At 38.7% G+C, this 288,358-nt stretch overlaps 4 protein-coding genes and 1 pseudogene across 22 annotated transcripts; all 5 read right to left on the reverse strand.

Moving 5' to 3' along the window:
* Nucleotides 1–8,480: 8,480 nt before the first annotated feature.
* On the reverse strand, nucleotides 8,481–9,848 carry LOC112909248 (putative elongation factor 1-alpha-like 3; annotated as a pseudogene).
* A 16,775-nt stretch (nucleotides 9,849–26,623) lies between these two features.
* Nucleotides 26,624–38,097, reverse strand: EPGN (epithelial mitogen). Its single transcript, XM_025985095.2, has 6 exons — nucleotides 35,403–38,097; nucleotides 34,990–35,286; nucleotides 34,348–34,437; nucleotides 31,139–31,259; nucleotides 30,236–30,388; nucleotides 26,624–27,984 (listed from the first exon to the last, which is right to left on the reverse strand). Exons 2-6 carry the CDS (start codon nucleotides 35,030–35,032, stop codon nucleotides 27,930–27,932), a joined length of 462 nt encoding a protein of 153 aa, XP_025840880.1. The 5' UTR covers nucleotides 35,033–35,286; nucleotides 35,403–38,097; the 3' UTR covers nucleotides 26,624–27,929.
* Nucleotides 38,098–40,490: 2,393 nt separating this feature from the next.
* MTHFD2L (methylenetetrahydrofolate dehydrogenase (NADP+ dependent) 2 like) lies at nucleotides 40,491–171,209 on the reverse strand. 19 transcript variants are annotated; one of them, XR_011999864.1, is made up of 11 exons: nucleotides 170,976–171,120; nucleotides 170,158–170,428; nucleotides 168,891–168,979; nucleotides 155,974–156,158; nucleotides 155,049–155,171; nucleotides 133,723–133,875; nucleotides 132,401–132,508; nucleotides 113,271–113,363; nucleotides 68,660–68,785; nucleotides 43,562–45,063; nucleotides 40,491–41,825 (listed from the first exon to the last, which is right to left on the reverse strand). XR_011999864.1 is itself a non-coding variant. In XM_072748782.1 (10 exons), the coding sequence occupies exons 4-10, from the start codon at nucleotides 156,125–156,127 to the stop codon at nucleotides 41,713–41,715; spliced, it is 870 nt and encodes a 289-aa protein (XP_072604883.1). In that variant the 5' UTR covers nucleotides 156,128–156,158; nucleotides 168,946–168,979; nucleotides 170,158–170,428; nucleotides 170,976–171,187; the 3' UTR covers nucleotides 40,491–41,712. The 19 variants fall into 19 exon arrangements, 14 of the variants coding, with proteins under 14 accessions (XP_072604883.1, XP_072604874.1, XP_072604886.1 ...); XM_072748782.1 differs by lacking the exon at nucleotides 43,562–45,063 and having other exon boundaries at nucleotides 168,946–168,979; nucleotides 170,976–171,187; XR_011999865.1 differs by lacking the exons at nucleotides 40,491–41,825; nucleotides 43,562–45,063; nucleotides 68,660–68,785; nucleotides 170,158–170,428 and adding exons at nucleotides 84,043–84,160; nucleotides 86,674–86,791; nucleotides 111,857–112,023 and having other exon boundaries at nucleotides 168,946–168,979.
* A 26,991-nt stretch (nucleotides 171,210–198,200) lies between these two features.
* Nucleotides 198,201–199,969, reverse strand: LOC140597869 (permeability factor 2-like). Its single transcript, XM_072748787.1, has 4 exons — nucleotides 199,811–199,969; nucleotides 199,592–199,715; nucleotides 199,386–199,469; nucleotides 198,201–198,919 (listed from the first exon to the last, which is right to left on the reverse strand). The coding sequence occupies exons 1-4, from the start codon at nucleotides 199,920–199,922 to the stop codon at nucleotides 198,904–198,906; spliced, it is 336 nt and encodes a 111-aa protein (XP_072604888.1). The 5' UTR covers nucleotides 199,923–199,969; the 3' UTR covers nucleotides 198,201–198,903.
* Nucleotides 199,970–208,588: 8,619 nt separating this feature from the next.
* LOC140597870 (permeability factor 2-like) lies at nucleotides 208,589–210,561 on the reverse strand. Its single transcript, XM_072748788.1, has 4 exons — nucleotides 210,395–210,561; nucleotides 210,175–210,298; nucleotides 209,973–210,056; nucleotides 208,589–209,218 (listed from the first exon to the last, which is right to left on the reverse strand). Exons 1-4 carry the CDS (start codon nucleotides 210,504–210,506, stop codon nucleotides 209,203–209,205), a joined length of 336 nt encoding a protein of 111 aa, XP_072604889.1. The 5' UTR covers nucleotides 210,507–210,561; the 3' UTR covers nucleotides 208,589–209,202.
* Nucleotides 210,562–288,358: the final 77,797 nt, after the last annotated feature.

A 288,358-nucleotide genomic window follows, 5' to 3' on the forward strand; every position in this document is an offset into this window, starting at 1 on the left:
AGAGCCCCGTCCCGGAGGAGCAGGAGCTGCACCAACCTTCCCGGGCGGAAAGGGGCCCGCAGGGAGGTGGAGCAGGACCCAGGAGGGCGGAGATGCCCTCGGGCTCCCGGGGACACTAACAGGCACCTGCGCCCCGGGGAGAGTGCCCAGGGCGCCGGGACACAGCCCAGGATCCGGCCTCGCCCGGGACAGGCAGAGGCCGGGAGGGCCCAGGACAGCAAGGACACTCCTGCCCGGGGGTGAGCAGATCAGAGGCCCCGCCCTGGAGCCCCCAGGCCCTGCAGACGGAGAGCCCCGGAGCTACTGCGGGGGCTGACTCCAGGGCTGCAGAGCTGGCCCCGCCACTGGGGCTGTTCCTCCTGGGGCCTCACGGGGTGAGCAACCCCCACTGAGCCCTGCACCAGGCAGGGGCAGAGTAGCTCCCCCAAGTGCTAACACCTGAGAATCAGCACAGCAGGCCCCTCCCCCAGAAGACCAGCGAGACGGACCAGTTCCAGGGGAAGTCAAGGGACTTAGAGTATACAGAATCAGAAGATACTACCCTGTGTTTTTTTTCTTCTTCTTCTTGATTTCTGTTTGCTTCCCCCACCCTTTTTTCCCTTTCTTTTTCTTTCTCATTTTCTTCTCTTTTTTTCTTTTTTTCTTCCTTTTTTCTTTTTCTTTCCTTCCTTCTCTCCTCTCTTTTTCTCCTTTTCCCAATACAACTTGCACTGAGCAAAATGACTAGAAGGAAAACCTCACCTCAAAAGAAAGAATCAGAAACAGTCCTCTCTCCCACAGAGTTACAAAATCTGGATTACAATTCAATGTCAGAAAGCCAATTAAGAAGCACTATTATACAGCTACTGGTGGCTCTAGAAAAAAGCATAAAGGACTGAAGAGACTTCACGACTGCAGGATTTAGATCCAATCAGGCAGAAATTAAAAATCAATTGAATGAGATGCAATCCAAACTAGAAGTCCTATCGACGAGGGTTAACGAGGTGGAAGAACGAGTGAGTGACATAGAAGATAAGTAGATGGCAAAGAGGGAAACTGAGGAAAAAAGAGACAAACAATGAAGAGACCATGAGGATAGATTAAGGGAAATAAACGACAGCCTGAGGAAGGAAAACCTACGTTTAATTGGGGTTCCCGAGGGAGCCGAAAGGGACAGAGGGTCAGAATATGTATTTGAACAAATCCTAGCTGAAAACTTTCCTAATCTGGGAAGGGAAACAAGCATTCAGATCCAGGAAATAGAGAGAACCCCCCCTAAAATCAATAAACACCGTTCAACACCTCGGCATTTAATAGTGAAGCTTGCAAATTCCAAAGATAAAGAGAAGATCCTTAAAGCAGCAAGAGACAAGAAATCCCTGACCTTTACGGGGAGGAATATTACGGTAACAGCAGACCTCTCCACAGAGACCTGGCAGGCCAGAAAGGGCTGGCAGGATATATTCAGGGTCTTAAATGAGAAGAACATGCAACCAAGAATACTTTTTCCAGCAAGGCTCTCATTCAGAATGGAAGGAGAGATAAAGAGCTTCCAAGTTCCAGGCAGGAACTGAAAGAATATGTAACCTCCAAACCAGCTCTGCAAGAAATTTTAAGGGGGACTCTTAAAATTCCCCTTTAAGAAGTTCAGTGGAACAATCCCAAAAAACAAGGACTGAATAGATATCATGATGACACCAAACTCATATGTTTCAATAGTAACTCTGAACGTGAACGGGCTTAATGACCCCATCAAAAGGCGCAGGGTTTCAGACTGGATAAAAAAGCAGGACCCATCTATTTACTGTCTACAAGAGACTCATTTTAGACAGAAGGACACCTACACAAGAATTGTGATTTAAATAAATGACTGTTGATTTAAAAACACACACACACACACACAAAAACACACAACAGAGAATTGTGATTTAAATAAATGACTGTTGATTTAAAAAAAAAAAAAGAAGAAGGACACCTACAACCTGAAAATAAAAGGTTGGAGAACCATTTACCATTCAAATGGTCCTCAAAAGAAAGCAGGGGTAGCCATCCTCATATCAGATAAACTAAAATTTACCCCAAAGACTGTAGTAAGAGATGAAGAGGGACACTATATCATACTTAAAGGATCTATCCAACAAGAGGACTTAACAATCCTCAATATATATGCCCCGAATGTGGGAGCTGCCAAATATATAAACCAATTAATAACCAAATTGAAGAAATACTTAGATAATAATACACTTATACTTGGGGACTTCAATGTAGCTCTTTCTACCCTCAATAGGTCTTCTAAGCACAACATCTCCTAAGAAACGAGAGCTTTAAATGATACACTGGACCAGATGGATTTCACGGATATCTACAGAACTTTACATCCAAACGCAACTGAATACACATTCTTCTCAAGTGCACATGGAACTTTCTCCAGAATAGACCACATACTGGGTCACAAATCGGGTCTGAACCGATACCAAAAGTTTGGGATCATCCCCTGCATATTCTCAGACCATAATGCCTTGAAATTAGAACTAAATCACAACAAGAAGTTTGGAAGGACCTCAAACACGTGGAGGGTGAGGACCATCCTGCTAAAAGATGAAAGGGTCAACCAGGAAATTAAGGAAGAATAAAAAGATTCATGGAAACTAATGAGAATGAAGATACAACCGTTCAAAATCTTTGGGATGCAGCAAAAGCAGTCCTAAGGGGGAAATACGTCGCAATACAAGCATCCATTCAATAACTGGAAAGAACTCAAATGCAAAAGCTCACCTTACACCTAAAGGAGCTAGAGAAAAAACAGCAGATAGATCCTACACCCAGCAGAAGCAGAGAGTTAAAGATTCGAGCAGAACTAACGAAATCGAGACCAGAAGAACAGTGGAACAGATCAACAAAACCAGGAGTTGGTTCCTTGAAAGAATTAATAAGATAGATAAACCATTAGCCAGCCTTATTAAAAACAAGAGAGAGAAGACTCAAATTAAAATCATGAATGAGAAAGGAGAGATCACTACCAACACCAAGGAAATACAAACGATTTTAAAAACATATTATGAACAGCTGTATGCCAATAAATTAGGCAATCTAGAAGAAATGGATGCATTCCTGGAACGCCACAAACTACCAAAACTGGAGCAGGAAGAAATAGAAAACCTGAACAGGCCAATAACCAGGGAGGAAATTGAAGCAGTCATCAAAAACCTCCCAAGACACAAGAGTCCAGGGCCAGATGGCTTCCCAGCCGAATTCTATCAAACGTTTAAAGAAGAAATCAGACCTATTCTACTAAAGCTGTTTGGAAAGGAAGAAAGAGATGGAGTACTTCCAAATTCATTCTATGAGGCCAGCATCACCTTAATTCCAAAACCAGACAAAGACCCCACCAAAAAGGAGAATTACAGACCAATATCCCTGATGAACATGGATGCAAAAATTCTCAACAAGATACTAGCCAATTGGATCCAACACTACATTAAGAAAATTATTCACCATGACCAAGTAGGATTTTTCCCTGGGACACAAGGCTGGTTCAACACTCATAAAACAATCAATGTGATTCATCATATCAGCAAGAGAAAAACCAACAACCATATGATCCTCTCATTAGATGCAGAGAAAGCATTTGACAAAATACAGCATCCATTCCTGGTCAAAACCCTTCAGAGTGTTGGGATAGAGGGAACATTCCTCGACATCTTAAAAGCCATCTACGAAAAGCCCACAGCAAATATCATTCTCAATGGGGAAGCACTGGGAGCCTTTCCCCTAAGATCAGGAACAAGACAGGGATGTCCACTCTCACCACTGCTATTCAACATAGTACTGGAAGTCCTCGCCTCAGCCATCAGACAAGAAAAAGACATTAAAGGCATTTAAATTGGCAAAGAAGAAGTCAAACTCTCCCTCTTCGCCGATGACATGATACTCTACATAGAAAACCCAAAAGCCTCCACCCCACGATTGCTAGAACTCATACAGCAATTTGGCAGCATGGCAGGATACAAAATCAATGACCAGAAATCAATGGCATTTCTATACACTAACAATGAGACTGAAGAAAGAGAAATTAAGGAGTCAATCCCATTTACAATTGCACCCAAAAGTATAAGATACCTAGGAATAAACCTAACCAACGAGGTAAAGGATCTATACCCTAAAAACTATAGAACACTTCTGAAAGAAATGGAGGAAGACACAAAGAGATGGAAAAATATTCCATGCTCATGGATTGGCCGAATTAATATTGTGAAAATGTCACTGTTACCCTGTTCTTCAGAGAGTTAGAACAAATTATTTTGAGATTTGTGTGGAATCTGAAAAGACCCCAAATAGCCAGGGGAATTTTAAAAAAGAAAACCATATAGCTGGGGGTATCACAATGCCAGATTTCAGGTTGTACTACAAAGCTGTGGTCATCAAGACAGTGTGGTACTGGCACAAAAACAGACACATAGATCAGTGGAACAGAATAGAGAATCCAGAAGTGGACCCTGAACTTTATGGTCAGTTACTATCTGATAAAGGAGGAAAGACTATCCACTGGAAGAAAGACAGTCTCTTCAATAAATGGTGCTGGGAAAATTGGACATCCACATGCAGAAGAATGAAACTAGACCACTCTCTTGTACCATACACAATGATATACTCAAATTGGATGAGAGATCTAAATGTGAGACAAGATTCCATCAAAATCCTAGAGGAGAACACAGGCAACACCCTTTTTGAACTCAGCCACAGTAACTTCTTGCAAGATACATCCACGAAGGCAAAAGAAACAAAAGCAAAAATGAACTATTGGGACTTCATCAAGATTAGAAGCTTTTGCACAGCAAAGGATACAGTCAACAAAACTAAAAGACAACCTACAGAATGGGAGAAGATATTTGCAAATGACATATCAGATAAAGGGCTAGTTTCCAAGATCTATAAAGAACTTATTAAACTCAACACCAAAGAAACAAACAATCCAATCATGAAATGGGCAAAAGACATGAACGGAAATCTCACAGAGGAAGACATGGACATGGCCAACAAGCACATGAGAAAATGCTCTGCATCACTTGCCATCAGGGAAATATAAATCAAAACCACAGTGAGATCCCACCTCACACCAGTGAGAATGGGGAAAATTAACAAGGCAGGAAACCCCAAATGTTGGAGAGGATGCGGAGAAAAGGGAACCCTCTTACACTGTTGGTGGGAATGGGAACTGGTGCAGCCACTCTGGAAAACTGTGTGGTGGTTCCTCAAAGAGTTAAAAATAGACCTGCCCTACGACCCAGCAATTGCACTGCTGGGGATTTACCCCAAAGATTCAGATGCAGTGAAACGCCAGGACACCTGCACCCGATGTTTCTAGCAGCAATGTCCACAGTAGCCAAACCGTGGAAGGAGCCTCGGTGTCCATCGAAAGATGATGGATAAAGAAGATGTGGTCTATGTATACAATGGAATATTCCTCAGCCATTAGAAACGACAAATACCCACCATTTGCTTCAACGTGGATGGAAACGGAGGGTATTATGCTGAGTGAAGTAAGTCAATCGAAGAAGGACAAACATTGTATGTTCTCATTCATTTGGGGAATATAAATAATAGTGAAAGGGTATATAAGGGAAGGGAGAAGAAATGTGTGGGAAATATCAGGAAGGGAGACAGAACATAAAGACTCGTAACTCTGGGAAACGAACTAGGGGTGGTAGAAGGGGAGGAGGGTGGGGGGTGGGGGTGAATGGTTTTGGGCACTGAGGTGGGCACTTGACGGGATGAGCACTGGGTGTTATTCTGTATGTTGGCAAATTGAACACCAATAAAAAAATAAATTATTAAAAAAAGAAAAAAATTATAAACAATGACTCTTCAAAATTTAGAGTGGGAGGATATCTTCCTTTTATAAAAGAGGGCTGAATAATAGGACATTTTTTCTAATGTCTAAATTTGGGGGAAATGAATAATGAAGAAAATAGAGGAGTATATTTACCATCAGGAACAATATGTGAACTATTTTTACTTTCAGCTATTTATATCATCCTACACATCTAAGCATAAAGGACAAAAAGAAGAATTAATTTGGGATGCCTCTGAGGCTCAATAGTTGAGCATCTGCCTTTGGCTCAGGGCGTGATCCTGGTCCGGGGAACGAGTCCTGCATCAGGCTCCTGCATGGAGCCTGCTTCTCTCTCTGCTTCTCTCTGTGTCTCTCAGGAATAAATAAATAAAATCTTAAGAAAAAAAAGAATTAATTTAATATGTTTTCTTTCTCTAGTTTTTGTTTGCTTGTAAGTGTGACATCCATCTAAATTTTGGTTGTTAATTGACGTCAATTTTATTTTGTAAATGCTGTAATATAAACTCTGTAAACCTGAACTTAATTTTTTCCTTAGAAATTTTTTCAGAAAGCAGAAACATTACAACAGGTTTGAAATAGCAGCATATTTGAAGTTTTATTTTGTTCAAGGACATATGAAGTTATTAAACAAGACTGGATAAAATCCAGAGTATAGAACACTTGAAAGCACAATGTTACTGATCTAAAGTTATAAAAGTTGTAAATATGCATCCTAAACAATAGCAACATTGTAGGCAACCTGAAAGATTCAGTAATCTATAAATTCTGTAGTTATCATAAAACTACAGGTTAACTAATATTGACTACAAATAGCCTCACATTATTTTTTCACTTTAAACTTAGTCAGAGGCCACAGTATTTTATTGCTAGCATTAACTATAATGAACTTTACAAACAATTATTTATATTTAAATAATTATTTTTATACCTTTACTATCTCTACTGGTTAAACTAATTGTATTGGTTTCTTTAGAGTGAGAATAATTTTGCACTATCAAGATAAAAAACATATCATTTGAAACAGAAATGGACAATGATTTGTGTCCTGAGCTGAATTTTGTTCCTCCAAAATCCTTTTTTTGTTTTGTTTTATTTTGAAGTTGTGGAATTCTATTGGTTTCTAATTTATAGGCCTCATCAGTGCCCCTGGTGGTACTGTTGAGACCAGTTTACCTAGTTTAGAACTAAATGGAGATTTTTCCATTGCAGTCACTTTCTACAGAAGTTAAGTTGTAAGACATTTCACTTAGCATTGTCATAAAATACAAAGTGTCCTGTATGCTTTCTGCCACACTTCAAAGCAGCTTGAGAAACTGATTTCCCTTTCATAAAGCAAAAGTTTTAGGATCAAATAGGGTCTTTCAAGAATGCTCAAATGGTCAAAATTCACATAGCAATATCTCAAATTTGCCAGCTTTTCAAAGCCAAGAATTTAATGGTTGTCACCCAAATACTGTTAAATTCACAATATGTTATAAATTACCACTCATTTCTCAAGAGCTCTTTGCTTTTCATCCTGTTTATCAACTTCAAACTGTCATCTTTCAATATTCCCTTCATTAGGCAATGTTATTGGAATGACACTTAGCAAAACCTCTAAGACATTTTCAGACTAAAAACAAAGCTTACACTACACTCCAGTCCAAATGGATCCTTACTCTCATTAGGTATTTCCCATTGCACCTCTTCAAACTTTGGGTTTACTCTCCAGTGCGGTAATGTTCCCTCTTCACCCAATCTTGCTCTTTAAAGATGAAAATTCCTACTTAAAACGGATTTCTAAGTTCTTAAGTGACTGTGAACTCCAGTAGCTTTTCTTCTACAATCTAGATACAATTAACACTACTATGAAGTAAAATGTTATCAAATGCCTCTCATTTTAGGGTATTTTTATTTCAACATTTGTAAGTGTGACAATGCATTCCAGTAACTGAGAAAACTAAAACATGACATTCTATTAACAAGTTTACTTCATAGAGATAGAATACAAATTTTATACACAACACACTGACTTTGGTATTACAGAATTTAACCTGTTTTATAAACTATCTTATGCTGTTACTTATAGTGTTACTTATGGTGTTACTCTGCTTATCTAAGAGAAAATGTGTTGCACCAACACACCCCCTTTTCCCATAGCATTGTTTTCACTATGTATTTAAATAGTTTTTCCCCTTAAACAAGGTGAAAAACCTCAAGTTCCCACCCAGGAAAACAGTTAACCGAAATTTTAGTTTAAACACTAGAAATAGGTTCTGTGCAACTCTCATCTTTTACCTCAATACTATACAAGGTTACAGTGTTGACCAAAAGAAGACACAGGTTTCTCATTAAATTTTTGTTTTAATGGGTCTCAAAATTCTGTGACAGATTTTTGGTCAAGTGGTTTCCAATAAAAAGTACTGATTTTAAAACTAATAACTTAAAACTGCCGCACACGCACACACACACACACACACACACACACACACACACACACACAAACCAAACGGTCCACAAAACAGTGTCCTTTCCTTCTGAAGGTTTTACGATGCGTTGTCATCATTAACCAGACTTTTACTATTAAACTTCAGTGGCCCATTGACCCAGTCCTGAGACCTTCTTCCACCACTGATTGAGACTGGGGTGCAGGTGTCGGGGATGATATTCATTCCGCCTTCGGAGCTTTCTGGGCAGACCTGGTGACTTGGCCAGCCCCAGCGGCCTTCTTGTCCACTGCTTTGATGACATCCGCGCAACCGTCTGTCTCATGTCGCGAACAGCAGAACAGCCCGGAGGAGGACGGTCAGAGAAGCTCTCGACACACGTAGGTTTGCCAGGAACCACATCAGCAATGGCAGCAGCCCCAGATTTCACGAACTTGGGACCATCTTCCAGCTTTTTTCCAGAATGATGATCTGTCTTCTCCTTCAGCTCAGCAAACCTGCCGGCGCTGTGAGCTGCGTGACCATCAGCACAGGTGCGTGTCCAGCGCCGACCTGGCCCGGGTGGCTCAGGATAATCCCCTGAGCCGGGAAGCTGCTGCTTCCATGGGTGGGTCATTGCTGCTGTCGCTGGCCACGTTGCCACAACGAACATCTCTGACAGATGCGCTCTTGACCTTGAAGCCCACGTTGTCCCCAGGAAGAGCCTCACTTCATGGTGCATTTCCGCAGACTTTCCTTCAGCTGCGACATTGACCGGAGCAAAGGTGACCCCAGCGCCAGGCTAAGAGCACCAGGCCCGCTCGGCCCGGGGCCAGCACCGACACCCCCGATGCTGTGGACGTGCTGGAGAGGCAGGTGCGAGGCCTGTCGGGCGGACGAGTCGGCGGCAGGACGCAAGCCCGGGCTCCAGCAGTGTGGCCCGCGGGCTCCCGTCTTTACGGGGGACTTTCCGTCCCTGGAACCGAGGCCTGTGAGCGCTTGGCTCCAGCACGTGGTCCCCATTCCAGCCAGAAGCTGGCACCAGTGCTCCTGTGTCGGGGTTGTAGCCAGTTTTCAGAATGTAGGTGCTGACTTCCTTAACGATTTCCTCGGATCTCTCCTGGCTGTAGGGTGGTTCCGTGGAATCCTTCTGTTAACACCAACAATTAGTTGTTTTACACCCGGTGTGGAAGCCAGAAGGGCACGCTCACGGGTCTGCCCATCCTTGGAGACACCTGCTTCAAATTCACCAACACCAGCAGCGACGGTCAGGCCGGCACAGTCAGCCTGAGATGTGCCTGGAATCATGTTTTTGATAAAGTCTCTGTGTCCTGGGGCATCAATGATGGTCACATAATACTGCTGGTCTCGAATTTCCACAGGGAGATATCGATGGTGATACCACGTTCACGTTCAGCTTTCAGTTTATCCAAGGCCCAGGCACACTTGAAGGAGCCTTTTCCCATCTCAGCAGCCTCCTTCTCAAATTTTCCGATAGTTCTTTTGTCGATCCCACCACATTTGTCGATCAGATGGCCAGTAGTGGTAGACTTGCCCGAATCTATGTGTCCAATGACGACGATGTTGATGTGAGTCTTTTCCTGTCCCATTTTTGGTTTAGGTTTAGTGGTGGTTTTCACAACACCTGTTTTCTGGCAGCAAACCTGTTGTGAAAAAGCTGTCCTTCCAAAATTCTTATGTTGACATCCTAACTCTCAGGCTCCCAGAATGCGACTGTATTTGGAGATAGAGTTTTTGTAGAGGTAACTAAGTTAAGATGAGGCCCTTTAGGTAGGCCCTAATCCATTCTGGCTGCAATGTGTATAAGGAGAGGAAATTTGGACATGGAGTGGTATCAGATATAAACACCTGCACCAAGCAAAGAGCATGTGAAGTCATGGCAGGAAGGGAAGCCCAGGAGACAAACCTCAGAAGAAACCAAACCTGCCAATACCTTGATCTTAGATGTCTCAGCCTTCAGAACTATCGGAAAGTAAATCTCTGCTGTTCAACCTACCTAATCTGTGGTATTTTGTGACAACAGCTCTAGCAAACTAATACAGTTTTGATTCTTACAAACGCTTAGGAAGAAAGTATAGCTACTACTTTTTAAAATTTGTTGTTATTTTATAGAAAAGAAAAGAAAAAAAAAAAGCACAGGAACCAGGGTTTGATGTCGGCAGTAAAAAATCAGAGTCTTGCCATTGACCTCCAAGCTTTCTTGTTCCTCTTACTGCTTATTATATACAATGCTATTAAAACCATATTTACATTATACATATTTTATTGTCGAATTGAGTATATTGTTATTAAAAAAAACAAATTATAAGTTATGATAGGAATAAAGAAGAAAAGAAAAGAGAAAAATGCAGGTTTAGAACATTCATAAGAAAAATATTTCCACTGAGCAGATAAAAACCATGACAATATATTGCCATAAACTTACATGGCTTGGAGTAATAATCAAAGTTCACGTAGATAACATAGAAGACCTCAGGACCTGTGATGAGACAACAGAATGACTGGAGGCACATTGTCAGCACTCAAAAATTATATAGAAGTAAACTTTCATATAAATGAACACTTTTTGAAATAGCAAGAAAAAAAAGACAATATGCTTAAAACACATAAGGGACATAGAAGACAGAATCGAGAAACACAAGTGATATAATGTATATAAACAAAATTACTGAGCAGAAAATCTTAGTTTATTTAAATTTTACAGTAATGATAAAAAGTGGAGAGACTATGGTATGTGGAATTAACCTCTCCACTCAGTATAATTAGAAAGACTGAAGCAAAATGAAAGAAGGCATTGATCTGAAGACATCAGACAGTAGGCCAGGCAGAAAGGAACTGAGGGACCTGCATCTAGACAGACCACTTTGGACTGCTCTTCCCTTGAGATGATTCCCAACACAGAGAATAGTGGATGAGGGACTGAAAAGCTGACATACTTACCAGGATGGAAACAAAAATTAGACTTTAGAACCAAATAAGAGGTTCCCTGTTAGCACATGTCCAGCCTTTCACTTGGGACTTGAAGAGTTACACGCAACTAGTGAGAAAGAACCGGAAATATACCAGGCCTCATATTTTACGTCAAGGAAACAGATATACAGAAAGGTTAAGTAATTTGCCAAAGGTCCTACAATTAGTAGGAGCAGAGCTGGTATTTGAGCTTGGCTAGTCTGGCTCCAGAGTTCATGCTTTTTACTATCACTATGCAGTATTATCTCTGTATAATATAGGCATCCAAATCCAACAACAACAGCACAAATGAGACCTTAGACCAATTTCACATATAAATTTTGATACAATAATCTGGAAAAAAGACAGAAAACAAAATTCAGCAGCACATTAAATGAATGATATAAAAAGAGCAGGTGTGATTCATGCTAACAGGGCAAAGAGGATTTACCATGAAGAAAATTATTAATTTAACCCAAAATACTAATACAAGGGCAAAGTCATAATAATCTCCACAGATGCTGAAGATTCTTTTGATAAAATGCAATATTCATTTTTATTTTTTTTAAATATTTTATTTATTTGTTCATGAGAGATGGGGGGTGGGGGGCAGAGACACAGGCAGAGGGAGAAGTAGGCTCCTTGTAGGGAGCCTGATGCGGGACTCAATCCCGGGTCTCCAGGGTCATGCCCTGGGCCAAAGACAGGCGCTAAACTGCTGAGCCACTCGGGCTTCCCTCATTTTTATTTCAAAAATACTTAGAGTAAAACATAAATGAAAAGTTGTTTTAATTATACATAGATGAACTCAAGAGTCCATAGTATGTTAGTGGAAAACACTAGATATACTAAAGTTAGAAATGAGACAAATTATTACTAGCTAGTATAATAGTTAGCATTAGATGAGAGAAATAAGAGGCAAAATATTTGAGTAGTGGGAGGTAACTTATCATTATTAATAGAAGAAATGATTTTATATCTTTAAAAGACAAGAGAATTGAGTACTAAACTATTGCAATCAAAGAGATATTTCAGTAGGATGGCTGAAGCAAATTTGATATACAAAATTTGATGGCCCTTTTATATATAATCAATGACCAGTTAGAACATAAAATGGAAAAAGATTCAACTTATAGTAATACCAATACAATTTTTAATATTTATGAATAACTTTAACAAGAAATGTGCAAGACCTCTGTGAACAAAATATTTAAATGCTATTGTTTGATATAACAGAAGACTTGAATCAATTGGAAGATGTGCCCTAGTCTTGGACAAAACACTCAATATCATAAGAATGAATGGATTAGAAGTTCTCAAGAAATAATGGCTAATGACTTCCAGAATTGAAGCAGAACATCAACTCTCACATTGGAGATGTGTGCCTTCTCTTGAGATAAATGAGTAAAAACAAGTCCACACCTAAACAGATCACAATCACATTGCAGAACATGAAGGACCAAAAACTCTTAAAATTTCCCAAGAAAAGTAGATAGGTTGTCTAAAAAAGCCAATTAGAATAACAGCAAATTTCCCATCAAACAGATTATTATTATACAACAGAATGAAGCGAAATGAAATACTAAAAAAATATTTAGGTAGAATCAATGCCACCACGGAATTCTACCCCCATTTAATAGTAAGAACAAAATAAAGACATTCAGCCACAAAGGATGTTGATGCTTTCTAAAAAGTGTAATCAGACCACTTAGACATAATTGAGATTACGAAAATGCAGTGAAATCCTACATAATGGATTTATTTCACATCTGTTTTCTATGAAGCAAACATAGTGTGAATAGTTCACTGGAGCAAATATTTTAGCAAATGTAGTTTTTTAAAACAAACCTTTTGGGTCTCTAGGTTACAAGTTAACCAAACCATACTATATATACTAGTTTTTGTCTTTTATCTAACATCATATCTTTGCAGATTTTTTCATTCAAGTGCATCCAAGGCTGTATGATTTATTCCAGAGCTTCACTATATTAATTAACTGGTTTTACTTGATGTAGACTTACTTTGGAAGTCTTCATGCCTTATACTTCTTTTTCTCTGTGCTACATTCTAGGTCATTTCTTCAGATCTTCCCTCATTTTGGTGACTCTCTTTATTGTGCCTAAACTACTGATTAATCTAGCTACAGGATTTTATTTAATCCCAAAGACTGAATTTAAGATTTTCACTTGTCTATTTTTCAATTCCTTACTCTTATTTTTATGATTTACTTTATCTCTTTGAACAATTTTAGCTACACATTTTAAAAAGTGTTTTAGATCACAAGTCCTCTAATTACTTAAGTGTTAATTCCACAATTCTTGGGTCTGTGGACTCTCCTCTCTGATATTCTTCAAGTGCTTTCTAATTTTTGTTCATGTGGTCATCTTAAGTGGGAAACATACTCTCTGGAAGGCCATCATCTATCTACTCTTGGCTATGGAGATCTCTCTATAAGGTATCAAGATGAACACAGCTTAGGTGCAATTAGAGTCATAGGCTTAACTTTTTTGTTTTTTTCAAAAGATTTTATATATTTATTCATGAGAGACACAGAGAGAGAAGCAGAGACATAGACAAAGGGAGAAGGAGACTCCCTATAGGGAGCCTGGTGTGGGACTCGATCCTAGGACCCCAGGATCATGCCCTGAGCCACAGGCTCAACTATGCTCAACTACTGAGCCACCCAGGCATCTCAGGCTTTGAATCTTTCTCTCTTTTGTCTTACATTCAATTTCTCAGCTTGGTTGTCCCATGCTATATGAGTAATGTGATTTCTGGCCCCTGTATCATTATTTTGTATATCTTCAAGCTCTGCTCTCTTGAAATTGATTGTTTCTACTCACAGCCTAAACTGGGTATTTTTCCACCAACTGGGATCTTAGTTGACAGGTGGAACTTTTCTAGTCCTTGTACATAGATAGAGCAAAGCTTTTCGAGCTCAGGGCTCTAAATATTTACCCAGAAGAAGATTTTAAAATCCTCAGCCCAAGACATGAATCTATTATAGATTCCAATCACTTATCCCTTTCTTTCCATATAACTTCAGTTTCTACTCCATGACTCTGGGATCACTCTCTTTTTGATACATAATCATATCCATTTCTTTCTTATGAGTTCAGTCATGCAACAGCAATTTCTGACACTAACATCATTTTCCAGGTTAAAATATAAGCATAAAAACAAAGCAATTGTGATGATATCAGAAACCATAGAAAAAGAATTCTATGAAGTTATGTTTTGAACCCCTGTGATAGCATCAGACTCTGCAGCTGTGTTAAGTGACAATACAGCAGATCTATATGCATAGTTTTGTTGTGACAGAGTTGTCTTAATGGTAAATGATCATTCCACTGAAGTGAGATTATTGAGATTCAGTCTGTCTCACTTTGTACTTCAAAGTTTACAAAGTACTTCAAAACAGAACTGAAAACAAAAACAAAAACAAAAACAAAGCAGAACTAATAGGGCAGCCTGGGGAGCTCAGTGGTTTAGCACCACCTTCAGCCCAGGGTGTGATCCTGGAGACCTGAGATCCAATCCCACATCAGGCTCCCTGCATGGAGCCTGCTTCTCCCTCTACCTGTGTCTCTGCCTCCCTCTCTCTCTCTCTCTGTTTCTCATGAATGTATAAATAAAATCTTTTTAAAAACAAAAACAGAACTGATAGTTGAAAGGCCACCTATACTTTTGAAAAGATATTGTTTGAATAACATGATAGGCAATGAAAGTCAAATTACAAAAATGAAGGTGCTGAAAGGTAGCAATTTGACACAAAAGAAAGTGTAGAACATTCCTAGTGCCAGCACAACAACGGGATTCAGAATCAATTTACATGTCAGAACATTTTCAGATCTATTCTAAAAAGGAAAAATTTCCCCGCATTTATTATGGTGAAGGTGACACTAACCAAATTTTTATTTTGTCTGACAGTCCCACATTAATAAGAATTAGCATGTGAAAAATTTTACATGGATGACACATAGGAAAAGCCATGACACATAATTTTAACTGCAATAAGATTTATTTCCTATTTTATTCATGTTTCCACTCAACAAGCTAGAACCAATGTACTCATATATAATTTTAAAGCCAAAAAAAAATCTTATAGCTAAATTGTTCATAAACATTTCTACTACATACTGTGAACAGGGGCTTTTAAGAGCAATCTGTTTGAAAATCTCTGATGCTAAATATTTCAAATTATTTTTCCTATCTTTTAAAAACATAAAGAATAAAATGATAGAGTTAGAAGCAATATTCCTCACAAAGAAAACTATCATATTGCTTGTTTTTCATCTCTACTATCAAAGAACTCCAACAATGTGTTTCTATGACTAATTGGGAATGGGGAGGAGGAGATACAGTACCATTGAAACTTCAACTCCTAGGACTGTCTCCTGGAATTCTGATTCTCTTGATCTGTGTCCGAGTTCAAAAATATGCATTTTAACGAATATCCCTTCCATATGATTCGTGGGCACACTAAATTTTGGCATAAAAATACTGATTGAAAGAGACACATGCACTCTGATGTTTATAGTGGCATTACCAACAATAGCTGGCTGGGACGCCTGGGTGGCTCAACGGTTGAGCATTTGCCTTTGGCTCAGGGCCTGATCCCAGTGTTCTGGGATCGAGTCCCACATTGGGATCCCTGCATGGAGCCTGCTTCTCCCTCTGCCTGTGTCTCTGCCTCTCTCTGTGTGTCTCTCATGAATAAATAAATAAAATCTTTAAAAAACAAAACAATAGCTGGATTATGGAAAGAGCCCAAATGTCCATCAACTGATGAATAGATAACAAAGTTATTCGTGTGGTGTATAATGTGTATATATATATATAAAATCTGTGTGTGTATATATATATAATATATATAATATTCCATTATTCCATATATTTATAATGAAATATTACTCAGCCATAAAAAGGAATGAAATTTTGCCATTTGCCATGACACAGTTGGAGCTAGAGAGTACTATGTATGCTAGGCAGAATAAATCAGTAAGAGAAAGACAAGTACCATATGATTTCACTCATATGTGGAATTTAAGGAAAAAACAGATGAACATAGGAGAGAAAAAAAGGCAAACCATAAAACAAACTCTTAACTATAGAGAACAAACTGAGGGTTGCTGGAGGGGTGATTGGGTTAAATGGGTGATGGGGATTAAGGAGTGCACTTGTATTAAGATGAGCATTGGGTGTTGTATGTAAGTGATGAATACTACATTGTACACCTTAAAATAATATTACACTGTATGTTAACTAACTGGAATTTAAATAAAAACTTGAAAAAGAAAAAAAGACCAAAAAAAACAAAAAATATTATCCTGCAGTTTGAAATCCATACACAATGCACCATATCTGAAGAATTAATTAGAGAATATTTTTCAGGGAGAAATGGCACCAGAGAAGTGTTTAAAATGTAAATTAATAAAAAGAAGAATGTCTGAACCATAGGGATTTTGATGAGTCAACCCTAATATATCTGTTGGGAATTACTTATAATTATTATAATTTTATGATGGATTAGGTAAAACACACACACACACACACAAATTACTAGAATTTATAATTTACTTGAATTCAAGTAAATTGAATATACTACATTATCAGTGGCAGAAATTAACCCATAAAGTAAATGCTGAAATTACAATCAAATTTATTATTCATGAAAACATTCACAGTACCTGATTGAGCAGTTTTATTTGTTAAATAAGCCAGCTTTTAAACTTAATGCTATTAAGATAAGCCATTAATTCATTTTCCATTTTTAGCTTTTAAAAATTCATTGTTGCAATATTATTACTTTTTAATCATTAATATAGAAAACTATTACTCAATTTTAGGTTTGAAAACTGACAAGCACTTGTGTTCCTCTATACCAACATATAAGTGGAACAAGTTTTCAAAGCCTTCTTATTTTATTGCTTATTAATTAATTTTCACTGTATTACACATTTGTCTAAAACAAAAACATTAAAACTTCTGTCATTTTTTATTTTGTTTTGTTTTAATAAATGTTAATATTTATATGAACCCATCAGACACATGGAGAAAAGCATGGAGCAGACTCTTTAAGACAAGGAGAGTCCAGCTACAGCACACAATGGCTTTGATATGGACCATCCCATCAGGAATTGTGTGTATAAATTTTATCCGTAGATGTATACATTGTACCTTTTTTCCAATCAATACCAAGGACCAAAAAACTCTTTAAAATGTCATTGGTTGTTTTACCATTAAGCAGTTCAGAAATTTAAGTCTTTACCAATGTCACCCACAAATTTAGTAACAACAAATTTTTTTTTAAGATTTTATTTTTTATTTATTCATGAGAGACACAGAGCGAGAGAGAGAGGCAGAGACACAGGCAGAGGGAGAAGGAGGCCCCATGCAGGGAGCCGGATGTGGGACTAGATCTCAGGTCTCCAGGATCACACCCTGGGCTGCCCTTGGCACTAAACCACTGTGCCACGGGGCTGCCCAACAACATATTTTATAGCAGTGAAATTTTCTGCTTCCATCCAATTTTAAGTTTAAGGAAAATTGGATTGAGCTCAATCTTTTAATCATTTGTTACTATGTGAGTTGTTTTATAACGGCACCTTCTTCAGCTTGGCTTCCGCCTATCGCTGCATGAGCAACATTCTTCAATCCAATTTATTATCCAAGGTGATTCTGAAATTGACTTTGAAGGAAGTTTTAAGCAATTGTAATTTGGCCCTCTGATTGGGTTTTCTATTCTACCAGGGGAAGACTTTTTTTTTCTTTGAAGCTGCAAAATAGGATATTTTTCAAATGTACAGGATAGTATAAAATAGCAAGATGGATGATTTCATAAAGTTATATCTCTGGATTTTAACGAGGGTTATAAACTTGAACCCCACGTTGGGTGTAGAGATTACTTAAAAATAAAATCTTTAATAAAATAAAATAAAATAAAAAGTCCAGGGACAGAGTTAGAACCTCCACCATAGCTCAAATGAGGGGTCGAAATCCCTTCCCTGTTTCTCACTGCTTCTCTCTGCTGTAATTTCCTTCTTAGGCAGGCTATTGTCATATGGCAGCAATGGTGGCCTTGACAAAAATCCAAGATTTCATTCTGCTAATTTAGCTATCCAATGGAAAAGAGAGAACTTTTACAGTAGAGAGTTCCAATAAAAACCCAAGGTTTAGGACACCTGGGTGGTTCTGTTGGTAGAGCATGTGATTCTTGATCTCAGGGTCATGAGTTGGAGCCTCACATCAGGTACAAGATTCCAGAAAAGAAAAGAAAAGAAAAGAAAAGAAAAGAAAAGAAAAGAAAAGAAAAAAGAAAAGAAAAAAGAAAAAAAGACACCCAATGGCTGATTTTCATTGACTTGAATTAGGTCACAAGCCTGCATCTCAGTGAGTAGCTCGTATTAGGGGTGGTGGAAGGCTTTTGAGTGCCCCTGGGATTAGGGGTGAGGTAAGGACAGCTAACCCAGTTTTGGTGAAGGTGAAGGAGGATGGTACTCCCAAGCACAATAGGGGTGCTGTTTACAGAAGCAGCATGGATGCTGGCAAGGCAAACCCATGAATTTTTACTGCATGCTACTACATGCCATATATTTCCTCAGCCATGCAAACAAACCACTGGAGGATAGTCAATCCTGATCTGAGGAGCATCTGAAGGTCTGCCCAGTGGCAGGGAAGCACTCCTGTTCCTCAGGCACATGGACTTCACTCTGCCCAGAGGCCCTGTTTGCAGACACACCTCCTTGCCCAGCCCACTCAGACAGGCCTGAGCCATGAACAGTAGTGCTTTAGGCTCAAGCTGAGGACTCCAGCATATGCCAAGTTTGACTTTTCCTTCTTAGGAATTTCCTTTGGCTTAAGGGCCCCTTCTTTGTCATTCTGTTCATTCTTAAGAAGTCCGTGCTGCTAGAATGTCTGCAAGTTAGCATAGTTTATTGCCTAATATAGACTGCTGCAGGAAGCAAACTTTTTTTCCCCTTCTGCATCATTGAAAGATGTTTTAACAAAAGGAACAGTTTCCTCAGAGGGTGAGAAAAAAAAATAGGAAGGGAATAAATCATAATGAAAGGAAGAAAAATTGGATCTCTTCCCATTTGTACTGTAAGTCAGTAATATTTGGAGGAAAGCCATCTTAGTGTTAATTAATTTAAGAAGGGAAGAGGTCATGAGGTTTTCTATCCATTTAAGAAAGGAGCAAACACTATAATAACAAGTTTGTCTGAGAGAACTCAAATCCACAGTAACAGGGTCTTTGGAATGATGTCCTTGACATTCCTGTTAAAATTTAGTTGAGGAATCCCCCTTTAGTGCCTAATATAATCAGAATACTTCAAGTGCTTCATAATTATAATTAAGGTAGGTCGAGAGACAAAGGTTGTGATAATTTCAAGGTATAGTCAGTTCTGTTTGAAAGCTTGTTTTGAAAACATCAATTTATTTTAACTTAAAGGGATAATTTGAGCAGAATGAGGCTAGAACTGCTAGGGGAATGCACAGAGCTGCTGAGTGAGCTGAGTGGGCTACTCAAACACACATACACGTGCCAGGATCTCAAGTATAAACCAGCTACCTTGGTTTATGTTTGTGTTATGAGCTATACCCATCCACATCTGTTGGTACAAGTCTCCATCCCATTTCCATAATGCTTCCTCCATTACTTGACGTTAATTCACAATCAATCAATACACAATTGTGTATTTACAATCAATGTGGGACCAGCGCTCTCTATCTTCTATTTTCCAAAGGAAGCTTAAAAAAAAAGCTAGATTTTTAAAAATATATTAAATACTGAACTATTTATTTCTTAACCGTTTAAAATGTACCACACTGTGCTGTGGTTTTTATTAGTTCTCATTTATTTCCCTTAAATGTATCACTGACAGTTTTTGAATGTCACACCCCTAACCTCAGTTTTACTGTAAGCCCTATGGTTTTTATTGCTCAATTTTGCAGGGTGATGATTTTTAGGAAGATATATGTCACTTTAGAATAAAATCAACTGTATCAAGTATCAAAAAAGCTTCAACAGAAGTTCTCAATATTAAATAATTTTAAGTAATATTTATTGAATGAGCACTGTGTTCTAGATTTTTACATGTATTGGTTAGCTAACTTAGGTGGGGTTTTTTTGTTTTGTTTTGTTTTGTTTTGTTTTGAGAGAGAGAGAAAGAGATAGAGTGCCTGGCATGTGTGCACGTTAGCAGGGGTGTGGAGCAGAAGGAGAGGGAGACAGAAAATCTTTTTTTTTTTTATTTCTTTATTTTTTAGTAAATTAATTTTTATTGGTGTTCAATTTACCAACATACAGAAAAACACCCAGTGCTCATCCTGTCAAGTGTCCCCCTCAGTGCCCGTCACCCATTCCCCCCCAGCCCCGCCCTCCTCCCCTTCCACCACCCCTAGTTCGTTTCCCAGAGTTAGGGGTCTTTATGTTCTGTCTCCCTTCCTGATATTTCCCACACATTTCTTCTCCCTTCCCTTATATTCCCTTTCACTATTATTTATATTCCCCAAATGAATGAGAACATACACTGTTTGTCCTTTTCCAATTGACTTACTTCACTCAGCATTATACCCTCCAGTTCCATCCATGTTGAAGCAAATGGTGGGTATTTGTCATTTCTCATGGCTGAGGAATATTCCATTGTATACATTGACCACATCTTCTTTGTCCATTCATCTTTCGATGGACACCAAGGCTCCTTCCACAGTTTGGCTATTGTGGACATTGCTGCTAGACAGAAAATCTTAAGCAGGCTCCACGCCCAGCATGATGCCAATGCAGAACTCTGCATCTCAAAACCCTGAGATGTGACCTGAGCCGAAATCAAGAGTCAGAGGCTTAATGACTGGGCCACTCAGATGGCCCAAATTTAACTTAGTCTTAAAATGACACAAGTTAGGTGTAATTATTATCCACATTTTATAATAGGATTTAGAGCAATTAAATACTTTATTTCCATCACAGAACTAACAAACAGTTGGGATTCCAGCTCTCTGAGATTGCAGATCCTGCTTTGACTAGCAGGGCCACATATCAGCCATGGTCAAAGTACTGTGCCAAGGGAATCAGGCCCTGAAACTGGACATCCTTGAGGTCAAATCCAGGTTTCACCACTTAACTAGGTGTATATCATTGAACAAGTTACTAGAACTTTCTACATTCAGTTTGCTAATCTGAAAAATGGAAGTCAATCATAATAAAAAAAGCTAATATTTATTGAGTATGTCTTATTTCTCTCAAAACACTTAGGAGATAGAAATATGATCCCCTTTCTACAAATGACAAAACTCAGGCTTAGAAAAGTTAAGAAATTTGATCACAGTGGCATAGCTAGTAAGCAGTGGAGCAGGGATTTAACCTCAGTCTGTTAAACTCCAAAGACTCACCTGAACCACTATCTACCACAACCTCCAATAAAACCTTTCTCCTAGTGGGGTGCCTGGGTGGCTCAGTGGTTGAGCATCTGCCTTTGGCATGTTCCCAAGGTCCTGGGATCAAGTCCCACATCCGGCTCCCTGCGAGGAGCCTGCCTCTCTCTCTGTGTCTCTCATGAATAAATAAATAAAATCTTTAAAAACAGAACAAACAAAAACCTTTCTTCTGGCTCTCTGAGGTTTGAAAGAGAGGATCTATAAATTACTTAGCATTATGCCCAGTCTAAGGGATAAACTCAGTGAATGAAGTACAGTATTATTACCACTGGAAATTAGCCAGAAACAAAAATCATTATAAAACAAGGTAAAATGTAAACAGTGTTGGGAGATGAAAAAGGCACAGTGTTGGGGCAGGGAGATGGGGGCCATGAATATCCAGGGAGTTCAAAGGAAGGAAACATGATATTTGCAAAACAGGCAGACAGAGATGTTGGAGGGTCGGGTATGTGGAGTGAACACAGAGACCCCAACACAGATAGGACTCGTGTGGAGTCTGTTCAGGGAGCAGAGTGCAGCTGTGGTCTGTGTAGGGAACCCTGGAAGGGTAGATGAGAAAGAGACCTACTGGGTGTCCCCGGGGAGGGCTTCAAACTGCTAGGAGAGGAGTCTTTGTTGAATCTGGTGCATGATGGGGAGTCAGTTTGGTTTTTGAGCATGGAGGTAAGGTAAGCAGGGCTGAGCTCTGAGAAAACAACAAATCTGGTGAGGATTATAGCAGAGAGCGACTGAGGGCGTGGGCAGGACAGAGGGCTTGAGTCATCAGATGCCGCCCCTGTCAGCTTCCAGGTGAGTGTGGGCTCTCCCAGAAGCACCTTCTAGGCAGCCCGGCCTCTGATGGTCCTTTCTGGCTTGTTCGGTTTGCTGTACAACAAGGCCCTCTGCAGGCAACCTGATGGCTACACTCAGAGGAACGGAGATGATGCAGGATCTTAAAATCAGTCCAAAGAACTGAGGGTGCAGACTTGAAAGGCCCATAAAACCCTGAACAAGTAGCAGCATGACAGAAGCGGGCTAGGTGCTGAGAGCAAGCGCCTCACCAAAGCACTGCAAGCATGTGGGACCAGCGCTCTCTATCTTCTATTTTCCAAAGGAAGCTTAAAAAAAAAGCTAGATTTTTAAAAATATATTAAAATACCTAGATTTCTAAATGTGAGCTTGTTTTAAAATAAACACCATGAGGGTCAAAGGAAATGTATCTTCAGGCTGGATGTGCTGTAAAGGCTGCATGTTTTCCACACACAACTTTCACCCAAAAGGGGAATGTAGAGATCATCCTGAGAGTCTTAACTCCTCCACTTAACAGATGAGGACATCATGTGCGAAGGGCCCCGACAAAGTTAAACTATCATGCAGCTGGACCAGATCGCAGGTCATTCAAGTGTCCATCCCTTGCATCAATCCTTTTAATGTTGCTTCCAATTTTTGCCCCTTGGTGGGCCACTGTCATTGAGCATCTTTCTTTAAAGTGTATGTGGGACTTGGGGTAGGATTGTAAGGGTGATGTGGTGGGAAGGAGATTAATAAAATTTTTCTGTAGATGGGGAAACCACGCATTCCCCATCCCCTCACCAAACTAAGCCAGGTGTGTCCCAATTAAGGGTGTCCCTTTTTCACAGGCTGGGGTCAAGTGTTCCTGAGTGACCTCCTCATCCTGGAGTCCTGAAGGTAAAACAGTCAACAGCCTCTCCCCAGAATGTACCTTCATCTGTCAGCGGGCACTGGAACCCTGTTCTGACCCCACCCTAGGGATAGTATGCAGATTTTTTTTTTTTTTAGATTGTGTTTATTTATTCATGAGAGACACACACAGAGAGAGAGGTAGAGACGTAGCAGAAGGAGAAGCAGGCTCCATGCAGGAAGCTCGATGCGGGACTCAATCCCAGGACCCCTGGATCATGCCCTGAGACACAGGCAGGCCCTCAACCATTGAGCCACCCAGGTGTCCCAGTATGCAGATCTTAATAATCAGCAGATGATAGCAAGGAGTTTCTGTGGTTGATCTATGACAAAGATTATTATTTTATATAATTTAAAGAACTTTTTTTCACTTGCATACAAACCACTTGGATATTATCTCTAAGCTAATCAAGAAACAAACCCCTTAACATCAATATTTTCCATAAAATATTGGGGAGCATTATCATACGGAGTTTAGATGTGGGGCTTTGGCATTAGGTCTATCTGTTCAAATCTAGGCTCTGCCACTGAAAGGCTAAGTGACCTTGACAAAGATTAGACTTGTCTCTTACCCTCGATTACACATAGTTGTGGATTCACTAAAATAATGTTAATAATGCTTTTCAAACATTGTAAGTGCTCGTGATTGGTAGCTATATTACACTATCAGTTTAACTCGATTTGTGAGGAGACTCAATATTGAATTGATATTTTCATGCAATTTTAAAGATCTATAGATGCCTTCTTTCCAGAAAGCTTGAAGCCTATATAATATCCTCTTAAAGATCAAAAGCACTGCTGGTTTGATACCTGCTTGACTGTGGTCCTAACCGAATTTCAATCTAAGTGATTTATGCTCCAATAACACCTGAGACATAAAAATTATAAAGAAAAGCCATGAGATATATTATAAATGAAACCCAACTAAAACATTCAATTCCCTATAATCACACTCATGATCTTTATAGGATGTTTCTTTGGAGGCTGTGGGTGTTGCCCACAATCTGGAATAGCCATCATGCTTAGTCTTGGCAGAGGGGTGAAATAAAATGGTGGGACTCATTCATTCAGGTGGATATTCTATAGGGGCCTAGCCTTTGCATTTTTAGGAAATGAACTGCTTGGCCTCTTGTACGCTGAGCTGTGTACTCATGGACTGAATAATTAACAGAAATCTGGAGGTGAATTTGGAAGATCTGCTCCTGAATGTGCTACTGAATGGGGCTGCGCCAAGATTTGGACAGAAATGTGGACTCACCCAGATTAGCAGTACCAGACTGACAAATTAAATTTCAACACTTCTAGTTCATCTTGGCAGATGCTAGTAATCTGATGTCATGCAGCCATGATGTAAGCCAGAAAGAGTGGTATTTTGCAATAGAAAGATTCTGGTAACCCTTCCCATGAATGTGGGTTGTGGGATATCAATATTTACATCACACTACAGAGAGTCTGTGACATCTTGCAATACCAGAAGTTAGATGGCTTACTCATGGTGTTCTGCAGACAAAAACTGTCCTTATGTCCAACATCAAATGCTTAAATTGCTGATGTTGGCCTTGTTATTTTCTTAAAAAAATTTTTTCAATTACATATAAGGAACAGAAATCTTCTTGATGTCACCAAAGTGGACAATTCAAAATTAAAGGATTAGGTTTTGTATTGTGCCAGGAAACACTAAAAGATAATCTATGTTTTAATTTCATCCACTTCAAACATCACAAAAACATAATATGCAAAAAGTAATTTGGGATGGGGCACCTGGCCAGTTCAGACAGTAGAATATGGGACTCTTGATCTCAGGGTCATGATTTTAAGCCCCATGTTGGTATAGAGATTATTTAAAAAAAAAAAAAAAGTAATTTGGGGAAAGAGGATACAATAACAAGTAATTAAAATTCTTTTTTGTTAATTTACTGGTTCACATATGACTGAAGTTACAGTGTTTGCTCCTACCCCTAGCATGGTCCAATATACTAATTAATGAAGCACTCATGAATATCGAGACTTAAGAATGTGTTCTCAAAGATTGAAGGATAGACACAGGAAGAAGACAAAACAGGAATTGAATGAAATCAATGAACTCCTTATCCAGTTTGATTTAGTCAAAGATGCCAGAAACATTCCCATTTCTTCCCTAGATGATCCACCTCACCTAATAATTCATGACTGAAAGCTGTAAAGGTAGTGCTGAGGCAGGGCTTCCCTGGCAGACTTTTCCCAAGGTCTTTATTGCATACAGAGAAGAGGAGAAAAAAAGACGAAAAATTTGCAAAACATCTTGTATGTTTTCTCACTCAAGTTCTACTTGCATATGTAAATATTGCTATAGGAATGCCAAGATTTCTCCCTGCAAAATTAAATCTAGGTGTTATGGGACCTGAAGACTATTTTGTATGATGGACCACAAACAGATGGCTTCTCTTAAGCCACACTCTACATTTCTGTCTCTCATGGGGTGAGGGAGGACATTTTATACCCTGAACGCACACTATTCCACAGTATTGGATTCTCTATTGGTCTCTGTTTTGCTTTGGCAATCTGGAAATTTTAATTCTCTGTCTGGTGTTATTTAATTTCAGTTATATTATGTTTACAATTTAGACATATTTATAGACAGCAGATATTTATAACTTTTTAGGTTATCACCTCCCCAGATTCTGGCATTAATTCCTCTTTCCTTTCATCAGGAGGCAGTCCTTAATTAAGCTTTATTGCTTCTTCCTGGACTCTCCTTAGCTTTTTAACACCTTTTTGAAATGCCCAGGAAGAGCATAGCTTTCTAGGTGCGGTTGCTGGAGTCACTGGGAGGAACCTTCACCTCCCCACTTTTTGGTATGATGTAACCTTTGCATACTTTGTGAGGACAAGCAGAAAGTGCTGACACGCACTTCATCTGCATTAAATTCCTTATGGAGGAAAAACAAAGCTGGAGAAATACCTTCTACTCAAAGGAGACAGCCTGTAAAGTTTTGTTTAGGAGTGAGCGGAGGGACGCCTGGGTGGCTCTGTGGTTGAGCGTCTGCCTTTGGCTCAGGTTGTGATCCTGGGGCCCTGGGATCAAGCCCTACATTGGGCTCCCTGCATGGAGCCTGCTTCTCCCTCTGCCTGTGTCTCTGCCTCTCTCTCTCTGTCTCTCAAGAATAAGTAGGTAAAATCTTTTTTTTTTTTTAAAGAACATTTGTGTTTGATTCTCTTTTAACCCATCTTGTGATCAGAACTGTTTTGCTTATCCACATCACAATGGAGGAAAACAAAGTCCATAGTTTCAGACTGAATCCAAAAGAAAATTAGTAGATAACATTATTCTTCAATTTCATATTTCACTTCCTTGCAAAACAAGTTTTTAATTAATTATTTTACAAACCAAACATTAAAATGCACATCTGAGATGATATCCAGTGGTGTGTCTAGGGACTAGAGGTGGCACAGAGGACAGAGGTGGGGTTGAGAATAATCCCACTAGCAGAACAAACACAGAAAACACTTTCAAATTTTAAAGCTATCAGGGCCTTGTAGAAATAAAACCAAAGCCCGAAGAAATTAAAGGACCTGCACAAGACTATTCGACTTACAGGGAAGAAATAGGATTAAAGAGGAAGGACTCTAATTTAAAAACAGGCATTTCTGCCATTGTTCCATTATCTCTCGCTCTGTGCAAATCTGCTATCAAGTATCCAGAAATGGGAACGAAAGTTTCCAGATGCTGTTGGCTGATGAAAAAAATTCCTATGTCCAGTTCTTCAGTTTCTATTTCAGGGCAAATGGTAGCATTTTATTTATTAGTAGAATTCTAGAATTTCAGCCAAAATGGATAGTCACCAGGTAGTTCCACTAACAACAGGAAGAGGCGATGAACATAAACATTAGGGGAGCAATAAGTCCAACACAGAGTTTTATAATCCATGCAGAAACAAATGTTTCGCCTACTCAGGACTCAATTTCCAGAAAGCTTTCAGTCATTAAAAACTCTTTAGCTTATTCCATATTTCACAGATAAAGGCTACACATTGTTGTCACAAGGTGGGCATGATGTATGTTTGCCTTGGACATGGCATTTTCTTTTTTCTGGTTTAGGCTTCAGGCACATGCTTGCATCCCTGGAGGGGTCATAATACTGACCTCATCTAGACAGTTGACATCACGTTCTTTTAGTTACCTTGAAAGCAGCATGCCTGGGATGAGGTCCACAGAGCATTGATACAAAATACTGGCGGTAGCAAGGACATGAAGAGCCCAAGCTTGGCACTGCTTTGACTTGCTGCAAGCTTGATCATTATTGCCATGAAAACTCACATCTGACAGGGCCAGAAGCGTGAAACTCAGTCCTTCTGCAATCAGAACAATAACCACATAACAACAGCAACAAATCCAGAGTAGGACAATGAACCTGACTTCTGTCACTGTAGCTTGTTCCCTCGGCTCCCATGGCACCCTAACAATGACAAAGTCTGAAGACCGACGTTGAAACTTATTCCCTCATTTCATCATGATTCCAACTTCCGTTATTTTCCAGTCCAGTCAGCTTGTTGTTTCAGTTGAAGATTTCAGTTTGGGGCCCGCTGACTTTTATAAATGCCTCATGAGAATTTCTTACAGAGGCCTCACAGGGGTCTTCCTCCAGAACAGATGTTGTAAGGTGATTTCAGTTTTAGACACCTAAAACAGAATGTTGGTTTCCATGTGAATCTGACTGCTGTCTGTATAATTCATTGAGAATGACATCTATCCTGTGGTATAGCTGTTGCTCCTGGTGTCCCCACCTCCAATCTGTGGGGTGGACCTACTCCCCACCCCCACCCCTCTGGGGCTATACCTGTCAACAAGCTCACAGCTGCCTCCTCCAGAGGACGGCCCTTGGCCAACAGGGCACTTAGCCTGAAGATTCCTGGGAAATTGCAAGCCCTTGCCTTCTTTCCCACCGGGAGCACCCTGCCACCCATGCTTGATGACATAGGGCACTAAAACCAAGATCTGGGATGCTTGGGTGGCTCAGCGGTTGAGTGTCTGCCTTCTGCTCAGGGCATGCCAGGGTCCTGGGATAGAGTCCTGCATCCGGGCTCCCCACAGGGAGCTTTCCTCTCCCTCTGAGTCTCTCATGAATAAATAAGTAGAATCTTTAAAAAAACAAACAAACTCAAGATCCTTTACTCTCTTGGGAGACCGTTTATATTTTAGGTCTTCCTATGCAATTGGGCCAAGGCTAGACAGAGTGAAAGTCATGTCCTCATCTTTGCTCACTTTCTTCCTCTAGTCCATTTTTCCATTCTCCATACCAGGGTTCACTTGGAGCACGCCCTTGGCCAATGACTTGCACAAGAATCCCCATCCTAGGTTTTGCTGCTAAGGAATCTGACCTCCAACAGTAGTCTTGTTAACATTAAAAGGTCAAGGGATGGATGGCTCAGCGGTTGGGCGTCTGCCTTTGGCTCAGGTCCTGATCTCGGGATGCAGGATTGAGTCCCACGTTGGGCTCCTTGTGGGGAGCCTGCTTCTCCCTCTGTCTCTGCCTCTCTCTGTGTGTCTCTCATGAATAAATAAATAAAGTCTTTAAAAAAATAAAAATAAGTGGGGATCCCTGGGTGGTGCTGCGGTTTAGCGCCTGCCTTTGGCCCAGGGTGCGATCCTGGAGACCTGGGATCGAATCCCACGTCGGGCTCCCGGTGCATGGAGCCTGCTTCTCCCTCATGGAGCCTGCTTCTCCCTCTGCCTATGTCTCTGCCTCTCTCTCTCTGTGTGACTATCATAAATAAATATAAATTTAAAAAAAAATTAAAAAAAAATAAATAAAAATAAAAATAAGTAAAAGTTACTTCCTATTTTTTCTCTTCCTTTCTTGGTTTCTTAGGCAACTGACATAACGAAATCAATTGGTAGGACTGATTTTATATCAGTTGATCTACAATTGACATAACAGATGTTCTTAGATGCTATTACTAAGCAAACAATCTTTTTCTATTTTGTGCAATCTGTTTTGGTGATTTTAAAAATGGCAACTTAGTGAATAGGATACAGCAAAGGAAATGTATTTGCACTTTTTTCTTTAATGTAGCTCACATTATTTCTTGCCTTTTTCCTAGTTACATGGATTTAAGAAAAGATTACCAGTGCGGATAACACAAGTAATGTGGATCATTGTGGATCAAGCTTATTTTCTTAGGCTTTTAGCAGTAGACTAGAATCTCCTGAATAAACCCTCAACTGAAACCTGGAAAAAAAAAAAAAAAAAAAAGGCCCATGTTTGCCATACATTTTCTTTCTTTTTTTCTTCTCTTTTCTTCTTCTTCTTTTTTTTTCTTTTTTAAAAAGATTTTACTTATTTATTTATTTGAGAGAGTGAGAGGGAACATGAGTGAAGGGAAAGGCAGACTCTCTGCTGAGCAGGGAACCCGATGTGGGGTTCAATCCCAGAACCTGGAACCAGGAATCATAACCTGAGGCAAAGGCAGATGCTTCACCGACTGAGCCACCTGGCTGCCCCTGCCATATGTTTTCATTCCTTTAATACTCATTTCTTGATTTGTTCATTCAGCAAATATTTGCTGAGTGTCTACTGTATGCCAGGCACAGTATTTAGCACTGAATATATAATTGCAAACAAGACATGCTTTACCTCTTCTCTTGTGGGACTTACTGTCCTCCTTACCTATAACTTTGACGTGGGCAGACAGAGATGAGGATGTAGGGAAATTGTAAATTGGAGCTATTCTAATGCAATTGCAGGTAAATTTGTACTGCTTCTCTGTGTTTATAAGAAAAAGCATCAAAACAAATATGAGGAAATTGACATATCTGCAGCCATTTTTACTAAAAAATTATACATGTCAGTACTTGGTACATCATAGGGGCTCAATAAATATTCATCAAGTGAACAAGTGCCCAGTGACTTCCTATTTTATTTTTCTCATACCTCTTTCTTATGTAGCAGTAAAAAATAGCAAGAAAACCACTTAATAATAATCCAACGCCAATCCCAATTGCAATGTATTTTTCGTAAGAATCCACAGCATATGAAGTTAAGGTCAAGTGCTCACATCTTTCTCCAGTATAACCAGTAAAACACCTTTAAAAAAAGAAAAGAATATATAATTGTAAAACTCATAGTGGTAGAGATATAAAGAAATGACCAATTTCAAAGAATGAAAAATTTCCACAGAATGTAATTTAAAGCAGAAAATGCCAAATGAAAGCCAACTGTTAAATGTATTGAAGAAGCTCTGTATTTCACAATAATCAAATCATTAAAGCCCCATATATTTTTTTAAAGCCCCATATTACTGTAACTTCCCTCATCGGTAGAGGGGCAAGATAGTCCACTTCCATGGGTTGATCAAGAAAATTGTTAATCTACTCTTTCATAGGAGAATGCCTAGCAAAGCAATGATCATAAAAATAGTACTTAATTGCTCTAGAACTTTATATTCCTGTAGTGTGTTGCTATAGAGTCTTTTTCACCTCATTCTGTAATCAACCGACCCCATGAAAACTCAGAATCATCCTTGCATACTGCTAAAGTACACATTTGGACTCAGTAGTTTTGAGGTGGACCATAAGCTTCTGCATTTCTAACAAGCTCCCAGGTTACACAGAAGCTGCTAATGTGGGAACCCTACTTTTGAGTAATGAGGATTAGGTAGTTTAGAGAAAGACTCCTTAGATATTCAAATACAGTGAATCATGTTCAGATGATGCACCCTTTTTACTAGATAAGAGAGAGGTGTGTGGAAATGTACTATGTGAAACGCATAGAAACATGTGAAACATAAATTCATCTCCTCCCATCTCTAGGACTTGGAAAGTTCTTTGCAATTACGTGCAGATGGCTTTCTCCAGCTCATGGTGGAATGCGCAAACACCATTGATGCAGTAACTATTGTGGTCTTCCAGGCAAGGATGTGAGAACTTCAAGGCTATGGGTCCTTCTGTGTAGTCAACTAGGAAAAGGACATACAATGTTAACAGATGAAGTGGGTCATACTTTTATAGTATATTTGTTACACATATGTAAAGAGATCTTTAATTTTAAGGATATTCTTTGGGTGCTCTGCCTTTTAAACTGTTGGCTAATTCGGTCGGCAGGTTATACTCACAAAGTTTAGGTTAATATCATTTAGACATATTTTTTTAAACTTATTTTTGTAATTTTTATTTATTTATGATAGAGAGAGAGAGAGAGAAAGAGAGAGAGGCAGAGACACAGGCAGAGGGAGAAGCAGGCTCCATGCAGGGAGCCCGACGTGGGATTCGATCCCAGGTCTCCAGGATCGCGCCCTGGGCCAAAGGCAGGCGCTAAACAGCTGCGCCACCCAGGGTTCCCCCATCATTTGGACATATTATTAATTAATTAAGGGGTGGAGGTGGACCGATGATCTGTTCTTCAGAAGCTGCACAATGAGGTATAGATACAAGTTTGCCAAAAGGTGGCAGCATTGATTCTCGTTTTTTAATTCTCCGCTTTACACCTAAGGAGTCAGCACTTTGGAAATTTGGGTTTACAGAGATAATGAACTTGAGAAGATGACCTCTCCTGCGGACCACCACTTGAGAGAAGGTAACTGCAAAGTAACTGTGCCTGATTTCAGAAGAGGCATTGTTATGACCTATACAGGAAGCCAGAAATAAGTTATAGCTCAAGCTTCACGTAGTTGAGACAACACCTTCGAATATTAATTGGAAATTGTACTCAGTTAAGAGACATTATGAGATAGTGGGGAAAGCCCTCGAGACAGATAGAATGAGAAAATCTGGGTTTTGTCTTCTAACATCATGCAAATGACCGCATCCGGCAAAACTTTTGTGGTCAAGTGCCAGAAGTCTCTATGGGAAGTTTCCCTTTGGCATAATGCATTCGTTTCAGGATGCTTACTCCTTGTTCCCTGGGGTACTGAAGATACATGCCTAAGCCAATCTTGGGGTATATGCAGTGGGAATGACACTTGAGTCCTGTTTGGTAAAAACCTAATTACTGATTCTTAAATTTGTCTCAAGCATAATTAGTGGCATTTTATTTTGTCATTGTTATGAATAAACATATTTCCTCATCCTTAGTTATCATGTGACATCGTATTTGCCTTGCTAAGTAGATTAACAGAATCCTACTTACTTGTTTTTAGGGGAAAAAAGATCTAAAAAAGCGTATTTTTTATATTGAAAATACTAAATCTTAGGTAAGCCGCCAATAAGATACTGTCATATAACTTCATTTTGTTTGAGAACACACAATGTTACCTTAAAATTCACCTCCTTTTTTTGAATGTGGTGTTGTGAATCTAGTATCTCATTTTTTTAGTATCTCATTTTAATAATTAACTGTAAGCTAGTAAGAATTTCCCTTTATAAACTGTGTTAGGTTCTTCCTGCTTCAAGACTAAATAGATTGAATGAACCAAGCCTGAAGCAGGATTTGCCAGAAAATATGAGAATTGAAAGGAGATATCTTCAAACAAAGAGTATGCTGGAGAGCCTCATCTTTCTCCTAAGGAGAAGAATGTTAGTTATAAATTTATTAAAAATTTCCTGAGGTATTGGATGCAGATTTTTAAATTAAATTAAAAAGGGGAGGGCAGCCCTGGTGGCCCAGTGGTTTAGCGCCGCCTTCAGCCCAGGGAGTGATCCTGGAGACCTGGGATCTAGTCCCATGTCGGGCTCCCTGCATGGAGCCTGCTTCTCCCTCTGCCTGTGTCTCTGCCTCTCATGGATAAATAAAATAAAATCTTAAAAAAAAAAGGGGGGGGACTGAAGCTCTCCATCAAGAAAGCAAAGGAAACCTGTAGAGATGATATTTTCTGTCCCTTGTTTTCTATTATTATTGTCTGCAACTTGGAAAACTTTCACTATTAAGGAAGTAAAAAGGTGGTGCTGGGTGCACTGTTATGAAGTAAGTCACTAAGGGAAACTTGAATTTTCTGTAGTATTTATCTGCCGGTGAAGAACTTTTCTCTTTGCTCAAAGGCTCAGGAGACATGAAGAAGTTTGGCTAAAAATTATTCTAAAGCTCACACTGATTTTGTTTTGCAAATGGATAGATATTCAAACCTCAAATGGGCAAAATATTATAAGTAAGTTATTTTTAATTTAAAAATTATTGGTGAAGTGAGCAATGTTTAAATATTACTTGCCTTCATATTCAGGAACAAAATATCTATCTGACTTGATTTTTTTATTTGCCTGGCTCTGAGAGCAAGATACGGTGTTTCCTCTGTCCTATGTCACATTACCAATCTTCACAAGGGGGGGTGGGTAGTGATTTGTGTGAGAACCATCACCACCTGGTAACAGGTCTTGGCAGGTAACAAGTTTTCCAAGTTCACCTCTGAGAGTTCAAACAGGCTTAAAAAAATACTGATGTTCAACAACAGCCAGAAGCTATTCTAATAATAATAGTCATAGTAATAATATAGGAAAGAAAATATATCATCAAAATTGGGTCTAAGTGGTTAGGACATATAGCATAGGCTAAATAAAACAACAACAAAAGGCCCCCAAAACAAAACTAGAAAAAAGATCTTTCCAAAGATGGATTATGGCTTCATTTTGTCATAATTTCTTTGGCTTCAAAGTCCTGGTCACAGATTAAAATGACGATATCAAAATACCAGTCATCAAGAATGCCAAAACGGAGACAAAGTGCCTCAGGACATGCATGGGTTATTGGGAACCAAACAGGAGCCAAGCAGAAAATGTGTCATGAAAAAAAAAAAAATAAAATAAAAAAAAAAATAAAATAAAATAAAAAAAAAAAAAAAAAAAAAAGAAAATGTGTCATGTTTCACATTCAGGGCAGTAACGAAAGACAACTTCTGTGTCTCTCATTTCCTTTACTTGCCCCTTTTAAAAAGGGAATCCTTTGCTGGCACATTTGCCTGTCACTTTCATTTAACAGCATTCTGCTAAAAGAATTGATTACTAATAATAAAATATATACTTAAAAACGTCCAATGTTGCTTTTTATCACAATCCAAATATCTCTCAAAGATTAAAAAAAAAAAGTCACTTAAAATAACAAAAGTGTAAAGAAAATACCTTCTGTTTTGTTAGCTGTCCAGTTACTTTGCTGGATTGTGGTTGGAGGTGTTCCCGGCATGGCTGCCTCTTGAGTCAAGGCCGTCATTGCTATATGAAGGGGTAGGGGAAAGGCATCTTTAGCAGGTGAGCCTCCTATGTGCAAGCCACAGATCAAATGTTATGCACAAGTCACAGATCAAAAATTAGTCTACTTCTTCCCATTTGTGTACATTCTTAATTCATTTACATTTGAGATCCAAAACCTGACAGGTAGTTTCCTGACAGTTTCCCATCCGTACCAATTCTACTGGCTACCTTATAATTCCAAAAAATAGAAATACATTAATTTTTAAGAGGAAGTGGGTACATGTGTATAGTGATTCAGCCACAAGGATACCATGGCATAGTAGTTAGAGTATATCAACTGCTCTTCAGCTGTATGGAGCAAACACACAGGTCTCAAAAAAGGGGGTCTCCCAACCTGTTAGGAGCCAAATCTACATTCCATAAGGAACTCAATTAATTCACAGATTCCTTGCTCCCTTCTTTGTCACGAAAAAACGACTGTTAAAAGCCAACTTCTCATTAATTCGGAGAAAACAAATCCTCTTCGTATTTTACAGGGATACAGAATGAACAAGGCAAAAAGGAACTACCTACCTTTGAATAAGAGATAGACAGAGACTGGAACTCCGAAAGCCATTTCCTGCTGCTGCTAACAGGATCCTTCTTATCCTCCTAGACTGACGGTGGAAGGTTTTTAATGCGCTCTCCTGAGTCTTTCTTGCATTTATATTTCATGAAGCGTCATCTGCTAGTTCTTACCAATCAAAAAAATATGTACTTCTGGCAGCAGCTGTAGGTAGAGCCCTCGAGGCGCTCACGCACTTGTTTAGAATACCTGTGTTATCTAGCAATGTGATCAAGTTTTCTTTTGAAACACTGGTTTCCTGTTACCTGTGGGCATAATCGTGTATGTAAAAGTACTTAAAACAACAAAAAAGAATCTAAATTCGGGAAAGGCCCCATTGCGGAACAGACTTGTACCAGCTCCAAAGCTGCTAGCCACCTACCTAGGATGCCACGAAGGAGAGGTCTGATCTTTGCAAACCAGGAAGCAGCATGGCCGGGATATGAATCAAACATCTTGAAACTGTTGTCACTGACATGACACCACCTCTCGGCACAGAGGCCATATTCCACTGCAAGTTCAGATACTTTGTAATTTAGGAGCAGGAGAGAAAATTAAATTGGGGTGAAAAGAGAGGTTTCATACTCCATTTTATTTTTTGCTACTTTGTTTTGCCATTACAAGTTCTGTAAAAATAATTATTTTTAACAGCATAACATTTGCCTTTATGTCATTCTGCCATTTAAGAAGTTTCTGAGTAAATGGATCAGGCTACCAATTTCCTTAGAGCTGCAAAGCTTCAATCTATGCTCGATTAGGCTAGAGAGAACCAGTAAAGTACCAAAGTGGTGATGATGATGTCATCTCCACTAAGATAAAATATTGAGGTTTGGTATGTCCAAGGAACAGAAAGTTTTTAATGTAACATGACATTCAAATTTTTCTCACTGTTAATCTAGTTATGATTATCAAAATGCCATTTGAAAGGCCAAAAATGTGATTATTCCTATTAGATCTTGTGAATATAGAGAGCTTCCCATACATTTTCACTTGCCCCAAATTATTATAAAGAACTTCTATAAACATGGTTTACTGAGGTGTTGTGCCTTTCTACCAGGAATTTCAATTGCTTGTATTTTCTGTACCTTGAAAACCTGTTGTTAGGATAGGTTATCATTTGCATCATGTCCATCCAGCAAATATGGTTTACCAGAAAGGATCTCTTTCACTACCGAAATATGAATTTGGCTTTAGAAATCACACAAGAATGAGCTTGTTGTGAACTCATTATAACTTGGGCAATCACCACAGGAGTCCTCATTTTACAGTTAAAAGAATATATAGCACTTGGCTCACTTTAAATGTGCATACATTTTGTATTTCTACTTTTGTGGATTTTTAAAAACTCCTCATTATTAAGACAATTCTGGACAATATTTTTTCCAGGCAAATAATATTTGAATTATAAATCAAATAATCATCCTCTGTGCCACTGGTGTGAATTTAAGAAGACTAACATTTACAAAGGATTAAATAAACCCTTATGACAAATTGCAGTCTTTGGAGGGAAATGCTGGGACTGATGTTAAATATCTTTATTTGTAAGACTAAGACATAGTACAACAGCCATCTTGGTTGTAATTGTTAACTAGAGTTTCCATGGTGCTTTGCATTTTGCAGAAGGCTTTCACACACATCTCAGTGATTTCTTCAGTAATCCTGGCCCCAATGAATCCAGTGCCTAGCATATGCTATTTACCTAATGAATCCATCTGAGTCAATAAAGAAATAAACAATAGGCATTATTTCTATTCCCTTGTGACAACGGAGGGATGGAGGCTCAAAAGAATTGAGCAATGAACCAGAGGATATGCCCTACAGTCAGGACTGGAATCTGCCTTCGGATTCCAGATCACATGTCCTTTCTACTTTTCTAGCTGTGTTCTCCGGTAGGAATCCGTAATACTGATCTCAGAGGAATTCTCCTAAAAATCAAACTTTGAATAAATCACCTCTATCCTAAGAATTTAAATATTAAATGAACTGTGGCTTTCACATACATTTGGGCTGAAAGGAGTGGCCCATGCTCTTTCCTGGTGTTCCCCTACTCTGGTGCGGCGAGCCACATAACACAGAAACTCGCTTACACTTTCCTGAAGACTTATACTCCACTTCCCGGAAGACTTATACAACAAAATAGCTCTAGTCTGCTCACACGTGTCTTGCCTCTGGGACTCATACTGGGACTCATACTGCTGGATCCCATTTACACTCTCTTTAAGAGAGTCCCCCTCTTTCAACCCTCTCACGAAAAGTGCCTTTCCCAATCCTGAAGATTGGGGAAGATGGGCACTACAAGGTGGCCTCACTGACTATCTTCATTCTTTCTTGATACATATTGGAGCAATCTGCTCCAAGAGAAAGGGGAAAGAAGGCTAAGTACACTACACTTTCATTCTTCCCTTCTACCACTTTTTCTTTTTAATGTATTCATCTCTCTCCTCTTGTCATAAGCATCTCTGAAAGTGTCTTCCCTCCACCTCCTTTCCCCACTCCTCACTTCCCCTCCTTTGTCTTTTTTTTTCCCTTTTTTTCTTCTTTCTTGCTCTTTCACTAATTCAACAAAAATGTTGCTAGACATTGGCAGGAAATCAGTCCATTGCCTTATCTCTCTCGAAACTTATTCTGTAATTCTCATGGGTGCAGTTGCCATTCATTCATTCATTCACTTATTCATTCATTCATAAAATATCGAATGCCTAGAATATCCATAGCACTGGGCTGGATATGGTATTAGCAAGACAGACAAATCATGCATGGACTCTGACTTTCAGGTGCTGAAGAGAGTTAAGGAAAGTGCATACATAACTACAAAACTAGGTAGGAATTGATAAGTGCTGCGAATGTCTGCAGAAATAACTGTGGGAGGGATCCCTGGGTGGCGCAGCAGTTTGGCGCCTGCCTTTGGCCCAGGGCGCGATCCTGGAGACCCGGGATCGGGTCCCACGTCGGGCTCCTGGTGCATGGAGCCTGCTTCTCCCTCTGCCTGTGTCTCTGCCTCTCTCTCTCTCTCTCTCTGTGACTATCATAAATAAATTTAAAAAAAATTAAAAAAAAAAAAGAAAAAAAAGAAATAACTGTGGGAGTTCAGGGGTAGGACTTAGTCAAATTCTTATGGCAGTTTTCATGAACAAGTTTCATTTGAGGTGAATCTGGAATAACAAGTAAGATTTAGATGTGTAATAAGAGAAAGGACTCCGGGTGGTTGGGGAGGGCACTGAGGGAAGCAGTGTGGTGTAACGGAGAGTGAGCTCTGGCTCATATCATCCCAGACCTTGTTTTGAATTCCAATCCCACATCTACTATCCATTTAGCCCTGGCTGAAGGTTTTTAATAAAGCCAAGGGTCAATTTTCTCATCTGTCAAATGGAGATTGTCAATAACAACAAGAATCCGTAAAGCATTTAGCACATGCCAGGTGTTCTCTTAAGGATAGCTGTTACATAAATAAATAAATAAATAAATAAATAAATAAATAAATAAAATAAAGGGATAGCTGTTACGATTGAACAAGAGTAAAGGGACAGAGGGGGTGTATAATGGTCAACAAGGTCAGGAATTTAGTGGTTGATACATGGAATGGAGGGGCGCCTGGGTGGCTCAGTTGGGTTAAGCACCTGCCTGCGGCTGGCCATGATCTCAGGGTCCTGGGATGGCCAGGCATCAGGGTCCCTACTCAGCTGAGAGTATGCTTCTCCCTCTCCCTCTCCCCTTTCCTCCCTTCCCTCAGTTCATGCTCTTACATTCTCTCTCTTTCTCACGCTGTCTCCTTCTCTCAAATAAATCAATAAAATCTTAAAAAAGAAAAAAACCCCACTACAGTACTGAGTCCTAAATTTTCATTAGTCTCTTCCCAGACTGACGTTATGTCAGGACTTCTCTTTATGTATCATGTTATCATCTGGTACTCTTAAATTGAACATAATCTCTCCTCCAGAATCAGCTCCCTTTTACACCTTCCTTGTGATAATTAGTGATAACATCTTCCAGGGTCTAACTACAATCCAGGTACTCTCTAATCTATCCAGTTGGGCTTCTACCACTCTCCAACATACGCTTTTCATTTTAGTCGGACTCTTGCTTTCATAAATATATATATGCCAAACTCATTCTCACCTCCATATCTTTGTATTATTGTTCAATCCCCTTACTTCTTCAGGGTCCTTTTTTTATAGATACTCGCAGGAGAAGGAAGGTTACTTCTCCAAAGCTCCTCTACATGGCCATGGTATATCTATCTTTCATGCAGTCCAAATACCCATAAATAAAGTCATGGTACCAACAAATCAACTTTATCTTTATCTCCTTTATGTATTGACAAAGTCTTCCTTCTTGACTGGACTTCAGTCAGATTCCTCTGAGTCTTCTTGACTAGGCCTGCTGAGCCCCGTTTTAGCAAAGAATGCTGCTGGGTCAGTTAATGAAGACCACCCTCCCCACCACATCTGATCAAGTTCTCATGCCCCACCCTTGATATCTGGTCTGCCTTCAGCAAGAGTCCTGGTAAGTTAGTTTACCAAGACTCCCTCTACTTTTGATATATAATCCATTTCCTCTTATAGTAATTTCCCACCTACTGATCTCCTTACTCACTTACTGGATGTAGATCCATAGCTGTCTTTGCTGTATTTGGAGTTGAGTTGAATCTTCTCTATTGCAATAGTCTTGATCCCATTGCAATAGTCCTGGATAAAGTCTTCCTTACCATTTTTAACAACTATCAGAACAATTTTTCATTTACACTATTTTAAGTCTCTAGAAAGATTCACTTCTGAATTTTAGCCTAGCCAAAGGTCAGAAACCTTCCAAAAATAACTCCTCCTGTACTTTGAGGGGTTGGAGGTGGTAAGCTCAAAACTGCAGACTTCACCTTTTGCAGGTACCTGTACTTTGGGTCATTTTGTCTGTTTGGGGAATTTGGGGCCCTTAAGAATAAAATAGGCCCTTTCTGAGATGTTTGCTGGGAGCTTTGAATTTAAAATCTGTCGGCGTTATCAGACAAAGATTGGTCTGGACTGATTGTAGAATGGGCTGTAGAACCTTTTCTTACATGCTTAAAAAACCTGTACGTTTCCTCAGCATGTTGGTAAAGAAATAGGTAACAATTCTACTCCTTTAAAAAAATTTTTTTACTTATTTATTCATGAGAGAGAGAGAGAGAGGCTGAGACATAGGCAGAAGGAGAAATAGGCTCCCCATGGGGAAGCCTGATGTGGGAATACTTCCCAGGACCTCGGGATCATGACCTGAGCCAAAGGCAGATGCTCAACCAGCATCTGAGCCACCCAGGTGCCCTACAATTCTACTCCTGAAACTAATATTACACTGTATGTTAACTAACTGGAATATAAATAAGAACTTGAAACTACAAAAAAAAAAAAAAAAAAGAACAAGAAGAAGGAGAAAGAAATAGGTAACAAATATATATTAACAAAAAAACCACAAATATCTTAAGGAAAAAAGACAGGTATTCTTCAAATTGCTTTTATTATACAGTTGAAATACTATTAATTATAAGTATCTAGTCTATTTTCACACAATTGATCAGAAACACACACTGATAAAGACATGCATTGGGTAAGAATCATTGTTGGTGCATAAACACACTGGAATTGGACATGAAAACAATACAATGAAGTGCTTAGGGTAGTCTCAGAATAGCCTTCAACTGACATTCATGTGTATTTCCTAATTTAAATGGCGTTAGAAATATGGCATCTACTTTGAGAACCAAATGCCATAGCAGAAGAGGTAAGAACAGTGGGGAACAAAGCAGTAGACTTTTTGTCATAGCCTAAGACTTAGCTTTGGCACATTTTGTTAAGTGTCTTATTTTCCTTTCTGAATCTGTGAACAAACCTGACAGTTTTTCTTTAATGCAGTTCTCACTCATTCTATACTATATTTTTCTAATATTTGTGGGAAAATACAACCATAGCTTTGTTGTATATGTTTGGTTTTGGATTTTCCATTATTCTTCAAGGAAGGTATTATCCAAATATTTTTCTAGAATAAGAAAGAAATTACATGTAAACCTAACATATTCTTATCACATTTTCACCATAGAAAGTAGTCATTGCAATTTGTAATGATCATTACCTTTCTAAGTGGCTCTGCATTTTTTGCCTTCTTTGTTTATTTTTCTTTCCTTGAATAGAGTATCATTTCTCATTAAGGGGCCTTATAGGATCCATTTGAGGAATATATGAGATCAAGATCTTACTTTTAATATTTTATCTTTCTTTTAGCAAGTAAGCTCTTTTTCAGCATATGATAAACAAAATATATAAAAACTGAGCATACTTATGTCAAAACCTAAATTACATTTTATAAGGGCACCCATTTGGTTGACAGGACATTTGTTGAAAACATAGTGTGATATTTGTGTCAAAAATATATTCATTTATTATGAGCCCTTTATTGTTTAAAACTATGAACAAATATTATCCACAAAATAAACCGCTGTTACCAAAGCTTTCACTGGAATTGGTTTTTTTTTCTCCCTAAAACTCAAAATCTGTTAGCAGGAAATGCATCAAGTTGTATGAATCATCTGATCCACAATGATTCCATCCATGAAAAAATAAATACAATGTAGAAATAAATAGCTTTGTAGTAAAATATAAAGATGTTTGCCCTTTGTCAAATAAATAAATAGCATGATTTCATTTTGCTTTATTATTTCACGTGATCTAGTAAATGAGTTTTTTAGCTGCCAGAAGGGTGTTCTTCAGAAGCATTGCCACCGTCATGGGTCCCACACCTCCTGGAACTGGAGTGATAAAGCTAGCCTTCTTCTTAACAGCTGATGGAGAAAACAGAAAGCAATCTTTATTTTTAATTTTTTCATATTTTTAAATAACCTGAACTGTTAAAAGGTAAACAGAGGTACATAAAATTTTTTAAAACATTTTTTAAAAAGTAATCTTTACATTCAACATGGGGCTCAAACTTGTAACTCTGATACCAAGAGTTGCATGCTCTGGGCATCTGGGTGGCTCAGTTAGTTAAGGATCTGCCTTGGGCTCAGGTCATGATTTCAGAGTCCTGGGATCAAAAGCCCAGTATCCAGCTCCCTGCACAGCGGGGAGCCTGCTTCTCCCTCTCCCTCTCCCTCTCCCTCTCCCCCCCACCCTCATGCTTTCTTTTGTGTGCTTTCTCTCTTTCTCTCTCAGATAAATAAATAAAATCTTTAAAAAAAGTTGCATGCTTTACCGACTGAGCCAGTCAGGTAACCCAAAAATTTTTAAGAGTTTATATTATCTATTTGAATTGGATAGCAGTAAACTGGAAGTAGTCAGGAGCGCTCTACCAACAAGAGGCTAGTGAGCGACTTTTAAGGGAACAGGTGGAAACAAAGCAAGGTCATTCAATAATGACCTTTCAGTTTTGGCTATCACTTAAAAACTCAATTGGCTCTTTGTGACTGGTTGTCCTTCGGTTTTGATTTTGTAACCTTGAGGCATTTTTAGGCTTAGATTTTGGTTGGCTTACATGGGCTGCCATGGCATTAGAGCCATCTGAATCTAAAAGCCTCCTTGTTTAATTAATTTAACAGAATATAGTGGATTTTTCTGCATTACATATATAAGTCTAACAACCTCAAAACACCGTCAGAATAAGGTAGCCTATAAACACTCACACACTTGGACAATCCTGTGTATGATACCTAATCAGCCTAAGACTGTAGGTTGAATCTCCATGCAGTTAGTTTTACATGATTGAAAATCTATAATCCATGAGTGACCCAACTACCTTTAATTCTAGTTAACTACTTCTAAAATACATGATATTAGTAACAAAGGGGGAACAGGATATAGACAGTTCAGCACACACCATTTGTTAAATTGATAAATTCCTGTTCTAACAACAGCATCATTTATGTGTGAATAATACATTCCCAGTGCAGTCTAATAAAAATCATCAAATATATTTGAATTACTGAGCATATACACATAGTCCTGTTCTAAGGTATGCAGACTTCTTATTCAGTGAATAGACTCAAAGAAAACGACAGAGAACTTTCAGCAAGTCTTATTTAAGAATGTTTTCACACCCACATTATTACACGTGAATGGTCCCCTGCTTTGACCTGCTGGTTTTATGCTTTGTCATGTGAATATGAACAATGAAGTTTTCCCAGATAACTCTTTTATTGTCAGTTAGCACAGACAATACTTCTTTAACACATACTCTGACATTATTAGTTCACATGTTACTTAGATGCATTGCCTTTTACAAATTTTGTTCGTATATGCTTCTATAGGAATCAAAACTAACAACTTGGGCCCTGAGTGGCTCAGCTGCTGAGCATCTGCCTTTGGCTCAGGGCGTGATCCTGGGACTCCGGGGATTGAGTCCCACATCAGGCCTGCTTCTCCCTCTGCCTATGTCTCTGTCTCTCTCTCTCTCTCTCTGTGTCTCTCATGAATAAATAAAATCTTAAAAAAAAAAAACTAACAGGTTTTCTAGATCTCAAGTATTATTTTTGTATGATTTATGTTGCCTTCTAGAAATAGGGTTTGTAAAGTTTACACTTACCTTTATTTGATGTTTAGTAGTACTCTAGAATTTTTTTTAATCATAGGAAGAGCAAAGGAATAATATTCTTTTGCTTAAGTCCAAATAGGCTTAAAGACATCACCAAAAGAAAAAAAAATCCAGTTTGTATGTATTATCAATCATGGTATGTAACAAAGAAAAGATAAGAATACTTATGATTTGGAAGGTAGTGGATTCATTTTCCACAAAGCTTCTCTACACACAAACATGTCTTTTCCCTCATCACACTTCCATCCAATGTCAAAGTCTAGGCTAGGTCAATAGCCACTTCACAAATAGCTATGAATTAGCAATCCTTTCTTGCTTTGCTCTAGCTATTCCTTCCACCTGGAATACTCTTCTATTTTATCCAAATAAGAAAATCCTTATTTAAAAGCCAATAAAATGTTACCTGGCTATAATTTTTCTCAAAAACTCACCTCTCCAATGTTGAATTAAAAGCCCCACCACCTGTATTTCCAGTAACTTTATATGTAACTCTGTTATGGAAATTAGCAACTGTGTTGTCTGTCCCCGTTAGCTAGGCACTAGCACCTGGATGGTGGAAACCAAGGCTTTACAGCTGGTGCTGTCGTCACTGGGTTTCATCTGCGAGTTGCACCATGCACAGGTCATGCATTCGGTAAATTTTGATGAAGTGAACTACACAGCCTTTGAGATTTAAAATCTAAAATCAATCTGCAGGAATGTGTCAGTGGATACAGACAATTTATTTCAAGCTAATTTACTGAAAAATTCAAGCTACTAATTTGCTTGATCATGACAAATTGCCCCTTCCCCCCTTTTTAATAAGCTGACTTGATAGCATGACCAGTGCCTTCCAGGACTTTTTCTACAGAATTGGAAATGCCATGCTTTTAAAATATCAGTGGATCTCTGGCAGAAATGTACTATGCTACGACTATTTACTCTGGTAGTATTTAAAATTATGTATTTGTAAAGTCCTGAGTTTGAAATACTAAAGGGTAAAAATAAAAGACTACTGGTAAATGAAGAATCAAGTACAAACTAACTGCAATGGAAAACAAAATTATTCATTTTACAGTCAAAAGGTAGATAAAATTCATCATGTCAGGGGATCTGCTGTAGGTAAAGTCATTTTATATAATTTGGTTTTCAACTTTGAAAGGTAAAGTGGCTTGAAATTATGCATATAAAGATCATATTAACCATAGCTACTATCAATTAAATACCTTCTACTTGCCAAGAACTTTACAAATATTATTGTGATAATCCATATGGAATTATTATTTCATCTTAATAGATGAAGAAAGTGTTTCTCCCTGCAGTTAGAGTGACTTACCACTCCCTTATATGGTGGAGATGCTATCTACAGCCCAGTTTGAAACATTCTACGATTCCATGATTCCACCCCATCCCAATGCAACTGTATTACCATGACCTGAATAAGTAGAAAAGTCCCAGGAAAGATTCAGGTGCCAAAATTTGATGCAGTGCTCTCAAAGGATTTGGAGGATTGTCTGAAAAAAGATATAAGGAGGGAAGTTCTAATAAAGTAACTTTCCTACATTTTTACTCTGAGTACTCACAGCTCATCTCTGAATTATATCCAGCACTTCAAATTACACAGCTGGCTTAGCAGTCTGAGTTGCTTTCTTCCTGGGTGTCAGATCAGATAAACCACTGGTCTGCTCAGGTACCATGACACTCCTCTTCCAAATTATGTTTTTCACAATGTGCTTATGTTGCATTTTTTTGCTCAAAAAAGTGAGGTTTGGGGTGGAAGGACAGAGGAATGAGGATGAGCTGTTGCACAAAATAACATCTGCCTGAATCTGTAGCTTATGTCTGCTTTTTTGCACATTCAACTTGTAGAAGGTAACACACATTTACCTTGCCTTACCTATCACTTCATAGAAACACACTGTGTGATGGGTAGTGGGCCTTTACCTGCCCTGGGCGAGGGCTTCTCTGGACATTGACAAGCGCTCAGTGGCACCAACAGAGCCCTGAACACTACTCACTAGGCAGAAGATTATATCACTATGAATACCCCTGGCTATCAAATATTGTTCTTTTTTTTAATTTTTGAAAGAAAGTGGATGAATATGAAAATTAAGTCTGTACATAGTCACGAGAGGTCAACTGTGATGAGTTTGATGGAAAACAAGCCATACAAGGTCTCCATCCCTTTTGAGTTTCATGAGAATCTATATCTGAGAAAGAAATAGAAGTTTATTTGCTGCTGGCTAGGGTTAATGTATCATCTATTTACAGAAGAACCAGGATATGGAGGTACTGATTTCTCAAGAAAGGTAGGGAATTATCATTGGCAAATGCCAGTGGGTAAAGATGCCAATTCTTAAAAGAAATTCTCTAGACTGATGATTTTGCATAACTATCTCAGGGTTGTCCTACGTGACATATTTATGAAGCATCAGAAGTGGCTTGTGAGCTTAAATTAGTCTTGTGAGAAAGAGTTAAATTCAATATGTCTGATGCTCTGAAAAGCATCTTCCCCAATCATGTCTGCAAGAGCGTAAGTTAACAAGCATTACATCACCAGAAACAGCTCTCCTTGGCTGGTCTTTCCCTAAGGGCAGACAAAGGTTTGCACCTGCTTGTAGAAGATGATGCTTTTAAAGACTGATCCTATTACGTGTGAGGAAAAGTGTTCTATATGCTATATTGAAAAGAATCACAGAAGCACTTTAAGGCAACAATCTCCTTCAGAGACTTATTTATTCTGTGTTTAGGTGTAAGAGAGTATATGTGTATGTTAAGGAAAATGCCAAAAATTCTGTATGTATGAAAACCAGGTACAGGATCCTCCCAGCAATCCAAAAAAACCTTTCTTACGCCATGATGGAGTAACAGAAGAAGCATATACCATTAATTTATAGGGGAAAATTTTTGAGCATTCTTAGTCCTAAAAAATAACCTTTTTGGCTTTTCTGACATCTTAGGACATACCTTGCTAACAGATGTGCAAAATAAATGGGGAGAAGCATAAGTGCTCACAGACACAGTTCACAGCTCTGGCTGCTGGATACTGACATGCTGAAGTGTAGTTCCCAGGGAAGGAGCCTTGTGGGGCCCCTCTCCCTGCTGGGGGTGTGCACTGCCTCTGTGCACACTGTACGTCAGATGCTCACTGTGAAGCAAATACTGAATGCTTTTGGCTTTGCACCTATTCTTTGTTGTTGTTGTTGTTGTTGTTGTTTGCTTTTTTCAGAAAAGCTAAAAACCTCAGATTTCTTTCACTTAGTGAAAACAGATACTAATGTAGTTTTGCTCTGTTTTTTTTTTTTTTTTTTTTTTTTTTGTAACAGCAAAGTGGCAACATGAACTTTCAAGAAGCAGGGGAACATGCCTTAGATCTTGATCAATATCAGGATTTTCATGAGAGGCTCATGAACAGATACTGCGCTATCAGGATTAGATTCAGTTTCATGAAGTTAACATGATTCTAGAGTTACTGAAACCATTTGACAGTGAACACAAAACAATCATTAGATCCTATTGTTACTTGCATGGAGCTTACTCTGGGGAATGAGAGTCAGAGGAAAATGACTTGGTCGTGTTTAAAACAGGTTTCTGAAAATAAAGACTATTTTGAGGAAAGACAATAATTACCACGGCAATTTATTTCATTGGCCTTTCTATAAACTTTATAGACACCACAGAAGTAAATTCTATAGGCTTCCTTGAGGGTGATAGGGTTCTGCTAGCATGATCTAGAATATCAGAGAGGATGTTCAGTTGTATAGAAGGGGAAAAGATGACCATTTAAAATCAGTCCTTCGGGATGCAACACTTGCCTCTGTACATGCTACTCTCTTTGTTTGACGTACCCTGCCTCTACTTTTCTACCTGATGAATATTTATTCTTCCTTTGCAGATCTAGCTAAATGTCACTTCCTTGTGCTCATTAACTCTCCAGGCTGAATTAACTGTTCATTCACTGACCCATAAACTTAGTAGAGTGGCTTTCAATTTGCAGTTATAATGAATGCTGTAATCTCCTGACAAATGTAGTCTTGCTACTTATGGCTCCCTCCCACCTCAAGATTCTAGAGCACACTTCTGAGAATCATTTGCTGAAGGGAGAGAGATTTCTCTTAGTGGTGGTGTGAGGGGGCCAGTGTTATACGTGTTAACAGTAGCAAAGAGGAAGTTTAAAACATGGCTGAAGCTCACTGCTTCATGAAGCTACTTCACTAGGGACTTCTGGTTTCCCTTTCAGGCCCCAGGCAAACCCCTAGGTGCAAATGCTTGAATCACAGCTGCTAATGCCCCATGGGTCAAAGCAAGTCACATGGCTAAACTCATATTTAAAACCATGGGATAAGAAGAATGATAAAGCCACATTGCCAAAGGGATGTCCATATGGGGACAGGAGAAATACGTAGTCATTTTTTTTTATAATCTACTAAAATAGTCTTTTGGTTTAGAGACAAAAATCCTCTAACCTGCTGCCAGACTCATTCTTTGAAACACAGATTATTTCATTGATCATTTCAGCTTTGGAACATTTGATGAATCTTTATTGTCTTCAGGATAAAGTATAAACCGTTTGTCGTGGCAATTAAGGTCTTTTAGGATCTAGCCCTACATCCGGGTCTGGCATTATTTCCCAACCCTTGCACATTTTCCTAACTTATTCACAGTTCCCACACTGGCTCCAGTTTGGCCCAGATAGATTCACCACAAATATTTCTTGAGAAAGACAGCCAGAGCCACTGTCCCTTGGAACTTATAGTGTAGCTAGGAGACAGATATTAAAAATATAATTACCCCCTTTTTTTTTCTGCAATAGGTTTGCCACCCATTGTTTCACACCCATAGTGAAAACCACCGCTAAACCTAAACCAAAAATGGGACAGGAAAAGACTCACATCAACATCGTCGTCATTGGACACATAGATTCGGGCAAGTCTACCACTACTGGCCATCTGATCGACAAATGTGGTGGGATCGACAAAAGAACTATCGGAAAATTTGAGAAGGAGGCTGCTGAGATGGGAAAAGGCTCCTTCAAGTGTGCCTGGGCCTTGGATAAACTGAAAGCTGAACGTGAACGTGGTATCACCATCAATATCTCCCTGTGGAAATTCGAGACCAGCAGTATTATGTGACCATCACTGATGCCCCAGGACACAGAGACTTTATCAAAAACATGATTCCAGGCACATCTCAGGCTGACTGTGCCGGCCTGACCGTCACTGCTGGTGTTGGTGAATTTGAAGCAGGTGTCTCCAAGGATGGGCAGACCCGTGAGCGTGCCCTTCTGGCTTCCACACCGGGTGTAAAACAACTAATTGTTGGTGTTAACAGAAGGATTCCATGGAGCCACCCTACAGCCAGGAGAGATCCGAGGAAATCGTTAAGGAAGTCAGCACCTACATTCTGAAAACTGGCTACAACCCGACACAGGAGCACTGGTGCCAGCTTCTGGCTGGAATGGGGACCACGTGCTGGAGCCAAGCGCTCACAGGCCTCGGTTCCAGGGACGGAAAGTCCCCCGTAAAGACGGGAGCCCGCGGGCCACACTGCTGGAGCCCGGGCTTGCGTCCTGCCGCCGACTCGTCCGCCCGACAGGCCTCGCACCTGCCTCTCCAGCACGTCTACAGCATCGGGGGTGTCGGTGCTGGCCCCGGGCCGAGCGGGCCTGGTGCTCTTAACCTGGCACGGGGGTCACCTTTGCTCCGGTCAATGTTACAACTGAAGGAAAGTCTGCGGAAATGCACCATGAAGTGAGGCTCTTCCTGGGGACAACGTGGGCTTCAAGGTCAAGAGCGCATCTGTCAGAGATGTTCGTTGTGGCAACGTGGCTGGTGACAGCAGCAATGACCCACCCATGGAAGCAGCGGCTTCCCGGCTCAGGGGATTATCCTGAGCCACCCGGGCCAGGTCGGCGCTGGACACGCACCTGTGCTGGATGGTCACGCAGCTCCCAGCGCCGGCAGGTTTGCTGAGCTGAAGGAGAAGACAGATCATCATTCTGGAAAAAAGCTGGAAGATGGTCCCAAGTCCTGAAATCTGGGGCTGCTGCTATTGTTGATATGGTTCCTGGCAAACCTACGTGTGTCCAGAGCTTCTCTGACCGTCCTCCTCTGGGCTGTTTTGCTGTTCGCGACATGAGACAGACGGTTGCGCGGATGTCATCAAAGCAGTGGACAAGAAGGCAGCTGGGGCTGGCCAAGTCACCGGGTCTGCCCAGAAAGCTCCGAAGGCGGAATGAATATCATCCCCGACACCTGCCACCCCAGTCTCAATCAGTGGTGGAAGAACAGTCTCAGGACTGTGTCAATGGGCCATTGAAGTTGAATAGTAAAAGTCTGGTTAATGATGACAACGCATCGTAAAACCTTCAGAAGGAAAGGAGACTGTTTTGTGGACCATTTGGGTTTTTTTTGTGTGTGTGTGTGTGTGTGTGTGTGTGCGTGTGTGGCAGTTTTAAGTTATTAGTTTTAAAATCAGTACTTTTTATTGGAAACAACTTTTTAAAAACGATTTTACTTATTTGTTCATTACAGACAAAGAGAGGCAGAGACACAGGTAGAGGGAGAAGCAGGCTCTACGAAAAGAGCCCGATTTGGGACTCGATCCCATGACTCCGGGATCATGACTTGAGCTGAAGGCGGATGCTCAACCATTGAGCCACCCACCCAGTCTTCCCTAATGGAAACAACTTGACCAAAAATCTGTCACAGAATTTTAAGACCCATTAAAATAAAAGTTTAATGAGAAAAAAATATATATATAAAATTACCCCCAAAATAATTGAACTCTGGTTAGGAAATGTGCTACCCATGTGACTGTGAGGAGGCTCTAACTGAGCACTGCATACACATATGGGGTTTATCTATGCCAAGCCCAGAAACATGAAGGATAAATCAAACTTTTCCATGTGAAATGAAGGGGTGGGGCATAGACACTGTTGGTAGGTGGAACAATGTCTGTGGTGAAGGTGGAAAGAAGCTTCCTTCAGGTGGAAAGGAGCATGAACCCTTAGAAACGCTGCAATAAGGCCAGGGTTGCCAACATGTAGGTATGAAGGAGAAGATTCCTGCTCATGCAGAGCCCAGAAGTAATTTTAAATTTAGAGGAAAAAAAATCTATCCTGAGCAAGATAAGATCAAGTGGGGAAGCTGTCTGCTTTGTGTTGGTGTATTTCTCTAATGAAATGAGTTCATCATCTGACACAGAGGAAAGGGAGATAATAAAAGTAAGAACATAAAGTAAGATGTGCTAAGATGGTAATAAATTCTAGTTCTCCAGTGAGTAGCTCAAGGAGGAAACACAAATCAGATATGAGCATCAAAGAAAGATCTGTAGACAGAAAAGCTTCAAGATCTGATGGATGCCAGAGGCATAAGAAAAAGGAGAGACTACAGTGAAGACATAAGGAAATAGTAAAAGCAAAAGGAGGTTTGATCTGACAATGAATTTGATGCAACAGAGGAGCTGACAGTAGTTCATTATGACCAAAGTGCATGAGAAAACAGAGTAGAGTGAGATGTAGTGGGGGATGTAGCCATGGGCTGCATGACCCCCAGGTGAGGGGGCAGGACATTTAGATGGGGTGATGGCAGCTGTAATTATTGTGTCCCAGCGAATAAACTTTCAAGTCTTTTGTGAATAAACTTGGTTATTTTTATAGGTTGGAATAGCCAGTTTTGCAAAGCGAGAAATTGGGTGTGAAAAATGTATACTACATGATAATTTCAGAAAATGACAGAGAAATTCACATTGCATTTTCACAAAGTTTCAGGTCCTGGAACATTATTCAACTATTTCCAAGAAACCCTTTCTTTGCCTGAAGTCTGAAATCTAATCTGTCATGCTCCTTTTTCTCCACTCAGTGGATGACTGACTACACTCTTCTGGTTACTAGATTCAGATTTCTAAAGTAAAGAATTTAGATGGGTGTGGCCTGACATCTTTTCCACTGAAGACAACTATGTATCAAGGTCAAGATTAGAACAAGAAGTATGGAGCAGAAGTCATTAGGTTATTTTATACTTAAAATTTGAGATGATGACAGGGATGATGGAAGAGACTACATGTCCAGTGTCTATGTCTCAAAAAAATCCAGGAGTGACACGTGATCACAAGGTGTGGAAAGATTACTCATGAAGGATACTAATAGCAACATAAGAGACATCAAAATGCCCTTTAACAAGTCAAGTAAGAATGAAAGGAAGTGTATGTGACCATTATTAATCTTTGGCACCAGCAATCCATGTCTCATGACTGGGTGTCTCTGGCTGGTATGTTCTGTGTCATTATTTTCTCTGGAAACTTTATGCTCCCAGGTTCCTAGGGCCTGGACTTCATAATTCAAATTCTTGCCTAAGACACTTTGTTAGACACTCCACAATTCTTTGGCAAATAGTGAATTTCTGCTTCAGTATATAATGTACTCCAAAGGTTCCAAATAATGGAATTTCCAGATGTATCTAAACAACTGGTTTTGCTAGTATGGCTTGGAAGTTGCATATTCTGGCAAAGTTAAAGAATATATTTGTGCTTTATAAATGCATTTTTGGGTGGAGGATGAGGACCTCACATCTCAGGTTGCTGTAATATTGGTTTATTTATCTTTGTATTTTGTCCAGTTCTCCATCACTTTTAAGGAAGTACTCCATGATCCATGTCAGATTTGCAACAACTGATTTTTAAAACCAACTTCCTTCCCCAAAAGGAAAAGGAATGATTCCTTATGTGTGGCAAGACAGCAGATGAAAATTTCTTGTTTTTCTCATATGAATTTCAACCTTCTATATTCTAGTATACCTGTGTAATTGTCTAAATTAAGTGCTTGGAGAATTTTCCCATGCTTCTAAATGTAGGCCATTTAGGCATGACCTCTCAAACACATCTACTATAATGAAGGGGGAGACAAGCTTCAGGAAAATGAAGTATGTGAATAACAACCAGAAAAACCTGACTGGCATAGGACTGGAGAAATAGTATGACTCAGGAGGTAATATGGAAAACACTTCACTTTCTCAAATGGTTGATATAAAAATGACACTTAAGAGCATGATGAGCTAGAGAGAGGAAAGGGCTCCTTGACAAGTGAATGGCTCACCACTGGACACTTGCAGGGCAACAAGGACTCAGATATCCCAAAGGCAATTCACTAATGCTTCCTTTTGCATTTATCTGGTTGCCTGATTCTGGGGTTTCTACAAGATTTCTACATATATTAGGACATTTATTAGCACAGCACCTTTGGAGCAGCAATGGAACAGGCAGGATTACAGAGTTTGAGTATGAGACTGATCCACATGTCTAGACAGATTGTTTTGGCTTCATTAGCATTGTAAGTTGCACTTACCAATGCACCCCTCACCTATTTACCATACTATCTGTATGAGTAGGGTGGCTAAGCCTTTGCTTTTTCTTTATTTTTTTTAAAAAAGATTTTATTTATTTATTCATGAGAGACAGAGAGAGAGGCAGAGACACAGGCAGAGGGAGGAGCAGGCTCCATCAGGGAGCCTGACATGGGACTCAACCCCGGGACTCCAGGATCACGCACTGAGCTGAAGGCAGATGCTCAACCACTGAGCCACCCAGAGGTCCCGCCTTCACTTTTTCTTTACATTAAATCCCATCTCTCCATATGTCCAGGTACCTGCCTCATAGATATGAATACCAAAAAACACCACTCACACTCTTTGGAAGGCATTCAGTCGAGCCAAACAGCAAACCAATAACCAAATGAAAATCTGAAATTCCTTTCTGTAAACTCTGTCTATGGCTTATCCATGGAACCTCCTTTCTGACTATGGATGGTGTCAGCTATCAGGGGCAGTTTCCACTTTGGTAGGCAGGAGTAAGGATTACTGCCATGTGTATTTCTAGTACTCTACCCAAAAGACTAACAATATCTCCCTTTCATTATTTCTTTAGGAGAAACATAATTATCATTTACTCCTGTCATTCTCCCCAATCCTTTTTCCTCAAGCTACTGAACATTCCTATCATATAGTGAGAAATCTGTAGGCTGTTTAAAGTGTCCTCCAAGTCTCTTGGCAAGGCCTCGATGTCAGGAATCTGCCATAATCAACCCAAGATACTAAAAGATAAAATCTCCTTCCATAGATATTTGTACTTTAATATGGAGCCCTGAGAAACAACTACAAAAAAACCCAAAAACAAACAAACGAAAAAAAAAACAACAAAATCTCATCATTAGGTATAAGAGAAGAAAGACTTGTAGATGTACCAGCACTTCTCTTGTTCTTGTGGATGTCCTTTTTGTGCTTCAACTTTTAACTTCTCTATGAAGGTAGATTGCTCAATGTCAAATATATTCCTCTGAAAATAAAATCTTTAAAGCTGACCTGATTTCAAAGACCTAGACTTCATAATGAGCTCATTATGCTACACTGTAAAATGTAAGTGTGCTGTGAGCCACAGTGGCGGTAGCTGGCTCACTAATAAGGATCTCATAGTGACCATTACTACTTGTTTTCTGAACTGACCTGTATAGGCACTATGACCATGGTGTTTGTAACAGTCTCTCTAACAGAGGTTTTTGCAAATTTCCATCAACTTTTTAAAAAAGATTTTATTTATTTATTCATGAGAGACACAGAGAGAAAGAGACAGGGACAGAGGCAAAGGGAGAAGCAGGTTCCCTGTGGGGAGCCTGATGTGAGAATAGAATCTAATTATGGTGGCACTGTGATCTTGGACTTCCAGCATCCAAAACTATAAGAAATAAATGCTTATTGTTTAAATTACCCAGTTTGTGGTAATTTGTTATAGCAGCCTGAACTAAGACACATATCATCAAATTAAATGATTACACTGAAAACTGAGTTGGTGGGAAGTCACTTTAACTTTGTTTTGTTTGTTTGTTTTACAATATCATAGATAATAGTTACGTATAAGTGATCTACTTCAAAGATAGTACTCTTTCCTTAGAAACTGGCAATATGGGATCCCTGGGTGGTGCAGCAGCTTTGGCCCAGGGCGCGATCCTGGAGACCCAGGATCGAGTCCCACGTCGGGCTCCCGGTGCATGGAGCCTGCTTCTCCCTCTGCCTATGTCTCTGCCTCTCTCTCTTTCTCTCTCTATCATAAATAAATAAAAATTAAAAAAAAAAACTGGCAATATTATCTTGCTTTCCCATCTTGTATAACACATACTTATGAGTAACTAGTGCCAAAATCACTTCCAAAAGAAGCTTACTTTAAATCAAACAGATGAACACAGAGAAAAGAAGAAAAAAGAAAGGAAGGCAAACCATAAACAGACTCTTAACTACAGAGAACAATCTGAGGATTTGCTGGAAGGGAAGTGGGTGGAGGGATGGGCTAAATGGGTGATGGGCATTAAGGAGGGCACTTGTGATGAGCACTGGGTGTTACATATAAGTGATGAGTCACTAAATTCTACTTCCAAAACTAGTATTACACTATATGTTAACTGACTAGAATTTAAATAAAAGCTTGAAACATTGAAAAAAAAAGCGGCAGCAGCTTACTTTAACAATTAATCTGGAGAATATAAATTCCATGAAAGCAGGAACTTTATCCTGCACATGACTATGTCCCTGATACCTTCAAGGTATGCTGAAGGAGAAATATATGTTGAGTAAATCAACGAATGATTCAATGGATATATTATTACTGGACCTGGATTGTTGTGGGTTAATAATATGTTTGATGCTACCCTGAGTGGCAGCTTGTGTTCCCATTAAGGCAACTTTGAGGAATTACCTCTGTAATGTAAGAGCAACATTAGAGATTTGTAAGTACAGAGGATGATCATGCACCTGAGCAATGGTATGACTAAGAAGGCTGAGACCTGCTGTGGGATGGAGACAAAAGAAGTGTAGGACAAGAAGTTTATCTTACAGAGACATACAATTCAATAGATAACAACTAAGTAAAAGTGCAAGGTTGTACAGGATTAAGAACAAAATGAACAGGGGTACCTGGGTGGCTCAGTGGTTGAGTGTCTGCCTTTGACTTAGGTTGTGATCCTGGGTCCTGGGATCGATTCCCGCATGAGACTCCCCATGGAAAGCCTGCTTCTCCCTCTGCCTATGTCTCTGCCTCTCTCTGTGTGTCTCTCATGAATAAACAAAATCTTTTAAAAAATAAATTCATTAAAAAAAGAACAAAATGAACAAGGCAGACGAGACCTGCTATAGGAGTTTGGAGAAGATAGAGATAAACATGAGTGCTTTAAAGTTGGTTCATATGATTTTCGACTGAAGAACAGACTTGGCCAGAAGAGAGCTGAGGCCAGAAAAGCCCCTGAGGGACAGGGTCATAACAGCAATGCAAAGTTACATCTTTCTGGACTAGTACTGAAGTGAGAAAGAAGAGGAAGGTGAATCATGTGCACACACACACACACACACACACACACACACACAGATACTGTCTTCTGCTAGGCACTGTGCTCAGCTCATGTGAGGTGATTATTTCATTTAATCTTCATAACAACTTTATAAGATAGCCATTATCATCTGCTTTTCAGATGATAAAATCAAGTCTCAGAGAGAGGTGAAGGGATTTGCCTAAGATCATAATTGTTTTATGCAACAGAACTAGGATTCAAACATAAGTAAGCCTGACTCCAAATCATACTCTTTTAAGAAAGATAGGACATAATATATACAGAGCATGGAGCGAAAAGGTAGCTCAGCTTTCAAAGGTGAAATACTGTGCATACACAAGACATCTGGAAGCGACTATAGTAAAGGAAGAGAAAATACAGATTAAAAGCTGCTTCAAAAGCACTCCAGGGGTTTTATTCCACATCTAGTAGTTTTTTAGAAAATGGTAGTGTGCTTCTGTAATAATTCTAGACCTCGTTTGTCCTCATATTTTGACTACTGGGTTAGAATTTTGAGAAATAATTCTGATCAGTAAAGTCCTAAATTATAGAGCCTTTTTTTTTTTTTTTTTGTTCTAGGAGGGATTTCATGTCAAGTAGAGATACTCTGAAGAATACAAAGTAAGCCTGTAGCTACTCGGGGCACAATATTCAGGATTGTTTCAATGTCATATTTCCCTTGTTCAACAATGGTGAGACTACTATTGGGTACAAAAGACCTTTTGCAATTTTTCTTCTTTGCCTTTGATTTTCTATTTCTCACTTGGAAAGATCCCCCCACCACCACCCCGTGCACTCTCTACCCTATATACACACACTTGGTAAAATTCATCTTTTCAGACTCATCTCAAAAGAATCTAGAACTGGCACCTTTACTCTTGCTTATTTGAAAACTCTTATAGAGCCATAATTGATTCTTCTCTTTCTTGTATATCTAATCATTCAGCCAATCATTCCAACTCTTCCTTTAAATTATATCTCCCATCTAACCACCTGTTAACACCTTCACCCATTACCATGTTGGCCTACATCCCATCTTGGATAATTTCTTACTTGGATAATTATAATAGCCTCCTAACAGGTACCCTATTTATATCCTAACCTCTCCAGGGTCTGTTTGCCATCAGTAGTCACAGTGATTCTGTTAAGATGCAAGTCAACTGTCATTTCTCTGCCCCAAATCCTCAACTAGCTTTCTATTGCACTAAAAGTAAAATCCACATTTCTTTCCACAGCCCTACATGATATGCCACCCTGCTGCTACCTCTTTGACTTTATTCCCCAAACTCTTCCCCTTATTTGCTCTGAGCCAGTTACAATGGCCTGATGGAGCTCATGACAGTCATTAGGCATGCTGATCCTCAAGGCCTTCACACCTGATGCTCCCTGTGTGTGGAATATTCCTCTCCCATATATCCACATGGCCCTCTCCCTCACTTTGTTCTGGTTGGCAGTGTGCCTTCCCTGACCACCCCTTTTAAGCAACCTTGCTCTATAATTCTCTAGCCTTCCTTATCTTGTTTTCATTTTGTAACATAAACACTGCCCAGTATATTGGATACTGGGTATGTATGGATTTATTACCTGTCTTCTCCAACCAGATGTGAGTTCTTATAGGTTAGAACTTGGCCTACTTAGATCACTGTCACATCTCAAGTGTCTATCACAACACCTGACACACAGCTTCACTTCAAACCCACCTGCATCCCAGCCTCAGCCTCACTCTGCCTTCTAGGTATTCCTGAGAGGGCCAAGGGAGGCTCCATCCCTTCCCACTGTGCTCCTTATTTCTGTTTGCAAAAGGCTGTGGTGAGGGGCCAGAGAAGCCCCTTGGACTATACAGTACTAGGAATGATGGGCCAGAAAGAAAATCACTGGCAGGAAATGTGCTCAGCTGTTGTGAGCCCTGCAAGACTGGTGTATATCATTCTTGGTGTAGTAAAGAAAAGAGCAGGTTGTAAGACAGATGGATGAATTAGCCTAGGCTCTGGGCCTTCTCTTCTCCCTAACTGTCTTGGGCAATTGGCCTAGGGGTCCCCTTTCTCTCCCTCCCTGGGACCATCCTCTCCCCATCCACACATTCTTCTTTAAGTTTAAGCTCAGACTCTCATGAAACTTGTTCTCCTTAGAGAATTGTGTTGGTCCTGTGTCATCCCTCTGCAGACTAGAGGGTGAGGTAACCTAGCTTCAGGAGGGCACTTGGCCCATTGCTCTCCCAGCCTATTCACAGAAACGTATATACAGGACCCCAAAGGAGGCTCCAAAGAGCAAGCAGGGCATTGAGGAGCCGAGAGCAAACAATTAACACTAGGAAGAAAACGCCCTACCCACACCCCAGTATACACGGTGTCTTGGTCTGAACCTAATTAAGATCCCTCGCACTGCATTTTTAAAAAAATTAATTGAAATATAATTTATATAAAACACTGTTTAAGTTAAAAATGTATAACCTGATGAACTGAAACATATATATATATACATATATATATATTATGATTACCATCTTAGCTTTATTTAACACCTCTATCACACCACAGAATTATAATTTCTTTTTTTGTGGGAAAACACATTTAAGATCTAGTTTTTTGGCAATTTTGAAATATATAATATGGTATTGTTGACTATAATCACTATGCTGTGGATTAGAGCTCCAGAATTTATTCACTTTCTAGTTGCAAGTTTGCACTCTTTAACAACATCTTCCCAGTCCCCCACTCCCCACTGGGCCCCTGGTAACTACCATTCTACTTTGCTTCTACAAGTTCAGCTTTTTCAGATTCCACATGTAAGTAATATCATACAGCATTTGTCTTTGTCTGACTTATCTCATTAAGCATAATGCCCTCCAGGTCCACCCATGTTGTCACAAATGGCAGGATTTCCTTCTATGTAATGGCTGAAAATGTTCAACTGAATATACCACATCTTTTTTACCCCTTCATCCATTGACTTGACACTGTTGTTTCCATATCTTGGGTATTGTGAATAACGCTGCAATAAATATGGTTACACAGATATCTTTTTTGATAAACTTTTCTCATTTCCTTTGGATACACACCCAGAAGTGGGATCACCGGATCATAAAATCAATACACAAAAATCAGTTTTGTTTGTATTTACTAACAATGAAATAAATGAAAAAGAAATAAAGAAAACTATCCCATTCAAAAACTACAGGATACTTAGGAATAAGTTTAACTAAGGAAATGAAGGATCTGTATAATGGAAACTACACAACTTTGATGAAGAAAATGGAAGAGGTCACTCACAAAAGTGGAAAGATATCCCATGTTCATGGACTGGAAGAACTAATAGTGTTAATGTATCCATATTACCCAAAGCCATCTATAGATCCATGCAATTCCTACCAAAATTCCAATAGTGTTTTTCACAGAAATAGGAAAAATAGGAAAAAAAAATAATGGTATGAAACCACTAAGGCCCTGAATAGACATTTCCTGATTTCAAACTATACTATAAAGCTAAATAATACTAAAGACATTATGGTACTGGCATAAAAACAGACACATAGAACAATGGAACAAAGTAGAAAGCCCAGAAATAAGCCACTGCATGTAACGTCAACTGTTGTTTGACAGAGAAGCCAAGAACACTTGAAGGGGAAAGGGTACACTCTTCAGTAAATGGTGCTAGGAAAACTACATGTAGAAAAATGAAATTGGACTCCTGTCTTATACTACTTACAAAAATCCAGTCCAAATGCATTAAAGACTTAAATATAAAACCTGATACCATAAAATTTCTAAAAGAGAACATAGGGGGAACGTTCCTTGACGTTGGTCTTGGAAATGAGTTTATAAATACGACACCAAAACAAAGGAAACAAGAGCAAAAATCAACAAGCAGGACTACATCAAACAAAAAAAGCTCCTGCACAATAAAAGAAATGATCAACAAAATGAAAAGGCAACCTACAGAATAGGAGAAAATATTTGCAAATAATATATCACATAAGGGGTTATTATCCAAAATACTTTATAAAAAAACACCTAAAGAATGCAAAACAACTCATTAACAAAAACTAATCCAATTAAAAAATGGACAGAAGACATAGATATTTTTCCAAAGAAGACTTCTAAATGGTCAACTAGTACATGAAAAGAAGTTCAATATCACTCATCTTCAGGAAAATGCCTTACAGAGCATACACACAAAAACCTTAGTACTTGAGCCAGGGACATGCAGAGTCTGTGTGGGCCCTGAGTCCATGATCGGCAGATGGGGCCTTTCTCACAGGCTTGTCCCTACTTCCTGCAGGTTTGACCAGAGCTTACTTACCTAAAGCTGCCTAAAAGTACCATGTCTTCATTACTGGAGTCTCTCTGGGGTATGCCTGGCCCAGGCCTTTGGTCTCTAGCAGGGCCTTATGGCAGCAGCAATAGTTCCATTGCTTGAGGCTGGGGGCCTCAGGTCCCCTGCAGACTCCCACCTTGAGGCCTCCACCCCACGTCTTGGCCAAATTAGCCAATTCAGTCAAGGCTGGCTTGTCCTCTGTCCTTTTTTTATCTAACTGGGATCCTTGCCTCACCTACTATCATCTATCCTCAGACACTTTGGGAACCCTTTCTCAAGAGGCAGGTCACCTGTGGTCAGTGTGTGCCACAGTAAGACCAGCAGAGGTAGAAGAAAGCTTGGGAACTGTCCTAGCTGCTCACCCTAAGCAGATCTCATGCTCTCTTGACACATTTCACTTTGTGGGTTTCTCTTTCCTGTCTGGTCACAATAGGTGGTAACTTACATGCCTTTCCTATTCAGGACCAGTTATAGATGGTGGCTGAGACAAGGCTGAGATCTAGATCTATTCCCCTTGGTATTTTTCCAACTCCTGAATATACTGTATGAGATGCATTTCAATAAAAGTATGGCTTAGTGAATTTGAAGGGCTACACTGAAAATATCAGTAATGATCAAGAGATCAAAAGGTCAGTAAAGAGATATGAAAAATGGAAACCACAAAGGGACTTGATATACTTTTCAACATTGCATGAAGTTGTCAAAAAGTGTCTAGTCTTCAGATGCCTGGGTGGCTCAGTTGGTTAAGCAATTCAACTCTTGAATGCTTAATCAGCTCTTGATTTCAGCCTAGTTCATGATCTCAGGGTCATGAGACTGAGCCTTATGTCAGGCTCCATGCTAGGCATGGAGCCTGCTTGGGATTCTCTCTCTCTCCCTCTACTTACCCAGTTCCCAACACCACTCTCACGGACACTCTCTCTCTCAAAAAAATAAAAAATAAAAAATAAAAAGTGTCTAGTCTCTACAAATGATTGAATAATAAAAATGAGTTTAGTTAGAACTGAAGACATTTTGGTGAAATTGTACTATCTACATATCTAAAGTATATCTACAGAGTTCACTGTTAATATTATTAAGATCTGAGTCATGATATGACTTCAGTGACATTAGGCATCCACCAATCACACAGGAAGGAGTTAATAAATGGGTCAGGCTTTGAAACTTACTAAAAAGCAAGCAGTGAGACTATACGATGAGGCTATCACAGCTGAATGAATTAAGGGTAGACTAAATAGTATATGGAGGTTAGAGGAAGATCTCTCTCTCTATTCCAAGTAAGAGATTAGTTTTCAAGTTCTTCTGTACATAATGGATCATTCTTCATCCAGGCATGGCTTTCCATCTAGAGACTATGGATTCCACATCTTTTCACTTCCATATACAATAGCCATATGGCTATATTCAGGTCAATAGGATGCTAGCAAAAGTTATGCATACATCCTCCAGTTCAATTTTCTTAAAGTGAAGCCACTTGTCCTCATCTCTCTTTCACTTTTCAATGGAAGAAAACATGGATGAGGAGGCAACTGCTTCCAACTTCAACTGTATGGATAAGAATACTCAAGTGAAACAGTGATATGGGCTGATGTGTGTCTCCCCCAAATTCATATGTTGAAGTCCTAACCATCAGTACCTCAGAACGTCACTATATTGGTAATTAAGATGATGCCATTAGGGTGGACCCTAATCCAATATGACTAGTGTCCTTGTAAGAAGAGGAAAATTGGACATAGACAGGTACGGAGGAAAGCTAACGTGAAGACAGAGAGAAGCTGGCCATCTACAAGTCAAGGAGAGAGGCTGCAGAAGAAATAACCCTGGTGATACTTTGACCTCTGACTTCTAGCCTCCAGATGTGTGAAAAATAAATTTCTGTTGTTTAAACCACACAGTGTTTAGTACTTAGTTATGGCAGTTTTATCAAACTAATACCAACTGTAAGATGGATGAAAGCAGTATCCCTGAACGAAGAAGAGCTGTCTAACTCCAGACTTCAGTAGGTGACAGCTAAACTCCCTTGTTGGAGTTCATGTATTTTGGTGTCCCTTTCTTACAGCAGCATAACCTATACTCTAGTATAATATTTAGAGGGGGAAAAATAGAAACAACACTTAATAAAAGAGACAGAATGAGGCAAACTCTGAAAAATTCACTAAACATAACCATGAATCAGGGCTCCAGCATGGAAAACAGTTGCTAAAAATCTACGGGCCTAAGTCATATATTCCTCAAGATATGGAAAATATGCATACATGAACCGTTTGGAAGCAAGTACAGTTAAAAAATAATGGGTTGCATTAGAGTAGACATTCTTTTCCAAATAATGTGGCTTATCCATTTTTATAATTTAAATCTGTTTCATCAACACTGTAGTGTACCTAAGACTTATCTCTGTATTTCTATGTATTTCTATAACTTTAAGTCAGCAAAGAGACACTCTTAGACATTAGCCTCACCTATTCAGACTTTGAGAAAAGAGCCTACACATTATTCCTGCCTCTTTCTTTTCAGCAGTTCTTCCCAGCCTTTTTTTAAATTCCCTGTCTTGGGACAGACCAATGAGTGGAGAGGTGTGGTCAGGAGTAGAAGGCAGGGAGGAAAGATGGAAGGAGAAAAGGAGCAGACATTCTAGTTCCTTTCATTCCACTGCAATCCCTGAAGAACTCATCATAAAACTGAAGTAAAGCTATTAAAAGCTTCAAAAGATTATAGAAACATCTGTGTGGTAGCTAGGAGGTGCAAATGAGGCCTGAGAATTGGCCAATGCAAACGAGGTTAGCTGAATTAACAGCACGGGAAGTCATTAATTAGATTGTTCAGCTCGCCAAATCCATTCAGAGAATTGCTGTCATAAAAGCAGTATAATTATGAGCTAGTCCAGGACTGCAGACTGCTTTCCAGTCAGAAGAAGCAATTTGCAACTCATACCACATAATCTCTTGTTTCGACCTCATGAGGATATGTTCTTCTTTGTTAGAAATGCATGAAATTTCTTTCAAAGCTACTAATAGAAGATGACCAGGTTAGAGTAGATGAGTCCCATTGTTTTTATTTTTTTAAATCTGTAGAGCAGATCTAAATTTTTCAAGAGACATTATTTATTGTGTGATTGTTAGTAATGAGAAACAATTCTCAGACATAGAAAATAATTTTATCACAGATGCTTTTAATGCCTTAAATTAGAGGGAAGAGGTAGGTTCAGGTAACTGAAGGGGAGTGGGAAGTATTTGTCAGAGGTTGGAAGCAATGATGAGCTATCTTGAATTCTATAATTAAGGATCAATTCAAACCAAAATTGCATTTCAATTTAGTAATAACTTTAAGGCCCTATTAACTCAAGACACCCAGAGAGGAAAGGTGTTGTAGGGAGGGCCTGACTTGGATCTATATTGAGGAAAAACACCAGTGTGGATTCCCTGGGAGAGGTGTGACACAAACACAAGTGAATAATCATGTAGTAGAGGTGATTGTGGCATTGGATAGAAGTTTGAACTCAATGACTCATTGCCAACTAATTTCACTGGACAGGGAGTTAAATATGGGCAGTGCTCATTTTCCACAGTAGCAGAAAAGACCTTACAAACCCCTGTGCAAACTGAAACAGTATAAAGCCATTTTAATGATCGATGGAGGACATTACGTTTGTTCGACCTTTAGAAATTTTTGTCAAAACATTAAAAATCCTCTTTCTATGGTTTATAAATGTATAGGAATTGAAAATAGTACTAAAACATTTCTTTAGAGTGCCATAATATATTTAAAACATTAGAAACACTGAGAATTAAAGGGTTTTGTTTATTTGCAGAAACTTATCAAAAGTAGTTTGAACAGTGTTTTGTGTTCTTCTGGTCACATACGGTACAGTACTGGGTGAGCACCTTTCCTGCGTCTTGGTGAATTTGGATGCCTTTCCAAATTTGGACCAGCTTCCAACATTTTGTATTTGCCCTTTCAATGCCATGAAAGAGGGTTTTTAAACATGAAGTTTTATGCCAGTGTCACTTCCTCTTGGATATTGTCTTCCTTTTAGCAGCAACCACTTCCTCGTTTGCATCGATATGTTGGATTTCACTAAGTTCCTCTGGCTGCATAGCCAGAGTCTCAAATGGCAAGTGGGGGCACTCTCGACATCCCATTGTCAGGTATTTCAAATTCTATTTTCAGCATTATATGTTAATGTCAGGGTTTTTCTTTGCTTTCCATTTCTTTGCTCGCAATTCCCTCTTTCTTGATCTATCTTTGTAACATGTCACGTAGTTTATTAGTGAGAAACAAGGAGTCAATAGAATGACACACTTTGTTGTTTGAACTGAGTAACGGGTGTGCCACGACTGACCATGAATAGACTTGAAGTAAGTGATGTCATTGGCCACAGGTCACAGTGCACATTTGTTATTTGCATAATGATCTGTAGATTGAAGGGCTAGCAGAGAAGTTTGCACTCTCTGCAGCTACGGTTAATGTAGCAGGCTCACTGAAATTTGAGCCACATTGTTGCAGGACTGGTGTTATTTACCTAAATCACAGTAACTGGAATTGTGCATATCAGACCATGTAGAGAGGACTGACATATGTTGATATTGTTGTCTAGGCACTCTTAGAACTTGCTATTATACATATCCTGGGGGAAACATAAAAGAAATAATTTCACATCTCAAAAGGAAAGTATTAATCCAGTGAAATACAGGATAGTGAAGATAATGCAGGATAGAAATTCCAAGTGCCTGGCTATGAACCCACCGTGCCGCATCACATGTCATCTCAGGGAGGATGCCCAGGTTCTGTGTGCCTCTGTGAAATGAGGGATAATAATAATGCCATATAGGGCTATCATAAGGATTAAATGAATAATTCAGGTAAAAGTCTGAGGACAGTAAGCATCTCTCAAACACTGCTATTATTATAAAATGAAGAATTCCAAATGATCTGAGAAGAGGGTATCCCCATGTAAGAAAGCTTCTTCCACCTTCCCCACCCTCAATATAATTTTCTACTAGATATGCTTGCTTCCTTTCTAAGAATATTGGCAATTTTATGACTGAGGTGGCAGGGAATTGTTGGAGGAGCAGTGAAGGGAGGGACAATCATTTGTCTCCAGGCCATTTGAGTCCTGACCCCCATACCAGTCCACCAGTTCAAGAAGGGCTATTCAATTTTATTTTGAGCTCCAGAGAAGGAGAACAAAGCAAGAAGGAAGCAAAGAATGGAGCAGTGAAAAAATAAGAATGAGAAACCCTTGTACATGAAGGAAGATGTGGTCTAGAGCAAATTATATCTAAATTAAAAACCCTGACATTAACATCAAAAAGAAATATTTAGAGTGATTTGTGTCCCCTTTCGTCAAGAACTATAGTAAGGGATGAGGCAACCTTCATGTTGTGTCTAATATAAAATATCACCCATAAATGAGGAGCCTGATTCAAAACTGACACCAAAACATCTAATAACAAAGAAGATTACAAATAAGCATCCACATTTTCTTAGAAACAAAATAGATAAAATGCCTCCTGGTTTAACAAATCATTGAATTTGCAATTATTCACATATTCTTGCTATTTCCCAAGGGGGGTGAATAATGAAATTGTTATTTAAAAAATCGTTCCTGCCAAAGGCCATCCCGTTTTCCTTTATTAGACAGCTGAACATTTCTGCAAGGACAATTTATTTTAGCACTTGATTTTACCTGCATTCACATGTTTCTGTTGGCTGAAATGTTGGAGTGAAATGCTCACCGATACTCACAAAGTAGCCACACTTTGCCTATGGCAATTGGCAGCTAAGTGCTACCTATAAGTTCTGCAGCATAACCCAAGTTAAAGTTCCTCCCTCTCAGCCAAGGGATCATCCCTTACCTCAGGTTAAGTCCTGACGAACAACCTGAAGAGCAACATGTCAAAACCTATCATTTGCCTGCTCCTCTGGGTGGCTGAGTCATGGCCTCATTCACAAGGCCTTCTTTACCAGGTCTGGGTCTTCCCTAGGGTCCTGGGACTACGAACCAGGGGGTAGCAGGAGTAATATTATCAATCAGATGAGCATATCTTATTACTGGATCAGAAAAACCTGACCTTCCAAAAGTTTCTGCGTTTTCACATGGTCACCTGGTTGCAATCAGCTAAATGTCCAAGATGCACCAAGTGTTCGGGCTGGGAAGAGCCACTGCCAGGACGGCTGCCATTTAACTGCTAATACCACTGATGGCCAAGCAAAGCTGCAAAGTTACTGGGCTACAATGCTAGGTCTAAAACATACCTCTCTGTCTCCCAGTCCAATGCTCTTTCATTTATCTTATACCTTTCTGTCACTTCCTCTTTTTTAGAAAAAAAATTAATGTATGTTTAGATACACATAACTGCAATTCAACCTAATAGAGTCTACCAAGTACAGTGGTACACCATCTGAAGTACATCATCTATGTTTGACTATGCATGGGCACATACCCCAAAATGCTCACTTTTTAAAAAAATGTTTTTAGAATACCCCCATAAACAAAATACATTCTCAGCTACACATAAGAATGCATGGAAACGGTCTGAGACCAATGAACAATCATATGAGAGAAGGGTTTTTTTTTTTTAAGATTTTATTTATTTATTCATGAGAGACAGAGAGATAGAGGCAGGCAGAGACACAGGCAGAGGTCAGAAGCAGGCTCCATGCAGGGAGCCCAACATGGGACTTGATCCCAGGACTCCAGGATCACGCCCTGGGCCGAAGGCAGGCTCTAAACCACTGAGCCACTCAGGGATCCCAAGGTCAGGTTTTAAAATGAAATGTATCCTTACTCTTTCAGGTTGAGAAATTCAGATAGATTATTGATATCTGACATTACTGACTGAACATGACAAATGAAATAAAGAAATGAGGTCACTTCCTAAAGAGTTTATCACACACATATATGCAGACAGACACCCATGGTTGCTTAGAGAGCCACAGCTGCTATACTGGAAGCTCCATCACTGGCAGGGAACATATGAATAGAGCCTAGGTGGGCAGCAGTGTGCTGTTTGTACTTTGCTCTTATTTGCCCTTCTGTCCCCAAAATGTATTGCTACACATGTGTCCTCAGGTTTTTCTTTTCTGTTTCAGCACCAGGCTCAGATTGCCTACCCGATGTTCCCTGGAATATCACAAACATAGGGCCAATACCCTAGAACACTTGGATGCCTGCGTGTTTGGTTTCATTCAATACCATGCTAGGACTTGGATAAAACATCAGCTGATGATCAGATTCCAGGAGGAAATGTAAAATTTGGAATTATTTTTAAAATGGCATCATCTATTATTCCTTTCAGTTTTTCTATAAAGACATACCTATAACTGATAAAGTTCCTGACATGGTCCAGATTCAACACCCCCCCACCCCCCCCAAAAAAAAGTTCTTGACATGGCCTTGCTTTGTTTGGCCAGAAGATCAATCTAATAAAGATGATATTTCTTTTTTAAAAAAATATTTTATTTATTTATTTATTCATATATATATATGTATATATATATATATATACACACATATATATATATATATATAGAGAGAGAGAGAGAGAGAAAGGCAGAGACACAGGCAGAGGGAGAAGGAGGCTTTATGCAGGGAGCCTGAGGTGGGACTCGATCCCGGGTCTCCAGATCACACCCCGGGCTGCAGGCGGCGCTAAACCACTGCACCACCGGAACTGCCCTAGATGATATTTCTAATATGAACATATCTCCAATTACTTTACTAAATTCATATCTCATTGGACATCTAAGATTCATACATTATACTGAAAACCTGAATGCCTCTAAGTATCTGATCCTCTTCCACATCTTTAAAACACAGGTGAGAATGTTGACTTGAATTAACAAGGTAACTCTCTAGATCTGAAATATTGCTAGGATTAGCAAACACATCCCAAGATGCCTTCTGGCATTATTTTTTCAAATATTTATTTATTTATTCATGAAAGACATAGAGAGAGAGGCAGAGACATAGGCAGAGGGAGAAGCAGGCTCCATGCAGGGAGCCCCGCCTTCCGGCTTTAAGTGTGAATGGCTGAATACATAGCATGGATGGTAAAGTATAGAGACACACTCAAAAATCAAAATAACGCCTGGTAGAGAAGGTCAGCTGAATTCTTTCACTAAAAACCTGCACTATCAGGAATTTAATCCTAAAAGTAAATATTAATAGTGTAATTATACTTTCCTCCCAAGAAGTGAGAGGAAAAAAGAAGGAAGGAAGGAATAAAGGAAGGAAGTGGGGGAGGGAAGAAGAGAGGCAGGAAATATGTAAGTGATTAAACTCTTTTCCCTCAGAGGAAAGAGGTAGAATGATTGATAACTTAATAGTGCCTGCATCAAATACAAAGTTTCTCTCTCTACCATCAGAACATGCAAAGTAGAATCTTTCACTTTCTTCTTCACTCATCAAAAGAGATATAGTTTATTACCTTCAAAGTCCACATCTCCAACCAGTTTTGTCTTTCCTGTCACTGGGTCGTGGACATAGTTGATACCCACATCGATTACAGCAGCACCTTCTTTAACCATATCAGATGTAATCAACTTTGGAATACCTGAAAGCAAAACAGAGTTGTAAAACACTCTGGAAAATACTTCAACTTCATCCTTGAGCCTAACAATTTATACATCTAATGTTTTGTTGTCATGGTTTTAAAAACTGTATAAAAATACACTGTTTCTAGGAAGACACTAACTGCACTTGATCCTTTCTGATCAAGCAGAAGAACAAAGGCAGCACATGGGAGCTTCTGTGCATCAAATCCTACCTGGATTTACCCTTTCACCTCAGAGATTTCTCCAGATGAGTTCCCACTGGAGTAGCATCCTTTTGTATTTCATGCACTGTAAACAGCACAGGGACATTATAGACATGAATAACAGGCTTCTGGAAAATTATTTGGAAATTGGAGGTTAGAGAGAAGGAAGGGTAGAGTGGAGTGTAGGGGAGGAAGCAAAAGAAAAAAGATGAAGCAATAATAATTCGAATACTCAGGGTTGTGGTAAATGATAAAGTGTTGTACACATAGTGGTATCAACTCTAAATATGAAGTATTATCTTGGGCTTTCTTATTTTTTCTTGGTTTCTTTGATTCATTATGTTTTTATATGACTTGGAAAGGTATAAGACATTGTAAGCTCTACTCACTATTTCCTCATTGCAGTTTGAAAGATAGCTCTACAGGGAGCCTGGGTGGCTCAGCGGTTTAGCGCCACCTTCAGCCCAGGGCCAGATCCTGGAGACCCACCATCGAGTCCCACGTTGGGTTCCCTGCATGGAGCCTGCTTCTCCCTCTGCCTGTGTCTCTGCCTCTCTGTCTGTCTCTCATGAATAAATAAGTAAAATCTTAAAAAAAAAAAAAAAGAAATATAGCTCTACAGGGATCTTATATTACCATTCATTTTCTATTACTATTTTCAAACTTTATTTCAAGTACAACATTACAAGCTAACAATGGGTTGATGTTTCAATTATTTTTGTTAATAATTAAGATATCATCCCCAAACTTAGTGTCTTAAACAACACTTCGTTATTACATTTCATAGTTCTGTGGGTTGACTGAGCTCAGTTGGATGGATCTTCCTTGGGGTCTTTCATCTACTTGGAATCCGACAGTGGCTGAGGCTGGAGTTATCCTAAGATGTGACTGGGCTGACTATCCAAGACGGCTCACTCACATGCCTGCAGTTGCCGCACATGCTTGGAGCTCAGCTGGGACTATCAACTGGAGTAAGTAGGTGTGGCCTCTCCTGTGGCTTGGGCTTCCTGGCAGCTGACTTCCAAGAAAGAGTGCTCCAAGAAACACGGAGCAGAAGTTGCCAGTCACTTAAGGCTGGAACCTGGAAGCTCTGTTATACCACCTCTGTTATATTTTATCAGCTAAGTAGTGGCAGAGATTTCACTTTTCAGTGAGAGGAAAATCAAAGATTGTGGCCATCTTTACCACTACCGTGTCTAGGAGGTGACTTACTCATTTTCACATTCTGCATCCCTTGCAAGAAAAGGACACATGTTGTGTCGTCAGAAGCTTTCTTCTACATTTAAACTATCCATTTAAGCATTCCGGATGGCTTAAATGTCACCTTGTTGTCATAAGAGTTTTAGTACAAGAATTTAAAGGCTATAAAGAAATGGTCAGTACTAAAGTAGATGTAGCTATTTGATAGGTTCCTCAACCACATAATAATATAACCAATGAGGCATTGATGTTTGAAATGTTTTTTCTCTAGCTTTCCTATACTAGCCCATAGAACTTTTTCCTTTTAAATCAGTTCTAGTATATATATTGAGTATTTTTCTAAAGATAGTCAGAAATCCTGTTTCTTTTTGGCATCCAACAGAAAAAGAAAACATAGCCTTTTGGCTCTCTGAGCAGCGCCATGGCAGTTGGCAAGAATAAGCACCTTATGGAAGGCAGTGAAAAGGGAGCCAAGAAGTAAATGGTTGATCCATTTTCGAAGAAAGATTGGTATGATATAAAAGCACCAGCTACGTTCAATACAATAAATTTTGGAAAAACATTAGTTATTCAAAGAGCCAAAACAGGATCTGATGGCCTCAAGGGCAGTGTTTTCAAAGTGAGCTTTGCTGATCTGTTGAACAATGAAATTGCGTTTAGAAAATTCAAGCTAATTACTGAGGATGTTCAGGGCAGAAACTGCCTAATTTCCATGGTGTGGATCATTTCATTACCCATGACAATATGTGCTCCATGGTCAAAAAGTGGCAGACTCATGTTGATGTTAAGACTACTCATGATTATTTGCTTTGTCTGTTCTGTGTTGGTTTTATAAAAAACACAATGATCAGATTCAGAAGACCTGCTATGTTCAGCACCAAGAGGTGGCCAAACTCAGAAAAAGATGGTGCAAAATCATGACCTAAGAGATGCAGGCAAATGACCTGAAAGAAATGGCCAAAAAATTGATTCCAGATAGCGTCAGAAAAGATACAGAAATACCTTGTCAGTCTACTTATTCACTCCAAGATGTCTTTCTTTGTCAGAAAAGTAAAAATGCTGAAGAAGCCCAAGTTTGAAATAGGAAAGCTCATGGAGCTTCATGATGATGGCAGTAGTTCTGCTACTGGGGATGAGATAGGTGCTATAGTTGAATGAGCTGATAGATAGGAGTCACCAGTCCAAGAATCTCTTTAAAACTCAGACTTTTAATGGTGACAAATAAAAAATCTTATTTGTGATGCTTAATTTCTAATCATTCTTTTTAAATAATCTAAGCTTAGTGAATTAGATGTTCTGAACTAATGGTGAAATGAACTTTTCTGAACTGCTGTATGGATTTTATCCATTGCTCTTAGGTACTAAAGAGCTCTGAAAGATTAGTGATCTTTTTTTAAGCCATAGTGATCTGGATGGAAGTTTTATAAATGGTTAATAAAAGGAAAACTTTTCTTTAAAAAAAAAAAAAAGGAAACATACATTGATTATAATTTCAGGAACTCCTTTTAAGATGAAAATGTTGATGAAATAGTTATTAAAATTCAGCTACTATGCTTCTGAGAAAGATCCAAATTTCCCTCCCAATTGTAGTTGTTCATTACATTTTCTCAGTGAATATCAGACTGGCAATAATAAATGCACAATTTACAAAATGGAGGGAAATGTGTGTTTGATTTTAATTCTCAGGAAGATTACAAAATGGAAAAACCTTAAAGACTCTTTTTTTTTTTTAAATTTTTAAATTTATTTATGATAGTCACAGAGAGACAGAGAGAGAGGCAGAGACATAGGCAGAGGGAGAAACAGGCTCCATGCACCGGGAGCCTGATGTGGGATTCGATCCCAGGTCTCCAGGATCGCGCCCTGGGCCAAAGGCAAGTGCCAAACCACTGCGCCACCCAGGGATCCCGGAAAAACCTTAAATACATGTTTATTTTTTTTTTCCGAGGATGACATCACATATACCCATTGTAGAAAATCTAGAAAATATGTAGGTTTAAGATGAAAAAAAAAAATCACTATAATCATGCCATTCAAAGACAGTAAGTATATATTTTTTTAAAGATTTTATTTATTTATTCATGAGAAACAGAGAGACAGAGAAGTAGAGACACAGGCAGAGGGAGAAGCAGACTCCCTGCAGGGAGCCCGACGTGGGACTCCAACCCAGGTCTCCAGGATCATGCCCTGGGCCGAAGGTGGCGCTAAACCACTGAGCTACCCAGGCTTCCCAGTAAGCATATTTTTATTGTGTTTCTAGGATTTCAAAATATTTATATGTCATATATAAAATACCTATAACTTTGCTAATATTGCGTTTGTGTACCCTACCATTTTGTCATTAAAATTAAATTGTGAGCATTTTCCCATTTTATCAATTATTTGACATTTAAAACCCACATGAAATAATTTATTATATGAATTACCATAAGTTACATAGTTCTGAACTTTTTAATATTTTGCTATTATAATTAAATGCAGTGATCATCATTTCTGTTCAGAAAACTACAGATGATTTTTTAAAAGATTTTATTTATTTATTCATGAGAGACACACAAAGAGAGAGGCAGAGACACAGGCAGAGGGAGAAGCAGGCTCCATGCAGGGAGCCCGACGTGGGACTTGATCCCGGGACTCCAGGATCACGCCCTGGGCCAAAGGCAGGCGCTAAACCGCTGAGCCACCTGCGCTGCCCTGATTTCTTTCTTTCTTTTTTTTAATGCATCCCTGATTTCTTAATTACAGCATCAAATTTGACAAAATTTTTCACTAAACCCTTATTAACTTGGTGGAAAGCCATGGGTTGCACAAAAGCTACTATTGTTATAGTCATGGATAGTTAAATAACGTTTTCCACAAAATGGTGATCAATGCATCTGTAAAAAGGTCTATTGAGGTCTTCCATGAAAAGTATTTGTTGATGCCATTTTAAAATTTTTTTATGGGGATCCCTGGGTGGCGCAGCGGTTTGACACCTGCCTTTGGCCTAGGGCGCGATCCTGGAGACCCGGGATCGAATGCCACGTCGGGCTCCCGGTGCATGGAACCTGCTTCTCCCTCTGCCTGTGTCTCTGCCTCTCTCTCTCTCTCTCTCTGTGTGACTACCATAAAAAAAAAAAAAAAAAGGATAAAAAAATGCTCCACAAAGAAAGTATATACTGCCCTTATTCCTCACTAGGGATATTCACAATCACATAAAGAAGGAATTAATCTGGGAAGGTTATAATGCCTTCCATTTCTACGATATTTTAAAAAAAGATTTTATTTATTTATCTGAGACAGAGTGCCAGAGAGAGAGCACGAGCAAAAGAGAGGGGCAGAGGTAGACTCAGACTCCTCACTAAGCAGGAAGCCCAATGCAGGGCTCAATCCCAGGACCCTGGGATCATGACCTGAGCTAAAGGCAGATACTTAACTAACTGAGCCAACCAGGCACTCCCATTTCTAGGATTTATTTTTATTTTATTTTATTTTATTTATTTTATTTTATTTTATTATTTTTTAAAATATTTTATTTATTCATGAAAGACACAGAGAGAGAGGCAGAGAGAGAAGCAGGCTCCGTGCAGGGAGCCCGATGTGGGACTCCAGGACCACGGAGTTCATTAATTATATTTTTAAAGGCACTGAAAAGAGATTTCTTAGACATGATATATTTAGCTCCCCAAGTATACAAATGCAATATATTTAAATTCTTATCACTTGAGTTACAGTGGTATAGAATTAAAAACTATTTAAATATTTGGTAAAAGGGACTCCTGGGTAGCTCAGCGGCTTAGTGCCTGCCTTTGGCTCAGGGCGCGATCCTGGAGACCCGGGATTGAGTCCCACATCAGGCCCCTTGCATGGAGCCTGCTTCTCCCTCTGCCTATGTCTCTGCCTCTCTCTCTCTGTCTCTCATGAATAAATAAATAAAATCTTAAAAATAAATAAATAAATAAATATTTGGTGAATATTTAACACCAATAGGTTTTAAATGCTATTAGTGTTGTTTTCTGTTTTTTGGGGTTTTTTTTTTTACATTTTGTTAAAGTTGCAAATGAACTTTTCTTAAAGTTCAAATAACTATTTCCTATGAGCTTTATTTTTATTGATTGATTTATTAATTTATTTTTGCTGTGATCATTCCATGGAAACCTATCCTTAATTCTTACATAATTTGAAGACTCAAGCATTGTAGGTGAGAACCGAAACTATCCACACCCACATAGCTTACTGTATACATTAATACGACTTTATTATTCCACTATCTTCATCAAGATGACTTTATTATTCCAGGAAACTCTTGCTCTGAAGGACAGAAGTTGCAAATAATTTCACTGTCTTGAGAAGTTATTTAAAAACTCATTTTAATTAACATCCAATTGTTTGACTTTTCAGTAGATAGTATCAAATGACTATTTGTTCTCCAAGACTCTCGAAAATCCTTGCTTCAAAATCCTCTCCTTGTTTACCCACCAATCCTAGCCTTTTATATTATGATCCTTACCTAATTCTAAGCAAGCCTCCACATTAAAAGATTTGCCTTAAAACAAATTTCAACATCTAAGAATCCCAAATTTGCTTCTATACCCCAAGACACTACTAAGGCAAACTGGCTTTTGGGGGCTGAGGGGGCATCCCTGATTTGTGGAATTTTATGATTTCTGTGGTATAAATACTGTTCTATGGCAAATGACATCAACTGAACATAGAAAGAGATGCTCAGAATCAACCTTCACAGGCTGGATGATTTTAGGAAGCTCCAGGACAGCACTCTTCCTAGAAGACTGCTAAGACAGTGTTTTCCCATGCTTCTATAACCATAAGCTCAGATTGTTTTATTAATGGATTGTTTGGGTATTTAGGGAGAGCCAGTACTCAACAATATTGGGGACCCATGAAGATCTCATCAATAATCACTCTTGGCCATGACTCAAGATCTCAACTCAGAAACCATGGGTGCCTCTGTGGCCCCTAGAGCCTCTTGCTGAGCTATTGGTCTCTCTGACTGGAATGATGAGGTCAGTCTTGTTTTGAGTCTGAACTTTGGTTTCTTTTATTAAAGCTCCCCAAATGCTGAATTTATTTTGTCTTCTATGAATAAGGAACCCTCTTTAGGAATCTTTGATTACCTGATCATTTAAAAATCTTTTATCCTTAGCAGAGATCAGTCATTACTTAGAATGAAATTTGTCTATGTCCCTGTCATTTTTGTTGTGTATCTATATAGGAGAAGTTCACAGGGAGGATATGTGAGTAACCTGGATAAATCCATTCTTCAAACTGGCCCTAGGAATTGAGAAATTCAGAGAGTATCTTCTGAACTTTAGAAAATTCTGTGGAAAAACTATGCCTCAGGTCACTAAGTAAAATTTTATGAGAACTTTCTTCATAAAACAAGAGCCTTGTTTTGTCTGTGAAATCTCCCCAAACCTTTCTGTCTGGGGAGAGCCACAAATTGGTCAGGTTTGTAGCTGGAGACAGGCCAGCCATTAGACAAGGGGGCGGAGGGGGTGGCGTGAGGCACAAGGTATACAAGCAGCACTTTCAACTCACCAGTCCCAGACTCTCCTGGATTTGCCTCAGTACCAACACTCTTATTCCCTCTGATATAGACTCCTGCTTCTTACATATGTTTATACCAATTCCCAAATTCTTATGATTACCTTTCTAGATGGCATTATTCCACCAAGAATAATTTAGAATTATAATAGCCATCTTGAAGAACTTTTGAGGTGAACAAGTGTTTGTTGGAGACTTATGTTACAGCGTAAAGGAACAGAATTCCACACATCAGTGGTCTGTGTTTTTTACTGTTTTTGAGGAATTTTCCAAAGGTATTCAGAATCCAAAACTGTTCCCTTAAAAGATGTCTTGGCCACGGCAAACAAAAGATAAAAACCTAAAATTGTGTCTCTTCTAGATTCCTCCAAATCTCAGTACAATCCTAGCCTTCATCCTATTATTCTTCAGCTATTTCTGCCATTTTCTTCTGACTTGTTCCTTTCTCTCCTGGCTGGCCAGAAACCTCCAGAGTGCAAGGAAAACTGCTTTGGTTTTAAGATCCAGTCTTATTCTGAGCTGAAAGCCAGTGTTAAAGATTTTCCAAAATCTAGAAAGGTTTATTTTCCAAAATAAGCTCAAGTTAGAGTAAAACTAATAGAGAACTGATTCTTAAAACATTCATCCTCCTAGTTAAAAACCCCAGTGGGTAAGGATGTATTTTCACTCAGAATTTTAGAGCCATAAATGGAATATCAATTCCCTGTTTCCTATAGTAGCAAACTCAAATTCTATTGTCTTTGAACTTCCTGAGGCAATATATTGTGGTTTTAGATTTGTATTTTGTTTTCTTTAGTGTCCCTTTAGATCATAATAATCAAAACTTATTTGCCTTCTTCTGAAAATATCAACACTGTACCTAGCTGGGCCTGCTATGCCTGGAGTTTACTAAGGCACTTCACACCACACTTCTCACAAGTCCTCAGCCAGGGCCTAAAGAATTCCTGGAATTCTACTCTTTCATTCAGATGAGGACTCAGGACAGATAATCCATTTCAGAAGATATGAATCAGAAGTGGAATCTGAAGTTTCTAACAGTTCAAAGTACTTTTATATTAAGCTGGTCCATCAGCGAATATATTCCAGAAGTACATACAACAGAAGAAACATTACTTATGTATAATAAAGTAGGTATTAGATCTTACAGAAGCATTTGCTGTTATGAACTCCCATCTTGATATTTAATAGTTTTCAAAACTCTCAATTGTCTAAATTCCTGATAAAACATTTCAATTCTATATACTGGGATATTCAGTAATATATGAAATTTAATTGCTACATACTTATGATATCATCATTAAAAAATTCTAGCTTACAAATATAATTACACAGTAAAGCCCAAGGCCAGTTTATAGAGGAAGACTTATGTTTTTTTCCCCAAGCTAATTAATCCATCTATGAATTTATTTCTGAGAGAAAAAAAAGACCTATTATTAATACAGATTTTCAGAAATAATTGGGATAATTATTTTATGGTGAACTATTCTCATTAGAAAATTTAGTAAGCAGATTTCTGATTTATCTAGGATTTCTCTATTGTAGGTGAAAATCTCTTTCATTGATAAGTAGACTAACCCATGGGTGAGCTACACTGAATCATGCTACTTCAAAAGTTATGACTTTCTTATTAGATGACTACAAATCTGTTATTGGGTGATTCCTTATATGACAAATATGAAATAAATCACCAGTGTTTTCTTAGTAAAATATAATGAATAAACATAACACCTTAAAAACAATGCCAATAAGGGGCACCTAGATGCCTCAGTCAGTTAAGCATCTGACTCCAGTTCAGGTCATGATCTCAGGGCGTCTTGCTCTGTGAGGCATCTGCATGTACTTCTGCCCCTCCCCCCACTTGTACTCTTGCGCTTTCTCAAATAACTAAATAAAATCTTTAAAAGGGGGGCACCTCGGTGGCTCAATGGTTGAGTGTTCACCTTTGGCTCAGGTTGTGATCCCAGGGTCCTGGGGGATCCCTGTGGGGAGACTGCTTCTCCCTCTGCCTATGTCTCTGCCTCTCTCTCTGTGTTGCTCATGAATAGATAAAATCTTTAAAAAATCTTTAAAAAAAAACCAACAACACCAATACCTAAAGCACACACAGAGCACAATAGTATAGCCTAGGTGCTAAGTTTACCCTGATATGAAGGTGTGACCATTATCCCTTGAGCAAGTTTGAGGCTATATCCTTACTCCTATTAATTAGAATTCAAACTGAATATTTTCAGATGCCTATTTGACAAACTCAGAATTGAGTTCACATGAACTAAAAAAAAATCCCTTCCTTATGAATCCTCCTATCGTGGTCATCTTTAAGTCCTTATGAAACGGCTCAGTCAAGGCATCCTGATAAAAGGAAGCACCATATTTACACATCAATTTAATTAGTAGAGTTCAAAGGGCTGTGCAAACATTATCTAATTAAACTTCACAACAATTCAGTGAAGCAAGAGAAGGTTTACCCATTATCCTCATTCACAGAAGAGAGATTTTGAGGTGCTGAGAGGCTAAATGATTTCTTAGTTTCACAATGATGAGTCAGAGGTGAGGCTGGGAACAAAACCAGAACTCTTGTTCAGATATAAAAGTAACACCATGGAAATGCTTATTCAGGTGGATCACTCCTGCCGATGGAAGTTGTCCTACTACATAAATAACAAGAGTAATTGCAGTGGAATTTGTATGAATGTATACGTTTCTTTCTAGATTAGAAAAGCTTTCTTCAGCATTATTTGCTTTGAGAGTCATATGATGGCTAACTGTATCCTAGCTAAATAGAACCTACAATACTAGTAAGAGTACTTCAGTGTCTTCCTCCCAAAGCCCCCCTGTAATTTCTAGGAACCTTCAAAAAGTTATTTATAAACTAGTGAGTCAGTGGCAATGACTACAGAGCATATTTTCTTTTTCTCTGGCTTCTTTGGTTCCTATCGGGTATTTATTTGGCTGTGATGCGTATCATTAGAATATATTGTCCATACCAAGGACAATCTCTGGATATCTAACAAAGCCTCTAATCCTTGGGGTGCCAGAACAATGCCAGGTTTCTCACAGAACTGAGGGCTAGCAGGATCCTGCTCTTTGCCATATTTGATCATTTAGGAGTATGGAATCCCTTTGTTCTCAGAAATTTACAGGATCACTCTTGAGTAGTTCCCTCAGCTTCTGCCTTGAATCTTTTCTCTCCAAAATCCAGTGAACTTGTAGAAGCTGGATGCACACTTCTCTTTTTTTCCTCTCATCAACCAAACCTTGTTCCCTTCAAATAGACATTGGTGCATCTGGGGCATGAGTAGAGGTTGAAGGTCAGTGGGGGTAATGGGCAGGGGGCTATATTACTAACCACTATGCTATATACACAGAGTATTAAAGCCAAATGGAATGGATTTCAAACATTTTTAACCCCTTTCTTTAAGGGAAAAATGTTTACCAAGCTCAATATGTAACATTATCAAAGCAAGGAGAAATGTACTAGTTGCAAAGAGATGGGGTTGGGGGGTGGTGCTCTACAGCCAGCTAACAGCCCCTTAGGTTCCCCAGAGTCAAATTTGAAAACTAGGGAGTCCAATTCCTTTTCTTTCAGGATGTGGCTCCTAAAGGCCAGATAGTCTCAATAATGCATACAAAAGAGACCTGATATTCAGGAAACACAAATCATTTTTGGATAATCCCTGTAATTCCCTTTGTCTATAGTCCTAGACCTTCCCTTCTCCTGCCTTATTGTGGGCTGGTGTCAGCCTATTGGTAACCAATTTTGTGGCTGGACCAGCCCTTGTGGCTTTTATTATGACTGTAAGACATTGTCAGCAATAACCATCAGGAAACTTCAAGAAAAAGGAAAAGTTTATTATTTATATGACAGCACACCATGGGCACACAGTGAAGTCACCCATAAGGAGAGATATACAGGCCTGGGATTCTGCTTTCATTGTGGGTTAGGGTGGAAATTTAAAGCGCAGGAAGAGAAAACACAAAGCAGCCCAAGTGCTCAGTTATCAAAACCAACCAAGATCTCTGGCAGGGAGGGCCAGCCTGGCTCTTTATCTAGTAGCTGGAGAGGTGTTTACTGGAGATAGCCATCTTTGAAATGGATGCCTCTTTGAAGTGTATGCCTTGGCAATCAAAACTCTTAGGCCTAGCTTATTAGGCACTTGGTTTACAAAAAGCAGCCATCAGAGCTTAATGCCACACACCTCCTTGAAGCAGTCAAGCTGTGGCTGAGACCATCTGTGCTTACAGACTCAGAGAAGTGATACAGACAGGAAAGAGAAGAGAGAAGAAGGAATTCCTCTCTGGCTCTTGGATTTCAAAAGACTAACACTTAGGAAAGATAGAGGGACTCAAGCTAGAAAAAGGGCTAAATATAAAGTCAGGACAGTTGGAAGAGGTGGTGAGAGCTTAAGACTTGAGAGGTTCCCAGGGAGAGGTTGCCAGTCAATGTGCCTTGGGCTGTGTCTTGGAGAGTTGGCAAAAAATCCAGTATTGGTTTGGGATGTTCAAAAACAAAGGCATCTTTTCCTCATGGTCTGGGTGGAGGTTCAGAAGGTGTCATGGCTCCAAATAATTAAATGGATCTAAGAAGAGCCTAGGCAGATGCCTTAGACACTTAGTTAAGAGTTTACCACTGCAGGGATGCCTGGGTGGCTCAGTGGTTGAGTGTCTGCCTTTGGTTCAGGTTGTGATCCCAGCGTCCTGGGATTGAGTCCCGCATCAGGCTCCTCACAGGGAGCCTGCTTCTCCCTTTGCCTGTGTCTCTGCCTCTCTCTCTTTCTCTTTCTGTGTCTCTCATGAATAAATAAAGTCTTAAACAAACAAAAAAAAGAGTTTCCCGTTGCAGAGTGATAAGCCACTGGAAACACAAGGGCCAGTGCATGTGTAGACAGTTGGCTGAGGACCAGATGAGATGAAGGATAGTTCGTTGGAAGACAGTTAAGGAACATAATAGTGAGAACTAAGTGCCCCACCATGTCTGGGTCCTTACACAACCTCAGGGAAGCTAGAAGGAGAGTCCAAATAGATGAAGCTTGAGTTTTTTACTACTTCAAATGAACTTTTTAAAGATATTAATGAAAAAGTCAATAACAATTGGGAGGGGGTAGGCTAACAGATGTTTAAGGATACAGCGGTTGGTCTAGATAATTGGTCACCAAACAACTGAAATGTTTTTAGAATTAAACCAGGGCAGCCTGGGTGGCTCAGTGGTTTAGCGCTGCCTTCAGCCCAGGGCCAGATCCTGGAGACCTGGGATCAAGTCCCATGTCATGCTCCCTGCATGGAGCCTGCTTCTCCCTCTGCCTGTGTCTCTACCTCCCTCTCTCTCTCTCTCTCTCTCTGTGTCTCTCACGAATAAATAAATAAAATCTTAAAAAAAAAAAAAAGAATTAAACCAGATCTACAACTACCAGAATCTCAAGCATAGATAACTGTCTTTAATCTATCATGTTTAAAGTATGTTGGGAAGACAATTTAACAGTGCTTTGCTTCTTAAAAGAAAATAATGAAAAAAAAAAAGAAAAGAATGAAGCCTCCACATATGCGAATTAGATAAACTGCCTTTCTTCTTTATCTACCACATAAAACTAGGGATCTTGTCTAGATTTCTACTAGACAAGTACTGCTCTAGAAAGCTTGTTGCTAGACAAATGTTGATAAAGAAAATATTAAAGTTGGCAGGTTGTATATGTATCAAATTACTATTTTACTAATCTATATATTTAGGATTATCCATGACAAAAATACTAGTCATGGCAAAGTTTAAATGCTTGTCTAGCCTCCTCTGTTCCTTGGCCAACATCTAAGATTCAGGTTTAAATCTCAGGCTGTACAGTTAAAACCTGGGTAACCTTGAAGAAATGCCTATTTCAATTTCAGTCCCAGTTTCTTTACCTATATATCTAGAATAATAACAACTTCATAAAAATGGCTAGAGAAGTAAATGAAATGATGCATATAAAATGCCTAGCACATTGCCTGGCATCTAGAAATTACCCAATTCATGCTCAGGATATGCCAGAATCACTCACACGTTATTCTGGACAAAAAAAAAAAAAAGTGGAAGAAGAGAAAGTTATCGTACCTGCATGTGCTATATTATTACATGGTATTGATACTTAGGAGCTAGAAGCAAGGATGGTGATAAATAGGTTACACATTAGAAGCACAACATCACACCTTAGAAGCCTGGGACCACATCATCCTGACTTTGTGGCTTCCCAGGCCCCTCAACATCTTAGCCTTGTGGCTTCCAAGACCTCAGAGCAGAACCCGTGCTCTCCTCTCTCACCTCTGCCCGGAAGGAAATTCCTAAATGCAATTTGTATTGTGGTTTTATTCCCCCCCCCCCCACCAGGGGGGAAAGCTGCCATGACATTTCCAGTACAAACCTTGCAGCATCAAACACTCCCCTTCCCAACCTGTGGCAGGAGCCTGTTAGATGACTGGAAGCAGCTTCCATTAGAGACTACACTGTCTGTGACCCAAGGCCCTGCCCACATAAAAGGAAAGGACCCCTGTGGCCTCGGGTGGTTGCCAAGTCTGGGTCTGCCCATCCTCCCATTGAGAGTGTACTGTCCTTATAAACTGCTTTGTGTTTGCTACTCTGCTTCCTGCTGTCTTTATGCAAGTGAAGATCCTCCTGTAAAAGCCTTCCCTCTGGAATCCAGGAACTGAAACTTCCATTCACACAATACAGTCTCTCCCACTGATGACAGTATTTTTTAAACTGTGGTCTGTGACCCATTAATGAGTCCTGAAACAATTCAGTACCCATCAGCATTTTTTTTTTAAGAAATAGCATAGCATGACATAGCATGGCATAAATCAAAGAGCAAGACACATAATAAAAAAATCCTTCATAAAAATTTGTTTTATGTTTATATATATAAGTATATATTAAGTCATGAAATGTATATACTGCATTAAAGGCCCTAATTCTTTATCCCTATTCCCCCTGTATTCAAACTCCTTAACACATGACTTTGCAGTCTCTTTATTTAAGAGATGGAGTCTATTTTCCATGCTTAGAATCTGAGCCTGGCTGTAGAAATCAATCAGTCCAACAGAATAAGGCAGAAATGACAATATGCTAGTTCAAAACCTCTCCCCAAAAGGTCTTGCATCTTTCCACTTGCCCTTTGGCAACCCCGCAATCACTATAAACTCACATCTGGGCCTGTGTGCTGGTCCCAGGTTAAGGAGACACGCAAGGAACAGTGACAGTGCATCACTCAACCCCAGAGCAGAGGAGAGACCCAGCAGACTCACAGACACATAAATAAGCCAGTCAACTTATAGAGACACAAATTAATCAATCTGAGGTCAGCTCAACCTAGCCCAGGAATCAATCTCCCAGCAAACCAGAGCTGTGAGTTATAATAATGACTGTTGTTTTGTGCCACAGAATTTTGGCATGACTTGTTCTACTACAACAGTATGAAGTAAGACAAACAAACAAATTGGTCATAAATAAAATACTTGAAAGATGCAAGTTAGAAATCGACATATATCCTACCAGTTATAATGGGCAGTGAATTTGTTTTCTAATAGATCCCTAATACCTCCACATATGATAACATGAAAGGTCTTTTATTACTCCTTCAGACCACTGTACATCAGAACTTCTCATTTATGATGTTATATAAAAATCACCTCCTTTTTGTTTCTGGAAATTTAAACAACACAGAGAAGTAACATAGAAAGATATATCAAAAACAAAGTAATAACACAGAAAGTAGGAAGAAAAAAAAAGAACCCCCCATAATGCCACCACTCAGATTTAACAAATATAAACACTTGGCATATTTACTTCAAGTGTTTTTTCTAAGTTTGCACTTTATTGTCCTTTAAAATATTAGAACTGTAGATATAGGTAAAGTATAACTCAAACTTAATCCTCATTCTTATCCCCTTGCTAGACTACTGTGTATTCTCCTAATCTTCTAATCTTTTTCTCATTCCTTTGTCTACATTTATATGCTCCTGCATATAAACTACACATAAAGCATTGAGAGGCTTTTAAAACATAGGGATGGAATAAGAAGCACATACTAGATGCAAGTTACTGGTAATATTTTACTTCTTGGGAAGGGGTAAGCACATAGGTATTAATGATTATTATATAATTATTATATAATTACTATTATTATACTGACCCTATATCTTGCAAACTTGCCAACCTGACTCACAAATTCTAGCAGTTGTTTTGTAGATTCCACAGGATTTTCAGATAATCATGTTGTCTGAAAATAAAGACCATTTTACTTCTTCCTTCCCAACCTGGATACACTCTATCACTTTCCTTACCTGATTACACTGGATAGAACCTCCAGTAGAATGTTAGATTGAAGTGGTCAGAGGGCAGTCTTTGTCTTGTTCTTGATCTTCGGGGGAAAGTATTCATTCTTTTACTGTGAAGTATGATGTTAGCTGGAAGGTTTTCATAAATGCTATTTATTAGGTTGAATAAGTCTCTTTCTCACTTTGCTGAGAGTTTTTGTGGGACGAATGATGGATTTGGTCAACTGTGATTTCTGGGGCTATTGAGATTTTTAAAAATTATTATTTTTGGGCAGCCCCAGTGGCTCAGCGGTTTAGTGCCACCTTCAGCCTGGGGTGTGATCTTGGAGACCCAGGATGGAGTCTCATGTCGGGCTCCCTGCATGGAGCCTGCTTCTCCCTCTACCTGTGTCTCTGCCTCTCTCTCTCTCTGTGTCTCTCATGAATAAATAGATAAGATCTTTAAAAAAATATATTATTATTTTTGTTTGGTTGGTTTTAGTTTGTTAAAATGGTGAATTACATGGGTTGCTCTTTTTGAAAGTTAGACCAATCTTGCATTCCTGTGGTAGACTTCATTTGGTCATGATGCATTATTCTTTTAATATATTAAATTTGCAAAAGTTTTGGTCAGAATATTTGCACCTATATTCACAAGAGATAGCAGTCTATAGTTTTCTATTCTTGTAATCTTTGTCTAGTTTTAGTATCAGAGTAATGCTGGCCAGTTGGGAAGTGTTCCTTCTTTTTCAATTTTCTGGAAGAGTTGGTATAGAACTGGTAATACTTCTTTATTTTTTTTTTAATTTTATTTATTTATTCATGACAGACAGAGAGAGAGAGAGACAGAGAGAGAGAGAGAGAGGCAGAGACACAGGCAGAGGGAGAAGCAGGCTCCATGCAGGGAGCCTGACATGGGACTCGATCCAGGGTCTCCAAGATCACACCCCAGGCTGAAGGTGGCGCTAAACCGCTGGGCCACCGGGGCTGCCCCAATACTTCTTTAAATGCTAGGTAAAATTCACCAGTGAAGCCATTTGGGCATTGAGATTTCTTTGTGGGATGAACTTTATAAATGTAATTCCTTTGATGGATATAGGGCTATTTAGGTTCTAGCTTTCTTCTTTTTTTCTTTTTTAAAAGATTTTATTTATTTATTCATGGGAGACACACAGAGAGAGGCAGAGACATAGGCAGGGGGGAAACCAGCTCCTTGCAGGGAGCCTGATGTGGGACTCGATCCCAGGACCATGGGATAATGACCTGAGCTGAAGGCAGATGCTCAACCACTGAGCCACCCAGGTGCCCCTCTAGCTTTCTTCTTGAGTGAGCCTTGGTACTTCGTGTCTTTCAAAAAAATTGGTTCACTTCATCTAACTTGTTAAATTTATTGGCATACATTTTTCATCATATTCCTTTATTATCCTTTTAACATGTTAGAATTTGTAATTACATCAACTCTCTCATTCTTGATACTGGCAATTTGTGTTTTCTATTTGTTTTCCCTAATCAGTCTGGCTAGAGGTATGTTCAACTACATATATTTTCTATGTATTCCACCCAAAGGCCTGTGGATCTTGGGTTTTTCCGGTTTGGATAATAGAAATAGGCACTATTCCTGGCTCTATGTAGGTGCTGGGCACTGTTATCTCCATTCCTTTTAGGTGATTCTTTCTTTGTATAAGTTTCCTTATATATATGCACCCTGAGTACTCAAAAGTGCCACCCCCCCCCCCCCCCCCCCCCGCCATCTGAGTCTCTCTCTCTGCAGCCTCTTAGCGATACTGTGTCCTGTGAACTTCAGCCACTATGGTCTTCCCAGACTTAAGGCTCATTCTCCTCAGCTCAGAAAGTCCTGTGTGCTTTACCAGGGTGACCCCCATCTCATGACACAGCCTTGAAACCCTCAAGCCAATCAGATGGGATAATCAAAGTGCTCACCTTATTTGTTTCTTATGTCTCAAGGGAGAGTTGCTGAGTCTAGTGAATGTAAATTGCTTTTTCATATATTGTGTGTGTGTGTGTTTTCCAGTTGTTTCAGGCAAGGAAAACACCCTGTTCCTATATCTTGGTCAGAAGCAGAGTCCCATGATTATATTATTTTAGGTGAATACATTTTTATAAAGAAGGTTCACATCAATACCTATAAGTCTACAGTATTCAAGTGTCATCTGCTGTATACATGCACACCATTCTATTTATCTATTCCTCTACTGGGGAACACTTTCACTATTTTTAGTTATTCACTATTAAAACAAACTGCAGTAAACATTTCTGATTATACCAGCAGATTTCTCTTTAGTCACTTGAAAAATGAGATGTCTACACCATATGATAGGCACATTTTCAGATTTATTAGCATTTTCAAATTACCTTCTGGAGTGACTGCCATGAAGCACATCTCTTTCAGCAGTGTTTACAAGTATATGCTTTCCTACATCCTTGCCAACATTAATATCATCAGACTTTATTCTTTGCCAATCTGATGTGTGAAAAAGTATCTCATTTTGAGTTGGCATTTACCTGATTATTAGTGACATTGAGAAATTTTTCATATTTACTGACTATTTAAACATCTTTTATAAATCACCCCTTTTAAAATTAGGTTTTTGTATTTTTCATAATCATTTAAAAAGATTTATTTATATGAGACTGTTCCTTACCATGGTAAGTTTCTGTCACCATTGGATCCAGGGTGGCTTCCCAAGACCTGCGGTCTCAAGCTCACTGGCCCCACCCACTGTGTTGTCTTCTCATAAGACTTTCAGGGTCATGCAATTCCTGGCCAAGAAATAAAAGTAGAAACTGTGCATTCCCTGGTGCATTTGGATGGAAGCTGGTAACACTACCAGAGACAACCTCAAGAGGAGACATGGGAGAGAGCCAAGCTGGGCCTACAAGTAATCGCACATGATATGGCACATGTATATGTGCTATACGATGTCCCTTGCTCCTACCGTATGTCTGTAGGTTACCGCTGTAACATCATGTCCCCTGGACAATAGACATGTTTTACTGGGAAAACCATTTTCTACCATTTCTATGCTTCTGTCCTAGTAGGCTGGTTCAGTGATAAATATGTGAGACCTTAGGTTTACATAATAAATATGTATTTACATATACTGGATATAATGAAGATTTTTTGTCCCAATATAATGCTTTATATTTTATTTTAACTTTATTTTTTTTAATTTTTATTTATTTATGATAGTCACACACACAGAGAGAGAGAGAGAGAGGCAGAGACATAGGCAGAGAGAGAAGCAGGCTCCATGCACCGGGAGCCCGACGTGGGATTCGATCCCGGATCTCCAGGATCGCACCCTGGGCCAAAGGCAGGCTCCAAAGCGCTACGCCACCCAGGGATCCCTTATTTTAACTTTAATGGGCACCTTGTTTATAGGTTTTAAAAATTTGATTTGTTCGGGGCCTCTGGGTGGCTCAATTGACTGAGTTTCTGACTTGATTTCAGCCTAGGTCATGATCTCAGGGTTGTGAGACTGAGCCTAGCATAAGGCTCCATGCTCAACGGTGATTCTTTTTTTTCTCTCTCAAACAAACAAACAAACAAACAAACAAACAAATCTGATGCATTGAATTGTGTCATTTTGTTGTTGTTGTTGATTTTTCATTTGTGTTTGTATCTTTTCTAAGAAAGCTTTACCTGGTTGAAATTCATGGAAATGTTTTTCCATTAAAATCTCCAAAAATTCATTTTATTATTATTATTACTTCCATCTATAATTAATTTTTATGTATGGTATGAGGTAGGAACCTAATTGGATTTTTTTTCTTCCAAAATAGGAAGCCAATTGTTCTAATACTATGTATTGGATTGCTATTTCTTTCAAAGTTTGACACCTTTATTTCATACATACATACATATGTGTTTGTTTCTGAGTTTTAAAATTTCCTCTCCCCTTCTCCTTTCCCTTTCTTCTTTTCCCACAAATCAGTTTGTATAAGGCACAATAATATATTTTACAAAGAATTAACAGAAATTATCTCAGAGCTTATTACTTTTATTTTTTAAATATGAAGAACCCTAGTCTTTCGACTTATTTTATACTTAATAATCAGATTTCCTACTTCTTAGGTTAGTTTTGGTCATGTTTTCCCCTTAGGTTTAAAAATACTGCTTTTTTTTTTTTTCCTGCAACAGTTTTGCCACCAGAACACAGGTGTCATGAAAACAACCGCTAAACCTAAACCAAAAATGGGACAGGAAAAGACTCACATCAACATCGTCGTCATTGGACACATAGATTCAGGCAAGTCTACCACTACTGGCCATCTGATCGACAAATGTGGTGGGATCGACAAAAGAACTATCGGAAAATTTGAAAAGGAGGCTGCTGAGATGGAAAAGGCTCCTTCAAGTGTGCCTGGGCCTTGGATAAACTGAAAGCTGAACGTGAACGTGGTATCACCATCGATATCTCCCTGTGGAAATTCGAGACCAGCAGTATTATGTGACCATCATTGATGCCCCAGGACACACAGACTTTATCAAAAACATGATTCCAGGCACATCTCAGGCTGACTGTGCCGGCCTGACCGTCGCTGCTGGTGTTGGTGAATTTGAAGCAGGTGTCTCCAAGCAGGTTTTTTTTTTTTTTTTTTTTTTTTTTTTTTTTTTTTTTTTTTTTTTTTTTTTTTTAGAGCAGCTTCAAACATCTCTTGCGTTGGAGAGTGAAACTGGTCCAAGGTCAAGAGTCAGGAACCCTAGGCTTGAGTCCTGTCTGTCACCAATGTGCATGGCTTTGGGCCATCGTCACCCTTTCTGAGCCTCATGGTGTTCTCCTCAATAGAGAGCAGTTTGACATGGATAACTCCGGAGTTTGGTGGCCCTGGATTCCTGGGTCTGTATTAGCTCCGTCCTACTAGGGATAAGCTGTGGTAAGGGACCCATCCCTCCATTTGTGCATGCCTTCCCTGGACGGATGTTTACTGAGGACCTACTATGCAAGGATGGGCAGACCCGTGAGCGTGCCCTTCTGGCTTACACACTGGGTGTAAAACAACTAATTGTTGGTGTTAACAGAAGGATTCCACGGAGCCACCCTACAGCCAGGAGAGATCCAAGGAAATCGTTAAGGAAGTCAGCACCTACATTCCGAAAATTGGCTGCGACCCGACACAGGAGCATTTGTGCCAGTTTCTGGTTGGAATGGGGACCACGTGCTGGAGCCAAGCGCTCACAGGCCTTGGTTCCAGGGACGGAAAGTCCCCCGTAAAGACGGGAGCCCGCGGGCCACACTGCTGGAGCCCGGGCTTGCGTCCTGCCGACTCGTCTGCCTGACAGGCCCTCGCACCTGCCTCTCCAGCACGTCTACAGCATCGGGGGTGTCGGTGCTGGCCCTGTGGGCCGAGCAGAGACTGGTGCTCTTAACCTGGCACGGGGGTCACCTTTGCTCCGGTCAATGTTACAACTGAAGGAAAGTCTGCGGAAATGCACCATGAAGTGAGGCTCTTCCTGGGGACAACGTGGGCTTCAAGGTCAAGAGCGCATCTGTCAGAGATGTTCGTCGTGGCAATGTGGCTGGTGACAGCAGCAATGACCCACCCATGGAAGCAGCGGCTTCCTGGCTCAGGGGATTATCCTGAGCCATCCGGGCCAGGTCGGTGCTGGACAGGCACCTGTGCTGATGGTCACGCAGCTCACAGCGCTGGCAGGTTTGCTGAGCTGAAGGAGAAGACAGATCATCATTCTGGAAAAAAGCTGGAAGATGGTCCCAAGTTCCTGAAATCTGGGGCTGCTGCCATTGGTGATGTGGTTCCTGGCAAACCTACGTGTGTCGAGAGCTTCTCTGACCGTCCTCCTCTGGGCTGTTTTGCTGTTCGCGACATGAGACAGACGGTTGCGCGGATGTCATCAAAGCAGTGGACAAGAAGGCAGCTGGGGCTGGCCAAGTCACCAGGTCTGCCCAGAAAGCTCCGAAGGCGGAATGAATATCATCCCCGACACCTGCCACCCCAGTCTCCATCGGTGGTGGAAGAACGGTCTCAGGACCGTGTCAATGGGCCATTGAAGTTGAATAGTAAAAGTCTGGTTAATGATGACAACGCATCGTAAAACCTTCAGAAGTAATGGAGACTGTTTTGTGGACCATTTGGGTTTTTGTGTGTGTGTGTGTGTGTGTGTGTGTGTGTGCGTGTGTGGCAGTTTTAAGTTATTAGTTTTAAAATCAGTACTTTTTAATGGAAACCACTTGACCAAAAATCTGTCACAGAATTTTGAGACCCAATAAAACAAAAGTTTAATTAAAAAAATAAAAAATAAAAATATCAAAAAGAAAAAAAAAAAATAAAAAAAAAATAAAAAAAAAAATAAAAATATCGAGGTTCTAAAATTTCATGGCATAAATTTATTTATATAATTCTTTATTGTAAAATGTTCCACAATCTAGTTACATGCAACTTAAATTTTTGTGATGTTACTTTTTGTGCCATCACTTTCTTTTTTCCTCCTCTCTCCTAATTTTGCTCCTAATGACTACACACATCCGGGAAAATTCTAGTGTATTCTATAGTACAGATTATAAATTTATTTTAGTCTTTCACTGTTGGTATCAAACCCAGTTTTTAGGCTCCACTAATTGTCAATTGATTGCTCTAGTGTTTCAAGGATACCTTGAGGAACAAATTGCTCTGCAGTGTGAATCAATTAGATTTAAGCTTCTTTACAGAGATAATCTTTGAGGCCAGTCTTTTGTCCCACTCACAGGAGGTGTTTTCCCGGTTCTATTTTTCCTTGTATCCCTGTTAAACATACAGCTGATCTGTGATTTAGCATGTTGCTCTCAAGAACTCGCCTCCTCTTAGTTGTCTACCACCAAAATCTCCATTATTTTTAAAAGTGCCTTCAAGGCTTGATCTTCCCTTTAGTCTCTCCAAATAAAGTCATTGTCTTTAGAAGGACCTACCTTGCTCTCTGTTCTTCCAGCCAGTCTCCCTATGCAAGAACTCTGAGCTACTTCTCCAGGCCTGAGGGTGGGGACAGTGGCCCATGGCTTTAATGAGTTTCAGAGAAGAGACAGAGGCTCTGAAGAGCTGAACTGATGTGGTTTTCTTTGTCCCACACTTTTACTCAGCCTCCATAATCTTTCTTCACACAGATCCTGTAGTACTGTTGGTTGAAAATTTTATTTCCAACTTCAGCCATATTAGATTGAGTGTTACTCTACACATTCTGCCCTCAGACAGACATATTTTGGAGGGAGAGCTCACCTTACCATCATGCCTTCTACTGATGTTTTAGGGACTCATTCTAAAGGAGACAAACTTTGAGTCCTTATATATCTAGAACTTTCTTTGTTTCACTATCACTTCTGAGTGATAGTTCGACTAGGTAAGAACCTTAATTTTTCCCCCCTCAGGGCACCTAGGTGGCTCAGATGGTTAAGCATGTGCCTTAGGCTCAGGTCATGATCTTGAGGTCCTGGGATGGAGCCCCACAACCCGCTCCCTCCTCAGCGGGGAGTCTGCTTCTTCCTCTCACTCTGCCCCTCCCCCTCGTTCATTTTCTCTCTCTCAAATAAATCAATAAATCTTTAAAAAAATCAATCAGTTTTCTTCCCCAAATTTTTGAAGACATTACTCCATTGTCTTTCGGCATCCACAACCATTGATAAGTAATCAGTCTTCACTCAAATCCTTGTTCATTTACAAATACTTTCTTTTACCCTTGTAAATCTTAGGATTGTTAATGTTCTGAAGTTTTAATATTATGTGTCTAAATATAATTATTTTGACATAGTATTTCTCATCACAGTGAATCTTTTCAAACTCATTATTTCTCAAGTGTCATAAAATTATCAGTGATCCTCCTTTAAGATGCTATCTATATTATCCCTACTATCCTCTCCTGGAGGAGTTTCTTGAATTATTGTCCATATCACAAGTTGAATTCTGAGATAAGTTCATTTAATTATCCCAGTGGACTTATTTTTCTGCTGTGCTCACTGCTATTCAGTTTGCCTTTAAAGTTTTATTTTTTAATTCCAATAACTACATTTTTTATTGCCAATGTTTCTTATTATTTATTTTTAATAATTATCTATTCTTGTGGCATAACCCCATATTCTTGTTTTTAAACTTTCATTCTTCTCTCATGGCTGTAATCTCTTATCTTACTAATGGCATCAAAAGTCCTTATTTTGAAGTCCTTTTTTGGTTGTACTAGTATATCTATTTTCCTCACTATCAGCTTTTCTTGTTTACCAGTTTGTTGTCTTTCATTGTCTTTGTGAAGTGCCTATGTAGTCATTTTCCACAGAGTGTCTCCTCCGAGAGCCTCCTGCTGTCTTTTTTTTTTTTTTTCCATTCTGCTCTCTTATAAGCAAGGTTGTGGTGGCCTCTGCACAGGCTCTACTGGCAGTCTGGCTCCTCTGCAAGTCTGACACTGAGGGCTACACTCTTTACAGTTCTATTTCTAGAAATGCTCCTGTTAAGGCTCAGCTCTGGGCTCCCATAACTGTACGAGCTGTGTTGCAGGAGCCCCAAGCTAAATGTCAGGAGGTATTGCTGTCCTTAGGTCAGCTGAGAGTCAAAAGCAGGTGGCATTTTTCCCAGCACCCAGTTTTACACAAGTTGTATAGATGTGGCTGTGAGCTACACACACAACTTGTGTGGGCATAAAGATAATGGCACCTTTTTCCAAGCACTCACTTGGGTTCCAACCCTTGCCTGCCTATGGACTACTGATTTCACAGCTCTGACTGTTCTGAACTTTATTTGTTCCCCATTGCCTTTTTCTTTTTTTTCTTTTTTTTTTTTTTTTGCCTTTTTCTTTTAGGAAAATATCCTTACTCTTGAATACAGAGATCTCTCGTTCTTGTTTTCTAGAACAACTATGTTTATTAATTTTAAAAATGTTTTGCTCTGATGTCTGTTTGTAGCAGATAGGACAATATGTGTACATTTCAACATTATTGACCAGAAAATAATACAAATAATTTCTTTATATAAAATGTTCTATATTAGCAATGATATAATATATACAGAACATATGATACACAATATATACCATAAAATATGCAGAAATCTTATTTTCCCATACATATAGAAAAATCCTACCTAATGGGATAATAGGTTTTAAGGTCTATGAAAATTGTTCTTGAAGGTACCATGCTGGAGAACAATCTACTGCCTCTCAGTGAATCCAACATGGCTGGTTTTTCTCTCCAGTACTTGATAAGATCAGTTTCTCTGATTGATACCAGAGGTGGTGGCTGTCTCAGGTTTATGGGCCATGCTGAATGAAAAATAAGTCATATCTTTCATCTACAGACTCACATATAATGAAGTATGATGCCTGAGTTCTAAGAGACATGTAGGAAGCAATACTGTCTGAAGGTAGAGCATATTTATATTTCTATGTTATGTTCACTCCTGGACATTCCTAATTAAATAGAATGTCAAGTAAATAGCCTGTATTATTTAATATACTATTTCTCACTGTTTTTTACTCTTACTATTGCTTTAAAAATTTATCTAGGTTAAGTGCAAGTACTATGCAATTCATATTACCATATGCTGTGATATATTAATGATTTTATTTACTTCAAAGGGAATATTTAAGCATATACCATGGGATGTCAACAGGTATGGTTTCAACTATTAGAGCAGATAGCATGAGTTGTGGTAATTGAGCAGCTTAGGAATTTAGACACTCTCCCCAAATATCTAACTTATACTCAGGAAAGTGCATTCTCACATAGCAGCACCTAAATCATTCTTAACCAAAATCGAAGCCAAGCAACACAATATCAATTTAAAAAACCTACAGGGGACACCTGGGTGGCTCAGTGGTTGGGTGTCTGCCTTCGGCCCAGGGCATGGTCCTAGAGTCCCGGGATCGAGTCCCGCCTTCGGCTCCCTGCATGGAGCCTGCTTCTCCCTCTGCCTGTGTCTCTGCCTCTCTCTCTGTGTCTCTCATGAATAAATAAATAAAATCTTAAAAAAAAAACTACAGAAAATTCTGAACAGCACGGGCACTGAATTAAAGTCAGGAATTCTTTTGTCTAGGACTGGGTACCCAACAACTAGGGAGTATGACCCAAGATACATCATATGACTGTTTGGACAACACATGTAAAGTAAAAGTTATAGACATCTACTCCCTAAGAACACCTCAAATATAAATATTTCATAAAATATTCACTAACTTTTCCCAACATATAATAGGCACTTATTGATGGTTTAATGCACTATGCTCTGTCTGCATACTGACAATGCAAAAATTAAGAAAAGTACATGGTCTGTTTTTAGGAGTTCATGATTAAATAGGAGAGTCAGACAACTGTAACAGAAAATGGCAGTGTAGTGTAGAAATTTGTAGGATGAGAAGGAAAATCAATCAAAGGAGGGCACACCTAACCTGGCTTGTGGTAGTGAAGGTTTGTTTTCCAGAGGACTGTGATGATTCTGAGATGCCTCAAAATATGTCAGGTAAAAGGGTAAGAAAAGCTGTTCCAAACACAGGAACCCAACTCTACAAACAAATATGTACTTCCTCATAAACTTCTTATGTTTAAGGAAACTGAAAAGAGTTTGAGATTGTTAGTCTAGGATGCACACTGGGGGCAATGGCTGGAGATGGAGCAGGAGTCTGAAGATAACTACCAAATGACAGAGAAGATACTTTATTTCCCACTGTGCACTTAGGAGAAGAGGAAGGCTGATTCCCATTCAATTGATCACATTCCAGTTCAGATACAACCTGAATTTACAAGACTGTTTCTCCATTGGACAGGTCAGAAATAGCTTAGTTGCTTGGAATTCAATTCTTAGAAAAAATTATGGCTGGGTTTATGCAATGATCTGGGGGGAGGGACACAACAGAAGTCCCTCTGGGGAGGACTGAATAGTCTCTGAGGGACAACTCACCTAGGTCTGCACATTAGAATCATCTGGGGAGGTTTTTTTTTTGTGTGTATATTTTTTTATTGGAGTTCAATTTGCTAACATATAGTATAACACCCAGTGCTCATCCCATCAAGTGCCCCCCTCAGTGCCCAACACCCAGTCACTCCATCCCCCCCTACCCACCACCCCTTCCACTGTCTCTTGTTCGTTTCCCAGAGTTAGGAGTCTTCCACGTTCTGTCTCCCTCACTGATATTTCTCACTCATTCTCTCTTCTTTCTCCTTTAATCCCTTTCACTATTTTTTATATTCCCCAAATGAATGAAACCATATAATGTTTGTCCTTCTCCAAATTGACTTACTTCACTCAGCATAATACCCTCCAGTTCTATCCATGTTGAAGCAAACGGTCGGTATTTGTCATTTCTAATGGCTGAGGAATATTCCATTGTATATATAGATCACATCTTCTTTATCCATTCATCTTTCGATGGATACCAACGCTCCTTCCACAGTCTGGGTACTGTGGACATTGCTGCTATAAACATTGGGGTCCAGGTGTCTTGGTTTTTCACTGCATCTGTATCTTTGGGGTAAATCTCCAGTAGAGCAATTGCTTGGTCATAGGGTAATTCTATTTTACTCTTTGAGGAATCTCCACACAATTTTACAGAGTGGCTGTGCCAGTTCACATTATCTGGGGAGCTTTGAATATTCTCACTGATTAGGCTGCATCCCAGATTAGCTAAGGCAGAATTTCTGTGGGTGGAACATAATAATCGGTATTTTGAAGATTCTCAATTGATTCAAATGTATATATAGCCAAGGTTGAGATCCTGCTCTAAAGAAAGAAGTCAGGTGTATGTAAGGAGCTTACACCAGCATAGTATTTTTTGTTAGGGGAGAGATGAGTCTAAGTAGATAGTGTTCTTAACTTAGATTGGACTTACATTCTCCCATGAAGTTCACGCAGGGTCTCTGGAGAGGGAGAAGTCAAAAACAATGGGAAGGGCTCTTTCCTTAAAAATTCTATAGCATGTTTTGTGCCCCTCTATGAGAGTACCACGAAGAGGTGTTCATTCCCATTTTGCAATAGAACTTCATGCAGTTCTAGCTTGAGGTCTCCAGCATACCTAGAATGGGGTGTGTAATTAAGAGACTGTGTCTGGCCACGGTGACAGTTGTTGTTGTCAGGAAATATGGAACCTCATACCCATATGAATGTGTCGTGGGGAGAGGGTGCTGGGGAACACCATGTGAAAACTGATTGGATATGTCAGGTAGTATAAAAACCCATGACGGACTAAAAAATAATAGCAAAAGTGTGAGGCATAATTAAAAAGAATTACACATGGAGTCTCTAAAGCTTTAGTACTACAGGGAAAATATCCACATAGGAAATATTTTCATTATTTCAATAGATATTTGCTGAATAGCTACTATGTGCCAGGTACTATAGTAGGTGAAGGAAATAAGGTAATGGACAAGACAGACAAAAATCTTTCTTAACAGAACCTATACTTTCAAAGAGAAGATAGCAAAGAGAAGATAGCAAAGAAAAAAATAGATACATAATGCAATGTCTGATAATGAGAAGTGCCAGAACGAAAAATAAAAGGCTGCTATTTTTAGATAGGCCTCTCTAAACATAAGCCATTTGAATAGAGACATGAATAAAAAGAGTGTTACTATGCAAATTATTGGTTTGGGAAACATTGTTTTCAAGACTACATTCTTAAAAATTATTAAAGACTCAAAGGAGCTTTGCTTATGTAACTTATATACACTTATTTTATCATATAAGCAATTAAAACTGGTAGACTGTTTAAATATTTTTTAATTATTTGGAAAAAAATAATAAACCTATTACATGTCAAAATAAACAATAAAGTTTATTTAAAATAACTATATATTCAAAGACAAAAAATAGTGAGAAGAGAGGCACTGTTTTACCATTGATAATCTTTTTATGTTCAGCTTAGGAGAAGACAGCTGGATTCTCAAATCTGCTTCTGTATCCAGCATCAGACACATATGTAGTTGGAGTAAAAGGCTAATAAAAATAGCCTTTTAAGATTCATGACCAAATAGTCACCATTACATTTTCCAGTATGAATGAGTGTGTTAAAGGAAAAAAAAAAAAAAAAAGAACAGGTATATGCAGATGAGGACTGACCCTCATATTTAACTGTCTTTATATCTGACTGCATATTGTTCTGAGGTCTTCCTTAAGGGACACCTGTTGGTTGTCTGTCCTGCATCTTCTTTCTAACTAAGACTTTACCCTTTTGGTGTCTCTTCTCATCCATATGGTTGCACAGAAGCAGCAATGTGAGGATAGCATGAGTCGTAACCCTTCTTTAGACTGGAAAAAATAATTGCAACTTAAAGTAAAGCTTTGTGTCAAATCCTTTGGTAAATTAAAGACCTTTTTATAGTGGAAATATTCCCAACAAAATTAATACATTTTGTGAGATTAAACAATGTTTGTATATGCTTGAACTTTCTTAAAATATGTTCATTTCAAACTATATGAATGTACATTTTTATGAACCATAAATATTTTCAAAAGCATACCAGGCCCATAAATTATTTCCTCACTTTTGCAGTTGATGAAATGCTAAAATGTAAGCCACAGAAGTTTGTCAAATAAATCATTTTAAACTGCAAAAAAAAAAAAAAAAAAAAAAAACATAGCCTTTTAAGATAATCATGGTTATCTTTCTCTGAATCTACACCAAAACTTGACAAGTGGTAATTTCTCAAAGATTAGTTACAATGTGGAATTTGAAGCCAGTTCAATGAGCTTCCCATATTCTGTAATATTAAAGTCCAATATTGGTCTATCTTCCATTTTTAATGGATTTGGTGACATCATGCATTGCTTATTTGGAAAACATTACTTTATTGAGTTATACAGATATACCAAATGCTGTCACTTATCATTACACAATAAAAAACATCACATCTATTGATACCACCATTAATCTCACGAGAAAAAAAAACTTTAGTATCGGGAAGCTGTCAAGTTTATGGGGAAAACACTACATTTGCAAAATTCTAAGTTTTAATTTAATCAAACTATAGCCTAATCCAGAGGGCTAGGGCATGTCCTACCACAACTCACCTGGGTGCCTTTTGTACCCATACCATAGCTTCCTTCCCACTGACAAAAGCAGAACACTGAGTTACCTGATTTATTTCCTTCAAAGCCAATAGAAGGGTCTGTCTCAGCTAGTAGGCACAGACCTCCCCACCCCATCCATCTTTCTGGTCTAAAAATCATACCACTCCCCAGCAGATTGGAAAGACTGTGTTGATAAATATAATGAATGATCCCACTCTTCACTTGAGACCCCATCCCCCACATAAAGGAGTGGCCTTAAACACATGATCACATAACAACTGTTGAAATAAATAGTAATGAGAAGATTGGTCTGTCACACTTATTAACAAACTGAATGGTGTTATTTCTAATTTTCGTCCTCCAAAAGGTGTAAAAACAATACAATATTAAACAATAATTAAGGCCAAACCTGACAGAGTCCACTGCCATAGATGAGCTCAGTGTGTAAGCCAAAGTCAGGAAAGAAGGGGCACTTTGAGAGAATGAAGAAAGCTCTCTGTTCTCTCAGGGATTTAATGGGTGGCTCTGTTACCTTGCCGACAGCTTTGTTTTGGGAGTATTACTAGTTGTTGCAATGTAAAAACCAAACACATTCATATTTACTTGGAAACACCACAAATATGCAGAGCATGGAGTTCTGAAGAGGCCTGAGAGAAAAGTAGGGAAATCACAGGAATAGTTTTTTGATGTTTAAAAAAAAATGCAGGGGGATCCCTGAGTGGCTCAGCGGTTTGGTGCCTGCCTTTGGCCCAGGGGGTGATCCTGGAGTCCCGGGATCGAGTCCCGCGCCCGATTCTCTCTCTGCCTGTGTCTCTGCCTCTTTCTGTGTGTGTGTCTCTCATGAATAAATAAAATCTTGAAAAGAAATAAAAATAAAAAACAAAAATATTTTAAAAGTGCTCATTTTTTAAAAATGCTCATTAAAAATAAACAAAATAACACTAAATACCAAAATGTTTGATTTTAAAAAAAATGAACGAAATCCACAAAAGTGGGTTTGAGAAAGCTTTCAGACTTCCTGGTAGAGTTCGTGTCCTGCCATCACGCTTCCTTCTCATGCAGTCTAACAGGACTGTAAGGAGGCATTCAGGAGACATTTAGGAGTTCAAGATCACTGACAGAGCCCTTGCCTGCAGAGAATGCGAGCGCACTACATGCAGCAGACTTGTAAAACCAAAATGCATGGCCATAAAAAATACACCAGATGTATGCAAGGTGCCTGGGTAAAAGTGGTAAGGGAAAGAAAACTGCAAAGGTCTTTCTTGCCGATTATTTACCTTGAAAAGTGTATGGCAGTCAAACAGCCACTTCCTCTGCAAGTTCTTCTGGGGCCGCACCGATCCTGATAGAAGGTCAAGTCTCTATATGTACGCATCTTTGGCCCTGCACCTTCTCACCAATTTTCAAATTTTGCCATTACATTTTCATGCTATTACTTGATCAATATCTGTTTAAGACTATAAACTCCATGAGGGTAGAAACTAAGTAAGTCTCATTGTAAAACCAGCACTTAACACAGTTCCTGACACTACCCGGTGTTCAATAAGTGTGTGGGGATGATAAAGGTAGGGAGGTAGAGTGTAGCTTTAGACAGGCTCAATGTGTCAATCCTTAGAGGTGGCACATCAAGCTAATTGGGAGAAAAACAAATGGCAAAGAGTCCCATAGGAAAATAGGAGAATTATCAAGGTTTCTGTCCCGTACATTTGAACTTGGTGAAGAGGAGTTAATATCAGAAGGCAACTGAATACAGTTCAGTAACCACATATTGTACATCTTCAGATGACATACAAATCTTCAGAATCCGGGCCGATGAATGTGAAGTATTCTTTGTGAGATAAGTTTCTCATTTCTTGGTAGTGTGGAAGAAAAAGCCTCCAAGAGGAGTGAACACTGAGTAGTTCCTCTCATTTATGTGCCTTATAATTTAATTGGCTTGGCGGGCACTGCAGGGCTAAAGAGAAAGAATAGCACTAAGTGCCTCTGCAGGTCTTAGAAGTGTCTCACCTAGCCTCAGGAGCAAGGACAGCAGGATAGAAAAGAGAAGTGAGCATAAATCTCAGGAGTTCCAAATCTCAAATCTCAGGGGGAAGCGTGGATGCAGACCAGTTATTCCATGCCATGGGGCATGACAGGACTAAGATCCAAGGAATTCTTCATTTGGGAAAACAATGATACTGACAACTCTCTATTAGGAATTAGTGGTTACCCCCGTAGGGTAGGCAGCTTGGCCATTTGGTCTGCACATGTGATCTGACTCATTGGAAAGAACTTGGGACTCTGGAGGCAAACACATCTCCACCATGACAACCGTAAATTGTATGATCTTCCACTAATAGCAAGGTTATATCCCACATTTACAAAAATAAACACACTTCCTACCCCTTGGTCTAGATTTGCTGTAAAAGTGAAATTAAACAGAGAAGGAACAGAGCCTGGTAATTGGCAGACAGTGGCATCTGATGATTGACAATTGTCGTTGGCTTCTCAGTTTTCTAATTAAAATCTCAAACACAATATGAATCTTGTGTCATATATAGTTTTATGAATATTAAGTTACTATTTGTGACCTTTTTATGTAACTAAAATGTCCACCTTTTCATACAAGTCACTTCAAACCTCTTTTTTTCCAAAAAAAAATAAGGTATAATTAATTTTCACAAATAAATCTCATTGTTAATCTCCTTTTGGTGATTTTAGCAATTCGATTTAATTTATGAATATCTCTAGCTATTACTATAGGGTAAAAAAAAATTGGCTGAAAGGATCACATATAAATAAACTAAAATTTTACCTGATTTAGCCACTACTGTTATGTGACTATGATATGATCTCCAGCTAATTCCAGGAAACCGATATCATAATTTGTGATTCGTTATCTTTTTGTCTCTTTGAGGACTGGGGGGGGGGGGTGGATTTCTTTTCTTTACATAATTATTCTAGGATTAGCAATGTACCAAACCAGCTAGTTTCCATCTAGAGTTTAGAGACCAAAATCCCTAATGAGGCATATTTGCTGATAGGAAAACATTTAATGAATATGCAAAAATAAATAATAGGTAAAAAATATATATATCTTGATTTGACTTATAAGTTAAATCCCTGGCCATCAGAGTCCTACTAAAAACGTCCCAGGAGCTTAAGTTTTTCCAACTGAAACACATATTTTGCTAGAAACCAATCTGAGGGCAGCCCGGTGGCACAGTGGTTTGGCGCCGCCTGCAGTCCGGGTGTGATCCTGGAGACCCAGGATCGAGTCCCATGTCGGGCTCCCTGCATGGAGCCTGCTTCTCCCTCTGCCTGTGTCTCTGCCTCTCTCTTTCTCTGCCTCTATGAATAAATAAATAAGATCTTTAAAAAAATTTTTTTTAAAAAAGAAACAAATATCGGTCTGTAACCAAAAAAAATGAAATGAAAGGATAATTTTGCGTTTTTTTTTTTAACAGATTATTAGTTCTTCAAGAATGTCAATGTCACTCTATGAGAGTATGCTCTTCATCATGGTCACACATTATGAAAAGGATATACATGGCATGCTGTGTTTTAGAAAAGCACAGCTAGAATAAAGATATAATGATACTCTACTCAGCTAAGGGAAATGTCAAGTTTTCTTGCCATTTGAATACATGAATGTGAAATGTTACTTACTGGCCGGGGAGTTACAGAATTGTAGCCACAATTCCTTGAGCTTTGCAAATTTAAACACATGCTAGCTTTTTGTATCCCTGAGATATGTTCCTTTGTTTCTATTGAAAAGTGTTACTAATAAAATGTAAAGTGTGACCAACATAACTACAGAGTCTTGAGAAACAGTTAATGCATGCTGGATGCCTGCCCTTTCAATTATTATAACACACGTAAGATAAAGCAAATAAACAAGGAAGATAAAAGCCCATCCCACTTCCCAAAATCATGGTGGGAAGTGCCAAAAACAGAATGAAGAATCAAGATCAAAGGCTCTAGAGTAAGATGTGGTTAGCAGTCCTGGTTTGGATCTTCATTATATGACCATGGGCAAATCAATTCACTTTAAGCCTCAACTGTATGCATATATTATATAAGAGCTGTAACCTTATTGACCTCCTAGGGGTGTTGTGAGATTTAAATAATACCATGTTTCAGAAATGCTTAATAAATATTTGTCATTATTATTATTAAAACAAATATTATGAACACTGGGGGATTGTGGCTGGCTCAGTTGGTGGAACATGTGACTTCTCATCTTGGGTTTTGAGTTCGAGCGCCACGTTGGGCATAGAGATTGAAAATAAAATCCTGAAAAAAATATTATGAACACTGATATTTAAATAAATAAAATGATGAAATGCCTATCCTGAAAATTCTCTATTCAAAGACTATTTTAAATCTGTTTGATAACTACAATATTAGAAAGAAAATCTCATACTCAGAAATATGAGAATGTATTATTTAATGTTATAGAAAAAATTTGTTAATATCCCTATACATGCCTTTTTAGGAAACACCAAGAACTAGCTGATGCTGGAGATAAATCAGATTAATCTGAAACTATATAGATTTTCCTAATGATTAAAATATTTATATAAGGGCAAAAAAAGAAGTGAAAGTACTCCTATTTATTACAAAGCTTGCTACAGGCCAAATCTGAATGCCCTCAGGTGCCCTCAGGTGACTAAAGCAGAGAGAGTTATTAATGACCTGTGACTAGTTGCGGAGTGTGAGGCAAGAAGAGCTTCAGCACCAAGGAATGTTCAAGATAGAAGGGCAAGGGGGAGGTCAGGAACTCAATGGAGAGTAGCCAGAGACTTTCCTTTCCAATCTCCCTCCCTCATATTCTTGCCTCTCTTGCCCCGCTCCAATCTTTCTAGTGCTCACTGAAATCGAGATGACTTCTTTCTACTACATTCTTGAAAATGAACTTCAAAGCCACAGTTACCCTCAAGGTTGGCAACCCTAGGTCTTTCAGCTTCCCATCTCTCTTTTTTAAATAAGCCATACTGAGATATAATTTACACACCATTTAATCCATCCAGGCACTTCTCTTTTCATTTCTTCTTTTCTACCATTTAATTAGCATATATGGCACTTGGTAGGAGATGAGCCATTTCAGTTTAGTACACCTCTCTCACGCTCCTCCTCCATAGTAAAGGGTCAACAGCCTCAGCAGACAAATGGACAGCAGGCAAAATGTTGCCAGGAACAGGGAATGAGTCATCTTAATATTTTGTATTTCATTTTGTAATTATAAAATCAATATCACTTGGAGAATTTACTTGGAGAATTCAGAGGAAGATGAAGAAGGAATCAACAGTTACCTATCATCTATTACCCATTAGCCAGAAGTAACTACTCAGTTGTATTTTTTCTTCCCTCTTTGTTTCCCTGTCAGTGTGTGTGTGTGTGTGTGTGTGTGCGCGTGTGTTCCTATTTGAATTTCTACCATAGATGCAATCTAATATAATTATTTTCAAATATAATTGGCCCTAGGAATCCCTTTTTATAACTATATCATCATTCACAGTAGATGCTTCCGTGTTGTTGGATGTTTAAGGCTGTTCCCAGCTTTTTGCTATCATAGATAACTCTGTGATAGCTATCTTTGAATAACATCTCTGTAGACTTCCTTACCATTCTTTTTTTTCCCTAAAGATTTTATTTATTTGAGAGAGAGACAGAGAGCGGGCAAGAGCGAGCATGAGTGGTGGGAGGGGCAGAGGGAGAAGCAGACTCTCCACTGAACAGAAGCCCCATGTCGCACTCTATCCCAGGAGCCTGGGATCATGACCTGAGCCAAAATTACATGCTTAACCAACTGAGCCACCCAGGCACCCCTACAATTCTCTTTAGGATAAATTCCTACATGCAGTACTTTGGGGATTGAGATAATATCTGTTCACAAGCTTATATCCAAAACAAGTTTTTAAATATATTTATTTGTATTTGGAGAAATTTACCCCGGTTCACTATCTAATCCAGCACCCATGGTAAACTAATGCCATTTCTGAGTTCTTTCCAAGCCATCTAGTACTCCTTTGAAGAGCTTCCAAAAAAGTCAAAAAATTTATCATAGAAGGGGAAACTCCTTCAAATAGTTTTTTATTCAAATAAAGTAAAGTTGAGGTGATATCTTAGTAACCTAAAAGAACTTCTGGTTCTTGAATACTGTTAGTATTCAAGAAGCAATTCTCATTCATTCTGACCTGGTGTGCCACATTATTTTACCACAAATATCCTGACCAACTACTCTGGGAAGAATGTGTATTATAATGTATCCTTTGTTGTGTGTGTCTATGTGTCCTGGGTGTGTGTGTATCCCTGTATGTGTGTGTTTGTATTTTATAAAGACAAGGAATCATCCTGGTTATTTCAAAAATAAATGAAAGTGTGAATTATAAAACACAATAGAAACTCAACAGAAACATTATTGAAATACACCTGCCTTGCTTTGCAGTGAAATATATGATCCCTGATATTGACTGCTATCTTGATTTAAAGGGCACATATTAGGATAGTAAGAGTGAATTGCCTGCAATCTGAACACTCAGAGAAGAACTATGACTTATTTGAATTTGTTCCAACCACAGTCATAAAGCCCACATTCATGCATAGAACTCATTAATCCTCAGGTTTTGTTAACAAAGGTAAGTCATTCTAAAATAAGCAATTATTAATTAGCCAAATCAGAAATAAATTTGGGGGAAATGCACTTTGGCATCAGACGAAGAAACAGAGACAGAAACCTTTCTGACTATATAAATGGGCAAAAAGAAAGGACTTTCACAGAAAGCTGCCGGAGGAGATCTATGCCAACACAGTGATTCCTTACTTCTCATTGCTCTCCTTCTAGAACCAGAGCCACACCTAAAGCAGGTAGCCAGGTGCACAGAGTCTCCACAGCACATTTCAAACACCACCTCTGTGTGGATGATTACACAAGTGCTGACAGGTGACATTTTGATCCCCAAATTTTTTAATTTTCAATTTTCCTGGAGTTTAATGAGATGAGTGGATGCTATTGCAAAGCCACAACTAATGACTACAGATCTAATGAAATCATTTCACTTTCCACCAGTCAACACACGTTTAGAGGAGACATCCCACACCACACACTCCAATCTACCACAGGAATGCTGACTTCACCAGAGAAGGGCTCATATTCTTACCCACACTAGAAACGAGAGCTATAGTATTTTCTTGTTCTCTCACTGAAGACAGTCATCATTTCTCAGATGTTTCTCTGCCTCCTCCCTATCTTACCTTTGAACCCTGCAGGTGTGAGCTCTGAGTCAATGATGTTGATGCAATGCCATATTAAGTCTTTGTGAAGTGGAATAGTCCCAAACAAGGTATTAAGGAGAGTCTAAGGCTGAATGGACCTGAAAGACATCATCTGCTTCTCTGAAGGCCCTCCTCAACTTCTAGGGGAAAATAAAGCCTTTAAAACCAAGATAGGGGAAAAAACAAAACAAAAAACCAAGATAGGCACCTGAATTCTAAAGAAAGAAGCATATTCATCCAACAGCGAGTTTTCTAGTCCCTGGTGTAGGGTTCTTATAAAAATACAAGGATAAATAAGGCATGGTCCTGGCTACTGGACGTCACAGTACAGTGTGAGTTACTTCTCACTATTCTGTATCCATCACATGTTTCATCTAGGTGCTCTAGATTTCCATCCCCTTCTCCTCTTTTATTATTTTGTTATACTTCAAAATTTGTACCCACCCATCTTCGACTCCTTCCACACCTGCTTCCTTCTATGCATTCTTCCTCGTCCACGGCCATGCCACACATCCAGGATGCAAAGCCAGAAAGTCTCTCTAGTCTACTTTCTGTTTCTCCATCTCACTTTCAAAACCCCCTGTATTAGTTTAGAGCCACGTCAGTGCTACTTCCAGCCTCATCACTGCACAGAAGCTACCAGAGTAACCCTCCTAGAATTTAAATACGATCATGTTATTCCAATGCTTACAACTTTAACAGTTGCCCCTGGCCTACAGGATAAAAATCCAAATCTCTTCATTTCTTCAGCTGTCTGGTCTTTCCTAAAGACTCAGCTTCACCATTTGATGACCACAGACAGGCATCTATCATTTTGACAGGTGTCTAATATTTCCTTTGATACATGCATAGTGTTCTACAGCTTGAAGCTGTCAGAGGTCCCCTTCCCTTGGATTCTGCCCAGTGCCTCTCTGTTCATTCTGTGGGCTGTCACCCAGCTCCATCATTTCATCTTCCAAAGGAGGAAGGAGGTGGTCATTGCTCCTCAGTTATGCTCTCTCTCTCTCTCTCACTCTCCCTCCAAGTCTCTGTCTCTGTGTTTCTCCCTTTCTGTGTCTCCATCCTTCTTGGTCTCTTGTCTCTCTATCTTAGTCTCAGTCTCTATCTCTCTTGTCTCTGTCTTTGTCTCTCTGTTTCTGTCTTTGTCCTTCTTTGTCTCTCTTTTTCCCTTTTTCTAGATAATGGATTGTTACCAGACACACATACACACACACACAAACACACATACACAGGACTCTAATACTATATGAGTGAACCGTATCATACTGATTTGTTTGTGCATCATCTTTTTTCTCTGTTAAGACTCTGTTCTCAGGAATTGGAACTATAGAAATAAGTCGGGATCCCTGGGTGGTGCAGCGGTTCGGCGCCTGCCTTTGGCCCAGGGCGTGATCCTGGAGACCCAGGATCGAGTCCCACATCGGGCTCCTGGTGCGTGGAGCCTGCTTCTCCCTCTGCCTGTGTCTCTGCCTCTCTCTCTCTCTCTGTGACTATCATAAATTAAAAAAAAAAAAAAAAAAAAAAAGAAATAAGTCAACTGGAGAAGGACAAACATTATATGGCCTCATTCATTTGGGGAATATAAAAATTAGGGAAAGGGAATAAAGGGGAAAGGAGAGAAAATGAGTGAAAATATCAGTGAGGGTGACAAAACATGAGAGACACCTAACTCTGGGAAACGAACAAGGGGTAGTGGAAAGGGAGGTGGGCGGGGGGTTGGGGTGACTGGGTGATGGGCACCGAGGGGGGCACTTGGCGGGATGAGCCCTGGGTGTTATGCTATATGTTGGCAAATTGAACTCCAATAAAAAAAATTAAAAAATAAAAAGTAAAAAATAATTAAAATTAAAAATAAAAGAATTGGAACTATATTTTACTTATTTTTGTTTTCCAGCCCCTGATGTAGGGCCCAAGTAGAGGCAAAATTAATATCTAAGGAAATATCACCCTTACACACCATAGCACTGTTTATAAAACAGTAAATGAGAACATACGTTATCTATCAACAGAAAATGGACACTCCATCAACTGAGAATTATAAAGTAGTAGTATATGCTACATGTATCTGCATAAACAGATCTCGAAAACATAATGTTAAGCAGAACAAAACAAGTTTGCAGAAATGTACAGTATGTAGAAGTTAAAAACATCTATAATGATATTCAGATTAGACAAACCTGGCTGGTGGGATGTATAGGTGGTAACATTGTTTTGTGGCTCACTTTTATGTGCATTTTTAATATTTTTTTAAAGATTTTATTTATTTATTAATGAGACACACAGAGAGAAGGCAGAGACATAGGCAGAGGGAGAAGCAGGCTCCATGCAGGGAGCCTGATGCGGGACTTGATCCCGGGACTCTGGGATCATGCCCTGAGCCGAAGGCAGATGCTCAACCTGTGTCTCTGGCTCTGGCTCTCTCTTTCTGTGTCTCTCATGAATAATAAATAAAATATTTTAAATAAACAAATTATATTAGTTTTGTTTTTGAGAACACAAATAACCATTCATTAGCAAATAATGAACTAAAGACCAATCTAATAAATATAATAGGTTCCTTGTGCAAATAATTGTAGGTGTTTATAAAGATGTTCACAGTTGTTTACCACAATGTTTATAATAGTAAAACACTGGGAACAATCTAAATGTCCAACCCTCAAGAACTGAATAAATGAATTATACCTATGGCATAGAATACTATTAAGTTAGTAGAAATCATGGTTTAAAAGAATACATTTTACAAGGAAACATGTACACAGGGTGGAGCTGTAAAACACAAATAATCCATGCAGGGTGAAAGAACTGTGTAAATATTTATATGTAAATATAAAATAGGGAAAGGCTCAACATCAGACTGTTAACTGGTTGGTTTACACTGGCTTATTGCGCATGTTTGCTAGGTTTTTATGGTAGGGATGAATTACTGATGTCAGGGAAATAATCAATAGTTAAGCATCCTCTCTACATTGATGAAGCCTAATTGCTGCGGATCAGGGAGGCTCTGGGGCTGGGTTGTAGAGGCTACAATGGGGGAGGGGAAAGAGGTAGAAGGAAGGAGAGGGAGACTGAGAGGGTGGGGGTAAGGTCTGAGAGAAGAAACCCCTCACAAAGTCCAACTGTTCCAAAAGAGAGGGCCACAAGGGATTCATCCAGGGACAAAAGAATACACAGCTATGAGCAAAAGTTGGTGTCATCCCGAGAAGCCACAAATCTTACGTAAAAATAGAGCTTTTATGAAGCTGGTCTCGTATCTGTAAGTCACTTTCTTTAAGTTTATGATGACCAGTCAATTTTGATACTATGTTAGTATCAAAAGTATATTCCTTTAGTTATGTAGAAGTTGTAGATTAATAATAAACTGATCTATTGTTTCTAAATTATTGTTTAAATTCATGTGCAATGGTCTAAGAAGGACTAACATACAACATATTAGCATACAACACTTTTTGAGTATTTGCAATAGGCTAGTCACTGCCATATTCTTTGCCTGGATTGGCCGGCATAACAATGCTATGTTAGAGATTATTCTTCACATTAAAGAGACTGAGGCTCAGAGGCGGGATGACTTGACTAAGATTAGACAATTAGCGAGTGACAGAGGTAGAATTTAAATTCTAGAATTCTCACTCTGGCAAGGCCAGTGCATTTACAGTACTCAATGTATTTACAGTGCATTTACGGCATGAAAATAACTGATAAAATTGAGATAAATGACATTTAGGAGGGCAGGAAGGATTTCTAAGTGGAGAGACAGAGGCTAAAGGGGCAAGATGAAAAATAAGAAATAAGAAAAGAACAAAAGCAATAGTGAAGCCATGAAACGTGCTGGCATGCAGTCAGAAAGCACCCATGGCTGTAAAGGAACAAGTTCCACTCCCAAGTTGCATGAGCTATGGATGATGATGGAGCAGATTTCCATCCCTCACCCCTTAGAATTTCTCAGTGTCCTGGCCTCCTGAAAATAATTAACCCTACTCCAAGGAAGAGGAAATCCACCGGACGTCTATTGAGAACCTAAGAGGGCATTTGATGGCAGCACATGCAAAACTTGATATGATGGGAGAAGTCATGAAGAGAAGTTGGCTGGTCATCTTTATTTTATGACGAGTAAGTATGAATACTCCAAATTACTCGACCGAATTGCCTATTTATCCTGTTTTATATTACAGTGTCTATCATTAAAAGTGTTGCAATAGAGACGCTGGAGTTATGACTGTAAAGGTTCATTCATCATGCTGGAGGGGATGGCTTAGTGGACAAACTGCCAGCTTTCACCAACTATGATACTCTGTATGCAGAAGATAGTATGCAAGTGGCATTGACTCAGCAGCTCATCATCTGAATGAAGCTAGTTCCACAGTTTCCTCATATTGGACATATTCCTCATATTGTCCTTCAGACAGTGGCTGGAAAAAACTTGCCTATCCTATTTAAATAATGAAGATTCTTAGAACTTTTATAGACAGGATTTCCCACACTTTCCTGGAAGCATGAGATAGAAGTGAACGAAGGGTCTTCAAATACACTCTTAGCATTGTGCCCTATTCTGGCTACTTTCCTTTCTCCTGCTCAGAATTTTGTTATCTTATTATTTCAAATCAAATCAGTTCAATTATCCACTTAATGATACAAACTGCTCTTTTATGAACAAATCTTTTACCTTTATGACTTTATATCAATTTACTATACAATGACAAACTATGAATGTTTAGTAGTTACTAACGCTACCACTATGTGAATCAACTAATAACTAGAATGATTCCATCTTCATAAAATTATATTCTTAAAAATTCATCAGCTAAATTTGTATCAATTTGAAGTCCTTGCTCCAATCGTAATTTCAAAAGGAATACAACACACATTAATGGAGTACTCACTACGTGCCAGATACTGTTTGAAGCACTTATGTACCATGTTAAAAAAAGAAATACCAGTCCCATTCTTACTACAGTCTAGTGAAGATAATGGACAACCATACAGGTAAGTGTCATAACCATGGTACAGTAAAGTACCCCAGAAACAGTTTAATTCTCTCTGCGAACTCAGAGAGTAGCTCTGAGGAGTGACTTGAAGTTTCTTATTTCTAAATGCATAACTTGACAAGATCAGATTTTCAGATTTGAGCTAAATTAATCTAAATCCTGAATGCACAGGGATATGTTTAAAACGGAAGCAATACAGAGTTAAACCTATAAGGATAGGACTACGAGAATCTGAAAAACTGGAGGGGTAAGATGAATATTAACCTAAGCTAATTCTATTCATGCCTCAGGATCTTTACACAATGATTTCCTTTTTTTACTTTTTCTTCTGCAAGCCCATTGCGAGATTTCGTCAGTACATTCTTCAGTGTCATCCCTCAGACATTATCGAAAGACGTTATCGATCTTGCTGATACATCATGCACCACTCCTCCTTCTACTCTTCCTGACTTCTAGATGGGATTGCTTCCATATATGCTGACATTCTAGTTATGACAACGATCCAGCCCTCCCGGTTCCAGCTACCTCTGCCATTAGATCACTATCTCCTTCTTTAATACCCACTAATTGTATTTGTTTATTTCCCACACATAACGCATGATGTGGTTCATTTTAGTAAGATTTCATTCCTATTGTCTGGTGATACGGAATTTCTTTTTTTATGTTAATTTGTGCATTCTTTATAATTTCACTGTAAGTTGCTGATACCTACCTATTTTATCCTTAAATTTTCCAAGTGATTATTAAGGATGTGGAAATGAGCACTCTTTATTATTTCTTATAAACTCTCAATGTTCTTCCCCCAAATTTCCCATTATCCAAATATTTATTCTTCAGGACAACTGCAGGGTTATCTACAGGGCTGACTTCTAGCATTCTGCATAGCTTTGTATTTAGTTACAGGCATTAAGGCTGGAATACAAGGCAGGGCACAAGACCTGCTCATACCACCATCATTCAAAATGTCCTCCAGCCAGGACGGGGATGGAGTGTGAATGGAGCTTGGCTGTCTACCACAGCTGGTACCCGCCTGGTGCCCTCTAGTGGTACCACGATGCCCTGACTCAGATGGCTGCTAGACGGAGCCTCAAAACTGCATCCACATCTAGGGGCCTGAGTACCTCCAGGCTCCTATTTTGTTAGTTTTATATAGGCTTGGTCTTTCCTTTCCCTTCCCTGCCTTACTTTCCTTTTTCTTTTCCCATCTTCTTTTTTAACACCTTGTAGTCAGTGCCTATTTAGGCCTTTACAAAGGAGCATACAGTGAGTCTGTAGGAGACACTGAAAAATGAAGACAGTGGTAGCAATAATGTCTGTAACATAAAGCTTGCTTTATTCACAAGAGAATGTTGTTGGTTCTTGAGAGAGGATTTTCTATATGCCACTTCCCATGACAAGAAAAACATAACCATAAATGCACATAGAGGGATTTTTTTTCTCACTAGAAGAAAGTATTCACTATTATAACTGGAAAATAGAAACTAAAATAAACTGTGAATTATTATTTACAAGTGTTAACATTAGAATCAAGGAGTACTTTTCAAGAATATGTAGATTTCATTCTCTCTAAAGTTTGAGATGAACAAAGATGGCCAAACGCCTCTCTACTCACCAAATGCAGACTCCTGTATGTGAATCCAAGTGACTTCTAAAAAGAAGTCGGTATAATATTTGTCTTCTGCAAATATATCAGTTGCTGCAGCAGTGTATCACTTAATGTTATGTGGGGTCTGAAAAAGTTTATTGCTTCTCCAAAGACCTGTCTTCCTTCTGTCAATTCTGTTCAAAAATTAGCATTTATTGTCACCTGAATATAATGTGTCAGAAAAACCAGAAATGTAATTAGCTGTACCAGCTTACTGGAGACTTTTGGAGTATAAGTATTTGTATTTTTTCTCTATCAGGAAGCAAATTAATTTACCTGGAGTCATCACATATATATCCCAAATTTTAAGGAGGGGCCTAGATCAGATTAAGAAAGCAAACTAAATTTGGTTGAAACTAATTTTTTTTTTAAGATTTTATGTATTTATTTATTTATGAGAGACAGAGAGAGAGAGAGAGAGGCAGAGACACAGGCAGAGGGAGAAGCAGACTCCATGCAGGGAGCCCGATGTGGGACTCGATCCCAGGTCTCCAAGATCAGGCCCTGGGCTGAAGGCGGAGCTAAACTGCTAGCCACCAGGGCTGCCTGAAACTAATTTAAACTATCATTAGCCTCTTCATCAAACTCAATTTCTTCTGGAACTTCTATTTTACAGTTTGTCACTACCCAGCAATTCAAATATAAAGTCTAGAAATTATCAGCAACATCTCATTGATAAACAAAATGAAAAAGGCTCTCAGTCAAGCCTTGGATAAATCAAGAAGAATCACAATCATCTGCGATGTAGAAATACCATGTGGCAAGAGTAGAGGTAGAAGTAGAATAAAATTATTTTGTATGTTCAAATATAAAACAAATTAGGAAAAATCCCAGGTCTCGTAAATGAAAACACAATACCTCTTCTCTGTGCCTCCTCTTGCCCCTCTTGGGTCCACACTCTTTGACTCTTTGACATAGTTTAAGCACTCTTTTAAAATCATAAGCCAGGCCACATCAATCTGCATTCAGCTGTCCTTGGCTTATATCCAGGTCCTTGCCGAGGTCCTATATGAGCTGTCCCTGGCTATCTTTTAAAGAGCATTTCCTACTTGTTTCCCCATAACTCATTCATGTTTAGACTCAACCATGTCTGTGAAGAACTGGCCATGTGCATGTTTGTTCTTGTGCTTCATCTGTCACCCCAAAGGCGATTTGGGTTTTCCATAATGAACTGACAATTTTTTTTTTTTGAACTGACAAATGTTAATGTAGGCACAAGGAACCAATATAATAACTGCCAAGAGACAGGATCCAGTCGATGGAAGTTAGTCATACGTATTCCTACCTCTCCCGAGAAGCTGTTTTTACAGACATGTCAGCAATTAGGGGAGGAATTACTCTGCTGATGACATTCTACCAAATACAGCTACTAAAGACTTACCAGCAGCTACTATGATAACATCTGCCAGCTGAGTATGGATCTTCAGTTGTTCTTTGGGAGTGTATCTGTGAGCTATTGTCACCGTTGCATCACCTGGAATGAAGAATTGCCATTAATGGTTACTGAGGTTTTTCAAAATTTATGAATGCCCCAATTCTAGAGGAGATTCAGTTACATTCTAAGAGTAGGGAAATTAAGAACAAAAGCTAGATAAGAAAACCTACATGACCCTAAATACTGTAACCTTCAATTAATCAGTGGAAAATCAACTAAGACTGACTATCATAAGGGAGCTGTAAGGTAAGTTTCTAGAAACACAACAGTTGAAAGTTCTGTGCTGACAGGTTAACATATAAATGCAGGGGATACTCATTGGCCTGATAACAAAGTATATAAATACTGAAAACAGCAAGATAAGTGCACCAAAAATGGAGCAATGTATTGTGAAAGCACAGCTAAGAGATTAATCCTACCTCTTCTTTTGAAGGTGTCTAGGAAGGGTTCCTAAAGGAAGCAGTATACTTTTTTTTGGTCTCAAGTATGAGGTGGGGCATACTAATTAGGGAAAGGGCGTTCCAAGCCAACAGAATAACAGGAAAAAAAGTGGACTACTTTTGAAGTTATATGTTTAGGAAATGACAAAGAGGTCTAAGATGTAACAGGTGGTATTCACACATGCTTTAAGGAACTGATGTATGAATAAGAGAAGTTAGCAGACTGAGGGGTTCCAGTGCTTTAAGTGTGAACCAAGGAGGAGGAGTGAAAGAAGGCCAGGAGGAAGGAAGTCAAAGGATTCCCGGTGAGGACATTGCGGGAGACAGTGCCTTTTTTCTTCTTCTGTAGATAACATACAAATGCTACACAATGAATTAAAAAAACTCCATAATATCCATTTTTAGCAAAACTAGAAGACATATTTTCCACAACCTCCAAAAAATATGTGAGAGTTACCCAGGCCCAGTAGAGTTAGCATATACTGCACAAGAATAAAGGCAGCAAAGCAATGCAGAGAGTAAGATGGCCAGTAGCAGCGATCTCTGAAAATGACTGCAAAAATATACTGCTTGTAGGTGCAGGGTTCATGTCAAAATGCAAAACATATCTCTTATCTGTAGCAAAGATAGGAATAAATACAGAAGAAGCCTTCTTGGATCCAGTAAAGTTCCTAGTGGCTAGACTCCCATGGAGGAGCCATTTCAACAGGAGGCAGTTGGAGTCTGTGTAAGTGATGAAGGAGGGATCTGAGGACTGCCAGGCACCTCCTCTCCAACCCCCAGCAGAAGTACCCTAAGAATAGCAGATCCAAGAAATCCAACTCATTCAATGATAAGTAATAAAACAAAGAAACAAAAAACGGATTTGACATAGAATTAGCAAAAGGATGCTATGTAAAAATTAGCCCAGGAATTTGGGGAAGGATGGATCTTTTCTGATTCTAGTGGTGGTTACATGACAATATTCATTTGTCTAAATTCATGGAACTGTACACCCAGAAGAGTGGATTTTACTATTTTTTTTAAGTAAATGAAAGAATACATTTAAAAAATAGCAGACCCAAGGAAAAAAACAAAAGGCAAAAAAAAACTTTTTTAAGAATTTACTAACAGGGCAGCCCCAGTGGCGCAGCGGTTTAGCGCCGCCTGCAGCCCAGAGTGTGATCCTGAAGACCCAGGATCGAGTCCCACGTCTCGGGCTCCCTGCATGGAGCCTACTTCTCTCTCTGCCTGTGTCTCTGCCTCTCTCTCTCTCTCTCTCTGAATAAATAAATAAATAAATCTTTAAAAAAATAATAATAAAAAAAATAATTTACTAACATACCAATATACTCAACAACAAAAAGTGTTGCAATGGAAAAGCTGAACATTATGGCCAAATATTACACCAAAAATTTAAAAATTAAGAACATAAAGTCACAAAATCTGGGAAAAGAAGATTTGAATCCATATAAAGTGACCTATAATGGTCAAGATTAAGAAAAATTTCAGTAATGTAAAGTTTAAAAAAAGAGTGGTAAAAGCATAAAAGCAAAAATTCAGATTGGTACATTCAACTCCAGAAAACAGCAGAGCAATATTTACAGGAGACTCATCTAAAAAAATTGGGAGTCAAGGACTTTATATCCAGTCATATCATCCTCCAAGATTAAAAGTTACAAACAATTCTGAAATTTTAAGAACTTGGAATATTGTTCCCATGTTTTTCTTTTTTTCCCTGAGGAACTTGCTAAATGATTAAATTTAACGAATCAAGTATCATATATCATAAACTATCAAAAGGATTATTGGAGAGTTTGGGATATATTTAGCCATAAAACTGAGACTTAAAAAAATATGAGGATGGGGGTGACAGACAAAAATGTAAATACTATTTGCTCTGATTATGGAGAAATGTTACAACCAACCAAACTGGAATGGGAAGGGCGAAGGTGAGAAAGTTCGCTGATCATCTACTATTTAATGAGCAGGATCAACAGAAAAACATTTAAAGCTGATCAAACAACTAATGGAAGTATAAGGATTTTAGAAGTATAAGGTAAAAGTGTTAAAAGATCATTTTTATTGGCAAATATCAAGTAGGAGACAAAAGAAATGGAATCAGGGAAGAAAAAGAAAGTATTTTATCATTTTTAAAATTAGAGTATCAATAGATACCATATGAAGAACAGACAACTAAGAGTACTGTGTAAAGTTAAAATAACTATTAGAGTAACAACAAACCTTCCTAAGTATCAGAAGAACCATCCACAAAAAAGGGAAAAAATGTAAAAAATGAATAAAAACAACAAAAAGAACAGAGAATACTATGACAGTTCAGATCATACATATTTATCATCACACTAACTTTTCCTAAGCTATCTATTTAAAATAATAATACTTCCAAATTGGCTTGCAAAGCAAAAACAAAATTTAATTCTACGCTGGATGTAAGGCACATCTAAAACAAAGCTGTTTGGCAATGTTAAAAAATGGGCAAATGTATAGCAGGACAACTACAAAAAAAGAGATGATGTTCTTATTGTTAAATAAGGAGTAACTTTACATTAGATAGGACAATGAAGTGCACATCGTAATGCAAAGACATGATTCAAATGAGCACACAACAATGATAAATAGATAACATATAAAAGAGAAACATAATTCATATAGCAGAAATTATAGGGGCTACAAATTGAAAAAGAAACACACTGTATTTGCTAAATTTAATTCACCTTTCTCAATCAACAGATCAAAGATATAGAAAATGTATATAGCATAATTCATGTTATGTACCTGATTGTAATACATCACATTTTGAAAGTAGAATATATATTTTCTTTTCATGTGATCAAAGAATATTTTTAAATGGTATGATTTTAACCACAGAGTATTTTAATTAATACTCAAAAATAGACAACTAAATAAACTTTAGTGTTTTCTTTAATCACAAATCAATAGTTATAATTATTGAAAAAATCAGAAATTAGAGTTCTTCCATTGGAATTTTTTAAAATCCTATTTTAAATAATTTTTGGATCAAAAAGAAAACACAAACAACAGTGTGGAATTTCTAGAAACATTTATAATGAAATCACTACATATTAGATCCTATAAAATAAAGATAAAACAAAGCATAGAGGAAAACTCAGAGATCTAAAATTATTATATCAATAAAATAAAAATAAGAAAATAAGCAAATCAATCACTTCACTTAAAAGTTAGATAAAGAACAAAAAAGAAACAAAAGAAATTAGGAGGTAAGGTGTTAATATTAAATAAGTCTATCATAAGCAGTGAGAGAATTCAATAAATTGCCAAGTAAAAAATAAACATACAGTAATAAACAGCTTTCATTTATAACAACATATTAGAAGAAACAGTAAAAGAAAAGACTCCACTACAATAGCAATACAAAAGATAAAATACTCAGAAATAAACCTAACGAGAAATACGGAAAATCTATCTGATAAAAGAAAATCTCCAGAACAACACCAGAGACATAAGACTGAAGAACTAGAAGGATAAACCATGTTCTTGGATAAAAGACTCAAAACAATACAGATGATAATTCTCTCTGTTCATTACAAATTTAATACAATTCCAATAAAAACTGGTAGTTGTGCTTTTTTTTTGAAAGAATATGATTTCATCTTAAAGTTAGTAAGGACAAATAAAAGAAAACAACAAGGAAAGCTTTGAAAAGGAAGAACAATGAGAGGCTGGTAGCACTTGATAGTCTCTTATTTCGGTTAACGGTACCACCATCTGCCCAGCTATACAGAGCAAAATCTATGAAGTCTCGTGTTTCTTCTTTTTCTCATTTGCTATAAACCATCAATAAGTGTAGAATACGTGTTTCAAAGCATCCCAAGGCAAAACTGTGAGGCTTCCTCCCATCTCTTAGTACAGTTCCCCTACATGCAGAAAGGTCCTCTTACACATCAGCAACCTATGTAAGCGTGTTCTCCTGCATGAGAGCCTCCCAATGCCCACAAAAATCAAACCACACTAAAACCTCCCCTTTCATCAGTGCTGATGATTTCAGCAAGGAATTGAGAGATACATAATAATCCACTGAGTTGTATATACAGATAACAACCTGTAAAGTCTTGAGTAAAAGAAAAAAAATATGAAGGTGAATTTCAGTAAGTATAGAAAGCTCTTCTAGGCAACTCCACCTTCCCCTCAATAATGTCTAGTTAACTTGTTATTACTCCTGAGTGAGTCTGACCAGTGAAACCCATGGGGAAATATCAAAACTATAGTTAAACTCGATTGGTGAGTTTCTGATTATAACCATATCACCCTGTGGAAAGGCTTTCAGCCTATTACTCAGGAGACCAGAGGATGATAGCAAAGGAGAGGTAAATCGTCGGAGTGAAAGGCGAATGTGTTCAAATCATGCCTCAGTCTCTTCTGCCTTTGCCTCCTGCTGATGAGCACCTTGGTACCTGTCCCTGCCCCTGGGAACCAGCTGTCCTGCAAACTATATGCTTAGTTAACCTGTGAAAATTCTTGTCATTCCTGTTTCCAGTTTTGGTGCCCTCTTAATTTTTCTTCAGCAAATCCTCTGGCTTGCTGCACCTAATCCCTTCTAACTCCTCAACTCTTCCCTGGGGTAACCAGTACTAACAAGTTACAGCAGCTACTCTGCAGAATGATGAATATCTCTGACCCTCAGATGACTTTCTCCCACACTCGGTTTCATCCTCTTACTGTGCATGTGATATCAGCCTGGGCGAGGACCTAATTTTTCTAATGATCACACAGACCCAGATAAAAAACATTTATAAGCAGAGTCTTAAGCAACTTCATGGTGCCCAGAGCTTTACATCATGTTTGTAAAATAGAGTAAGAATAAAAAACTTAGAACCTATCTCCTGGAATCTGAGAGTTCTGTTAGAACTTAATAATTAACTACTGGGCAAGATACACTTCTTACTATATAAAAGTCCACAGTCAATCAAGAATTGTCTACTGGGAGCTGTCTGAGCAGTTTTCTAGGCTATTATTACACTGTAATTTGTGTAAAATTGCAGATTGTAGTGAAGAGTTTTGGCAACTAACACAGAGTGCCAATTTGAGACAAATAATATTTGCTATAAGATGCTAGAACAAACAGCACAATATACTTCATTTTAGAGTAGCACTTTTTTGTTTAAATTACTTAAAATGAAAAGTTTATTTTTTTGTTGGCCATTTCTAGGTCATTCTCTAGCTCCATTTATTCAATTATGGAAGTAATCCCAGAATCATGCTAAGCAATGGAAACACACAATTCCATACTCTCACATGAGAAACAGATATGTAAATCGGAATGAGAATACAGTGTGGTACGCTCCACATTAAAAGGAGTTATAAGTTACAGTGTTGGCACAGAGCATCACTATCTTCTCTAACTAAGAACAGCGCAGGGGCAGTTAAAGGTCTTAGAGAAGACAGATTCTTGATGTAAGCAGAACTTATTTTTCTTCTGCTTCAATACCCCCATCCTTATGCATCAATAAATTATTTTCCATAAAAATGTGCAAAGGCATGTTATTTAGCCCAGAAACTTCTTCCTTGCAAAAGCCAGTTTACCTTTTTGCAACTTTTACCATAATTCTAGATCTGTCTTCAACAGTAACACAGAACAAGTCTCAACTTCCTTTTCCATGAGGCAAATTTTCAAATAGCAGCTTGAACTTGAATTGACAGATGAAGTAAAATGGCAAATCCAATAGGAGCTAGAATCTCACATGTAGGCTTTTGCTTTGCCACTTTCTCTGGATAAGAGAAAACAGAGTCATTCTCAATACATTAACTCATACCATGGTCTGGTTTTAAAGGAGGGGTGCTTGGGTGGCTCAGTCAGATGAGCACCCAACTCTTGATTTCAGCTCAGGTCATGCTTTCAGGGTTGTGAGACTAACTCCTGAGTCAGACTCTGGTGCTGGGTGTGCAGTCTGCTTAGGATTCTCCCTCTCTCTCTCTCCCTCCTCCCTCTCCAATAAGGAAAGAAAGGAAAGAAAGAAAGAAAGAAAGAAAGAAAGAAAGAAAGAAAGAAAGAAAGAAAGAAAGAAAGAAAAAAGAAAGAAAGAAAGAAAGAAAGAAAGAAAGAAAGAAAGAAAGAAAGAAAAAACGCTGAGGAAATTACAGGCAAGAAAACGGTATTCATCACCAGAACAGCATCCAAAGGAGAAAAGCAGCCTGAGTTGTTTTTGGACAAATGCCTACAGAGGTCTAAAGATTCTGGATTGGAATGTTTCTTTTATTTTTTTTAAAGATTTTATTGATTTATTCATGAGACACAGAGAGAGAGAGAGGCAGAGACACAGGCAGGAGAAGCAGGCTCCATGCAGGGAGCCCAACGTGGGACTCGATTCCGGGTCTCCAGGATCAGGCCCTGGGCTGAAGGTGGCGCTAAACTGCTGAGCCACCTGGGCAGCCCTGACTGTGTGTTTCTTACTCAATTTGTAAGATGTGATTGTATCTTGTAGCATAACACACACACACACACACACACACACACACACACAGACCTCTCTACAGAGAAATTCTCTGTAACAGCTAAATGGACAGAGTCTAGATATAAGATAACCCTTATATAAGAACTTACTACATCTAACACTGTTCTAGCACCTTACACATATTATCATACATTTCCATATCACACAATCTTCACAAGACACTGTTAGATTATTTTTTATAAGGTAGTGAGTAATGCTATTTGTATTTTATAAATGAAGAAACCAAGGAGACACAAAAAGTCCAGTCATTTGTCCAAGGTCATATAAACTATGTAAGAGCCAGAATTCAAACTAATTTAGTCTGGCTCTAGAGCCCAGGCTGCTCATCATGGCACTCGACAGCCTCTGTCCACACTGGGCAGAAAGCAGCAGCTCTGCTGGAGTTCACAGTGGTAAAATCAGAGCTGGCAACCACTATGTAGTCACTTCCGAACACCATTTCTGGACAATTGTCCTGCCTGTGAGGGATCGTGGATGACACTTCTTCTTTCATAGGGATAAATTCTGCCTTCAGATCCTACCTGGTGTGCACTGGTAGTAGTGATAAGAGGCCAGCTAATGACAGAAAACACATGTGTCTCTAATACAAAAAGGGCAGTTTTAGCTTCCATTTTTATCATTTATAAAATGATCATGGGGCCATTTCCCAGATCTTGAAATAGTACTGCATTCTCTTGACTCCTAAATTCCATTTACTCTAAGTTTTCTAGCTCTTTGTTTTACTCTATTTCTTTTAAGATTTTATTATTTCTTTGAGAGAGAGAGAGCACAAGCAGGATGGAGGGGCAGAGAGAGAGAGGAGAAAAGGAAGCAGACTCCCCGTAGAGCAGGAGCCCAAAGATGTGGAGCTCCACCCCAGGACTCCGGGATCGTGACCTGAGTTGAAGGCAGACATTTAACTGACTGAGCCACCCAGGCACCTCTTTAAGTTTTCTATTTCAACTTCAGCTGCTTTTTCTGGATTAAATCACCCAAATAATTTTTGGGATAGTTACAGAGCACTCAGATCTAAGCCTTCTTTTCATGCTTAAAATGGGCCAGGTTTCAAATGCATTTTTATCTGGTTAAGACCTGGCTGGTCTGATTTGTTGTAGATCCTTCAGTTTTCTTCCAAACACATGGACAATTAGGTAGATGACAACTAAGGGAGACAGTTTCACTTTTAAATAGTCAAATACCATTTCAAGCTTCCTTCTTTTAAACAACTATCTCAAAGTACCTTTGAAACAAACAGTATTAGGGAGAAATGACAGAGCCCTGACCACCAATGTTTCTAGATATTGAAAAATATCTGCCCCTTTATTTGGCCAAAGTTTATTGAAGTCAAAGATTCATTTCTTCAATAAAGATAATACATAAGTGAAAACATAGACATAATACAATTCTACATAGTAATTTATGTTATGAAGACAGGAATGCAGAGTAAGTGAATATAGAATAATAGCATGGGTGTTATTTTGATAAGGTGGCAAGGGATAAGGTGAGAAGTTAACATTCAGAGAGAAACCCAAAGGAAATTAGAAAAATAACTTATGTAAATAATTTCAAAAAAGAGCATTTCAGTTGGAAGGAAAATCAAATCAAAGACCCTGACACAAGAGTGTGGATGACATATTCTTGGGAAGCAAAGGGCAGCTGCAGCTGGAGGGCAGTGATGGAGGGTGAGGATGGTAGGAAGCGAGTGAAAAAATGCAGCCCAGGTCAGTTCCTGTAAGGTCTTGCATATCATATTAAGGAATCTGGATTTTATTCTGATGTAATGTTGTTCTGAATGTTACAGGAAACCATGGGTGATTGAGACCCACTGTGTAGAACGTATGGAAGAAGGGACAAGGGTAGATGCAGAGAAACTAGTTTGTAAATTTGATAGTGCTCCAAGTGAAAGATGATGGCTATCTTGACTAGGATCGTTTTGGTGGAAGTGATCATGGGTATATTTTAAATAGATTGCTAATGATAAGACATGAAATGTGAGAGAGAGGTCAAGGGTGGCCGGAGCACCTGGGTGAAGTGACAGTGGTATGTCCTAAGATAGGACAGACTATGAGGAGTAAAATTAAGATTGAAGGTTTGCATATGGTAAGTTGGGAAGTGTCTATTGGCCATGCAAGTGGACTTGTCAAGTGAACAGTGGTTACATGGGTCTTGACATATTGGCAATACAGAGGGCATTTAAAGCTAAGGTACTAGAAAGGATGACCCAGGAATGGCTCTGGAATGAGAAGTGAAGCTCTAGGCTTATCCCAGTGTTTTGAGTAATTGTTCTCAACCTTGACCAACCTTAGAATCTTCTATGGAGCTTTCTAAAAAATACTGATACTCAGGTCCAACTTGAAGACTCTGATTTGGGCAGCCTGGGTGGATCAGTGGTTTAGCGCCGCCTTCAGCCCAGGGTGTGGACCTGGAGACCCAGGATGGAGTCCCAAGTCGGGCTCCCTGCATGAAGCCTGCTTCTCCCTCTGCCTTGTGTCTCTGCCTCTCTCTCTCTCTCTCTGTGTGTCTCTCATGAACAAATAAATAAAATCTTTAAAAAAAAGATTCTGATTCAATTATTCTGTGTTGGGCTCAGGCAGCCATATTTTCAAAAGCCCCTCAATGATTCTAGTGGGCGGCAAAGGTTGAGAAACACTGTTTTAGAAGTTGGGAAGAACAGAATGACCCAGAAATAGAGAATGAGAAGAAATATCTAGTGAAATAAAAGAAATGCATGCCAGTGGTAGCTTTAATCTGTGCTTAAGCAATAAAAGAAATAGCCCTATAAGATGTGGCCATTTCATTAAATTAAAAAGCACGTTGAGGGCAGCCCTGGTGGCGCAATGGTTTAGTGCTGCCTGCAGCCTGGGGTGTGATCCTGGAGACCAGGGATCGAGTCCCACATCGGGCTCCCTGCAGGGAGTCTGCTTCTCCCTCTGCCTGGGTCTCTGCCTCTCTTTCTCTCAGTATCTCTCATAAATAAATAAATAAAATCTTTAAAAAGAAATAAATTAAAAAAATAAAAAGCATTTTGTGAATATTACTCAGTTTATTATATAGTTTCCTGTTTATAAGTACCTTCAGGAGAAATTATTTTTCAGTCTTAACACCAGAAAATGTTTTCTTTATCCTGAGCATGTATTTTTTTTAATCCTAAAGACACTTAATTGGGTAACTAATCATTTCTTTTCCTGCTAAAGCTCTCAAGATGAAATTAGTGACTCAATCATAGAAAGTATAGTTTAGATTCAAACAAATTCATCAAACATACATTCAGCACTAGTATATGAAAAGCAATGTGCTTGACAGTAGTAATATACCCATTAAGATTTAATGATATGCCCATTTTTAATGGCCTTATTCTTGGCTCTGTTTTAGTTTAGGCCTTGCTTCCCCCCTTTTAACTATTTCTCATTGGCAATGTGTTTTATATATTGCTATGGCATACCTTAAATACTTTTTATTTATTTTTAAAAATTGAGACAGGTGTATTTTTTTTTTTAAGATTTTACTGATTTATTCGTGAGAGACACACACAGAGAGGCAGAGACACAGGCAGAGCCAGAGGGAGAAGCAGGCTCCATGCAGGAAGCCTGACTTGGGACTTGATCCGGGGTCTCCAGAATCACACCCTGGGCTGAAGGTGGCGCTGCTCCTCTAAAAATACTTTTTAGAGTAAGTATACTGTAATAGCTAACATGTGTGAATACTAAATACTTTACAGGTATCAGTTCACTTAATTCTTCCAACAATTGTGCTGTGCATACTCTGATCTCATAGTGATATACAAGAACAGAATGTGTATTTAGGCAATAAGAACAAAGAGTCTATGCTCATCAACCAGGTTCTCCTGCTCCAGAAGCCAATCTTCACCAATCAAAACTGCAGCTATGGTGTGAACAACATGGCAGCCATAAATGAAGATGTTGGCTTTGAAGCATTCTATTTCTAGGACTACTTTCCTATGAATGGGAATGAAATGCGGTGAGTCATCTACATGAATCAATTCCCCAGGTGACCAAATTCCCCATGGTGCCAAATTGCCAAGTCAGGATTGATAGTATTTCTGATTGTGAAACAGATTTTAAACTATAAAAAAACTAAAGCAATCAAATCCCTCCAAATTTTAGCCAAAACAAGCTAGCCAGCTCAGCCATGGGCAATGGGTGCTGACATGAGCCAAAGTATTGTTTTTTCCTTTCTAGTTTCTTTGGCTAGAAGAGGGGTGTGTGTGTGTGTGTGTGTGTGTGTGTGTGTGTGTGTGTGTGTGTGTGTTTGCTACAGCTGTATATAATTTTTGCATTTATTCTCCACTTTCCAAGATTAACAGATGAAAATAAAACTCAAGGACCTAACAGTAATGTCTGATTCTGCAAGCATGCTTAGAAGATCAAAAATGAATACTAAGTAAGTATTTGCAAGATTTCTGCCTGCATTTGAGAGTGAAATATACAGATGTTTCCAAGAACATTGTGCTGCTTGCTTACTGCCCTTCTATTCATCCTCTCTATGGAAAAAGGCTAGGGCTCTGGGGGTATACTAGCACAAATATAGCAAACATGTAGATACAAATATAGCAAACATAAATACAAATATATGTATTTTGTTAGGGAAAACAAAAAACAAAAAACCAACTTCCCAGAATCAAATACTAAATATTGTCACCATGTCAGAGAATCACAGTGCTTACCATGTTAGAGGCTATACTATATTATTATTATATTAAAGTTTCTGAGAAATATCACAGTCAAGTTATAGGTTCAATTTTGTTTAATCCAGACTTCCCAAACTTATTTGACCAACTCCTCTCCCTTTTTTAAAAAATTCAAATCCATTTACATCAGTGTTGCTTAGAATACAGCTTATGAGTAGCTGTATTAAATCTTTCATGATACTCTTTGTCTACAAATAAAGTAAATGTACCTGTTCATCTGTTGAACAAAGACTTTCTGGACAGCTATTGTGTGAGGTATTGGAGATAAGATGGGAAGATAAACAGAGGCGGTCTTTGCTTTTGTGGGGTTAACAGTCAAGTAGGTATGATGAACATTAATCAAATAATGACACTAAGAAACACTAATCACCAACTGATATATGATGTGAAGGACAAGTCCTTCAGTATGTCCATGGTGGGACAGGCTATCAGAGAAGCCTGCTCAAGAAGTTATATCTGCGCTGACATATAATACATGAGTAAGAAGGAGCACTCCTATCTGCAAGGCTGAAGAATGGCAATTAAGGGGTTAAAACAGAACAAAGAGGGAGGTAGCAAAGAGAAGCAGCACTGGGAAGTCCTGAAAGTCTGCAGAAATATTCACAAAGGGAAATAGAAAAAGATTTCAGAATTTAAAAAAGCAACAAATTAGAAGAAGAAAAAAAAACAAGAAACTTCAGAGATACTTCTTGATCAAACAGACTAGACCCTACACTATTTAAGCACATTTAGGATCTTTATATAACAACACTTTTGGGACTGACTTTTTTTTTTTTTAAGTAGATTTATTTATTTTGGAGAGACAGCAAGTGCATGTGGGGAGGGGTCAAGGGAGGGGAGGAGAGAGAGAAAGAGAATCTTCTAGCAAACTCTCCGCTGAGGGTGGAGCCTGATGCAGCGTTCAATCTCATGAACCTGAGATCATGACCTGAGCCAAAACCAAGACTTGGACACTCAACCAACTAAGCCACCCAGGTGCCCCTGACTTTGTTTTAAATCACTAATGCATCATTTATATGTATGGTATGAATTATTTATTTTGTAGAGAGAGAAATGTTTTCTTCCAGATTTTAGGAATTTTTAATAATTTCAGATGAGATCAAGTGTGTTCAGGGTGGTATGGCCCCAGACATAATTTTTAATAATTTCAAGTAGAAGATAGCTTTGTTTTCACCTATTAGTGGTCTGAAGTATAGAATGGTAACAGAAGGTAGACAACAGAAGGATATAACATTCATATATAACCATAATTAAAAATTCTTCCTTCCTATAGCTAAACTCTTATTATAGAAAGCTCTCTCTTTTGCAGCACTTTGCACAATTATGGTGATTAATCATTCATCCCTGTTTAATGGCTGTCTTTCTTACTAGACTGTAAGCTCAATAGGACAGAGCAATCGCTGGTTTATTTACCATCATATTCCCCATGTTTAGTGACAAAAAAAATCAGCTCTTTTGTAAGAAAGCAGTATCTATCAACAGCTTGATGGGAAAAAAAAGTTAGTCTAAAAAAGGATAGATCCTAAATGTTTTTCCTGGAAAAGTACGGTAACATCTTTGAATTAATGCTGCCAGGAATATCCTCCCCTCCGTTCCAGTGTCCTGAGGTCTCCTCTCTATCCTCTGATAGTCATGAAGCACTCCTCTCCCCTGTGATCTGATTCTTGGGGAGAGGGGAGTCTTAAATTATACTTTTATAATAAATGTCTGTAACTTTATTTTTTAAAAAGATTTATTTATTTATTCATGAGAGACACAGAGACAGAGAGAGAGAGAGGTAGAGACACAGGCAGAGGGAGGAGTAGGTTTTCCGCAGGGAGCTGGATATGGAACTTGATCCCAGGACCCCGGGATCATGCCCTGAGCCGAAGGCAGGTGCTCAATCGCTGAGCCACCCAGGTGTCCCAATGTCTATAACTTTAAAATACGAAGGAATTAGTGTGTGGTAAGCTACTAGCTAGCTACTAGCTACTTCTCTCACCCTTTTTCCCTTCCTTCTCAAGATACAAGGATTTCTGTAAATGACAATATTTTATTTTAAATTCCTAGCCTGTAGCCTCATTTTCTACAATACCAGCACATTACTTGGCACAGAGGAGACACTAAATAAACTTTCATTGATGGGCTGGCTGGTTACATTATTACATGCCAAGTCCTGTGCTGAATTTCAGAAATATGAAAAAGCCAGAGACACATATTTGTCTTGGAGAAGTTCACATTCACCAAACATGTGTAGGAAAGAACATGTAGATGATCAACATGAGAGAGGAGAAGTATTGCGACTACAGCATCTACATCATGTGTAAGGTCAGAAGATTTGGGCCGCATCTAAAAAAATGGGTGTGAAGTGGTGAAGCGAGCAGGTGAGCGGTGAGAAGTGGCATCCCATGCAGAGGGAACAGGATATACAAGGGCAAGGAGGTGTGGAAAGGATGGCATGTTTGAAGTCCAGCCTCGGATTCCATGGACCTTCAGCATCAGGTCCCAGGAAGAAAGTGACAAGAGGAATGTACTGAAAGGCAGTGTAGAGCAGATCACAATAACCTTATGAGTGGTACCTGGAATAAGCTGGCTTACAAACGCTAGAAAAGGGATGCTTTGTACTGGTAATAAATACCTCGTACTCTGAGGTCATGGGGAAAGAGAGAAAATGAAAGGGAAAAAGAAAGATGTGGATGTCACTTTATATTTTAAATAATGTTTAATGTTAGATCCAAGAGTGTAATAGTTCCAGCTGTCTTATGTAAGAATACGTGCTATATTCCAAGTACAGTGCTTTCTAGATAAGAACTGGCTGAATTTAGGAGATGTTAAAAATTAAGCAGTACTCGGTGCACCTGAGTGTCTCAATTGGTTAAGTGTCTGACTTCAGCTCAGTCATGATCTAGGAGTCCTGGGATCCAGCCCAACATTGGGCCCCCTGCTCAGTGGGGAGCCTGCTTCTCCCTCTCCCACTGCCTTCCCCCTCCCCCTATGCTCTCTTTCAAATACATAAAATCTTTAAAAATAAATTAAGCAGTACCCTTATTATTCAGCTTAGAAAAGGGACTAGAACAAGCATTTTTTTTTCTGTTACTTTCCACTATGCAAACTCAGGGCTGGAATTCAGTAAAGTCTAACCAACATGGAAACATCACAAGACATAATATTTGCAATATCTTATTATGAGTACTTCTAACTTAGGGGTAGTGGGATGGGAGGGAGAGAGACTAAATGCCTGCCATCCTCCCTGCCCCAGTTTGACAATGGTTCATTCCATGGAGGTAGCAAACGTCTCACTCCACTCTGCTGCCAACAAGACTGTCTCCAGTCCTTGTGGTGTGATCCTTTGCATGACTCCTGCGTTCCCAGGCGTTCCTATTGGCTCCTCTCTTTGAAACCCGAGAGTGCCTGGCCCAACCTGGCACTGGTCTGACCTTAATCATACATACCACTCACATCACATTGCACTGCTTGGAACATCCACTCCTGTGTTACCACCTGAAAGCATGTCCTATAGGTAAGAGATAATGCTTCCAGTCCGGCAAAAGTGTTCATTTTCACAACTGGAGCCAATTTTCACAAAGGAAGGGCATTCTCTTGGCAAAATGTCTCATGGTTTTCCATTTTGATAAGATTCCCCTTGAGTAAAAATTACCGGATATACAGAAAGTTGCAGCAGAAGGGCAGCTTGAATCCAAAGCTGCTCACCAAAGCAGAAGCAGTGTTTTGAGAAAACAGTCTTCAAAGATGAACTCTGAAGATGTGGACTATCATCTTCCAGAAACAGAACTAAGTCTTTTCTACCACTCTTCTCTACAGTGTTTCACAGAGCATTAAGTACTGAATGCATATTGTATGAAATTAAGAAGATCCTTGAGCCTACTGAACTCTAAGCACAATGACCTTGTTGTTCTTCCTTTTAAAATGCTCTTTGAAAAAGTCCCTGCATCAGGGCACCTGGATGGCTCAATTGTTGAGTGTCCAACTCTTGGTTTTGGCTCAGGTCATGATCTCAAGGTCGTGAGATAGAGCCCCAAATCAGGCTTCATGCTCATTGGGAAGTTTGCTTGGGATTCTCTCCCTCTCCCTCTGCCCCTCCCCACTCCAGCATGCATGCTTGCTCTCTCTAAAATATATAAATAAATCTTTTTTTTAAAAAAAAAAGTAAAAGTAAATCCCTACATCAATGCAAGGATTGCAATGATACAACAACCTTTCAGCTAGAGGAGAAGCGTGTAACTACATGCTGTAGTCATTTAGGGGTAATCTATATAGATGCAATGTCCTATGTAAGAATATAAACTACGCAGCAGAAAGACACTTACTCTAAAAAACCTTGAAATAAAATCAGAATCTCATTCCTTTGGTGACAATTAATAATCTTAACACCTGGTCATCATGCCACTTTGTTATCTTGGAGGAATTTCTATTTTAGAGAAACTGAAGAACTTCTCTCTTGCTTCCTCATAGTAAAGCTACAAATAAAGACATTGGGCTGAAACCAATGGTATTCAGTTTCCATTCTAAAGAAAAGTGAGACTGGGTAGGTTACCATATACAAAGAAGTTAAAAGAATACACAGTGTCTTCTAGGTAGTCACAATGGCATTCAAGTATCCTTGTAAGTAGTGGAGCTCAAGAGAAGAGATTCTCCATTATCATTATCTTTACACCCCTCAATTAACCACAGGCTTCCCTAAGCAAATGCAGTGTTTTCTTAGAGATGTCAAAATTTATTTTGTGCCATTGGATATTTACAATTTAAAACATGCATACTTGTATATCATGCACCTCTGTATCTATCTCCCCCTTTACCACCAAGACTCTAAGCTCTTGAAAGACAGGAACCATCTCTGATCTACTCTATATAAATTATAGAGTGGCTCAAATGCCACGTCCTCAACAAAGCCTTCTGTGATGACATGTCCTCAGCAGAAGATGATCTCCCTGCAGCATCCTGCAGTGTCAAGCACCAGCACTACCCTTTTGCCTCATGATTTTAGCACATTCTCAGTGCTTTATATATTTCAAGCCCTTGAGGAATTAAAAGAAACTCTTTCTCACCAAACAACTGGGATTTATGTCCTAAATAATCAGGACTAAAAGCTAGCCAAAAGTGACACATATTAATCAAGCTAAATTACAGTATAGCCATTTTTCTTCTAGTACAATTATCTTTGGCTTTAAGACACAAATGAATCATTAGGGTTCTGAATCTCTTCTGGCAAAGAAATACAGTAGGAGCTGACTGCTCAACATTGTGAGTGTCATCAGAACAGTCCCATAGATATGAATTTGCCTAGTTAATCCCCCTTCATTATCTCCATTAGCTAACAATGCACATGTAGTCACTGCACATAATTACTGCTCTAACAGACAGGAACGTTTGAAATATTAACTTTCCCACAGACTCCAAATCTTCAGTAAGCAGCTCTCAACAATTCATTATATTAATCATATATGTCACCACATTCCCATTAAATATGCATGAGATTAAACACCACTCATTTTACAAACTGCCCAACCTCATTTTTAATATAATTTATTACCTTTTAGATACTGCAATTATAACGGCACCTAGGTGCTGCTATAATAAATGCAAATTTAACTACCTGGCATATAAATAACCAATATTATAACTCATTCCACTTTTATTCAATTTTTAACATGCATTCAAGTGAGAATATTTTGTAATACACAACATAAAATGTTTATAAAGTTAATATGTATTATGACACGGGGATGTCTAATTTAAAGTCGCATAAAAAAGGGATAAATTGATTTTCTTAGACTTAGGTATTCTAGACAAATAAATAATTCAAAATGCAAACCTACCAAGAAATTAGCATAAAATACATTGATAACCTATGAGAAAAAGTACAATGGGAAGTACGATTATGTACATTATGATGTCATATTTCTAATCAAACACTTTACAGACTTTATAAATTTTATGTTTATGTAAATTATTGCAACAAAGACTAGCAGAAAAAGACAAAATTCCAAATGAAGGGGAAAAATACATCATTAACTTGGATCATGTCACTCTAAACTTTACAGTTAATATGGCCGCAGATTATTAAGTTAAACATAGAGTGGAAATAATAGTAACAGCCACAGTTCACACTTACTGAGCGCTAACTTAACTTACTGTGTCAGGCACTATAATTAGGGCTTTACACTCATATCTCATCTAATTTTCACAAAAACCCAGAGAAGGAGATATTAATATTATTTGCATTTTACGGATGTGGGAAGTGGAAACTTGGGCATAAATGTCTCGCCCAAGCACACATGGCTTGGCAGGACAGGGTCTGACTCCAAGTCTATCCTCCTAAACCCAGTCAACACCCAGCTCCCAGCTCTGGATTCACCACTTCTTTGTGTGCCTTAGGTAAGTCATCTAAAGTCTGGAGAGCTCATTCCTTTAGCTGCAAAATTAAAATAATCTATGCCAGAATTACTAAGAATGAAAAAGATGGTTTATGAGAAAGTACCATGTAGGTTGTGGAACAACATAATGCTGCTTGTTATGTTATCAATGAAGTAAGAAAATAAAAGGTTGAAAATGAAGAAAAAAATGGCAAACTGACACCGAGTCAAAATTTTCCAAAAAAATGGTATACCCAGGTAAATGTTTCTGGTTGTTTTAACTTGCTTAATGCAGAAAATACTCCACAAAGGCAAATATGAATCAATATTATATCCTAAGAGACAGCACTAGTAGATTGAGTTAGACATAAATAATAACACTAGAATTGTAGATGTTCACCATGATATTGTGTTCATATTACTAGATTTAGCCTTTCAAAAAGCTCCTCAAAACTAAGGCTTTTTAAAGTTACCTGGAATCATTACCAGGCCCTAATTTACTGCAATCCATATACACATTTTGATTAGCGGCAATATTTAAATCCTCAGGCCCAGGAAGGAAAAGTAATACTCAAAAGTCTCATTCATCATTTAAGATAGTGATATGTCATCACTGGGCTTCTTTTCCCATAGGGCTTTGTGACTTAAAAAGTTATTTCATGTGCCTTATGTCAACAAAGATCCTAAAAGAAAGATCTAAAAATTTAAGATCAAGACACTGGAATTCACCCAGGTTAATAATTATAAGAAATCTATATATCTATACATCAGTGTGTGTGTGTGCCTCTGAGCATGCAGAAGTCCGTCAACATGTGATTGTTATGTATTTAGTGGCTTTCTACTTTTCTTAATGTTTATATTGTCAATTATTTAAAGAAAATGTATAAGGCCAAAATAATAACAGTAATAGGGACAAAGGGGCTGTATATTCCCAGCAATTCTTTTATTCATTTTCAAGGTGCTCATGTCATTAGATGAAGAAGGGAAGCCTTAATTTGCATAAACTCACGAATATACCAAGTCACATTGTTAAACATCCTTACTTGATGACTTTAACAATAAAGAAATTTGTAAGAGTATATGGAATCTCTAAGGTCCTACCTACCTCCTGGCCGTTCGTGTTCTCCATCAGTGTGTAAAAGCATGGCAATGGGCATCCCTACATTCTTGGATCTTCCAGCTACAACCACATTTTTCCCAAATGTTTCAATTCCTTAAAACACAGAGTTTGATTTAAATGAGGAATCAAAAACAAGAAGCAAATTAAACATTTGAACAGCCAACTAAAACATTCTTTAAAAACTTCTAATAAAATTTGAATTACTGTGTGGCTAGTCTATAATGTGCCCACATTCATTATTTATAAACATTATTTTTATGTTTCTTGGATTTGTCACTTCCTCTTTAATTGTCCTTGTTAAAAAACTACATTTTTCAAGTTGTCACTAAATTACTTTTAAATATGGAGATTCACACGAAGAGTTAGACATGCAAAAAACTTAAAATATAAGTAATAATTACTACTAATTATAAAGTAATAAAGTACAACAATGTCAAGCTTAATTGGTAATCAAACTTTCAGCAAATTTGGAACAAAATGAATTGGGAAAAAGGGAATTTCTTACAAAACTCATGCACTTTACCCCATAGGAGAAGGGCACTGAACTTTAGGGATTCAGAAAGTTATGAAAGATAAAACTTGCAGATATAGCACACTCTACCTCCTTTGGGCATAGTTGCTTCATAAGTAAAATGAAGAGGTTAGAATTAAGGCTTTTACAAGTAGTAACGTCCTAAGAGCATGGTTCTAGGATTTACTTTCTCTTGAAATTTTCTCCTTTAGAAAATAGCACAACTGAAAGGAGAAGATGCTGTCAGAAGTGGAAGAGACAGTGAGAGAGAGAGAGGCAGGACAATCACAAACATAAAGGCAATATGGAACTGATTAATGTAGAGGTATATATCTCTCTATATACCTCCAGAGTCCAAGAGAATGTTTGTATTGTATTCAGAGCACAATTCAAATGTAAATGTCTACAGTAAACACTGAAGCCATTAGAGATGGCTCAAATATGTTCATCACATTTTGTTTCTAAAGGTAAGGAAAATCACAATTCATTTTGGAAAATGCACAGTAAGTTTATAATTTAAAAGCAGGGACACAATCCTACTATTGGGAAAAATCCACTCCTATAAGGTGCAACAGTAGTTACCAGTAAGCTGACATGTGTTCCTTATTTTATTTTATTTTATTTTATTTATTTTGGATTATTCTTTGACTTCTATGATTTTATAACTTTCTACAGACTGAAGTTTTATGGCTTATCATTTTCTTTCACTCAATAGTGAAATGGTTCCATCAAGGAACTGCACAAATGCTCAGTGTGGCACTTCATACATATGTCCAGTGGACCACAAGTTACCAACCTGTTCTCTTGATTATTTCCCAAACTGCACTGGCAGTGGCGGGTATGAGAGAATGCTGATCAAGGCACAGTCTTCCAATATTGATAATATGAAATCCATCTACATCTTTTTCAGGGGCAATTCCATTGCACACTGTTCGCTCATCCACATGGTCTGAAAAGTAAATAAATTGGTCTATTTTTATTTTTATTTATTTTTTAAATTTTATTTATTTATTCACTACAGACACACACACAGAGCGAGAGAGAGAGAGAGAGAGGCAGAGACACAGGCCGAGGGAGAAGGAGGCTCCATGCAGGGAGCCTGACGTGGGACTCGATCCCGGGTCTCCAGGATCAACCTCGGGTTGAAGGTGGCGCTAAACCACTGGGCCATGGGGGCTGCCCTGGTCTATTTTTAAATGGTCATTTATTTGGAGGTCTTTACTTGAGATCTGAAGATCTACATTATGAGTTAGCCTCAGGAAAGGTGTAAAATCATTACTTCGCCCTTTTTCTTTCCACCAAAATAGTAAGCCAAAGTGCTTTGGCTGATGGCTATAATTAACCACTGTAATGGTATAAGGCAATTGCAGGGCGGGAGCGGCTGGCCTGGTGAAAGGGTAAAATGTCTGAAATAAAACAATACCAATGAGATCTGGAAACAGCCAGGTCCTAAGTCTTTGCCTCAATTAGTTTCCCTACTTAGTGGTTTAGATCTATGTTTTTCCTACAAAAGACATTTCCATGAATAGTCTTCTATTAAATATTTCCACTATCACAGATTAAAGGGCTTTGCTGGTGTTAAAATACTCATAACATCATTTGTGTGCCTAACTTCCTCCCAAATGACATAACAAAAAAGCAAATCACACACACACACACCTACACATACACACACGCATATTTCTCTGAAGCACTAGCACACTGATATCCAAAATATCATTTTGGTTTTCTATTTGGTAGGAAAAGAACATATAGATAGGAGGTGTCAGTCATCATCTCATTTTGAAAAGTAATAAGTAAAAGTAATAAGGCTTTTATTACTCTATGCAGAGTGGCCTTAGGTTACCCTAAACCCAACAATCAGCCCATCCGCCTAATATTACTGAAGTAAAGTTACTATTTGCTACATTAAAGTTTCTTTGTTCATTACACAATGGATGGCATTTAGATATAATTTTTTTAAAGATTTTATTTATTTATTCATGAGAGACACACAGAGAGAGACAGAGACATAGACAGAGGGAGAAGCAGGCTCCTGGGGGGAGCCTGATGTGGGAATCGATCCCACAACCCCGGGATCATGACCTGAACCAAAGGCAGACGCTCAATCACTGGGCCATTCAGGTGTCCCTAAATATAATTTTTAAGAACATTACCAAAGTCAAAGTTTAAATTGTTTTCAAGAGCTATGCCTTGTACCTTAGATCTTCTATATTCTAAATGGGATACTACTATTTTACTTTAAATCCAATTTTCCAGCATTCAACTACTGAAGTCTTTTATATGTATGAAAGTAGTAATTTGAATTATGTTCATATAGAAATGGGGTCTTTGAAATGTCTTTCCAATCAACAGTTGTTCACTTTCAATAACTGTATTTATTCTGTAATGTTCTAGCAGAGTAAGTATCCCTCTGTTTTCTCTGAAACCAGAAAATGATTATACAGGTTCTAGTAAAACTTCTTAAAAACCACATGTTCACTATTTGAGAATAAAAACAGTGGCTCATTTTTTAACTTGGATGATATTGATGATTCATTTCTTAGACATTAACCATTTATGTTGAAGCTCCATGCCATGGATATACGGCATATGGATAGATGGCACAGTTAATCAAAAGCTTTGTAAATGAAAAGTAATTGTATTTAAGATCTCCATTATTGACCTAGGGCTTAAATTAGTTCATTTCTAAGCTTAAAATTGGCTAATTTTAATTTTAACATGGACTGATTGAAAGAACTCAGGTCTCTTGTAGGTTTGGAGAGTCATCCCCTTACCAATAAGTCTGAGCTACACTTAATGTCACCACCTATTGGTCTGTGCTCTTCCATTCACTAACAATAACACTGAAGTTATAGCAAATAATTTATCTCATGCAACGGCTAAAATTCTTAAGAAGCTCTATAAACATGTGAGAATATGGGGGCCAGCACTAGAGACCAGTCCTCTTAGGTATGCCTTCAAGTGAAACTCAGTTCATAATCAGGCCACCAATTCCAAGCAATTTTTTCTTAAGCCACTTCATTAATAGTTATTTAAAAGATGTGTGGACATACAAAGGTGTAACGTAGAGAGCATATGAAAACTGAGGTTATTTAGTCTAAAAGGAAAAGAACCTATATGAGTAGATTTTAAAAATTAAGATCATAAGAATCAAGGAGACTGATTCATACATTACATATACATATATACATACATACATACACTTTTATAGAACTCTATGTTATCTCAGCAGTGAATTAAATCTCACTTGCAGTCTTTGCCAGGAAAGATACACTTTTTATTATGTAATATGCAGTGAATGGCAATAATACAAATTCGTATAACTTATATTTACATAGTGCTTTATAATGTTCATGTTACTATCATATCCACTTCCTTTTTGATATTCATAGTTACTGGAGACTAAAATGAAAAAGGTATTATCATCTCCATTTTCAAGACAAAGCCCAGAGTTGGGAGATTCAGCTAATTTCAAGCCACTATGAAGAGGAAGATCCAGAATTAAAATCTACATCTTTTTGCCCTAAAGCCAGTTTTTCCTTATGTATATAGAAGTCATAAGTATCCAATCATCTCAAATACCATTCAAAAATTAAAATTTGGGGGCTCCGAGTGGCTTAGTTGGTTAAAAATCTGCCTTTGGCTCAGGTCATGATCCCAGGGCCCTGGGACAGAGTCCCACATTGGGCTCCCTGCTCAGCAGGGAGTCTGCTGCTCACCCTCCCCCCGGCTTCTGCCCCCTCCCTCACTCATGCTCTCTCTCTCACTCTCTCTCAAATAAATAAAATCTTTAAAAAAAGTTAAAATTGGGGGTGGCTGGGTGACTCTGTCGGTTGAGAGTCCGACTCTTGCTTTCAGCTCAGGTCATGATCTCAGGGTCATGAGATACAGCCCCACTTTGGGCTCCATGCTCAGCAGGGAGTCTGCTTGAGATTCTCCCTCTCCCTTTGTTCCTCCCCCTGCTCACACACTATAAATCAATCAATCAATATATAAATAAATACTATTTTTTTAAAAGTTAAAATTGGAGGAGCCCCCCACTTTCTAATCAAGACATTTGATAATCCTAACATATCCCAAGGAATGCACTGTTTCTTTTAGGCCTACAAATACAACACAATTTCTAGGTTAATACATGCCTAAACATGTGCAGAAAAGCATTGAATACTTTATTATATGAGTAAGAGAAATAAATATATTTTCTGCTTTTGACTGACATGTAGTGGAAGTCCCCTGAAGTCCTTGGGTCCATGATTTGAAGAAACAATCCTAAGACTCAGTAGCATCAATTTTTTTCACAATGGTTATAAAATATTTTTGACCCACAGAATACAGCGGCTAATGAATAACCAGTCAACATCCTACCAAATGAATGGGAAAATTGGCAGTATTCACTTTATGTTTCCCCTCTATTTATGATCATGAGAGGTCATTAAATCATGTCAAAAAAAAAAGGCCTTCAAATTGTAACCATAATGTTGCAAGAAAACAACCCAGAGAATGCCTTGAGACCATTCTATAGAACTACTACACTATGTGTATGATTGTGTGTGTGTGTGTGTGTGTGTGTGTGTGCGCGCACGTATGTGTATGCTTAATTGCCTTTGGACAATGAACACACCCAAAAAAGAACAAATTATTGGTTTATTCTCTATCCAAGGATTTTTATGTTATTATTTAAAAGTACCTCCTCTTGGGGCGCCTGGATGGCTCAGTGGATTAAGCATCTGCCTGTGGCTTGGGTTTGGGGATGCAGCTCCAGGCTCCCTGCTCAGTGGGGAGTTGGCTTTTCCCTCTGCCCCTCACCTGGCTCATGCCTGCTCTATTGCTTTCTCTCTCTCAAATAAATAAATAAAATCTTAAAAAAAAAAAGTACCTTCTCCTACTGCCTCTATAGGTTAAGTGCAAGCTCATTAGCATAATAAATAATACTGTCCTCAGCCTGGTTATATCTTTTTCCTAAAACCTCCTCTCCAAAGGCTCCATCTCTTTCCCAACCACCATAGTCAAATTGGTCACATCAAGCAATGTCCCATTCCCTCATTTCCTTAGAATTAACTTTGTATTTCTGTACTATTGTTCATGAAATGCATGATGACTCTTCCATAACTAATTCCTTCTTCCCTGTCTTTCCCACCCTAGTCATTCCTCAACACGTTGATTGGCACCTGTTCCTTCATCACAAATTGAAATGATACATTTTCCTCCTCTGCTCTCCCACAGAACTGCTATAAAGAATACTTAGCACATTAGTTCAGTCAGTTGATAACATTAGTTATTTAACTCTCTCTCTCACTTATGAGTGTGAGCCTTCTAGGGCACAGATCTTTTTTTATTAAACTGATTTTCCCATAGTTTTCTCCATTTCAGTTGATGGCAATTCCATCCTCCTGTGCTGCTTGCCAAAAAAGTCTGGAGCCATTCTGACTCACACTCAATATCTATTCCATCTACTCAATCTTTGCTTAAATGTTACATTATTTGTAAGGACTATTCTGATCATGTTATTTAAAGTAGGTTCCATTTCTGATAATCGTGAAGTAGTTTAGGTTAGACCAAACTTCTCACAATTACTGTAAACACTGGAAAACAAACATAAAAAACAATGACCTATAGTTGTAATGTACATTACTGATGTAGTGTACAGCAGGATGACTACAGTGAATAATATTGTATTGTGTATTTGAAAATTGTTAAGAGAATAGATCTTATAAGTTCTTATTATAAGAAAAAAATCTTGTATCTATGTATGGTGATAAATGTTCACTAGACTTACCATGGTGAGTATTTCACAATATATCCAAATATTGAAGCGTTGTGTTATACACTGGAAACTAATACAATGTTATATGCCAATTATATCTCAATAAAAATGTTCAAATAACTACTATTTTATAAAAGCCATCTGTAAAACACTGGAGAATCACTAGACCCAGACAGATTTGGAGGAGAGTGGGCATCTGAAAGACAGGAATGTCACTCAAAGAGTCCCCCACCCCTTTTTTTTAAGATTTTATTTATTTATTCATAAGAGACACAGAGAGAGAGAGAGAGGCAGAGACACAGGCAGAGGGAGAAGCAGGCTCCAAGCAGAAAGCCCGACATGGGACTTGATCCCGGGTCTCCAGGATCACACCCTGGGCCGAAGGTGGCGCTAGACCACTGAGCCACCCGGGCTGCCCAAGTTTCCCATTTTGGAGGTTTTCTTTAGGCTCAGAACAGCTAGAACTTGGATAGATATCTGCAGTCCTACTTGCTTAAGGAATCAAAGCACAAAGTTTGAGGCTACCACAGCAGCTGAAAATTGGAGGGAGATATCCAGAAAAGAAGAAAGCCACAGAGTGGAGACTCAAAGTATATCTGTAAATTCTGCTCAAATCTCTGACCCCTGAACAACACACACAGAAAGAAAACTCCGAGAAGCCCATCCAAGGCTCGGAGAACTACACAAAGATAGTACCAGTGGTTTGGCAAAGGCAATGCAAAGCTTAAAGTCCTCAATATAATAGGCATTTACAAAAAAACTTATAGCTAAGTTTATACTTAATAATGAAATACTGAATCTTTTTCTCCAAAAAAAAAAAGAAGACAAGGGTGTCTCTGCTACCATTACTATCCAATATTTTACTGGAGATCCTAGTTAGTGTGATAATATAAGAAAAAGAAAAATAGAAGCCTAAATCAGAAAGGAAGAATTGAAATGCTCTAGTCACAGATGGCATGGTTATTTACACAGAATATTCTAAAGAATTTACAAAACAATGAAAGAACTAATAAAGTGGACTTAGCAAGATCACAGAATACAAAGTCAAAATCAATACAAAAAAATCAGTTGTATTTCTGTATACAAACAGCAACTACTTGCAAATGAAATGTTAAAAATATTTCTTATAATAGTTAACTAATCATAAAGCACTTAGGAGTAAATTTTTAAAATTTGAGAATGGCCTCTATAATAACAACTATAAAACCCTGCTGACAGATGACCTAAACAAATAGAAGGCATGTTGTGTTCACGGACTGGAAGATTCAACAGTACTAAGATGTCAAGTCTTCCAAATTGATCTATAGGTTCAATGTAATCTCAATCAAAATTCTATGAGTATTTTTGGTAGAGGCTGACTGATTCTAAGATTTATATGAGCAGGCACAGGAATATCCAAAGCAATCTTGAAAGTGAGTGAAGTTAGAGGACTTATTATATAATATCAGACTTTAAGACGTGCTATATAGCTAAGTGATCAGGACAGTGTGGTACTGGTATAAGGGCAGAAAAATACATCAAAGAAACAGAATAAAGAGCCCAGCTTGCTTTACTTACTTACTTACTTACTTACTTACTTACTTATTTATTTATTTATTTATTTATTTATTTAAAAGATTTTATTCATTCATTCATGACAGACACAGAGAGAGAGAGAGGGAGGGAGGCAGAGACACAGGCAGAGGGAGAAGCAGGCTCCATGCAGGGAGCCCAACGCGGGACTTGATCCTGGGTCTCAAGATCACACCCCAGGCGAAGGCGGCACTAAACCGGTGGGCCACCGGGGCTGCCCAAGAGCCCAGCTTTAGATTCACATTTATACAATCATTTGATTTTTTATAAAGATGCCGAAGCAATTCAGTGGAGGAAGGAAAATCTTTTGAACAAAAAGTCCTTGAGTAACTTGATAGCCATTTGGCAGTGGGGCGGGATACTGAACTATAATAAATCTAAACATAAAAGCTAAAACTGGGTTCTGGGTGAAAACTTTAATTTGTGCTAGATACAGGCAAAGGTTTCTTAGAATACAAAAGCATAAAGCACAAAATAAAAAAAACTGATGAATTAGACTTCAGAAACATTAAAATCTTATACCCACCAAAAAAATAATATTAACAAAACGGATGCCAAGCCAAAAACTGGGAGAAAATATTTGTAAAATATATATCTGACAAAGAACTTGTATCCAGATATATAAAGAACTCTCAAAACAAAATCATTAAAAGATAAATCAGTTTTTAAAAATGAGCCAAATACATAAATAGGTATTTTTCAAAGGAATGTATTCAAATGGGAAATATGCATATAAAAAACAAACAAACCAGCAGTTTCTTGAGGATTAGGATGGAGGCAGGGACAGGAATTGACTGGAAAGGAACATGAGAAAACTCTCTCAGTTGATAAACACACACCCACACACACTATATTCTGCTAGGGGGTTTACATTATTTCAAAACTGATTAAAACTTACATTCAATATGTTTAAAATGTATGTATGTCAATGCAACATAAATTTTACATAAAAACATACATACTGACCTGTGGTTAATGATATGCATGCTGAAGTTTTAGGGATACATCGTATGTTCTTACTTTTAAATGCCTCAAAAACAAGAGGGATTGATGAATGAATCAATGGGTAGATATGACAAAGCAAAATAGCAACATGTTAACAATTATAGTATTTAGGTTGGGATTATATGGGTGTTCCCTGTATCATTCTTTTAACTCTTCTGTAAATTTGAGATTTTTCATAATAAAATGTTGAAGAAACAAAAATACAATCTGTCCTCCAATATCTTGATTCTCTATTCTATGCTCTACTTTTTTTCTCATAGCACATCAACTTCTAATAAATATAAATGTATATTTATCACATTGATTTTTTATCGTCTGTCTCTCCTGCTACTCCACAAGGACAGAAATTTTTGTCTTTTTTTCCTTGATGTCTTCCTAGCACAAAGAACAATGCCTGGGATAGGAGGGACTCAATAAATACCTGTTAGATAAATGAGTACTATTATCCCTGACTTACAGATGAAACTAGACAAAATCAGTGGACAACCAGGAACAATTAGAACAGATGTCTGATCCTTCTACAACCTCTGACATCTACCCTTTAAAAATAAAACGAAAAACCAAAGGTGGCTTTCATTAAAATCTTTGTCAGTATCTTTGCATCTGCATTGTTATGTATCTGGCATGTTTACATCTTCCAATATAAATCTAAAGTAAAAGATTCACGTTTGTCTGTTTTTTATTGATTTCTTCATTTCAGGATTTGAAAAGTCTGAAATTTAAGGCAAAGCTTTGTGATAGGTTGAAGTCCACACTCTAAACACAATATATAGGCCCTTGAAAATTCGCTCACTTGTTCACTCAACAAATACTGGGTGTCTACCATGTGCCCCATATTGTTCTAAGGATTGAGGATACGTAGTGAACCAAACAGACAAAATCCTTACCCTCTGGAGCCTATATTCTAATGGAATAAATGTCTGCCTGATCAAATTATTTAGCTATAGTCTCTTAACGAGTTAATTATTTTGTAGGAGTAAATAAGAGAGATACCTCTGGAAGCTGTGTTTCCTGTTCTCAAGCCAATAAGTAATATTTAAATTATACCCTTTGGGTTCTACATCAAGGTTTCGAGACAGAAAATACTTATCAGGTGCTTACCACTTGCCCAACATCATTTAAGAGTTGCTTCATCATCAAAGAGTAAGCGGACAAGAAAGGAATGGGAAGTGAGTCTAATCTCATTCTGCTACTCCACCTCCAAATTTGAGAATTAGTAGAGCTTGGAGGTGGAGTGGGAGGTGTTGACTAGGCCAGGAGAGGTGGATCTGGCCCTCCACCCTTCCTTAGCCTCTTTCTCCTGTAGCCATAGAAGCCGCACAGGATATCCCTAGGCAGGCCTATTTCACAGGCTGGCAAGGAAAAAAAAAAAAAAAAAAAAGAAAGAATGGAGTGGGAACCTATACACAACACAAAGGTTGCTACCTTTGCTCTTCATAATTCTCTCGAGTAACCTGAAGAGTACACAGAGATGCAAAAGTTGCCTTATTCTTCAGAAGAAGTATTGAAAACATCCTGGTTAATTAAGCTCTTGGTACCCTATATACTAGACACACTGACTTCTGATAAATGTACCATATAGCAGTCGAAGCAGTGTATATTCTATGAAGAAAAACCCTCAGATGAGTGAGCGTGTCTGTTCTAATGAGCTTCCTCTGACACACAAGGGGAAAGAAGAGATTGTTGCGTTTGGGGGACCTTGCCTGCAAACTTTGCGAGGATAGTTAGACCCAACTGTTTTCTAACTACCTGTTTCCCCTAGTGCCTGGCACAGAGTCATATGCAGATTAGATTCTAGGTAAATATTGTATGAACAGGTAGATGAATGAAGAGGGCCAGAAAGCAATCATATGAACAGATCTTTCAAAAGACTTTCTACAAAGAAATATTCAGATGTTTTGAAGAGCTTTTTGATTTTGGTAAATTTTTTATCAATGTTGAATGCACTCAAAAATAGATAAGGACATCATAATAAAGGAAAAAGAAAAAGGAAAAAAGGAAAAGAAGTAATCACTGCGTTCCCAAAAATTCTGGATTTTTGAAGGTACTTTAGAGTAGTCAGGCATCTTGAGTTACATGATATAACCTGTCTATGATAGCAATTGCTCACAAAGGGGTAATTCTATAGAGTTCGGTGACCTCTTGAAATGGTTTCTACCTGGGAATAAATGAGAGATGTACATGGCGATAGGGACCAACGAATCGTACTAATATGTAAATCATATCAAAGTAATTTACTTGGCTTCCAGTATAAACCATGTCTTAAAAACAAAACAAACAAACACACCCCCCCAAACACACTGCTTACTCAATGCTGCCACCACTTGGTTAACATAGCCACATGCAGGAGAACCCACCTCCACTGTTGACCTTGCATATAAATTCTTTGCATATAAATATTACCTGTTAAGAAATTTTTTTAAAGTTAAGCATCTGCCTTTGGCTCACATCATGATCCCAGGCCCCGCACCAGGCTACCTGTTCAGTGGGGAGCCTGCTTCTCACTCTATCTCTGCCCAACACCTGCTTGTATTCTCTCTCGTGTTCTCTTTTTCTGTCAAATAAATAAATAAAATCTTTAAAATAAATAAATAAGTAAATAAAATGGAAAAATGCTATCATAGGGATGGCTTTTTTTTCTATGTAAACACTCAAATCATGTAACAAAGGATTTGAGCAGAATATTGTTAGAAATCTGGCCTTTTTTCTTTGAGTAAGCCTCAAATGCATCAATTGGGTACATCATAATTCATGGCTTGTGACACATCTCAATATTGGTCCAAGTGCGGTCCAACCTTAAACAATTATTTTTCACAATAAGCTAGGCATATGCAAATCCATCACCCAAAACAAAAGTTATGGCCTTGATAGTAATCTATATTTAAGCACACAATACAATCAACTGCTGCAACTTAATGGAAACTTCATCCTACATCCTGAGCTTATCAGTCCTTTGACTTCCTTTCCACACACTTCCATTGCATTTATTTGCATTCTTAAAAGATTTGTTTTTTTAAACACAGCTTTACTTAAGAATATTTGAATATAAGAGACTGTATACATTTGAAGTATATAATTTGATAAATTTTCGCATATGTATATACGTGTGAAACCATCACAATCAATGAACACATCCACCACCTTGGAATTTCTCAAGCCCCTTTCCCTCCCTCTTTCCTGTCCCCTAACCTCCAACCATAGGTAACCACTTGCTATGGACTCAGTTGTGTCCCCCCAAATGTACATACTGAAGCCCCAAATCCTAATATAATAGTATTTGGAGATGGGGCCTTTAGGAAGTAATTAGGTGTAGATGAGGTCATCAGAATGGAACCATCATGATGGAATTAGTGCCCTTATAAAAAGAGATACCAGAGAGTTTGCTCTCTTTCTCCACCATGTGAGGATACAGAAAATACAAAAAACAGGAAGAGAACTCTCCCAAATCTGACCATGCTGGCACTCTGATTGCAGATTTTTAGCCTCCAGAATTATAAGAAAATAAAGCTTCTATGAACATGCATATACAAGTCTTTATATCAATATGCGTTTGCTTTTCTTTTAGGTAAATACATAAGACACAGAATGGCTGCACCATATAGTATATACATATATGTATAACTTTTTAAGACACTATCAAACTATTTTCAAGGTGAACCTTTTTGCATTTTCACCAGCAATACATCCTCACCAATATATGGTATGGTCAGTAGTCTTTTTAATTTCAGTCATTTTAACAGGTGTGTAATAGTTATCTTATTATAGTTTCCATTTGAATTTCCCTAGTAACTACTTATGTTGAGTATCTACTCATGTAATTATGTCTTCTGTGGTGAAGTGTCTGTTAAATCTTCCAATGATTTTTGGTATTTATCCTGTTTGGTGTTCTCTGTGGTTTGTTGTCGGTCACTAATTTTGGAAAGTTTCAGCCATTATTACTTCAAATATTTCTTTTGCCCTGTTTCTCTCTTCCCTTGAAATTCCAACTGCATGTGTGCTATACCTTTTCAAAATGTCCTATGGTTCTTCGATGTTTTGGGGTTTATTCTTTTCCTTTTTTTATTTCTCTGCATTTCAATTTGAGAAGTTTCTCCTGGCATATTCTCAAGTGTATGATTCTTGGCATGTCCAGTCTGCAACAGAGCCCATCAAAGCATTCTTCATTTCTGTTAGAGTAGCTTTGATTTCTACCATTTCTTTTTTATTCTTTCTGAGAGTTTCCCTCTCTCTGCTTTCATTGCCCATCTTTTCTTGCATGTTATCTACTTTTTCCATGAGAGCCCTTAATATATTAATCAAAGTTAAATTCCCTGTCCAATAATTCCAAAATCTATGTCATATATTAATCTTGTTCTGATGCTCGTTTTGTTCCTTCAGACTGTTTTCATTTGCTTTTGTCATGCCTTGTGATTTTTTTTTGCTGAAAGCCACACCCAAAACTATGGGTTCAGGAGTTTCTCATTCTTATGCTAATACACATTCTGCCTCCAAAAATTCATCAAAATTCCATTTAAGTGTTCCTATCAGTTTATAGCTCCAATAGCTTCCATTCAATGGGAGTAGAACTTGGTTGTGACTCTCTGGATTTACCTCTATCTAGATTTTGGGATAGTGGTTTGCCCTACAACCTCAGTTCTCTGATGGGTCAAGAAAAGGACTGATTTTTAGTTTGTTCAGCTTTTTCTTGTTTTAAGAACAAAAGGACTTACATTATTCTGGCTAGGAGTTGGGCTTTTTTCACTTGGGTTGTTTTTAATTTCCTGAGAGTGATTTTTGAGAATTCTTCACATATTCTGTATATTCTATACATTATACAATATATGCTTTGCAAATCTTTCTTCTGGTCGGTGTCTTACCTTTTCTTTCTTTTAACAGTATCTTTTGAAGAACACAGATTTTACATTTTGATAACGTCTAATTTATCAAGTTGTTGTTTCATGTCCATAAGTAGTCTAATTTTCCAGTACCTATTGTTGAAAAGCACCTTCTTTCTGCATTAATTTGTCTTCCCATCCTTGGAAAAACTCAGATGTTGATATAGGTATGAATCTATTTCTGGACTTTTAATTTCTTCTATTAATCTGGGTGACTTCAATACTATATTGCCTTGATTATTGTAGTAGCTTTATAGTCTTTTTTAAAAATTTGTTGTTATAAAGGTACAATTGACCTATAACATTATATTAGTTTCAGTTATACATGATTTTATATTTATATATATTGCAAAATATATGTATATAAACAAATCTAGTTAACATCCATCACTATACAGTTACATTTTTTCTTATGAGAACTTTCAAGATCTACTCTTAGTAACTTTCAAATATGCAATATAGTATTAATAATTTTAGTACACACTGCACATTATATCCCCATGAATTATTTATTTTAAAACTGGAAGTTTGTACCTTTTGATTTTAAGATTTCTGATTGCCTTGAATCTTCAAATCAATGTAAAAATAACTGACATTTTAAGAATACTTAGTTTTTTCATCTATAAACATAGTATATTGATCCATTTATTTAGGTTTTACTTCATCTCTCTTAGGAGTGTTCTACAGTTTTCAATGTACAGGTTTTTCAGATCTTCTGTCAAATTTATGCCTAACAGTTTCATTTTTTGATGTTATTTTTTTCATTTTAATACCTGATATTTGATGCTAATATACAAAACAGCAATTCGGTTTAACATATTACTCTTGTATCTTCCAACCTCGCTAGAATCACTTAATAGTATCAGTAGTCTTTTACTTAGGTGCCATTGGATTTTATACATAGACAGTCGTATTTTCTGCCTTTTTTTCTTTTTCTTGCCTTATTGCTCCACTTACAATCTCCAGTGCAGTGTCACACAGAAATGGCAGGAGTGGACCTTTACTTCCTCTGGATCACAGGAGGAAAACATTAATTCTTTCATGATCAACTATGACATTAGCTGGAAATTTTTTTTTAATTTTATTTATTTGTTCATAAGAGACACAGAGAGAGAGAGAGAGAGAGAGAGAGAGAGGCAGAGACATAGGCAGAGAGAGAAGCAGGCTCCATGCAGGGAACCTGATGTGGGACTTGATCCTGGGACTACAGGATCATGTCCCGGGCCAAGGGCAGACGCTCTACCGCTGAGCCACCCAGGTGTCCCAGCTGGAAATTTTTCATACTTGCCCCTTAATCAGCTTGAGAACACTCCCTTTATTATTAGTTAGACGACAACTTTCATCAAGAATCAGTGGTAGATCTTATTCAATATTTTAACCTATATCTATCGAGATGTTCATATGATTTTCATATTTAGTTTGTTAACTGATTGTTTGATTTTCTAATGTTAAAGCAATGTTGCATTCTTAGAACAAAATCCTTTTAGCGTCATGAAGAATGATCCCTTTTAGGTATTGTTAGACATTGTTAATATCTTTCACATTTATGTTCATAAAGGATACTGGCCTATGGTTTTCCTGTTTTGTAATGTCTTTGTCTGGTTTTGATATCAGGGTGGTGGTGCCTCATATAAAGAGTTTGAGAGTATTCATTCCTTTTTGAGCATTATTTTTCCTTAAATAGCTGGTAGAATTCACCAGTGAAGCCATATGAACATGGACCTTTCTTTGTGGAATGAATTTTAACTAAAAAGTCAATTTTTTAATAGAATTATTCACATTATCCACTTCTTAAATGGGCCCTAGCAGTGTGTGTCTTTTAAGAAAGTTGTCCATTTCAAATTACTTGGCATAAAGCTGTTCAAAATATTCCCTTTTACCCTTTTATTATTTTTTTAAGATTTTATTTATTTACTAGAGATACAGAGAGAGAGAGAGAGGCAGAGACACAGGCAAAGAGAGAAGCAGGCTCCATGCAGGGAGCCCAATGCAGGACTGGATCCTGGGTCTCCAGGATCCCGCCCTGGACCAAAGGTGGCGCTAAACTGCTGAGCCACCTCTTTTACCCTTTTAATTGCTTTAGAATCTGTAGTGATGTTCTCTCTCTCATTCCTGATATTAGTAATTTGTATCTTCTTTTGCTTTGATCCATCTAGCTTTTGTTTCATTCATTTTCTTCATTATTTGTTTTCTATTTTATTTTTTTAAAGATTTTATTTATTTATTCATGAGAGACACAGAGAAAGAGGCAGAGACACAGCAGAAGGAGAAGCAGGCTCCATGCAGGGAGCCTGATGTGAGACTCGATCCTCACACCATGAGCCAAAGGCAGACAGTCAACTGCTGAGCCACCCAGGTGTCCCTGTTTTCTATCATATTAATCTCTGCTTTGATCTTTATTATTTTCTTTTCTGTCTTTCCTTTGTTTTAACTTGCTCTTTTTTTCTAGTATCTTTAGGTGAAAGCTGAGGTTATTGATTTGGGATCTTTCTTCTTTTCTAAGATAAGTATTTAGTACCAAATATATTAATGGGATTTTCCCCTTCTTGCTACTTTCTTTTTTTTTTTTTTAAAGATTTTATTTATTTACTCATGAGAGACACACATAGAGAGAGAGAGAGAGAGGCAAAGACACAGGCAGAGGGAGAAACAGGTTCCCCTCGAGGAGCCTGATGTGGGACTTGATCCCAAGATCCCAGGATCATGACCTGAATGAAAGGTAGATGCTCAACCACGGAGCCACCCAGGTGCCCTCTCCTTGCTACTTTTAATATTTTTTCTATCACACTGCTTTTGAATAACTTGATTGTTTTTTGGTATAGTTTTCTTCATATTGCATGGGCTTGGAGTTTGTTGAGCTTCTTAGGTCAGTGGGTTTATAGTTATCATCAAATTTGTACGTGTGTGTGTGTGAGTTTTAATCTGAAATCTGAGTCATTTATGAAAGGATACTTAATTCTTATTCATGTAAAGCTCCACAAGCATCCCACTTTCCTCCTTCTTATAATTTACTATCATTTGTAACACCTACCTTCTGTGATAACTGCAACAAAAAAAAAGAGTGGGAGTGGAGCGCAGTAGCTTTTAGCCACTCTCAGTCCAGAAATGGCTCAAAAAAAGTCACTTCCCCTTATAGTCCAGTGGAAAGTAGTCACATGGCCCCAACTCAGTTACTCTGAGAAGCTGGGACATGGAAAGGAGCATGTGGATTTTGGAGAACTTTTTCTGCCACTGAGAAAGGCAACACTAAAACAGAAAATAGCAGAATTAAAATAATTTCAGAGGGTGTGGGCTGGGAAGGGCTCGGTGAGGCAGTGGCATTTAAACTAAGACCTGAAGGATGGAGAGAAGTCGGCTCTATGTTTGAAAGATAACCAATATAGTTAAGGGGTCAGAGGCTAAAGCTCTATTCAAGAAATAAAATATACATTATCTTGGCGTGTCTTCTGTATAATAAATACTATAGCTATAGGAAGCTTGCAGGGGTGGAGAGACAGAAGATCCTCATCAAATCTTGAACAAAGTCAGAACTTATACACAACTCTTAGAAAATATGCAGAAGAATGAGGCTTGAATTAAAACAAAAAAAAAAAAGCAGTTGCTGAGAAACTAGAGGGTTCATTCATTCCAGCAGTAACATTCACTAAAGGGCTACCATAATACAGAGTGGATTCAGAATAAAATGTTGACTGCAATATTCTCCCTACTTTGGTGGAACTAGCACTCCAGCAGAGGAAACATATTACTAAAAAAGTAATAAAATATTCCATGTGGAATTGTTCTGAACACTCAAACACAGAACTGGGCTTTCTCCCCAGAGAAAGAGAGAAAATGTTGTTAACAAAGGTCAAGGCAAAATCTGGAAATCAGTTAGAAATAAACAGAATAGGGAACCCTGGGTGGCACAGAGGTTTAGCGCCTGCCTTTGGCCCAGGGCGCGATCCTGGGGACCCAGGATCGAATCCCACGTCGGGCTCCTGGTGCATGGAGCCTGCTTCTCCCTCTACCTATGTCTCGGCCTCTCTCTCTCTCTGTGACTATCATAAATAAATAAAAAATTTTAAAAAAAGAAATAAACAGAATAAATGGCCCTACAAACATGAAGAGGTCCCGTGATGAAAATTTCCCACTCTTGTCAAGAACATTAAAAATAGAGCAACAAGTATTCTGTATACATAAACTGCACAATCTTTTAAGAAAAGCAATTATGGCAAGACTTTTTTTCTCCAAACAAGTTTTAGGCAGTGCATATATCTCTATCCTTACTAATTAGATAAATATCCCCATTTTGATGCCTACTATTAGAAAAGTTTATCTTTGTTAAATCTCTACAGCAAACTCTAACCCTTCTTACTCAATCCCTCCAAATATAATCCTATATTTCATTCTAATTTCTGTTTAATACCCTTGCATAATTTGGAAGATGTTAACATTCAAAGGGAATGACTGAAGGGAAACATTTGAAAAACTATTTAGAAAAAGATAAGATGGAATAAGTTTTCCCATTCTATCTAATGATTTTGTTTTAAAAATAGGTGAAAAGTTGACTTGAGGAAGCAAGAAAACAAGGGGAAATGAGCAAGCATCTCTCTTGGCACCTGCCTTGCAGTCTCCATCTTAGGACAGTGATTATGGTTGAAAGGATACTATCATTGATTCTCCCAGCATTGCTCTGCTACTCGCTACCTCCCTAACCTTATACAAGTTTCTTGGTTCACCTACTATCCTTAACTTTAAGCCACTGACCAAAAGAAATAGCACCTACTGGTAAGAATTGCTGTGAGTGTTAAATGATTTACTATATACAAAGCAGTTTAGACCAGTGTCTGCCAACAATAAATGGTAAATATTTGCAATTACTAATACTAGTAATAGTTGTTAAGTAAAATATCACATTAAAATCTCATTAAGTAAAAAATAAATAAATAAATAAAATCTCATTAAGTGACTGTTGTTTTATAGGCTTACATTTGATTGCTTTCACACAATTAATTTCATTGAAATCCTTTTAAACCAAACTTCTCCTGTACCAAATCCCATACTATAACAAATATTTATAGCGAATTTCCAGTGTGCTTTAAGATTCTAGATATTGTAATTTCCCTTTCATTATTTTAGTAGAAAAAAATGGCTCTCAATTTTTAAAGATCATTATTTTACCTTTTTTTCACATTACATACTGATACATACCCTACAAAGAACATAACTTTTAATATAGTGTCACTTCAGTAGGTATTACTCAATAAAAGCTAAAAGCACAAACTACCTGATTAGGAGAAAAAAATCCACAGAACATGAATATCAGATATCTTTGTGGCCTTGACAAAATGCCCACTTATTGATACTGACAGACTGCTTACAGTCAGAATAGGAACAGGAAAGCATTGCATATGGCTTTATTTCTCCAAAGTTTGAGGATCAGCTATAGGAAAAACATCCAGGCTGTATGACTGTGGATACACAATTATATCCCAAATACTTCCAATCCTGACCAAAGTTGTGCAGCCTCTAAACATAAAAAGGGGGCTGGCCTAAGACAGACTCAATACCACCAAATAGGGCAGAATTCTATCTTATTTCTTTGGGTTTTGTCCAAATGAGATGCTTGGAAGCTGTTTGTACACTCTGATTAATCTATGCAAACTTGTCCTGCGACATCAGAATAATTCTAATTTAGAATTTCTTTTACTCAAATATTGCCCTAAATTGTGAAAAATAATCTCCCATTTCTAATCATGACATAATTAGCCAAATGATTGAAAACTGGAGGTGTTATCCACTAGAATCGTCTCATTTGTTCATTTGCTCTTTGTTTCACTTATTCATTGTAACAATCTTATTAAGACCTGGACAGGGATGAGCTATCTCAACCTACTTCCACATAACTAGCCTACCAAAATGACTAAAGGAGTTCCATTTCTTCTGCAAAACACAGAAGCTGATGCTCAGGGCTTGCTGAACAAATCAGAAAGCAGTTAAGAAAACTACTTTTATGATAATCAAAAGACAGTTCTGTATATTTCCTAATCCATTTTTTTTTGCTAGTTCTTTCACAGTAAAATATGTAATTTAATTAAAAATGGTATAAAAAATGACAAGGAATGTGAGAAGAAAACAGTTGCTATTTCTATAAAAAATAAATTGAATGTTTTGGAAACACTCTTGAAAACTAAAATGAATTAGTAAGGATTTAGATATGGACAAGACAATCATGAAGATTGGGAGATTTTTTTAAATGTATTTAACTAATTTATTTAGTTAGAGAGCACAAGTAGGGGAAGGAGAAGAGGGAAAGGGAGAAAGAATTTCAAGCAGACTCCAAGCTAAGTGCAGAGCCTGATGTGGGGCTTGATCTCAATGACCCTGAGATCAGGGCCTGAGTCAAAATCAAGAGTTGGATGCTTAACCCACTGAGCCACCCAGGCACCCCAGATTGGGAGATATTTTAAAAATCAATATGAAGGGATGCCTGGGTGGCTCAGTGGTTGAGCATCTGTCTGCCTTTGGCTCAGGGCATGATCCCGGGGTCCTGGGATCAAGTTCCACATCGGGCTCCTTATAGGGAGCCTCCTTCTCCCCCTGCCTCTGTCTTTCTCTGTGTGTCTCTCATGAATAGATGAATAAAATCTTTTTTAAAAAAAAATCAATATGAATTTTCATGGAGATAGTTTCACCTCAAACTGAAAATGAGAGGCAATGAATCACAGGTATTATTAATGCCAGAAGAGGATTCATTATTCTAATCAGTAGGCTCCAAAGAGCTGTGGATCCACATCAAAAGATTGATGAATAAATATTTAAGTGATATATGTTATAATATATTATACAATATAATACAAATATGCATTGTTTTAGGGTTTCCTACTTTAGCCAACTTTTCTATCAATCAACAAACCATCTGTCCCAGTATAATATAGATTAATTAAGTAGGGTAAGTAATATAGACAAGTCTCCTTATATATAAAATAAAGAAGATAATTCCTACTCACAAGGCTATGTGAGAATTAGATAAAACCATCCATATTAAGAAATACTTGCCACACGGTATGAGACATTACTTACTAGCTAACACTGATATGCTGGTGAGGGGTAACATAATGGTTAAGAGGAAGAGCATGAGGAAGCAGTCTTTCTGGAATCACATCCCAGCTCAATTATTACCAGCTCCAGTGACCTTAAGGGAAGTTACTTAACCTCTCTGTGCCTCAAATCCTTCATTAGTAAAATGTACATAATAATAGCTCCAACCCCCCTCTTCCCATTCCCATTATTGAGGATTCAATGAAGTAATAAATGTAAAGTGCTTGAGAATAAATGCTAAATATAATAAATTTTAGCCAGTATTATTTTATATATTAGTGGTTTTGCAGCAAGCTAGAGAATTGTCCTTTCTTAGAGTATCTAGATATTTGTTATTACCACAGTTCCTTTGCCTCTACTCTTCTCACTAAAATGAACACAGGACTAAGCAGTTTTAGTACAGACCGATCAACAGTGCCATCTAGTGGCAATTTTCTAATAAATTTGCCAAATGAGAAAGGTTGCCCAAAAAGGGTATAAAATTTCTACAGGTAAGAACTTAATTTTTAAGACAAACTAAATCTAATGTTTTATATTTGGAAATTGGGAAATTTGTGACATGTTTTCTATAACTATTTGAATTCAGTACAAACAGAAGTGTGAGAGATTTAAAAAACTACAAACTACAACAAGGTTGCTTGGCAAATACAGTAGAAAAAAAGACTTGTTAAATATGAGCCAAACAATTGGATGTAAGCCCACGGCCAAATTTTGGGGGAAAGATTTGTGATGTTAATAAACCCCTACAAGAATCAGAAATATGTATTTTTGGTACAATTTAAATAGCACAAAAGTTATATACTAAGGCATCAGGTTACATTGCTGGGTAGAGTATAATATTAATGTCCTACAAAGATCCCATGCTATAGCACCATTCAGCTTTTGCTTTCTGAAAGTCAAAATTTACAGAACTCAAAACTACTGTAATCTATAGTATGCTGGCAGTCCTCACTGTACTTAGCTGAAATATGCATGAATTTCAGAGCCACAATTTAGTTAAATAACACTAGACATCCGATAACACAGTTCAAATGTAGTTATAGTGGTAAAATTAACTGTGAGTAATTACATAAGAGCTGCCGGTCCTCTGGTCTACAAATTGCTATGTAAATAAAGATGAGCATCAGGTTAAATGAGCAACATGTCACTTCTTTACAAGTCTGTTGACGATTGGCCACTGTACATTTGTTATTCCGCTCAAACATAAACAGCAAATCATACTTCCCAGTGTCTCTCAGTGATCAATTCACATGACATTTGACAAAAAGAATTAACCTGTAAAGATGACAGGGCAACAATGAAACAAAATGTGGGGGTGCTGGAAGTGAAATTAGATGTGAACAGAAGGTCTGAAAATGGCAACAACAAAGCAAAGACAGCAGAAGCCCAGGTCCACGTGAAGGTAAGAACTACAAATGCAGAAAACAAGATTAAGTCACTTCAGTAGAATTCTAACTGAATGGGAGTAGGTTGTCCAAGAACTAAGTGACCTGGAATGTTGATGCTGCCCTTTGGAGCGATGTGGCTATGCAGCCACATGAGCTTAGTGAAGGCCAATTGTTTCACACAAAGGAAGAAGGTTCTTGTGACCAAAAGGAGACAGCATCCCAGAGTAAGTGGCACCAGTGTAAAGCATCACATTAAAGAAACTCTCAGAGATATTTCACATTGTTGAAAAAAACTATAAATGACAAGAAGATTGCTAATATAACAGCTAGTCCCTTGATGAACTATTTTCTAAATTACTTGCGGTATCATGATACAATGTTAAAAGATGCCCTTTAACCTACAACCAAAGCAGACATATAGAAGAGCCTGATGTACCTGGCAGTGGCAACTGAACTAATATACCACTGACTCTTGGGTCCATATTCAATTGATCAGTTATGTCCAAAAGTTCTTCCTGAGAAACATCCTTAGGTTTTAGAATGATCTCACTACAGATACCTGGAAGAAAAACAAATACAGAAAGTCACTGGACTAACAAAGATGTCGCTTTTCATTAATGGTGTCTTACATGGTATGCAAATTGGTTTTCTCTGCTCCTGTCCCACTGGAAGGAAAAGTCCTTCTACAAAACTAATGTTCAAAGCACCATTAAAAGGATTTCTCAAATAGCACAGATGCTTTCTCATGATTCACATGCATTTTTCAGCCCAGTATCCCACTGCATTTATTTGTAATAAGCTACTGTTAGTAGATTTGAATACAGTAAAGATACCAATACTACTGCCACCACTATCCGGCCAAGTTCAGCAGAGTGAACTGGCCAAGTTTATTATCTGATTCAAGCAAATATAATAAAAATGGGCAATTAAAAAACTTGAAATATATAGCTGACATACAATACTACTTAGTTTTCAGGTGTACAATAGGGTTTTTTGACAAATCTATTCATTTTGCTGTGCTCATCATAAGTGTAGCTACCACCTGTCACCATACAATCCTATTACAATACCACTGACTACATTCCATTTGCTGTACCTAAAAGTGGGCCCTTTAAATGTGCAGTGTTCCTCTGACATGTCACCATATGACCCAAAATCACAATGAGTTAATTCAGTAAGAAAGCTGAAGAAAAAGATTAAGAAATGAACATATACCTTGGTAACTAATCTCTAACATAACAATAATAATAAATGCTATTCAAATAGCACTTATTTGACAATTATCATTGAGAATTATCAGACTTGGAAGAAAAACAAGAACACGTGATATAATAAAAAGAACAACTAAAATGCATTCCCACCTACAGCAGAGGCGGCTCTGATCTTCTTCCTGACGTATGTATGGCTTGCTGGGTTATCGCCCACTAAGATGATACTGAGGTGAGGTCTTCTGTTCCCAAGGGAAATCCATGATTCCACACCTCTCTGTATTTCTTTCTGGATTTGTTTGGCCATTTCAGTTCCTGAGATAATAATGGCATCATGTCTGTGGAAAACAAAAGAATAAATAGAGCACTAAAAGTATAATAAGGAACACTCAGTCACATAAAGGTATAAGGTCCAAGAATGAGTAACACATCTATGACTCTCCGAGTGAGCAACCATATATCAATCCCTAAAAAGGCACAGAGTAATGCATATATTGAAAAGGCTCTCTTGCTCCCCATGATTTCAAACTTAAAAGTGGTGAATTAAGGTTGCTCTTACTGTGTGTCCATTTCTTTTTAAGGTACCTGATAGAGGCTAACATGGTTCTTCCTTCCTGCTGCCCTTGTCCTTTCACTATTGAAAGATGGTGGAAGCAACATCTGTATGTAGCATATGATTATTACACAAACACCAAATGCAGGTCAATGAATATTATGAAGAAAGGAAAAGGAGGAAGGGGAAGAAGCAGAAGAGAAAAAAGGAGAAAAGGAAACCTTATGGCACCTGAATTCTTTCTAGTACCTGTACTCTTTTTATTTTCTAATGGGGGCAGGCATCATTAATATCAACCAACCCAAAGAAAATGCAAATTTGCTGCCCCTTCCAAATAAGTCAACTGTCCTTTCTAAGAGGTTGGGGTATATACATATATACATACATATATCAAGAAGAATATTCCACCTCAATCTGGCACTAGCAGTCCGTAGTGTCCATCCAGGTTCATACAATTTTGACGTGAACATTGTTCTACTAAGAAGTGATTCTGAAATGTGGTCTATGGAAACATACACCAAAACTGCCTGGGAAGCTGGCTGAAGTTGAAGATTCCCACCCCCATCATTCAGAACAGGCTGGAAATTGTACATCTAACAAATTCCCACAGGTGTTCTTGTGCATGACCATGTTCGAAAACCACTTCTTCAGTTCAACACAAAAGTATATTTTATAAATAATCCTTATTGTAGGTAAACAATTTAACTAAGCAAATAAACTGATTAGACAATATAATTATAACCAGACTCTATAACTGTAAGTAAACTCAACTTTTGTTTCTGTCTACTTTTCACTAAAATTTCATAGCTTTTAAGGCAAAGAAAATCATGGCAAATTCAGTGTATCAATCTTGCTCCACTGTCCTAATTTTATAAGTTTTATTGAAGTATAGCTGAATAATATATACTGCACCTGTTTAAAGTGCGCAATTGGATGTTTTACTCTATGTATATACTTGGGAAACTATCATCATAATCAAATAAACAAAACCCCCAAAAGAATTCTGGTACTCCTTTGTAATCTCATCATTCCCCCATCCTTGCCATGCTCCCTTCCCCATCCCTAGACAACCACTGATCTGCTTTCCATCACTATATATTAGTTTATATTATCACAAATTTTATAAAAACGGAATCATGCATTACATGCTCCATTTTCTCCAGTTACTTTCACTCAGCATAATTAAGATTCATTCATGTTGTTGCATGTATCAAAACTTCATTTTTTTTTAAGTATATGTGCTGCTGAAGCACGCACTACTTATTTCTTTTTATTGCTGAGTAGTTTTCCATTGTATGGATATATCAAAATTTGTTTATCTGTTCAGTCGTTGATAGATATTTATGTTGTTTCCAGTTTTTAGTAGTGCCAAATAAAGCTGTTATAAACATTCGTGTTCAAGTCATTGTATGCACATATGCAAGGTATGCACATATATACAAGTCATTGTATGTACATATTTTCTCTTGAGCAGATACCCAGGAGTGGAATGGCTGGGTCATATGTCTACATTTGTAAGAATCTTTCAATCTGTTTTCCATAGTGGGTGTACCATTTTACATTTCTACAGGCAGTATATGAGAGTTCCAGTTGCACCACATACTTGCCATAACTTCATATGGCTGGTCTTTCAAATTTTAGACTGCAAGTGGCTATGGGGTGGTATCTCACTATGCCCATTTCAGTCCATATGCTGGAAGAACTAGTAAACACATTCATTATTTAGCTTGCATAGTCTTTCAACATGCACATTTTTGAAAAATATTAAATATCAATAACAGTGCAAATATTCAGCCATAGAAGCATACAGCTGCTAGAGTTCTCCCTGACTCAAGTCATTCTCTGCCAACCCATTGTCCACACATAGCCAGAGTGATTTTCCAAATTTAATAATGCCAGTTCCCTGGTTAAAACTCCTCACTATAAGCCTACTGTTCATCAATTTAATAAATACACACTGAAAACTTTCTACCAGGCAGTATTCTAGGCACTGGAAATATAAGTAACAGTACAAAAAACAAACTGCCCACCTTTATGGGAACTATATCCTAGTTGAAGAAGAGGTAAGCTTTTTTTTATAAGAAGACATAAATCTTTCTAAGGCAAATATTTAACATATCATTTAACATATCATGTGAAGAACAGAGGAAAAGGGCGTATCTGGAAGCCAGAGTTATCATTTTAAAGATTTTATTTATTTATTTATTTATTTATTTATTTATTTATTTAGAAAGCTTGCGAGTGCACAGGGGGAGGGGCAGAGGGAGATGGAGAGAGAGAATATCGAGCAGACTCTGTGCTGAGTGCCAGCCTAAGGCAGGACTTGATCTCATGATTCTCAGATCATGACCTCAGCTGAAACCAAGAGTTGGACACTTAACTGACTGAGCTACCCAGGCATCCCAGAGAGTTGTCATTTTATATAGATGGGTTAGGTGTTTCTTCTCTGACTAATCAGGTGATATTTTATCATAATTAAAGGAAATGAGGGAATATGTCATGAAGGTATCAGGACAAAATAATTCTAGGCCAAGGGAAGTGCATAGTAAGTACTTTAGGCAGGAGCACACCTGGCATGGCTAATGAACAGCAAGGTCAGTGGTGGCAGTGGAAACAAGTGTATCAGGACAGGACACAAGTCAGAGAAGTCATGGAACATCAGATCACATAAGGTGCTGCAGACCTTCAAAGGGATGTTGGCTTTTACTGTGATACTGAAAGCCATTTGGTAATTTTGCAGAATGCTATTACCCGATTTTCATTATTCCCTAACTGGTTAAAATGTGTGGAGACTCTATGATAACAAGGGAGGAGTGGGGGTACCAATCAGAGGCTAGTGTGGTATCCCAGGCAGGAGATGATGGTGGCTTGCACAAAGAGGGTAGTGGTGGAGGCACTAAGTAGTCTGATTCTGAGTTAATTTTGAGGCTGGAACCACTGGATTTACTGAGACTGGGTGTAAGGTATGAGGACAAGAACATAAGACAAATAGAACTCCAATATTTTTTACCGGAAAAATTGAGCAAAGGGAATTTTAACTAAAACTCAAATTTCCTGTAGCTTATGAGCCCCTTGCTTGAGCTTTCTTTTACCTCACTACTAAAGAACACTATGCTCACCGAGTCCCAAGTTAGATGCAGCTGCATTTCAATTTTTTTTTTAAGATTTTATTTATTCACCCATGAGAGACACAGAGAGAAAGAGGCAGAGACACTGGCAGAGGGAGAAGCAGGCTCCATGCAAGGAGCCCAAAGTGGGACTCGATCCCCGGTCTCCAGCATCAGGCCCTGAGCTGAAGGCGGCACTAAACCACTGAGCCAACGAGCTGCCCAGCAGCTGCATTTCAATGTACTGACTGTGCCAGGTTGTTTCTGGGCCTTTACATACACTACTCCCTCTTTCTGAAACTCTACTCCTTCTGACCTCCCCAACGTCCTACCAAGTCTGTTCCTCCTTCACTCCCGCACATTCCTCAAGTCTCAGCTTGGAAAGATCTCTGGGAAATGTTCTCTAACCCATCTGCCCCAGGGAACTGCCTCTGCTGTGAGCCCCTGCAGGACCCTGCCCTGAACTTTCTATCACATAGCAAACCCTTGTGAAAACCACTGCCTCACGCCCCTACACGCACACACCATGCTCTAAGCTTGGAGGGCAGGAAGTTTATATTTACTACCATTTTCTTACTACCCAAGAGTATTTCGCACATTGTATGTGTTTATTAAATACCTGTGGAATCACCAGAGTTAAAATAAATTGTTCATTGTATTATAACTTGTTAGAATTCTTACGCTGCCACTGAAAACAGTAACTACAAAAACAGCAATATGTGAACACATTCTGCATAAAGTAAGTGAAAATATGGGATGAAAAGTTGTAGGTACATAATTTCAATTGTCAAAATGTGCCTGCATACGACTAAAGATTAAAAGGGAATATGTGACGTAAAATGGTGAGACAATATTCTAGATATTTATCCATCTTTTTTTTTTTTTTAAGATTTATTTATTCATGAGAAACACAGAGACATAGGCAGAGGGAAAAGCAGGTTCCTTGATCCTGGGACTCCAAGACCATACCCTGAGCCCAAGCCAGACGCTCAACCACTGAGCCACCGGTGGGTGTCCCTAGTTATTTATCCATCTTAAAATGTTTTTTTAAATGTTATCAAAAGAGGTATTATTGAACTATATTTAGAAGAGAACTCAAAGTACCTATAAAACATATAAAAAGGAAAAATAATACAATTAACAACCTTACAACCCAGCTTAAGGTATCAACATAATCACCAAAATCATCTTGTAACCCTCTCTATCCAAACCCTATCCTCTTCCAGAGTTAAGCACTATCCTGAGATGTGGGTTTATAATTCCATTGCTTTCCTTTATTAACCAATGTTTATAACTCTAAACATTGAAGATATAACATTATCTATAAAATACAATATATGCATGTTTCTTAAAGGTGTACACTCCATAATGGAATTGCTGATTATAGGATACATGTGTGTTCAGCTGTGTTCCAACTTGTTTTCCAAAGCTGCTGCACTAGTTCACAAGTCCTTCAGTGGTGTATAATAGTTTCTATTGCTCTACTTCCTTGGTATTGTCAAAGTTTTTAACTTAACCAATTAGTTCTGTGGTATTTAATTGTGGTCTTAATATGCATTTTCCTAATTACTAAAGGTTGAAGGTCTTATAGGTTAATAGGCCATTTGGAGCTCCTCTTCTTTGGAATGCCTGTTCATCACTCTTGACCTTTTTTCTAATGAAATATTAATCTGTGTCTATTTTGTAGTAGTTATTTACACATTCATGTCAGGTAGGTTTGTGTATCAAGTATCACCATTATGTGGTTTGTCTTTTCAGTTCTTTTGATTACGTTTGATGAAAAGTTCTTAATTCTAATGAAAAACTCAACCAGTTTTGCTTCTAGTTTGCACAAAAAGTGCAAACTCTGGCAAAATTTCTGTCATAGAATACAACAGGACTCAGCTGATGAAACAAACTGGCTAAGAAATTGCCAGGAACTTTTTGAGACTCTATAGACTAGATTTTAAAATCCCATAGTATTGTATTTAAGCAGGTATAAAGCAGTTCTGCTGAGCCTCGGTTAAGAACCACTTCTTTAGGGGCGCCTGGGTGGAGCGAATGCCTTTGGCTCAGGACATGATCCTGGGACCCTGGGACTGAATCCCTGGGATCAAATGTCACATGGGGCTCCCCACAGGAAGCCTGCTTCTCCCTCTGCCTATGTCTCTGCCTCTCTGTGTCTCTCATGAATAAATAAATAAAATCTTAAAAAAATAAAAAAAAAAGAATTTCTTTAGGCCCACATCACTCCCAGAGCAGGAATCCTCATTCTATATTCCTGACAGGGGGCCAGTCACTTTCAATATGAAGAAACCTGTGAAACATATATGCCCGAAATGGGTCACGGCACAAATTATAGCTTTGTGCAAACAAGTCATAAGCTACTATTATCTAAAATGTAAATCAAAACCAAAATTAGCAAATACCGTACACATAAATCCAGTTACTGTAACTAAACTGCTAGCCTTATTATATTTTGAATATAAAAAAATTATTTTACTATGGCAGACTTTACTCTCCTCACTGCCTATGTCAGATTTTAGAAATAAATGTTTGAAATTTTACTTTGTAAATTAATCTAAGGTTCGAAAATTGTTGCATTTTGGTCAAAATCTGTTGGAAATTGCTAATCAACACATTAAAAAAAAACACCAAGTGGAAAGGGGACTTGAGATCTGAAACTTTTAGTGAATTGTAATCACTGAAACCAAAGCTTATAAAAAGAAATGTGTCCCTTCAAGGGAAGAAATGTATCCCTTCAAAAGTATGAGAAGCAATATAAGAACTGAACAAAGGCTTGAACAACATAAAAGCAATTCTGAAAGTCTACTGTGGGCTGAATTATGTCTCCCAAAAACATGTGTTCAAATTTGGATCCTTTGTACCTGTGATTGTGATCTTATTCAAAATAAAATATTTGCGAATATAATTAAGATGTAGGATGAAGAGGCCATATGAAGTAAAGTGAGCCCTTAATCCAATATGCCTGCCATCCCTATCAGAAAAGACACAGAGATATTCACAGAGAACTACATTTGAAGACACACAGGGAAGATGGCCCTGTGACCACAGAGGCAGAGATTGGGAGTTTATGAAACTACAAACCAAGGAAAACTAAAGATTGCCAGCAAGAAGAGGAGAGAACAAAGCTCCACACTATCCCGATTTCAGTTTTCTAGCTTCCAGAAGTGTGAGGCTAATTTTCCATTGTTTTAAACCATCTAGTTTAGGGTACCTTAGTAAACAAAACACATCTATAATCCTAATTTAAAATATACCAATTTAGGCAGCCCTGGTGGCTCAGTGGTTTAGCGCAGCCTTCAGCCCAGGGTGTGATCCTGGAGACCCAGGATCTAGTCCCCCATCGGGCTCCCTGCAGGGAGCCTGCTTCTCCCTCTGCCTGTGTCCTGCCTCTGTCTCCCATGAATAAATAAAATCTTTAAAAAATAAAAAATAAAAATAAATAAAATATACCAATTTGTGGGAAGAATCTTTTGATGGAGCTACTTTTCATTGAATACATTTATATTTGGGAATGTAATGGCATATAATTAAAAAGACCTATAATTTTAGCACATCTAAACACAGCAAAATATTTTAAAAGGCACAGATAGAAACAACTTATGTGATGACATTTAACATAAGTATTTGTCAAAGAGAAGTACTCTGAAAAGAGACACAAAGACAGTAATGGTGAAAATATTTAGGCTAAAATATCTTCATATTTCAATATTAAAAAAACTAGAATTGAAATGATGTTCCACTTAGAAGTTTGCTCTGAGCTTAATAGGTGCTTTAGTATCTGTAGAAAAAGTACTCTGAAAACTAAAAATACATTGTCTAAAGAATAATTTCCAACTTAAGAAAAAACTGTAGCATATTTAATTTTTAAATTAAGCATAAGATTTTCTCCAGGAGGGCAGCCCCGGTGGCGCAGCGGTTTAGCGCCACCTGCAGCCTAGGGCGTGATCCTGGAGACCCTGGATTGAGTCCCACAGCTGGTCTCTGCATGGTTCCTGCTTCTGTCTCTGCCTCTCTCTCTCTCTATGAATAAATAAAAAATCTTAAAAAAAAATTTAAAAAAAGATTTTCTCCAGGAAATGATCAATGTCAAGGTATTAAACAGCTAAGAAACTGATTCAATAAGTACCAAGAATTCAGCATGTTGAAAGTTAGTAGTCACATAATTAACATAAAAAAATTAATACAAAACTAAGATCAAAATTTTTCAATGGTTTTAATGTATAAGGATATAAATTACCTTTTAAAATGTTAATGTTGAAAAAGTTTTGAACAGGACTCTTTTATAGGGCCTAAAATATTTGTAAGTCAGTAAAATATTCCAAATATGTAATTTTCATTATTTTAATGTCTTATTTTACTCTTAAAAATGTGGTTTGATCAAAAAATTATATAGTCATATTGCCATTAATACACACCAAGAGTGCAATTTGACCCCTTAGATTTTTTTTTTTTAAGATTTTATTTATTTATTTATTCATGAGAAACGGAGAGAGAGGCAGAGACACAGGCAGGAGACGCAGGCTCCATGCAGGGAACCCCACACAGGACTCATCCCAGGTCCCCAGGATCACACCCTGGGCTGAAGGCGGCGCCAATCGCTGAGCCAATTGGGCTACCCGACCCTTTAGATATTACTCACACAATGCACCCTGTCATTACTTGCTCAGGTGACATCTTCTGAATAGGTAATATTACAAGTGACTCCCAAAAGCAGCAGGACAAAGAGCTCTCCCTTTCAGTATTCTCCCCCCATTGCCTGGCTGGCACTAAATGTGGCTTCATTAAAAAGCAATAAATCAGTTTTGGGAGTTTGGGGAGCAGTGAGTATTAGGGCAGGATAATGCATTACAAATTATTTATTCTAAGCCATAAGTCAGCCCTGACTTTCACCATTAATAGTGTAAAAGGAGATTTTAAAATGGAACCTGCAAGTCTTAAAAGTCTCTTTAAAATTGGGTGGAAAGGCTGTAGGAAGGAGGAATTTATGCAAGCCCTCATTGGAGGAACTCAACTTTATTGCCAGCTACAGCCCTCAGCCTAGACTTAACCTCACCTCAAATCCCTCATTTGAATATTAACCCAGCCAATCGGAGTTAACCTAGTTTCAATCTGTTTTGCATTGATGACTTAAATGAGAACTACACTCGTAACCTTTAGCCTTTATAATTCTGTCCCCTCTGTGTCTTTCTCAGGAGTCAGCTTTCTACCTGAATCTGGGTTTCCCAAATTGCAATTCTAATTGCCCAAATAAATGCCTGTTTGCTTACATTTCCAGTGGAGTCTTTCTTAGTAGATGGGAGCTGTAAGGAGGCTGGACACTTAACTGCTCTGAGTGCAATTTCCTTATCTAAATAATGTTCTGTTTAATTTACAGAAAAGGAATTGGCTAAAAGTTCACTGGCTGATTTGCAAAAATGTCTCTTTTAAGTGACAGATGGTGATATACTCAAATAACCAGGAGCAAATGAAACCAGAAACCCATCACTTAGTGTTGTTTCCATGAGGTTGTTGATTTCTCCATATTTTCCAGGAAATAAACTGTAATCATTCTAATCTATGGTTATTAGAACAAAATGTAGTATTTAAATATAGTAAAGGAGTAAATAGAAGAAAAAAATCACTACTTTTCTTGGGTATCAAAATATTCCTTCATAAAATAGTAAAACAACAACAAATAAAATATACCCAGGATCAGCAGTATATTTAATTTGTATTCTTGGTATCTTGCTTCTGCATCTAGGTTTCAATCTCATTTTTTTTTAAAGATTTTATTTATTTATTCATGAGAGACACAGAGAGAGAGGGAGGCAGAGACACAGGCAGAGGGAGAAGCAGGCTCCATGCAAGAAGCCCCATGTGGGACCCGATCCTGGGACCCCAGGGCCGAAGGCAAGCGCTAAACCACGGAGCCACCCAGGGATCCCCTCAATCTCATTTTCAACCACAACTTTTTAAAATTAGGGCTGCAATGGACTGGTTTATGATCTATAAAGATAAAAAAGTCTAATATGATCATTAGCAATTCAAATTTCTCTGCAGGTTGTATCATAGCTTAATCACTGTGTATTTTAGGGCCTCACTTGGAGATTGTCTGAATTAGAGTAGAAATGTCTCTACTTTAGTACTAGGGAGCCTTCTGAAGTAAATAAATTTTTTGAAAGTAATATTTAGGAATGTTAAGTTTATGGAATTTTAAAAACATTTCATTTCACGTAATTTCTATACTTCTACCTTAACGTTATTTTACCAGAAATTATACTTTTGTAACTAAAAGCATAACCTAAAAACAAGTTCTTTTCATTATGCATAATTCTGTGACTCAATTTTGCAATTTCTCTTTCAGGTCCCTTAACCTGTAAAATAGAACATTAGCTACCTAAATATTTCCGCTTTTTTCAGAATCTTAGATGCTAAGACATCTATTTTAAACTATAAATGCCCTAACTTTAAAATTATGAATCTTTAGTCTTTTGGTTCTAGGCACACATTGTAATTACAGAATTACAGAAATTGTAATTACAGAAATCTACACACATCATTGATCACTTTCAGATCATTAAGTGAACGAATCTCATTGGTACAATGTTGACAAGAACATGACCTGAATCTGAGAGTAAATTATTTTGTATGTTCTAAGAACTAGACACTGAACAATGCCAAGATGGTTATGTTATGACCAACTGACTTAATGTAATATAATGCAGCCAATAAAATGTTAGTAAAGACAACAGCAACACAGAAAATGGACATGATGTAATGTTAAGTGGAACAGCTTGGATAAGCATTCTTGGCTAATTCCCAACCATGAGTTCTTTGACATTAATTTAGGCTTAGATTATGTTCCATTATGACCACAAAGTTTTCTTTTAGGGTTTTTTCTTTTTTTTTCTGGTCCAAATGGCACTTAATAACAAATCTCATTTACTACTAATCTTTAATTTATCCCACGGACAGTTCAAATTCCTTCCAAGTTCCAAGCTCTTTAAACCTCCCTCTACAACTTAATCATCTCCAAGCCAAACTATTTTAAAACCTGTCATCGGGCTCCACAGAATTCCAGAAAAGTATGTGATCATGGAAAATTATGTGGTGCTTGGTTTTCTCCTGCGGTTTTTAACCATCCAATCAAGGTATTAACATGAAAAGATAACATTTGAAAAACAAGGTCAGATCATTAAAGAAACTGCTAAATATTCCTAACACCATGAATGAGTAACAAGATCTGAGATTAATGCCAGTCTTTTTTCATCTATTGATCTATTTTAATCAGGAAACTTGATTTTAGAGACATTACATTGAACACATTATCTGTAAACAGCTGGGACGAGGACATAAAACTCAGATATAGATACTAAAAGGTAAAAAGGTAAAACATTTAGGTTCCACATTTAAAATGCCATTAAGAACTGCTTATAAAATCAACATTGTAGCCAGACAGCTATCTCATTAGATTGATAAAGCATTAAGATAGGAAAACCACACTATCACATTTCCCAACAAAATATGATTTTGAGAAACTGCTTTTGCTAGTCATTGGAACTCGTATCTTGGTTGAAATCAGTCTATGGAAAACCAGCTTTAGTCAGGGTCCTAAGTGGAGTCTGAGTCCCTCAAGCTTCACATGATAAGAGGATTTTTAAATCAAGTAATTCTTTCATAGAGACAGAAATGTTGCATAAATACTAACAGGGAGAGTATGAATAAAAATGAACAGCCTTACTGACCAAATTTGGACTTTTCTCAATTATAAAATTCAACTACTCCCTCTATAAGACATGAATATTTAAATAACATAAACCAGTATCTTTTACTAGCTCCAAAACTGTAGTGGTGTTTGTTGTTGTTAAGATTGGATTTATTCGAGAGAGAGAGAGAGGGAGAGAGAGCTCAGGAATAAGGGGCAGAGGGAGAATCTGAGCAGGGAGCCTGATGCAGCTGCGTACTGGACTGAGCCACACAGGCAACCCGTTTTTTGCTTTTTTTTAAATGCTAATCTAGCTGCAAAAATTGTAACGCCACTGGCAATGAGACATAAAGTAAGGTGAGGCTTCTATTAAGAGCTATAGGCTGGAATTAAAATTTTAAATATTAAAAGGCATCACAGCAGGAGCAGGGAACAAAAGAAAATCTGCCAAATAAATTATTTTAGGAATCACTTTGCAACAGGATAAACGTGGAACCAAAGCTTAAGAGATCCATTTAATTATTGAAAATGAGTTCAGGTAGGATGATCAAAAGCAGCATTTGAGCTCTTATTGCAGGATACCTGCAAATCTGCTTTGACCTTGGCATTAATGTACAAGGTGCAGAACCTCCCCTCCAAATGGGAAATGCTGCTGCCTACCTCCATACATTGAAAGCACTGGGCCAAAGATTCATGTGATATTTATAATCCAAAGAAATTTTGATTTGTAAATTCACACAGAAAGGCAAAACAATACAAATTTAATCACTACCTCTTTTTTTTAATTTTTAACCTTTTGGCTCTTTAGATATTTCAAGAAATAATAAGCCGCAACAAATATAAGGGCTTATTTATTTCTCTGACATTAAATATATTTTCTTCAAATTAATAAGACTAATTTCTCATGAAATTTCTCATGAAATAAGAAAAAAAATCTCACTGTAAATCTAAAAAATGAGAGAAAACTAAATACTTCAAGATTTAATAATTTTCAAATCCCGTCAAAGATTACTTTTTGAGGGCAGCCCAAGTGGCTCAGTGGTTTAGCACCGCCTTTAGCCCAGGGCCTGATCCTGGAGACCTGGGATTGAGTCCCAGGTTGGGCTCCCTGCATGAAGCCTGCTTCTCCCTTTGCCTGTGTCTCTGCCTCTCTCTCTCTCTCTGTCTCATGAATAAATAAATAAAATCTTAAAAAAAAAAAAAGATTACTTTTTGAAATTCCAATTAAAAAAAATACTTCATTGAAGAAGTACTTATGTTCCATTATCGTAGGTATCTACTCAAAAATATGAAAAACAGGGCAGCCCGGGTAGCTCTCCAGTTTAGCGCTGCCTTCGGCTCAGGGCCTGATCCTGGAGACCCGGGATCGAGTCCCACATCGGGCTCCCTGCATGGAGCCTGCTTCTCCCTCTGCCTGCATATCTGCCTCTCTCTCTCTCTGTGTGTGTGTGTGTCTCTCATGGGTGAATAAATAAAATCTTCAAAAAAATATATGAAAAATAATCAAAAATGCTTTTTCGTTTTTCATTTAAGGCTCTATATAGCTCAGAAACTGGTAATAAATCTGTTAATTTAACACAGTCAATACTGGGGAGAGTTTATCAAACTCAAGATAATTTTCAGTAAAAATAACACTAAGGCTCAAATTTCAAGTCAATAAGAATGTCGTCAGATTAAACTACTTTCACTATGAAGAACTAGGCAACTAATGTGTAACTACATATTCAAAAAGATGACTGAGGATGGGGACAAGTGAGGAGGCAGACAGTGGCGACCTCTGGAAGATGGAATCTCTTCTCTCTGCTGGTCCTAGAAGAGAAAAGAGACACCAATAAGCATCAACACACTGTCCGAATTCCTCCCCACCCGAGACCCAATAGTCCACAGGTGTTTCTCAACCTGACAGCTAACTTCACCTTCATATATGATATTCAGTGACAAGAGGATGTCAAAAACACCACCCTATCCTAACTTGATTAGTGCTGCCTTAAGAAAATAAAAGCTAAATAATAATTATTTTTGTAATTATAACCTGTATCATCTGGGGGATGAAAGCTGCTGGGTTTAAAATAATACTTCTCTATATTAAGAACAGCTTTCCAAAACTGTTGAACTCAACTATCTTAAATTATAAAGAGATCATTAAATACAATTTAAAAGATCTAAATTAAGCCTTTGCTTGTGCATGTATGTATGAAGCAAGTGGCTACCAGGAAGTGTTTGGGTTATAACTGTGTGACTCCCATTCAATGTACATGGAAAGGAGGGGGTGAGGAGTTCTTCACATCAAGCTGACAAAGGGAAATTCATCAACTTCACACAATCTGGAAAAGGCTATCCTCACTCTGGAAAGAAGTCCTAAAACAACTGAAATTTTAAAAATAATTATCTAGAGAGACTACAGTACATAGTATCTTTAACTCTGCAATTCAGGGGATCCCTGGGTGGCTCAGCGGTTTGGCGCCTGCCTTTGGACCAGGGCCTGATCCTGGAGACCCGGGATCGATCGAGTCCCACATCGGGCTCCCCGCAAGGAGCCTGCTTCTCCCTCCGCCTGTGTCTCTGCCTCAATCTCTGTCTATCGTAAATAAATAAAACAAATTTAAAAAAAAAAATCTGCGATTCAACCAGAATCCCACAGAATCTGCTTTTGCTAGGTATCCAAACTAACTGGAATTTTTTCAGACACCAGACAGCTTCCATCAGCAGAACTCATAACCAGTTACATTCTCATATCCTTGTAGAAGACCTAATCAATAGAAATCACATCTAAAGGAAACCCTACTGGAAATACATATTTTTTGAATTTTAGTCCCTCAGGACTGAGAATATATGTGTAAAATGAGAGCTGATCAATTTAACTTAAGCAGTCGCTATGTTTCTACATTACTGATTAGTATTTTCTTCCGGGTACTGTGCTGCTCACTGGTGATACAAAAGGATGAAAAAAAAAAAAAAAGAAAAGAAAAGGATGAAAAAGACACAACCTCTGAGCTCGTAGAACTGCAGTGAACACACGTAACGGGAAGCCCCGAGTGTCTGAAAACAGAATCTCTTCTGCACCCACTGGCTCTGGGTCAAGAATATTATTTTTAGATTCCTGGATTTGAGTTGGTGCGATCCCTGGTGGCGCAGCGGTTTGGCGCCTGCCTTTGGCCCGGGGCGCGATCCTGGGGTCCCGGGGTCGAGGCCCGCGTGGGGCTCCCGGCGTGGAGCCTGCTTCTCCCTCCGCCTGTGTCTCTGCCTCTCTCTGTGCGACTATCATAAATAAATAAATAATACAATAAAAAAAAAAAAAAGGCTCTTTAGATTTGGGTTTGTGACTCCAGCAAACAGAGCGCGGAGAAGTGAGGAGTCCGGGGGCCGCTGCGCCGCAGGGTCGCGACCCCAGCACGTGTCACGGCCCAGAGGCGCCGGGAGGCCAAGACCCGCGGAATCACTGCGGGCCTCAGGGGGTCTCAGGGCTGCAAAGGACCCAGAGCGACCAGCGGAATCCGGAGACTCCGACGCCGGGAACCACGTGGGCAACGCTCGCCCCTTTGCTCCCGAGACCCACGGCCACGGCCACCCGCACGGCGTCGGCTCCTGAGGCGAGCGACCGCCTGCCCCGCGCCCGCCCCGCGGGCCTCAGGCTCCTCCGAGGCCCGTCCCCGGCGCTCCTGCAGCCCGAAGCCCACCACGTCCACGCCGCCCGGATGAGGCCCAGCCCGGAGCCCGGAGCCCGGAGCCCCCGCCCCGCCCCCCCGCTCCCCGCTCCGGGAGGGCAGCGCCCGCAGCGAGCACACGAGCGTCCCGGGCGCCCTACCTCACGCCGCTGCTCCGAAGGCCGCGGGACGCCCCCAGGGGCAGCGCGGGGCCCCCACCCAGCGCCGGCGCGCGGCTCAGGCGGCCGCCGACCAGGGAGACGCCGCGGGCCGGCACCGCCATGACAGCGAGCCGCCGGCTTCCGGACCGAGGCTCCACCTCCCGCCGCCGCGGGCCTCGCAGCTGCACCCCGCCCCGCCCCCACACGGCCGGCCCGGGAGCCGGTCCCTCCAGCTCCGGGCGCCAAGCTCGCGGCTGGGGGCGGGGCCGAGGGGGACGCCGGGGGCGGGGCCGAGGGGGCGCCGGGGGGCCGGGGGCGGGGCCGAGGGGGACGCTGGGGGCGGGGCCGAGGCCGAGGGGGACGCTGGGGGGCGGGGCCGAGGGCGACGCCGGGGGGCGGGGCCGAGGGGGACGCCGGGGGCGGGGCCGAGGGCGACGTCGGGGGGCGGGGCCGAGAGGGACGCCGGGGGCGGGACCGAGGGGGACGCCGGGGGGCGGGGCCGAGGGGGACGCAGGGGGGGCGGGGCCGAGGGCGACGCCGGGGGGCGGGGCCAAGACCTGAGCCGCAGGCGGAGCGCAGTATGGCAGACGGGGGCGCGGCTCTGGGGCCCGCGGCTGGCGGTGCGACTCTCACCCGCATACACCGCGGGCCGTCCTGGAGCCAGGCTTAATCAGCCCGAGCAGCCTCCTGTTTCTCTAGCCGGAGCCCCGTCCTGCCGCCTCCACGGCTCTGTGGGACTGACTCAGCCCGGAGGGGGTCACCGGGCATCCCTCCTGGGACACCTGGGGCCGGAGGGAAACTGGACGGAGCGTGCGGAGGAGGACGGGGACCAAGAGGAAGAAGGCGTGAGCTTTAGGGTTTCTGTGGCTCCACCTTGTCTCCACTTTTGGAAGGAAAGGTCGATCGATGTCTGTCATTTTCCAGAGGTGATGACCGAGTTGACACAGTTCAGGGACCTGCATTGTGTGTTGAGTCGACAACGAAGGAGGCAGCAAAGCATCAGCTCCCTCTGAAAAAGTAAAAATCAGACCGGCCATTTGCCATGCTGGGGTATGTGAAAAGATCGATTGAAGCATATTTTTAGATACTAAAGAGTTTCTTTGAACAAAAACAGCCCATTTGAATCAGGCAGCATCCAGCCCAGCAGGCAGAATGGCGTCCACGGGAGCTGCACGAAGGGGAAGACTTCGGGGCCTCGGGGAGTGGGAACGAGGTCCGAGTAGCCGCCAAGTGAGGAAGTGAGTCTGTCATTGCCCAGTTACTTACTTTAGGGGACGCCGGGACCTCATCACGCAGAAGACCCAACTAGTGCTTGATCGGGTGATGGCAGGTCGGTGGTTTAAGATTCTGTCTGGGACAAATGAAACTCATGGGGAGGAAGAATTAGGAAGGTCCTTCTAGCTGGACTAGAATCCAATTAACATGAGACAGATTAACAGGAAAAAATCAAATTTAATAACACGTACAGGGAGTCAAATCCAAGTGTAATAGTGTGCACGTGGGGAATCTACACAGACATGGACATTCCAAAGACAGGAAGCAGGATGCTGATAGGAGCTAAGGAGAGGGGCGGGAGAGCACCACTGGGAAGGTGAAGGAGATGTTTGGAAAACAAAGGTGACCTATTATGCAAATTAGTTTCTTAGGTAAAGAGGCAGCTCTATTAATAGCTCACTTCCTAGTAAGGCCTCGGTTGAGGGGAAAGTAAAAAGTTTTTCTGAATCTGCTGGGTTTGGATTGTTTTCAACTCAAAATAATGTTCATGCCAAAGTGGCTTATCTTGGGGCGATCTGCTATTGGCCCCTACACTAATTCTCAGTTTGGTGAAGTGAGGCTTAACATAAGAAACTTCATTTAGGACCCATTGTCTTGTTTTTTTGTTTTTTTGGGTTTTTTTGACAAATAACAGACACAGATAAGAGACAGATAAAACCAGCTGCAAAGGTAAAGGAAACTATTTCTTTTTTTTTTTTTTTAATTTGTACTTATTTATGATAGTCACACAGAGAGAGAGAGAGAGAGAGAGGCAGAGACACAGGCAGAGGGAGAAGCAGGCTCCATGCACCAGGAGCCCAATGTGGGATTCGATCCTGGGTCTCCAGGATCACGCCCTAGGCCAAAGGCAGGCGCCAAACCGCTGCGCCACCCAGGGATCCCAAGGAAACAATATTTCTACCACAGGCTGCAGCTGCAAAGTGTCATCACAATCCCTTTGACCACTGCTTTCTTACTTAGAATCCTTGTTCTCTAAAATCATAAGTGTCAGAAAACTTACTGTTTAAAGTCAAATCAATAAGAATGAAACATCCTGTTCTTCCTATTTGGCATGATCTAAGTGAATTTCAAAGAAGCAGCCTTTATTTCCATTTTACCTAAAAAGCCTCTAATAAAGGCTTTCTAAACATATTCAGCATCTATCTTAACTTTGTCAATTCCAAGGAATAGGCCCCTGGGTCCACTTTACAGTCCAACCTAATATTGATCTCTTTACACACAGCTCTTTTCTGCTTTGAGCCTACCAAAATATTGCTTTACTTAAATTCCACCTAACCCTTGCCCTTCCCCAAATCTGATAATAACCTTATAGCTCTCTCTAATTGATGAGACACTTCTAGATTCTGCAGTGCAATCTCCCTCATTGCAAGGAACCAGTTATCCTAATTTCATCTTGCTATAGATTTGTCCCTGGCAGTTGTGTAGTCTGATTAGCAGCCAGGAGTGATTATCCTACAGAAGGGATTCCAGCTCAGGAGTAGTTATCAGTCTAGCAAAGTAGACTTTGCTATTCTCTGCTCTGTGTGGGCTGGAGGAAGACATGCCCTTCATGAAGTCAAGTACCACATAGTCCACTTCTTTTACATCCCCGTTGTTGGGCTGCTGAGATTGGGGACCTCAGAACGGCCCACCCGAGGCCAGCAACCTCCCAATTACGCGCCTTGCCGCCCCACCCCCATCTTCCCGCCAACGCCACCTGGCCGCCCCACCCAGCTTGGTTTACAAAGACCTGTAACCCTTGCCTTCATCGGAGTGCCGCCCTGCCCGCATCTTCCCTCCGAAAACTCTTCATAAGCCCCCCTGCGGCTTCGCTGACTCGGGCCTCCTCTCCGAGTCACGAAACCTCGCCCAGGAGCGCTCCCCGTTAAAGCGCCCTCGAACTTACCACCTGGCTCTACTGTCTTTAATTTTCTCCGCCGATCATTAAAAGAAAACCTAACACCCGTTATACCTAGCACGGCATTGGGCAAAGAGTGGGTGTTCAGTAATTTCTTGAAAATTAATTTATGAAGGTGCCTGGGTGACTCAATTGGTTAAGCGTCTGTCTTCTCTCTGTGCCTCTCATGAATAAATAAATAAAATCTTTTAAAAAAATGGATAAGATGGTGAATTTTGTTATGTATATATACCACCATTTAAAAAAAAATAATGTAAAAATTAGTGAAAAATATCTTATTGTTAACTTGGGAATTTTCAGTCCCAAATGGCAGTGAATAAGTTATTGAGTCACAACCTTAGCAAAGTTTTGTATTATCAGTCTTTCAAATTTGAGGCAGTTTAGTTTGCAACAAATAATATTCATTGAGGTATTAATTTATATTTTCTTGACCACTAATGTGTGAGACATCTATTTACTTGTTAGCCATTTTAACTTTCTTTTTCAAAGGGTATATTTTTTATTGATATAGGAATTATTTATATTTTCAATGTCAGTACTTTTTTGTCACTTGCATGTGTAACAAATAGATTTACCAATCTATTCTTCTGTGGTCAGAGTTTAATGTTCAAGCAATCCTTTCATATTTCCAGATTATAGAGATGTAGTCTTACTAATTTACTCTAGAGCTTTTATAGTTTTGACTTTCACATTTAAATCCCTAATTAATTATTACCATGTAAAGTGTGAAGTAGAGATAAAACTTCTTTAAAAAATGTACCTCTTCATTTTTAAGATTCTTCCTTTTTGACTTTCATATTTCTACAATTACAAGTCCTAGATAATTTTTCCACTTCTAGATTCCCTTCAACATACTCAAGTTAATTTGGGGAGATATACAAGATATGGGTTTTTTGTTTGTTTGTTTTGTGTTTTTTTGTTTTCTCTGCCTCATTTTATTCTCCAGTGGCAGAAGTTAATACCGTCTAAAACATGACCAGCATGCACCCAGAACCAAGTGGGATACTATGTTGGTATTCTGTGAGATTCCTCATTCCCATTCAGTCCCCTCTTTTATCTCATTTATGTTTTGGTGGTCAATGTTGGGGCCTTCTACAAGTGTTTCAGGTTTATATAAATTTGGGACTAAGCATTTTCTAACATAGAGAACTTAATATACTTAGAAACAAGAGGATCACCATCTAGAACCCCTCAGGTAGAATAATTCTCCCTCCACTAAACTTCATAACCACCACCATCTCCCAGTACCCCTCCCTTTATTTTCTTCTCCTTTTTTTCATTTTTCTTTTTTTTTTTTTTCCTCTTCTTTGGGATTCCTGGCCTTTTATTTTTTACTACTTTGTTTTAAAATATGGTTTTCACTTTAGTGGTCCTTTTTTGTTTCATTCTGATCTTTGTTTTCAATTTCTGGTCTCTGACCTGGGCAGAATCATCTTGGGTGAAATTTACTTAGGTCATGGTTGATATTCTTGACGCAGCCTGCTCATACAGCCACTCTGCACTAAGCAAAATGACTAGAAAGAAGAACTCACCACAAAAGGAAGAATTCAAAACAGTACTCTCTGACACAGAGTTACAGAATTTGGATTACAATTCAGTGTCAGAAAGCCAATTCAGAACCACAATTATAAAGCTACTGGTGGCTCTGGAAAAAAGCATAAAGGAATCAAGAGACTTCATGACTGCAGAATTTAGATCTGATCAGGCAAAATTTAAAAATCAATTAAATGAGATGCAATCCAAACTGAAGGTCCTAATGACGGCGGTCAATGAGGTAGAAGAGGTAGAAGGAAGAGTTAGTGACATAGAAGACAAGTTGATGGCAAGGAAGGAAGCTGAGGAAAAAAGAGAAAAACAATTAAAAGACCACGAGGAGGGGATCCCTGGGTGACTCAGGGGTTTGGCGCCTGCCTTTGGCCAGGGCGTGGTCCTGGGGTCCCGGGGTCAAGTCCCACACGAAATAAAGATAATTTTAAAAACATATTATGAGCAGCTACACACCAATAAATTAGGCAATCTAGAAGAAATGGATGCATTTCTGGAAAACCACAAACTACCAAAACTGGAACAGGAAGAAATAGAAAAACTGAACAGGCCAATAACCAGGGAGGAAATTGAAGCAGTCATCAAAAAACCTCCCAAGACAAAAGTCCAGGGCCAGATGGCTTCCCAGGGAAATTCTATCAAACATTTAAAGAAGAAACCATACCTATTCTACTAAAGCTGTTCCAAAAGATAGAAAGGGACAGAATACTTCCAAACTCGTTTTATGAGGCCAACATCACCTTAATTCCAAAACCAAAGACCACCGAAAAGGAGAATTATAGACCAATATCCCTGATGAACTCAGATGCAAAAACTCTCAACAAGATACTAGCCAATAGGATCCAACAATACATTAAGAAGATTATTCACCATGACCCAGTGGGATTTATCCCTGGGATGCAAGGCTGGTTCAACACTCATAAAACAATCAACGTGATAGATCATATTAACAAGAGAGAAAACAAGAGCCATATGATCCTCTCAATAGATGCAGAGAAAGCATTTGACAAAATACAGCATCCATTCCTGATCAAAACTCTTCAGAGTGTAGGGATAGAGGGAACATTCCTCAGCATCTTAAAAGCCATCCACAAAAAGCCCACAGCAAATATCATTCTCTCTCTTTTTTTAATTAATTAATTTATTTATTTATGATAGTCACAGAGATAGAGAGAGAGGCAGAGACATAGGCAGAGGGAGAAGCAGGCTCCATGCACCAGGAGCCCGATGTGGGACTCGATCCTGGGTCTCCAGGATTGTGCCCTGGACCAAAGGCAGACACCAAACTGCTGCGCCACCCAGGGATCCCTGCAAATATCATTCTCAATGGGGAAACACTGGGAGCCTTTCCCCTAAGATCAGGAACACAACAGAGATGTCCACTCTCACCACTGCTATTCAACATAGGACTAGAAGTCCTAGCCTCATCAATCAGGCAACAAAAAGAAATAAATGGCATTAAAATTGGTAAAGAAGAAGTCAAACTCTCCCTCTTTGCAGATGACATAATACTATACATAGAACACCCAAAGACTCCACCCCAAGATTGCTAGAACTCATACAGCAATTTGGCAGTGTGGCAGGATACAAAATCAATGCCGAGAAATCAGTGGTATTTCTATACACTAACAATGATACTGAAGAAAGAGAAGTTAAGGAGTCAATCCCATTTACAATTGCACCCAGAAGCATAAGATACCTAGGAATAAACCTAACCAAAGAGGTAAAGGATCTATACCCTAAAAACTACAGAACACTTCTGAAAGGAATTGAGGAAGACACAAAGAGATGGAAAAATATTCCATGCTCATGGATTGGAAGAATTAATATTGTGAATAATGTGAAATGCTACCCAGGGCAATTTACACGTTTAATGCAATCCCTATCAAAATACCATGGGCTTTCTTTAGAGAGTTGGAACAAATCATCTTAAGATTTGTGTGAAATCAGAAAAGACCCTAAATAGCCAGGGGGATATTGAAAAAGAAAACCAGAGCTGGGGGCATCACAATGCCAGATTTCAAGTTGTCCTACAAAGCTGTGATCATCAAGACATTGTGATACTGGCACAAAAACAGACATATAGATCAATGGAACAGAATAGAGAACCCAGAAATGGGCCCTCAACTCTATGGTCCACTAATATTTGACAAAGTAGGAAAGGCTATCCACTGGAACAAAGACAGTCTCTTCAATAAATGGTGCTAGGAAAATTAGACAGCCACGTGCAGAAGAATGAAACTAGACCATTCTTTCACAGCATACACAAAGATAAAGTGGATGAAAGATCTAAATGTGAGACAAGATTCCATCAAAATCCTAGAGGAGAACACAGGCAACACCCTTTTTGAACTTGGCCACAGCAACTTCTTGCAAGATACATCTATGAAGGAAAGGGAAACAAAAGCAAAAATGAACTATTGGGACTTAATCAAGATAAAAAGCTTCTGCACAGAAAAAGAAACAGTCAACAAAACTAAAAGACAACCTACAGAATGGGAGGAGATATTTGCAAATGACATATCAGATAAAGGGCTAGTATCCGAGATCTATAAAAAACTTATTAAACTCAACAGCAAAGAAACAAACAATCCAATCATGAAATGGGCAAAAGACATGAACAGAAATCTCACAGAGGAAGACATAGACGTGGCCAAGATGCACATGAGAAAATGCTCTGCATCACTTGCCATCAGGGAAATACAAATCAAAACCACAGTGAGATACCACCTCACACCAGTGAGAATGGGGAAAATTAACAAGACAGGAAACAGCAAATGTTGGAGAGGTTTTGGAGAAAGGGGAACCCTCTTCCACTGTTGGTGGGAATGTGAACTGGTGCAGCCACTCCGGAAAACTGTGTGGAGGTTCCTCAAAGAGTTAAAAATAGACCTGCCCTATGACCCAGCAATTGCACTGTTGGGGATTTACCCCAGAGATTCAGATGCAATGAAATGCTGGGACACCTGCACCCCGATGTTTCTAGCAGCAATGTCCACAATAGCCAAACTGTGGAAGGAGCCTCGGTGTCCATCGAAAGATGATGGATAAAGAAGATGTGGTTTATGTATACAATGGGATATTACTCAGCCATTAGAAACGACAAATACCCACCATTTGCTTCAACGTGAATAGAACTGGAGGGTATTATGCTGAGTGAGGTAAGTCAATCAGAGAAGGACAAACATTATATGATTTCATTCATTTGGGGAATATAAAAAATAGCAAAAGAGATTAAAGGGGAAAGAAGAGAAAATGAGTGGGAAAAATCAGAGATGGAGACAGAACATGAGAGACTTCTAACTCTGGGAAATGAACAAGGGGTAGTGGAAGAGGAGGTGGGAGGAGGGTTGGGATGACTGGGTGACGGGCACCGAGGGGGGCACTGACAGGATGAGCACTGGTGTTATACTATATGTTGCCAAATTGAACTCCAATAAAAAAAATATACAAAAAAATAGAAAAATCTTTTCAAAGAAGTAATGGTAAAATATTTTCCAAATTTGGTGAAAAGTATAAACCCACAGATAAGAAGCTCAGTGAACCCAAAGCAGAGGAAACATGAAGAAAACTATACCAAACCATATAATCAAATTGCTCAAAACCACTGACTAAATAAAAAAAAAAAAAAAAATTAAGCAGCCAGATGGAGAAAAAACACTGTAAGTACAGAGGAAGTAGATAAGAACAGCAGGTTTCTCAGCAATTTAGCACAGTAGTAGGATATAAAACAATATACTCAAATCCAACTTAGCAATATGCCATGTAATAAGTTTTGAAATCAGAAAGTGGGGATCCCTGTGTGGCGCAGCGGTTTGGCGCCTGCCTTTGGCCCAGGGCACGATCCTGGAGACCCGAGATCGAGTCCCACGTCGGGCTCCTGGTGCATGGAGCCTGCTTCTCCCTTTGCCTATGTCTCTGCCTCTCTCTCTCTCTCTCTGTGTGACTATCATAAATAAATAAATTAATTAAAAAAAAATGAAATCAGAAAGTGTGAGACCTCCAATTTTGTTCTTTTTTTTTTTTAAGATTTATTTATTTATGATAGACATGGAGAGAGAGAGAGGCAGAGACACAGGCAGAGGGAGAAGCAGGCTCCATGCCAGGAGCCCGATGTGGGCCTTGATCCTGGGACTCCAGGATGGTGCCCTGGGCCAAAGGCAGGCACTAAACCGCTGAGCCACCCAGGGATCCCCCCCCTTTTTTTTCTTTTCAACATTATTTGACTATTTAGGGTCCCTTGAGACTCTATACGAATTCGGGGATGGGTTTTTCTATTTCTGCAAAAATCACCTTTAGGACTTTGATAGGCATTGCATTAAATCTGGTAATGTAAACTGCTTTGGGTATATTGGCATCTTAGAAATATTAAGTCCTCCAATCCATGAACACAGGATGTCTTTCTGTTTAATTTGTGTCTCTAATTTCTTTCAGCAGCATTTTGTAGTTTTCAGTATACAAGTCCTCCTTGGTTAGGTTTATTACTATCAGTTTCATATGAACTTTTGGTGCTATTATAAATGGAATTATTCCTTCATTTCGCTTCTGGATTGGTCATTTTTGGCAACTACTTTTGCTGTAACAAGTTTCTTTGTCTCTGTCTTCTGTAAGTGTTCGTAAAACTGTGGAAGGCTAATTTAGTAGAATGTAGGTAGGGCAAAATTAACTCCCTCACAAGCTCACAAGTTGTTATGATAATGAATGAAAGAGGAAATATCACTACAGCTGCTGAAGACATTAAAATATTAATTAAGTAATAATATAAAAAATAAACAGTTTATATTATTAAAAATAATATAAACAGCTTTAATGCAATCTATGTGACTATTGAAATAAAATAGACAAGTTTATTTAAAAACACAAATCATCTAAAACTGACCCAAAAAGAAATTTAAAAATGTAATAGCTCCATATAGATTTTAAAAAACAAATTAGTAATTAATAACCATCTGACAAAGGAACTTCGGCCAGGGGACCTCACTGGCCAATTCTCGCAAACATTTAAGAGAGCAATAATAACCCTATGTAAATCTCTCAGACAACAGAAGAAGGAACACTTCCCAACTCACCATATGAGGCCACTGTTGCCCTGATATGAAAACATTACAAGAAAGTTCAACTACAGAGTAACAAGAATATTTAAAACAATAGCAAATTTAATAGCAATATGTATAAATATATGTAATGTATCATGTTTAAGAGGGGCTTATTCTGGAAATATAAGTCTGGTTCAACATTAAAAAAACAATCAATGTGGGCAGCCCCAGTGGTGCAGCAGTTTAGCGCCGCCTGCAGCCCGGGGTGTGATCCTGAAGACCTGGGATCGAATCCCACGTCGGGCTCCCGGTGCATGGAGCCTGCTTCTCCCTCTGCCTGTGTCTCTGCCTCTCTCTCGCTCTCTCTGAATGAATAAATAAATAAATCTTTAAAAAAAATCAATGTAATTTGCCATAGCAACAAATTAAAGAAGAAAAAACAATGATGTTCTCAATAGATGTAGAAAAAGTATTTGATAGAATTAGATATTTATTCATGATAAAAGGAACTCTCATAAAACTAGAAGTAGAGGGGTATTCATCAAGCTGATAAAGGACATCCAGGAATAACCCACCACGTAGGTTATACTTCATGATGAAAGACTCCTAAGATTAAGAACAAGGCAAGGATGTCTTTTCTCACCATTTCTATTCCATATTGTGCTACTGTCTGGGACTGAATGAAAGGGGTACAAAAGAACTTTTGAGGTTGATGGAAATGTTCTGTATTTTGATCATGGTCTATACATTGTGAAAACATATCAAATTACACATTTAAAATGTTTTATTATATGTAAATTATGCTGAATCAAAATTGATAAAAACATTTGTTGGTTTTCTTTAGATGTAATCCACATCCCTCTCTCACGAAGAAGCCCCCCCCCCGCCTTTTTTAAAGATTTTATTTATTCTTGAGAGATGCAGAAAGGCAGAGACACAGGCAGAGGGAGAAGCAGGCTCTATGCAGGGAGCCCCATGTGGGACTCAATCCCAGAACCCTGGGATCATACTCTGAGCTAAAGGTGGAAGGAAGCTCAACCACTGAGCCACAAAGGCACCTAAGAAGCCCCTCTTCTAAGAGTACTGTGCATCTGTTTGATTTTCTGTAATTATTTTGGCCTCTAGAGGGCACCCATAATTCATGAACTCAAAAGCTTGGGAATGATTTAAAAAGTGCATCATTTATGCATGTAAACGCACAGAAAAGAATAATAAGTATGAAAATTTTTCAGTAGAATTGTAAGAATTTAGTAATAAAATTTGCTAAAAGCTTTTTATGACCATAAAACAGAAAATAAAAAATGTTGCTTGTAAAAGAGATGAAGCTTGTTTCATCAGTGTATTTAAATAGTGGACTCTGTTGACTTTCACCATAATCTTGGAATTCTTTTAAAATAAAGCTTCTATTCTTGGTTACAAAAATTATACATGATCATTATAGAAAATGTGAAAGTTACAGAAAAGCTGAATGACAGAAGAAGAGGAGAAGAAGAATCAGTAGAAGGTACTATTGTCATAATATGAAGGCTGTCAACATTTGGGCATATTGCCCCCAGAGATTTCATTTATACATTATTTTTACTTGATTGTAATCACATGTATCAAAATGTTAGAATTTAAGCACCCTTTGATATCTGGCCGTGAAAATGAAGTATAGGGGCTTCTGGGTGGCTCAATCAGTGAAGCATCTGCTTTCGGCTCATGTCATGATCCCAGGGTCTGGTAATCTAGCTCTGAATCAGGCTCCCTGCTCAGTGGAGAGCCTGCTTCTCCCTCTCCCTCTCCCTGCCGCTACCCTGCTTGTGCTCACTCCTCTCTGTCTCTGTCAAGTGAATAAATGAAATACTTAAATAAGTATAAATTAAATACTTATTCATAATGTAAAATGTTCATAATTAGTTGGTTATGTTCCTTTGAAGTCCTTTAAAAGTACTCAACTAGAAAACTTAAAATGTTATTAATATTTAGTAGTCACATAAAATTGTCCTATTTCTCTGGTGGCTCTACCTTATGTAGGAACATCTACTTGAGTCATCACAACTGGAAAGGGATGGCCAAATAATCTCCACTTAAGTTGTCAGAGGGGAAGAAAATGTAGTATATGAACAATAAAAAGTCTCAGATGAACATTTAAAAAAACAATTTACATACTATACTATTGTACATTTCCAAGGAAAAAAGAAACTGTACCTACATTGCAACTCAGCTTGCCACATAACAATAACGTGCTTATGTTTAGGTGGAAAGGACAATGAAATGGACAGTAAGCATAAGTCTTGAACCATTTGTGGAATTACCTGTACTTTTATTAAAATCCACTTGGCACAAAGAGTTGTATGTAGATTTTAGGGGATGAGAGGAATAAAGGGAAGAGAGTTAATGTGAATGTCAACAATTATATTTAAAATAAGTAGTATTTACTAATATTTATTGGAAACTTATTATATTCCTGGTACTGTAGGTACTGTGTTACATGCATTACCTTTTCTTTTCGGGACCAGATAATGCAATTAGACAGGGGAAATTAATGAGACGGTAATGAGAGCAAAAGCCTAGAAGCTCCACAATTTTATCAATATAAAACTTTTTAAGTAAATAATGATGCATTCCAACAATAAAACACTATGTCTCATGTCTCTCTACCTGTAGGGAAATACTTGAAAATATTCACTGAAATTCACCATTCACCGAAACGTGTTTGTACACAAAGCAAGCAAGGTGCAGAACGGTATGCATGGTATTTCCCAATGTGTATCATAAAAGAAGTGTGTGTGTGTGTGTGTGTGTATGTGTGTGTATGCATATCTACATGCACACACGCAAACATGTATGCTGGTATACACTATTTTTTCTTTTTTAAAGATTTTATTTATTTATTCATGAGAAACAGAGAGAGAGAGGCAGAGGCATAGGCAGAAGGAGAAGCAGGCTCCCCTCAGGGAGCCCGATGTGGGACTCAACCCCTGAATCCCAGGATCACACCCTGAGACGAAAGCAGACAGTCAACTGGAGAGCCATCCAGGCGTCCCCTGGACTATTTTTTCAAGGATATCTACACATAGAAAATTAGTAATCAGGCAGCCCGGGTGGCTCAGCGGTTTAGCACTGCCTTCAGCCCAGGGCATGATCCTGGAGACCTGGGATCGAGTCTCATGTCCGGCTCCCTGCATGGAGCCTGCTACTCCCTCTGTCTGTGTCTCTGCCTCTCTTTATCTCTGTGTGTCTCATGAATAAATAAATTTTAAGAATATTTAAAAAATTAGTAATCCTAATAGGCTCTCAGAAGGAGAAACAAAGATCTGTAATAGGAAGGAGAGATTTGGGGTTGATTGTGGGGATTTTTTGTTTTTGTTTGTTTTCTACTGTATAACCCTTTTTACCCACTGAATTTTTGTAACACACATATATTTTTTCTTCAACAAATAAATATAGCCAGTTTACCTACTCAATGGTGTAAACTTTAGCTTCTGAATGATTAATAGCATGTTGAGTTAAGTAATTATGGAATGATTATAAAAGCAGTTTGGAATTTAGATCTCTTTCTGCCAGAGGAATATTAAATTTTGAAAGGTTCAAGGAAGACTGGGCTAGTTTTTGGGCCAACTACTGTATATTTTGTGCATTTTAAGGCATATCATGAGTATAAATAAGAGTTTTTATAGAAAATCAAAAGAGTAAGCCACTTGTTATTTTGCCCCCTAAAATTTATAGGCTGAAGTGGTGTCAGTACCTCAGAATGGGACCTTATTTGGAGATAGGCTATTTTAAAAAGTAATAAGGTTAAAGTAGGGTCATTGGGGTTGGCTTGTGGTCTCATAAAAAAAGGAGATTAAGGACAGACACGTGTACAGGGGGAAGACCACATGAATTTACGGGGAAATTATGACCGTCGGCAAGCCAAGGAGAGAGGCTTCAGAAGAAAACCCTGAGGACACCTTGATCTTGGGCTTCTAGCCTCCTGAGCTATGAGAAAAATTTCTGTTGTTCAAGTCCCTCAGCCCCTTTGTTTTGGCAGCGGGAGCAAAGTAGTACTCAAACTAAACTCAGCAATTTTGGCTGCAGGTGATAGGCAGCCATTGAAGAATCTCAAGGAGAAGAATGACCTTTTAAGATCTGCTCATTAGAACAATGGCTTTGCAATGAGTAAGACTGATTGGAAGGGATAACCAGGGGTCTGGGGGACTTGCTAGGAAGCTACATCCATGATGCAGTGAAAGCTGATGAGAGGCATAATTCAGGCAATTTCACAGGAAATTGAGAGGAGGAATTATCTGTGAGATTTGTTAACAGGATAGAAGTTACAGGATCCAGAGACCATTTGGATGCAAAACAGAGAGAGAGGGTCAGCCTGTGATGAAACCTACGTCCCTGGGTTAAGCAGCTAAGTGAATTGTTTATAAAGTAAAATGGAACAACACAGGAGCAGTGGGCTCCCCATGTGAACTCTGGGGAGAGCTAACTAAATTGCAGCAGTGACATGTTAACACTGGCAGCAAGGAAAAACTACAGGAGATAGGCGTCAATCCAGATTAAGATCAAAGCATTTGATGACCCAGTGAGGGAAGGCTCATAGAGCTGGCAAGCGGTAGCAGTCAGGATGTTTGAGACGCCTGATGACTTACCATGTCATGGAGAAGAAATGAACCTCACCCAGAAACACACAGAGGGTCTCTTTGTGGAGGGAAGGCCCAGCATTCCAAGAGGCTGGGTGCAGTCAGGGTGGAGCTGGCCATAACTGAAGCAGAAGTAATGACAGAAAAGGAATATAACAATCCTGGCATCATTCCTTGGCTCTGCCCTTGACAGGCTTTATAACCTTGGGCAAGTCAGTTGACTTCTCTTGGCCTCATTTCCTTGCACTAGCAAATCAGGGCAAAAATGAAGTTATTGTAATTATAACACTTCATTAGCTAGTTAATACTTAGAGGGTCAGAAAAAACCTCCCGGAGGTAATTTATAAACTAAGAGCTGAAGAATGAGTTAAAAATAAACCAGATAAAATGGCTAGGAGGTGTGGAAGTGAAAGATGTGCTAGTGACAGAGAACAGCATCTGTAAGACCCTGAGCCCAAACAGAAAATGGTACTTTTCAGAGAACCAAGAAGTGATGTAATATAATGAGAACATAAGAGTTCCATCGGGATGAAATGAGAAAATAGAAATTGAAGCAGCTTAGTAATTTGTTCATGGTCACATAGCACTAAGGGTCTGATCTGTGAATTAAGCATGCCTGCACCAGGACTTACATTTAAACTTAACATTAACATCCTGGAGGTGCCTGGGCAGCTCAGTCGGTTAAGTGTCCGACTCTGGACTTGGGCTCAGGTCATGATTTCAGGGTTTTAAGATCAAGCCCCACATTGAGCCCTGAATCAGGCTCCAGGCTCAGCCCAGAGTCTGCTTGAGGACTCTCTCCCTCTGCTCCTTCCCCTGCCATGCTCTCTGTCTTTCTCTCTCTCACTCAAATAAATAAATCTTTAAACTATTATTTCTATACAACCTCCCTACAGCACTATACAAAAAGACCACTGCCAAGGGTGATACAAACTTAATATTTCTCAATGTGTTTAGAAAATTATAGAGGGAATGTTCACTTGAGCTTAAATAGAAAAATCCTGATGAGAATGTTAGAAACAGTGTCAGTTATACAGAATTGGGTCACAAAAGCAAGTAAGCTAAACTTAGTCAAATAATTCAACCAACAGCCTACTAGTCCTTGCTTCTACTCTAGTCTTCCAGAAAATATAGAAACTGTCTCAAAATGGATTTTGTGACTAACACAAGAGTTTGATGATTAGTTTTCTATTGTATACTACCATTCATTAAATAGAAAATGAGGTCTAAAAAGCCACAATAGTTGCATTTATTTTACAAATGAAACCTAGATCCAGATCCCTCCAGTTTTATAATGAACTTAGCATTTGGGTGGTTGTGTTACATACTCTCCAGAGACTGGATGAACTGGTCTGTCTATACCTCTTCCCTGGAGCATTGATCCACAGAAGATTACACATGTTGATTATAAGATCTTCTCTTTGTCCTCCATGTTCTAATGTTTTGCCATGAAGTGCTAAATTGTAGAATTATTTTTGTTTGTCCTGCGTATGATTTGGTGGGATTCCTAAATCTGATGCTTGTTGGCTGATGACCATGGAGAATGTATCACTCAGATCTTCCTCCAAAAGCACCTGCTGGAGGAGCTCAGCTGATGTCCCAGGGTGGCAGCTGGCACCTTTTTTAGTGGTGTTCTCATTTCAGTGTTGTTTTCATACACTTCTCTGCTGACTACCCCTGTACCTCCCAAATGCATACTTACGGTTCAACCCTGAGGCTTTCCTTATTTTCCTAGTTCTACCCAGTGATTTGTCAACTGTGCTTGAAGTTGGTCTCCCTCTCCCTTCTTATAAGGGACTTCCTCCTAAGGTGGGGGGGGGGAGGGAAATTTTGCTCAAAATTCCTCATAGCTCAAATACCTATGCTTTGATCTGCATAAGATAATTTATGACCATTTTAATCACTTACATGCTTAGTGGGTATAATTATAACAGGACTTGCCACATTATATAAAAAGTATAGTCAGAATTCACTAAAATCTATAGCAGAGCCTTTATTTAAATATCAGTGTACTTAAGAAGAAAAATCTTTGCCTCAGGACATTTGGCATGTAGTATACCTGTCTTCAGTCTTTTTAATAATACATCCTCAGGAATAAAGCAAATTCATTATCCGTCTTTCTTTTTTTTTAAAAAAAGTATTTGTTTATTTATTCATGAGAGACATAGAGAGAGAGAGAGGTAGAGACACAGGCAGAGGGAGAAGCAGGCTCCATGCAGGGAGCCCGATGTGGGACTCAATCCCAGGACTCCAGGATCACACTCTGGGCCAAAGGCAGATGCTAAACCACTAAGCCACCCAGGCATCCCAATTTTCCATCTTTCAATGCAACTCTGAAAGGAGAACATTTGGGTTACTAAGAATGAGAGTACTTCCTTTTAAAAAATGTTTTACTTAAAATTCTAAAATGATTTAATGTTATTTATTTTTAAAAACTACAAAATAAACATATTTCAAAATAAATTTGTCTCAGACATTGCACCAACCATGTATTTAGGATAGAGTGTTCTGTATGTACTACCACAATTTTCTACCATTGACTATGAATAATGTCAGCTAAAATATAAGGTAGAATCCATTCAGCAATAAACCAATCAGAAAGCACTTATTACTGTGTATGTAATATATATAGTACATGTAGCTCTATGCACAAGGTTTTGTGTTAGGTCTGATAATTTACACGTAGATGTCCCAAACTGCCACCAGAGGATATCCTTTTGTGTATTGTTTAGCAGTCTTTTTTTGGGCCTATTATGTTTGTTCTGCTCTCAGAATCTCACTAAAATCTCATTTATTATGGAGTAGGGAGAGGTTGTGTTGTCTAAATCACAAGGAACGTGTTCTGTGAAGTGAACAGGTTCTACTGAAGTTCCATTTAAATTAGTTCTGAAGTCTCCACTGCTGTTCACAGACCAAAGGGCTCTACTTGCATCTCCAGAGTCCAGAAGTTCATTAAGTTCAGACATGACCATCTCACCATAGTTTGAACTCAGTGTGGAAATTCCAGGATTTAAACATAATATATTCAACGTTCACTTCTGGTTTTAAAAAAAGAAACTCTTTAGAAATGATTAATAGCAGGTGACTTCCTTGAACTTAGAAAGCTAAAAAACATCTGTGATAAGTAGTATACTTAGTGGTGAAAAGTATAAGGGGTTTGTTGAGAACAAAGTACCTGCTATCATCACTTCTATTCAAGCTTGTGCTGAAAATTTTAGCCAATGCAGTAAGACTAGAAAAAAAAACCATAAAAATTTATAAAGAATGGAAAAAAAACCTGCCATTAAGAGCAGATGGTATAATTGTCTATGTGAAAGTTTCAAAATAATTAAAAAATACATAATTAGGAGACTGTTGGATACAGAATTAAAAAAATCAGGAAATGCATTTTGATAGACACCACTTACAGTAATTAGCATCAGAATGCAAAAGTCCCTAGAAATAAGCTTAAGGTATAATGTTCAAAAAGTCTACTTATATTTATTTTTAAAAAAGATTTTATTTATTTATTCATGAGAGATACACAGAGAGAGAATGGCACAGACACAGGGAGAAGCAGGCTCCATGCAGGGAGGCCTACGGGACTAGATCCCAGGTCTCCAGGATTACACCCTGGGCTGAAGGCAGCACTAAACCACTGGGCCACCAGGGCTGCCCATAATGTTCAAGAAGTTTAAATGTTATTTAAAGATCTCAATTTATGAACTCTCTCAAGGTCACAATATGGAAGATTTCCTATTTTATTTATTTTTAGTTTTTAAAAAATATTTTATTTATTCATGAGAGACACAGAGAGAGGCAGAGACACAAACAGACTCCCCGCAGAGAGCCCAATTTGGGACTTGATCCTAGGATCAGGGATCACGACCTGAACTAAAGGCAGACACTCAACCACTGAGCCATCCAGGTGTCCCAAGAGTTGCTATTTTAAAGATGCATCAACTACTCCTACCCAAAATGATTTATAAATCCAATGCCCTTGCACTCAATATTCCCATACTGACAAGTTGATTCTAAGATATATTTGAATGAAGAGCTAAGACACTTCTAAAGAAGAGCAGCAGTACACAAAACATGTTTTTAAAAACTTTTATGAAGTAGCAAAATAGAACAAATGAGCAAAAAACACTTCACATAGGGTCAAATACACTTATAATTATGCAAAAAGATATTCAAATGCACTTGTAATTATGCAAAAAGATATTCGATCTCATTTGTGATAAGGGAAAGGCATATAAAACGACAGTAAGATAATCATTTTACATTAGTCAACAATTCAAAAAGTCGGCCGAATACAAGTGTTGGCCAATAGGGGGAGGAAGAGGAACATTCAGAAATTGATTGTAGGTGGACTAAGTCTGTACAACCCTTTGGAAAATAGCATTATTTGATGAAGTTGAGGAGGTGTATACAGCCTTCTCTGCCCCTAGTTTCCCATCTCTGGTGATGAGGCTATGTCCTCACTTCCTGATGCAGGGTGAGTACCTTTCACGTGGGAGATTTTGTCTCTGCTTTCAGGGGGACAGAGGGGAGTCTGAATGTCCTTACATAAGCTGTTTCCTAAGTAGTTTTTACTTAAACAATCAATGTGCAATTGGGACATTGCACATTTTGGGACAGCCTGCCCTTGGCTCCTACAGTTTCATCAAGATAACCAATATAAGCATAAAGTCAACTATATCAGGGATAATCTTTTTTTAAAATATCTTATTTATTTATTCATGAGAGACAGAGAGAGAGGCAGAGACATAGGCAGAGGGAGAAGCAGGCTCCCCACGGGGAAGTGAGATGTGGGAGATGTGGGACTTGATCCCAGGACTCCGGATCACGCCCTGGGCGGAAGGCAGATGCTCAACCACTGAGCCCCCAGGCGTCTCTCATTCTAAAAATTTATTAATATGGTAATTAATTGTGAGACCTCACGAATAAAATAATTTATTTTTTATTATATAAATATAATAATATATATTATTAATATTATAAATATATTATATAAATAAAATAATTTATTTTTTATTATAAAGACTATTATAAAATAATCTGCAACCCAACATTAAAATAAACGTCCAAGATTGACTTTCAGTCTTATGACTACTATCATCCTTAATAAGAGAAGTACAAACCATCGTAGTCCGTATTTCAAGGTAATTAAATAGATTTTATTCTGCCTCTACTTAGACTTCTTGACAATCTGCATGTATGTGTGGTTTAATTGTAGATACTTCAGTTTTTGTTTTGCTTAAAGCAAAAAAAAAAAATTCTCTTTAGATATAGTTTCTTTTTTATGAAACTTTCCAGTGGATAAAAGGGAAAAAATATAAAAAGTTTGATTTCAGACCTGGGTAGATTCAGCATTATAATGTTCTTTATGCACCGCAATCTGGAGATTAATTTTTATTGCTTTCCCTTTCCCTGTTGAAGAATGAAAGGAGAAGATTCTCAAAGGGGTATTTATTAGTTACAAGTCAATAAGGAAGTATAATCTATTTTTCTAGTTTGTTTATTTGGAAGGGATGGGGAGCAAGAAATGTAATAAATTTGTTAACAGAGGTATAAACTTTTTGCTTTATTACTTTTTGGGAATGGAACTATGCAACCTTGAAAGATCTATAAAACAAAAAGCATGAAAAAAAAACAAAAGAAATTTAGAAAACCCCTACAAGACATCCCTTGGATTAAAGCCCCAAGTCAGTAAACCAAGACTTACTACCTTATCTAACTGCAATTTCAATTGTACTCCTCAAAGATTGCAAACTTTAGCCATTCAAAATGGAATCTCCTGGTCAATACTAGGAAATTTACTGATAGACCCCTTCCATTTTCCTTAGGAGGACTGCTTTGTCTTAACAATGCATTTCTTGCTAATACAGTCCTTCCTTTCTCTTCCTTCCTTTTATTTATTTATTTTTAAAATGCCGCCTCTCTACCTTTAACAACCTTTTTTGTTGGGGGCACCTGGGTGGCTCAGTAGATGGAACTTTGGATTCTTCTGTTCAGCTGGCTCAGGTCAAGATCTCAGGGTTGTGAGTTTGAGCTCTGAGTTGGGTTCTGCACTCGGGACAGTGTACCTGGGATTCTCTCCCACTCCCTCCCCCTGCTGCTTCTCTCCCGGTGTGCCCTTGCATGTTGAAGGCTCTCTTCCTTTCTCTAAAATAAATAAATAAATAAATAAATAATTTGTTGTTGTTGTTGTTAGAACCTTTTTTGTTGCTTGGCTCAGTGGAGCTACCCTCTACCTGCTAGATGGAATTCTACCTAACTCATTAATCATTTAATGAAACCAATCAGATCTTCAAATTTATTCAGTTGAATTTTGTTGTTTAGCAGATCCAATGCCATTTTCAGTTAATGATGATTTAGAGAATATCGTCATGAGAAAGTCTGTGCATCTTTTTAAAAATCATGTTTACACAAAGCACGAAGTGAATATACTTTAACGTATCTTTGCCTTTGCCTATTTGCCCAATAATATTTAAGGTCTTAATGGAATCTACCATCAGTTGATAAATTAAAAATTCTTGTCTTGTCAAGAGCAGTGTGTTTAGCTTTAAAGTTCTCAAAACTGGGACGCCAGGGTGGCTCAGCAGTTGGGTGTCTGCCTTTGGCTCAGGGCGTGATCCCAGAGTCAGTCCCACATCGGGCTCTCCACAGGGAGCCTGCTTCTCCCTCTGCCTGTGTCTCTGCCTCTCTCTGTGTGTCTGTCATGAATAAATAAATAAAATCCTTTAAAAAACAAAACAAAAACAACAAAGCTCTCAAAACTGAATTACTGACAGTGGCATATTAGATCAAATTCTACTCATTGTTTTGTTAAATGGCCTTGGTTATGTGGCATTTAACACATTTTCTGCATCAATAAATCAAACCCTTTAAATAATTCAGTTATTGATACAATGCCACTATACACATAACCTCAATAATCAGAATATCTCATTTGTTTTTATAGGAAAAGTGTCATTGAGTTGTGTCTACAAAGACAAATAAAAGCTCAGGATACTGAAAAAAGGCTGATAAACATTGTACTCATAATCATGCTCCAAGAGGCACAGCTTTTGACAGGGTTGGCTTATTAGGGAAAAATCTCAATTTAAAATAAGATGGAATGAATTTATAACTTTCAACTGATTACTGGCTTCTTGGACTTTACGCCAAATGAAAAGCAACCTCAATGAATCAGAAACACTAAGATATAATCATGAGTCTCAATTCTCTATGTTGAACTAATGGTGATTATATTGTGGGTTACGAGCATTTTGTAGTCACCGTGATAAGAAAATACATGTACAAACATAAGATAAAAAATATGTGGGGAATCAAAATAAAAGTTTCTAACATGAAATTACAGTTCAGGATTTAATGGAATTAAAATGAATTATTATGGAATTTGTCAAAGTCATCATGGTTAGGTTTTCAGGGACCTTTACTTTCAAATATGGATCTCTAACTTGAGAACTTTGACCCAATGCCAGATTAATAGTACATTTCATTTGCAGTGAATTCTAGACCCTTAATATTCTAAGATGATCAAATTCTCACATTTTACCATGGTCTTCAAGCTGCGGTGAGGGCTATACAAGTTTCTAAGTCACATCAAATAGTCCATTTTGAACTGCATCATCCTTTTCACTCCTCAGAAATAATTATGTATTTCTGACACAGGAACCATATACTGTACTAATAGTAACAACCATTTGTTTAGTTGGGATTTTTTAAGAGTTTTTTAAAAAAATATTTTATTTATTTATTCATGAGAGACATACAGAGAGAGGCGGGGACACAGGCAGAGGGAGAAGCAGGCTCTCTGCGGGGAGCCCAATGTGGAACTCAATTCCAGGATCACAACCTGAGCCGAAGGCAGATGCTCAACCCAGGTGCCCCTGTTGAGAACTGTCTTATGCCAGTACTACTGTACACAATTTTAGTGTATTATCCTGAAACCTTACAATGATGCTGCAAGGATTGTTTTTATTTTGCCAATGAGGACATTGAAACTCAGATGAGGTAAGTAATTTGGCAAGGTCACGAGAAGAGGAAGAGATTGTTTTTTCTTTCAAGTGTGTGTGGCCACAAGGCCCATAACTTTTCTTCACCCCACACTGCAGTGGCTCATGGAGAAGGGTCTAAGGGGAATCTGGAGAAGCCAAGGGAAATGGTGGCTTTACCATGTGTTCACAGGGGATGCTAGAGTCACAGTCAACCCACAGGCCTCTTTGACAGTCGTGCGAATTGGACTAATATTAAAAAACCTTGGTTTTCCTTCTTGTTTTGTACTTAGATAGCTCTGAGGGTGCTGAGTTAGGCAGTCTGTGTCATTGTGTGTGTCTTGTGGCCCAAAGAGCAGAATTCTGAGTTCTAATTGGCTGCTACAGGTCCGGGTCCATTTGATTTGTTCACGACTGCCCAGGCCAGCCTCATTTTCTTTTCAGAGGACTGCTAAAAGTAAAAGGTACAATCTCAGTCACCTGTCTCTGTCACTTTGAAGGCAGAGGATAAAATGTTTCCCTGGGAATACCACATGCACAGGTGAAGATACGGTTCCAGATGTGAGCTAGAGAACTTAATACAGTGCTAGCAAGAAGACTTGTGCCTCAGGCTCTGGTTTATGGAAAACTTTATTCTATTTATTTATTTTTAATAGATTCTATCTATTCACTCATGAGAGACACAAACACACAGAGGCAGAGACACAAGCAGAGGGAGAAGCAGGCTCCACGCAGGGAGCCCGACACAGGACCTGATCCGGGGACCTGATCCTGGGACCTCAGGCCCACGCCCTGGGCCCAAGGCAGGCACTAAACCACCGAGCCACCCAGGGACCCCCTATGGAAAACTTTAGATAAAGCAGGACTCTCCTCTTATAATTTCTCTGTTCCAGCAGAGAAAACATTACCCTGTATTGGTTATTGCCCTACTGCCATCTCTCTTATGTCTCACAGCCTGTCCGTTTCTGGAAGTCTCTAGAGATAACTCAGAACTCTCAAGTAAGGAATCATGTTCACAGAGTGGGATCATCCATCATTCCTCTTCTTTTGCTCTGGCTTCTTTTCCCCAGGAAACCTCAGGCACTGCTGCCATCACTGTTTCCTGATGGCTTCTCAAAGTCAATGGTCATACTGCATCTCACTGTTCTAAGACTGATCTGAAGAAAGAACATCGTTCCTGCCCTCATCGTGTGACCATCCTCCCAATTACTCTTTCCTCCACTTCATACCTTGGTATTCCCAATGGAAGGCTGTCTCATACTCCAAATCTCAACTTCATGTAGACAATTTAATGTGATACCCTCTTTTGCCTTTTCTGTTTGCTCCAAGAAAGCTTTCGTATCTATGAGTGTCAGCCGAGAGAAAAGGAGATGAAACTGAAAAACAAAGGCCTTTATTTGAAGTTTCAGAATTGCAATTCTAGGAGCACAGTTTCCAATATAACCAGAAAAGTGTCACACCAGAGCTGAGAGGGCAGTTTTTATGAGAAGAAGAAGAGAGGGTAGCCACAGGACTTGAATTAGGGAGGAGGAGGAAAAATAAGTCATGACTGGTACTTCTAGATTGAGCCACCTTTGTTTACACTTTGATCAACTCATATGTTGGTGTTGTCTAATGAGGCCACTTGTGGTATGCACTAATTAACTACTCTGCTCTCAGAAAGTATGTACTGGCAGTTTTATGGGCTGCCTGCCAACTGCCCTGTTGGTTTTGAGAGCAACTGCTTGCAAAACAATCACTCTTGACTGGCCCAGTTTAAAAGTTACTTTTGTCCAGTTGGAAAGTTCATGAGAAAAGAAAATGTAGCTTCCAAACAGAGTTGCTCATGTTCAGAAATTGTGTAGTCTCTCAAGAGCAAGCCAGAGGACCAATGCTTAATGCAGATGGAGACCCTCCTCTTGCTCTTCCAGTCATTCATGTCTTCCTTCTAGTTACGTGATAAATATATTTTGGTTCACTTCGAAGCTTTCCAGTAGTAGCAGTCTGGAGAAATGACTTAAATTTCCTTTTGTTAACCTTAGGAACATTAACAGTAGCTGCATTTATTGAACATTAGCCAGTGTTGGCACCATTTTGGCTTCTCCCACAACTTCCAACTTCTCTTCTACAATATGTGTGTTGTGTTAGCCTCATGAAAAGTGCTTTGAACACTGAAATTCAAGCCTCTTGTGGAAGGCTGCCTAATGGTTCCTGGAAGATGTCCACCCCCTCTCCCCAGAGCCTATGCAATTTGTCGATAGCCTTTACCTTCATTGTAAAATAAACTTTGTTGATATGATTACATTAAGGATCTTACAATGGGAAGATTATTCTGGAGTACCCTGGAGAATCCTGACTAGGCCTGGAAGAATCACAAAGATTCTTATAAAAGGGATGTGAGAGAAGTCAGAAGGACAGGAAGAAAGAGATTGAAAAGCCTATGCTGATGGCTGGGAAGTTGCAGGAGGATGGTCATGAGCTTCGGAAGACTGATGGCCTCTGGAAGTTGGAAGGATCAAATCAATGGATCCTCTCTCCTGCGGTTTTCAGAAGGAACCAGTACTGAAGCCACCTTGACTTTTGCCTGATTGAACTAACTTAGGTCTTCTAACCTCCAGGACTGTAAGAGAATAAGTTTGTGTTTGTTTTAAGCTGCTGAAGTTGTGATCATTTGTTACAACAGCAACAGAACACTGGTGCTCCCACTTTCAGCCAGATTGCTCCCCCTCCTCTCCAGAATTCAGGAGCCACTGTCATCTCTTCAGCACTGCTTAGCAATTTACTTGAATTTTAATGCTCCATTCTAGTAACAACTACAAAGAGGAGATTCTATTCTCGTACACCTTTTATGGAAGGAGAAATGGGATTTCCATGAATCAAGAATTTTGACTGTGAATCTACATAGAAAGTGTTAGGACTAGAAAGCCACTGTGAAACCAGTCTAATTCTTTTTTTTAAAGTTTTATTCATTTATTCATTAGAGACACAGGCAGAGAGGCAGGGACATAGGCAGAGGGAGAAGCAAGCTCCCTTCAGGCAGAGGGAGCCTGATACAGACTCGATCTCAGGACCCTGAGATCATGACCTGAGCCAAAGGCAGACACTCAACCACTGAGCCACCCAGGCATCCCCAGACCAGTCTAATTCTTCACAGCCACTGTTCTCAATCAACATATGAACCAGTCGAAACTTCTTCATCTTTCTTTTCATTCACCAAGGTAACATGGCCTATGTGGAAATTTAATATTCATACTTTAAAATTTTATCCTGAATGCATCAGACAGATTTCTTAGTAATTACCTCCCAGTGAATGAGTGTCACTTTTGCTTGCCTGTGGCCTGATGCCTGGGGTAATGTGATGAGACCCAGATCAGTTGTCCCACTTCAAAGGTGTGGGGATGGTTACTGGGAGGAAAACAAGCAGTTCTGCTTATAAAGGGGAAGGAAGACTTTGTTCTATTGCCCTCCTAAAAGGGTCTCCTTCAAAAAGCAGTAAGCCTAAATCCCAACTCTAACCTCTTGTGGTGTAAGTAAATCTTTCCAAGGGTCAGATTGCCCCTAATCTCCTCTGGTAAGGCCCATGGATATATCTAAATTCTATGGCTTTATCTCTTTTGACATGTAAATACCCAGAGAGATAGCATTCCAGTCTCCCCAGCACCCCCAGGTTATCCTGACACCTGGATGTAAACCACTGGGTCCTCTTTCAGGATATTAGAAAAATTTTACTGTTAGGATTAGAGCAATTAACTAGACAAATGTCAGATTTGATACTCATGATCTGTGAAGAGGCAAGGACACTGAGAAATAAGAACACTGAGAAATCCAAAGAGTTTCAATTCCCACAGCCTAAAATATATTGCTCTCTACTGGGGGATAAGGAAGGTGTCATGCTGGCATGTCTGGAGCTTCCAGAATGGTTTGCATGTGTTTACCTCTATACAACTTAAAGATTGCTGTTCTGTCTTATCTCATTTGTTCTGAGCATGTATCACTGAAGTTAGGAAGAGACTTAATTTTCAGGGGAGGACACAGAGGCTCAAAATAGCTGTTTCTTGTCCATAGTTACCCAGCTACTTAACAAGGGTGGGCATGTGCCACCCTTTTCCTCCTGCTAAAAGCTATACACGTGCCCAGGAACAGGTCCTGAATCAGAGACAAGCCCACACTATATCTGGCCTTCCCCACAGGTACACAAAGTCTCTTCCCTTTCAAATTTAGAACACATTCTCTTCCAGATGCCTCAGATCTTTCCACATCAGGATATGCCTTTGTTTCTATTGTGAAATCTGGATGTATTCCAGATGTGTCCTGGGACCATTTAAAGTTTGCAGATTTAGAACCATTTAAACCATCACCAGACTTGTGAAGCACCTGAACAGCCTTACACTTGGTGATTGTTATCTTGCCATGAAGATAAGAAAACAAAGACCTTCACATTTAGACCTTTAGAGGAGACACTTACCAGCTCACTTTTTCCCATTACACAATTGTTTGAGTTCTAAAGAAGAATGCAATTTACAGTTTAGCTCCTAGCATCATTAAGAGGGAAAATAATGTATAATTGAAAAACCATTTAAGAAGAAAATTTAAATAAGATCTCTTTTTAAGATATGTATAAACATTGGCAAAATTTTAAAGAGCTACCATTGAATAATGGTTGGTTATGCTGAAACAAAATGGGAATTTTATGTAAAACAGATTCTCAAGATGGGGGACTGCAAGGACCTGGAAAAAGCATCAGATAGGCCTTCATGAACAGGAGTGGTACTAAGAAGTGTCCACTAGTGGCAGTCTCGAGGTGGATGTGACCTACAATCTGTCCTAAATTGACAGTGCTTGGGTATTCAGGAGGAACAGCAGATCAAGAAGAAAAAAACGAAGCAAGGAACTTTTGTAAAAAGCTTTTATTTTCATGCTCTTTGTAAAAATACATCAATAAATATTTGAACATCTCTATTCCAAGATATAGAGAAACACCGTATAATTAACACTAAACAAGGCATTATGCCTTACAAGGAAGACATAAAATGTCCAAGGGATATTTAAAACATTGGAGTTTTTAAAGCTTCAACATCAGAAATGTTGACCACATAACTGTGAAACTCTCTCAATAAATAACAACTGGCTTTGTTCTCAACAGGACAAAGACAGATGCATACATTCCACAACCTTAACAGTGATATATTTGCTTGGATCCCACACTATCTCCAGCCTTTATCATGGTGAATCACGATATGGCATGGTTACCCCCACCACCACTCCCCCAGAACTTAACGAAGAATATTTAAGACTTATCATCTACAAACTAAATAACAAAACCGAACCAACTTTGATGCAACATCAAAAAGACCTTTTAGAAATAATAGCATAGCACATCAGCAAAATCCACGAGCTAGGACATTAATATGTGTTAGCTTTGAGAAAATAAATAAATAAATAAATAAATACATATGTCAAAAAATAATGAATACTCATAGGAAATAACCAAATGGCATTAAACAATCCAGGTGGTCTCAGGAGGTTTTTGTTTCTCTTCTTTTGCTTCCCTTGCACTCAGGCTGCTGCAGTTAAGCCATAGGCTGCCGCAGTCTCTCTAGCTCAGTGTGCGCTGTCCCTGCGAAGAGAAAATGATTGCGTTAATAGGGCTTGATACATGAGCTGCAGAGTCTGTGCCTCGCAGTCACTATCTACATCCCTGTCTTTTGTGGCAGAAAATGCCAGGGTCCCGGATGCTGTTTAATTAGGAATTAAGGGCCTATTAAGGGCTTATGATCACAGCTATATTCCTAGCTTCAAAGAGCCAGCTTGTCATGTCACTAAAGGGAACATTCGGGTCGTCACTTAAACCTCACAGCAAACACCTCGAAATGGCTATTTTTACTATTCTATATTATTGAGACTTGAAAAGATTCAATGCTCTCGCTGGAGTTATAGAAATAAGAAGATCATGTTAAGGGCAGGGATTCACTGCAAAGTCCCCGATTTCCAGTCCTTCAGCTAAACCCTGGGTTTACAAATACCCTGCAGGTGTCTGGGACCAACAATGCTAGTCCCAGGTGTGGACGGAAGGCACGACTCACTTGCTCAGGATCTTCTGGATCATTCTCTTGACCAGCGGGGCCTCGGGGTTGAGACACACCTCGCGTCCGTCCTTGAGAGCGGCTCTGCGGAGGGAGGGCAGGATGCGCGTGGGCAGGATGCGCGTGGGCAGGATGCGCGTGGGCAGGATGCGCGTGGGCAGGCGGCGGGGCTGGGGGCTGGGCGGGGGGGTGGCGGCATCACTTACACGACCTCGGTCTGGGCGCAGTGGGGGCCCGAGGGCGTCACCTGGACGCTCCGGATGTTCTTGAGGTGGATGCCCTGCAGGGTCTGCAAGCACTGGCAGCGCAGCTCGGCGACCACCGGCGCCCCTGCGGGGACGGGAGAGCAGCTGGGTGGGCGCGCTGGCCCGGGGGGCGCCCACCGGCCCGCGGCCCGCCCGTGGCCCCGGGGCGCGGAGTCTCACCTGAGGTGCCTGCGGGGCCCAGGAGCAGGAGCAGGAGCAGGAGCAGCCGCGCGGCGCCGAGGAGCCGGGGGGCGCGGGGGGCGCGGGGGACGCGGGGCGCGGCGGGGGCCATGGGGCTCAGCTCGGAGGGGCGGGCGGAGCGGCCTCTGGGGCTCGGGGAGCCGGGGAAGCCCTTTTATCGGCTGCCGGCTGGGGGACGGGGGATTCCCGGGTCCGGAAGGGGCAGGGCAGGGGCCCCGCCCGGCCACCCCCACCCCCACCCCGGGCCTCCCGCCGGGCCCTGGCGCGCGGGGCCGTCTCCTCCCTCCTGAGTCCCGGGGGGGGGGGGGGGCCCTTCCTGCGTCCGCGCCACGCGCCAGGGTCAGGCTTCCTGGAAGTGAGTTACCCGGACTGGGGGAGTGAGGCCCGGGGAGGGGTGACACAGTGTCTGTTTGTCACTTAGCGCATGAACGTCTTCTGCTTTGATGACTTTGCTTAGGTTCGCACGAGCAGACTCTGTTCAAACACCTTTGTCATCTCACACTAGACATAGGAATGGGGGTCCCTGGGGGCGCAGCGGTTTGGCGCCTGCCTTTGGCCCGGGGCGCGATCCTGGAGACCCGGGATCGAATCCCACGTCGGGCTCCCGGTGCATGGAGCCTGCTTCTCCCTCTGCCTGTGTCTGTGCCTCTCTCTCTCTCTGTGTGTGACTATCATAAATAAATAAATAAATAAATAAATAAATAAATAAGGAATGTGCGCCTTGTTCCTGGCACTTTACAATCACAAATAAATCAGACTTTGTGTCATATCCTGAAGGGGTGAGGGGATGAGCGCGTCCAGACTTGAACTCAGTCTTCAAGGCAGAGCGTCTTGACCTTACAAACCTCCCTTCCTCTACGCAATTCTGGAACTTCCAGAGCTGGAAATCCATGTAATCCACGAATATCACTTTTTCGGTGTAGACAGCCTGGATTAATCCGCGAGGCGAGGGGATTAGTGCTCAGGTCAGAGCTGCTGCGGGAGGGGAAGCCGCCTCGGGCCCCCGCGGTCCGCAGCTGCTGCTTTTGTCCAAGCGCAAAACTGCTCAGAGGAACCAGGAGCCGATGCCTAGTGCGAGCAGCATCTTTGCTCCCCTAAATAGCAAAAAGAGGTGAAATATTTAAGTGCTAGACCACGAATCCTTGTTTTATGCTCAGGAATCTCATTTCATCGGTGGACTTTCCTGTCTCCCGTGATTCGATATCCTCTCTAGACAACCGCAGTCATATTTTGTTTTTTACTGATTTCTGATAAGACATTTCAAGCTGTGACTCCAGCCGTTGTCATTCAGTAGCTCATTTTTCACCCTTAGTTTTCATGTTTTCTGTTGGGTTACACGTGGGTTTCAGAGGACTTAGGTGTGATCCTGGATGCAGGTCCGAGTCCACTGGGGTCGCGCACCGCACCGGTGTGTAGGGCGGGGCAGAGGTCAGAGGGAGGAGATGCTCGGAGGCGCACAGGGGCGCAGAGCCCCACTTGGTTCCATGTTCCGCGCTGCCACGGTAGGAAGTGCCCTTGTGCCCACCACAGGTATCAGACATTTAACTTCCCTTTGCTTCCGTTTCTCACCTGTAAAATGGAGATTAAAAGTAGCATCCGCCTCAACAGGTTGTGATGATGTTAACATTTATAAAACACCAGTACATACGACATGCTTTAAACCATTTCTTAAATAAATGAAATAGAAATTGCTTTTTTTGACACTACTAAACTGAAACTCACTTGGAGATAAAAAATCCCTGTACAAAGAGAAATAAAATTTAAAAAAGAAAAACACCTCCTTCAATCAATATATGATTTTTGTACTATTCTTTATCCTTAAGAGAAAACTCAAAATGAATTTTTTGGGGGCTAGTTTGTCCCATAATTTTAATTGTTCAGTAATCTCATAATTCTAATTTCAGTAATTTCAACAAAAAATGAGAATAAAAATAAAGATGATCCATCTTATTAGAAAACATTACGAATGGCTAAATTACAAATAAAGATTTGTCTTTACATTTTTTTCAGTGATCATCAATCCTGCAGAAAAAACCATAAGAAATCTAATTTTTTTAAAAGAAGTAGGAAATGAAAGATGACCTAACATATTTATAAAATATTAGTAACTTAGCAATCTTTGAGAATTTGTGTCTAGTGTTGTTATCCTCATTTTTCTAGGATTCTCAATTGAAAATACTGTGGGGGTTTTGTGGGGTTTTTAAGATAATTAGTAGCTCAGAATTATAATAACTATTCTTTATATTTTAAAAATATGATTTTATATTTCTGATTTTAGTTGTGTATCTGCTTATTATAGATAAATTATGAAGGACAGAAAACACTAAGAGATTGTTATGAAGACTTTTTCAGAGGCACCTGGGTGGCTCCATCTGCTAAGCATTTGCCTTTGGCTCAGGTAATTTGCCGAGGTCTTATAGTTAACAAAATTCACAATTTGAGCTCAAGCCAGTGCTGCGTTAGCCACTGCATCTTAAAAAAAAAAAAAAAAAAAAGACAAGTATTAGATAACCAGGAGAGCAGATTTGTTTTGTTTTAGTTGGTTTAAATGTTTGCTATTCTCATGGCTAAATAGTTCAACTTCACCTTTCCTAAGGCTTAAAAATAGCTAACTGCTCAGAAGTCTCCAGTGTTTTATTTCACTGGTGAGAAGTTTCTTTTGTGGAATGAATAAGCTATACTTAAATTCAATAAAATCTACATTTATCTATCTCTCTGATTTTCCACATCAATGGATTTATGCTTCCCAAATCAGGTCAATGGGATGAACACTCTACTCAGAGCTTCCCAGAAGGGAACTGGGCATTTTAGCTCTCATTTGCTGAAATAAGGATCACAGTTTTCTGCTTGATGCAGTTTGGGTACTTTATCATATTTTAATATGGAAATATTTTGCCTCCAGCATTAGCAGGAGGCTATCCAGAATTTTATTCTCTTTAAAGTTAAAAAAAAAAAAAACCCAGAGAAATATTGTTCTAATGCTTTCCAGATCCAGTCCAAAGTATTGGCATAAGCAAATAAGAAGGGTGAATGAATAGAGCATCAAAAAATATATACTAGTGGCCAAGGCCAAGAAGCAGCCTCATATTTACAGAACTGTCATTTTACATCTAAGACTTTCTTGATAAGCATCAGTTGCTTACAAAATGAAGTACAAAAGAAAGGGTCTTTCTACCTGAATATATCAATTCTCCTAATTCAATCCCTAACAGTCCCATATTTGTTTTTTTCAGACAATTTAAAGAGCAATGGTGCTCTAAAACCTAAAAAATAATCCAATTTGATGTTTTTGCAAGTGTCCTCCCCAGCTAATTATTCATTTTGAGCTGAATGACAGATTTCTATGCCCAAACTTTAATGCAATCACCAATCTTAAAAGAATAGAGCATCCCTAAAATAAAAACATTGGTGACTAAGTCCCATTGTGAGCTACCATATTTACTACATCTTGCAGATCTGATTGACATTATCTAATCTGCCTTTGCAACCCAGATCTGGTGCTGCCTCCTGAGATGATGGGGCCAAAGGAATGGGTGGTAGAGTGCTGCTGTCCCCACTCTGGCCTCGGAGAAAATATGACATCACAACTGTCACCTCTATTTTGTTGCAATTACTACTTCTGATAGAATGACTGATGCTGGGATGCCTGGGTGGCTCAGCAGTTTAGAGCTTGCCTTCAGCCCAGGGCATGACCCTAGAGTCCTGGGATCAAGTCCCACATCAGGCTCCCTGCATGGAGCCTGCTTCTCCCTCTGCCTGTCTCTGCCTCTCTCTCTCTCTATGTGTGTGTCTCTCATGACTAAATAAATAAAAAATCTTAATAAAAAAAAAAAAGAATGGCGCTAAGGGGAGAAGAATGAAGATGTCTGAATGTGACGTTAAAACCCACTTCTTCAATCCAGAGCATTTTGTCCAATGTTAACGTCGTAAACCTGATCCAGTCTCTAATGCATTGGCCATTTCTAGCTGGCTTGAGCTTCCTCCTTCTGGTTATAGAATCCTGCTTTTCTTTTGGGACCGTCTCTTCTCCCTTCCAATCTGGCAGTTCCCATAGGGTGATGCTGCCCCAAAGCTCAGGAGTGGTCTAATGACTCCCCGGAGTGGGCTGATTGGTCACCCCTTCCAGTCTGGGTCTAACCCCCACCCCTGTTCTGTTGGGTACATTCCTGTGGGCAAGTGACCTAAGTAAGCCTAGCCAAGTCAGAAAAATTTCCTGGAATCTTTTTTATCAGGAAATGGTTGGAAAAACAAGTCCTTGTTTCCTGTGGGGTTGTACCTACTAGAACAGAAACTTAAAACTTTGTTAGTACTTGAGGGGAGCTTCTGCAAGTGACCACAGAGAAAAGCAGCCTGATATGGAGTGAGACTAATTACTAAAGAAATTTTTTGAACTGCAGCATCCGGTTTTACCTTATCTACTCATCAGTCTTTTACAGGTTGAATGATTTACCTTTTAATGAAGCCATTTTGAGTTTTTTTAAGATTTTATTTATTTATTCATGAGAGACACAGAGAGAGAAGCAAAGATACAGGCAGGGGGAGAAGCAGGCTCCATGCAGGGAGCCCGACGTGGGACCTGAGCCTGATGTGGGACCCGATCTCAGGACTCCAGGATCATGTCCTGAGCTGAAGGCAAACGCTCAACTGCTGAGCCACCCAGGCGTCCCTGAGTTGAGTTTTTGTTACTGACTCCACTTACTGTTAGTTATCTCTCTAAACAGAAGGGCGTTTCAGCACGAATTGAATTCCTTTCTTTTTCCATCTGTTTCAGTGTTGTCATTGATCATTTACTGAGCGTGTATGAGGTGGGAATGAAGTGTGGCCAGGGATCTAGAGGGGTAAGGCTCTGTTGCTCTCTAACTCTGAATGCAATAAGGGAAATGAATGTACAAATAGAAGATTTGGGTTGGTAGGATCCTATTTGTCAGTCAGGATCTAGTATGGTTGGTATCTCAACTGGGAGGCTTCTGAAGGCAGCACATGTTGCTTCCATGGCCCTATCACAGAGACCACACTGTGACCTTTCCTGGCTATCTACCATAGGGTGGGTGGGGCATAACCTACGATTCAGGTTATGGGCAAGAATTGAGGGACTCAGAGATATTAAATTAAAAGACATTTACTAGGCTCATGCAAGATACAAGGCACTGTGGTCAGTTTTGCAAAAGATGTATGGGGATAAAAGTGAAACTCCCAATGTGAAGTTCTTCAGTATTTACTTGCATACTTCTTCCTTTTGGAACACAGATAGTCTTTCCTTTTGTTCTCATGGTAAGGCCATCCTGATGATTTGAACCATCTATAATTATTTAAAATCATTTCAATTAACTCTGAGAACCATCCAATATATTAGATTTGGGCATTATTCATGGCTTTAAAAATGATAAATTTCAATATAAACTTTGTATTTCCATTTTCTTAACATTGTTTTAATAAAAGAAAAAAACAAAAGATTGTCTTATTTACCTAGAGTGGGGGAAGAGGGAGAGAGAAGGGGCAGAGGGAGAAGAATCTCAAGCAGACTATACCTGCTTCGCACAAAGCTTGAAGAGGGGCTCCATCCCATGACCCTGAGACCATGACCTGAGCTGAAATGAAGAGGCAGACACTTAACTGACTGAAACACCCAGGTGCCCCATTTTCTTCAGATTTAAAACATTTTTTTGTGTGAGTAGTACTGAGTCATCAAATTACATTACATATAACATAAATCAAAGAAATATAGAAATGCCAAAGTTACAAAAGGGCATGTCAAGAAAATGTGGAAATATCTTCACAGAAATGTTGTTTATCCCACTTGGCTATAACAGGCACGAAAACAGCATGATGACCCTGTTTTGATGCTTCCTGTATTATGGAAGTGAAATTTGGGAAGTTAAGAGATGAACTATAAACCACAGCAAACACATTACGCATAGTATGTGGATACATACCTAGGAACATGACAAATCATAAAATAATGGGTGGTTAGAGAATATCCTCTATAACATTTCAACATTTTGAAATATATTAACACATTCTTTATGGCTCATATGTAGCCTCTTTTATAAAATGTCCCTCCCTTGTGTTTTGAAAAAATATATATGATTTACACAGTTGTTGGGTGAAGTGTCTGTATTACTACACTCCGGCCAAGTTGGGGATCCTGTTGCTTTATTCTTCCATCCTATTACTGATTCTTTACTGCTGTGCCTCTTAAGTACTGAAAGAGTCCTGTTAGAATCTTTAACTATGATTAAGGTGTCATCCATGGTTCCTTTTAGTTTATCTTTTAATATATTTTGATTTTTTAAAAAGATTTTATTTGTTCATGAGAGACATAGAGAGGCAGAGACACAGGCAGAGGGAGAAGCAGGCTCCATGCACGGGGAGCCCGACGTGGGACTCGATCCCGGGTCTCCAGGATCACACCCTGAGCCAAAGGCGATGCTCAACTGCTGAACCACCCAAGGGTCCCATCCCTTTTATATTTTGAGTCAGTCTTTTTTTTTTTTTTTCATCTCTAAGCATACTTCTTTCCTTAAGTCCTAATATATTAACTAAGCCTTTATTAACCTATCAATTATTAAAAACTTACATTAATGTATTAAAAATTTTATATTAATGATACATTAATACTTATTAAAAGTGATACATTAGTATATCCACACTAGGTTTCTTTAAGTTAGTTTTAGCATGATATAACACTCTGAGTTCTTTTAACTTCAAGCTACCTAAGTCCCAGTATTTAAAGTGTGTCTCTTTTAAGAGGCATAGGCGTTTTTTTGTCTTAGTTATACAATCTTTGTATAAAAAAGTCAATTTTGGGGGCACCTGGGTGGCTCAGTTGGTTAAGCATCCAACTCTTGATCAGCTCAGGTCTTGATCTCAGGGTCATGAGTTTAAGCCCCACATTGGGTTTAGTCATTGTGTCTCCTTGGTCTGCTCTGATCTGTGACAGAGTCTCGTTATTGCCTTAATTTTCATGATTTCGACAGATCTGAAGAATCTTGTTAAGTATTTTGTAGAATGTTTCTGAATTTGGATTTTTATGATGGTTTTCTCATGATATACTACTGGGCTTATGGGTTTTGGGAAAGAATATGATGGAGACAAAGCACCCTTCTTGCCATATCATGTGTGTGTGTGGGGGGTGTTCCTGATATTCATATGACACAACTGGTCATAATAACCTTCATCACTTAGTTAAGGTGGGATCTGCCAGATTCTTCCCTGTAATGTTGTTTTCCCCTTTTCTTACACTGTTCTTTGGAAGACAGTCACAAAACGCAGCCCACAACTCAATGTGGCAAGTGAAATTAAAACTCACCTTCAGAGAGAGAAAGACTTGGGGCACCTGGGTGGCTCAGTGGTTGAGCTTCTGCCTTTGGCTCAGTTCCCGGGGTCCAGGGGTCCAGGGGTCCAGGGGACCAGGGATCAAGCTCTGCATCAGGCTCCCTGCATGAGACCTGCTTATCCCTCTGCATATGTCTCTGCCTGTCTCTCTGTCTCTCATGAAGAAATAAATAAAATCTTAAAAAACAAAAAAAAAAGGAGAAAGACTTGTATTATCAGGCCTTCTTCTTGAGGAAGATTTTTCCCTTCTCCTTTGGCTGTTTTGTTTCTTTATTCCTTAATTTCTTTTGTATCATTCAGATATTTTCTTTTATTCTATTTTATGTACTTTTCAGATGTTTAGAAAAGATTTTATTTATTTATTCATGAGACACACAGAGAGTAAGAGGCAGAGACACAGGCAGAGAGAGAAGCAGGCTCCATGCAGGGAGCCTGATGTGGGACTCAACCTGGGACTCCGGGATCACACCCTGAGCCAAAGACAGATGCTCAACCACTGAGCCACTCAGGCGTCTCTCCTTTTCAGATTTTTATTTTTTTATTTTTTATTTTAAAAAATATTTTATTTATTTATTCGTGAGAGACACAGAGAGAGAGAGAGAGGCAGAGACACAGGCAGAGGGAGAAGCAGGCTCCACGCAGGGAGCCTGACGTGGGACTCGATCCGGGGTCTCCAGGATCACACCCTGGGCTGAAGGTGGCACTAAACTGCTGAGCCACCTGGGCTGCCCCTTTTCAGATTTTTAAATCCAGAATTTTCATTTCCTTTTTAGTGGTTACTTTAAAAATTGCTATATATATTCCTGCCACATTAAAATTTTCCTTCAATTAATACTTTCTTCAATAATCCAAGATATATATTATATTCTAAATCCACTTCTCTTCCTACCTATCCTTCATTATTTTTGGTATTACAGTTTACAGCATGTACTTATCTCCATAGATCATTCTTCTTCTTCTTCTTCTTCTTCTTCTTTTTTTTTTTTTTTGCTTTAGTGAGTATTAACATAGATCATTATTCTTATCAAGTGACACAGATTGTTCAAGTTCTTAGGCAGAATCCACTTTTCCACCTTTTGGTCCCAGCCTCATCAAAAGGGAAGGAATTGCATAACTGTTTGAAAACCCCTTACCCAAAGTATTTAATAGGAGCTCTTGTTACAATATTTATAAAAATCCAGAAGTTTATAAAGAACTAATTTTGAATAATGAATCAGTGTGAAAAGCAGCAATATTTTGTGTAAAATTAGGATTCTCAAGGCGGTTGGGTAGGTTAGTGTGTCAAATATCCCATGAGTAAGAGAAAGGTAAGGAAAGTAACAACCAGGAGCATGCATAAGGTTAAGTGTGACTTACAGTTTAACTGTGTAGTACCCTGGGCACTCAATAGGAACCAGAAGAGAAGAATAAAACCTGAGCATGTTATTTTTTGCAAAACGTTTATTGTCATATCATTTGTAAAAACATAACAGTAGTTTTAACTTCTCTGTTCCAAAACAGAAGAACATTGCATAATGAATATTAAACAAGGCATTATGCCCTACAAGCAAGACATAAAATGTCCAAGGGAAGCTTCAACATAAAAATGTTGACCACATAATGTGAAATAGTTTCAATAAATAACAACTGACATTCTTTTAAACAAGCACAAAAATAGATGTGTACACACTGTCTACCTGCTTTGATTCCCTTCTTTCATCCCCCTCCCCATCCCTGTGCCCAGGCACTTGATGATCTCCCAATAAACATTGGTTTAATGAGACATTTAAAACCCATCATCTTCAGATTAAAAGACAATCAGGACTGAATTATGTTTGATTAGACACATTCACATCTTTAAATACTAACAAGTAAAATATTAAATATGAGCTTTGAAAGATAAATAAATACAAACATAAATAAATAGAACTCATAATAGTCAAACACATTAAGGTGTTTCTAGATGTCTGCAGAAAACAGCTGCTCTCTTCTTCATTTTCAGTTCCTATAAGTCTTTCAGGAACCACCACCAGAATAGCTTCTTACTTGTCTCGAGGTCAATTGGTGCTATCCCTATGAGGAGAACAGGGTTACTGTTACAGGTGTTCAGGAATGCTGCTCTTCTCTCACACTGGCCCCTGAGGCTGGAGGGTTTTTGTATGTAGACCTGGCCCAGCTCTGCACTCAGAAGGTCCCCTAGTACCCACTGCCCTGCACAGCAGAGAGGTTGCTTCTTTATTGAGGAGAGGCATGGCTGTGGAACTCTATTATTGACTTGAAAGTGCTAAAACATAGCACTCACCGTCACACTGAGTTAAAATTTTACATGGAAGACCTCGCTGAACCCTCGTACAGCCCATGAAATAGCTATTATTATCTATCCCATTTGCTGAGGCTCAAAGGGATTAGAGAATTTTCATGGGGATCCTAGACTTGAGCTTAGGGAGCTCTCACTGCAAAGTCCTTGCTCTCCATGCTAAACTTCAGAGGCTCAAGTTGCCCCAAACCAGTCATTCCATTTTTCAGGGCTGAAGCCCACCAGCGATGGAGGGTCAATACTTTTTGTTCTTTAATGATTAGGAGGCATTTCAGCATCATTGGCCAAATCTACTTCATCTTTTAGGAACACATATGTTTATCCGTTTGCATGGGGATGGAGGGCACTGGGAATCCGGCACCTGAACAGATGAATGATCTTAGTAGCAAATTCAACTATGAACTAATAATCCTTTCCAGTCCTTCAGCTACACCCTGGGTTTACAAATACCCTGCAGGTGTCTGGGACCAACAACGCTAGTCCCAAGTGTGGACGGAAGGCACGACTCACTTGCTCAGGATCTTCTGGATCATTCTCTTGACCAGCGGGGCCTCGGGGTTGAGACACACCTCGCGTCCGTCCTTGAGAGCGGCTCTGCGGAGGGAGGGCAGGATGCGCGTGGGCAGGATGCGCGTGGGCAGGATGCGCGTGGGCAGGCGGCGGGGCTGGGGGCTGGGGGCTGGGCGGGGGGGGGGGTGGCGGCATCACTTACACGACCTCGGTCTGGGCGCAGTGGGGGCCCGAGGGCGTCACCTGGACGCTCCGGATGTTCTTGAGGTGGATGCCCTGCAGGGTCTGCAAGCACTGGCAGCGCAGCTCGGCGACCACCGGCGCCCCTGCGGGGACGGGAGAGCAGCTGGGTGGGCGCGCTGGCCCGGAGGGGCGCCCACCGGCCCGCGGCCCGCCCGTGGCCCCGGGGCGCGGAGTCTCACCTGAGGTGCCTGCGGGGCCCAGGAGCAGGAGCAGGAGCAGGAGCAGCCGCGCGGCGCCGAGGAGCCGGGGGGCGCGGGGGGCGCGGGGGACGCGGGGCGCGGCGGGGGCCATGGGGCTCAGCTCGGAGGGGCGGGCGGAGCGGCCTCTGGGGCTCCGGGAGCCGGGGAAGCCCTTTTATCGGCGGCCGGCGGGGGGACGGGGGATTCCCGGCGGCGCAGAGCGCTCCCGGGTCCGGAAGGGGCAGGGCAGGGGCCCCGCCCGGCCACCCCCACCCCCACCCCCGGGCCTCCCGCCGGGCCCTGGCGCGCGGGGCCGTCTCCTCCCTCCTGAGTCCCGGGGGGGGGGGGCGCCCCGCGATCCGCGATCTCCAGGCGAGGTTGGTCCCACCCGTCAGTTAGATCCTTTAGAAAAGAGAATTAGTCCTTAAAAAAGACATTTGAGCTGCTGGAACTGGAAAGGTCGAAGTACGCATGGCAGCCTCTCTTCCCTATCTACCCTTTCACTCTAAATTGGGTTTTGCAGATTGTATTTATGTACTTATTCATGTTAATTTTTTTTATTTATTTATGATAGTCACAGAGAGAGAGAGAGAGAGGCAGAGACACAGGCAGAGGGAGAAGCAGGCTCCATGCAGGGAGCCCGACGTGGGATTCGATCTCGGGTCTCCAGGATCGCGCCCTGGGCCACAGGCAGGCGCCAAACCGCTGCGCCACCCACCCAGGGATCCCTGCAGATTGTCTTTATCTCTGGAATAAAGGCGCCGTTTAAAAGTATCTGTCAGCTCCGATTGATCATACTGAGAACGTTTGTCTTATTTCTGGTTTGTTAGCAGCTCAGTACCACCTTCGGGCAGTGTGGGGCAGGGAGGTAGGGTAAGGGGACAGAGCACCCCTCAGGTCCATTCGGTGTTTATTTTAGGACAGAGTTTAAACCTCTCATATTTCTTCTCTTCGAAATTCTGGAACTTCCCACACTCTAGTAATTCCTGGAGCCCCGTTATTGGTTGTCTAGGAAGCTGTGTTTCCATTCAGGACAGTCGTGGGGAGCAGTGAGGGCCATGCTGGGATTGGGGGGTCTCCACCTTCTGTAGCACTGGCAGCAAGGACCATGGGCATCGCAGAGCCAGGCCCCAGCCACTGGGACCTTTACTCCTCTAAGTCGCAAACAGATGTGTTTCCAAATATGTAAATACTAGATTACTAGGACATTCCACTGCACCTCATCTGCATTTGCCTGCCTCCTGGAATAGATCCTCGTGGGAAACAACTGCCAAGTACTTCAGTTTTCTATGAATGCCAATAAGGCATTTCAGTCCGCACACGGTTGAGGACTTCTTCCTGGAGTGATTTCACTTTACAGCATCAGTTTCGGTATCTCTTCTTGGGTTAAACTGAGTAGATTCAATAGATTCTCCAGGGACCTCTGGGACCTCATCCAGTCCTCAGGGATGCGGGAGATATCCTGGCAGTGGTCTGACAAGGCCTGGAGGTGGAAGCAGTTGGTCTCCCTCTGGAACAGAGACAGTGTGGTAAAGCCCTGAAGCCCTGTAGCCCTTAGCTACACTGCCCTCCAGCCCCAAGACCCTCTGATTGTGGGCGATTTACCTACTCTCTCTGGACTCCTATTTTTCCTCTGTAAAAGAGCAAGTAATGCCTGCCTTACAGGTTGGTTAAGAGTGCTAAATGTGTTAATGTTTGTAAAGTATCAGCAAGTATTGTGTTATATAAATATTTGTTAAGTAAAATAGAACTAGTGTTTTAAGACCTTACTAGTATGGGTTGAATATGCCCTCCATAAATTCAAATATTGAAGCTCTATATCCCATTGTGATGATGTATTAGGACATGGGGCCTTTGAGGGGTAATAAAGTCTCAGTGGGGTCATGAAGGTGGGAGTCTCAGAATGGAATTAAGTTCTTTTATAAGAGGAGACACCCAGAGGGCCTGATGTCATGTGAGGGTACAGCAGGAACTTACCTGTCTGCAAACCAGGAAAGGGGTTCTCAACCAGATACTGACTCTGCAGATACCTTGATCTTAGATTTCCCAGCCTTCAGAACAAATAAAAATAAATGTTTATCATTTAAGCCAGCCAATGATGGTATTTTGTTTTAGCAGCCTGAACTGATGAAGACGCTTGAACAAGAACACTCTGCGGTGAATCTTTATGTAAATAGGGGGGAAAATATTTTGTCTTTTAAAATTGTCAGCATCAGGAATTGTGAAAGGAGGGTGCATCTATATTCTTTAGAGATCTTAGAATATATTTTTAAAATCCAGTGTTTGTTTGAAATTTTAGTTTCCAATATAAAATGGGAATAAGAGTAAAAATTCTCCCTAATTCATTTATGGGAAAGTATTTCAGTGATGACTATTTCTATGCCTTGGGCATTAACAGCTGGCTGCTCAAACAATAGAAAGTATTAGCTGTAATGATTCCCAGACCCAACCCAAAGTATTGACGTTAGCAAATATTCAGGAAGAGTAGAATTTCAACTTACTTAAAGTAGCGGCCAAAAGGATGAGACATTCACGAATTAACCCATTATCTGTGGAATTATCTACGATTATCCTAAGACTTGTTTGATCTGAATTACGGACTTTCAGAAGTAGAAAGGTATTTTTTCCTTTCCTAATGTACCATTTTCTGTTATTTAATTCATTTACTTCAGCCCATACTAACTTTCAGAAAATTTTAAGAGCGCCAGTGTTATAAAGCCCACCATGATAAACAAATTGCTTCTTGGTTTAAAATGTGCTGAATGCTACTTTTATGTGTGCAAGCTGTAAATCCATGCAATCACTAACCCAATGAAGTTATCTCTAAAATATATATTCAGTTTACTAAAACCGATTTTACCTTGTAATTGTTACTGTATCTTTCAGACTTGACTTATTACAATACATTGTAATAAGCCCGCAAAACCTTGGGTTGCTCTTCTGTGCTGAGCACTGATCTTGTTAATGGGCCAGCAAGAATGAATGATGTGGCTCCACTTTATCCTAGCTCGCCTTTGGAGCTTTGCTGGCATAATTGCCACCCACCTCCCTCCCATTTCCTAACAGCTTTAGTTTGTTGTATAATGGTTCTGCTCTGAAGGGAGAAGATCAAGATGCTTGAGCATGTCACTAGATCCCAAGATCATCTATCTTATTGTCTAAGTTGTACATCTGTGCTAACTTCCCCTTCCAATCTCTCCTACATCTGTTGTTTCTACATCTGTCCGGCACCCATTGTTCCTTAAAACAGAACCCTCATTTTCCTTCGGAAATCTTCATCTCTGCCTTTATCAATCAATCTACATGCAAGGTTAGATGACTTCACTTTTGAGCTCAAGAGGGGAGTTTGGGACCCTATGGCAGTGGATGTCTCTCCTGTGTGCCCATGGCCTTGCCCAGGCCACTCTGGGTTCTGAGTGGAGCCTGTGATTTAAGATTGGCCAAGTCAGAGAAGATTCCAGTTGTGCTGGAACAAATTGAGAGAATTGAGAGGCTCTTGTTTCTTTCTGGGATTGCTAAACTGGTAAAATAGAAGCCTGGAGACTTGCCAGTGCTTGGGGGAGCCTGCCTGAGAGCGGAGCTGTCACAGAGGAAGGCAGAGGCCCACAGGCCTATGGTTATTTGGGGCATTGTTGGAGCAATGGAATCTAGCTTTGCCCAACCTAATCCACTGACTTCATTGTGAGATAACAGTTGATTTTTTTTTCCTTATAAAGCTAATTTGAGTCATGTTGCCATTGCTTATAATAAAAGTCCTGAAAAATCCGTCTCTCTCTCATCTTGCTGCTAAAATTATTTAATATAGATTGATTTCTTCATTTTTAAATCCTTCCCTTTCTCCATCTTTTCATTTATAAGTTAGCATTTATGAATTTGGAATCAAGCTAGGTCCCAGGAATACAATAAAGTAAGATGCATTGTACTACCACCAAATTTTCAGTCTAATAGGAGAAGTAGACATATAAATAAATAGAATATTATGAAGTAGACTGGTAAATGACATGATATAGTATGCCCAGGATACGATAGAAATGTGGAAGTGGAACCCCTAGCATTGTTTCTCAATGGAGTGGGCTGAATTCTCAGAGATCTTTGGAGAAATCTTTCTAGGGAAAGTGTGCCTCCAAACTGAGTCTGAAAGGATGCATTTTCCCAAGTGAATGGGGAGATTAAGGGTGGGCAAAACATTCTAGAAGGAGATAACAAAACACACAGCATCATAGAGGCTAGAATGAGCACTGTGTCTACTGGAAGCACCCGGCAATTTATACATCTGGAGTTTCACCTGTGAGGCAGGGAGAGGGGAGCGATGGAGGCAGGACCCCGTCAATGAAGGCTGTGTGTAGACCCTACTTGTTCAGAAACCAGTTCAGATGTTACCTCCATTGAAATGGTTTTAAATCCATCTGAAGGTGTTTCCATGACTGTGTGCACAAATTCACCATTTACTAAGTGGGGTGAGGTGCAGAGTGAATAGAAGTCATAGGTATGGTAGGAAATGAGGAGATTAAATGTGGATATTAATTCAATAGGCCTTTACCATGCACTCATGGTGTATAACGTGCTGACAGGTTTTATAAGAGATGTACAATTGGTAAATGCCAGACTCTTGACCTGACATTCTTTAATATCTTTATACTCTTTATATTTAATGTTCCCTTAATTAACTTCTATTGTTGCTGCACATATAGTGAAGATCCCGATGATTCGAGCAACTCACAATTATTTAAAATCATTTTGAGTTACGCTAAGAGACAGTAAAAATATATTGATTTGGGACAGTTTTTAAAGGATTTTTAACAATGCTCTAAAGCAGTTTTTCACCTCGATTTTCTTAAAATTGATTTCTAAATGTTTATGATAATCATCCTGATTAGGTAAATACTGCTGTGATCATATAATGCAACACGAAGAAATGGTGGTATGACACATTTATAAAAGGGAAGTAAACACAGGAAATGTTTACTTCCCCACGGAAATAGTTTATGTTATAACAAGACCTTTTTGAAGAATAAAGACATGATGACTTTGGCATTATGGAAGCAAAATTTAGGAAGTTGATAGACGACTGTATAAACAACTAATAAAAGAGTCATACAGAGTGCTATGTATTGACTAGAAGAATTACGAACAAAGAATAAAAAAACTTGATTTTTAAATGTTGTCCATAGGACATTTCTTCAACATTTTTCACTATACCTTCATATATTTTTCACCAGAAATACTTTGATTTTTGTTTTTATTCTTCTTGACTCTGTTTGTGCCTGCATTTTTTATAGAGGCATGCAGAGATGTGCATACATATATATGATTGCTTACAAGTAGTTGAAACCTTACTAAACCTACATAAGAAACAAAACAAAACAAACCTTGTATGCCAGGGTGGTGGTGGTATTTAGTATTTTTTTGGTATAAACAGCAGGCCAAAAGGCAGTCAACTGTTGGCCTGGGCAGGAAATAGCAAGTTATTACATGGGGCTGGAACTGAGAAATAGAAATCCAGGGATAGAGCTTATTCTGTTATTCATGGACCATGCAATATCTCATTATGGTGTTTCTCTCGGTGTCTACTTCATATTTTGTCTATTCTGTGTCCCACTAGCTTAGTCAAACTAAATGTTTGTATTCCTTCTAAGATCTTGAAAAATAGTCCTTATAGGATTATTATGAAAAGCAAATCAGTTTGCATATATAAAACTTGCCAGAAAGTAAATTCTATAAAAATATTGTTAAATAAAGAAAAAATAATAAAATAATGAAATAATTAAAATTAAAAATAGCTTTTAAAAATAAAGTGGGTAAGTTGTGCGAAAATGTGTACTTCCATAGTTAAGGTTAAGTAATCAGTACTATTGACTGCTTATATTTAGCAAGTGGGGTCAGGGTGGGGTTAACATCTTTTAATACCAAGGAAGTAGAAGGAGAAAAAAGGTAAAGATCTATAGATATTGAAGATGAAGAGAGGTAAGTTTAGGGATCATCATAGTAAAGTGTGAGGACAGGACATTTCTTGAGTGGCCAGGGCTAAAGGCAGGACTGGATATTTAATGGAAGTGATGAGGATCTGGAACCATAGTTTGTGGAAGTCCCAAGATAGTTCAATTTAAAGAACAAAAGCATTGTAAAATATCAGAAAAGCTCACCTAGAACCAGAAAGCATTAAATTTCCCTGATACCAACTCACATTTCATTTCTTCAGCAATATTTTGTAGCTCAGGGACAAAACAGAAAGACAATGGAAGTAAGATTAACCTGATATGAACCATGTAGAGAGTAACTTGCAGAGATGACTAACTACGGAGCCCAGGCTGAGCTGGAAGATGAATGAAGCAGGATAAAATGTGAGAAACTGAAAAGAAATGATGGTGATGGGATTTTTTAGGGATTTTCAGTCCCCATGGAATGCTGAGCATGTCTAATAGAAGTTTGAAAGTGGGAAAGTTAGAAGGACAAAACCTTGTGATCTCAGAACAGCCTTTTACCATCTATAATCTTGTGGCATTGTTCTGAATGTGATGATGTCAAAGGCAAAGTTCCACCTGTGGATGATGAGCTAGTGCCATCTGAATGTTCTGAAGTAGAGGAGGTTACAGAATCATGAGATCCCATTATGACAGATGGGTGGAAAATAAGGAAGAAAAGGGGAGGGAGGATGGCTTGGTTTTGTATCACATCTGATACACTCTACATTTACTATGTACTTATACAACTAAATATCATTTAGTGAGGACATTTTGTGTTATTCTTGGTTAGTTTGCTTATCCCAGCAATAAAAAAATCCTTATCCAAAACTTTTATAGTAATCACATTTTTCTTCTCCCTGTGGTTAAGATTTGAAAAATAGTTTTTAGCATTTATTGTGGTTGGCATTTTCTAGAATGTAGATACACTAGAGGGGATAAGCTTTGCTCCTCAGAGGAACAAATCAGAAGGACAAACAAATAATTATAATAGATTTTGGAGTTAGAGTTGATGGAAATTGGGATATGGTACTTTGGAATCACAGAGTAAAAGACAAATTACCCAATACTATTCATAATTAAGACTTGATAGTCCTAACCCTGTTTAGGTTTGGTGACTCCTTTTGCTTTCAAGCTTTACTGCCACCCACATAAAACTGGACGCTGGTATAATGCTATAGTCTGACTCAGTGAAGAAATAAATAATGAGCATGATAACATAGTATGTTTATTTCTTCTTATTTTTTTCACCAAAGAGAAAGTTAAGACCAAATCTCAAACATCAGGCACTCTGTATACTTCATAGTATTATAAACATAGTGGTTGACAAGCTTTGCAGGATTTTTTAGTTGATTTTTTTGAAAATGTGGTTTATATTCATTGTGCTACATTTTTCTGTCATGACTGTAGCACCCTAGCTTTGGGTTGTGGTTCTGTTGAAGAAAAAAAACCTTGCTTGCTGGTGGTGTACCAGTGGGCTGCTTACTGGCTCAGGGATGTGGTCATTGCTGCTTGAAAACATGGATTCTGGGAGTGAGCATCAAGGGAAGAGAAGGAGAGTAATATTTCTTAGGCCCCAATTCTAAATCGGATGCTGTGTGAGCTCTTTATAATGTCTTTTTAATTATTTCAAGAATACTATGGAGTTGATATTATTATTCTCATTTTATAGACAAGGAAGATCTTAAAAGTGGAGTTAAAAGTAAAACTCAAGACCTTCTAACTTAGAAGCCCACTGACTCAAAGTGAGTCTTTCGTCTGCACAAAGAAAGAATCTATTGGAAAGAAGGAGACTATGTAATTGTCTATTGAGTGTATTTAATTTAATAAACCTTCTTAGAAAACATTGCACTTTTATTTATTTTTTTAAAAGTTTACTTATAAGCCTTTTTTTCTAGCTTATTTTTTTATTTCTTAGTGATCTCTACAACCAACATGGGGCTGGAACTCATGACCCTGAGGTCAAGAGTTGCATGCTCTTCTGACTGAGCCAGCCAGGCATCCTGAAAACAATACATTTTTAAATGCTCAGTCTAGTCTGTACTAGGAACCAAATAGAAATGTTGGGGCAATGACAACTACTAGCCTCCAGAGTTTCAGCAGCCCAGAGATTCTCCTACTTATCATGCCATCTCAACTCCAAATACTTTGCCCCATGGAGTGCCCAGAGACTTCCAACACTAGGTTAAGATCTTAAAATCCTATAATCTGGGATGTCTTGGTAGCTCTGCAGTTGAGCATCTGCCTTTAGATCAGGTCATGATCAACGGGTCCCGGGATTGAGTCCCACATCTGGCTCCCTGCATGGATCCTGCTTTTCCTTCTGTGTCTCCCTCTGTCTCTGTCTCTGTCTCTGTCTCTCTCTGTGTGTCTCTCATGAATAAATAAATAAAATCTTTAAAAAATAAATAAAGTCCTACAAATCTGGAGGGGGATGATAACTAGGGTGTGCAAAGGGCCTAGCCAGCTTAAGGATTCTACCTCTACTGGCTCTTCTAACATCCTGGACCACACTAACAAGGATATTGACTCTACATGGACTGTCAAAGTTTGCCTCTGTTATTAAGAGACTATAGTGATGCTTTTAAATTATAAGTCATGATGCATTAGTAGGTTGTAGAATCAATCCTGTGGGTTGTAGCTAGTATTTGAAAATATAATGGAATTAAATACAATAGGATAGAATAAAAGTACCATAATGCATCATATATAATTAGTTTGTCTTATATCATGAAACTTTTGTTCTTTATACATGAGTAACTGTAAAACTAAATCTTCAATGCACAAAATATAGGAAATGGACCTCCACAAGCAAAAATATCCCTTCAATAGTTCTATTTCATTAATCCAGGTTGTGTCTATACTAGTTCTCAGTTTGTAGATACTATTTGCTAAGAATTTTCAGTCAGAAAAAAAAAAAAAAGTTGAAGTAATGCCACCTTAATTTCATCACTCCCTGAAAGGTTGCATAACAGGGAGCTACAGTAAATTACAATACAACCTGTGCTTTTCCCGACAGAAATGCCAGCTTTAGATGTTCTTGCTGATAAGGTGACAGCCTTACAATGCTCTCAGCAGAGTTAGTCCAAAACAAAGAGTAACATGAGCAGAACATATTTCGGTCTTTTGGCCTGTTGGGTCATACTTACTGATTGCTATACCCAATTAAAGATGTTTGTGGCAAGCATCAGAAGAGAAATAAAGAAAAAAGTAAAACCATGACACCTTACTACTTGTACCCCACTTCCTCTTATGTTAACTTTTTAAAAAATTTGTTGAAGTACTTCCATTTCAATTTCAACACTTTTTGCTCATTTTCACTGAAATATCTGAGCTAAATATCTTACCCACCAGACTATGATAGTACAAAGAATAGTGATAATAATAACATAACAATCATAATTATTAATAATCACTAACATTTAATAAAAATGCACCATTTTATATGTTTTCATATATGACATGGGACTGAGATTGTGTATGTGTGTGTATGTGTGTGTGTGTGTTTATGTGTAAAATCTCCATATAGTAGACCTAAGAAATTATTCAAAATACATCCATTTCAAAGATTAGGAAAAGAAGGCATGTATGCCATCCTTATAAATTTGGACCTTACACTGGGGGAAAAAGAGAAACCTTGAATGTTTGTACATAGATGAGTGGTACCATTATATATGTATTTTAGCAAGATGCTTCTTGTGGCATTGAAGTGAAATGCTAAGAGGAAAACACAAAATGGGGGCAAAGCTCTTCAAGAAATGATTGTCTACTGTCTCCAGTATATCTCCGCCCTACCCCACAGATATATTCCCCCTACACAGAATGATAAGCTCTTCTTTAAATATGCAATGATTTTTCAGACTGAGGATGTTTGTCTCTCTCTTTTTAAAGTTCTGTTCTTCCCTTGATGACTTGTAAATTACAATCCTTTTTTCAAGATCAAGCTCATGTGTTGGTTCCTTTATGAAGCAATTACTTCCATATTATTTGCCGGTACGAATAGCATAATATATAAAAAGACTAGGAGTTGGGAATCAGCCAGATTTTCTCTGCCTCTTATATGCGTGACCTTGAACAAGTTTCTTAAGGGTTGTTGTGGTTGCTTCCTCAGTTGTAAAATGAAAATAATATTCTACCTTGAAGAGTTATTGGGAAGACTAGCTATAATCACTGGCATCTAATAAGTACTTACATGATGGTACCATTCTATTTATTTAAAATATTTTATTTATTAATTTTAGAAGAGCTAAGAGAGAAAATGAATAAATGAATAGGAGGAGGGATAAGGAGGGGGGGAGAGAGAGAGAGAGAGAGAATTTCAAGCAGACTCCTCATTGAACTTGGAGCCTGACCAAGTGAGATGATGAACTTGGAGCCTGACCATCATGAGATGATGATCCGAGCCAAAATCAAGAGTTGGAGGCTTAACTGACTGAGCCAGTCAGGAGCCCCAGCGCTGATACCATTAAAGATTATGCTTTTTCAAAATCACCCAGAGTGAATCACTCTCTTCTCCATCTTCTTATGGCATATTCTTTCTAATCTACACAAACATCTGACACATTAGATTGAATTATATTAGCCCATGAGCAGGGGCAGAGGCTCATTTTGAATCCCAGTATACAGCACAATGTCTGACACTGAGAGAGATGTCCTCCATAGACTCTTTGTTGAAATGAATCATGTGGACCTATCCTGGGTGTAGTGATAGAGAGAATGGGTAAATATCTGAAAATTTTATGGGCAGACCTATAAGACTTGATGATTCTAACACTGTCTAATCAGCAGGAGTAGTCTGATGCTCTGAATGAAAATCAAACTGATGAAACACAATAAGCTTCACTGAGCATTATGTTTATTTAGCTTTTAGAAAGAACATAGGACAAATTCAACATTGCATGTAAATGGCATTATGATCAGTGGATTGTGGGTTTTTTTTATTTTATTTACATAGTTGACACTGACCAATTTGAAGCATAATATTTTGTGACTTTGGGGCACCTGGGTGGCTCAGTTATTGAGTATCTGCCTTTGGCTCAGGTTGTGATCCCAGGGTCTTGGGATCAAGTCCTGAATCGGGCTCCCTGCAGGGATGTTTAAAAATTTAAACATTTAGAAAAATGTGGGTTGCTCTTTGAACTCTCCCTCAGGCCCTCACAACTGTTATATGGGCCTGAGTGCATAGACATTGGAGGTGTGCATTTGCATTTGGGGAAGGAGGGTTTTTTTTTTTTTTGTATTTTTTAAATTGGAGTTCAATTTGCCAACATATAGTATAACACCCAGTGCTCGTCCCATCCAGTGCTCCCCTCAGTGCCCGTCACCCAGTCACCCCATCCCCCTGCCCACCTCCCCTTCCACTACCTCTTGTTCATTTCCCAGAGTTAGGAGTCTCTCATGTTCTGTATCCCCCTATGATATTACCCACTCATTATCTCTCCTTTGGGGAAGGAGTTTCGGAAAGGCACCCTAAAACACATAACTGTGAAATGAATTATGGAAAAAAAGTATTTTTATAATGTATCTAAATTTGTGCTTATTTTGATAATCCCACAGAGAATTTATTGCTTTTTGGAAACAAGAATTATATATTTTCTTTTTGGATTTGCTACACATAGAGTTCATTTTCTAGTGCTTGGAATCCAATAGTGCTTAATAACTTAAAACAAATGTTCTTGGGAAGGAAGAGAAATGGAGTGTATATTAAAAATTTTAATGGTTAAGACCTCAGATGGGGAAAGTCACGCTAAGGGATGAAGTGCATGTTTTTCTTCAAGTAGAATATCTTGACTGAATAATAAAATGCTATTTGAACTATAATCAATTTTGATAACATAATATAACATTATAAGGAAAAGCAAAGATACACCATCTTGTCTTCAGTGGTTCTTCAAACTATCCTTGAAAACTTGAGCAATGAGAGACAGGCCTATTTTTTCAGTGGTCGAAGAATCTAATTGATTCTACTAACTTGTGAGAGAGTTAACTTGGGCTTGTTTTAAGCAAATCTCTTTTCATTATGAAAGTAAAAACCACTAGTTACTTCCGTTTATTGAAGTACTTCAAGGTGTAGTAACTTCAACAGCAGGAAATTAATTTCTCAACTTCTTATTACTCAAGAGGCTTTAAATTCCTCATGCGTTAATAGCAGGACAATAATTGTCATTTCCTGGTGGAAGACTTTCACAGTTAGGGCAGAAATCTGAACAGGATACCTTGTCTTGGAATATGTTGTAGTTGACTGATCCTCATGTGAAATGCATAGGGACACTATTAGGTAGGGAAGAATTTAGATTTTAGAGCAAGAATGTGGAGTCAGATGGTCTTGCCAAGTGCATCTTTGGTGCTTGATCTTTGGCCACAGCTTCTCTCTGACTGTTACAGGAAATGCTACTTCATGGTTTGAACAACTTGTCAGACTCATGGCTCAACAAACCAAGAATCAGCAAAATGAAATTTTTTTGTGCAATATGCATTACTTAGACCACACAGTATTGGGGAAAATCATAGGATTCAGTCTGCAGCCTCAGATTTGTCAGTCTTGAGTCCACTAAGAAGAACAGAAATAAAGTAAGAGGTGAAGTAGCCTAACTTTGGTCAGCTGCAAAGGGCAACAGGATGCCAGCCAACTCAAGGTCAGGCCATTTTTCCTCTTCCATTGAAATGGCAGACCCGTGACAAACTTAAACAAAATACAACATGGAAAATAATTTCTCAAAGACAATTTCTTTGTGCCAAATGTTTCCTGTTTTGTTTTTTTTTTTGTCCTAGACTGTGAATAATATTAGCTTATTTTAGAGCCTAGCTCTTCCAATTTTCCTCCAAGCCAGAGCCAAGTAATGTTTATTTCACAGAAAGGCCAAGGCTTTACAAGTAGGGCTGGGAGTAAGGAGGTGAGGTGTGAGGCAAAGGGCAGGGTGAGAACACAGGGCGCTTTTCCTGCTACTCTATTTCATTCTCTCACTCTTCCTCCCACCTCAGAATGGTTAGAATTCACTAAAGGAGTAGCAGTTATCATTAAAACCAGAGAACAGGGCAGCCCCAGTGGCTCAACGGTTTAGTGCCACCCTCAGCCCAGGGTGTGATCCTGGAAACCCAGGATCGAGTCCCACGTCAGGCTTCCTGCATGGAGCCTGCTTCTCCCTCTGCCTGTGTCTCTGCCTCTCTCTCTGCCTCTTATGAATAAATAAATAGAATCTTTAAAAACTAAAAAAATAAATAAAACCAGAGAACAGAGGTGCCTGGCACTTGGGTAAAACCAAAAAACATTTTATTCAAGCTCTCACTCAAAACACTCTTCTTGAGGCACAGGATATGCACATTGATGCCTTAGAGTAAAACATAGTCATAGTTTCATTAGAAGAAGAACGTGGAAGAAGTTAAGTCTTCTGTAATCTTCCCAAAGGGTCCTATAGGAGCTCATTCTTAGTCAGCGAGTGTTTCCCAGTGTCGTTTACAATCACTGCTGTGCTCAAATCAGCTCATGCCATTCCAAGGGCTGAGTGTTAACTTGTTGAAAACTCTGTTAATTTTTGGTAGTATAAAATTGACCATACAGGAAGTGTTTGCACCATGGAAATCAGCAAATGCTACAAATCTTGGCTTTATGTTTTGAAAGCTGCTTTCAAAAAACACACTACCACATATAATCCTTCTCCACTCTGTTTAAGTGCTCTCCTCGATTCCCTCCCTCTTCCCATAGCCTCTATCTGCTATCCAACTGCCCTCTGCTCAGATCTCTTGGACATTTTTTTCTCCTTTAGTTGGTTTTCTCTTTCATTCTTGATTTTTCTTGGGCTTCACTATTTAGAGAACTTACAGGCACAGAGGATACTTAGGAGTTTGTTCTCACTGGACTGATAGAGAAAACTATTTTTTTTTTCTTCCCCAGAGGAGATATTTTGAGCATATTTAAATACATATGAAGGACATTTCTTTTCTTTAAATCTTTTTTAAAGCAACTTATTGGATTATGAATATAATGGCATTTTTGGATTTTCACCTTTATTAAGATATGATTGGTAAACAAAATTGTAAGATTTTTATTATTTTTAATTTTTGTTAAATTGTAAGATGTTTAAAGTGTGCATTGTGATGATTTGATATATGCATTGTGAAAAAGATTTCTCATATCTAGTTACATATTTATGACCTCACATATGTATCTTTTTTTATTTTGTGAGAGCATTTATATTCTAGTCCCTCAGTAAATCTTAGTTATATAGAGCAGAATGTTATCACTATGATCACTAGGTGATGTGTTAGATTCTCTGGACCTTTTCTTCTTCAAATATTCATCTGGTATAAAAATATTCTTTAGTTATTTTGATTACTTTTAAACATAAGAAAGACCACAAGACTAATTCCATTAATAGATTTAAGATTGAGTTTAGGATAAAACTTTAGCTCTAAGTCTTCCAAAAATATATATGCATTATATAATATATGGCGAGTTTATTTATTTATTTATTTATTTATTTATTTATTTATTTATATGGCGAGTAAGCAGTAGCTGTGGTTCAAACCCTAGGGAGAACTACCTTTTGTGTGTGCTGCTGTTGAGTACTGGGTAATGCCATGTAACTCCAAGTGAGGGGACAAGGGCTAATCTATGGAATACAGCAAAGGGCAAGATGCACATGAAACTGTTTTTTAAAAAAATCATTAATTAGGTAGATTCAGGTTTTGTAAGGCAATTATAGAGATGCTCTAAAAGAAAGAATACAAATTACAGTGTAAAAATAAAAATTTACTTTAAATAAGAAAAGTAATCATAATAAATTTTAAATTTATAAAGCTGAAAAATACCACAAAGAGAAAATCCAGTAAAACAGAAAATGCTTATTATGTAACTGCTGACAATATCTCTAAAACACTTTGACCCTACATTTGTGGTTATAATACTTTTTACATCTTTTTCACCTAACAAGGGTATTTAAGATAATCATTTATACAAATAATAGAAATATAACTTTTTCTTTCTCTTAGGATGGTTGATCAAAATTTGTTTTCATTGTAGATCGTTGGATGCATGAAGCATGTGACTTCATGTATAGATATACTTACTATTTGTCATACTACCACGGTTGCATGCTTTACAAGTACAAGAATTCCAATAGATTCTATGACACATGATTCCAGTCAAATAGAAAAAAAGATATGAAACATTTCTGACCATATACTCTACATTATTAAGATATTTCTGAAATGAGGGAGAGGGTTTATTTTGTCTAGGATTGATGTGAACTGAATCCTCTGGTGCAACTTTCCATTCTGATGACTGGAAGAATTTTCCCCAGACTAGCTCTGCCGCTGTGTATTTCAACCTTCTTTCTCCCATTCTTGCACCATTTTGGTGTTGTGTACCTTCATACCCATTCTCCACATCAGGAATCCAGGTGAGTAAGCCAGTGAGCAGAGGAATATTCCTAGAAGCTATTCTCATGCCAGGATGCCCAGTAAAAACAGAACCTTTTATAATATGATTATGAATAGTAAATATGTATCACTAAATCTGAACTAATTTCCTCATCTCAACTTCTGCTTAGCCAGTTATCAAAAGCACAACTACATCAACATTCTCCAATACAAGAAGTGTAAAGAAGGGAAGTGGGAGTGGGAAAAATAAGCAGTCTTAAACAATTTGTTTAAAACACAACAGTTAATTTTAAAAAATATGCCTTGCTAGGGCCCCTGCCAAGGCCTTGAAAAAAGGCTGACTTAGTGACTGGTCCTGGAGCTCAAGTTAAGTAGCTTCATGATACATCCATCTATGGTTGTGATAAGGTTCTTATCTATGTGAGTGATATCACTCCTTAAAAAGGACGTACAAATGTTTATCCTTATGTTTAGGGTAGTAACTGTGCCCCTAGTAACTGGTAACAGTGATAAATTTAAGAAGATTCTGTTATACCGTGGTGTTTGGAACTACTCACATGGATTTCTATCTTTCTGGATCTCCACTCAAACCACTTTCACATTTACTACATGAAAATTTGCATGTTAAAATTTTAATTCATCATATTTTTAAACAAACCCTGATTTGGTTTCCTTTTTTGTAGTTCCTTAAAGCAAAATTAATGTGTTTTTTTTAATAGGTGACTTATGCTCAGAGGAACAATGCCCTATTACTCTTTATCTCTAGAGGCATCTGTGACAGAAATATTGGAGAAAGGGATTTTAAAGGGAGATTCTGAAATCCTTGGGAAATTCCACAAGTGGACAAGGCTTCATAGCCATGTGGACAAACGACATTGTCCAGGAATTTGTGAGTCATGCGTCAGGCATATGACATTGGAATGGGGTCAACAGAAGGAAACTGGCCTCAGACTCAGGAACTCTTGGCTGCTGAGCCAGAAGAACTTTGAAAGATTTCCTCTTTCAAAAGAATTGTCTTGAGTGTTCACTCTGTGTGAGGTGCTTGGGATTCAAATCTAGCTCCCATTGTTAAGGGGGAAAAACCCAAGAAGTTCCTTAGGAAATGGTGCAGTCAGCTCTTATAGTCAGAGAAGAGAATACCTTGAGATCTTAACCCATTTGGTAAGGTGGAGGTTGAAGGACTTTCAGGAACTTTCCAAGCCATAGTGCTATCTGGGTTGATTTTTTTTAAAGGGTTTTGTCATGCAAAGAAATGGAAAAGGTATCCTAAACCAAGAAAAGAATGTAAGCCAAGACTCAGAGGTATGAGAATTTAAAAGATTGAAGCTGAGGCTGGGAGAAGAGACAGATCCGAAGAGGAATCTGGAGATTCTGGAAGAGGTCAAGTAAAGAAATACTTCCATCAGGGTGAGAATATAAACTGTATCCCAAAGACCACAGCAAGTGGGTGGACACCGGAGACTAAAGCTGGGAAAAGACATGACCAGGGTCATATTTTAGAAAGTTCACTTAACAAAAGTGAGTGCGAGGGGAAAGCTTGAGGTTCAATCACTAAGGAGATTTCTGCAGTGATTCAGGTAATGAGGCGAAGTTATATGTTAGAATACTTCATAGATGCAAGTGAAGGTGGAAATAGAAATGCTGATAGGGCAATCACTAAATAGAAGTGCTCACTGATATTATTTATTTATTTATTTATTTATTTATTTATTTATTTATTTATGAGAGTGTGCTTGAGCGAGTAGGGTGGGGGATGGGGAAGGTGGGGCAGAGGGAGAGGAAGATAAGCAGACTCCCCACTGAATAGGGAGCCTGATGCGGGGCTCCTTCCCAGGACCCTGAGATAATATGAGCTGAAACCAAGAGTTGGATGCTTAACCAACTGAGCCACCCAGGCTCCCCTAAGTACTGATGGATGTTAAGAAACACTGACAACACAACAGAAGGTGAAATACCCAGGACATAAAATTATAACGTACACACAGCACACAGGATTGAAATAAAATCTATCAGAACCTTAACAGCCTTCACCTCTGGATAGTGAGATGAGGGATAATTTTTACTTTCTTTTTCATACTTTACTATACTCAGAAGGAATCATATTTGTAATGTAGAACTATACCAGATGCTAAGAAGAAAAGGACAGGAGGAAGGGAGCAAAGGAAGGGAGAAAAGAGACAGATTTCAAAGCTGTGAAGATGTTCTCAACAGTGTATGAGAATTAAGAATGGTTCCATACAGAGACATAGAGTCATTTTATTCCTACAGGATCTTCTTTAACTTAACCTATTCTAGAAGTTTCTACCAGATGAGCATTATAGGCAATGGTACCCAGGTTGGATGTATAGCAGGTGGGGGAGCAAACATGGGATGGGAGCTGGGGTAGGAGAGTAATAAAGTTGTGTTCTCCTGACTATTGGCTTAGCTGTGAGTGCTGAGGAGGCCAGAGGGGTGTGAGTTGAGAATAGCAGTCCTTGAGACTGACTTCTTGGATAGAAGCTGTCCTGCTGAGGTCAGAGCTGTGACTGGTTACCCAGCTCTGCCGTCCCTGTTGAGCGCTTCTCTGACTCAGAGCACTCGATGCCTTGGTCGTTCACGTTTGTTGAGAATTTGAATGTGTTAGAACAAAACATTGTGGCCAAAATATCCATTCATTAGCTGTGTTGGCAGCTGCTTATTCTTTTCCGAGCTTTTAGAAAACGAACCATCATACCCATAATTATATTAATAATACTAGTGACAGTGATGATAAAAAAAAATGGGCAATACAATATATTTGCCAGAGGATCAGCATCGTCACTGAGTGTTCAAAGCTTCAAATTTGGGGGGTTGTTTCTTTCTAAGAAGAGCCAGTAAGTGGCCTGCAATTTTTTGCTGTAACTTCCCTTGTGAGAGCTGCCTGTGAGTAGGCGCAGGGTCTGTAGGGAGAGAGCAACAGATGGAAGCCCTCCCTTCTCCCTAGCAGTGCCCTGTCTCCTGTTCTTAAGGCTGCGTCTGCCTTAAGAACTCCACACTCACACCGAGGTCTCAGTTCATAAATCAGTTCCCTCCAGATGGTTGAAAGATCCCCTCCATGTGCTCTCAGGGCCTCTGTACTTCCCCTATTACAACATTCTGCCCTGCATTTGACTCGGCCGTCTGGTCTTCCTGGATTGCAAGGTCTATAGAGAAAGAAATTAGATCTTATTCCTTTTGTATTCACAGCAAGTACCACAATGTCTGGCATATAACATGACGAAAAAGCTGAAAAAGCACTTACTAAATAATCAACAACCCTGATTTTATTAAGTGACGTTATGAAATTAATACAGAAATGATTAAATTCAGAAAAAACACAAAACTTAAAGACATGAAAAACAATACTTAAAACAATTGCTTTGGTTCATTAGTGAGCAGTTTAATATCAATTTCATCCCTCTTCCCCTGAACACACAAGCACACACACACTCACACACCTTCTGTGAGCAGCTGCTTGCTGTTGTGTTAGGCTCTGGAGACAGGAAAGGTATTATCAAAATAAAGTATTTATTAATTACAACTACTGCAAGGGCCCTTGGACAGCGCTCATTACACCCAGAAACCGACATTCTTATAAAGCAAACAGAACCGCAGCAGGAACAGATTAAGGGAGTTTCATTCAGCAACTATTTTTTCCTAAAGTATAAATTGATACTTTAACGTCCTCTTTGCTAGGGTGCTAAATCCTTTTAACTATTACTTGTGCACATGGAAATACAGATCTTATTAGAAGATGCACTGAGAAGTAATGCAACATCACACCGAAATATTGCTGCACATAATGAGTCTGATCACGAAGAAACACTAGACAAATCCAAACTGAGGAAACTCTGTTTCAGAATAAAGGAGATTAGATATTAAATATGACAACTAAATGCAATACGTGAGCTAAAATTTGAATCCTGATGTAGTTTCTTCATGTCTGCATATCTCTCTCTGTCCATCTATCCATTTATCCAGCTATCCAGCTATCCATCCATGTGAAGAATATCATTGGGACAATGGTCATAAATTGAATAAAGTCTGTAGATTAAACAGACTTTAATTTATTTTTTATTGTTGTAACTCTGGTTATATAAGAAAATTATCTTGTTTTTAGGAAATCCTGGGAAATTGGGTGAAGAATTTTCTAGAATTTCTAGAATTTTCTAGAATTTTCCTGCCACTTCTCTTATTAAAGTTATTTAATCTTTAATAAGAGAAGCTTAAATAACTTTAATAATCTTAAATAACTTTAAAGTTATTTCAAAATAAAATATTATAAAAATTAAGTATATAAATACAGATAATCAAGTTGAGAGATATGTATTGTAGACCTGAATGCTTGTGCCCCTCTTGTTTATATGTTGAACCTAATCCCCAGTGTGATGGTAGTTGGAGGTGGGGTCTTTGGGAAGTGATTAGGTCATGAGGATGGAGCTCTAATGAATGAGATTTTTTTTTTTTATAAGTTCTCCTATAAAAGAGATCCCACAGAGCCCTCTTGCACCATCTGTCCTGTGAGGACACAGCAAAAAGAAGGTCATCTATAGCCAGGAAGGGGTTTCTCATCAGACACAGGATCTACTGGCACCTTAATCTTGGACTTCTCAGCCTCCAGAACTCTGAGGAATAAGTTTTGTTGTTTGAGCCACCCAGTATATGATGATTTTGTCATAACAGCCCAAACAGAATAAGACAGGCACATTAAACAAAATCGTTTTTATACTAAATCAGGTTAATATTTAAGCACGCTGAAACTTTGTTAAGAGATCTAGGACTGTTTGTTTCTCTCGGGGTTAGTTTCAAAGGGCACAGGGACATATTGGATTTTGTGTAGTTTCCAGGAACATAGTGCAAAGATGAGGGCCCACACACGTTTAGCTTTGCAATAATATAAAAAAGCCACTTCAGGCAGCACAAGTCCTCAGAGACAGCTAAGCATACCTGTGTGGTGGGGCTGCAGGGATTTGGAGGGAAGGCTCCAGTGTAAACACAACTTCCAAGCTATTGATTGCTCTGTTGCTTTCTTGGCAGTTTCTTGCTTTCTGATGCACCACGGGAAGGTAGGCACACCCTGTGATCAATAGTTTAAAAAAAAGTCTAATGCTTTGATAACAAACGTTATTTTTATTCAAACAAGAAAAAAATCTCTGTTTACATTTGTTTAGTGTTGACAGGGCTGCCAAAGGATATTCATGGGCCCTAGACACTTCTACCTTTATGGAGCTTTCCCGTCATAATCATAACAAAATTAAAAATTACTTTTGATATAGCTTTAAACACTTCAACTTTGGGGGAATCCCTGGGTGGCTCAGCAGTTTGGCGCCTGCCCTCCACCCAGGGTGTGATCCTGGAGTCCCAGGATGGAGTCCTACATCGGGTCCCCTGCATGGAGCTTGCTTCTTCCTCTGCCTGTGTGTGTGTGTGTGTGTGTGTGTGTGTGTGTGTGTCTCATGAAGAAATAAATAAAATCTTTAAAAAAAAGTAAATAAATAAATAAATAAATAAATAAATAAATAAATACTTCAGCCTTTTTTGCTATTTCAGGCAAAACTTAGTAGATCTTTGTGAGCCCCCCAGAGTTTCATCTTTCTCTTTTGTGAAAAAAAGTAAGTAACTAGAAACCTTCTTTTTTAAAATTTTGACTTTAAAGAAATTGAAACATTTTCATGAGTCACTCAAATTATTGTGAGTGCTAGGCAATGTGTCTACTGTACTTAATGCATAAGTCAACCAGCCCTGATTTGAATTTGATTTTGAATTTTTTATTCGCTATTTCTATGCCTCTAAGGAAAGTATAGTATTTGAATTGATGTAAACATCTGGTTGCTCAAAATCAGATCATGTTCTACAAGAAATATATTTATATGTCTGAATATTAGTTGAATTTTATAGACCTATGTCTATGTATATCTGTATCCATATATAATTTATGTTCCATGGGGAATCACAGTTGATAAAAATTGTTAATACTGAACCAGATATTGAACCCATATATTTTTACTGTTAACAAAGGCTCAGACATCTTCTGCTTTCTTTGAAGACACCATGATGAGACCCTCCTGAGATGCTACTCTGTAACAAATAATTCTGTGTTTTTGGCCTGTGGTTTCTGCACCTGCTCTTTTTCTTTCATTAACATTAATTATATATATAATTATATATAACAATAATTATAATAATAATTATATAATAATATATTAATATTAATTATATATAATTTTATATATAATTAATATATATGATATCTGTGTGAAATAATCATGTTTCTATTAATTTTTTCTGAAGGTGATTTTTTATTCATGAGATCGTAGCTTACCTCCTATAAATAGTGAAATGATGTCACAGAGGATTCTGCAAAATCAAAAAGAAGAAAAAAATGCCACATGGAGGTTCCATGTTGATTTTAAAAACTACAAATATCAGTCTTTATATAGAAAGGCATTCAAAATAGTGAGAATCACTTTTTTAAAAAAGGAAATTGATGTCAAGGGCAGGCCAAAAATTAGGTCTTTATTCGCAGCAAGCTCTTTCTTAAAATTAAGACATTTTCCACAGTCCTCAAGATCATCATGATAGATTTTAAAGGATATCTAACAGATTGTGCTCTTTGATGAAATCGGTCCCTATCCTCTTATAATTTTTACTGCTTCCATCATGCCAAGTATAATTACTGTAGCGTCTCAATGCCAGTGCATGAGGATACCTTCTACCCCTTTCCATCCCAAATTTATTGAAGAATTAAAAAAAATTCAGAATATTTCACACTATAAAAAATTCATGTAAATGCTTTTAAAAACACTTCATTATTTTGCTTCTGCAAATGTAGTATGTCTAGGTACTGGGTATTCATGGTAAACAAAACAGCAAGAAAAAAATCTCTGTCCTCATGAAACATAACATGCTACAGATATCTGTTTAGTTTTAGCTGTCAAGCCCCCTTACTTCTGAATTCTAGAGCAAAAGTTTCGTTTATTTGATAAGTAAATTCCAAAACATAGTTTGGAGAGCTAGCTAACTTCCATTCTGCAAATTTAAAATAATTAGAGAAGCAGGAGAAAGTCTCTGAAATAATTAAATTTGAATTGGAACTAGTATGATTGAAGCAACTTCAGGTACATGTTGGCTGACCCCTAGCAATCTGACTCCACATAACCTGGGAATTCCTTTCATCATGACTACTGGGTCCAATGGGCTTTGGCAGTATAAGTGAGGTGCCTGTGACCTCTGGAAAATTGTGAAGAAGTCCTGTTGGGATCATTTCAGTTCACCAGGGAACCCCAAAGGACCATGGCAAAGGAATATCTAAAACCTGATAAATAGTTCATATCAAAAATCTCATTATTTTAGCAGGAAGCTTATTCAGGAAGAGACTTCTGCCTGGCTCTGCAGTGAAAATGGATGCAGAAGTTTCCAGATAGTTTTGAGAAGGAGAGTTGATTTTTCTCACTTAAAATTCTTCATTTTTCATGCAACTTATAAGAAAGATTCAGAAGTCAGGTCAATTACCTGATGGAATTGACCTAAGCCTTTTTTCCCTGTTACTAAAAAGGTTTCTTTCACATATTTGCCTCTTCAAGGAGACTTTTCAGTGATAGAAAAGAATAGCAATGGGAGTTTTGCTTTTTTGATAACTGAAAATGTGGAGTAAAACAGGAAACCTAAGAGTATTAATTTCTCCAAAAAAAAAAAAAAAAAAACCCAAACCACACTGCAAAATAGTTCCTTTAATCCAGTTTTTTTTTTTAAGATTTTATTTATTTATTCATGACAGACACAGAGAGAAAGAGAGAGGCAGAGACACAGGCAGAGGGAGAAGCAAGCTCCATGCAGGGAGCCCGATGTGGGACCTGATCCTGGGTCTCCAGGATCACACCCCAGGCTGAAGGAAGTGCTAAACCACTGAGCCACCTGGGCTGCCCCATTGTTTATTTTTAATTGCTTTTAGGGATGAGAAGAATGAATGAGATAAAAAGTAAAGGATAATTCCTCCATGCTTTCCCAAAATTTCTTAGTGAACATGCTAATGAAATTTCAAATAAATAAAATCAGAACTCTATAAAAACAGAACCATTATTGTCTTATCTTCACTACTGCAGCCCCTCACTACACTTAGTCTTCAGGGGCTTTCTCTGGCCATTGAAGTCCACTGTACCAGCAGAGCCATGGACTGGAAATAATGGGAAATGAATGCCCCTGAAAGCAGCCTTTAACTAATGACACACTAGAGTAGTCTACATGTCCTGGCTCCCTCACCCCTCAGGCAGGGTAACCCTCATGCACATATTTTACATGGTTCCAGTAAAGCTCCAATCAATCCATAGCAATAACTTGTTGGATAACTAACACTTCATTGAGTGCTGTCTCTTTCCTTCACTACTATGGCCCCATCCCTCCCAAGTTTATAGGGATCACTTTCAAAATAAACTATTTGCACTTGAATCTGTATCTGAGTGACTGCTCTTAGGGAGAACCTAAGACAATAGCGGTGGAGTCCGGGGAGGGGTGGGGGGGAGCTGAAAAGGAACCACTGTGTTTAGTGTCTTAAATTTCTACAGTGGGGTAAAAATATGCCACTTCATATCACACAGAATTGTGAGAACAAGTAAAATGCTTTAAGCTTTTAGTTATATAAAATACTATTTTCAAATGTAATTTAGTTATAATATACCTACATGTATATAGGTAGTACATAGATTAACCAATATTAAGTATAGCCAAATCAAAAAGAAAAAAATATTAAGAGGATAATATAATGGTTTGGTACAACATCCATGTTTATTTTAGACTCAATGATGTTATATGAGGGAGCTCTGCTGCTGCTGCTCTCATCTCTGCTGATCCTACCTTCTGTTTTTACTCAGTTATCGCTTGAACCATGAGACTTTTGTGCTAGAGAAGCATCCCTGTTGTGGCTTTATTATATTGGAAAAGCAAAATAACAAGGATTCACTTGACAATGTTCCTAGTGTCACTGTTGGTTGGTTAAAATTACTTATGTACCATAGGTTGCCATTTCATTTAAACGGAAATGTTTTGTCAACACCAGGTTTTATTTACCTAACTTTTAAAAAGATATTTCTTCATATACTCCTCAGATGGAGTCTTTTCTCTCTACCACTTTAGCAGTTTGGAAATATTCATATTTGCTTCATTCTCTCTTCTTCTTCCCTCACTCCCTCCCTTCCTGCTTTTCTTCTCTTTTTTTTTTTCTTCTTAACATGTAAATGTAAACTTTTCTGGAAAGTTTTTTTATTTTACCAAGCACATACATTTTGACTTAGAAAATTTAAAACGTTCTATGGAAATTTTTACACATTTCACATCTCTGTAAAATACAAACACAACCCAGAAAACAAAATACAGAACAGGGAGGATTTATATATTTTAGTCTCTAGGTTGGGAATTTTTTCTCAAGTCCTCAGCATTAGTGTTTCACAGTGTAGGTACCTGTTCCCAAGACTGACTTTCGACTATCCATCACCAGTGGTTGTGCACAGCAAGGCTAGCCTTCCTAGGCTGTCAGTGGGATGAGGGAGAAAAATACAATTAATGATGAATTTATTAGCTGGATAAGGAAATGGAATTTACATAAATGAAGTAGAGAAAACCCCCGAGTATATTATCCTGTAGAAATTTACTTGCTTTTATTGTATGTCTAATTTGTGTCCCACAGTTTTACAACTTAGTAACTCTTGATGATAATGTCATGAAGTAGTTGGCAGCCTCATCTTATCAGTGAGGAAATAGAGACTCAAAGAAGTTTGATAACTTGCTAAAGTTCATCTGAGTAGTAGCAGGGTAGAAAAGCCATGCACCTGCTCAAGTGAAAGATAACCTGATTGAATCTAGTCAGCATGTTTAGTCCCAGCTACCTGGTGATGATCTTGGGTCCATAAAGGAATTAGTGAATTAACAAATGCATGAGCTAAGAGAATAGTGTCTCTATTTTAAGTCTCAAAGTATATTTTGGAGAAGATGAAATTCCTTGAATAAATTGTAGAATTAAAGAAAGAGATGGAGCTGATAACCCTGGTCATGTGGACTAACAGGGCAGGAATAAAGGCTATTATGCAGGATTGTTTCTATTTTCTGTAAAATCCTGGTATATTAGTGCCACAGTGACCATGGAGACTTCATTATCTCAATAGAAGATAGAAATAGGGAAAAAAAGAAAATAAAGCATACTCTTTCTCTCTCCTGAGCATCCTTATAGAAAATCCCATGAATTGGATTTAAACAGTTTTTGTTTAGGAGAAGCCCAAGTACCTGGGAAATAGGAGGACAAATTAGAGGGGAAGCTTTGTGCTAGAGTCAAATAATATTTTCTGGATAAAAGGGATACTTGATATGTATAAAGGGAGCAAGAAACCATAGCATTGAGTAACTCGAAGCTAGTAAACAATCTTGGAGAATTGTTTTGTTAGACACCAATGGTCTAAGGACATCTGTTAAAGAACATTGGCCAATACAATTATTGTGGAATCCTATCATTAGAGTGCCTTTCAGATTGTTATAGTGCAAAATGTCCTGAAAAAAAATGTGACTGACTGTGGGTTTCCATACTTCTATTGGCCAACTCAGGCTGACAAATATTTAACTGCCATGCTTTTTCATGAACTGTTCAGCTTTCTTTGAAGCTAGGGTTTCATGGTTAGCTTGTGAGATAATGCCAGGTACCAATAGCTATTGAAGATAAGAAGAAAACCGCTTTTTTTTTTTTCTTGATCAATGAGGTTTTTATGAATTTAAATAGATGCTCCTGGGCTTATCTAAGTAGTCCCAGTAGGATTCAGTACCTACAAACAGAATCGTTTGTAATGAAACTCACCTGGAAGAGCTACATTAACCTGGCAATGAGTGGGGGCAGATGCCTCCCTTGTCAGATGCAGTACCGAAAGCAATCTCTCATAAAAGCAATTGCTTTCCAGGAGTCCAGGAGTCAATAATGCAATCTGTGGTGTCCCTGTCCAATAAGTGACAGTTGCATTACCTTTGTTAGCGTAATTTTGCTGTGAAATTCAGGTGACTTTTTTTTCAGCTATGGATCCCCTGGGTCCAGCTTTCTGGTTCCTAGGGAAATTCTCTGAGCTCACCAAGTTCTCTCTCTCATTTTGTAGCTTTATTAAGGCATAATTTCCCTACAATAACTTTACATATTTAAAATGTACAGTCTGATGAACTTCGATATATATATATATATATATATATATATATATATATATATATCCCTGAAACCATCATCAGGGTCAAGATAATGAATATATCCATCACCCTCAAAAGTTTCCTTCTGCCCCTTTGTAATTCCTGTCTCCAACCCTGCTGCTTAGGTCCCCAGACACCTGCTGGTCTGTGCTGAGGTGAGGCTCCTGTGGAGATGGTCCAAGAGATGAAGGTGCAGCCTCAGGCTTTGTCTGATCTAGTTTGAAAGTCATGCCACATCTCTTGTGTCATGTCCTATTTGTTAAGCGAGTCACTAATATCAACACAGATTCAAGAGGATGAGAATCCGATTCCACCTCTCAATGGAAGGAGTAGCAAAAACACTTTCTGCCAAACTTAAATTACTGCACCGAAATGGAAATGATCATGATAGCCTAAACTCTCCATTTTACAGATACAGATACCAAAGCATGGCGTTTTGATGTGACATCAGTTTTGAGTAAATACAATTAACTCTAAAACTTCAAATCCGATGCTCAATACTTCTGGAAAGATTTAAGTCAAAAACTTTGTTAGATACCAACCATGTTGCTCTTGGCCTAATAAAAAACAAAAACAACATTTAGCAGTTAGACAGCTTAGAGCTTCTCATGAAAAACTTTCTTCTCAAGAAAAACTCTGATCTTCAAGCTGTTCAGAAAATTCTCACACATGTCATGGAAAGGCAGGTGATCACTGCAAATACTCTGCACTATGTGTTGTCGCAGTTTCAGATGGCAAAGCCTTCCAGGGTATGACCCACAAGGCACAGCAGCACCTCAAAACATCCAAAGAGGATTTAGATCATTAAAGTGTTATCACAGATTGGCTTCTCCAGGAGCAGAGGCTGATGAAAAAGTTCTAGAGACCTGGTGCACAACAACGTGCATACAGTTAATACTACTGTGCTGTCCGCTTAAATAAACACAGTTAAGGTGATAGATTTTATATCATGTGTTTTTTTTTTTAACACACACACACACACACACACACTCAAATAAGAAGCAGATTGTGGAATGATTTTGAATTTAAAGACAGGTTAGGGATCAAAATCTACCAAAAGGGCGACGGAGCAGGATTGGGCAGAAGAGAACAGTTGCATTGCGATGCAAACCTTAATATAGACTTAGCCAAGCCCGCATGGTAAGCCCCAGAGCAAATACAGTGGTCCCTCCAAGAGCCAAATGCCCGGCCTTTAAACCCTCACTGAGCCACTGGACACAGTGTGTCCCTGGGAGGGCGTGACTTTGGGCAACGCAGCTGTCTGCAGCTGAAACAAGTTCTTCCTCTAAGGGGGCGCTGGGCAGAGGAATTCCATGGCTACTGCCACTATGGGGGATGGAAATACATATGAGGGCATAGAGGAAAAGTAATGACTCTACTTTTGAAGATGTCATCTGAAATCCCGAAGGAATAATATAGAGCACATGACTCACTAATAATTTCCGTACACTGAAAATAGAATCCAAGGGTATTTAGTATTAATTTTAGCTAGAGAATATCTGCTCTTTGTTTTCACACACACGTGCACACACATATGTGCACACACATACACAAACCCCCTCTTTTAACATGACATAGGTAAGGGTCAAAATAAGATCATAGGTGGATGCCTGGGTACCTCAGTAGTTGAGCGACTGCCTTCGACTCAGGGCGTGATTGATCCCGGGTGCAGGGATCGAGTCCCACATTGGGCTCCCTGCATGGAGCCTGCTTCTCCCTCTGCCTGTGTCTCTGCCTCTTTCTGTGTCTCTCATGAATAAATAAATAAAATCTTTTTAAAACAATCATAAGGTTAGTTACGAGTATGGGGAATGTAATATGCTTTTTAATTTCTACACTATTGAGTTTATTCATAATATTATCAGCTTTTATTTTTTCCCCATTTTTTGTTTTCCTATTTGTGTTTTTATAAAAACAGGGTCTCTAATCCAAAATATGCTAATAAAATGCAATTTGAAGCTTTAAAATGTTACAAAATGGTAAATATGTTGATCTACTTCTTAATATTTTCATGTAATTTTGTGCTTTCATATAGAGTGATATTTTTTCCCACATTTTCAACCAGAATATTTTGAGGCTTCCTAAGATTACGTTTGCTCTCTTCATGAACTTAAATGAATTACTTATTTTTTTCTAAATCTCAGTTGTCTCATCTGTAAAGTGGAAATATGATGGCATTTATTTAATAGGATCTCTCTGAGCATTAAATGATATAATATGTGCAGTTAGTTTATGGCAGTGGCTGGCACGTAGAAACAAGTCAGTGGTGTAACTGAGTATATTGTGATATTGGTAACCATCCCTTCATTAGCAAAAATCAACTATTGCCATGATACCCTTTTGCAAAAGGCATTTGTTGAACATTAATGATTTAGAAATGGAAACCAAAATTCTAATCCCACTGTTCAGTCTCCAGGATTTTTCTATATCCGTCACCAGGTGGCCCCACATCCATATCCTTCCCGGCTCTTGCAGTCAAGGAAACGAATCAAATGGCAAGAAGACACTGCAGGAAAAATCCATAGTAATAATAATCCAAAGTGTAGATGGTTCATTTAATAATCAGTTGTGAATTTGGCTAGAAGAGAGAGAAGCAAGCTTCAGAGGTTTGAAATGGGCAAGAAAGCTGTTAAATGTGTCTAGACATTTTTCTTCAAGACTAGTCTCTATAAAAGTGATAAATAAATCATCCTATTGATGTTGAACACTTCAAATAATAGTACATGGCATTGCATGCTTGGTTGAAAAAGATCTGTAATCTTTAGTTTTTCTCTCTTTTATAAATTGGTTAGTTAACACTAATTTCTTGGCTTTACCTGAGCACTTACAAAACAGTTTCAAACCCTTTCCTCCTCTTCGCCTACCTGAGACATAGACCAAAACTACAGATTATACATTTTCTCAGATCCTGTCAGGAAAGATCCTGTTAGAATGAAGATTTTATCATATCATGGCTGATTCATTATTTCTTCTTCTTATCTCAGAATCCTTGAAGTCTTAAGATTGGAAACTCAAAAATTTCCTTTCAGACAATAAAAAATTATTTCCAGGCTAGGTAAGGTACTGCTAGAAGAAATGATTGGCAATTGATTGCAACTGATTGATGATATTTGAACAAATGGCAAAAGAGTTAATAAGGTGGAACTGGGTATATAAGAAATACCCATATTGAGTGTTAGCAGTTAAGAGTCTTAGCACTAGAGTCAGAAGTTTGGTATTCTAGTTTAGCGTAATAGTAGTGTAGCTTAGATAAGTCACTTCCAGATAATACTTTCTTCATGAAAGTTTTAGTGTGAATTAAATGAGATCACATGTAAAGTGCCGAACATTTTGCCTAGAACATGGTAAGGACATTATAGTGCCTTTCATTATCATCACTGCTTTTACTCATGGTATCATCAGATGGTGGCAATAATTAATTTAATTTAATCTTCAATGGAAAGAGCCAAACATATCCCTGCTGATTTTTCTCAACTGATTCTGAATTGACCTCAAAACCCAGCTCTAAATGGTGCATTATTTTCCATGTTTGTTTTTTGGAGAAGTGGTCAGAAGGGTGGACAGCCCAACATTGCTTGAAAGAGTGCAACCTTGAATTCAACTGGAAGGTCTGAATAGATGTATATTTTTTCTTATCTATTTATTTATTTTATTTTTAGCTTATTGAGCTGAGTATATATTTTAGCCAAAATATGGAAAATTTTATTTTGGTTGAGTTGACAGACTTTTCAAAGTAATGAGAGAGACTTGATTTGATTGTGTGCACTATATTACATATTTGATTTTTATATCAGGAAAAGATGCAGAAATAAGACAGAATTGTAGATCTTATTCTAGCAAAGTCTTTCTTGCATCTATCTTGTAAATAAGAAGGTAAAATTAGACAGTCTAGTTACAGTATGGGTAATCACAATCCATAATCAAACACGATTCATCTGATGTCCAAAATTTTCAGCTTTATATTTTACATGAATTGTTAAGATTCTATTGTCAGTTAATTTGTGGCAAGGACTTTCGCAGCTAGCCATCCAGATGGTAGTGACACTAGATAGAGAACATATTTTGAAATTCTTCCTGCATTTTAGACAATGCTGTTCAGTGCTTATTTTCCAAGATAAATGTATTAGTAAGATAATCACTTTCATCAAGAATGTAGTTATAGGCCTAAAACGTTTCAAGATGGATTCGAATGCAATATTTATTATACGTGATGTTTTGAAACTTACAAAAACTAAATAGTGTTTTTAGAAACTAAAAATCGGAACAAAGATTAGCCTAAATGGTCACTTTTATACATACATACGAAGTAATAACATATACATATATGCCAGACACTATGTTGCAATTTATATATTATTTCATCTAATTTTAAAGACAATTTTATGAGGATTATTATCTGCATTTGACATATGGGAAAACCAAAGTCTTAATGCACTAGGTCAGTAGTTTCCAAAATGTTAACTATGTACTAACTAGGTCAGTGGTTTCCAAAATGTTAACTATGTATTTTATTATTATTTTTTTATGTTCTATTTTATTATGTAATAATTGATACATGCAAAATAAAAACATTTACCAAAGATATATAGTTTAAAGCATAAAACAAACATTCATGAATGCACACCATGAGCATAAGAACTAGAGCTTTATCACTATTATCAAGTATACCTATGTTCCTTCACGATTCTGTTCCTCTGCTTCCAGAGTTAATTACAATCCTAAACTTTACTTTATTCTTGCAGTTAGAACTGTAGCTATTTTCCAAAGCCAGACTAGACACTAATTTATTTGTGACATTTTTTTGAGTTTATATAAAACTGCATCAATGTTTTGGCAGTCATTGACTTAATGTAAACATGGTAAGCATAATTCTCGGATTTTGTACTTCCTGCTCAGAATTCATCAGTTGATTTTGTGGTTTTAATTTAGTATTTATGCATGATTTCTTTTTTCTTTTTTTTTTTTTACCTTCTCCATCTGCTTAATTCGGCCTTCTTTTTTTAAAAAAATATTTTATTTAAATTCAATTTGCCAACATATAGTATAATACCCAGTGTGCATCCCATCAAGTGCCCTCCTCAGTGCCCATCACCCAGTTACCCCAACCCCCCACCCACCGCTCTTTCAACTACCCTTTGTTCATTTCCCAGAGGTAGGAGTCTCTTATGGTTTGTCACCCTCTCTAATTTTTCTCTCTAAGTTCCCTCCTTTCCCTTATAATCCCTTTCATTATTTCTTATATTCCCCGTATGAGTAAAACCATATGATAATTGTCTTTCTCTGATTGACTTATTACATTTAGCGTAATACCCTCCAGTTCCATCCGTGTCAGAGTAAATGATAGGTATTCATTCTTTCTAGTGGCTGAGTAATATTCCAAAGAAGACCACATCTTCTTTATCCATTCGTCTTTCAATGGACACCAAGGCTCCTTCCACATTTTGGCTATTGTGGACATTGCTGCTATGAACATTGGGGTGTAGGTGTCCCATCGCTTCACTACATCTTTATCTTTGGGGTAAATACCCAGTAGTGAGTTGCTGGGTCGTCGGGTAGCTCTATTTTTAACTTCTTGAGGAACCTCCATACAGTTTTCCAGAGTGGCTGCACCAGCTTGCATTCCTACCAACAGTGCAAGAGAGTTTCCCTTTTTCTACATCCTTGCCAACATTTGTTGTTTCCTGTCTTGTTAATTTTCCCCATTCTCACTGGTGTGAGGTGGGATCTCATTGCGGTTTTGATTTGTATTTCCCTGATGGCAAGTGATGCAGAGCATTTTCTCATGTGCTTCTTGGCCATGTGTAGGTTTTCTTTGAAGAAACGTCTGTTCATGTCTTCTGCCCATTTCATAACTGGATTGTTTCTTTCTTGGGTGTTGAGTTTATCAGTTCTTTATAGATCTTGGAAAGTAGCCCTTTATCTAATGTATCATTTGCAAATATCTCCTCCCATTCTGTAGGTTGTCTTTTAGTTTTGTTGACTGTTTCCTTTGCTGTGGAGAAGCTTTTTATCCTGATGAAGTCCCAATAGTTCATTTTTGCTTTTGTTTCCCTTGCCTTCATAGATGTGTCTTATAAGAAGTTGCCATGGCCAAGTTCAAAAAGGGTGTTGCCTGTGTTGTCCTCTAGGATTTTGATGATTCTTGTCTCACATTTAGATCTTTCATCCACTTTGCGTTTATCTCTGTCTATAGTGTAAGAGAATGGTCCAGTTACATTCTTCTGTATGTGGCCGTCCAATTTTCCCAGCACCATTTATTGAAGACTTTTCTCCAATGGATATTCTTTCCTGCTTTCTCAAAGATGAGTTGACCATAGAGTTGATGGTCCATTTCTGGGTTCTCTATTCTGTTCCACTCATCTATGTGTCTTTTTATTTTACACATGATTTCTTGACAATCATTTACTTTGTGCTGATTTGATGAGGAAAATTCAATTTAGTATTACACTTTAAAATAATTTTCTTGGAACTCCAAAATTTAAAATTGAGGAGGAATAACATCAAATATGCTTTCTCATAATTTTTTCAACCAGTTTGCTATATTGTCAACGGGAATATTGTGAATACAATAAACCACACATAAAAACATTCTTCTGCTTATATCTCAGAACTAGCAAATTGCAGAAAACTCTAGCTTTTACTTTGCTTACTCTTACAATATACCTTCAACTTGCCATTCATTGGCCACAGGTTTTATGTAGAGTTTATCATTCCATATTTTCTGTCTGAATTGTTGATAAAATTGGTGAGATGGCCCTTCCTTCTTCCTTCTTTTCCCTGATCAAATATTTATTGAACACCCAATAAGTGCTAGAAACTATACTCAAATCTGGGGCTGTGAATATGAAAGGATGTGATCCAAGGTGTCAGGAGACCACACAATATTAAGAAGACACAAACAAATGTGCTTATTTTTAAATTAATTTAATAAAACATTTACAAAAACAAATGGGTTCCAGAATGTAATGGAAACTTAAGGAGTTTATGTAGGTGCTGTGGGTATCTGGAATTCTGGATTATGATCCCTTGTAACAGGCAGCTGCTGCCTTGAGCATATGTCAGTGGGGAGGGTGAATGACTCTCCCATGTCATCCTTCATGGCCAACAATATCCACACACCGAATTAAGCATATGCATAGCACTTTAATGAAGGCTTGAGTGCAGCTGAGAAAAAAGTATGCAGGGATCCTGGAATAGCTGCTTACATGAGAAAGTAAGGATGTGCTTAAAAACAGAGAGGGATTCGTTGAAAGGACAAAGGGACCAAGTAAATTGAGGAATTTGTCCTCACTGGGAGGGGAAGATGAGAGCAAAGATCTAAAGGAAATGAGGGATTTAGCCAAGTAGGTATCTGGTGGAAGAGAATTCCAAGCAGAATAAATAGTCCTAAAAAGGAAACATAGTGAATGTACATTTAAGGAAGAATAAGGAGCCCTGTGTGGCTGGAGTGGGTGAGCAAGGGGGAAAACACTGGCAAAAATGCTGTCTGAGAAAGCACAGGAGACACAACATGCAAAATCTCCTCACTCATTTCCAGGGACTTAATCATTAACCCTGAGAGAGGGGAGCTAATAGTGGATTTAAACAGAGGAGAGTCCTGGTCTACTATATTTTGAAAGGGATTTATTGGAAGTGTGTCAAAAGTAGACATGGGGGAGCATAAGGATATTAATTAAAACTAATAACACAGTTCAGGTGGCTGAAGACGGCAGCCCAGACCAGGAGGGTGACAGTGCACATGATTCAACTTTGAAATGAACCACGATATCCTGATGTATTGGATGTGGAATGTGTGAGAAAAAAAGAGCAGCTGAGGATAACTTCCAGGTTGGCTTGTAATAATATTCCAGGTGACAGATATATGGGTGGGGCAAAGCTACCCGAGTGGCCAACATGGATCCAGATGCTCCTGAGGTGTAAGATTTATAAGAATTGGTGGTTAAGTCATCCTTTTAACTTTAAAGGTGTGTACTTCTCAGTGTAGGACATATGTTTTATGGCCTTTTACTTTATATCAAAAGTCTCCTCATAATTAATCCCATCCTACAGCTAACTCTGTACTAGCTGCCTCATTTCTCTTGCTCTGAACCATCAACTTCTCATTCTTAAGAATAAGAGCTAAACATGCTCAAACTCTTGTATGTGTGAGAGACTGTAGGAATATATATACTTGTCTCTTTCACACCTCTTTTAAGTGAACCCCTTTCTTTTTCCGGTTGACCTCACATGACTGGGAAAAGTGACATGAATTGTTAGGGAGAAGTTTTGTTATCTTTGTACTAACCTGGATGTATTATTGTGATTCACCAGGCAAAACTGCAAAGTCACAATTATTAAACAATTTTTCTTTTTCTCACTATCCCACCCTCACAGGCCTTTTGGCCTGTCCTTATTCCCTGCATCCTTGCACCTAGAGCTTTGTCATTGCTCTCTGGTGTACCAGATCCTGCCCTCCAGAGCCTCTACCACTCCTCCCAAATAAAAATAACCTCCTTCCCCCTCCCCCTGTACTGCAGATAAAATAAGTCATTGATCGAGTTACAGTCCTGATGCTATGATGTAGGAATAATCCAAAGCTGCTACATATGAGCTTTAAAAAAGGATGTGCAGAACTAAAAGTCATCCCTAAAAGGAAAATATGTGGGGGTTATATTTCATTGCCGACTACCTCTTAACAACACCCTAACAACACACAAATACAAGCCCCCCCACCCCCCGCGCACACACACACATCAAAAGTAAAATGGCAAAAAAAAAAAAAAAAAAAGAGCTTTGTTGCTACACACAACTCTTTCTTCCCATACTCCTCTTTTCCCTCCTAACTTATATTTTCCTACCCAGAGGCTTAGTGCAGGAAGAGTTTGTGTGTCTGTTCTGGTGGTGTGCCCCTAAGTGCTATTCTTCACTTCCTGGTAGTGTACTGTAAATTCAGGCATGGTATTATCCAAAGCAATTTATCCTTGGTATTGGAAGGTAACATAGTATTGACTTGATCAGAATGAAGTTCAGAAAGAGCAATGCCTGGGTGGCTCAGCGATTGAGTGTCTTTTGGCTCAGGGAGTGATCCTGGAGTCCCAGGATCAAGTCCCACATTTGTCTCCTTGCATGGAGCCTGCTTCTCCTTCTGCCTGTGTCTCTGCCTCTCTTTTTGAGTCTCTCATGAATAAGTATATAAAATCTTGAAAAAAAAAGTTCAGAAAGAGATGTAAAGAACTAATATGTTATTTAGTACATGAAGTGATTTTGTTTTTCTCACTTATAGTCTAACTTCCCTGTGTCAGAATTCAATAATTAAATGAAAACATAAAAGATCATTCTTTCTTCTTTTGTAGTTAGTGCATATTTCCAACTACATCAAAATAAAGCAACTAATAGAAATACTTTAGATTAGAAACACAAGAAAGTACAGTGGAATTAGGCCCATTCCTGATTTCGGTATCCAGGAGGCTCCCAGGTCTATTAACTCTGTTCCTTTTAGTCTGAGATACAGTTAAGTGCTGGGTGGCTTCATTACAGATAGAAAGACTTGCCTAGAGAGGGTAGGAGGTTTCTCAACATATTGAGTAGAATCATAAAAAGGGATCAAGTGTGTCTGACTCAGTCCAGTGTTTTCTAAAGGCAGACCACACTTAGATGTTTAAATTTAAAGCCAAAAATCTCCAAATACACCCAAACACAGGGACTGTGAGGAAGTCAGGCCCTTTGGGAAAAATGAATAAGTGCTGTAAACTCTTGAACAAGTGTTAAACATAAGCCAGCATTATGGTGATATCTTAACTTTGTTTACCATAACAGAAAACTAAGGCAATCGAGGGGCAGAGCATCAGAGGTTGCACTTCCATCGTCTTGAGATTAAACTAAGATAAGTGCCAAGTTATTGGCATTTCCAAAAAGAGAAGACAACATAGGAACAAAGAAATGCAAGCCAAAGAACTTTAAAGTGAGCATCTGGATAATAAATAACTGGTTTATAATCTACAGAATACTTAGAAAGAAATGTCTTTCTATAGACAAAAAAAAAAAAAAAGACTTTTTGCACACTTTCTCTTTTAAAGAATTGTAATTTTCACTCTCCTAAAATCAGAACCTAAGGTGATGCCTTGGATGCTGGCAGTTCATCTGTTAACTGATGATCCAGGAACCCCAAGCAGGAACCCAGAGCAAGTTGTCAAAGCTTAGCATCCTGCATTCCAGAAGTACCAAATCTGCAAGACGATAGCTGAGCTGGGTGGTGGGAGAGGTCAGAACTCCTCCTCCTCCCTATTTTCCCTATTTATGTATGTATATACCTGGTCCTGAAAGTCACTGCCCCCCCTTTTATTGTCATCATCCCTGAATTGGCACAATCCACGTAGAAAATAGCAATAGTTCTTACCAAAGTCTATCTACAGTGTCACAGAGGAGAATCACATGGTCTGGGTTGGAGCAAAACCTAGAAGTCTGTTCTACTCAATTATCTCCTTAAGACCGTCCTCATATTCCCTTCTCCCAAATCTCTTCTCTCTGTCAATCCCAAAAACCTTATTAAAAATCTTTAGAGCTGGCTCACTTAGCTTTCTTCTCAATTCTTTTATTTTCCCCCTTTTTAGCTTCTGAGTTTCAATGGGCTTTCCTCAGATAAGTTCAATAATGAAAATAAATCTGGGTTTTATCTCCTTCTAAGCTTCCCAAGTGGTTCTCCCTCCTACCAACAGAACAAAAATCCTGGAATGTGCTAGCTCCATTCTTAGATGAAAGAGGAAGAAACACAGAGCATAATTCTTCCTAGACATGCTTGTTCTTGTCATACCTATTTACATTGAACAAACTCAATTATACAATTAATTCTTATATTATTCTTATGTATACATAACTGTGGATGCTAAGTAGGCAAATGACATTAATGGGCAGAGGGATACACTTCACTATTGTGTGCTGGTCTCAGCCTATCAGTAACTCATGTTGTGGCTGGACCAGCCCTGTGGTCCTCAGTATGATTGCAAGATGCCCTCCATAACAACCATCAGGAAGCTTTGGAAAAAAATAAAAGGTTTATTACTTATAAGTGCTAGAAACTACATGGTGCACTTGGGGCCACACTACGTACTGCTAGTCTTTTGAAAGATACTTGACAGATGAGGTAAGTACATTACATCTGAACGGGGCATTCCAATCCAATAAATGGAATTTGGTCCCCAGCATTTATAATGTAAATCTTACCATGAAAAATAATTTTAGCTTTTTCACATCCTTTAAGTAGATGGCAAAAGTTTGTCAAGCATTTGGCAAGAATGATGTATTGTTACACACACACACACACACACACACACACACACACACAGAGGACAAGCGCCTGCAGTTCTGCTTTTATTGAGGTCAACGGTAGGGGCTTAGGGTTTTGCAGGCTTGCTCTGTATTGGTGAGTTTAAAGCATAAGAACAAGAATTTCAGGCACAAGAAGAGAATAAACAAGGGCCCAAATGATCAGTTACTGGAATCAATCAAGATGTCTAAAATAGGGAGCCTTGGGGCGCCCGGGTGGCTGTTGGTTAAGTGACTGACTCTTGATTTCAACTGAGGTCATGGTCTCAGGGTTGTAAGAAAGAGCCCCACTCCAGGCTCCTTGCTGGATATGGAGTCTGCTGAATATTCTCTCTCTCCCCCTCTGTCTCCACCCCCCATCCTTGCTCTCTCTCTTTCTCTCAAATAAATATAGAAATAAATCAAACCAAATCAAATCGGGAGCCTCAAGAGGAGGTACTTAGCTCTTTATCTAGCATGTAGCTGGCCATGTGTTTGTCGGAAACAGCCATCCTTGAAGGAGATGCCTCTTTGAATTGGGTGCTGGGCAATCAAAGCTTAAGCCAGGCACTTGCATTACAAAAAAGAAAAGCTGACTCTCTGGGGCTTACACTACACCCTACGATCTCAGTGCTGTAACTAACTCCTAATTTGGAAACAATCCTTAGAAAAGGAAAGAACCAAATATCAAGTGAGATTGTGTGTCCATTACCCAGGTAGAATAGGATTAAAAATAAGAATTGAGCTGAAGTGCAGGAAAATAGACATATATTTCTTATTTCTTGTATACCCGTGATTATGTACTGAAATTTGTTATCCATTTAACTACAAATTGCATTACTGAATTGGTATTTTAATTGAAAATTTAGCCAATGTTAATAAATGATGTGCATTCCCCCAAACATTACCCACACTTCTTTACTGCTCCAAAGATGCCAGATCTTACCATGCTCTGCCTTCATACCTTGTATGCACACCTCAGGGAATGAATGGACTGGGGAGGTTCTGCTGCTACCAGCAGTTATGTCTTCTTGTAGAGTCTTTCTTTGAGGACATTCTATTTTCCCTGACTCTTTTATTACCTGATTTCATCTGACTGTGGTGCCAAGTGGACTCCATCTTTATAAAATCCAGGCTGACCTCCTAGAAGTCTTGACAGGTGATCTGATTAACTCCAAGCTAAGGCTGAGACTGCATATTAAAACTCCCATGAAGCCACTGGTCACACATGGCTTTAGGAAGCTCAAGGGCATCCCTCAAGTTCCTGACAAATCTTTTCCAAAAGAGGTCTTTGTACAATATATGACTTCTCTTTAAGTTTCTGTCTGGCTGAGACTCTTCATCATTTTTAAATGCATCATGTAGATATAGGCATCTCCCCTTCCAGAGTAGGACAACCTACCTTTGTCTTACCTCTCAGTATTTTATTTACTAGTAATTGAATATGTGTCTTTATTTATTTATTTTTAAAGTAGGCTCCATGCCCAGTGTGTAGCCCAATATAGGGCTTGAACTCATGACCCTGAGATCAAGACCTGAGCTGAGATCAAGAGTCAGATGCTTAACTGATTGAGCCCTTAGATATGTATCTTGAGACTGCCAAGAAACTGGTATTTATATTCAAGATGACTGTCTTTTTTTATATATGTATGTCCTTATCAGTCAGCTTGACTTGTCTAGAGTCATACCCTATAAATTGTAATTCTTTGCTAAAATGTACAGGACTTTTTACGTTCCATTATCTCTGACCATTCAATTTAAAGGTGGAATTGGTGGCCTATAGTGAATAATATTCCTACCTATATGGCATCTTCTTTTGAAGTCCTCAGGAGAGTGATGCATTCATTATAGAGCATTCTAACATGAAATGTGTAACATATTTTATAGAACCTCACTTTCCCTGCCCTCAATATTTCTGTTATAGTACATTTGACTAACATTTATTTAAAAAGTCATGTAAGATCCCTAAAACAGTTTAGCAAAAAGAAAGTGACATAAACATTAACAGTCCTTGCAAATAACAATCAAAACCGTTCTCTAAAAGAAAGTCTGCATGTTTATTTCAAAGGAGATGTTTCCTGGCAGCCATTAGCATAGGTAGCTGCATCTTTAAATGAGGATCATTTTGTATCACTGAAGAACTAAAGTCTAAAGGAAATTAAAGGCTTTTCTAACTACTTCATGTCCCTGTTGGAATATAAAAACATACCTGAACAACCACAGCATTTCCATAAGCCAGTAAAATGATGACTCAGAAAGTTAAATATCCAAGCCACAAACCACTCACATATGAATTTTTAAAAATTATGTAAAAGTCCTATTTTTTAAAGTATTCATATAATTAGAAAAGAAATGTATTGTGCAAAAGTCGTTTAATCCCTGACTCTTCCCTGAAATGTCTCAAGGAAATTCACTGATTTCAAGAAATAATATTCTGAAGGATATTTTAGAGTTTCAACAGATTTATTACAATGACTGTAAACCTTCTTTGCCATTTGCTTTCTCTGATGTCCTAATACAGAAGAGAATTTCAGATAAGGACTTTTTGCTAGTAGGCATTCTAGTATGTTGCTTGCAGTTCAGTGATGTGTAAATCCCAATGTGTTTGACTTCAGCCATATTTGTGGCCACTTAACCAAATTCCTCATATTGTGGCCTGGACTCTGATTATTTCTATCATCCAATGGTTGGTTCAAATTTCTACACATTTGAGTTGATTAATTATGTCGGACATAGGCCTTGAGCAAAACCAGATGAAAGGAATGAACTACATTGTGGTTGATTCGGTGGCTCATGGAAATAGCAGAAGTGCCAAAAACACAATGGGCAGCAGAGATCCAAAATAGTAATATCATACCTGACACCAAGCATGTTATCTCAATTGAATTGTTCCTTAATGCAAACTGATCTTGATATTAATTATGAAACTTTGATTTCAAAATATGTATTGTGAATGAAGAAGGTACAACTAGACTATTCCTTTGTAGCCACTGAAATCTTAAATGAAATGGATTTCTGCCCTGAGTGTAGAACTAATTTCTATCCTTGAAGGCAGAGCAGTTCTCTTTAAAATATATCTATTGTATATTTTCCATAAGGCAAGCAAAGTGGGAGTTACAAAGATCTGTCATTGAAGACAGGGTTCAGGGTGTAGAATGAGAGAGAAGTTTTATACTAGATATTAGATATTTAACAGAGTTGCAAAGAGCTCCAAAGTATCTTCATACTGTATATATATATTTTTTTCTTCAAACTATATTTTATACTCAGTAGCCTCGTTATATATAAAACAGAGCAAATTAATATTGTGCAAAGTAATATTGAATAGATTCATAATATTACCCAACTCTTAAGGCTGTTATGAGGATTAACTGCATTATTATAGGCAAAATGCTCAAACTAGTACCTGACACATATTAAATGTTGGCAATCATTAGCACTTAGCACTTGTTATCATCATGGAAACTCCACACTTCCCTTTCTTCTTTAGTTTCTGTAGTAGTAGTTACTATTTAGTAGATGCTTACTGTATAGCACATATCCTTTTTATTTTTTCAGGATTTTGCTTATTTACTTGAGAGAGAGTGCATAAGCAGGGGAGAGAGACAGAGGGAGAAGCAGACCCCCTCGCTGAGCAGGGAGCTCAACACAGGGCTTGATCTGGAGATTGCAACCTGAGCCAAAGGCAGCCACTTAACTGACTGAGCCACCTGGGCGCCCCTATATCACATATCTTATCCCAAGTAATATTTCACTAGTCCTTCCTATAACTCTACTTATAATCCCAATTTATGAATGGGAAATTTAGCATTCAGAAACTCAATCATTTGCTCAATTTCAGCTGTAGTAAACCAGAGCTAAAATTTGTTTTCTACTTTTCTTCTAAACCACACCATGGACAAAGATCATTAATGGAGAACTGGGATTACACTGCTTAGCTCTCCAGCAGTTTTACTGTCTGGAGAACTGGCCCTTTCTATCCCCACTTCGCTCCCTTTAGGTTAAGATAGAAACCTACTCTAACTTGCAGGGTACTGGAAAAACACACAAAGTGAATTAAATGACTGTTTCTCATATTTCCTCCCTGTCTACAGCAGGCCTGTAGAAAAGATGGAGTTCATGACCCTCAGGGAATGAAGAAAAAGTATTTGAGCATTAGATCTCCCATATTCAATGGTTTGTAGAAAAACCTCTATTTCTAGGTGTATCATGTCACATTGATTCCAAAGCAATGAGCATTCAGGAGAGGACTGGAGAAATGTGATCCAGGAAGACAGAGATGAATGAGGTTACAGGTAAGCGGCATGCCCTGCTTGGGCAGAGCCTTCACCACTGCCCTGACCAGCCTACCCTTTGTCAGGCTCCCCTATGTCTTTCTTAAGTAAACTAAACATGATTAAAATGGGTTTTAACAATACTCAACTCTCCTTGTAAATGATAGCTGTGTTTATTTTTATTGTTTTAAAACTTGAATATGTCTGCTTGAGTAGGTGTGTGTACCCATATACGTGTGTATGCTTTTTTTTTTTAAGATAATGATTGGGTAAAATTTATCGAACAGTTAACTATTTGCAAGGACTATTCATACAGTACGTTATTTCATTTAATTAATTTCATTTAATAACTTATTATTTCATTAATCTTTAAGGCAGCTCTATGAAGTAGTTATTATTATTATCTCATTTTTATGGATGAAGAAACTGAAACCCCCAAGAATTTTAAGTAAAATGCCCAAGATCACGAAGCTAGTAGAATATATGAGGTGTAAAGCTAGTAAAAATGAGAAGCCAGACAGCTAAATGCAAATCTTCAGTTTTTATGTATTATGTTAGACTGCTTTCCATGGTCTTTAGAAAATTGGGAAAATAATTCAGAAATAAATGTCACTCATAATTACATTGTTAAGAGATAATCATTCTCTATATTTTTATACTTTGTGCACATACAGAGTATTATGCCAGGGCAAAGTTTTCATTTTGTTCATTTGATGTATTGTGATGCACAATTTAAAGATGATAAGATAAGATAAGATAAGTTGAATATTACGACTTCATTTTCTACAGTTTATCTTATTTACTTAACTATTTCCCTGTTTTAAAGAATTCATATAGCTCTCATTTTTAACCATAAAAGTATCACACTGATATCTTTGTGTTTAAGTTTTTTATTTAGTTACTTAAGATTGTCTTTTGGGATATATTCCTAGACATGTAATTCCTGTGTCAAAGACATGATTTTGCTTCAAAGGTCCAGATCCTTTTGAATGAAAATGTATTTAGAACTTCTCACGACAGTTTCTATTCTTTCTACTTGTTGACCCCTTAATTATTTCTCTGTAGTGGCTTTTACCCCCCAAATAATTCCAAATTTCTAGTCATTTAGAGGACAAGTTTTTTTTCCCAAATGGGAGCCAGCTATTTCCTTCAACTCCGAGCTTAACAAATTAGTGTTTGCAACTCTTACACTGTGTTTTCTCCCAAGTCAACCATTTTTACTCCTTCTTGTAGTCACTCCAGTCTCTCTCCTCTAACCTTTCATTTTTTCCCTGCCCCACAATATTATTAAAATGTGGCTTCTACTTCCTCATTTCAACTAGATCGATTGTTTTCCTAATTTCTCTGGTGCCTGGAAGCTTTTTGTATTTTTTGTGTTTTTTTGAGCAATAGGATCTTGCACTTGAGGACAGCTGTGTGTTCTCCCAAGTCCCCCTCTTCCTCTGGCTGCTGGGCTCTGTGGCCAGGCTTTTACATGGGATTGTGTGACTTTCATCTAGTCCTAGGCAGCAGGGAAAGGAATAATCTTCCTCTTCCAATCCACAAAATGTCTCTCAGTCATGACCTGAGAAGAATTCAAGATCCTGGAGATGAGTAGAACCATGATCATTCTCAACACTATAAGTTAGCACTTAACAAATTCTCCATGAAGAAATAAGCTCCACTTTTCATTTGCACACTTGGTGCTAAATCTACATTGCAAACAAAAGATAGGCTAACACAAGTTAGTTAGCTGGTAAACAGATCTCACCTTTTAATGAAAGGACCAAGACGTGGGGCACCTGGGTGGCTCTGTAGCTGAGCATCTACCTTTGACTCAAGTCATGGTCTCAGGGTCCTGGAATTGAGTCCAGCATCAGGCTCCCCTGGGGGTGAGGGGGCTGCTTCTCCCTCTGCCTATCTCTGCCTCTCTCTCTGTGTCTCTCATGAATAAACAAATAAAATCTTTAAAAGAAAGAAAGAAGAAAGAAAGAAAGAAAGAAAAGAAAGAAAGGAAGAAAGAAAGAAAGAAAGAAGAAAGAAAGAAAGAAAGAAAGAAAGAAAGAAAGAAAGAAAGAACCAAAATGTGCAAATGTGCTCTGTGAGTTGCAAGATAACCACGGGAACTGCAGAAGACCACGAAGGCTAACTGAATTGTCCACGACAGCTTTGTATTTTGATGCGTACCAGTATTGGCCTTATAGAAATAGAGGTCAGAGGAGTAGAGTCCCATATATTAAGGTAAGGACTAGGGGATGGAAATCAGAAAATTTGAGGTCTAATCCCAGCCATGACAATGATTTCACGTATTTGGCAAGTGATTTTGACTTTTGTTTCTCAATTGTAAGTGCTAATTTGAGGGAAATGACACTACAATACCAAGTGTGAACTGTGAGGAAAATTATAAAACAGCCCATCTAGTCAATTCTTCACCTGTAGAAGAAGTAGGACTAGACAAAAAGTCACTGCTCAAACTGCAACCCATGCCAGCTTTTCAGTGTATATGCTACAACATTCATATTTACAAGGCTTTTTGAATTAATAAAATAATACTCATTAGAATATAACAATTGAAACCATTCTAAAATGTTGGCCAAGTGGTAGAGGCAGTGACAGAGATCAAAGGCTTGTGAAAATAAGAACTGATGACTTTGCATCTCTTAGATTTTTCATTTCCCGAAAGAAGAAATGGCAGGCTCATTCCATCAACTACATGTTGATGGATTTTTGGAAACATGGACAAAAGAAAGTCTATCTTTTTCAAAGCTCTTTTTAATATTTATTTCTAACCATTAATGAAATTTCTTAACACAGGAAGTATCTTGGCTGCACAAGGGGGCAGGGAACACAGCAAAGAGGCGATGGAATATTTTAGGGACAGACAGCCAAGAGTTTGGAAGGCTTAAAAGTCACTGAAACAAGTAGGGCTTGATTGTCTAGGATCAAACACTTGATCTTAGATAAGAAAAACTAGACCCTAAAATGGAATAAAGTATGGAATATATTTTAATTTGAAGCCAAACAAAGTAAAATATAAATACTATTTTGAATGAGATATTGCAACAGAAAGTTCCTTAGAAACTAACGCATTACATAGTTTACCAAAGAGGCATGTCATTACTGACAGAGGGAATCCTTTTACTTCCAGCATGCTAATTAATCATTACTCTAATGAGAAAGAGAAAAATAGATCTATATTAATTGCTTTCCAAGGGCCTATTGAATCAGTACCTGGAAAAATACACTGAAGAGGAAATTCACATCTTTCTGCTTGACAAAGAAGTAGGAAAATGAAACATTAGGCTGCAGGTCCAGATGCGTATTTTATGTCATCAGTTTTCAACTTATACGTAGATTGTATTCTGAAAACTTTGAACCAAGTTGGTTTGTTAGTATTTGAAATATTTTTTCCTCTAGAAATAATGTTCTGAATTCATAGAATTCATAGAATAACCCCTGTCCTGGCATACCCCCAATACATACACACACCTACATACACACAAAAACTCACACTCTTTCAAATAGGAGGCAACATGATGTAACATAGGTTTTATTTAAGGGAGCATGGTAATAACCCACCTGTAATTATTATGGCTAAATTAGCGACCTTAGAAAAACTGCTTAATTTCTATTACTTTCATTTTTTTCACTTGAAAATAAAAATAGGGGCTCCTGGGTGGCTCAGTTGGTTAAGCATCTGCCTCTTGATTTTGGCTCAGGTCATGGTTTCAGGATTGTGACATCTAGCCCTGAGTCTGGTTCTAAGTTTAGGATTTTCTCACTGCCTGCCCCCTTTAACCCCCCCCCCCCCCATTCATACATGCTCTAGCTCTCAAAAAAAGGAAAAGAAAATTATAACTTTTCATAGGGTGGTTGGTTAACTTCCTCATAGGGTGGTTGCTTGTGAGCATGATGTAAGGCAAGGTAAGCAAAAGTTCTTTTTACATTGCTATATCCTACAAAATGTCAGTTATTAATGTACTCTAGTGCTCTATGATTCAGCTACTCTTTGGATTAAGTCTCCCTTCATAAATGATGTGGGAAACAAATGCTATTTAAAATGTTTCTATAGAGGAAAATGCATAGTGTGTCAAGACAGGCTACTCTCCTGTGGGTCAGGAGAGTAACACTCCCCGCTGTGGTGTTGCCAGCCAGCCATCTGGCCAACAGAAATATTTCTTCACTGTCTCCCCTCCCTTTTCCAGCTGTAGTGATCACTGCTTCCCAGAAAGCAGTATCTGTCTGTTCTCACTCTTTTGGTAGGCCCTTGCCCTGTGTTTACCATCTTATCCTCCTTATTTTCATAACTTCCATAAAACCGTCATGAAAGTTTTATAACTTCGTGTGAGATTTGTTTCTTCGGTTAGATTCGAAACCACTGGGAGGCAAGAACCACCTTCCCATCTGTAAATCAGAGTACCCAGCAAAAAATCTAGGCACAAAATTGCTGCTTGGCAAATGCTAAGTGAGAATAAGAGGGCATTTTCCAGGTGACGAGAATGCTATATCATAAAGCCAGAAGGTTAAATGGCCTTTAATGGGTATTATCTAGATTATAATGACCACATTGAGAAAGAAGGAAAGGCAGAAAGACTCAAACCACAGGGACAAGTGCAAAGATCTATAAGCAATAGTCAAGCCTGAAGGCACTTGAGAAACAAGTCAGATAATCTAACTTTTTAGTAATAGTAATTTCTTAAGAAACAAAGAAGTGCCATATGTCAGAAGCTTAGAAAAAGAATATCTTTTTAAAAATGGGAAAAGAAATCAAGCAGGAAAATAATTTTCAGGAGAGGAATTTTATGCTAATGGTATACCGAATAAATTTCTGGAATTAGATGGTTCAGGCTGCCAGGTAGGGTCTAATTCATCTTGTTGTTTGCACCTCTGTCTTCCTCATTTTGAATTGTGTTGACTCTGCTAAAAGATTAAATCATAATTACAAAAAGCAAATATTTTTAATATGTACTATATGCCAAATCTATTTCATCTGCTTTATATGGATTATTATATTTAAACATTGCATTAATGTAATGATTCAGGAATTTGGGGGGGGAAACTTCAACTCAGAAGTGTTAAATAAAAAAATAATAAAATAAAAAAAATAAAAAAAAGAAGTGTTAAATAACTTGCCCACTGATTTACTGAATTACATTGGCTTACACTGCTCACAAATGGCAGGTCCAAGGTTATTCCTCAACTCAACAATCATTATTCCTAAAGCAGCTCTCTTAACCACTGTACTGTAACACCTCCCATACTTGAAGAAAACTATTCCCTTGGGGTGGTCTACTTCTGTGTCTTTTGATATGGAAAAAAGAACAAAAAAAATGCCCCTTCCTCCAAACTAACATATATGCTGTCCTCTGCCCCAGAGCCATTATGATCCTCCCTTATACTTTCAACCCCCAACTATCTGTTGGCCCTTCCTTCTTTCCCATTTTTCCACACTGTATCCAGTTGAAAACATTGCACAATGGTTCACTGGCCCATTAGCGGTCTGTGGTTAATTTTGGTTAGACATCAGTGGGAGTCAGATAACAAGAGGTCTGGAAAGTGAAGGCATTGGGTTAGTTTGGCTCTACTTTTGTCTTTCTCTGAGACCCATAATTCTTGGCCCAGAATAGTGGCTAATCTTCTGCCTGGCTTCTTGCCACAATAGTCTTTGAGGCTAAGGTCAGGGAATGTGGCTTTTCCTCTTCCAGAGAGGATATGCGAGGGAGCTTGAAAAAGTGGGGAGGGGGGCAGGGGGCAGTCCCAGGGAGCCAACTTCTGGCATGCGCTCAGTGTGTGTGGGTCTAGCTACTTGACATAAATTATTTCTGATCTTCACAAACAACCTTTTGAGATGGGAAGCATTCTCATTATCTCAGGAAGAAACAAGGTGGCCTTAGTTTTAGAAAAATGCCCCCATTCACACTACTTTAAATGACAGAACAAGAATTCACTTCAGGTTCACCTGATTCTAATCTGCTCTCTGCACTGTCAGTTGCATCCCAAGGGCTGGGAGTCAACCAGGGTAAGGATTTACAGGATTCCAAACTCCTTGCGCAAATACTTTTTGATAAAGAAACTATCCTACTGTGAGTCATCACTAGGTACCAGGCTCTTTGCTGAGCACTTTCCATGTGTTATCTACATTAATTCCACACAACTCTATGAAATAGATACTGTTGTTATTTCTAATTTACAGAGAAGGAAAAAAGAGTCTTAGGAAGATTAAAAAACAGTTTACCTGGGATTGGACACCAGGCAATCTGGTCCCAGACATCCTACTCCCATCTCTCAAGGGCCCGTTACAGATAGAGCACAAACTAGATGTTTTTGTTTAACACCTTGTCACTATTTCTCTCTAAGGTACATGTTGTGTGTGTATATAAATATTTATGTAGTGCTTCTTAAAATGTCAGGCACTGTCCTGAATCCATGATGGGAATTCCTGGACTTAATCCTCACAACAATCCTGGGAAGTAGCTATCATCATCATCCCTGTTTTACAGATAGGGAAAATAAGGCACAGTATGGGTAAATCACTTGCCCAATGTCACACAGCTATCAAGGGGCAGGATTCTCTGCAGAGACCATGCTTCCATGCTCACTGAGCTCAGCTGCCCATTGTCATTCATACTGTTGACAGAGCTCTGTTCCTAAAACTTGGAGTCAGTCCTGCTCATCCCCCACTTAAAGACCTGCAATTTCCCATTACTTGTGACACAAATTAAAAAATATGCTGCTCAGCATTCAAGTCTCTTCACAATTCGGCTCTCTCTTGCCATTCTACCTTCATTTCTCCTTTTGATTAGCTTGGTCTTTCTACTTTAGACCAATTATCACCCTTAAATTAGCCTAGCCAGTCGTATTCAGGTACTCGTGATTTTCTTCTCAGACTGGAAATATCTTCTTCGTTTTCCAGATCCAAATCAATGTTCAAATTCTCTTCTCCACTCTCTTTCCACTAAGCTTTCCTTGTTTCCTCTTCACAGAGCGATACTTGCTGCCTTCCAGACTTCTGTATACCTGCATAATACTGTGCCTTTCACTCTGTCTTGCTCTTATACCATGATGTCTGTTCTTCTCCCATTTGGTTGAGCCTCTGGATCCCTTTAAGTTAAGGACTGTGTCTTATTACCATCCCCTAACAGTTCCTAGTATTTAGTGCAGGCTGTTGGCCCTCATAAATATCGCTGAATGAATGAGTGTATGTATAAGTGAATGAAAGTGTTGAACATAATTTAAGCTTTAAGAGAAAAACAGTAGAACTTCTAAGTGCTGTGGAACTAGATTGATTTTCAGGGTTAACAAAAATCATTTCTGTACTGGATGCATTTTTCCGATAAAAGTACAGCAATATTTTCTGGTTTTGATAGAACTGGCACATCAGAACTGTTAAGTTGTTCAACAAGACTTTGATGCAAAGGAGTTGTTGTTCCTTAGTTGGAGAGATGAATGATGTTTTAAAAATATAACTCAAGAAGTTGATATTATATTTTAACTATGATTTTTTTTGTTATACTATCTTTCTGGCAGTCTTACAACAGTGTAGGATTTATCTTTGAGGACTTTGAGTAGCAAAGGCAAAGTCTTTCTGATAATACTTTAAGCCATAGGTCTTACCACTCTTAGGAAACACCTTATACATTTCCTGGTTCCTTTCCTTTGCTCTTGCCCTTCGCTCTGTCCAGATGTTCATTTTCCTTGCCATGCCCTCACCTATCACCTCATGCCCAAATTCTTAGTCACCGAGGGCCATTTAAGATGTTCCATTCTCCACAAACTGTCTAGAGAAAAATTAATCTACTTATTCTCTTCTACCAAAACATGGTGTGTTTTGCAATTATAATAGCATTAATCAGGTCTGCTTACTTCTCTATCTCTCCTAGTGGCTTGTAAGCTGATTGTAGGTAGGGATCCTGGCATTTAGTCTCATGTCATACCACTTTTTCTAAGCTATCCTAGCCTCCTCCGTCCAGTTCCCTTAGCGTGCCAAACTCTTTCCAATGTGAATGCTTTAGAGTTTTGGTTTTCTCTGCCTGTGTGTTAGACACATAGGGGAAACCACAATTTGTTTTCCCTTTTACTTAAAATATGACTACCGAGTAAGAAATTACATTTCTTAGTTGGGCTTTCTTCTAGGTGTAACCATATTACAAAACTATTTGACACCAACAGGATATGAGCCTAGGTAATTATCTCCAACATACAGAGAAGGCACTAATATTATCATTATCCCACTTCATGGGGAAGGTATAGGCTTACAGAGATTCAGTAACTCAGTGCATTAAAACTTACACGTTTGAGTTGAGACTCTTCTATGTTCATGTATCTGTTGTGGGTTTGGTTTGCAAGACTCAGGTGAGCAAAATCCTGACAGTTGTAGGATATCTGTAATTGACAACCAGGTCCTAGTGAATGATGACCACACCGAGGGCAGGCCCATTAGTTCCATGATAGCCTATCCTAATACCTGAACAGTCAACCAAACTTCCTGTACCAGCCTAATGTTCCAGACATCTGTTTAAGGAAGTTCTTCCGGGTGAAAGAAGTCAATCGGCCAAGGACAAACATTATATGGAAAAAATAAATAAATAAATAAAAAATAAAGAAGTTCTTCCAAGATGACCATCTCCCCTTCCTTCCTGCTGGCTGGAAGCAAATGTAGAAGTTACAGCAGAGGATGATGGAACTGCCCTTCTCAGCCTGGATCCCTAGATGACTTTACCAAGCAGAGCTTGACTACCAAGCCTGGACTGTTAAGTGAAAGAGAAATAAACTTTTGTTTTATTTAGTCATTAAATTTTAGAATCTATTTACTAGCCTGTCCCTGCCTGTCTCTCTCTCTCTGAATGAATGAATAAATAAATAAAGATTTGTTAAGTAAATACAGCAAATAGTAATGTAATATAATATTAATAATTTTCAGGAATTTTACTGTTTTACATATTATCTCATTTAATCCTCTCAACAACATATAAAGAAGTCACTGATAATATCATAATCCCAGTTTACTAGGAAAATGTAGGTTTAGAGAAGTTCAATAATAACTCATACAGGTTCACATAGTTCAAAGCTTTTTTTTTTTTTTTTTTAAGATTTTGTTTATTTTTTCATAGAAACACAGAGAGAGAGAGGCAGAGACACAGGCAGAGGGAGAAGCAGGCTCCATGCAGGAAGCCCGATGTGGGACTCAATCCCGGGTCTACCAGGATCACACCCCAGGCTGCACGTGGCACTAAACCGCTGTGCCACCGGGGCTGCCCTAGTTCAAAGCTTATATTTTCAAGCTGAGATTCTCTTCTGTGCTCATGTATCTCTTGGGAATATGGTTAGCAAGAGTTGAGTGCACAATTTTCAGACAGTTCTGCTAATTGAAAAATCTAGGATTTCTATTTATTGAGATTTAGATCCTAGTGAATAATGACCACACCAAAGCAGACTGGTTTGGTCTGAACATGCCTGAACACCCAGGTGACTTTTCTGTGCAACTGTAATTATGTTCTTGTCTCTTCATAACTACAACAGGAGCAAAGTCTAAACACTGTTTATAGTTTAAAAATATTATCAAAACCATGTAGTTAATTCAAGATAAAGCATGAAGAAATATTCTTTTGAACTCCCAAAGGGGCAACTACAAGAATTTTTTGATTATTTTCTTCCTTGTTTGAATCTAGGATTTGATCTGGAGTTGATTGATATTTTAGAGTTATGAATATTTTCTTATTGCATATTTGTTGTTAAATACTCCCTTCACATACCACACAAACCACACCAAGAATTTAATAGTTAGCACAAGGAAAATCTCTAACTGTAAACAGCTGGTATAGAAGATTGAGAACAGTATTAAATCAGGAGTCAGGGTGCTGAGGATTTAGGTCTGCACTGCCCAACATGGTAACTATTTACACTGAAATTTAAATTACATAAACATTAAAAACTCAGTTTCTCAGTCACACTAGCTGAATTTTAGAGGCTCAACAGTCTTAAGTATTTAGTGGCTACTGTATGAGACCTGAAGATTCATAGGCCATTTTCATCATTGTAATAAATTCTATTCAACAGCATTGTTCTAGACAAGGAATTTTTGGTCTCAAGATACTTTTAGTCTCTATAAGCATTTGTTTTTAGTGTTTCACTTTCTTAACTTTTATTTTTAAATTGAGATATAATTGACATAAAACATATTAGTTTCAAGTATACAATATAATGATTCAATACTTGTATACATTGCAAAATAATCACCACAGTAAATCTAGTTAACATCCATTATCACGTGCAGTTACAAATTTTTTCTTGTGATGAGAACTTTTGCTCTCTTAGCTTCAAATATGCAGTACTGTTTTGTTAACTACACTCACTATGCTATATTATATCCTCAGGACTTTTTATTTTATAATTGGAAGTTTGTACCTTTTGATCCCCTTTAACTATTTCTTCCACTGCCTACCCCCTGGCCTTTGGCAACCACCAGTCTGTTTTCTGTACCTATGAGCTGTTTGTAACTGTTTTTTTTTGTTTTCTAAGCCCACATAAAGGTAAGATTATACAGTATTTATCTTTCTCTGACTTATTTCCTTAAGCACAAAGCCCTCGAAGTCCATTCATGTTATTGCAAATGACAGGATTTCATTCTTCTTTACGTGCCTCCAGACACTTTTAAACTCTTCAAAATTATTGAGGACCCCAAAGAGCTTTTTTTAAAATATGAATTATAACCATAGATATTTACTGTATTAGTAATTAAAACTGAGAAAATTTAAACCAACTGACATTCCATTAGCCATCAGAGTAATGACACCATCACATATTATATAGTCCCTGGGAAATTCCATTGTTTTCTTGTAAGGGGGTTAGGAGGAAAAGCAAATAAAATCTTAATATTTAAAAAAATGCTTTGGCTTGACAGGCACTCTGAAATGGTCTCAGGGTCTCCTAAGGATCCCCAGTCCACATTTTGAAAACCACTGACCTAGACCCTACTCTATGACTATCAAGTTCTTTTGTTCCCTTTTTCTTCCAAATGCTATGGTGCTTATTTTGCCCAATCAAAAATCAATGTCCTGATTATTTTAAAGGTTTGACAAAGTAAAATTAAAAAAAAAAGATCAAACCAGACTTCTTTGAAGGGGAGAAAATAAAGCCTCTCTAACCTCAGGACTACTTCTAACTTGAATGGAGGCTTAGCAGCTACTTCAATGAGTAGATCAGTCACAGTTTGGGTTAAGTGGGTTTTAGTGATTTCTCTGCCTTGACCTCAGTAGATTTTCCTAAACATCTGTGAAACTCACAGTGGCTCAGGCTGAGCAGCCTCAGACAGCAGCTTCATATTTATACTTCGAATTCTCCCAATGTAATTTGTGTTTGCCATCTTCTTGCCATGTTAGAAAGGACTTCTTAAAAGATCATTATGTAGCACAAATGAAAAGTTCTAAAAAAATATCAAAGTCTTGAATCTGATCTAAGCACCATTAAAATGATTTTAGGATGTTTGGTTTTATTTATTTATTTTTAGATTTATTTATTTATCCATGGCAGACACAGAGAGATGCAGAGAGAGAGGCAGAGACACAGGGAGAGTGAGAAGCAGGCTCCATGCAGGGAGCCCGACGCCGGACCTGATCCCGGGTCTGCAGGATCACGCCCTGGCCCTGGCCCGAAGACGGCGCTAAACGGCTGAGCCACCCGAGCTGCCCAGGATGTTTGGTTTTAGACTAAGTGCTCACAGGTCTTTGCTAGTTGGTTCTAAAAATGTGAAAATGCTATACAATGCTATACCTCATCCTGAGCTTTCGGAGTTAAACACCTGTTCTGTCCGTGTACTATTCCTGAGAGTAAAATTGAGTTGCTGACAAAGCACCCTGTAATAGGTTAACCATAATAGACTTGGCAAAGATGCCTTTAATAAAATCTAGATCTTTTTTTGAATTTATAAATGTCCATTCTGATAATGTTCTGAATTTGGATGATTTTAATTACAAAAACTCAAGAAATATTCCATAGATTTTGTTAGTATCTGTGATGCACGTTACCCCTTGCAAGGATATCTCTTGATGCTTGAGATACATAGGTAGATGAGAGAGGAAAGGAAGAAATCCTGCTGCAGTGGTAAAAGGTATAGCCAGGTTGATAAAACACATCACCCAGGGAAGTTGTTGCCCTTTGTCCTCTGATGATTCTCTGCTAGTTCTTGACAAGAGAAGTTACTCACAAATAATCTTTTTACTCCGTCAATGACCAAGTTCTATTTCTTTCTCTTCTTTCTAGATGGTACCAGTTTACCCTCCAAACTCTTCAAAACATTTTTCTCCGTAAGCCAAGTGTGTATTCTGAGTAAGTGTGACCTTTGAGGCCACCAAGCAAGTTTCTTGAGTAAAGCTGTTTGGATGGGCTGCTGGGTTGATCTGGGTCCATTTATATATGTATATATTTTTAAAGATTTTATGTATTTATTCATGAGAGACACACAGAGAGAGACAGAGAGAGAGAGAGGCAGAGGGAGGCAGAGGGAGAAGCAGGCTCCATGCAGGGAGCCCGACACGGAACTCGATCCAGAGTCTACAAGCTCACACCCTGGATGCTAAACCGCTGAGCCACTGGGGCTGCCCAATCTGGATCCTTTTATAGATCCTCTCAGTGCGTGAGCCAGAGCTACAGCTGAGGGCAGCAGTATGAGGAGGACCTTCTCCATCTATAACCTAAAGAGAAAGAAGTCACCTCTGTAGATTCAGAACAGTCTGACTCCTTCCCTGTAACCCAACCTCAGACAGAACCAGGAATAGGCCTAATTATTCTGTTATTGATCTGGACCTCCTCTCGAGAGGTGGTTACTTAAGCAACTTTGCTTTGGGCATGTACCACTTATAAAAACCGCCCAGATGTTTAATCTGTTACTGTGCTTGGCATTATACGTAGTGTGATCCTGATTTGAAAAGAGGAGAAATTTTGTGCGATAAGTTACCTATTGAGCAAGGACACCCCCCTGCAAACTGTCTATATAGCATGTTTAACAGATTCAACCCAAAAGTACGATGAGCCTTCTAAAAACTCTAAACTATGTTTTAACAATCATTGCAAGAGGAGTCTGCTTTGGGCTAAAATTTGTCTTCAGTATGCACGGAGTCTCGCTTTTGCTTCCTCACTGCATTCTTTCTCTCCTGCTGGGTGATAATGATAACATCTTCTCATGCTAAAGAGTTATATAAACATCCTCCCATCAGGACCACGTACTTTTCTCTGCAAAGATGTCAGATCAAAGCTGGTACAAACTCATTTGGCCACGTCTCTCTGCATCATCCTAAATTCACTAGCTCCAAATGCTGTTCTTCCCTCTTGGGGACGTGCATGCTTTGTCACGCTCCTTCTAATCTTCAGGGATGAGCCCTTTACAGTGTGTTCCAGGGGCAGAGGCAGTGACAGAACTCAGTATAGCTGTACCTCAGAATTATCTGCCTTGAGGAAGGAAGCAGGGAGAATTCACTACCACGGCATCCTCCAGTATCCACTGGTAGCAACAAGAGAGTAATTGCCTCTCACTTCTGGGGGCTCCCATGTCATAAAAGTTCCAGAGCATAATAAAGCAAGAGACAGGCTATGTAGCTAAGGCCAAGTGATGGAGGTTATACCCGCTCAGAGCTGTTTAGGGCATGAATGGCTGGGTAGTGGGTGAGCTCAGGATGGAAGGCGGGGCACAGCTAAATAAAGTAATGACAAATAATGATAAGTAATACAGAAGTCTATAGACTGTGTGAGAATGTTTTCTCTTGGTGCAGAAAACAAAACTAAGCATTCTGGCTGATTTTTTTTTTTCTGGTAAAAATGTAACTTAGTTGTCTTGATACAGAGTGTATCCAAGGAAATAAATTGAGCATAGAGCTGGGCAAGATTCCTCCAGTCCAGTGCTCTGATTGTTCTCATATCCCACTTCTTTGTATCCCTGAACCGCTGCCTTTGTTCCTAGTTCGCTGGTCTCTGAGAATGTGGCCAAGCAAAGTAGGTTGTGGTTTTACTGATAAAATTGCTTATTCTCCTAATTTGATGGCTCACTATGAGTCAATAAGTGCTTTGGCTCGGCCCTTAGGCAATGCCACTGTCATTCCAATAGACTGCAGCTGCCTGCATTTTGGTTGGTTTGGATCAGTGCCTGGGTTGCTTCTTTGCTAGCTAGTGGTAAAGGGAGGTCAGCCAAGTCCACCATGGGTTGGAGATAAAGCCTTAGACAGCACTGTTGATGGAAGCTAAGAGAAGCCAGACAAAGGGGAGAAGAAAGGAGTGGCCCTCTTCCTTAGCAGATAAGAACTAGCACACTCCAATGTAGGCCGGAGTTCTAATCACGGCTGTGTCCAACAGAATGAGGAAGGGGTGGTTACATGATGAACTGAATCTCTCGATGGCACCTTGATGGGACAACCTTTATCACAGTTTTTGTGTTCAGATGCAGAAGCCTGCCTGCTCATCAGAGCCAAGGTTTCAGGTATGCTAGTTGTTTTCTTAGGGAACCTACAAATAGTGCTCCTTACAATTTCCTGATTTTGGAGTCTTGATTTAATTAAGATAAGAAAAAATAAGTTAGGGACGCCTGGGTGGCTAAGTGGGTGAGGCTCTGCCTTCGGCTCAGGGCATGATCCTGGAGTCCTGGGATCGAGTCCCACATCGGGCTCCCTGCATGGAGCCTGCTTCTCCCTCTGCCTATGTCTCTGCCTCTCACTGTGTCTTTCATGAATAAATAAATAAAATCTTTAAAAAAAATAAAGACAAAATATCACCTTTATTACTAAAAAAGCTGATATTAAAGAACAAAATTTGTATCTATGGGTAGATGAACTCCTTAATACTGAACCCCAGAATTAGGCAGATTTATCTACCTCGTCACAAGCTGGGTTAGAAAATCTCAGACATCCCCTCTGGGGTAAGCTACTTTCACACATGACAGAGAACAGAACCAATCACTTGCTATAGGTGTGCAGGTGGCTCTCAGGAAAAAGGTAAGAGGAAAATGTTATGTTACGCAGGTCCACTAGAGAGAGAGAGACTACACGTGCATGTGTGTGCGCAGGTGTGCATGCAAGTGGAGGGAGGAGGGACAGAGGGAGAGAGAGAGAATCTTAAGCAGGTTCCACACAGATGCCTGTCAATCTAAAGAATCTTTATCTCCTCTCAGAAGCAGAGAGATCACATTAATTAACTTTTCAATACACCTTCTTTTCCATAGTAGATATATCATGAGGGAGTAAAAGTAAGTTTACAGGGAAAACATCTCTTTCTGAGTGGTACAACCTGCAGCTCAACTTGCACAATACCCCTCCCCTCCCCTCCAGCATCTCTTCCTTGTGGGTAGGCTTGCTGCTGGATCCTTTACCTTCACACTATGACTCATTCTGTTGCTGCAGGTTTTGACTCCCCTGGGTCAGCATTGAGACTGATAAAGAAAAGATGACAAGAAAACTAAAATTTATGAGAAAGTCTTTTTATAACCATTTGTTTACCAAATGGAGAAATGAAGTTTGCAAGATAATAAGATTCATACTATTTCAATGATTCTAATAGTCGTATTTGATCACATTTTAACATATCTGAAGTCATGATATGCCTACCATTAATGGGGAACACAGATTAACTGATATTTCTCCTTCTAAATAGTATGTGAAATAATGATGACTTACAATCCATATTGTCTAAGACTGAATAAGTAGCTAATAAATGATGAGCCTAAAATTTGTCTCTTGGGTTCTGTAATTTCAAACTTCAGGATATTTTTTGGCTCACAACACTTTTCCCCTGACATGTGCAGGCAGTTAAGGCAACACGTGTGTTTCATGTTCTATGCAAATGATTTCCTCCCTTCCCCACATCATTTCACATAGTGTCATGCAGTTTGGCGTTCAGTCTTGCTTGACCACATCTGTATAGAACTATGCTTCCTGGGAGTCAAATTCCTTCTTTTGTGAACCAAAGTTTCTCAATGAGTTTTATGAAGTGGACTGATGAAACATGTTCATTATCACAAGTTGAACTAATGGTGATTAAATGTTCCAGCAGCTGGGCCCTGTTAGAATAAACTGGGGCTGACACTTTATGTAAACTCAAGTGGAATGTGAGGGAAAAGGCTAGGGAAGTTTTCTTATTGCTCAAGACTATTCCCCTTTGCAATCAAGAAATGTGGGAAATAACTGAAGTGGTTATTTCATAGTTGATTTCTTAAGCAATGCTTTGAAATTTTTTCTATTAAATAAATCTTAAGCGTCTCCTTTGTGCAGAGCATGAACTAGTTGCTTCAAGGGATAAGACATGCCACTCGCCATTGAGAATCTAACACGACACAAAAAGGGAAACACTGGATGCACTCATGACTGAAAGGAGATTAAGAGAGGGTCAGATAGGTGATACGGGGTTTTGAAGAAGGAAGAAATGTGTGTATGAGAAAAGCAAGAGCAGCATCACTGAAGCAATGGCAGAGCTTCAAAAACTTGAGTGAAATTTTCTCAGGCAGATGTGATTGAGACTTCTGGTTTCCAATAATGCAGTCTAGGTTATCTGGAGTCCCATTCTGACAGAAAACATAAAAAGGAGAGATAAAATATTTTTAAAAACTCTTTTAAAAGTTGAACAGCCAAGGGATGCCTGGGTGGCTCAGTGGTTGAGCATCTGCCTTCGGCTCAGGGTGTGACCTGGGGTCCCAGGATCTAGTCCTACATGGGGTTCCCCACGGGGAGCCTGCTTCTCCCTTTGTCTATGTATCTGCTTCCCTCTCTGTGTCTCTCATGAATGAATAAATACAAATCTTTAAAAATATAAATAAAAGTTGAAAAAGCCAAAACAATGACGAATTATTAGATCAACATTTGAAGAAAATCAGGAAATCAGAAAATCAGAAAAATAAGTGGAGTATAAAAGACCCCTTTGTCCCTAAGTAGGTTTGCTCATTCTCCCAAATCTGAACTTTAATTTTGGTGACCCAAATATAATGGCCAGTTTAATGGAACACAGCTGTCACTAAGTTTGCAATCCAGGACACTGCCCAGATAGGCTAAAGACCAGGTGAAAACCAGCCCTCAACCATATTTCACACTGAATGGCTAAGTCCAGGTAATATTAAACTTCAAGCTTTAAGATTTAAGATGGTCCTGGGTTGATGGAGATTTGGAACACAAATCAACTTGGGAAAACGCTATGAATAGTACACGGGCATGCACCATTACCAAGCTCAATATACTTTGCTTACTGCCGGTAAGGATATGACCATATCCATGCAGACACTGGCGTTACTAACCTTGTGTAAGGGTGTGTGTGTGTGTGTGTGTGTGTGTGTGTGTGTGTTGATGACACTATAAATTGACACTTGTAGCTGTTACCACATATCTTTTTGTATATTATTTTATTGGAGTTTGATTTGCCAACACATAATATAACACCCAGTGCTCATCCCACGAGGTGCCCCCTCCAGTGCCCATCACCCAGTCACCCCATCCCCCTGCCCACCTCCCCTTCCCCTACCCTTTGTTCCTTTCCCAGAGTTAGGAGTCTCTCATGTTCTGTCTCCCTCTCTGATATTTCCCACTCATTTTTTCTCCTTTCCCCTTTATTCTCTTTCACTATTTTTTATATTCCCCAAATGAATGAGACCATATGATGTTTGTCCTTCTCCGATTGACTTACTTCACTCAGCATAATACCCTCCAGTTCCGTCCACGTTGAAGCAAATGGTGGGTATTTGTCATTTCTAATGGCTGAGGAATATTCCATTGTATCCATAGACCACATCTTCTTTATCCATCTTTCAATGGACACCAAGGCTCCTTCCACAGTTTGGCTATTGTGGACATTGCTGCTAGAAACATCGGGTGCAGGTGTCCCGGCATTTCACTGCATCTGTATCTTTGGCGTAAATCCCCAGCAGTGCAATTGCTGGGTCGTAGGGCAGGTCTATTTTTAACTCTTTGAGGAACCTCCACACAGTTTTCCAGAGTGGCTGCACCAGTTCACATTCCCACCAACAGTACAAGAGGGTTCCCTTTTCTCCGCATCCTCTCCAACATTTGTGGTTTCCTGCCTTGTTAATTTTCCCCATTCTCACTGGTGTGAGGTGGGATCTCATTGTGGTTTTGATTTGTATTTCCCTGATGGCAAGTGATGCAGAGCATTTTCTCATGTGCATGTTGGCCATGTCTATGTCCTCCTCTGTGAGATTTCTCTTCATGTCTTCTGCCCATTTCATCATTGGTTTGTTTCTTTGCTGTTGAGTTTAATAAGTTCTTTATAGATCTTGGAAACTAGCCCTTTATCTGATACGTCATTTGCAAATATCTTCTCCCATTCTGTAGGTTGTCTTTTAGTTTTGTTGACTGTATCCTTTGCTGTGCAGAAGCTTTTTATCTTGATGAAGTCCCAATAATTCATTTTTGCTTTTATTTCTCTTGCCTTCATGGATGTATCTTGCAAGAAGTTACTGTGACCAAGTTCAAAAAGGGTGTTGCCTGTGTTCTCCTCTAGGATTTTGATGGAATCTTGTCTCACATTTCGATCTTTCACCCATTTTGAGTTTATCTTTGTGTATGGTGTAAGAGATTGGTCTAGTTTTATTCTTCTGCATGTGGATGTCCAATTTTCCCAACACCATTTATTGAAGAGACTGTCTTTGTTCCAGTGGATAGTCTTTCCTGCTTTGTCGAATATTAGTTGACCATAAAGTTCAGGGTCTACTTCTGGGTTCTCTATTCTGTTCCATTGATCTATGTGTCTGTTTTTGTGCCAGTACCACACTGTCTTGATGACCACAGCTTTGTAGTACAACCTGAGATCTGGCATCGTGATGCCCCCAGCTATGGTTTTCTTTTTTAAAATTCCCCTGGCTATTCGGTGTCTTTTCTGATTCCACGCAAATCTTAAGATGATTTGTTCCAACTCTCTGAAGAAAGTCCATGGTATTTTGATAGGGATTGCCTTAAATGTGTAAATTACCCTGGGTAGCATGGACATTTTCACGATATTAATTCTTTCAATCCATGAGCATGGAATATTTTTCCATCTCTTTGTGTCTTCCTCAATTCCTTTCAGAAGTGTTCTGTAGTTTTTAGGGTATAGATCCTTTACCTCTTTGGTTAGGTTTATTCCTAGGTATCTTATGCTTCTGGGTGCAATTGTATATGGGATTGACTCCTTATTTTCTCTTTCTTCAGTCTCATTGTTAGTGTATAGAAATGCCACTGATTTCTGGGCATTGAGTTTGTATCCTGCCATGCTACCAAATTGCTGTATGAGTTCTAGCAATCTTGGGGTGGAGTCATTGGGTGTTCTATGTAGAGTATCATGTCATCGACGAAGAGAGAGAGTTTGACTTCTTCTTTGCCAATTTTAATGCCTTTTATTTCTTTTTGTTGCCTGATTGCTGAGGCGAGGACTTCCAGTACTATGTTGAATAGCAGTGGTGAGAGTGGACATCTCTGTCTTGTTCCTGATCTTAAGGGAAAGGCTCCCAGTGTGTCCCCATTGAGAATGATATTTGCTGTGGGCTGTTCGTAGATGGCTTTTAAGATGCTGAGGAATGTTCCCTCTATCCCTACACTCTGAAGAGTTCTGATCAGGAATGGATGCTGTATTTTGTCAAATGCTTTCTCTGCATCCATTGAGAGGATCATGTGGTTCTTGTTTTTTCTCTGGTTTAATGATCTATCAAGTTGATTGTTTTATGAATGTTGAACCCAACTTGCATCCTGGGGAAAAATTCCACTTGGTCATGGTGAATAATCTTAATGTTCTTTTGGATCCTATTGGCTAGTATCTTGTTGAGAATTTTTGCATCTGTGTTCATCAGGGATATTGGCCTATAATTCTCCTTCTTGCTGGGGTCTCTGTCTGGTTTTGGAATTAAGGTGATGCAGGCCTCATAAAATGAGTTTGGAAGTATTCCGTCCCATTCTATCCTTCAGAAAAGCTTTAGTAGAATAGGTATTGTTTCTTCTTTGAACGTTTGATAGAATTCCCTTGGGAAGCCATCTGGCCCTGGACTTTTGTGTCTTGGGAGGTGTTTGATGACTGCTTCAATTTCCTCCCTGTTTATCGGCCTGTTCAGGTTTTCTATTTTTTCCCTTCCAGTTTTGGTAGTTTGTGGTTTTCCAGAAATGCATCCATTTCTTCTAGATTGCCTAATTTATTGGTGTATAGCTGCTCATTATATGTTTCTAAAATCATTTGTATTTCCTTGGTATTGGTGGTGAGCTCTCCTTTTTCATTCGTGGTTTTATTAATTTGAGTCTTTTCTCTTTTCTTTTTAATAACACTGGCTAATGCATTATCTATCTTATTAATTCTTTCCAAAAACCAACTCCTGGTTTTGTTAATCTGTTCCACAGTTCTTCTGGTCGCTATTTCATTGAGTTCTGCTTGAATCTTTATTAACTCTCTTCTTCTGCTTGGGGTAGGTTTTATTTGCTGTTCTTTCTCCAGTTCCTTTAGGTGCAATGTTAGCTTGTGTATTTGAGTTTTCTCCATTTTTTTTGAGGGATGCTTTTATTGTGATGTATCTCTCTCTTAGGACTGCTTTTGCTGCATCCCAAAGATTTTGAACAGTTGTGTCTTCATTTTCATTAGCTTCCATGAATCTTTTTAATTATTCTCTAATTTCCTGGTTGACCCATTCATCTTTTAGCAGGATGCTCTTTAACCTCCACATGTTTGAGTTTCTTCCAAATTTCTTCTTGTGATTGAGTTCAAGTTTCAAAACATTATAGCCTGAAAATATGCAGGGGACAATCCCAATCTTTTGGTATTGGTTGACACCTGATTTGTGACCCAGTAATATGGTCTATTCTGGAGAAAGTTCCATTTGCACTTGAGAAGAATGTGTATTCAGTTGAGTTCGAATGGAAAGTTCTGTATATATCTGTGAAATCCATCTGGTCCAGTGTATCATTTAAAGCTCTTGTTTCTTTGGTGATGTTGTGCTTAGAATATCTGTCATTTGCAGAAAGTGCTGTGTTGAAGTCTCCTAGTATTAGTGTATTATTATCTAAGTATGTCTTTACTTTGGCTATTAATTGACTGATATACTTGGCAGCTCCCACATTAGGGACATAAATATTCATGATTGTTAGGTCCTCTTGCTGGATAGATCCTTTAAGTATGATATAGTGTCCCTCTTCATCTCTTACTACAGTCTTTGGGATAAACTTTAATTTATCTGATATGATGATTGCTACCCCAGTTTTCTTTTGAGGACCATTTGAATGGTAAATGGTTCTCCAACTTTTCATTTTTAGGCTGTAGGTGTCGTTAGGTGTCATTTCCTCTAATTTGTTACAACATTTACCACACAACAAAATTGTCATTCTCCAAGTGAATCATGTCAATGTAGATAAATATAATTTTTTTAACTTAATAGATAAATGCATTATATGCTATTTTTACTGAGTCTTCCTGTGTTTCAGGCTGTGTTTTCTAACCCTATCACCTTTCTCTGCTGGGGTCTCAAACAACTTCTCAAATAAGGGAAAAGGACATAAGTTTTTCTCTGCTGGCTTTATTTTCTGTGTTCTCTCCCTGTTGCTTTCTCTAGGCCATCCCCTTCTGCTACCCAAAAAAGATACCCATAATCAGTTAATCCAAGGTGAAAATTGTCAGTTTACCAGCGATACAAATTGCCTCACAGACTTTAAAATCCAGCTTGGTCTTGATTAGAGCACCTTGCTATAGCTACTTAACAGATGGAAGAGGTATTTTTCCTAGAAACATGATGGCGTTGCACATAGACATGTGAAAACAGAATCCTTAAAAGTAATAAATAGTTGCCTAGAGTATTGACAATCACCCAATTTGAGCGTAAGGTAAGGAATAGAGAAGAAATTCAGTCAGAGAGCAGACCTGAGTTGCCTTGGGATGACCATGGTTTTAATAATACTTACCTCTCAAATGTAAAGAAAGCTGGTCATTTTCTAGATCCTAGTCGGGTTAAATAGTGTACCACTTCATTTATCCATCAGCAAGATTAGAAACCTGTTCATAGTTGTTAAAGTATAGGTATTTGGTAATATATTTCTTAAGACAATTCCCACATAAAGGAGAGAAGTTAGCAATAGCAAAGTCAGATGGGATGATATTCTATTGTTTAAACTAACAAGCTGGAAACAAAATATCATGAAATATCCTCTAGCAAGCCAGAATCCTATCTGCTCAAATAGTAAGACCAATCTTTCCCTTATTTCTTCCCCTTAATTCTCCACTTGCCCCCAAATTTCTTCCTCTTTGCTCTATCATAATGTCTGAGATTCCACTATTGCATTTATTTTTTGGGGGGGGGGTGGCTAAGGTTTATTTGGTTTTCAAATAAACCACTCACTCCTAAACACCTACTTTATCAAGCTCCCACTGGCTTTTTAGACTTAGCACCCGGATGGCCTCTTTTGTGAATCCCACCTGCCCCCACACCCTGTTCCTGGGGCAATAGCAGCTATTCTGATCAGGCTTTCATTGCCCTGCCCAGCCTGTCTGAGTTCCCAGTATATGACTAGCTCCTTATAAAGTATCTTAGAAGGTTTGATGGAACAACAAAAGAGACAGTAGGATAAGGAGACCTAAGGGTAGCAAAGAGGGTAGTTAGCAATTATAAATTAGCTGATTGGGGTAGGCTTAATTGAGAAGCTGATATTTGAACAAAGACTTGAAGAAATGAGACAGTTATCCACAGGAATATCTGGAAATAATATATTCCGGGCAGAGGAAAAACCAGAGCAAAGGCCCTAAGGCAGACATATGTATGAGTTGTTCTAGGGTCATTAAGCAGGTCAATGTGCATGGAGAGAGTGAGCAAGGGACCTCGTAGGAAGTGAGGTCCTGTAGTTAGTGATGGTACTACTACAGACTGAATGTTTATATCCTCCCAATCCTCAAATATTGAAGCTCTAACCCTCAATATGTACTTGGAAAAAAAAGACATTTATGGAAGTAATTAGGGCTAAATGATGACATAGAGTAGGATCCTGATCCAATAGGATTAGTGTCTTTATTAGAAGAGACCTCGGAGAGCTCATTTCTCTCTCTCTCTCTCTCTCTCTCTTTCTCTCTCTGCCATGTAATGGCACAGTGTGAAAGTGTTCGTAAACCAGGAAGAGAATTCTCACCAGAACCTGACCATGCTGGCACTCTGCTCCAGCCTCCAGAATGGTGAGAAAATAAATGTCTGTTGTTTAAGTCACCTAGTCTATGGTTTGTTATAGAAGCTCAAGCTGACCGAAACCGGGGGTGAGATAGGGCAGACATAAGGCTTCGTTGGCTATTATAAGATCTAGCACCTTTCTGTGAGTGAGTGAGATGGGATGTGATGGAAAGAAAAGTTTTGAATAAATGAATGACATTATCTGATCTATGTTTTAAAACACTACTATGGCTACTGTTTTGAAACAAACTGTGGAGTGAGGTGGCAACTATAGGAGCATAAGTCAATTTGAAGATGATGGCCTCCCCAGGTGAGAGAGGCTAGCTCAAAGCAGGGAGGCAGTAGTTGAAGTGGTGAGAAGTGATCAGATTCTAGATATACTTTACAGGTAGATTCAATAAGATTTTCTGGCAAAAATAATATCTAATGTGTGGGTAAAAAGAAGTCAAGAAAAATCCCCAAGTTTTTTGGCCTGGACAGTGGAGGGGGTAAATTTGCTGTCAACTATAATGTAGACTTGCAGGTAGATCACATTTTTGGGGATGATCAAGAGTTCCATTTTGGATATATTAACTGTGAAATGGCTGTTAGATACTGAAGTGGAGTTGTTCAGTGGGAAGTTAGATACACAAGTCTGGAGTTCAGGAGAGGGTTCAAGGGTGGAGTTTTAAGTCTGAGAGTCATTGGCACATAGAAGACATTTAGTCATAAGACTGGATGAAATCACCAGGGTCTGTTCTTTTCTCTTTCTCCACTTTGAAATTATTTTTCTCCTTCCCTACTCATCATTGCACTGCTTCTGCATTTTCTAGCATCACAACAAGGGTAGAGGAACACAGAGGAAGAGAACAATTTATTTATTTTTATTTATTTATTTACTTTTTTACTGAATTTATTTGTGGTTCTTTCTTGGATGACTGGCTGGTTATACATTATTTTGTACCAGGCTACACCTGCAAACTTTTTATGGGCATGTTGGTTTGTTCTCCAAATATTTTTCATGAAGTACTCTGCATCTTTCTGTGCCCTGATTTGGGGTGTGGGCAGGCAAAGATGGGATGCAGGCCTCACTCAACTTCTTATAAACCCCTCTCCTCAACTTCTGCTTCTAAGGCACTATATCTCTTGTTTCTTTCTGCTGGTGTTTCTTTGATCTAACAGGGCACTCCTTTATAGTGTCCCTTAAACATGGCTTATCCATTATACTTATAACTATATATACATGGGAAAGCAGATGGAAAGGGAATGTACTAAAATAATAGCAGTATATTACTATAGGGGGACTTGGGCATTACTTCCTCATTTATTATACACAATATATTGTAATATGGTTAAATTTCTTTTTCAGTGAAAAAAAATATAATTTTTATACACAAATATATATTAGTGTATTTTGTATGCAAGAATGTATGTAGTATTTTTGTATAAAATACAAAATGTTTATGTACACATATTCAATATAAAAATACTATATATGTAGTTTTTACTGAATATTTACACACATACTTCTATGTGTATATATCAACAAAACACAAACACACATATATCTATGTTTAAAGCTTAATATTACCCTTGTTCTTCCCTGAAGATGACATTGCTAGGATATATCAATTCATTTTAAGACATGAACTACTTGTAAACATTCCAGATTGAAAAGATTATTTATTTATTTATTTGTTTGTTTGTTTGTTTGTTTATTTATTTATTTATTTAAAAGATTTTTATTTATTCATGAGAGACACAGAGTGAGAGAGGCAGAGACACAGGCAAAGAGAGGAGCCCGCTCCATGCAGGAAACCTGATGTGGGACTGGATCCTGGGTCTCCAGGATCATGCCTTGGGCTGAAGGTGGCGCTAAACTGCTGAGCCACCCAGGCTGCCCCGAAAAGACCTCTTAAATGTAAGTTCATTATTCTTAGGTATGATGTATATGACCCGCTCACTAAGAAGCCTGTTTTCCAGCAGTCCTAATTTAGAGAATATCTATTTCGGGGAGTGATTGGTTCAAACCTCTCAATTTGAACAAACCAAGTTTTGGGATGGAGAAGTGCCATGGAAGCAAAACACAAACTCTAGGTACCATTACAAACAAATTTAATGAATTAACTACACTAAAATAATTGTTTCTTTCTGTTGTTTTATTCAAAATAAATAAAACAAAATAAAATAAAAATACAAATGGAAAATACAGAATAAATATTTTGCAATTTATTTTGCATAAAAATGGTTTTTTAAAAAAATGTTTACAGGTAGCTTACAAATAAATGATAAAACCAATAATGAAAAAAATTTTCCAGAAAGTAAAGTATAAATGGCTGCAAAAAAAAAGGGGGGAGAGAAAGGAAAAGAAGCCCACCATCATTCAATTAGAGAAATACAGACTCAAACAATAAGATAATAGTTTTCACCTATCAGTCTAGCAAAGACCAAAGTGTTTGACAGACTATCACCAGTGCATTTCATTTTCATAGTCTAATAGAGGGAGTTTAAATTAGTGCAAATTCTTTGGAACTATTTTGGCAATGTTCATCAAAATGTAAAATGCACATACCCTTTGATTCAGTTATTCGTGTTCTATATATTTGTACTACAGGTATGCTTGCATAACTTGTATAGACATAAAATGAAAATACATAAATGTTCAGTAACGCATTATTTCTCACATAAAACAAAGTCCAGAAAGACCTAAATGTCTATCAGAATAGACCGGGAAACTGAACAATGGTACATACCAGCAATAACATATTCTGTCCCAATTCCCCATCCTGAACAAGTAAATAGATAAGTAAATAAATGTACTGAAATGAGACTCTCATTTATGTCATCAGATATGCTGGTATGTGTAGAGAACATTTCTGAGAATATAAGTTCACCAAAACTGGTAAAAATCCTTACTCCTAGAGATGGAAACCAGACAACTCAGCATTTGAGGTGGGAGGGAACTTATCTTTTACTTTAAAAAAATGGCATAACCCTTACACTGTTTAAATTTTTACCATACATATGTTTTTTCAATAAATATAACACATGTACACATTTGCCGATGTAAGCTTTGGCCCATAGGTAAGAAACAGCAAATAATTAAACAAAATGAAATGACAATAGAAATGTGGGTCTCGGGATCCCTGGGTGGCGCAGCGGTTTGGCGCCTGCCTTTGGCCCAGGGCGCGATCCTGGAGACGTGGGATCGAATCCCACGTCGGGCTCCCGGTACATGGAGCCTGCTTCTCCCTCTGCCTGTGACTCTGCCTCTCTCTCTCTCTGTGACTATCATAAATAAATTAAAAAAAAAAAAAAAAGAAATGTGGGTCTCTTTTTGACAGATGGTGCTGGGGGGAGGGGGGAAATCAAAACTTGAATGACTCCAAGAAAAATGAATCAAAATTGGATCCACCAAGTGAGTTTTGAGGAAAATCTGAAGAATAATGGATAATTTCCAGAAAGGATCTGATTAATGGTTGTTCTTAATGATTGGCTTGCCTCATAGATGAAGGATTCTTCTCACCCACTGATATTCATGTTTTGGAACAGTCACTCTGTAGTGAATCCGACTGACAGGAATAGGAACAGACCAGAGTCATGGATACTACTGCTTAGGAGGCTATTTTCAGGGAAACAGCTAAAAGTTTGAGACTACCAGAACTAGGACAATGGCACAAAGAAGAGAAAGGAGGACTGAATGGAGAAGGGTAAAGAAGGTGGAGAAGTGGCAGGGCCTAGAGACTGGCTGGATATGGGGCAGAAGAGGAAAGTTAGTCTATGATGACTCCTAAATCCTTGGCTTAGGCAACTAGATGAACTGTAGTGTTAATAAAGTAGAAAAATAGAGGAACAGTGAGTTTGCCCCTCCTTCACCCTGAGCTCCCTGTTCCATGGGGTAGGGCCCAGTCATGGGTGAATAAATGTGTGTTTCAAGGTAGGAGGGGAGGTGCAAGGTGGGGGGACAATTGTTTTCAGCAATGACAATAATTGAATCTCAAGAGTAGAGAAAAATCTCGGTGTCAATGGCAAGTTCTGGAGGGAGGTTTGGCTACATTAAAATGATATATTTTTGTTGGCACCCAGAAGAAAATGCAGAAACAGCTATCAGTCCAGACCAAGATGATAGCATTTGATGATCCAGTGGGGCAAGGCTGGCATTACTGAAGGTAGCAGCAGTCAGGATGTCTTAGATGGCCTGATGACTTACCATGTCATGGGGAAGAAATGCACCTCACCTAGAAACACACAGAGGGTCTCTTTCTGGAGGTTTTATGTCTCAGTGTCCCACAGTCTGGGTGTAACCAGGGTGGAGCTGGGTAACTAAAAGTGGGAGTAATGGAGATAATAGAGTAATGGAGGATAAAAATCAGGATTCCTGGCTTCATGCTGTGGCTCTGCCACTCTCTGGTTTTATAATCTTTGGCAAGTCAGTTATTTGTGTTGATTTAAAGCCTCCCCCCGCCCCACCATACCCTGTGAAATGAGACAAAATATGAAGCAAATGTAATTCTGACAGCTTATATAGACGAGGAGCCAATAACCCAGACTTGAGAGGTTATGGGAAGGCCTCCTGGAGGAGGTGATACAAAAACTAAGACCATTCCTTAGATCTTAGTTCCCTTATATGTCAGGTCAGGTGCAGGGGAAGGAGGCAGGGTAAGGGGATTTAGGTAGAGGGAACAGCAGGAGTATAAGCTTTAAGCCAAGAAATGGATAATACGTTCGCAAAGACTATGGGTAATTTGATGTGGCTCCTAGAGCATAAAGAGATGAATGCCTATTCACTTCTTTAGTTTTTTCATTCACTTTCTAAAGTAAATATGAGTATTAACATTTTATAGAAGAAGAAACTGAAATTCAGAACTGTTATTTGCCTGAAATCACTGTCTTTGTAAATGCTAGAACAAATAGGATCTGTCTGCCTCAAATCCTGTTTTTAACTATTAATTTTTACCACTTCTCCACATTAACACATTTAGAAGAGTGGGGCAGGAGGGCAGGTAAGTAATTAAAGTGTACAAACCACAAACATAAGGAAGCAAAAAATTTCTAGTAAAGTTAGTTAAATAAATAAATGACTCACTAACCATGGTTTCTTCTTGGTAGTTTACTATATCCTTTAGAAACTGTCTCACATTTAGGCATGATTAACACGAGAATTTGATGACCCTGATTCTTCTTCACAAATGTGCATAAAAAGCTTCAGCAATTTGATGCTCTTTTACAAGGAATTCAGCCACAATGTTTCCATTTTAGAAAAACCATGTATGTATTCTAGAGACCTACTGTAGGTGTGACTTGTCCTTGAGCCCTCCTTCTAGAATCATTTGCCACATGGTATAGGTCATGCTTATTCATTCTAAGGTATTTTCTTTGTATTTGGAATCTTGCAGGTTCATTACAATGTAGCTGGGTGTGTGTGGATTTTATTTTTCTATCATGCTTCGAATTTGTTGGGCTTCTGAATATGAGGATTTCATCTGTCTACAAAATTCTTAGTCATTATCCTTTCAAATATTACTCTTCATTCCTTGTCCCTCCCCACATTGTCTGGTATTCCTTTCAGAAATAAGTTAGATATTTTCAATACTATTCTTGACATCTCAGCCTTCTTTTTATATAGTCTGTATTTTTATCTCTTTGGTGCATCTTAGATTCATCTAAAATGATGATCTCTCTAGCCAAACCCTAATCTATTGACTCACCCCACTGAGCTGTCTACCAGCTACTCTGGAAATGTCCTGCCTTATCCTGGGGTTGCTGCTGGCCATGTCTCTGTGATGTGTCTCTACCTTCCTGTCCTAGGGTGCTAGACCATGAGTGGGTGCGTGACACAAACTGTGCCAGCTTGATCCCTTTCCCTTGAAATTTGGAATTTTATATTCTAAAATATTCAGTCTTGTACTTGTGGTCCTGAGATAGTTTTTGCATCAAGCCCAAACTAGAGCTAATTGTTAGTGTATAGCTTAATAACATGATTATTATTTTTGCCGTGATCCACAGCAGCAAAATTACCACCTGCTTCAGACAGTTTAGAGACAGTTGGAATTGTTAGAATTGTGGATAAGACAATGTAAATAGCCACCATAAAACTGGCCGTCTTAGGTACTGATTGGGAATTGATTTTAACATTTTACTAATAATAAGGATAATACTTTATGATTTTTCATGCTTACTTTCAAAGCAATTTTATTTTATTATCTCCTGTTAACAATCCTGTGAGGAATGAAGATACTTTATTTTGTTTGCCATATTTTCACATTTACAAAAGAGTACAGCGAAGTTAAGACAGAATTGCAGAGCCTAGACCTCTGGACCTTTTGCCCAGGGCTCTTTCAATACATGCATATCACCTCTTGAAAGTACAATAGTTTCTCCTGAGGAAATACATTTTCTCTTTCATCTTTGTTTTCCCCTGTCACATGTGAAGACACGCATGTAGTGATCTTTTGAAAGATTCAGTTCATAAGAAACTCTCACTTAGCTGTTTCTGCATTCTAACAGTGTAAGTTCCAGATGGCCTTGCTTGCACTATTTAACTATTATCCCTTGGCCACAGTTTATTGGACCTTTGTGGACAACTGAATCCATATAGCCAATAAGGTCTTCTCACTCAGGAACTGGAAATTAAATATGAGGGAAAGTATGTTACTTTTTGCAGATGACTTGTCATCAAGACTCAAAAATCAGAGAGAGGAGAAAAATCCCAGGTCAGCAGAGAGAGACAAAGACACAACAGATGACAAGAGAAAGTCCTCAGGGCTCCAATGTCCAAGGACTGAATCCCTTTCTGCTACAGATTGCATGTTTATGTCCCCTCAAAGTTCATATGTTGAAACTCTAATCCCCACATGATGGTATTTGGAGGTGGGGGGCCTTTGGAAAGTAACCGGGTCATGAGAGTAGAATCCTTATGTATGGTATTAGTACCCTTATATTGAAAGAAAGAGAAGGCAAGAAAAGAAAGAAAGAAAGGAAGGAAGGAAGGAAGGAAGGAAGGAAGGAAGGAAGGAAGGAAGAAAGAAAGAAAGAAAGAAAGAAAAAAAAAAAAGAAAAGAAAGAACAGACCAGAGAGCTAGTTCTCTTTTTCCATCATGTGAAGACACAGCAAGGAAATGGCCATCTATAAACTAGGACCTTCTCAGGAACTTGACCGTGCTGGCACTCTGACCTTGGACTCCTGGCTTCCAGACCTGTGAGTAATAAATGTTTGTTGTTTAAGCCAACAACTTGGCCTAATTTGTTAGCAATTTGGTAATTTGGTAATCTGTTAGCAGCCCCAACTGACTAAGACATTTTCTGAAACAACACTCCTATTCACTGGCTCCATGAGAACATCATTCATCTGTTAACACATTTTTTCCTTCAGAAATAATAAAAAAGAAATATGTTTATTCACTCAATATGGTGTTGCATATGCAGAAATTCTACCTAGAAGAAGTTAAATGACTAGAACACAACTTTAGTTCTGTGTTTTCCATTTCATCTTTCTGAGGCATCATCCTTGTGATTTTCCTTGGGTCTAGATGGTCCTAAGTTTCCTTCCCTTCCTCTCCCAACTCAATGACTTTACAGTTTCCTGGGTTGGATTACTTTACTCGGCTTATGCTGTCTATTAGGTTTGCTCTATTTAAGAGTAAATTTTTAGAAATTAAGACAATTCTATATAAGTGTATAAACCCCATTTTCTTCTTACTAAATGCATAGGTTTTATAATGAATAAAAAATTTCTCTAAAAGAGGTATTTCAGTTTTGAAGACTATAGATAAACCCAACTTTATACTGACATCCAAAGTTGTAGGTGACTAAAATAGGGAGCAAGTTAAAGCCTTTGGAACTCAGAAGTCCAAGCAATCAAGAGGCCAGAATGTTGATAAGTTAACCAAGAAATATACTGTTAAGAATAATCTCAAAAGATGGAGTTGAGTGAAAAGTCTCATCAAAAGCCAGATCCACTAAAAAGTTAAGTGATAAAGTACACCAAGGAAGAGGTAGACTCCATTAAAGTATACTGAGCCTAACAGGGAAACCTCTCACCCACTATATGAGTTTGGGAGATTATTCTTCCAACATAATAGAAATTTCATTACCTCTTCTTCCATTATTTCCACACAAGTAGCCAATCTCCTGCCTGAAAACAATGTTTAAGTTGTCAGAATGAGTAAAGAAGGCAGTTCATTTTAGTCATAAATTAGCATAAGTTGGTGCTACTTTCAAAGAAAACTCTGGAGGATGTTCAAGCTCACAGATACCAGTGGCTCTTCATACCCATATAGGATGTGACGTTCCTTGTGTGACCATCAGTTAGGAGCACTACAATACAAGCAGAGCAACAAGTAACTATACAAATACACAGGATTTCCCATGTGTGGTGCCTTTAAGAAAAAAAGCAAAAACTCTGAAGAATAAAGAAAAAAGCTTACATATTTGGTAAGCTGAAAACTAATAACAGCCATAATCACTTTACATGTGTAACCTCTACTTCCCCCAAGATAAAGCCAAGCCAAGTACTTCCCCCAAGATAAAGCCAAACAAATGAAATCATACAAATCCCAATGTTAAGTGAATTAACCAAAATGATGTAACTTATAGCTGTGGATCCGGAACATTAAACCATAGCTATATGATTCACAAATTCAAACTCTTCCCACCACATTGACACGTAACTGTCAAGGTGATCCTCTGGGCAAATCATAACTCCACATACCCTTAATTTGTTTTCCTGTTTATTTTTTAACTAAAAAGTCCACAAAATTTAGGTTTTCCATTAGGACTGGTCACCTCTCTCTTCTTACATACTGCTATGGCTTAAAAACTCCTAGCTTGATTTTTTCCCCAGAAGTCAATCCGAACACACTCCCATTGTCACCTGCCTGTCCTTAGTGTATCTTCTCCATTCACCAATTTGCAAATTCTATTTGGAGTCTAGTTTCTAAAAATGTTGAAGATAAAATTTTTTCAAAGGGGAATTTTTTTTCTTAAATTTTTTTTCACCATATATGTCTATTGCCTGCCTAGCTGATCTGAACGAGACAGTTCTAGTAATTTTCGATTATTTTTATATTAATTGGGGATATTTATAACACAGGTCAACTAGGATAGTGTGTTAAATAGAAGGTATGGATCAATGGTTCTCAAACTTGGTCATGCATCAGAATCATCTGAAGGGCTTGTTAAAATACAGACTGTTGGGCTGCACCCCAGTTTCTGATCCTGTAAGTCTGAGCTGAGGCCTAATAATTTGGATTTCTAATGAGTTACTGGGTGACAGTAATTCTGCCAGTCTTGGGACCACACTTTTGATTTTCTGGTATAGACTCATTAATCTTACTGTAATTTTATTCTGACCTATAGCAGAGTCTGTATATACTCATAAATATCTTTAATTAAAAGAAAAGAGAAAGTATGAATATGAGAATCCTTGGCATTGATTATACCTGTTGGTAATCTTTTTGATAATAATCATCACCCATTCAGCCTCGGGATCCAAACAAATTAATTTCTCATCTTTCAGTGTGACTCTGAAAAAAAAAATGCATTTTGGGTAAATGATAACTATATGTAAATCAATAATGCTTTAAATTTATTGATTAAAATTTCAATAACATGAAATTTTATGCTTAAAATGGATATGGATTTATTTCTCAAACTACATTAATCATATTATTGGAATATGGTTTTCAGTCATACCAGTGTACATAATGAAATCTTAAAAATCAATTAAAGAATAATTTTTTTCTTAGACTTTTTGGGTTATCAGCAAGTCAGCAAGCATTTATTGGACTTGTGCTACACAGGTGTTAGACTCTGGAAAATCTACAGAAAGGTAACATCTTCCTGGCTGCCAATTATCAACCACTTACTATACATTCTTTATCATTATACCTGTGCTAAATGTGCTGGCTTTTGGACCTTGCTAAAGTCTCACTTGTTGGGGGAGGGAGGGCGAACACAAATTGCTTATTTCAATTAAGTCTGTAGTTTAAATTACCTCTGTAGTTTTCAAGTGTACTTCACAGAACCACAAATCTCTACCTCTTTGAAGCTCCTTACAGGAGGACCAGATCATAGTGAAAGTGATAATGATGATAATGTAGCAATAACCTCCGAGCAAGTTACCAATACAAAGATAGGCTCAAAACATCAAACATAATGGTGAAAACTTGTAAGTATTCCCTCTGAATGCAGAAAGAAGAGTCCAAAAGCTATCTCCAAAAGCTAGAAAGATAAAGGCATAAGTTTCCTAAGAAGGAAACTAAACTGCCATTATTGCCAGATGATGTGACTACCCAAGTAAAGAATTCACAGTTACAAAATTAACTAAAAGTTTTATCTCTAAATCCTAAAAACAACTGGAACATAAAATTTTATAAAGCTATTCTTTACAACAGCATCAAAAAATATAAAGTGACTAGAAATGTGCTTTTTTTCTTAAATAATAAAAAAGATATGTAAGGTCTTTATGGAGAAAATAACAAAACTTTGTTTAAAGACATTAAAGAAGCACTTGATAAATTGAGAACTATTTTATGCTCTTGAAATAATTCAGAATCATAAGAATGTCAATAATTCACAAATTAATCTTAATTATTAAGATTATAATCTTAATTATTAATCACAAATTCATAACTTCAAAGAAATTCACTCAAAATTATAATTAAATTAGTGCAAATTTGCAAGCTGCTTCTAATATTTATTTAGAAGAACAAACAAAAGTCTGAGAAAATCTGCTCTGGAGACGATGGGAGAATTTTCCTTTCTTGATGTCAAAAATTAGTATAAAATCTTAGTAAAGATGGTGTACAAGTGTAGACAATTTGATTAATTGAACAGAATAGAGAAGTCAGAAATATCTTTACACATCAATGGGAACTCAGTTTATGATAGAAGTAGCAGTGCTGAAATAACTGATGAACCATATAGAAAAATAAGATAAAATTGTATAATTCCCTCATGTCGCATACAAAAATTAGTTCCACTTGGGTTAAAGTTTTAAATACAAAGGAAAATAAACTATAGAAACTCTAGAAGACAATATAGAGGAATATTTCTGTGAAGTCTATGAAAGAAACAAACACTGAATGTGCTAACCAGAAAAAAAGCATATTGCTTAGCTCCATATATTAGAAACACAAACTTAATTGAAAGAACACCATAGAATGAAGGAAAATATGAGCCACAAATTGGAAAAGGAGCTTTGCTATCCATAAATCTGACAAAAGATTAATATTCATGATATATAAAGAATACAATACCTGTAAGCCAATAGGAAAAAGATAGTATGCAAGTAGGAAAAGAAACAAAGGAATGAACAGAAATTTCACAAAAGGCGCAGCCAGGGTGGCTCAGCGGTTTAGCGCCACCTTCAGCCCAAGGCCTGATCCTGGAGACCCAGGATGGATTCACAAGTCAGGCTCCCTGCATGGAGCCTGCTTCTCCCTCTGCCTGTGTCTCTGCCTCTCTCTCTGTTTCTGTGTCTCTCAAGAATAAATAAATAAAATCTTGAAAATAAAAAAAAAGAAATTTCACAAAAGGAGGAACACAAATGCTTATAAACATATGAAAAAATACTCAACCTCATTAATAATAGAGAAATGCAAGTTAAAAGAACAATTAAAGGATACCATTATATACTCATCAGGTTAACGCCACCAGATATTGGCCAATATATAATACAACAAGTGGTTTTATGTACCATAGTACAGTAATACAGTGTGGCATAGCCTAGTAAGGTTAAATAGATGCAAACCTTAAACCAGCAAGTAATCCCTAGAGAAATTCTCATATACATGAACCACATATACAGAATGTTGATAATAGCAAAAATCTGGAGAGAACCTCAATGTGCACCAATAGTGGATTAGATAAGCAAATTTGGTATTTATTTAGTATTCCTACTACTGCTAAATGTCATTTAAATTGAATAAACTACAGCTAAACATATCAAAATGCACGTGTTGCAGAATAAAGTGTTGCATAATCAAAGAATATATTCAGCATGGGGTCCTGAAGTTCCAAAGCAGTTGTCTTATAAAGAGAGGCAAGCTGTAAGAGACTCTTAGCTATAGGAAACAAACTCAGGGTTGCTGGAGGGGAGGTGGGTGGGGCATGGGGTAACTGAGTGATGGACATTAGGAAGGCACTTGATATGATGAGCACTGGGTGTCATGCAACAAATGAATCACTAAACTCGACTCTGAAACTAATAATACACCGTATGTTAACCAATTTGAATTTAAATTTTTTAAAAAGTAGGCTTAGTCCATTTGGGCTGCTATAAACAAACAGAGAAACAAACAAAAAACAACAAAAAAACCCACAGACTGGGTGGTGTAAACAACAACATTACTTCTCACAGTTCTGGAGGTTGGGAAGTCCATGATCAAAGTGCCAGGGATCTGGTGTCTGGTGAGAACCTACTTCCTGGTTCATATAAGGCCACTGTTTTACTCTGTCCTCACAAGTTGGAAGGTTCAGGAACTCTCTGTGGTCTCTTTTTTAAGGAAACCAATCCCATTAATGAGTGATGAGGCCCCACCCTCATGACCTAACCACCTCCCAAAGGCCCCACCTCCTAATACAGAAACATTTGTGGTTTAGGATTTCAACATATGAATTTGGGGTTGGGAGGGGGGACACATATTCAATCCATAACACAGGCAAAATTGTAATTTTTAGATTTCATATACAGATGGCAAAACTATTTTTAAAAGGAAGAAACGACACCTCAAATAGTAATTATTTCTTAGCGTGGGGGAGGTATATGATT

Source organism: Vulpes vulpes, chromosome 2, assembly GCF_048418805.1.
Source record: "Vulpes vulpes isolate BD-2025 chromosome 2, VulVul3, whole genome shotgun sequence".
NCBI lineage: Eukaryota > Metazoa > Chordata > Mammalia > Carnivora > Canidae > Vulpes > Vulpes vulpes.

Coding starts and splice junctions, on each gene's coding strand:
- EPGN (XM_025985095.2), bottom strand. CDS start 35,032: ATGGCTTTCGGAGTTCCAGTCTCTGTCTATCTCTTATTCAAAG. Junction 34,438..34,989: donor TGTCTATCTCTTATTCAAAG/GTAGGTAGTTCC, acceptor CCCTTCATATAG/CAATGACGGCCTTGACTCAA. Junction 27,985..30,235: donor TACTGCTACATAAGAAAGAG/GTATGAGAAAAA, acceptor ATTCTGTTTTAG/GTGTCTAAAACTGAAATCAC.
- MTHFD2L (XM_072748773.1), bottom strand. CDS start 171,097: ATGGCGGTGCCGGCCCGCGGCGTCTCCCTGGTCGGCGGCCGCCTGAGC. Junction 156,159..170,975: donor CTTCGGAGCAGCGGCGTGAG/GTAGGGCGCCCG, acceptor TGTTTTCCACAG/ACATGATGCCATTATTATCT. Junction 68,786..113,270: donor TGTTATCATAGTAGCTGCTG/GTAAGTCTTTAG, acceptor TTTTGCTTTCAG/GTATTCCAAAGTTGATTACA.
- LOC140597869 (XM_072748787.1), bottom strand. CDS start 199,922: ATGGCCCCCGCCGCGCCCCGCGTCCCCCGCGCCCCCCGCGCCCCCCGG. Junction 199,716..199,810: donor GGGCCCCGCAGGCACCTCAG/GTGAGACTCCGC, acceptor CCGTCCCCGCAG/GGGCGCCGGTGGTCGCCGAG. Junction 199,470..199,591: donor TGCGCCCAGACCGAGGTCGT/GTAAGTGATGCC, acceptor CTCCCTCCGCAG/AGCCGCTCTCAAGGACGGAC.
- LOC140597870 (XM_072748788.1), bottom strand. CDS start 210,506: ATGGCCCCCGCCGCGCCCCGCGTCCCCCGCGCCCCCCGCGCCCCCCGG. Junction 210,299..210,394: donor GGGCCCCGCAGGCACCTCAG/GTGAGACTCCGC, acceptor CCGTCCCCGCAG/GGGCGCCGGTGGTCGCCGAG. Junction 210,057..210,174: donor TGCGCCCAGACCGAGGTCGT/GTAAGTGATGCC, acceptor CTCCCTCCGCAG/AGCCGCTCTCAAGGACGGAC.